This window comes from Salvelinus namaycush, chromosome 23 (assembly GCF_016432855.1).
Source record: "Salvelinus namaycush isolate Seneca chromosome 23, SaNama_1.0, whole genome shotgun sequence".
Taxonomy (NCBI): domain Eukaryota; kingdom Metazoa; phylum Chordata; class Actinopteri; order Salmoniformes; family Salmonidae; genus Salvelinus; species Salvelinus namaycush.
Window position 1 is genome coordinate 6,394,359 of NC_052329.1, and position 255,425 is coordinate 6,649,783.

Below are 255,425 nucleotides of genomic sequence, written 5' to 3' on the forward strand. Positions count from 1 at the left end.
ACAAGATCAGGACAAAGAACGCAAGTTAGAACCATGTAGAAATACTTTGAAACCATTTATAAAACAAACATAACTTTCAATAAATTTGGTATAAATACGGTACTTTTAAAGTCCAAATTCAAGTGGTGCAACCACCATGGATACATTCATCTCATTATTGCTTTTGCTAAGTGCATAGAAAAAGTGAAATCGCAGGATGTAGCATGTGTACTTTCGTTCTTTTAGGGCTCGTTTAAAATCTAAACTTGGGTTTTAATTGAATGTTGTTTTCCCGGGTGTACAGCGAAATAGGAGTTCCTGCTGCTTTACCGGCAGCATAGAACAGAGTTCTGCAGCGTTCTGTCGTCTTCACTCCCTCTGTTCCTCCACCTCATCTTTGGTATTTAATGTGAGCCCAAATGCTGGAGAGCACGACAGAGGGGAGGGGATACAGTGTGTCAACATGTATGTGTGTTTATATCAGTGTAATTCCAGCAGACAGTTGTGTCTTACCGACACTGAGACACCCTGCTGCCAGGATCAGAGTCCTCAGTGTTTGCAGCCAGAGGGGGGCACAGAGGGGGTGGGAGAGGACCCCCCCCGGCTGGTACCCATACAGCCACAGGGGTAGACCGTGTAAACCACTAAATCACCCACGTCCCCAGGGGTGTCCGAAATTCTTGCAACATGAGAATGTTCCAGGATCTTTCCATTTACTTCAGTGTGAAAACCAGGGCCTGTATTCAAAAGTGTCTAGGATCAGGTCCCAGGTGCATCTTATTCCATTTTCTAAGTTTAAAATATATTGTTCATTGAGATGAACCAAAACATGACTGGTAACTACAGCAGAGAATCCTCTTATTAGAATTTCATACTTTAGCAGACCGTTTATGAAAAAACATGTCATAGACTGAAGGCTAGCTTCAAAGAGACAGTATAGTGGATTACCCCTTTAGTCATGATGGCCTGTACCCACAGAGGACTGTCTGTGAAGCTGGGCACCGCGGGCATTGTGGTTACACACACACCACCACTGAAGACACCATCCAGCCCAACTAGAACATTATATGGACGCTGGCATACTAAGACCTACATATTGAAGATAGACAGTACATAATAAACTGTTTATCGTTCATTATTAGACAGGTTATGTTGTGAACATGTCATTACATGGAGAAAAATGCACAACTGAAAGTTACATCAAGGCTCAAACAAGTTCAAAAATATTTTTTTTTACCTTCAAGTCAGTTAAGAACACATTCTTATTTTCAATGACGGTCTAGGAACAGTGGGTTAACTGCCTTGTTCAGGGGCAGAACGACAGATTTTTACCTTGTCAGCTCAGGGATTCAATCTTGCAACCTTTCAGTTACTAGTCCAACACTCTAACCACTTAAAGGCTACCTGCCGCCCCAACATTGCAAAGAAAGAGAGATTGACCCCCCCCCCATAAACGTAACGGACATCTACCAGGCCCGCCACGTCTGTTGACTCATCCAACTAACGCATAGAAATCACTGGCTTGTATGCAAAGCAGTAATTGTTTCAAAATATCTCCTGCCATGTCACTGATGCTTTGTGAAAAAATAGTGTTGTTTGATGAAGGCATTGTCTTTATAGTTTTTTGGGGGCCTTTTCCACCAGCATTGTTCCAGCCATATCCACGGCAGCAGGAAGAATGAAGTCCTCCACAATAGTATGGGGCTTCCCTGTCCTAGCCACTCGGTAGCTCACCATATAAGACGCTTCTAGCCCCTTCTTATTAATGGTATCTGTTGCTTTTATACATGTCTTACTACTCGAAAGTCGTCTTAATTCTTGCTCAAAAAACTCCTGTGGCTAATTTTTCAAATTGTCATGTTTTGTTTCTAAATGTTTGCGCAAGAGTGAAGGTTTCCCGCGAGAGAGTAGCGGTTAATGTGATTGGATGTTAATTATTTGACTAGGCTACCTGTATTTGACATTGTATTGTTATTTCGCTGAACACTAGATGGTTTAATTGTATTTTTGGCAGTGAAACGAGGCTACTCAGGTGAGAAAAAAACCTCACCCAAATGTATAGCTCCGGGAGAAAATCTAAATGGACTGTTTGAAAATGCGAATACATTTTTTTATTTGGCGTACCCCCGACGACCTTGCGCGTACCCTAGTTTGAGAATAGCTGTTGTAGAGCCTGAACTTGCAGGAGCGAGTCACTGCTTTGATGTTTGCAGGGTCTCACCAAGGCTCTTTGCAGTCTGGGAGGGGGACACCGTGGAATTGTCAACCGTGATGGAGAGGTCTTGGAGTAGGCGGGCTTTGACTGGGAGGAAGAGCAGCTCTGTCTTGTCAAGGTTGACCTTGAGGTGGTGGGATGACATCCAAGCTGATGTCTGTCAGGCACGCAGTGATGCATGTTTGCCAACTGGGTGTCAGAAGGGAGGGAATGAGAAAAGTAGTTGAGTTTCATCAGCATAGCAATGGTCGGGCCCATGTGAGGATATGACAGAGCCTTATAAAGAGAAAAGAGGAGAGGGCCTAGAACGGAGCCCTGGGGGACCCCAGTAGTAAGAGTATGTGGTGCAGTCACAGATTCTCTCCACGCCACCTGGTAGGAGCAACCTGCTAGGCAGGAGGGAATCCAGAAGTGTGAGGAGCCTGAGACTCCCAGCCCTGAGAGGGTGGAGAGGAGGATATGATGGTTCACAGTGCATTTGTGGGCTACAAATGGCACACTAGTCCCTATATAGTGCATTACTTTTGACCAGGACTCATAAGGCTCTGGTCAAAAGTAGTAGTGCACTATATAGGGAATAAGGTGGCATTTGTGACTTAGCCTCTGTGTTGAAAGCACATAACCTCCCTACCTCGTACAGCTGGCTCCACACCATGCTTCTCCCCAAGGTTGTCTGTCACTACGTCTAGCCAGGTCCCAAATCTGGAGGTCTGCCCAAGCCTCCAAACTAGCCATCCATCCAGCCCTGGACAACAGAGGGAACTTACACATGTTAATGTGAAGCCGATGGTACAGAAACTGTGGCCTACTGTTCGACAGGTGCAACTGGACGTTAATTGTAATGCGAGTTTTAACTTTGAGTTGAGGAGTCTGCCGTAAAGTGTAAAAACTGTTGCGGCAAATGGAATATGCATACAAACCTTGGACTACTGTTAAGTAGGCATATCACAAATCATGAGAATATTTAGCATTATATTTGATGTTTGAAGATTATTCACTTGTTCTTATTTACCATCTAGAATGATAGAGATTGAGAGAGAACCCGGTGGATTGTTGAAGGCAGTCCAAGCAGAAAGTATAAGGACTAGGGGGGATATAACCTGTAACCAGAATGAACATGTGAGAGAAAAATCTAAAATACTGTTACAAATTAGTTCTCCTTTACAGGAAATTGTACAACTAATACTAAATTATGAAACATTATTTAAGTTAGCTTCTTGCTTACTATACATTACAGTAGCCATAGGTCTCTGGAAGAATGATCATTGCTACCAAACAACAAAAAGTATTTGTCTCACCTGTGATGTTGGGCCAATAAACCAAAACTTATTGTTCCATATGTAATATTCATATATGTAAACATACTGAATTATAATTGGATGCATTTTACCGCCATATCATACTGTGCTATGATTGGTTAAGACCACCCAAATGGTTAGGTCATGTCAGTTTGATCCTGGTTGGCGATACGTGAACATGCCAGTTATAGCTAGCTAATAAAGAGCTACGTTAAGAAATATCCTGTAGTACTGCATTTTATTATTTTGTGCAAAACAAGACACCATATTCAGTCAGTTACTACTCTGTCACCAAGGTAATCTGAATTGTCAACCTGTTTTTGCGGCTCCAGATCAGACAGCGCCTCATTCACGGAATAAAGATGATGATGCTACCAATAGTGAAAATATCTCGAAATATATTTATGAACTCATATTACAGTATATGCGGTAATAGAATCCCGAATCCGTAGTCTACGGATTTACACTTGATGATTGCAGTCACCGAGGGGTTTGCTGTCTCGTGGTACTTTAAAGACAACTGGAAACTCGAAGAGAAAAAAACGAGGTCGAATCATGACGTCAGTGATCTTCGGGTCGGAAAGTCGGTCGCTCTAGAAATATATAGTTGGAAAAAATATTTTGAACGGTCATCCAAGTCGGAGCGCGTTTTTTGCCCCGAGGTGCCAGATGTCGTGAACGCACTGAAGTCGGAGATTTCCGAGTTTCGAGTTGGTTTGAACGCGGCATCACTACTCGAATTGCTCTTTCAACCCGACGTCACAGGGAACTCTCTGACGTAGAAAAAAATTAATTGTTCCGCTGGCGACAGGTTTCCACTAGATAGCACAGCCATAAAGTCAAATTGGCTATATTGTAAAAATTCACGAAATAAAACATTTAAGGGGTAGGCATAAGGTTAGTAGTGTGGTTAAGGTTAGGTTTAAAATCACATTTTAACAAGAAACATTTTATAAATAGTTTTCCTGTAAATATATAACCCCTATAGGCTTTGTGCTTGTGGTAACTATTGTGTCTACCGGACATGTCCACTAGATATGCGGTAGCTACAGCTGTACAGGTGCAACCCAATTCGTTCATTGGACTTTGAATTGAGAACTTAGTCATAAAACTATGAACTGATAGTCAAATGGAAGACCACACACACATGTAGAATACATATATAGTATATTAACTGTGTAGCTTACTGCACACTGTCGACAGCTTCAAGTGTATCCACAGGGGGGAGCCAGAGACCAATTCAAGTATCAAAGCCAATGTACGTGTGCGATTTATCAGAAACGGAAGAGGGAGCGAGACACCCCACTTGCAGTTTTGTTTCTGGTTCAATGAAAGTCAATGAACTAAGTAGACCAGACCCAGCAGCTATTGCATTGGTGCTTATGGGAGACACACCCAGTTAAGTAGACCGGAACTGATTTTTTTTTTCAATGGTTAACGGTCTGAGTGAACTTTTCATTTCTCCACCATCTTTGGTGCGTTCAGAAAGATGCAGAATATGTAAACAAACAACAATGGCTGCCGTAGGCCTAGTTTATTTGATTTATTTCACCTTTATTAACCAGTTTGGCCAGTTGAGAACAAGTTCTCATTTACATCTGCGACCTAAGTTCTTTGCAGCAAGACGTTAATTGTACACATAGTTTAAGACAACACTTGCTCCCTATAAAATGATCCCCCGAGGAGCAGCCTTGTCGAGGTAGCTAACTTACTAACCAACTATGCAGCTGCCTATTACCATAGCAACCAAATATAATTGAAACCATAGGGTACATCATTGTCCCTCAACCAATCAGTGCAGGCGGTATCTACAGTCTATCGGACATAAGACAACGAGGGTATTTAGGCTGCGTTTACACACAGCCCAATTCTGATTTTTCTTTTCTTTCTAATAATTGGTATTTTGACTAATTATATCAGGTCTGAAAAATATCTGGGGTGTATTCATTACGTCTTGCAACGAAAATTGTTTACCGCAAACGGAATGAAACGGGGAGGGACTTACCTGAATTTGTCCAATAGAAATTCTAGTTTTTGTTGCAAAGAGTTTTCCGTTTGGAGTAAACCGTTTCTGTTGCTAAATATTTTGCAACCCATTTTGCAATAGACAAAACGTTTTGTAACAGTTCGGCGGAATGAATAAATCCCTGATGCGATCGGTCAAAAGATCAATTAGTGGAAAAAATATCAGAATCAAGCACCCACTCAACTCCATGCATATACTTGTACTGTAGTATACGTACCTACTGTATTTTCAGAATAATACGGTCTTAATTTACAATCACATTGTTTTGCAGGTCGTCATAACACACCTTAACCAATTGGATCCAAAGCTGAAAAAGAGAGTTGGAAAAGGTTTCCTCAGAATTTTCTAGAATGGTTGAAAACTTGGCAAAAAAGCAAATTGATGACATGTGTCAGGTTAGCCTTGACGAATGAAACCATGTGTCAAGAAATCAGAAAATAGTAGCAGAGGTCAAGGCATATGCAAGACCCTTAAATGACTTGACTTCTGCTGAACCTTGCATCTTTGAGTAGTACCTCGTTGGAGAATATGAAGTGTTTTTCATACGAAGCGTTGGATGATGAGTTGTCCAGGAAGACACCATGGCTTTATACCACCATCAAAACTGCAACAGGTCGTTCCACCATCCACAACTGTGTTGCTGCCTCTGTGGCCCTGAGAGGTAGAAACCCCAGGCTTTCTGCACTATATCATCAACTCAACACTGACCCAAGGGAGGGGTTAAGCACCTTGTCCTCAAGAAGCAGAAAGACATGAAGGCAGCTGGGGATAACATCAACATCAAATGTTGGAGGGAGGACTGTGAGCTGTTTTTACAACATAGTGACAGTGGTGAAGGTTGCCTCCGGCCCCCTCCTACTGCTGCCACCGACCCCCTCCTACTGCTAAACCAACAGAGGAGGCTGCCTCCGACCCCCTCGTTCTGAATCGATGGAGGAGACTGGAAGAGAGGAGGAAGAGGAGGACAAGGGGCCAGTGGAGGTTGAGTTTGAAATAGAGCTGGACTGGGGTCAACTGGAGGAAGAGGGTGAAGGAGAGGAAGAGTGGGGTCCACTGTCAGAAGAGAAGGAACGAGAGGAGGACAGAGGAACAGAAAAAGAGAGAGGAGGACAGAAGAACAGAAAGAGAGAGAGGAGGACAGAGGAACAGAAAGAGAGAGAAGAGGACAGAGGAACAGAAAGAGAGAGAGGAGGACAGAGGAACAGAAAGAGAGAGAGGAGGACAGAGGAACAGAAAGAGAGAGAGGAGGACAGAGGAACAGAAAGAGAGAGAGGAGGACAGAGGAACAGAAAGAGAGAGAGGAGGACAGAGGAACAGAAAGAGAGAGAGGAGGACAGAGGAACAGAAAGAGAGGAGGACAGAGGATCAGAAAGAGAGGAGGACAGAAGAACAGAAAGAGAGGAGGACAGAAGAACAGAAAGAGAGGAGGACAGAAGAACAGAAAGAGAGGAGGACAGAAGAACAGAAAGAGAGGAGAACAGAAGAAAGAGAGGAGGAAAGAGGAACAGAAAGAGCAGGAAGAGACAGGAAGACGACTCTGATTCAACAGAGACCGAATACTTTTGGTTTAAACCTCACCTGTGAAAGTGATTTAAAGAAGTAGTCTATCACATGGCCTGTAGGTTACAGATCTAGGCCTGGGCTACATCTCTGAACAACAAGGGACTAATCATATCCTGTGTCCCAAATGGCACCCCATTCCCTATATAATGCACTACTTTTGACCAGGACCCATAGGACTCTTATCAAAAGTAGTGCACTGTGTAGGGAATAGGGTGGCATTTAGGATAAAGTAATACTGTGAAATGACTCCTGTTGAGGGTGCTAAGGTGTGAGGTATACTGATCCTGGTGTGTCTACAGTGTGTTTACAACAGTATTAAAATAAACCAGTCCCAATTGGATGTTGAATTCAGACTTTATTGTCCCAGCTAAGAGTACAAAGCTGCTCAACAAGAACTTCCACTTTTGTCATTGTGCACCCTATTCCCTATATAGTGCACTACTTACCCCATAAGGCTCTGGTCAAAAGTAGTGCACTATGTAGGGAATAGCGTTTCATTTTGGATGTATCCATTGAGTGCTAATACTCCTTGGTCCAAGATGACCCAGCCAGTAAACCCCTGTTATTATTAAACAACCAAATTTTTTGTTGTAATGAATATAAATTGTATTTCCTGAAATATTACACAAGTCATTATTACTTCTTACAGTTTATTTACATAAAAGTGGCAATAGCGCCATTAAGAAAATGTATAATTAACAGAATATCTCATTTGAAATTATTTGAAATGACCATGAGATAGTAGCTTCACATTGTTGACTTCATTATCAATGTCAGGTATCTTATGTACAGTCTATCAGTTTAGATACAGCATCATCGCAAAGCTGAGTTGTCAACGTCTAGATGTACTGTTTGACGCTTGTTGAGTCGTGGCTGTCCGTCTCTCCCGTTTCTAGAAGTCTTGGGTTCCCCACGTCCACATAATCCTACAAAGAGATGTTCATTTCAATAAAAGAAGCCCTACGCAAGTCGGTCTATGTAACTGGATCATGCTACTGCTGTGGGGACCTCTGCTCTGGGGACCTCTGCTCTGGGGACCTCTGCTCTGGGGACCTCTGCTCTGGGGACCTCTGCTCTGGGGACCTCTGCTCTGGGGACCTCTGCTCTGGGGACCTCTGCTCTGGGGACCTCTGCTCTGGGGACCTCTGCTCTGGTTCTAAAATAAACAGGACAGGTGTAACCTGCAGGATGCCTACAGGAAGTTTTACTGTCTATAGTCAGTCCACCTTTTTTAATATCAGATGAAGGTAAAGAGGCGAGGAGATGAAGACACTATTCTATTGGGATGGACCACATGACCAGAGAGATTAATACACTATTCTATTGGGATGGACCACATGACCAGAGAGATTAATACACTATTCTATTGGGATGGACCACATGACCAGAGAGATTAATACACTATTCTATTGGGATGGACCACATGACCAGAGAGATTAATACACTATTCTATTGGGATGGACCACATGACCAGAGAGATTAATACACTATTCTATTGGGATGGACCACATGACCAGAGAGATTAATACACTATTCTATTGGGATGGACCACATGATCAGAGGGATTAATACACTATTTTATTGGGATGGACCACATGACCAGAGAGATTAATACACTATTCTATTGGGATGGACCACATGACCAGAGAGATTAATACACTATTCTATTGGGATGGACCACATGACCAGAGAGATTAATACACTATTCTATTGGGATGGACCACATGACCAGAGAGATTAATACACTATTCTATTGGGATGGACCACATGACCAGAGAGATTAATACACTATTCTATTGGGATGGACCACATGACCAGAGAGATTAATACACTATTCTATTGGGATGGACCACATGACCAGAGAGATTAATACACTATTCTATTGGGATGGACCACATGATCAGAGGGATTAATACACTATTTTATTGGGATGGACCACATGATCAGAGGGATTAATACACTATTTTATTGGGATGGACCACATGACCAGAGAGATGAGAGAGAGAGGTGAAAGGTTCAACCATTGAACTAGAATCCTATAGACCAGTAGTCACCAACCGGTCAAATCAGAAAACATTTCTGTAAAAAAAACAAAATAAGCCTTGTGTTCCTTTTTTTTTTTAAACAATTTTTTTTTTACTTGTCTTTGCGCTTTTGACGGTAGTTGCAACCGTTTCAGCTGCAATGCGCGCTGGGTAGTTACAAACTGCATTCCCAGGGGGAGCAAATCAAGTGCACTATGGACCTACCACTGGCCAATCGGATGGCTCAGATTACCCTGTCTGCAGTAACGTAGCAGGAGTAAAAGAAAGCTACAGAAAAGTTGATACTGTGAGATTTCAAAACTTCTAAAACCAGGTAGCCTAGTGGTTAGAGGCGGCAGGTAGCCTAGTGGTTAGAGGAGGCAGGTAGCCTAGTGGTTAGAGGAGGCAGGTAGCCTAGTGGTTAGAGGAGGCAGGTAGCCTAGTGGTTAGAGGAGGCAGGTGGCCTAGTGGTTAGAGGAGGCGGGTGGCCTAGTGGTTAGAGGAGGCAGGTAGCCTAGTGGTTAGAGGAGGCAGGTGGCCTAGTGGTTAGAGGAGGCAGGTGGCCTAGTGGTTAGAGGAGGCAGGTGGCCTAGTGGTTAGAGGAGGCAGGTGGCCTAGTGGTTAGAGGAGGCAGGTGGCCTAGTGGTTAGAGGAGGCGGGTGGCCTAGTGGTTAGAGGAGGCGGGTAGCCTAGTGGTTAGAGGAGGCAGGTAGCCTAGTGGTTAGAGGAGGCAGGTAGCCTAGTGGTTAGAGGAGGCAGGTGGCCTAGTGGTTAGAGGAGGCGGGTGGCCTAGTGGTTAGAGGAGGCAGGTAGCCTAGTGGTTAGAGGAGGCAGGTAGCCTAGTGGTTAGAGGAGGCAGGTAGCCTAGTGGTTAGAGGAGGCAGGTGGCCTAGTGGTTAGAGGAGGCAGGTGGCCTAGTGGTTAGAGGAGGCAGGTGGCCTAGTGGTTAGAGGAGGCAGGTAGCCTAGTGGTTAGAGGAGGCAGGTAGCATAGTGGTTAGAGGAGGCAGGTAGCCTAGTGGTTAGAGGAGGCAGGTGGCCTAGTGGTTAGAGGAGGCAGGTGGCCTAGTGGTTAGAGGAGGCAGGTAGCCTAGTGGTTAGAGGAGGCAGGTAGCATAGTGGTTAGAGGCAGCTAGCCTAGTGGTTAGAGGCAGGTAGCCTAGTGGTTAGAGGAGGCAGGTGGCCTAGTGGTTAGAGGAGGCAGGTAGCCTAGTGGTTAGAGGAGGCAGGTAGCCTAGTGGTTAGAGGAGGCAGGTAGCATAGTGGTTAGAGGCAGCTAGTCTAGTGGTTAGAGGCAGTTAGTCTAGTGGTTAGAGGCAGGTAGCCTAGTGGTTAGAGGCAGTTAGTCTAGTGGTTAGAGGCAGGTAGCCTAGTGGTTAGAGGCAGGTAGCATAGTGGTTAGAGGCAGGTAGCATAGTGGTTAGAGGCAGGTAGCATAGTGGTTAGAGGCAGGTGGCCTAGTGGTTAGAGGAGGCAGGTGGCCTAGTGGTTAGAGGAGGCAGGTAGCCTAGTGGTTAGAGGAGGCAGGTAGCCTAGTGGTTAGAGGAGGCAGGTGGCCTGGTGGTTAGAGGAGGCAGGTGGCCTAGTGGTTAGAGGAGGCAGGTGGCCTAGTGGTTAGAGGAGGCAGGTAGCCTAGTGGTTAGAGGAGGCAGGTAGCCTAGTGGTTAGAGGAGGCAGGTAGCCTAGTGGTTAGAGGAGGCAGGTAGCCTAGTGGTTAGAGGAGGCAGGTAGCCTAGTGGTTAGAGGAGGCAGGTAGCCTAGTGGTTAGAGGAGGCAGGTAGCCTAGTGGTTAGAGGAGGCAGGTAGCCTAGTGGTTAGAGGCAGGTAGCCTAGTGGTTACTAGGGGCGGCAGGTAGCCTAGTGGTTAGAGGAGGCAGGTAGCCTAGTGGTTAGAGGAGGCAGGTAGCCTAGTGGTTAGAGGAGGCAGGTAGCCTAGTGGTTAGAGGAGGCAGGTAGCCTAGTGGTTAGAGGAGGCAGGTAGCCTAGTGGTTAGAGGCAGGTAGCCTAGTGGTTAGAGGAGGCAGGTAGCCTAGTGGTTAGAGGCGGCAGGTAGCCTAGTGGTTAGAGGAGGCAGGTAGCCTAGTGGTTAGAGGAGGCAGGTAGCCTAGTGGTTAGAGGAGGCAGGTGGCCTGGTGGTTAGAGGAGGCAGGTGGCCTAGTGGTTAGAGGAGGCAGGTGGCCTAGTGGTTAGAGGAGGCAGGTGGCCTAGTGGTTAGAGGAGGCAGGTAGCCTAGTGGTTAGAGGAGGCAGGTAGCCTAGTGGTTAGAGGAGGCAGGTAGCCTAGTGGTTAGAGGAGGCAGGTAGCCTAGTGGTTAGAGGAGGCAGGTAGCCTAGTGGTTAGAGGAGGCAGGTAGCCTAGTGGTTAGAGGAGGCAGGTAGCCTAGTGGTTAGAGGCAGGTAGCCTAGTGGTTACTAGGGGCGGCAGGTAGCCTAGTGGTTAGAGGAGGCAGGTAGCCTAGTGGTTAGAGGAGGCAGGTAGCCTAGTGGTTAGAGGAGGCAGGTAGCCTAGTGGTTAGAGGAGGCAGGTAGCCTAGTGGTTAGAGGAGGCAGGTAGCCTAGTGGTTAGAGGAGGCAGGTAGCCTAGTGGTTAGAGGCAGGTAGCCTAGTGGTTAGAGGAGGCAGGTAGCCTAGTGGTTAGAGGAGGCAGGTAGCCTAGTGGTTAGAGGCGGCAGGTAGCCTAGTGGTTAGAGGAGGCAGGTAGCCTAGTGGTTAGAGGAGGCAGGTGGCCTAGTGGTTAGAGGAGGCAGGTGGCCTAGTGGTTAGAGGAGGCAGGTGGCCTAGTGGTTAGAGGAGGCAGGTAGCCTAGTGGTTAGAGGAGGCAGGTGGCCTAGTGGTTAGAGGAGGCAGGTAGCCTAGTGGTTAGAGGAGGCAGGTAGCCTAGTGGTTAGAGGCGGCAGGTGGCCTAGTGGTTAGAGGAGGCAGGTGGCCTAGTGGTTAGAGGAGGCAGGTGGCCTAGTGGTTAGAGGAGGCAGGTGGCCTAGTGGTTAGAGGAGGCAGGTGGCCTAGTGGTTAGAGGAGGCAGGTAGCCTAGTGGTTAGAGGAGGCAGGTAGCCTAGTGGTTAGAGGAGGCAGGTAGCCTAGTGGTTAGAGGAGGCAGGTAGCCTAGTGGTTAGAGCGTTGGACTAGTAACCGAAAGGTCGCTAAATCGAATCCCCGAGCTGACAAGGTAGAAATCTGTCGTTCTGCCCCTGAACAAGGCAGTTAACCCACTGTTCCCCGGTAGGCCGTCATTGTAAATAAGAATTTGTTCTTAACTGACTTGCCTAGTTAAATAAAAGGTTACATTTTTTTAATTAAATGTCAACGAATACTGCAAAGAGCTGCTGTTTTTATGAGTGAGTTCAAGTTTAACTTTTAAAAGCCATAAAATGAGTGTTCTTCCTATTTCCACTCAGTGCTACAACAAGCACTGCAACTGCAATGAATGAGTCTCAAAGTGTATCGATAGTCTTCTCTTGTTGTTACTAACGGCTTGAGTCTTTTTTTATATTGAAGAATATTTCACTTTCTCTGTTCGTGAACTTCTGCACAAGACAAAAATAATGCAGTGCGACTTGAGTTTCTTCTAGAAGACGGTGTCTCTTTATTGGTCAGTGGAGGAGAGAGGAGAGAGGAGGGATGTTGAAAGGCGGACCGTCAGTCTGCTGCTCTCTCCCTCCCTCCGCTGAGACTGATCATCAGACGCAGGTACCATCAGCCCAGTAAAATATAAAGCTAATGATTTAAATTCATGTTCGCTAAGCGGTGCCTCATGGGTAATACATTATCTGGTCTATTACCGGTGGGATCAAAACCTCAACAATGGTTTCAGAAGAACAGCAATGCATTGGCAGGGCAATTCAATCAAAGCCAATATGTGGTGATAATGTGTTGGGCCTATAGCCTACTGCACAGACCTCATTACTACAGTACTGTTTTGAATAGGTTAATAGGTTAAATAGGCTGACGTTTTTTTAAATCATGTTTAAAAACAATTTTTGACAGTGATCTCGACTCAAAAAAGGTTGGTGACCAATGCTATAGACGAATCCAAAAGCCTAGAAGATTCTATTGCTATGAGTTTAACTGTCATAGAACTCCACAGAAGAAGAAGAAGAGGTGGATGGAAGGTGGCTTACTGAATCATTCTCCATGATGTCCTCCAGGATTCTCACTATGTCTGAGAAGGAGGGCCTGGAAGTGTAGGGTTCCATCCAGCAGTTTCGCATTATCTGCAGTCTGAGAGGAAGAGAGGGAGAGAGGGAGAGAGAGAGGAGAGAGGGGGAGAGAGAGAGGAGAGAGAGAGAGAGAGGAGAGAGGGAGAGAGAGAGCGAGAGAGGAGAGAGGGAGCGAGAGAGGAGAGAGGGAGAGAGAGGAGAGAGAGGAGAGAAAGCGAGAGAGAGGGAGGGAGAGAGGGAGGGAGGGAGGGAGGGAGAGGGAGAGAGAGGGAGGGAGAGCGAGAGAGAGGGAGGGAGAGCGAGAGAGAGGGAGGGAGAGGTAGTGAGAGAGAGAGGGAGAGAGAGAGAGGTAGAGAGGGAGAGAGAGGTAGTTAGAGTGAGGGAGGGAGGGAGGGAGAGAGAGAACGAGAGCTAGTATGCATCCCAAATGATACCCTGTTGACTATATAGTGCACCCTATGGGCCCTGGTCAAATGTAGTGCACTATATAGTGAATAGGGAGCCATTTCTGACGAAGCCCTAGAATACTTTCAACCTATCGGCTTCATCCAGTATTCCACAGAGGGCATGCCTGGGTTGTGTTCAGGCTTTTAAATAAAGAGGTCCTACCTAAACTTGTACAATAAGGGTTAAATAAAGAGGTCCTACCTAAACTTGTACAATAAGGGTTAAATAAAGAGGTCCTACCTAAACTTGTACAATAAGGGTTAAATAAAGAGGTCCTACCTAAACTTGTACAATAAGGGTTAAATAAAGAGGTCCTACCTAAACTTGTACAATAAGGGTTCGTGTTAAATAAAGAGGTCCTACCTAAACTTGTACAATAAGGGTTAGTGTTAAATAAAGAGGTCCTACCTAAACTTGTACAATAAGGGTTAAATAAAGGGGTCCTACCGAAACTTGTACAATAAGGGTTAAATAAAGAGGTCCTACCTAAACTTGTACAATAAGGGTTAAATAAAGAGGTCCTACCTAAACTTGTACAATAAGGGTTAAATAAAGAGGTCCTACCTAAACTTGTACAATAAGGGTTAAATAAAGAGGTCCTAAACTTGTACAATAAGGGTTAAATAAAGAGGTCCTACCTAAACTTGTACAATAAGGGTTAGTGTTAAATAAAGAGGTCCTACCTAAACGTGTACAATAAGGGTTAAATAAAGAGGTCCTACCTAAACTTGTACAATAAGGGTTAAATAAAGAGGTCCTACCTAAACTTGTACAATAAGGGTTAAATAAAGAGGTCCTACCTAAACTTGTACAATAAGGGTTAAATAAAGAGGTCCTACCTAAACTTGTACAATAAGGGTTAAATAAAGAGGTCCTACCTAAACTTGTACAATAAGGGTTCGTGTTAAATAAAGAGGTCCTACCTAAACTTGTACAATAAGGGTTAGTGTTAAATAAAGAGGTCCTACCTAAACTTGTACAATAAGGGTTAAATAAAGAGGTCCTACCTAAACTTGTACAATAAGGGTTAGTGTTAAATAAAGAGGTCCTACCTAAACTTGTACAATAAGGGTTAAATAAAGGGGTCCTAACGAAACTTGTACAATAAGGGTTAAATAAAGAGGTCCTACCTAAACTTGTACAATAAGGGTTAAATAAAGAGGTCCTACCTAAACTTGTACAATAAGGGTTAAATAGAGGTCCTACCTAAACTTGTACAATAAGGGTTAAATAAAGAGGTCCTAAACTTGTACAATAAGGGTTAAATAAAGAGGTCCTACCTAAACTTGTACACTAAGGGTTAAATAAAGAGGTCCTACCTAAACTTGTACAATAAGGGTTCGTGTTAAATAAAGAGGTCCTACCTAAACTTGTCCAATAAGGGTTAGTGTTAAATAAAGAGGTCCTACCTAAACTTGTCCAATAAGAACACAGATGTTTGTTTTGTGCCCTACTGAACATGACTCTGTCGCTGCTGTAACCACAACACTATCAAATATTTTTTACTTATTTAAATTTAACGAGGCAAGTCAGTTAAGAACAAATTATTATTTACAATGATGGTCTACTCCGGCCCAAACCCGGACGACGCTGGGCCAATTATGCGTCGCCCTACGGGTACTCCCAATCACGGCCGGTTGTGACGCAGCCTGTGATACAATGTCACGGTCACTTACATCTCTGGCCTGCAGCCCTCGGGGTCTTTATTCTTGTGACCGGCACAGATGTGATAGACGACGGCCTCTGATGTCTCCAGATCATGGTATGGTAAGGTGCCTGGTAACCACAAGTACCCAACTGTGTTATGTCCAAGGTGTTATAATTATATTTAAATTTATAATTTGTTCAAATTTATTTATCTGGGTAAATAAAAAAGGTCAGATAAATACAAGATATCAGGCCTGTCATCCTTATGGACACTGGGCAGCCAACTATACAGGCTTGTAAATTATGTTAGACATTTTTTGTTTCCATTGTTTATGACCACGAAACTCACCAAATGTCTGTATCTCCCACAGCACGATGCCAAATGCCCACACGTCCCCCTTGAAGCTGTAATAGTTGATTCTGAAGTACTCAGGGGGGTACCAGCGTAGGGGCACACGTTCCTATACACATAACCACACATTGGAAACAGTTACCCTTTAAAACTCACACCGAGACCATTATCACGTTAAGTCCAGTTTCCTGCGACAGATTAAGTCTAATCCTGTCCTAAAAAGCATTGTCAATCTTCCTGTGACTGGTCTACCCCCCCCCCCCCATGAATTTGCTACAGTATCAAGTCATCTGACCCGTACTGCCTACCAAGCAAAAAGACTAACTGCTAATTTAGTCGAAAATGAGTTGCTACATTAAATACCTGCTTAATCATGTGACAAGTATCCTGCCTCTATGTTATTGTGTTCAGGAGAAAATGGGGGTCATGTTAGCAGTACCTGCATCAAGTTACTGTGAAACCAAGGTAAATAAAAGCCCTTTTTCCTCAGTTCCACGCTATGAGCAGTTACTGTCTTTTTACTTGGTAGGGCAGTATTGGTGTTTCAGGTTTCAGGTTTCTGCCAGTGTGTGTGTGTGTGTGTGTGTGTGACTGAACCCTATGTGTGTGTGTGTGTGTGTGTGTGGCTGACCCCTGTGTGTGTGACTGACCCCTGTGTGTGTGTGTGTGTGTGTGTGTGTGTGTGTGTGTGTGTGTGTGTGTGTGTGTGTGTGTGTGACTGAACTATGTGTGTGTGTGTGTGTGTGTGTGTGTGTGTGTGTGTGTGTGTGTGTGTGTGTGACTGAACCCTGTGTGTGTGTGTGTGTGTGTGTGTGTGTGTGTGTGTGTGTGTGTGTGTGTGTGTGTGTGTGTGTGTGTGTGTGTGACTGAACCCTGTGTGTGTGTGTGTGTGTGTGTGTGTGTGTGTGTGTGACTGAACCCTGTGTGTGTGTGTGTGTGTGTGTGTGTGTGACTGAACCCTGTGTGTGTGTGTGTGTGTGTGCGTGTGACTGAACCCTGTGTGTGTGTGTGTGTGTGTGTGTGTGTGTGTGTGTGTGTGTGTGTGTGTGTGACTGAACCCTGTGTGTGTGTGTGTGTGTGTGTGTGTGTGTGTGTGTGTGTGTGTGTGTGTGTGTGTGTGTGTGTGTGTGTGTGTGACTGAACCCTGTGTGTGCGCGTGTGGCTGACCCCTGTGTGTGTGTGTGCGCGTGTGGCTGACCCCTGTGTGTGTGTGTGTGTGTGGCTGACCCCTGGGTGTGTGTGTGCGCGTGTGGCTGACCCCTGGGTGTGTGTGTGTGTGACTGACCCCTGTGTGTGTGTGTGCGCGTGTGGCTGACCCCTGGGTGTGTGTGTGTGCGCGTGTGGCTGACCCCTGGGTGTGTGTGTGTGTGTGTGACTGACCCCTGGGTGTGTGTGTGTGTGTGTGTGTGTGTGACTGACCCCTGTGTGTGTGTGTGTGTGTGGCTGACCCCTGTGTGTGTGCGCGTGTGGCTGACCCCTGTGTGTGTGTGTGCGCGTGTGGCTGACCCCTGTGTGTGTGTGTGCGCGTGTGGCTGACCCCTGTGTGTGTGTGTGCGCGTGTGGCTGACCCCTGTGTGTGTGTGTGCGCGTGTGGCTGACCCCTGGGTGTGTGTGTGCGCGTGTGGCTGACCCCTGGGTGTGTGTGTGTGTGTGTGTGTGTGACTGACCCCTGTGTGTGTGTGTGCGCGTGTGGCTGACCCCTGTGTGTGTGTGTGCGCGTGTGGCTGACCCCTGGGTGTGTGTGTGCGCGTGTGGCTGACCCCTGGGTGTGTGTGTGTGTGTGTGTGTGTGTGTGTGTGTGTGTGTGTGTGTGTGTGTGTGTGTGTGTGTGTGTGTGTGTGTGTGTGTGTGTGTGTGTGTGACTGAACCCTGTGTGTGTGTGTGTGTGTGGCTGACCCCTGTGTGTGTGTGTGCGCGTGTGGCTGACCCCTGTGTGTGTGTGTGGCTGACCCCTGTGTGTGTGTGTGCGCGTGTGGCTGACCCCTGGGTGTGTGTGTGCGCGTGTGGCTGACCCCTGTGTGTGTGTGTGGCTGACCCCTGTGTGTGTGTGTGTGTGTGTGGCTGACCCCTGTGTGTGTGTGTGTGTGTGTGGCTGACCCCTGTGTGTGTGTGTGTGTGTGTGTGGCTGACCCCTGTGTGTGTGTGTGTGTGTGTGTGGCTGACCCCTGTGTGTGTGTGTGTGTGTGTGTGGCTGACCCCTGTGTGTGTGTGTGTGTGTGTGGCTGACCCCTGTGTGTGTGTGGCTGACCCCTGTGTGTGTGTGGCTGACCCCTGTGTGTGTGTGGCTGACCCCTGTGTGTGTGTGTGTGTGTGGCTGACCCCTGTGTGTGTGTGGCTGACCCCTGTGTGTGTGTGTGTGTGTGTGTGTGGCTGACCCCTGTGTGTGTGTGTGTGTGTGTGGCTGACCCCTGTGTGTGTGTGGCTGACCCCTGTGTGTGTGTGTGTGTGTGTGTGTGGCTGACCCCTGTGTGTGTGTGTGTGTGTGTGTGGCTGACCCCTGTGTGTGTGTGTGTGTGTGTGTGGCTGACCCCTGTGTGTGTGTGTGTGCGCGTGTGGCTGACCCCTGTGTGTGTGTGGCTGACCCCTGTGTGTGTGTGTGTGCGCGCGCGTGTGGCTGACCCCTGTGTGTGTGTGTGTGTGTGTGTGTGTGTGTGTGTGTGGCTGACCCCTGTGTGTGTGTGTGTGTGTGTGTGTGGCTGACCCCTGTGTGTGTGTGTGCGCGTGTGGCTGACCCCTGTGTGTGTGTGTGTGTGTGTGTGACTGACCCCTGTGTGTGTGTGTGCGCGTGTGGCTGACCCCTGTGTGTGTGTGTGCGCGTGTGGCTGACCCCTGGGTGTGTGTGTGCGCGTGTGGCTGACCCCTGTGTGTGTGTGTGTGTGTGTGTGACTGACCCCTGTGTGTGTGTGTGTGTGTGTGTGTGTGTGTGTGTGTGTGTGTGTGTGTGTGTGTGTGTGTGACTGAACCCTGTGTGTGTGTGTGTGTGTGTGGCTGACCCCTGTGTGTGTGTGTGTGTGTGTGTGTGCGCGTGTGGCTGACCCCTGTGTGTGTGTGTGCGCGTGTGGCTGACCCCTGTGTGTGTGTGTGGCTGACCCCTGTGTGTGTGTGTGCGCGTGTGGCTGACCCCTGGGTGTGTGTGTGCGCGTGTGGCTGACCCCTGTGTGTGTGTGTGTGTGTGTGTGTGTGTGTGTGTGGCTGACCCCTGTGTGTGTGTGTGTGTGTGTGTGGCTGACCCCTGTGTGTGTGTGTGTGTGTGTGTGGCTGACCCCTGTGTGTGTGTGTGTGTGTGTGGCTGACCCCTGTGTGTGTGTGGCTGACCCCTGTGTGTGTGTGGCTGACCCCTGTGTGTGTGTGGCTGACCCCTGTGTGTGTGTGTGTGTGTGTGTGGCTGACCCCTGTGTGTGTGTGGCTGACCCCTGTGTGTGTGTGTGTGTGTGTGTGTGGCTGACCCCTGTGTGTGTGTGTGTGTGTGTGGCTGACCCCTGTGTGTGTGTGGCTGACCCCTGTGTGTGTGTGTGTGTGTGTGTGGCTGACCCCTGTGTGTGTGTGTGTGTGTGTGTGGCTGACCCCTGTGTGTGTGTGTGTGTGTGTGTGTGTGTGTGTGTGTGGCTGACCCCTGTGTGTGTGTGTGTGCGCATGTGGCTGACCCCTGTGTGTGTGTGGCTGACCCCTGTGTGTGTGTGTGTGCGCGCGCGTGTGGCTGACCCCTGTGTGTGTGTGTGTGTGTGTGTGTGTGTGTGTGGCTGACCCCTGTGTGTGTGTGTGTGTGTGTGTGTGTGTGGCTGACCCCTGTGTGTGTGTGTGCGCGTGTGGCTGACCCCTGTGTGTGTGTGTGTGTGTGTGACTGACCCCTGTGTGTGTGTGTGTGTGGCTGACCCCTGTGTGTGTGTGTGTGCGCGTGTGGCTGACCCCTGTGTGTGTGTGTGTGCGCGTGTGGCTGACCCCTGTGTGTGTGTGTGTGTGTGTGGCTGACCCCTGTGTGTGTGTGTGTGTGTGTGTGTGGCTGACCCCTGTGTGTGTGTGTGTGTGTGTGGCTGAACCCTGTGTGTGTGTGTGTGTGTGGCTGACCCCTGTGTGTGTGTGTGTGTGTGGCTGACCCCTGGGTGTGTGTGTGTGTGTGTGTGGCTGACCCCTGTGTGTGTGTGTGTGTGTGTGTGGCTGACCCCTGTGTGTGTGTGTGTGTGCGCGTGTGGCTGACCCCTGTGTGTGTGTGTGTGTGTGTGTGTGGCTGACCCCTGTGTGTGTGTGTGTGTGTGTGTGGCTGACCCCTGTGTGTGTGTGTGTGCGTGTGTGGCTGACCCCTGTGTGTGTGTGTGTGCGCGTGTGGCTGACCCCTGTGTGTGTGCGCGTGTGGCTGACCCCTGTGTGTGTGTGTGTGTGTGTGTGTGTGTGGCTGACCCCTGTGTGTGTGTGTGTGTGTGTGTGGCTGACCCCTGTGTGTGTGTGTGTGTGTGTGGATGACCCCTGTGTGTGTGTGTGTGTTGGCTGCCCAGTGTGTGTGTGTGTGTTGGCTGCCCAGTGTGTGTGTGTGTGGATGACCCCTGTGTGTGTGTGTGTGTTGGCTGCCCAGTGTGTGTGTGTGTGTTGGCTGCCCAGTGTGTGTGTGTGTGTGTGTGTGTGTGTGTGTGTGTGTGTGTGTGTGTGTGACTGAACCCTGGGTGTGTGTGTGTGTGTGTGTGGCTGACCCCTGTGTGTGTGTGTGTGTGTGTGTGTGTGTGTGTGTGTGTGTGTGTGACTGAACCCTGGGTGTGTGTGTGTGTGTGTGTGGCTGACCCCTGTGTGTGTGTGTGTGTGTGTGTGTGTGTGTGTGTGTGTGTGTGTGTGTGTGTGTGTGTGTGTGTGTGTGTGTGTGTGACTGAACCCTGGGTGTGTGTGTGTGTGTGTGTGTGGCTGACCCCTGGGTGTGTGTGTGTGTGTGGCTGACCCCTGGGTGTGTGTGTGTGGCTGACCCCTGGGTGTGTGTGTGTGTGTGGCTGACCCCTGGGTGTGTGTGTGTGACTGAACCCTGGGTGTGTGTGTGTGTGTGGCTGACCCCTGGGTGTGTGTGTGTGTGTGGCTGACCCCTGTGTGTGTGTGTGTGTGTGTGTGGCTGACCCCTGTGTGTGTGTGTGTGGCTGACCCCTGTGTGTGTGTGTGACTGAACCCTGGGTGTGTGTGTGTGTGTGGCTGACCCCTGTGTGTGTGTGTGACTGAACCCTGGGTGTGTGTGTGTGTGTGTGGCTGACCCCTGTGTGTGTGTGTGACTGAACCCTGGGTGTGTGTGTGTGTGTGGCTGACCCCTGTGTGTGTGTGTGTGACTGAACCCTGGGTGTGTGTGTGTGTGTGGCTGACCCCTGTGTGTGTGTGTGTGACTGAACCCTGTGTGTGTGTGTGTGTGTGTGTGGCTGACCCCTGGGTGTGTGTGTGTGTGTGGCTGACCCCTGGGTGTGTGTGTGTGACTGAACCCTGGGTGTGTGTGTGTGGCTGACCCCTGGGTGTGTGTGTGTGTGTGGCTGACCCCTGGGTGTGTGTGTGTGACTGAACCCTGGGTGTGTGTGTGTTGTGTGGCTGACCCCTGGGTGTGTGTGTGTGTGTGGCTGAACCCTGGGTGTGTGTGTGTGTGTGTGGCTGACCCCTGGGTGTGTGTGTGTGTGTGTGACTGAACCCTGGGTGTGTGTGTGTGTGTGGCTGACCCCTGGGTGTGTGTGTGTGTGGCTGACCCCTGTGTGTGTGTGTGTGGCTGACCCCTGTGTGTGTGTGTGTGGCTGACCCCTGTGTGTGTGTGTGTGGCTGACCCCTGGGTGTGTGTGTGTGTGTGACTGAACCCTGGGTGTGTGTGTGTGTGTGTGGCTGACCCCTGTGTGTGTGTGTGTGTGGCTGACCCCTGGGTGTGTGTGTGTGTGTGACTGACCCCTGGGTGTGTGTGTGTGTGTGGCTGACCCCTGGGTGTGTGTGTGTGTGTGGCTGACCCCTGGGTGTGTGTGTGTGTGTGACTGACCCCTGGGTGTGTGTGTGTGTGTGACTGACCCCTGTGTGTGTGTGTGTGTGTGTGGCTGACCCCTGTGTGTTTGTGTGTGTGTGGCTGACCCCTGTGTGTGTGTGTGTGGCTGACCCCTGTGTGTGTGTGTGTGTGTGTGTGGCTGACCCCTGGGTGTGTGTGTGTGGCTGAACCCTGGGTGTGTGTGTGTGTGTGTGTGTGTGTGTGTGTGTGTGTGTGTGTGTGTGTGACTGAACCCTGGGTGTGTGTGTGTGTGTGTGGCTGACCCCTGGGTGTGTGTGTGTGTGTGTGTGGCTGACCCCTGGGTGTGTGTGTGTGTGTGGCTGACCCCTGGGTGTGTGTGTGTGTGGCTGACCCCTGTGTGTGTGTGTGGCTGACCCCTGTGTGTGTGTGTGTGACTGAACCCTGGGTGTGTGTGTGTGTGTGTGTGGCTGACCCCTGGGTGTGTGTGTGTGTGTGTGACTGAACCCTGGGTGTGTGTGTGTGTGTGTGGCTGAACCCTGGGTGTGTGTGTGGCTGACCCCTGTGTGTGTGTGTGGCTGACCCCTGTGTGTGTGTGTGACTGAACCCTGGGTGTGTGTGTGTGTGTGTGGCTGACCCCTGGGTGTGTGTGTGTGTGTGACTGAACCCTGGGTGTGTGTGTGTGTGTGGCTGACCCCTGGGTGTGTGTGTGGCTGACCCCTGGGTGTGTGTGTGTGTGGCTGACCCCTGGGTGTGTGTGTGTGTGGCTGACCCCTGGGTGTGTGTGTGTGTGGCTGACCCCTGGGTGGGTGTGTGGCTGACCCCTGGGTGGGTGTGTGGCTGACCCCTGTGTGTGTGTGTGTGTGGCTGACCCCTGTGTGTGTGTGTGTGTGGCTGACCCCTGTGTGTGTGTGTGTGTGGCTGACCCCTGTGTGTGTGTGTGTGTGGCTGACCCCTGTGTGTGTGTGGCTGACCCCTGTGTGTGTGTGTGTGTGGCTGACCCCTGTGTGTGTGTGTGTGTGGCTGACCCCTGTGTGTGTGTGTGTGTGGCTGACCCCTGTGTGTGTGTGTGTGTGGCTGACCCCTGTGTGTGTGTGTGTGTGGCTGACCCCTGTGTGTGTGTGTGTGGCTGACCCCTGTGTGTGTGTGGCTGACCCCTGTGTGTGTGTGTGTGTGGGGCTGACCCCTGTGTGTGTGTGTGTGTGTGGCTGACCCCTGTGTGTGTGTGTGTGTGGCTGACCCCTGGGTGTGTGGGTGTGTGTGTGGCTGACCCCTGGGTGTGTGGGTGTGTGTGTGGCTGACCCCTGGGTGTGTGGGTGTGTGTGTGGCTGACCCCTGGGTGTGTGGGTGTGTGTGTGGCTGACCCCTGGGTGTGTGGTGTGTGTGTGGCTGACCCCTGGGTGTGTGTGTGTGTGTGGCTGACCCCTGGGTGTGTGTGTGTGTGTGGCTGACCCCTGGGTGTGTGTGTGTGTGTGGCTGACCCCTGGGTGTGTGTGTGTGTGTGGCTGACCCCTGGGTGTGTGTGTGTGTGTGGCTGACCCCTGGGTGTGTGTGTGTGTGGCTGACCCCTGGGTGTGTGTGTGTGTGGCTGACCCCTGGGTGTGTGTGTGTGTGGCTGACCCCTGGGTGTGTGTGTGTGTGGCTGACCCCTGGGTGTGTGTGTGTGTGGCTGACCCCTGGGTGTGTGTGTGTGTGGCTGACCCCTGGGTGTGTGTGTGTGTGGCTGACCCCTGGGTGTGTGTGTGTGTGGCTGACCCCTGGGTGTGTGTGTGTGTGGCTGACCCCTGGGTGTGTGTGTGTGTGGCTGACCCCTGGGTGTGTGTGTGGCTGACCCCTGGGTGTGTGTGTGGCTGACCCCTGGGTGTGTGTGTGGCTGACCCCTGGGTGTGTGTGTGTGTGGCTGACCCCTGGGTGGGTGTGTGGCTGACCCCTGGGTGTGTGTGTGTGTGGCTGACCCCTGGGTGTGTGTGTGTGTGTGTGTGTGGCTGACCCCTGGGTGGGTGTGTGGCTGACCCCTGGGTGTGTGTGTGTGTGTGTGTGTGTGTGGCTGACCCCTGGGTGTGTGTGTGTGTGGCTGACCCCTGGGTGTGTGTGTGGCTGACCCCTGGGTGTGTGTGTGGCTGACCCCTGGGTGTGTGTGTGGCTGACCCCTGTGTGTGGCTGACCCCTGGGTGTGTGTGTGTGTGGCTGACCCCTGGGTGGGTGTGTGGCTGACCCCTGTGTGTGTGTGTGGCTGACCCCTGGGTGTGTGTGTGTGTGGCTGACCCCTGGGTGGGTGTGTGGCTGACCCCTGGGTGTGTGTGTGTGTGTGTGACTGAACCCTGGGTGTGTGTGGCTGACCCCTGGGTGTGTGTGTGGCTGACCCCTGGGTGTGTGTGTGTGTGTGTGTGTGTGTGTGTGTGTGTGTGTGTGTGTGTGTGTGTGTGGCTGACCCCTGGGTGTGTGTGTGGCTGACCCCTGGGTGTGTGTGTGGCTGACCCCTGTGTGTGTGTGTGGCTGACCCCTGTGTGTGTGTGTGGCTGACCCCTGGGTGTGTGTGGCTGACCCCTGGGTGTGTGTGGCTGACCCCTGGGTGTGTGTGTGGCTGACCCCTGGGTGTGTGTGTGGCTGACCCCTGGGTGTGTGTGTGTGTGGCTGACCCCTGGGTGTGTGTGTGTGTGTGGCTGACCCCTGGGTGTGTGTGTGTGTGTGTGTGTGGCTGACCCCTGGGTGTGTGTGTGTGTGGCTGACCCCTGTGTGTGTGTGGCTGACCCCTGGGTGTGTGTGGCTGACCCCTGGGTGTGTGTGGCTGACCCCTGGGTGTGTGTGGCTGACCCCTGTGTGTGTGTGGCTGACCCCTGGGTGTGTGTGTCTGACCCCTGGGTGTGTGTGGCTGACCCCTGTGTGTGTGTGGCTGACCCCTGGGTGTGTGTGTCTGACCCCTGGGTGTGTGTGTCTGACCCCTGGGTGTGTGTGGCTGACCCCTGGGTGTGTGTGGCTGACCCCTGGGTGTGTGTGTCTGACCCCTGGGTGTGTGTGTCTGACCCCTGGGTGTGTGTGTCTGACCCCTGGGTGTGTGTGGCTGACCCCTGGGTGTGTGTGGCTGACCCCTGGGTGTGTGTGGCTGACCCCTGGGTGTGTGTGGCTGACCCCTGGGTGTGTGTGTCTGACCCCTGGGTGTGTGTGTCTGACCCCTGGGTGTGTGTGTCTGACCCCTGGGTGTGTGTGGCTGACCCCTGGGTGTGTGTGGCTGACCCCTGGGTGTGTGTGGCTGACCCCTGGGTGTGTGTGGCTGACCCCTGGGTGTGTGTGTCTGACCCCTGGGTGTGTGTGTCTGACCCCTGGGTGTGTGTGTCTGACCCCTGGGTGTGTGTGTCTGACCCCTGGGTGTGTGTGTCTGACCCCTGGGTGTGTGTGGCTGACCCCTGGGTGTGTGTGGCTGACCCCTGGGTGTGTGTGGCTGACCCCTGTGTGTGTGTGGCTGACCCCTGGGTGTGTGTGGCTGACCCCTGTGTGTGTGTGTGTGTGGCTGACCCCTGTGTGTGTGTGGCTGACCCCTGTGTGTGTGTGGCTGACCCCTGTGTGTGTGTGGCTGACCCCTGTGTGTGTGTGGCTGACCCCTGGGTGTGTGTGGCTGACCCCTGGGTGTGTGTGTCTGACCCCTGGGTGTGTGTGTCTGACCCCTGGGTGTGTGTGGCTGACCCCTGGGTGTGTGTGTCTGACCCCTGTGTGTGTGTGGCTGACCCCTGGGTGTGTGTGTCTGACCCCTGGGTGTGTGTGTCTGACCCCTGGGTGTGTGTGTCTGACCCCTGGGTGTGTGTGTCTGACCCCTGGGTGTGTGTGGCTGACCCCTGGGTGTGTGTGTCTGACCCCTGGGTGTGTGTGTCTGACCCCTGGGTGTGTGTGTCTGACCCCTGGGTGTGTGTGTCTGACCCCTGGGTGTTTCCTGCGACTGCTGCGGCGGCTCTTCATGCGGGTCAGGTCTCTGGCCAGACCAAACTCTGACACCTTTACCTCCCAGGGGAACGTGCTCACCATGATGTTCCTGAGGGCCAGGTCACAGTGCACCACCTGGAACACAACACAGATCCCAGAACAGTTACTGTCACCTGAACGGTATGTAACACTGTAAGGACAGATCCCAGAACAGTTACTATCAGATGTACTGTTGTTGTATGTTTGGGCTACCGTCTGTAAGAACAGATCCTACGTCACAATGCACAACCTGTAAGGACAGATCTCACATCAGTTATTGTCACCTGAACAGTATGTAACACTGTGTGTAAGGACAGATCCCAGAACAGTACTATTTTCTGACTGTACTGTGTCTATCATGATGTTCTGTAGCTGTGTGTAAGGGTTTACTGTCTGTAAGAACTGGTCATAGGTCACAGTGCACCAACTGGAACACAGACCCCAGAACAGTTTCTGACTGACTGACTGGTCCAAGAGCAGTTAATGCCAGTGGCCGTTTGGTGTCATAAGAAATGAGTGAGAGGAGGAGGAGGAAACTAGGTACCATTTTGGATCGCAGGTGTTCCATGGCCAGTGCGATGTGATAGGATGCGATGGTGAGCAAGCTCTGTAGCTCAGGGTCACAGGTCAGTTTGTCTCTGTGGGTCTGAAGGAAGCTCCGCAGGGTTCCGTAGCTCACAAACTCCATGATCAACACATAGGGTTCTGGGAGGACACACACACACACACACACACACACACACACACACACACACACACACACACACACACACACACACACACACACACACACACACACACACACACACACACACACACACACACACACACACACAAGAATTCAGCTTGCAGTAGTTGTGGGTAATATATTATAGATAAGGCGCCACTCTTTTTCTATTCTATATGAAGACAATGTAAATAATGCAGTCACCCAGAGTGGTTAAATATAGCACACTATAAAAGTAGGGTGACGTTTGGGTAGGGTGACGTCCAGCAGTTGGAGGTGCTGCCTGTTCTTACCCTCAGTGGTGTTCCAGTCCAGCAGCTGGAGGTGCTGTCTGTTCTTACCCTCAGTGGTGTTCCAGTCCAGCAGTTGGAGGTGCTGTCTGTTCTTACCCTCAGTGGTGTTCCAGTCCAGCAGTTGGAGGTGCTGTCTGTTCTTACCCTCAGTGGTGTTCCAGTCCAGCAGTTGGAGGTGCTGTCTGTTCTTACCCTCAGTGGTGTTCCAGTCCAGCAGCTGGAGGTGCTGTCTGTTCTTACCCTCAGTGGTGTTCCAGTCCAGCAGTTGGAGGTGCTGTCTGTTCTTACCCTCAGTGGTGTTCCAGTCCAGCAGTTGGAGGTGCTGTCTGTTCTTACCCTCAGTGGTGTTCCAGTCCAGCAGTTGGAGGTGCTGTCTGTTCTTACCCTCAGTGGTGTTCCAGTCCAGCAGTTGGAGGTGCTGTCTGTTCTTACCCTCAGTGGTGTTCCAGTCCAGCAGTTGGAGGTGCTGTCTGTTCTTACCCTCAGTGGTGTTCCAGTCCAGCAGTTGGAGGTGCTGTCTGTTCTTACCCTCAGTGGTGTTCCAGTCCAGCAGTTGGAGGTGCTGTCTGTTCTTACCCTCAGTGGTGTTCCAGTCCAGCAGCTGGAGGTGCTGTCTGTTCTTACCCTCAGTGGTGTTCCAGTCCAGCAGTTGGAGGTGCTGTCTGTTCTTACCCTCAGTGGTGTTCCAGTCCAGCAGTTGGAGGTGCTGTCTGTTCTTACCCTCAGTGGTGTTCCAGTCCAGCAGTTGGAGGTGCTGTCTGTTCTTACCCTCAGTGGTGTTCCAGTCCAGCAGTTGGAGGTGCTGTCTGTTCTTACCCTCAGTGGTGTTCCAGTCCAGCAGTTGGAGGTGCTGTCTGTTCTTACCCTCAGTGGTGTTCCAGTCCAGCAGTTGGAGGTGCTGTCTGTTCTTACCCTCAGTGGTGTTCCAGTCCAGCAGCTGGAGGTGCTGTCTGTTCTTACCCTCAGTGGTGTTCCAGTCCAGCAGCTGGAGGTGCTGTCTGTTCTTACCCTCAGTGGTGTTCCAGTCCAGCAGTTGGAGGTGCTGTCTGTTCTTACCCTCAGTGGTGTTCCAGTCCAGCAGCTGGAGGTGCTGCCTGTTCTTACCCTCAGTGGTGTTCCAGTCCAGCAGTTGGAGGTGCTGTCTGTTCTTACCCTCAGTGGTGTTCCAGTCCAGCAGTTGGAGGTGCTGTCTGTTCTTACCCTCAGTGGTGTTCCAGTCCAGCAGTTGGAGGTGCTGTCTGTTCTTACCCTCAGTGGTGTTCCAGTCCAGCAGTTGGAGGTGCTGCCTGTTCTTACCCTCAGTGGTGTTCCAGTCCAGCAGTTGGAGGTGCTGTCTGTTCTTACCCTCAGTGGTGTTCCAGTCCAGCAGTTGGAGGTGCTGCCTGTTCTTACCCTCAGTGGTGTTCCAGTCCAGCAGTTGGAGGTGCTGTCTGTTCTTACCCTCAGTGGTGTTCCAGTCCAGCAGTTGGAGGTGCTGTCTGTTCTTACCCTCAGTGGTGTTCCAGTCCAGCAGTTGGAGGTGCTGTCTGTTCTTACCCTCAGTGGTGTTCCAGTCCAGCAGCTGGAGGTGCTGTCTGTTCTTACCCTCAGTGGTGTTCCAGTCCAGCAGTTGGAGAACGTTCTTGTGGTGCACCAGCTTCCTCATAATGGATACCTCCATCTCGATACGCTTAGGGGTCACACCTACAGGACAAAATGGATGCTATTAGTGAAAACCAGATTGAACTCTCAGGGTTTTACTCGCATATTTATTTTATTTAACCTTTATTTAACCAGGAAGGGCTCATTGAGATTTTAAATATCTTTTTCAAGAGCGTCCTGGCCAAGATAGGCAGCACCAAGTCATTACACAGTTACAGACAACATGAAAAACTACAGATAATCTAGTAAAAAATATTGAATTTACAGGAGTATAACAAAATCATAAAACAGAAAATTAAAAACATTGTCAGGTCAGGGAATCAGCCTCAAAATCCTTCATCAATGATTTAAAAACACCAATCGGGACAAGTTCTTCCACTTTAAGAGAGACGAGGCACAACAATAAATGACAGTATCATCAGCATAAAAAGTTGCGCATTTAGCAAATTTCTGTCAAAATTATTTATATAAATAGAATAAGAGGGGACCAAGTACAGTGCCCTGGGGCACACCATTAAAGACAGACAATTTAACAGACATGAGCCCATCAAATTGAGTGCACTGAGTTCTATCAGACAGATAATTAGCAAACCATGCAACTGCATTCTCCGAAAGACCTACGCTCGACAATCTCTGCCTCAGTATAGCATGATCAACTGTATCAAAAGCCTTAGAGAGATCAATAAAAAGTGAGACACAGTGCTGTTTTTTATCAAGGGCTTCAGTGATATCATTTAAAACCTTCATGGCTGCTGTAATTGTGCTATGCTTCTTCCTGAAGCCCGATTGGTACATTGATAAAATAGAGTTAGTATATAAAAACTATTTTAGCTGTTCACTAACAACGGTTTCAAGTATTTTCTCCAGTGGTGACAGCTTTGAGATTGGCTTATAATTATTTAAAATAGTTGGATCTTCCCCTTTTTAAAAGTGGTAGGACAAATGCTGATTTACAGATCTTTGGAATTTCATTACATTCCAGGGTTAAATTGAACAGATATGTAAGTGGTTCAGCTATGAAATCAGCTGCCAGATTTACAAAGCAGGGATCCAGAAGATCAGGACCTGCAGGCTTTTTCTGATCTAAGGATTTCAGGGCTTTATGTACCTCCTGCACTGAGAATGGCAAAAAGCTAAAAGTTTGACCAGCTCTCACTGGTTCATCAACACAGGGTTGTACAGAGATAGAAGACACTGAATCAAACAGCCTACCAGGTGATACAAAGTGCTCATTGAAACAATTCAGCATTTCAGTTTTGTCATATACAGCAACAGAGTCCTTCAAATCACATGACGGTAATTCATTAACATTACTGTTACCAGACATATACTTAATAGCCTTCCAAAACGTTCTATGGTCATTCAGGTTATCAGTGGTAACAGACATACAATATTCAGACTTGGCCTTCCTGAGAAGAGAAGAACACTTGTTTCGTAACTGCCTAAAAATAAGCCAATCAGCATCAGAATATGATGTCCTTGCTTCAGCCCAGGCTAGATTACGGTCGTGAATAATACAAGACAGCTCAGAAGAAAACCATGGGTTATCCCTCCCTTTAACTCTGAACCTGTGGAATGGGGCATGTTTGTTTACTATTTGGAGAAAACCATGGGTTATCCCCTCCCTTTAACTCTGGACCTGTGGAATGGGGCATGTTTGTTTACTATTTGGAGAAAACCATGGATTATCCCTCCCTTTAACCCTGAACCTGTGGAATGGGGCATGTTTGTTTACTATTTGGAGAAAACCATGGGTTATCCCCTCTCTTTAACCTGTTATGGCTGCAAGGGGCAGTATTGAGTAGCCAGTTAAATCGTGCCCATTTCAAACGGCCTCGTACTCAATTCTTGCTCGTACAATATGCATATTATTATTACTATTGGATAGAAAACACTCTCTAGTTTCTAAAACCGTTTGAATTATTTCTCTGAGTGAAACAGAAGTCATTCTGCAGCACACTTCCTGACCAGGAAGTGGAATGTCAGAAATCGATGCTCTGTTCAACTTCATGCCTATACATGGGCGTGATACGTAAGAGTCTACATACACTTCATACACCTTCCCCTGGTTGTCAAGAGGCGGTGAGAGAAAAATGTTCGAGTTTATCTTGGTCTGAGGTGGAATTAAAGCTCTTTGTTTGACGTGACCGTCCATTTCCTGTTTCTGGAGCGCGCGAAAGAGGACATGAATTTGCCTTCTGTTTAGCTGTTGTTATGGACGACTAACATCTCCGTCTTAGATTTTATTTGATACATGTGACCATATCATCGTAACGTATGTTTTTTCAATATAGTTTAATCAGATTATTGAAATTTTTTCGGGAGTTTTGCTGTGTTCCGTTCTCTGACTTTGTTGACGTTGGAGTGATCCGTGCCACTTGGCAAGTGCCCATGCTAAATGAAGAGGGATATTTGCCGTTCCAGATCAAAACAACGACTGTTCTGGACAAAGGACACCTTGTCCAACATTCTGACGGAAGATCACCAAAAGTAAGAAACATTTTATGATGCTATTTCTAATATCTGTCGTGCATGTGAACTGGTCGTGGGCGCCCAAGTGTTTCTGGCTATTGTGGCTACGCTAATATAACGCTACATTTTGTTTTCGCTGTAAAACATTTAATAAATCGGAAATATTGTCTGGAATCACAAGATGCCTGTCTTTCAATTGCTGTACACTATGTATTTTTCAGAAATGTTTTATGATGAGTAATTAGGTATTTGACGTTGGTGTCTGTAAATATTATGGCTGCTTTCGGTGCAATTTCTGATTGTAGCTGAAATGTAAACTATGATTTATACCTGAAATATGCAAATTTTTCGAACAAAACATATGCTATACAATAAATATGTTATCAGACTGTCATCTGATGAAGTTGTTTCTTGGTTAGTGGCTATTTATATCTTTATTTGGTCGAATTTGTGATAGCTACTGATGGAGTAAAAAACTGATGGAGTAAGAATAGTGGTGTCTTTTGCTAACGTGGTTAGCTAATAGATTTACATTGTGTCTTCCCTGTAAAACATTTTAAAATCGGACATGTTGGCTTGATTCACAAGATGTGTACCTTTCATCTGGTGTCTTGGACTTGTTAATGTGTGAAAGTTAAATATTTAAAAAAATATATATTTTGAATTTCGCGCCCTGCACTTGAGCTGGATGTTGTCATAAGTGTACCGGTGTCGGGCTGCACCCCAAACAGGTTAACTCTGAACCTGTGGAATGGGGCATGTTTGTTTACTATTTGGAAGAAAAAAAACATCATGAAAGAATTTCCAGGCAGTTTCCACATCAGGAATAAACTCAATTGTGCTCCAGTCAAAATAAAACAAATTCATGAAAGAAAGCCTGCTTATTAAAACTATTAATTTCTCTTACGAATAAAACGTGGGTTTGTCTTAGGAACCTTAGTATTTCTAACAGCAACAACATCACTTAAATCATTACAAAAAACACCAACCGCAGAATATTTATGTGGAACATTTGTCAATATCAAATCAATCAGGGTAGATTTATATTTTGCTGTGCGATCTAGAATTTATATTTAGAAGCACCAGTGCGCCTAGAGGAATTAAGGACTTTAGCTTTAATACCTCAAATATCTTTCATTGTGCCCCTACATTTCTTTGTGTGCACCTACATTTCTCAACTTAGGCGCACACGTTCTCCTTGTAAAAGGTCAGCGTAGAGCCCTTGTCTCTTTGTGTACATCCAAAATAACACGATATTCCTTATACAGACCCTGGCCCCACTCTCCGAGGGGATCTCTACAAGAGTTTGGAAATGCAACAAAAAAAAACATTTCCAATTCACACATTCTTATTAATACACACGTGTACATGTGTGAAATAGGACAAATATAAGCCTAGCCTACTGTACCCTCTTTGGTGATCTTGCAGGTGAACATGCCGTGTCCCTTGCAGGTTCCCCGTGTCATCCTGGCCTTGTAGAAGACTCCCTCCTTCCCTGCCTTGATGAGCTGTAGCAGACTGAGGTCTGACTTGGTGAAGCGGGGAACCTGGGGGATAATCACATCAATGTGGTTGTTATACTGTTTATAGACTTACTCAACTTTGTAGACTTTTTAAACTGTATACAACAGTGGAGGCTGGTGGGGGAAGCTATAGGAGGATGGGTTCATTGTAATGGCTGGAATAGAATTAAGGGAACGGAGTAAAACGGGATTTCCATGTGTTTGATAACATTCCACTTCTTCCATTCCAGCCATTACAATGAGCCCGTCCCCCACCAGCCTCCTCTGATATACAATATGGTTATTACCTACTGTACATCATCCATACACACTGTCTGTAGATCCTGTCTGCGTGTGTGTGTATAGTCCTATGCGTGTGTGTGTGTGTGTGTGAGTGTATAGTCCTATGCGTGTGTGTGTGTGTGTGTGTGTGTGTGTGTGTGTGTGTGTGTGTGTGTGTGTATAGTCCTATGCGTGTGTGTGTGTGTATAGTCCTATGCGTGTGTGTGTGTATAGTCCTATGCGTGTGTGTGTGTGTATAGTCCTATGCGTGTGTGTGTGTGTGTGTGTGTGAGTGTGTGTGTATAGTCCTATGCGTGTGTGTGTGTGTATAGTCCTATGCGTGTGTGTGTGTGTATAGTCCTATGCGTGTGTGTGTGAGTGTGTGTGTGTGTATAGTCCTATGCGTGTGTGTGTGTGTGTGAGTGTGTATAGTCCTATGCGTGTGTGTGTGTGTGTGTGTGTATAGTCCTATGCGTGTGTGTGTGTGTGTGTGTGTGTGTGTGTGTGTGTGTGTATAGTCCTATGCGTGTGTGTGTGTGTGTGTGTGTTTGTGTGTGTGTGTGTAGAGTCCTATGCGTGTGTGTGTGTGTGTGTGTGTGTGTAGAGTCCTATGCGTGTGTGTGTGTGTGTGTGTGTGTGTGTGTGTGTGTGTATAGTCCTATGCGTGTGTGTGTGAGAGTGTGTGTGTGTGTGTGTAGAGTCCTATGCGTGCGTGTGTGTGTGTGTGTGTGTGTGTGTGTGTGTGTGTAGAGTCCTATGCGTGTGTGTGTGTGTGTGTGTAGAGTCCTATGCGTGTGTGTGTGTGTGTGTGTGTGTGTGTGTGTGTGTAGTCCTATGCGTGCGTGTGTGTGTGTGTGTGAGTGTGTGTAGCAAATGTATGCATACCTGTTGTGGTGGCCTCCAAAGCAGTCTGTTAGTGACAGCCCTGTTATTGTTTCTCTGTAGTGATGTCTGCTCCTCAGGGTCCTTCTTCCCCAGCTTCTCTGTCGTCAAGGTGACGGGGGGCGGGCTGGGGGAAGCAGGAGAGAGGAACGGGGAGTCTGGAGTGGAAAGTACATTTCCCAGAGGCCTTCCTCCTCGCAGGTCCCGAATGGTCCTCTTCAGGGAACGATACCTGACAACAGCCAGAAGGGGAGGATGTTCCGTGTATAGATGGTCCATATGGGAATGGCTGACAGAAAATATACTATGTCGTACAGGTCATTCGGGAAAGTATTCAGACCCCTTGACTTTTTCCACATTTTGTTACGTTACAGCGTTATTCTAAAATTGATTAAATTGTTTTATCCCCCCCTCATCAATCTACACACAATACCCCATAATGACAAAGCAAAATGTTTTTGTTTTTTTTGCCATTTAAAAAAAAATAATTATGCACGTAATCCATTTACTTAAGTATTCAGACCTTTTACTCAGTACTTTGATGAAGCACCTTTGGCAGTGATTACAGCCTCGAGTGGTCTTGGGTATTACGCTACAAGCTTGGCACACCTGTATTTGGGGAGATTCTCCCATTCTTCTCTGCAGATCCCCTCAAGCTCTGTCAGGTTGGATGGGGAGCGTCGCTGCACAGTTATTTTCAGGTCTCTCCAGAGATGTTCGATCGGGTTCAAGTTCGTGCACTGGCTGGGACACTCAAGTACATTCAGAGACTTGTCCCGAAGCCACTCCTGTGTTGTCTTGGCTGTGTGCTTAGGGTCGTTGTCCTATTGGAAGGGGAAACCTCGCCGCAGTCTGAGTTCCTGAGTGATCTGGAGCAGGTTTTCATCAAGGATCTCTCTATACTTTGCTCCGTTCATCTTTCCCTCAATCCTGACTAGTCTCCCTGTCCCTGCTGCTGAAAAACATCCCCACAGTATGATGCTGCAACCACCATGCTTCACCGTAGGGATGGTGCCAGGTTTCCTCCAGACGTGACACTTGGCATTCAGGCCAAAGAATTCAATCTTGGTTTCATCAGACTAGATAATCTTGTTTCTCATGGTCTGAGAGTCTTTAGGTGCCTTTTGACAAACTCCAAGCAGGCTGTCATTTGCCTTTTACTGAGGAGTGGCTTCTGTCTGGCCACTCTAGCATAAAGGCCTGATTGGTGGAGTGAACATCAGATTCTTGGTCACCTCCCTGACCAAGGCCCTTCTCCCCCAATTGCTCAGTTTGGTCGGGCGGCCAGCTCTAGGAAGAGTCTTTGTGGTTCCAAACTTCTTCCATTTAAGAATGAGGGAGGCTACAGTGTTCTTTTGCTATCCTTCCCCAGATCTGTGCCTCGAACACAATCCTGTCTCGGAGCTCTAGGGGCAATTCCTTCGACTTCATGTCTTGGTTTTTGCTCGGACATGCACTGTCAACTGGAACCTTATATAGACGGGTGTGTGCCTTTCCAAATCATGTCCAATCAATTGAATTTACCCACAGATGGACTCAGTCTCAAGGATGATCAATGGAAACAAGATGCCCCTGAGCTCAATTTTGAGTCTCATAGCAAATGGTCTGAATACTTATGTAAATAAGTCATTTTTAATACATTTACAAAAATGTTTTTACTCTGTCATGCACAGTCAACTGGTCACACAAGGTGAAAGGTCAAGGTTCGTAAGGTTCTGATCGTAGCCGTTTCTGATCTGGTTGGAGGTTCCGAGTTTTGGTTTTAGCCATTATGTCCGTTGACCATTTGTCTTTGTAGCTTAGTTTTAACTTGTGTTTGATCATGTTAACATTGCATCATAACTTGTTTCTAAATATATGTGTGGTAGATCCTTAAATACAGCATTGAGTTCCTTTGTCAAGGGTGGAAGGAGAACATTTTCATCTGTGTACAATAGTATCCCCAAAGTCGTGTCATCTATTTGAACTCCTAGGTTAGAACGCTTGATTTGCTGGGCCAAGTCATTTACAAAAAGGACAAACACAGTTGAGAAGAGCATGTTGCCTTGTTTAACACTTTTTTGGTTACTACATGATTCCATATGTGTTATATCATAGTGTTGATGGCTTCACTATTATTCTACAATGTAGAAAATAGTAAAAATAAAGAAAAACCTTTGAATGAGTAGGTGTGTGCAAACTTTTGACTGGTGCTGTACGTTGCTAACTACCGTGACAAAGCCGGTGGGATGTACCGTTGAGGACAGTGGTGTCTCTCTATCACAGGTGAAGGATCTTTTAAACAAACCAAATTAGCGTCTACAAGCAGTTGTTACAACAACAAGATAAAAGCTTCAGGTGTTTTGTCCAAATACTGGTGGCGTCAACTAATAAAAGAATGGACGACCTGACCAGAGAGGTCCAGGACCTGAAGAACAGTCTCCAGTTCTCCCAGGGTCAGCTCGATGAGTTGAAACAGGAGAACAGAGAGGTCCAGGACCTGAAGAACAGTCTCCAGTTCTCCCAGGGTCAGCTCAATGAGTTGAAACAGGAGAACAGAGAGGTCCAGGACCTGAAGAACAGTCTCCAGTTCTCCCAGGGTCAGCTCGGTGAGTTGAAACAGGAGAACAGAGAGGTCCAGGACCTGAAGAACAGTTTCCAGTTCTCCCAGGGTCAGCTCAATGAGTTGAAACAGGAGAACAGAGAGGTCCAGGACCTGAAGAACAGTCTCCAGTTCGAACGGCAAGATGACAGCAATCTTTAAGTCATTTGAGAGAGGACATCAGTTGTGTGTGTGTGAATCCCATGATTACAATGACGGATACATTTGATTATCTCGAGGGACAATCAAGGCGGAATAACATGGTTGTGGACGGAATTGCAGAATCTCCACGAGACCTGGACGGAGTCTGAGGACAAAGTGAGGGAAATTATCTCTGAGAAATTGAAGATGGACCACAGGAAGATTGAGGTGGAGCTAGCCCACAGGACTGCAAAACCCACTACCGGCCCTGGCCGATAGTGGTAAAGTTCCTGAGGTTCAAGTGTAACCGATGTGAAATGGCTAACTAGTTAGCGGTGGTGCGCGCTAATAGCGTTTCAAATCGGTGACGTCACTCGCTTTGAGACCTTGAAGTAGTGGTTCCCCTTGCTCTGCAAGGGCCGCGGCTTTTGTGGAGTGATGGGTAACGATGCTTCGTGGGTAACTGTTGTTGATGTGCAGAGGGTCCCTGGTTCGATCCCAGGTAGGGGCGAGGAGAGGGACGGAAGCTAAACTGTTACACAAGGACAAGGTAATGTAGCTGTTCTGGAAAGAGCCAAGAACTTGAGAGGCTGTATATCTTCCTTCATGAGGACTATCCTGAAGCTGTGCGCCAGAAGAGGAACGAACTCCCAGCCAAGAAAGCTGCCAGAGCGCGTGGGGACATTGCTTACATCTGCTATAACTGGCTCATTGTCCGCTCTCCCTCCCAGAAGCCTGGAATGGGTGAGAGTTCCAAGCCTATGTGTTCGTAGCTTCAACCCCGCAGCACCCACACACCCACACACCAATTGATTAATGGACTGCTGAATATAATTTATTTTCTCTTGCTTTCTTTGCTCTTTTCCATATTATGTCTATCTCTGATAAGCTACCCAGGAAAGGACTGAAAATAGCAGCCCATTTTAATACAGTATATATATTTACCCAAAAAATATATGGGGGATTGGAAAAGATGCAGACAATTACATTGATGGAATCAACAATCTTTCCGCAACATTAAAGCTGATCCACCCCTTTAAAAAAAGACTCTTCCTAGAGCTGGCCCGCCCGGCCAAACTGAGGGCCTTGGTCAAGGAGGTGACCTAGAACCCAATGGTCACTCAGACAGAGCTGTGGAGTTCCCATGTGAAGATGGCAGAAACTTCCAGAAGGGCAATCATCTCTGCAGCATTCCACCAATCAGGCCTTTATGGTAGAGTGGTCAGACAGAAGCCACTCCTACATAAAAAGGCACATGACGGCCCGCTTGGAGTTTGCCAAAAGGCGCCTAAAGGACTCTCAGACCATGAGAAACAAGATTCTCTAGTCTGATGAAACCAAGATTGAACTCTTTGGCATGAATGCCAAGCATCACATCTGGAGGAAACCTGGCACCATCCCTATGGTGAAGCATGGTGGTTGCAGCATCATGCTGTGGGGATGTTTTTCAGTGGCAGGGACAGAGAGACTAGTCAGGATCAAGGCAAAGATGATTGGAGCAAAGTACAGAGAGATCCTTGAAGGAAACCTGCTCCAGAGCACTCAGGACCTCAGACTGGGATGACGGTTCACCTTCCAACAGGACAATGACCCTAAGCACCCAGCCAAGACAATGCAGGAATGGCTTCGGGACAAGTCTCCGAATATCCCTGAGTGGCCCAGCCAGAGCCCGGACTTAAACCTGATCAATCATCTCTGGAGAGACCTGAAAATAGCTGTGCAGCAACCTGACAGAGCTTGAGAGGATCTGCAGAGAAGAATGGGAGAAACTCCCCAAATACAGGTGTGCCAAGCTTGTAACGTCATACCCAAGAAGACTTGAGGCTGTAATCACTGCCAAAGGTGCTGAACAAAGTACTGAGTAAGTCTGATATTTCCGTTTTTATTTTTAATAAATTAGCAAAAATCTCTAAAAACATGTTTTTTTTATTTGTCATTAGGGGTATTGTGTGTAGATTGATGAGGGGAAAAAAACGATTAATCAACTTTACATTAAGACTAACGTAACAAAATGTGGAAAAAGTCAAGGGGTTTGAATACTTTCTGAAGACTTTCTGAGACTCAGATAATTAATTTGATGATACAGCAGTAGAAATACAAGGACATAACATCTATAGAAGAGACACAAATGCTTATGGGGGAAGTGTTGCTATATATATATATATATATATATATATATATATTCAGAGCCATATCCCTGTAATGCTTAGAGAAGATCTTATGTCAAGTGTTATTGAAGTGTTGTGGTTGCAGGTTCACTTGGCACATCTAAAGCCTCTTCTTTTAGGGTGTTGATATAGGCCACCAAGTGCTAACAGTCATTATCTAAATAATACGTGTGAAATGCTTGATAGTGTATGTGATGTAAATAGAGAGGTCTACTTTCTTGGGGACCTGAATATTGACTGGTTTTCATCAAGCTGTCCGCTCAAGAGGAAGCTTCTCATTGTAACCAGTGCTTGTGGGTGTCAGTGGTGTTCACCAGAATGTGGTAGGGATTATAATGGTCTTCATCATCCCACCAAGCCTCATGATTGTGGTCAATGTGTCCGTGGGAAACTGTCCTCAGTGCAGTAACCATGCTCTCTCAGATGTGGTATCCCACCTGTTAATACCTCTTTTCTATAACTTTGTGTGAAATCTATTATTGCAACGGCAAGTAAAATATACCCTTTGTGTTTTATAGAAATGCAAGGTATTTAATGTAAATGATTTTATGCTTACTGCTAATGTTTTTTTATACTGTTTATACTGTTCATTTGTATATATATATATTTTTTTTTAATGGTCTAGGGGGGAGTGTATGAATATTTTAAGATAATACACAACGCAGAGGACTAGAGGTCAATAGGGAATTAACGATCAATGGAAATTGTTTTTTTTTCTTCAGTTCAACATCTGGTTAGAATCTGTGTAGGGGTTTCAGTCCTGGACTCATCGCTACTTGTGACAAGATCTCATTGGTCTGAATGGTCTATACATTGAGCCTGAAACAGGATACTTGTTATTTGGCCATTGGCCCAATTTTACTGCAAGGAATTCTAATTGTTCAACCACAGGCTAGGGTTGGGGGTTATAATTTACATCCTGTCCCCTTTGTTCTGTGGAGAAAACTGAGGACAGGGAAGAATGAACATGCACCTGTTAAGAAACTGACTGTTAGAACTGTTAAGGCCCCATGGATTGATGAGGAATTGAAAAACTGTATGGTTGAAAGAGATGGGGCAGAAGGAGTGGCTAATAAGTCTAGCTGCAGTCTGACTGGCCGAAATTATGTGACTCAACTCAACAGAAAGAAGAAACTATATTATGAGGCCAAGATCAGTGATAATAAAGAATGATGGAAAAAATTATAGTAAGAAAGACAAATTCAACTCCATCTTTCATCGAATCAGAAGCTTATTCATCACAAAACCATTTGATGTTGCTAATTATTTAAAATGATTACTTAATTGGCAAAGTGGGCAAACTTAGGCAGGAAATACCAAGAACGAACAGTAACCTTATTCATGCTTAAAAAAACAAAACGAAAGAAAAACATTGCAAGTTTGAATTTTGTAAAATTAGTGTGCGAGATGGAAAAAAATTACAGTTATCGATCAATAATGACAAACCTCCTGGCATTGACAACATCGATGGAAAGCTACGAAGGATGGTAGCTGACTATAGCCACTCCTATCTGTCATATCTTTAATCTGAACCTTTGTCCTCAGGCCTGGCGGGAAGCCAAAGTACTTCCGAATCCAAGAGTGGTAAAGCAGGTTTTACTGGTTCTAACAGCAGACCTATAAGCTTGCTGTCAGGTCTTAGCAAACTGTTGGGGAAAAAATGGTGTTTGACCAAATACAATGCTATTTCTCTGTAAACAAATTAACAAGAGTCTTTCAGCATGCTTATAGAGAAGGGCAGTCAATATGTACTGCACTGACACAAATGACTGATAATTGGTTTAAAGAAATTGATAATAAGAAGATTGTGGTAGCTGTACTGTTAGATTTCAGTACAGCCTTTGATATTATTGACCCCAACCTGTTGACAAAACTTATGTGTTATGGCTTTTCAACCTCTGCAATATCATGGATTCAGAGCTATCTAATAGAACTCAAAGTTTTTTCTTTAACGGAAGCTTCTCTAAATGTCAAACATATAGGGTGTGGTGTACCCCAGGGCAGCTCTCTAGGCCCTCTACTCTTTCTATTTTTACCAATGACCTGCCACTGGCATTAAACAAAGCCTGTGTGTCTATGTATGCTGATAATTCAACCATACACGCATCAGCAACAACAGCTTATGAAGTCACTGAAACCCTTAACAAAGAGTTGCAGTCTGTTTTGGAATGGAAGGCCTGTAATAAACTGGTCCTGAAAGCACTACAACTATTTGGTTTTGGGTACAAATCATTCCCTAAGTTCTAGACCTCAGCTGAATCTGGTAATGAATAACGTGGCTGTTGAACAAGTTGAGACTAAATTACTTGGTGTTACCATAGATTGTAAACTGTCATGGTCAAAACATATAAATTCAATGGTTGTAAAGATGGGTAGAGGTCTGTACAAAATAAAGAGATTTGATACCACACTCCAATAAGCAAGTCCTCTAAGCTCTACTTTTGTCATCTTGATTATTGTCCAGTCGTGTGGTCGAGTGCTGCAAGGAAAGACCTAGTTAAGCTGCAGCTGGCCCAGAACAGAGCAGCACGTCTTGTTCTTCATTGTAATCAGAGGGCTGATATAAATACTATGCATGCCAGTCTCTCTTGGCCAAGAGACTGACTGCATCACTTCTTTTTATAATAAAGTCCTGTTTTTTTTTTTTTGTTTTGTTTTTTTATTTTATCCCATTTTCTCCCCAATTTTTGTGGTATCCAATCGCTAGTAATTACTATCTTGTCTCATCGCTACAACTCCCGTACGGGCTCGGGAGAGACGAAGGTCGAAAGCCATGCGTCCTCCGAAGCACAACCCAACCAAGCCGCACTGCTTCTTAACACAGCGCGCCTCCAACCCGGAAGCCAGCCGCACCAATGTGTCGGAGGAAACACCGTGTACCTGGCCCCCTTGGTTAGCGCGCACTGCGCCCGGCCCGCCACAGGAGTCGCTGGAGCGCGATGAGACAAGGATATCCCTACCGGCCAAACCCTCCCTAACCCGGACGACGCTATGCCAATTGTGCGTCGCCCCACGGACCTCCCGGTCGCGGCCGGCTGCGACAGAGCCTGGGCGCGAACCCAGAGACTCTGGTGGCGCAGTTAGCACTGCGATGCAGTGCCCTAGACCACTGCGCCACCCGGGAGGCCCATAAAGTCCTGTTTTTACCAAGCCTGTTCTGCTCATCTACAAGTAAACCTGACATTTCCAAGTACTGAGTGAACCTGTTGTTTAAGATCCCAGAGTATAACTGAATCTGTTTAAGATCCCAGAGTATAACTGAATATGTTTAAGATCCCAGAGTATAACTGAACCTGTTGTTTAACATCCCAGAGTATAACTGAATCTGTTTAAGATCCCAGAGTATAACTGAACCTGTTGTTTAACATCCCAGAGTATAACTGAACCTGTTTAAGATCCCAGAGTATAACTGAACCTGTTTAACATCCCAGAGTATAACTGAATCTGTTTAAGATCCCAGAGTATAACTGAACCTGTTGTTTAAGATCCCAGAGTATAACTGAACCTGTTTAAGATCCCAGAGTATAACTGAACCTGTTTAAGATCCCAGAGTATAACTGAACCTGTTTAAGATCCCAGAGTATAACTGAACCTGTTTAAGATCCCAGAGTATAACTGAATCTGTTTAACATCCCAGAGTATAACAACCTGTTTAACATCCCAGAGTATAACTGAACCTGTTGTTTAAGATCCCAGAGTATAACTGAACCTGTTTAAGATCCCAGAGTATAACTGAACCTGTTTAAGATCCCAGAGTATAACTGAACCTGTTGTTTAAGATCCCAGAGTATAACTGAACCTGTTGTTTAAGATCCCAGAGTATAACTGAACCTGTTGTTTAAGATCCCAGAGTATAACTGAACCTGTTTAAGATCCCAGAGTATAACTGAATCTGTTTAAGATCCCAGAGTATAACTGAATCTGTTTTTTAAGATCCCAGAGTATAACTGAATCTGTTTTTTAAGATCCCAGAGTATAACTGAACCTGTTGTTTAAGATCCCAGAGTATAACTGAACCTGTTGTTTAAGATCCCAGAGTATAACTGAATCTGTTTAAGATCCCAGAGTATAACTGAACCCGTTTAAGATCCCAGAGTATAATTATAGACTGCTAATAAGGCTGATTTGTAATTTAATGGAACGCTAGAATGATTGATCTGTACCAAGTTGAAGGGATGGTACCATTTTCAAAACACATTTGAAAAAGAGATATTAGAGTCTGCAGTAACCTAGGAGATTTTCAGACTGTTTTTAGAAGCTCCTCTATTCCTGTTGCTTTTCTTGTTATTGCTTTCGTCAAAAGCCTTCCCCAACTTCCTTCATTGTAAAGGTTTCATTCAGGAATGAGTTTAAGGTTTATCCAGCCCAATTTCCAACCGATTCTTTAAGTTACAAGTATAATTTAAGTCCTCATCAAACACAGATGGTATATTGTTGCCTTAAAATAGGTTAGCAAAACCATTCTTCCAGTTATCCATTACACAATTCCTCTGATGATGTTCACCATTTTCCAGTATGATTTCAATTTTTTTGTAACTCTTTTTGTACCCGCTTATTAATTTAATTCCAAAATTGCTGAAGGTTGTTAAATTTGCAGTTGTTGGGAGATGCAGTGCTTGGCTCCTTCTGAATCTCCTCTTATACATTGTCTAAGTCTACATTGTCTAAGTCTACATTGTCTAAGTCTACATTGTCTAAGTCTACATGTCTAAGTCTACACAGCTTTCCTTTTCTCAGCGCCCCTACAGTACTAGCTGACACAGAGGCTCACGTAACTTCAAACCACAACGTTTAATCGGAAAAGTAGAATACAGACCATTTCTCACAAACCCATGGAGGTGAGCCGTCTTACTTTTTGAGCCACAGAGTCCCCAGCACTATGAAAACCAGGACGGTGAGCAGAGACACCCCGATGAGGAGGTAATGAGGTAGGTCCAACTCCATGCTGGAAGGGACAGACGAGACTTTAGGTACAAACAAGCACAAAAGATAGGTCCCACTATGTACTTAACTTTCAGACATATAAGTATTCACATAAGATTACATCGAGGTATAGGCTTAAATTCCATTTCAGGTGGAACTCACTTGGATAATTGGGTGGTTGAATTGTTCAAGGAGGCCATCATGTCATCCAGACACTCATCCTTGTTCATGTAGACAGACAGGATGTCAGTGACGAGTCAGAAGTCCTTGTAAAAAAAACAGAGACCTCCACCTACCTACTTGTCTAAGCCTACCTGTCCTCTCAAAAAGGGCCCCTGGTGAGGATACATCTGTTTCATAACATACTGCACAAAAAAAATGTAAACTGGCACTGCCCAACAATAGACTTGGACAACGTCTAGACCTTACTCACAGAATGATTCTCTGTAGATAACAGTGATAGCAGGCTATCTGCTTTTCTCTGAGACCCCCTGAAGAGAAGACACCCATTGAGAGGAAATAGAATACATCATATCCTGTGTTATCGGAGTCAGAAGGACGGGTTTTTTGTTTGCTCAAGAACCACACAGCACGGAGGGGAAATGCACAGTAGCATCCCGTGGTTTTCAAAACCCCTGACGCAGATACCGAGCTGGCTGACTGACAGAGACACTTACAGCATCTATACAAATGAACACTTAGGTCCACGAAATGTTGAGGAACTATTCGTATCGTATGACCTTTTTCCCAGATCAATTATGGGGCAGTGAAGGATATAATGAATAGGAATGATATGATCTATATGGAGGAGTACAAAGCAGACAGCCAAATAGACAAACTTCTTCAGTTGGAAATAGATGCTTCACAGTGGAGCTCGGTCCCATCTGCGTCCCAAACGGCACCCCATTTCCTATACAGTGACACTACTTTTGACCGGGGCCCATAGGGCTCTATGAAAGGAATAAGTTGCCATTTAGGAAGCAACCCCGCTGTCTGTAGTTTTTTGGGTCAGGCATAAATAACATGCTGTGAGTCTTTGTTTCGGGGGAAGTAACTGTTCTGTTCCGACCACCACAACTGCTAGCTGGTCTGTTCTGCAGAAAGGGACACGGGCTAAAAGTGGAAGGTTGGGGTTTCCGCTCACAGATACTAACTCAACTCACAATACCTAGATCTACAGGATGGGGCTGCTTGCACGCATGCTTGGAGCACTCACTCTCTGACACGTACACACGCACGCACACACACGTACACACACACACGTACACACACACACACAAGAAAACCAACCCATCAACTGAATGCCTTAATTGCATCTGTTGTATTGAATGTGTTGCTTGGATATTAGTTACAGATCAACAGTTTCATCACACCATATACAACTACAGTATTTTTTTTTTTTTTACAGTTCATATTCAAATGCATCTGTTTTAATGGCTTATTTACAAAACACTTTATGTACATGTTCAATGTCAGTGCAATATCACTTTAATTCTTTAAACACTTTTTTTTACAAAATAAAAAGATAATTTCAATTAATACATCTCTTTCCGATCCATCAAAAATAAGGAGGACAAAAAGTAATAATTTCAGTAGTAGACTGCACTATCTGCCAACGGGTCATACCATCCTGCCACAGAGGGAGGGGGTGTACACTGGTCAGTTAATAAATTAGCCCTGGGCTTCACAGGATTGAAATGCTCATGGGGAGTGTTTTAAAAAAAGAATATGTTTTCTGCCTGGCCTGGAATCAGAACTAAATGTAGCTGACTGAATCTGAAGTGAACCAGTAGGGCCATGGGTTCCAGGATGGCATCTCTGTGATCGCTGCTGGTAAAGAGTGCTGAAGATGTGGTAAAGGGCAAGGTATAAAATGCCACCCTATTCCCTACATGGCGCACTACTTTTGACCAGAGCCCTAGTCGAAAGTAGGGCACAACATAGGGGATAGGGTGCTGTTTGTGACGCAAGTCTTAATTTCCTGTCTCGCTTAAATTTGTCTCAGCGCAGGGCACATCTAGCCCATACAGCAGAGGGTCCAGAGCCACTGCATCTCTACAAACCAAGTCCCACATAGGGCACTCCAAAGGGTATATGGGGGATGCCATTTGGGACTCGACTCAAGCAAAATGTAGAAAGCCGCTTTGTTTGACTTGGATATGCGGTTCAGATATCCACACTAACCCACTACTTAGTATGAAGCAATGTATTGGGCAGGCATTCTAAGTGCTACTGTATGCTAGTGTAAACATTGGAACATGGGACTGTTCTATTGGAATGAAGTGACGTACATTGTATATACAAAAGTATGGACACCCTTTCAAATGAGTGGATTTGGCTATTTCAGTCACACCTGTTGCTGACAGGTGTATAAATATTGAGCACACAGCCATGCAAACTCCATAGACAAACATTGGCAGTAGAATGGGCCTTACTTGAAGAGCTCAGTGACTTTCAAAATGTGGCACCGTCATAAGATGCTCGTTAAATTTCTGCCCTGCTAGAGCTTCCACGGTCAACTGTAAGTGCAGCTCACCTGTGAAGTGGTAGGCCACACAAGCTCAATACCGAGTTCCAAACTGCCTCTGGAAGCAATGTCAGCACAAGAACCGTTCGTCGGGAGCTTCATGAAATGGGTTTCCGTGGCCGAGCAGCCGCGCACACAAGCCTAACATCACAATGCGCAATGCCAAGCATTGGCTGGAGTGGTGTAAAGCTCTCAGCCATTGGACGAATTTGGGTTTGGTGGATTTCATGTTTGGTGGAGAAGGAATAATGGTCTGGGGCTGTTTTTCATGGTTCGGGCCCCTTAGTTCTAGTGAAGGGAAATCTTAACGCTACAGCATACAATGACATTCTAGATGATTCTGTGCTTCCAACTTTGTGGCAACAGTTTGGGGAAGGCCCTTTCCTGTTTCAGCATGACAATGCCCCCGTGCACAAAGTGAGGTCCATACAGAAATGGTTTGTCGAGATCGGTGTGGAAGAACTTGACTGGCCTGCACAGAGCCCTGACCTTAACCCCATCGAACACCTTTGGGATGATTTGTAACTCCGACTGCGAGCCAGGCCTAATCGCCCAACATCAGTGCCCGACCTCACTAATGCTCTTGTGGCTGAATGGAAGCAAGTCCCAGCAGCAATGTTTCAACATCTAGTGGGAAGCCTTCCCAGAAGACTGCAGGCTGTTATAGCAACAAAGGGCGTGACCAACTCTATATTAATGCCCATGATTTTGGAATGGGATTTTCGACCAGGAGGTGTCCACATACTTGGTCATGTAGAGTGTATTTAAAATATTGGACAAAATTCCCTATACCATTCAATAGTTATACATCGTTTTACAGTGGGGGGGGGGGGGGGGGGGGGGGAGGGGGGGGAGATAAATATAAAAAAAAGACAAAAGTATGTTCAGTAAATCAATCTGCATTAATCTCACAATACATTTTCTGACAAGGAAAATAACATTTCATTCAACGACAGAAATTTTATCCAGTGCATCCATGATGATCATAATCCCCCCCCCCCAAAAAAATAGAGCAGCAACAACTTTTGAAGGGGGTCAGGGGCTTTAAAATCACCTAGCATTCACCTAGCAATCCCCTAGCAATCCCCTAGCATTCACCTAGCAATCCCCTAGCATTCACCTAGCAATCCCCTAGCATTCACCTAGCAATCCCCTAGCATTCACCTAGCAATCCCCTAGCATTCACCTAGCAATCCCCTAGCATTCACCTAGCAATCCCCTAGCATTCACCTAGCAATCCCCTAGCATTCACCTAGCATGAATCTGGAACTTGCTTGGAGGACAACCTCACTATAAGAGAACGTTTAGAAATCATAAATAATGAGAACCGTCGAGTATTGTATTGTTTTCCAGGGAAGAAACAAGCATCTGTTCACAGCGGTGATGTAAAAACATGGCCGCTCTACAGAAGAGCTGCTACTAAAAGCCAGACAAAAACCAAAATATATATAATGACTTTAAAGTTAAGGTGAAATAAAATAAAGTGGTTCAGGTGCATTCTTCCAGTACACTGGGTCTGTTTGAATACTTCAGAAATACGTCCTTCCTTAAGGTAATCACATATCTATAAGTGATTGGGGCGACGCACAATTGGCATAGCGTCGTCCGGGTTAGGGAGGGTTTGGCCGGTAGGGATATCCTTGTCTCAGTATGTATAATGTAATAAAATGTATGCACTCTACTGTAAGTCGCTCTGGATAAGAGCGTCTGCTAAATGACTAAAATGTAAAAAATGATTGGATAGCTATAATCGAAGGTTACCACCATGGCACTTTCACCTACCCAACCACTTCAGCTCTGTGATTACTTCAAGGAATGTAGGAAGGATGCATTTCTCAAGTATTGGAACAAAAAGGGCAACGTTTCCTCTGACAGTCCACTGAACTAAAATCTCCTGATAATGCAGTCTTTCTGCCCAAATCGGTCATCACTAGTTACCACAGCCACAATGTCATAATTATGGCTAAACCCCATCGATTTCTAAAACTTCTCTTCTTAAAAATCTGTTTTTAAACCTAACCACACTGCTAACTTTATGCCTAAACCTTAAAATCAAGAACAAAAAGCCAATAGACAATTTTGACTTTGTGCCTGTGGTAACTAGTGACAAGCGCCCCCAATCAGGTTTGATTTTTCTCAGAGCACTAAAATGTGAGCCTTTGATTGGCCAGTAGAATCTGTGTAACACTTTGGCTTGACTATGTCACATCTCTGCCAACTCGACATGGAAACACATGTATGACAGACAGAGAAGCAGACATTTGGCTAGCGTCTTGGCCACAAGTCATGCACAGATAAAGCGATGGTTTACTTCACGTGCACTACCGTAGAGTCTTCCTAGTGTTGTTAAAAAGACGCCATGACACCTGTGAGCATACCTGCCATGAAACGTGGGTAATCACTAACCATCATAGTGTGTTATGACATATTATATCATACTTATGACAGCGCTATGAAGACCAAATGACAGCGCACTTTAAGTAGTGTTTTACCACAGATTATTTTATCTAGCAGCTGATGGAAATGATAAAAACATGGTATTGTTGAGAGAGTGGAGCGGTGAGGACTAGTTAAACATGGTATTGTTGAGAGAGTGGAGAGGTGAGGACTAGATACAACATGGTATTGTTGAGAGAGCGGAGAGGTGAGGACTAGATACAACATGGTATTGTTGAGAGAGCGGAGAGGTGAGGACTAGATACAACATGGTATTGTTGAGAGAGTGGAGCGGTGAGGACTAGATACAACATGGTATTGTTGAGAGAGCGGAGAGGTGAGGACTAGATACAACATGGTATTGTTGAGAGAGTGGAGCGGTGAGGACTAGCTACAACATGGTATTGTTGAGAGAGTGGAGCGGTGAGGACTAGATACAACATGGTATTGTTGAGAGTGGAGCGGTGAGGACTAGATACAACATGGTATTGTTGAGAGAGCGGAGCGGTGAGGACTAGATACAACATGGTATTGTTGAGAGAGTGGAGCGGTGAGGACTAGATACAACATGGTATTGTTGAGAGAGTGGAGCGGTGAGGACTAGATACAACATGGTATTGTTGAGAGAGTGGAGCGGTGAGGACTAGATACAACATGGTATTGTTGAGAGAGCGGAGAGGTGAGGACTAGATACAACATGGTATTGTTGAGAGAGCGGAGCGGTGAGGACTAGATACAACATGGTATTGTTGAGAGAGCGGAGCGGTGAGGACTAGATACAACATGGTATTGTTGAGAGAGTGGAGAGGTGAGGACTAGCTACAACATGGTATTGTTGAGAGAGCGGAGCGGTGAGGACTAGATACAACATGGTATTGTTGAGAGTGGAGCGGTGAGGACTAGATACAACATGGTATTGTTGAGAGAGCGGAGCGGTGAGGACTAGCTACAACATGGTATTGTTGAGAGAGTGGAGCGGTGAGGACTAGATACAACATGGTATTGTTGAGAGAGCGGAGAGGTGAGGACTAGATACAACATGGTATTGTTGAGAGAGTGGAGCGGTGAGGACTAGATACAACATGGTATTGTTGAGAGAGCGGAGCGGTGAGGACTAGATACAACATGGTATTGTTGAGAGAGTGGAGCGGTGAGGACTAGATACAACATGGTATTGTTGAGAGAGCGGAGAGGTGAGGACTAGATACAACATGGTATTGTTGAGAGAGCGGAGAGGTGAGGACTAGATACAACATGGTATTGTTGAGAGAGCGGAGCGGTGAGGACTAGATACAACATGGTATTGTTGAGAGAGCGGAGCGGTGAGGACTAGCTACAACATGGTATTGTTGAGAGAGCGGAGAGGTGAGGACTAGATACAACATGGTATTGTTGAGAGAGTGGAGCGGTGAGGACTAGCTACAACATGGTATTGTTGAGAGAGTGGAGCGGTGAGGACTAGATACAACATGGTATTGTTGAGAGTGGAGCGGTGAGGACTAGATACAACATGGTATTGTTGAGAGAGCGGAGCGGTGAGGACTAGATACAACATGGTATTGTTGAGAGAGTGGAGAGGTGAGGACTAGCTACAACATGGTATTGTTGAGAGAGCGGAGCGGTGAGGACTAGATACAACATGGTATTGTTGAGAGTGGAGCGGTGAGGACTAGATACAACATGGTATTGTTGAGAGAGCGGAGCGGTGAGGACTAGATACAACATGGTATTGTTGAGAGAGCGGAGCGGTGAGGACTAGATACAACATGGTATTGTTGAGAGAGCGGAGCGGTGAGGACTAGATACAACATGGTATTGTTGAGAGTGGAGCGGTGAGGACTAGATACAACATGGTATTGTTGAGAGAGTGGAGCGGTGAGGACTAGCTACAACATGGTATTGTTGAGAGAGCGGAGCGGTGAGGACTAGCTACAACATGGTATTGTTGAGAGAGTGGAGTAGAGAGGACTAGATACAACATGGTATTGTTGAGAGAGTGGAGCCGTGAGGACCCAAATGGCACCCTATTCCCTATGGGCCCAGGTCACAAGTAGTGCACTAGGGAATAGGGTGCCATCTGGGATGTACCCTATTCATTTACAGTATCAGACTAACTCCCTACAACGTACTGTAGACAAACAGTAGAGACGACAACAACCTTTAAATGAACCAAATTGTGCATAAAAAAAATAAAATCTCTATAAAATAAGTATTTGGAGAAAGAGAAAACAAATAAAAATATATAGATATATATATATATGAATCTTTGAAACATTCTCTATGGCACCTGTCCAGAACATAACCCAGATTTAAACTCAAGCTTGTGAGTTAAAACGACTACAATTGTTAGGGGTACATTGATCAGTAATTGCACATTTTGGTTTTGACAGTTGCTTGGCAAGGGGCCAAATTCTGGTCAAACACCTCGATTTTGTGGAATCTTTCTTCATAAAGGGAGATCATAATTTTTTTGAAGTGCGTGCTCGCGTGTGTGTGTGTGTGTGTGTGTGTGTGGACATCAAAAGAGGAAGTGTGTGTGTGTGAGGTTTTAATACTGTCAACAGATATTTTACTGTTCCAATTGGCCAATGAAATGCAAGCGACAGTGAGGTAGCAATATGAGTTGTTTTTGTACTGACAGTACCCTTGGAGAACCCCTTTATCAATAAAACAACACAGTCATCTTCATCCTACCGCTACCGTATAGAGTTATAGAGCCAGACATTGTGTAGGTGTGTGAACATATTTTGATGGCTGCAGGGGGAGGAAAATGCACAACAGGAAAGCAATCTCAGCTTATGTGATGACAATCCAACACACACACATATACAGGGGGGGTGTTTCCTCAGGCTAAATATACACCAGTTTAGTGCTTTACGTGGGGCGTAAATGTTGTTCTCTTGGCAAAACAACAAGGAGGTATTCCACCGACATTCGAAAACACGTCAGTTCGTGATGACCATTTTGTGGTTCTTGGCGCCCAGTGACTGGCTGAAGAAGAAGCGTTGTGTAATTTCCTTTCCATACGTGTATGGCTGAGTGGGTCGGTCCAGAGTTACAGGCAGAGTGTTGAGGGGTAGGTGGGTCGGTCCAGAGTTACAGGCAGAGTGTTGAGGGGTAGGTGGGTCGGTCCAGAGTTACAGGCAGAGTGTTGAGGGGTAGGTGGGTGGGTTCAGAGTTACAGGCAGAGTGTTGAGGGGTAGGTGGGTCGGTCCAGAGTTACAGGCAGAGTGTTGAGGGGTAGGTGGGTCGGTCCAGAGTTACAGGCAGTGTTGAGGGGTAGGTGGGTCGGTTCAGAGTTACAGGCAGAGTGTTGAGGGGTAGGTGGGTCGGTCCAGAGTTACAGGCAGAGTGTTGAGGGGTAGGTGGGTCGGTCCAGAGTTACAGGCAGAGTGTTGAGGGGTAGGTGGGTCGGTCCAGAGTTACAGGCAGAGTGTTGAGGGGTAGGTGGGTCGGTCCAGAGTTACAGGCAGAGTGTTGAGGGGTAGGTGGGTGGGTCGAGGGTGTGATCCTGATCACTGCAGGACACAGTACTTCTTGTAGTCAGACTCAAAGTCCTCGTCCATGCTAGTGGTGTCGGCCATCTTCTTGCCGTCAGTCTTTGGCAGGAACTGAGAGTAGTCCACTGCCTGCTGCTCATAGAACAGGATGTAGGCCGAGTCCGTGTCCATCTCCTCTGAGTGCACTTCCTAGGGAGGATACGGCAAACAAGTACGCACTTGAAAAGAGATGTCTAGTCTTTAAAGTGACTATTTGGTTTGCTAGATTATATTGACTATTAGTAGAGGATGAGTGTGTGTGTGTGTGTGTGTGTGTGTGTGTGTGTGTGTGTGTGTGTGTGTGTGTGTGTGTGTGTGTGTGTGTGTGTTCTTACCTTACAGCTGCTGTCGTTGTAACAGTACCATTTGTTGTTAGGGTTTTTGGCATAGGTCACATAGTGTCCTCCTCCCATGATACCTGAATGGCACTGTGGAGAGAGAGAGAGAGAGAGAGCCACCTATTAAATAACACAATATGGGCCATGCTCAAAAGTAGTATACTATATAGGGAATAGGGTGCCAGCCCTGGTCAAAAGTAGTATACTATATAGGGAATAGGGTGCCAGCCCTGGTCAAAAGTAGTATACTATATAGGGAATAGGGTGCCAGCCCTGGTCAAAAGTAGTATACTATATAAGGAATAGGGTGCCAGCCCTGCTCAAAAGTAGTATACTATATAAGGAATAGGGTGCCATTTTGGGGCGTAGAGGATTTCTAATCTACACCAACCTTCTAGAGTCAGTCGGAACCCAAAATATCTAACTATATATATATATATATATATATCTAACTATATATATATATCTAACTATATATATCTAACTATATATATATATATATATATATATATATATATATTAAACCAACTATACACATACATATATATATGTATATATACACATGCATATATATACATATATATATATACACACATATATATATACACACATATATATATATGTGTATAGTTGGTTTAATATATACATACACACACATATATATATGTGTATAGTTGTGTATAGTTGGTTTATATCTATATATAAATATATATATCTATATATACACATATACACATATACATACATATACACATAGATATATATATATATATATATATATATATATATATATATATATATATATATATATATATATATACATATATACACACACACACAATGGGAAACTACTGCAGATATATTAAACTAAATCCAATCTTCCTGAGGTATAGGTTAGGAGGCTAACCTCCAAGCAGTTTTGGAAGCACTCACTGAAATAGCATATAAGTTGTAGATGTCCTCCAGGCTGTTGTCTCTTTGGTGCAGCAGGGCGGGGGTGGGCGTCTCTAGGTTCACGCTGGGCGTCGTACTGGCCTCCGTGCGCTGTAGCCCGTTGCTATGGCCACCGCTGTCCCCGTTCATCACGATGACGTCACTGAGGCTGCTAAATGCGTCTGTGGTGGACATCTCCGGCTCTCTCCTCACTCCCACGAGCCCACCCTCCGTGTCCGCCTGCAGTCTTCCCTCCCTGGGCTCGGTGTCGGAGTCGCTGCCCCCCTCCCTGGTACTACCCTCCAGATTCTCCTTGCTGTTGGAGAGGCGGTGACGGCTGCCCAGCTGGGGGAGCCTGAGGCGGGTCTGTCTGTGGCCTGTGCCCCCTGACCCTCCTCCTGTCTTGGGGCTGCTGCAGGGGCTGCTGGTACAGCTGATGGAAGAGGGAGGGGCTGACTTCCTGCCTGAAGCTGGAGAGGCTGTGGAGACACAAAGAGAGTGAGAGAGAGTGAGAGAGAGAGTGAGAGAGAGAGAGAGAGAGAGAGTGAGAGAGAGCGAGAGAGAGCGAGGCTCAGTAAAACAGTTTGACCTCATTCTTCCTGTGTACATGGGCTATGTGGTGTATTGTGCACTATGAATAGTAGTAAATATAGGCTTGCTCTGGTTTCGGTTGTTTCTGTGTGTTTTATCACCCCTTTCTGAATGACTGGTTTGTTTAACCTTTTGCGAGTATAGGGGGTGCTGTTTCGACTTAGCATAAATTCGTCTCCAAATTAAACTGCCTAGTACTCAATTCTTGCTCGTACAATATGCATATTATTGTTATTATTGGATAGAAAACACTCTAGTTTCTATAACCGTTGGAATTATGTCTCTGAGTGGAACAGAACTCATTCTACAGCACTTTTCCTGACAGGGAGTGAGATTTCAGAAATCTTGGCCTCTGGTCCCAGGTCAGTTTTAATGTCCCTGTGAATCCTATGAGGATACAAACACTGCCTACGCCTTCCTCTAGATGTCAGTAAGTGGTGACAATTTGAATGGAGTCGATTGCGCAATCAGGGCCTGTATAAAACACCAAAGACCGGATGTACCTTTCTTTTGTCCCCTGCGCTTGACGCACGATGGACGTCGGACTGGCCTCTTTCCAAGCTTTGGTTTAGCCAGTAATATATCGCCGGTCATGTTTTTACTCGTTATAGGTGTTAAAAACATCATAAGGTAGTTAATTTAAACCGTTTTATAGCAATTTATATCCGTTTAGTGCGATTTTGAGGCATTTCTTTGTGACGCCCTTCCAAGAGCTGGGCACTTTTCCTGTACATACCGAACGTTAGTGGCCATTTCGACGGGACAAGAGGACATCTTTCGACCAAAAGACGATTAGACCGGAGAAAGGATACATTGCCCAAGATTCTGATGGAAGAACAGCTCATAGTAAGAACTATTTATGATGATAAATCGCTGTTCTGTTGAAAAATGTTAAACGCATATATCGCCATTTTTTTTTGTGTAGCTTCGCTTTGGCGGACCCGGTATTGCACAGTAAGGATAATTTTAGAAATGTAATTCAGCGATTGCATTAAGAACTAATTTGTCTTTCGATAGCTGTCCACCCTGTATTTTTTAGTCAAGTTTATGAATATTTATTCATTAGACTAGATCACTGTCCAATATGGCGCCCGACATTTTCAGGCCAGTTTTGCTACTATTCTCATTGTATAACCACGTTTTTTTGTGGCTAAATATGCACATTTTCGAACAAACTCTATATGTATGTTGTAATATGATGTTACAGGAGTGTCATCGGAAGAATTCTGAGAAGGTTAGTGAAAAAATTAATACATTTTGGTGGTGATAATGCTATGGCTCTTTTTGCCTTGAATCAATGCTCGGGTAACGTTTGCACATGTGGTATGCTAATATAACGATTTATTGTGTTTTCGCTGTAAAACACTTAGAAAATCTGAAATATTGTCTGAATTCACAAGATCTGTGTCTTTCCATTGCTGTGAGCTGTGTATTTTTAAGAAATGTTTTATGATTAGTAATTAGGTAATACACGTTGCTCTCTGTATTTATTCTAGTCGAGTTGTGATGGTGGGTGCAATTGTAAACTATGATTTCTACCTGAAATATGCACATTTTTCTAACAAAACCTATCCTATACAATAAATATGTTATCAGACTGTCATCTGATGAGGTTTTTTCTTGGTTAGTGGCTATCAATATCTTTATTTGGCCGAATTGGTGATAGCTACTGGTGGAGAGAAAAAATGGTGGACAAAGAAAAATGGTGTCTTTTGCTAACGTGGTTAGCTAATAGATTTACATATTGTGTCTTCCCTGTAAAACATTTTACAAATCAGAAATGATTGCTGGATTCACAAGAAGTGGATCTTTCATCTGGTATCTTGGACTTGTGATTGAATGATATTTAGATGCTAGTATTTACTTGTGACGCTATGCTAGCTATGCTATTCAGCTTTTTTACTGGTGGGGGTGTGGGGGGTGCTCCCGGATCCGGGTTTCTGAATCGGTAGAAGTTAACAATGGGAAACTACTGCAGATCGCAGGTGAAGTAATGAAACATCACCAGGACTGAGACAGATGGCACCCTATTCCCTATATAGTGCACTACATTTGACCAGGATCCATAGGGACTATGCACTATATAAAGAGAATAGGATCCCATTTGGGATGTAGACAGGATGACGTCAGACCTTTGAGGATGTTGAGGAACCCAGCAGGGGCGGAGATGGAGGAGACCGTTTCTCCTCCTCCTATCCTCAGTAGCTCCTCCCCCTCGCTGCGGCTCTGCAGACTGTGTAGCCCGTTAAGCCCCGCCTCCCGGGGAGCCAGGTAAACACTAGGGTCAAACCTCTCTCTGGGAAACTGGACGATCTTCTGAGACTTGATCCAGCGGCCGTTCACAAACTGGAACCTCTTCAGGTGTACAATCTGTAACGCAGAGTCAAGCAACAACATGAACTGATGGAGATACGTCTGTTTAAAGTGATAATAATGAGCTCTTTTAATAATAATAATAATAAAGGAAATAGTGGTGTAAAGTATACTGCATTTCAATCATACTATGTAGTGATGGTGGCTGCTATGTAGTGATGGTGGGTGCTGCTATGTAGTGAGGCTGGGTGCTATGTAGTGATGGTGGCTGCTATGTAGTGAGGCTGGCTGCTGCTATGTAGTGATGGTGGCTGCTGCTATGTAGTGATGGTGGCTGCTGCTATGTAGTGATGGTGGCTGCTGCTATGTAGTGATGGTGGCTGCTGCTATGTAGTGATGGTGGCTGCTGCTATGTAGTGAGGCTGGCTGCTGCTATGTAGTGAGGCTGGGTGCTGCTATGTAGTGAGGCTGGGTGCTGCTATGTAGTGAGGCTGGGTGCTGCTATGTAGTGAGGCTGGGTGGCTGGGTGCTATGTAGTGAGGCTGGGTGGCTGGGTGCTATGTGGTGGGGCTGGGTGCTATGTAGTGAGGCGGGGTGCTATGTAGTGAGGCTGGGTGCTATGTAGTGAGGCTGGGTGCTATGTAGTGAGGCTGGGTGCTATGTAGTGAGGCTGGGTGCTATGTAGTGAGGCTGGGTGCTACTATGTAGTGAGGCTGGGTGCTACTATGTAGTGAGGCTGGGTGCTACTATGTAGTGAGGCTGGGTGCTACTATGTAGTGAGGCTGGGTGCTACTATGTAGTGAGGCTGGGTGCTACTATGTAGTGAGGCTGGGTGCTACTATGTAGTGAGGCTGGGTGCTACTATGTAGTGAGGCTGGGTGCTACTATGTAGTGAGGCTGGGTGCTACTATGTAGTGAGGCTGGGTGCTACTATGTAGTGAGGCTGGGTGCTACTATGTAGTGAGGCTGGGTGCTATGTAGTGAGGCTGGGTGCTGCTATGTAGTGAGGCTGGGTGCTACTATGTAGTGAGGCTGGGTGCTACTATGTAGTGAGGCTGGGTGCTACTATGTAGTGAGGCTGGGTGCTACTATGTAGTGAGGCTGGGTGCTACTATGTAGTGAGGCTGGGTGCTACTATGTAGTGAGGCTGGGTGCTACTATGTAGTGAGGCTGGGTGCTACTATGTAGTGAGGCTGGGTGCTATGTAGTGAGGCTGGGTGCTATGTAGTAGTGTATCATGTGCCCCATCCTGTGGATGTTCTGGAAAACTTAAGGTACCTCCCAAATGGCACCCTATTCTCTATAGTGCACTACTTCCTCATACCATCTAACTACAGTATCTGGTAGCCTCATACCATCTAACTACAGTATCTGGTAGCCTCATACCATCTAACTACAGTATCTGGTAGCCTCATACCATCTAACTACAGTATCTGGTAGCCTCATACCATCTAACTACAGTATCTGGTAGCCTCATACCATCTAACTACAGTATCTGGTAGCCTCATACCATCTAACTACAGTATCTGGTAGCCTCATACCATCTAACTACAGTATCTGGTAGCCTCATACCATCTAACTACAGTATCTGGTAGCCTCATACCATCTAACTACAGTATCTGGTAGCCTCATACCATCTAACTACAGTATCTGGTAGCCTCATACCATCTAACTACAGTATCTGGTAGCCTCATACCATCTAACTACAGTATCTGGTAGCCTCATACCATCTAACTACAGTATCTGGTAGCCTCATACCATCTAACTACAGTATCTGGTAGCCTCATACCATCTAACTACAGTATCTGGTAGCCTCATACCATCTAACTACAGTATCTGGTAGCCTCATACCATCTAACTACAGTATCTGGTAGCCTCATACCATCTAACTACAGTATCTGGTAGCCTCATACCATCTAACTACAGTATCTGGTAGCCTCATACCATCTAACTACAGTATCTGGTAGCCTCATACCATCTAACTACAGTATCTGGTAGCCTCATACCATCTAACTACAGTATCTGGTAGCCTCATACCATCTAACTACAGTATCTGGTAGCCTCATACCATCTAACTACAGTATCTGGTAGCCTCATACCATCTAACTACAGTATCTGGTAGCCTCATACCATCTAACTACAGTATCTGGTAGCCTCATACCATCTAACTACAGTATCTGGTAGCCTCATACCATCTAACTACAGTATCTGGTAGCCTCATACCATCTAACTACAGTATCTGGTAGCCTCATACCATCTAACTACAGTATCTGGTAGCCTCATACCATCTAACTACAGTATCTGGTAGCCTCATACCATCTAACTACAGTATCTGGTAGCCTCATACCATCTAACTACAGTATCTGGTAGCCTCATACCATCTAACTACAGTATCTGGTAGCCTCATACCATCTAACTACAGTATCTGGTAGCCTCATACCATCTAACTACAGTATCTGGTAGCCTCATACCATCTAACTACAGTATCTGGTAGCCTCATACCATCTAACTACAGTATCTGGTAGCCTCATACCATCTAACTACAGTATCTGGTAGCCTCATACCATCTAACTACAGTATCTGGTAGCCTCATACCATCTAACTACAGTATCTGGTAGCCTCATACCATCTAACTACAGTATCTGGTAGCCTCATACCATCTAACTACAGTATCTGGTAGCCTCATACCATCTAACTACAGTATCTGGTAGCCTCATACCATCTAACTACAGTATCTGGTAGCCTCATACCATCTAACTACAGTATCTGGTAGCCTCATACCATCTAACTACAGTATCTGGTAGCCTCATACCATCTAACTACAGTATCTGGTAGCCTCATACCATCTAACTACAGTATCTGGTAGCCTCATACCATCTAACTACAGTATCTGGTAGCCTCATACCATCTAACTACAGTATCTGGTAGCCTCATACCATCTAACTACAGTATCTGGTAGCCTCATACCATCTAACTACAGTATCTGGTAGCCTCATACCATCTAACTACAGTATCTGGTAGCCTCATACCATCTAACTACAGTATCTGGTAGCCTCATACCATCTAACTACAGTATCTGGTAGCCTCATACCATCTAACTACAGTATCTGGTAGCCTCATACCATCTAACTACAGTATCTGGTAGCCTCATACCATCTAACTACAGTATCTGGTAGCCTCATACCATCTAACTACAGTATCTGGTAGCCTCATACCATCTAACTACAGTATCTGGTAGCCTCATACCATCTAACTACAGTATCTGGTAGCCTCATACCATCTAACTACAGTATCTGGTAGCCTCATACCATCTAACTACAGTATCTGGTAGCCTCATACCATCTAACTACAGTATCTGGTAGCCTCATACCATCTAACTACAGTATCTGGTAGCCTCATACCATCTAACTACAGTATCTGGTAGCCTCATACCATCTAACTACAGTATCTGGTAGCCTCATACCATCTAACTACAGTATCTGGTAGCCTCATACCATCTAACTACAGTATCTGGTAGCCTCATACCATCTAACTACAGTATCTGGTAGCCTCATACCATCTAACTACAGTATCTGGTAGCCTCATACCATCTAACTACAGTATCTGGTAGCCTCATACCATCTAACTACAGTATCTGGTAGCCTCATACCATCTAACTACAGTATCTGGTAGCCTCATACCATCTAACTACAGTATCTGGTAGCCTCATACCATCTAACTACAGTATCTGGTAGCCTCATACCATCTAACTACAGTATCTGGTAGCCTCATACCATCTAACTACAGTATCTGGTAGCCTCATACCATCTAACTACAGTATCTGGTAGCCTCATACCATCTAACTACAGTATCTGGTAGCCTCATACCATCTAACTACAGTATCTGGTAGCCTCATACCATCTAACTACAGTATCTGGTAGCCTCATACCATCTAACTACAGTATCTGGTAGCCTCATACCATCTAACTACAGTATCTGGTAGCCTCATACCATCTAACTACAGTATCTGGTAGCCTCATACCATCTAACTACAGTATCTGGTAGCCTCATACCATCTAACTACAGTATCTGGTAGCCTCATACCATCTAACTACAGTATCTGGTAGCCTCATACCATCTAACTACAGTATCTGGTAGCCTCATACCATCTAACTACAGTATCTGGTAGCCTCATACCATCTAACTACAGTATCTGGTAGCCTCATACCATCTAACTACAGTATCTGGTAGCCTCATACCATCTAACTACAGTATCTGGTAGCCTCATACCATCTAACTACAGTATCTGGTAGCCTCATACCATCTAACTACAGTATCTGGTAGCCTCATACCATCTAACTACAGTATCTGGTAGCCTCATACCATCTAACTACAGTATCTGGTAGCCTCATACCATCTAACTACAGTATCTGGTAGCCTCATACCATCTAACTACAGTATCTGGTAGCCTCATACCATCTAACTACAGTATCTGGTAGCCTCATACCATCTAACTACAGTATCTGGTAGCCTCATACCATCTAACTACAGTATCTGGTAGCCTCATACCATCTAACTACAGTATCTGGTAGCCTCATACCATCTAACTACAGTATCTGGTAGCCTCATACCATCTAACTACAGTATCTGGTAGCCTCATACCATCTAACTACAGTATCTGGTAGCCTCATACCATCTAACTACAGTATCTGGTAGCCTCATACCATCTAACTACAGTATCTGGTAGCCTCATACCATCTAACTACAGTATCTGGTAGCCTCATACCATCTAACTACAGTATCTGGTAGCCTCATACCATCTAACTACAGTATCTGGTAGCCTCATACCATCTAACTACAGTATCTGGTAGCCTCATACCATCTAACTACAGTATCTGGTAGCCTCATACCATCTAACTACAGTATCTGGTAGCCTCATACCATCTAACTACAGTATCTGGTAGCCTCATACCATCTAACTACAGTATCTGGTAGCCTCATACCATCTAACTACAGTATCTGGTAGCCTCATACCATCTAACTACAGTATCTGGTAGCCTCATACCATCTAACTACAGTATCTGGTAGCCTCATACCATCTAACTACAGTATCTGGTAGCCTCATAACATCTAACTACAGTATCTGGTAGCCTCATACCATCTAACTACAGTATCTGGTAGCCTCATACCATCTAACTACAGTATCTGGTAGCCTCATACCATCTAACTACAGTATCTGGTAGCCTCATACCATCTATCTACAGTATCTGGTAGCCTCATACCATCTAACTACAGTATCTGGTAGCCTCATACCATCTAACTACAGTATCTGGTAGCCTCATACCATCTAACTACAGTATCTGGTAGCCTCATACCATCTAACTACAGTATCTGGTAGCCTCATACCATCTAACTACAGTATCTGGTAGCCTCATAACATCTAACTACAGTATCTGGTAGCATCATAACATCTAACTACAGTATCTGGTAGCCTCATACCATCTATCTACAGTATCTGGTAGCCTCATACCATCTAACTACAGTATCTGGTAGCCTCATAACATCTAACTACAGTATCTGGTAGCCTCATACCATCTAACTACAGTATCTGGTAGCCTCATACCATCTAACTACAGTATCTGGTAGCCTCATAACATCTAACTACAGTATCTGGTAGCCTCATAACATCTAACTACAGTATCTGGTAGCCTCATAACATCTAACTACAGTATCTGGTAGCCTCATACCATCTAACTACAGTATCTGGTAGCCTCATACCATCTAACTACAGTATCTGGTAGCCTCATAACATCTAACTACAGTACACAGTATCTGATAGTGTTGTCACGATACCAGAATCTTTACTTCGATACCTGGTTTAGTATCCCGATACTCAATACTGAAACTCAACACATAAACCATACTTGAAACCACACACACAAAAAAAAGGAAAGCCTATTATCTAAAATCACAGAATAACCACTGGGCTTTACTTTTCTGAACATTGAACAAAAAGTTGATAACTGGTTGACCAACTAAAATAACACACAGAATGTGTTCTTTATTCAGTTCTTTAACAAATAAAACACCATGTTAAATAATACAAGAATATCTTAAATGTTCCAGATGCAAAACCATTCCTGAGACGCAGAGCATAGAAAATAAAGTGTACAATTACCTATTAACTATTTTAAAATGTAATTTGATACATATCAAGGGTTAATTTGCTAATCTATGGACATATTGGGTCATATGAGATGATATTTAGACATATGATTCATTATAGCTAATTATACCATAGCATTGAATATTTGTGTCTGATTGGCTCGCATGGCATTCGATAGCATGCATTATTTCCCTATACTCCGAGTCGATATTCACGTAATAAACAATTCCCCTCGACCACGGCCATAAATTAGGCAAAACAACAAATATTCTTTCCTATTTACAAATGGGGGTCAAAGAGCCAACTTCGTTGTCGGTTTTTGTCATACAGATATAACAAAACATGCCGAAAAGCAGCGGTGGAAAAAGTACCCAGTAATCAGACTTGAGTAAAAGTCAAGATACATTAATAGGAAATGACTCAAGTCACCCAGTAATCAGACTTGAGTAAAAGTCAAGATACATTAATAGGAAATGACTCAAGTCACCCAGTAATCAGACTTGAGTAAAAGTCAAGATACATTAATAGGAAATGACTCAAGTCACCCAGTAATCAGACTTGAGTAAAAGTCAAGATACATTAATAGGAAATGACTCAAGTCACCCAGTAATCAGACTTGAGTAAAAGTCAAGATACATTAATAGGAAATGACTCAAGTCACCCAGTAATCAGACTTGAGTAAAAGTCAAGATACATTAATAGGAAATGACTCAAGTCACCCAGTAATCAGACTTGAGTAAAAGTCAAGATACATTAATAGGAAATGACTCAAGTCACCCAGTAATCAGACTTGAGTAAAAGTCAAGATACATTAATAGGAAATGACTCAAGTCACCCAGTAATCAGACTTGAGTAAAAGTCAAGATACATTAATAGGAAATGACTCAAGTCACCCAGTAATCAGACTTGAGTAAAAGTCAAGATACATTAATAGGAAATGACTCAAGTCACCCAGTAATCAGACTTGAGTAAAAGTCAAGATACATTAATAGGAAATGACTCAAGTCACCCAGTAATCAGACTTGAGTAAAAGTCAAGATACATTAATAGGAAATGACTCAAGTCACCCAGTAATCAGACTTGAGTAAAAGTCAAGATACATTAATAGGAAATGACTCAAGTCACCCAGTAATCAGACTTGAGTAAAAGTCAAGATACATTAATAGGAAATGACTCAAGTCACCCAGTAATCAGACTTGAGTAAAAGTCAAGATACATTAATAGGAAATGACTCAAGTCACCCAGTAATCAGACTTGAGTAAAAGTCAAGATACATTAATAGGAAATGACTCAAGTCACCCAGTAATCAGACTTGAGTAAAAGTCAAGATACATTAATAGGAAATGACTCAAGTCACCCAGTAATCAGACTTGAGTAAAAGTCAAGATACATTAATAGGAAATGACTCAAGTCACCCAGTAATCAGACTTGAGTAAAAGTCAAGATACATTAATAGGAAATGACTCAAGTCACCCAGTAATCAGACTTGAGTAAAAGTCAAGATACATTAATAGGAAATGACTCAAGTCACCCAGTAATCAGACTTGAGTAAAAGTCAAGATACATTAATAGGAAATGACTCAAGTCACCCAGTAATCAGACTTGAGTAAAAGTCAAGATACATTAATAGGAAATGACTCAAGTCACCCAGTAATCAGACTTGAGTAAAAGTCAAGATACATTAATAGGAAATGACTCAAGTCACCCAGTAATCAGACTTGAGTAAAAGTCAAGATACATTAATAGGAAATGACTCAAGTCACCCAGTAATCAGACTTGAGTAAAAGTCAAGATACATTAATAGGAAATGACTCAAGTCACCCAGTAATCAGACTTGAGTAAAAGTCAAGATACATTAATAGGAAATGACTCAAGTCACCCAGTAATCAGACTTGAGTAAAAGTCAAGATACATTAATAGGAAATGACTCAAGTCACCCAGTAATCAGACTTGAGTAAAAGTCAAGATACATTAATAGGAAATGACTCAAGTCACCCAGTAATCAGACTTGAGTAAAAGTCAAGATACATTAATAGGAAATGACTCAAGTCACCCAGTAATCAGACTTGAGTAAAAGTCAAGATACATTAATAGGAAATGACTCAAGTCACCCAGTAATCAGACTTGAGTAAAAGTCAAGATACATTAATAGGAAATGACTCAAGTCACCCAGTAATCAGACTTGAGTAAAAGTCAAGATACATTAATAGGAAATGACTCAAGTCACCCAGTAATCAGACTTGAGTAAAAGTCAAGATACATTAATAGGAAATGACTCAAGTCACCCAGTAATCAGACTTGAGTAAAAGTCAAGATACATTAATAGGAAATGACTCAAGTCACCCAGTAATCAGACTTGAGTAAAAGTCAAGATACATTAATAGGAAATGACTCAAGTCACCCAGTAATCAGACTTGAGTAAAAGTCAAGATACATTAATAGGAAATGACTCAAGTCACCCAGTAATCAGACTTGAGTAAAAGTCAAGATACATTAATAGGAAATGACTCAAGTCACCCAGTAATCAGACTTGAGTAAAAGTCAAGATACATTAATAGGAAATGACTCAAGTCACCCAGTAATCAGACTTGAGTAAAAGTCAAGATACATTAATAGGAAATGACTCAAGTCACCCAGTAATCAGACTTGAGTAAAAGTCAAGATACATTAATAGGAAATGACTCAAGTCACCCAGTAATCAGACTTGAGTAAAAGTCAAGATACATTAATAGGAAATGACTCAAGTCACCCAGTAATCAGACTTGAGTAAAAGTCAAGATACATTAATAGGAAATGACTCAAGTCACCCAGTAATCAGACTTGAGTAAAAGTCAAGATACATTAATAGGAAATGACTCAAGTCACCCAGTAATCAGACTTGAGTAAAAGTCAAGATACATTAATAGGAAATGACTCAAGTCACCCAGTAATCAGACTTGAGTAAAAGTCAAGATACATTAATAGGAAATGACTCAAGTCACCCAGTAATCAGACTTGAGTAAAAGTCAAGATACATTAATAGGAAATGACTCAAGTCACCCAGTAAAATATTACTTGAGTAAAAGTCTAAAAGTATTTGGTTTTAAATATACTTAAGTACCAAAATGGAATTGCTAAAATGTTTTTATTTTATTTTTTTAACCGTTATTTTACCAGGTAAGTTGACTGAGAACACATTCTTATTTACAGCAACGACTTGGGGAATAGTTACAGGGGAGAGGAGATGAGGATGAATGAGTCAAAATTAAGTTGGGGATAATTAGGTGACCGTGATAGTATGAGGGCCATATTGGGAATTTAGCCAGGACACCAGGGTTAACACCCCTATTCATACAATAAGTGCCATGGGATCTTTAATGACCACAGAGAGTCAGGACACCCGATTAACATCACATCCGAAAGACATCACCCTACACAGTGCAATGTCCCCAATCACTGCCCTGGGTCATTAGGATATTTTTTTCAGACCAGAGGAAAGAGTGCCTCCTACTGGCCCTACAACACCACTTCCAGCAGCATCTGGTCTCCCATCCAGGGACTGACCAGGACCAACCCTGCTTAGCTTCAGAAGCAAGTCAGCAGTGGGATGCAGGGTGGTATGTTGCAGCAGGGTGGTATACTGCAGGGTGGTATGCTGCAGCAGGGTGGTATGCTGCAGCAGGGTGGTATACTGCAGGGTGGTATGCTGCAGCAGGGTGGTATGCTGCAGCAGGGTGGTATACTGCAGCAGGGTGGTATGCTGCAGCAGGGTGGTATACTGCAGGGTGGTATGCTGCAGCAGGGTGGTATACTGCAGCAGGGTGGTATGCTGCAGCAGGGTGGTATACTGCAGGGTGGTATGCTGCAGCAGGGTGGTATACAGCAGGGTGGTATACTGCAGGGTGGTATACTGCAGGGTGGTATACTGCAGGGTGGTATACTGCAGCAGGGTGGTATACTGCAGGGTGGTATACTGCAGCAGGGTGGTATACTGCAGCAGGGTGGTATGCTGCAGCAGGGTGGTATGCTGCAGCAGGGTGGTATGCTGCAGCAGGGTGGTATGCTGCAGCAGGGTGGTATACTGCAGGGTGGTATACTGCAGCAGGGTGGTATACTGCAGGGTGGTATGCTGCAGCAGGGTGGTATACTGCAGGGTGGTATGCAGCAGGGTGGTATACTGCAGGGTGGTATGCTGCAGCAGGGTGGTATACTGCAGCAGGGTGGTATGCTGCAGCAGGGTGGTATACTGCAGGGTGGTATGCTGCAGCAGGGTGGTATACTGCAGGGTGGTATACTGCAGGGTGGTATGCTGCAGCAGGGTGGTATACTGCAGGGTGGTATACTGCAGGGTGGTATGCTGCAGCAGGGTGGTATGCTGCAGCAGGGTGGTATGCTGCAGCAGGGTGGTATGCTGCAGGGTGGTATGCTGCAGCAGGGTGGTATACTGCAGGGTGGTATACTGCAGGGTGGTATACTGCAGCAGGGGGGTATGCTGCAGCAGGGTGGTATGCTGCAGCAGGGTGGTATGCTGCAGGGTGGTATGCTGCAGCAGGGTGGTATGCTGCAGGGTGGTATGCTGCAGCAGGGTGGTATGCTGCAGGGTGGTATGCTGCAGGGTGGTATGCTGCAGGGTGGTATGCTGCAGGGTGGTATGCTGCAGGGTGGTATGCTGCAGGGTGGTATGCTGCAGGGTGGTATGCTGCAGGGTGGTATGCTGCAGGGTGGTATGCTGCTGGCCTGTACTTAAGTATCAAAAGTAAAAGTATAAACCATTTCAAATTCCTTATATTACACAAACCAGACGGCACGATAGCCAGGGCCACACTCCAACACAACTTACAAACAAAGCATTTGTGTTTAGTGAGTACACATATTACTTCAATTACCTCGACACCGGTGCCCCTGCACATTGACAATGACTCTGTACCGGTACCCCCGGTATATAGCCCCGCTATTGTTATTTACTGCTGCTCTTTAATTATTTGTTAATCTTATCTCTTAACTTTTTGGTATTTTCTTAAAAGCCCTTAACCAACAATGCAGTTAAGTAAGCATTTCACTGTAAGGTCTACACCTGTTGTAATCGGCACATGTGACAAATACAATTTGATTTGACTTGAGTCCGCCAGATCAGAGGCAGTAGGGATGCCCAGGGATGTTCTCTTGGTAAGTGTGTGAATTGGACCATTTTCCACTCAAAATATAACAAGTACTTTTGGGTGTCAGGGAAATTGTATGGAGTAAAAAGTACATGACTTTGTTTTGGGGTAATGTAGTGAAGTAAAAGTTGACAAAAATATAAATAGTATGTCAAGTAAAGTACAGATGGCGTGAGAGAGTTGGAAATGTGGGGACCGGCGTGTCCAAGTAGGCTACACGTATATACAGTAGGTTTGTGGAAAACATTATCACAAGAAAGATATTTAACTTGTTGATTATAATCTGTTTGTAATTCCACTCACTACTTGTTGCTTTATAGTCTTCTTCGTTTTTCTAAGGAGTGAAAACGCTCGGGAGCAGGCAATGTTGAAAAGTCATCTTTAGACATGTTGTACTTTTCTTAAAATGTAGTTTTGTTATTTACTAAAACAAGCCGACAACAACAAAATTGTATTTGAAAAAGGTCAAGTGTTTTTGCTGTGAGCCAAATGGGGTAACCTAGGTAACCACAGGTTGTTTTCCTCACAGGCGGATGGGGTCACGACATTCTGTCTAATACTGACGGCCCACAGAGTACCACAGTCGAAGTCATAATACCCATAAAACCTAGCGGTCATACAGGGAAATGGTTCCAATCATTTTTCCAATAGGGCATTTTAGAAGAGAGAGATTTACATGGTTATCAAAACGTCACGCCAGGGTAAGCCTACACGAAACACAGCCCTTATTTTAAGTGTTTCTAAAATCCACTATGGGAAAAATGAACTGGTGGAAAAACAATTGGAAAAATTGTTAGTTTGACCACTAGGTTTATGGGTATTCACCACCACACCCCCCCTTGACATTTTTCCTATTTTGTTGCCTTACAAACTGGAATTAAAATAGATTTTTGGGGGGTTTGTATCATTTGATTCACACAACATGCCTACCACTTTGAAGATGCAAAATATGTTTTATTGTGAAAACAAGAAGACAAAAAAAACAGAACACTTGTGTGCATAACTAGGCCATTGAAATATATTTAAATGTTTCCCCTTAAACCCCTCGAGTGTTGCTTTAGCAGTATGCTTAGGGTCATTATCCTGCTGGAAGGTGAACCGCCGTCACAGTATCAAATCTCTGGAAGACTGAAACAGGTTTCCCTCAAGAATTTCCCTTTATTTAGCACCATCCATCATTCTTTCAATTCTGACCAGTTTCCCAGTCCCTGCCAATGAAAAACATCCCCAACAGCATGCTGCCACCACCATGCTTCAATGTGGGGATGGAATTCTCGGGGTGATGAAAGGTGTTGGGTTGGCGCCAGATATAGCGTTTTCCTTGATGGCCAAAAAGCTTAATTTTAGTCTCATCTGACCAGAGTACCTTCTTCCATATGTTTGGGGAGTCTCCCACATGGCTTTTTATTTTTTTTCTTTAAGCAATGTTTTTTTCCCTGGCCACTCTTCCGTAAAGCCCAGCTCTGTGGAGTGTACGGCTTAAAGTGGTCCTATGGACAGATACTGCAATCTCCGCTGTGGAGCGTCGCAGCTCCTTCAGGGTTATCTTTGGTCTCTTTGTTGCCTCTCTGATTAATGCCCTCCGTGTCTGGTCTGAGTTTTGGTGGGCAGACCCCTCTTGGCAGGTTTGTTGTGGTGCCATATTCTTTCCATTTTTTAATAATGGATTTAAAATGGTGCTCCGTGGGATGTTCAAAGTTTCTGATATTTTTTTATAACCCAATCCTGATCTGTAATTCTCCACAACTTTGTCCTTGACCTGTTTGGAGAGCTCCTTGGTCTTCATGGTGCCGCTTGCTTGGTGATGCCCCTTGCTTAGTGGTGTTGCAGACTCTAGGCCCTTTCAGAACAGGTGTATATATACTGAGATCATGTGACAGATCATGTGACACTTAAATAAAGTCCACCTGTGTGCAATCTAACTAATTATGTGACTTCTGAAGGTAATTGTTTGCACCAGATCTTATTTAGGGGGTGAATACATATGCACGCAAGTAATTAGTATATTTTTTCACTTCACCAATTTGGACTATTTTGTATACGTCCATTACATGAAATCCAAATAAAAATCCATTTAAAATGACAGGTTGTAACGCAACAAAATACTACGATTCCCAGAGTGCATTTCAACTCCCATGGTGCAATGCTCCACTCAGGGCTGCTAGCTGGCTACTGTTAACAAGCCCAGACAAATGCAAAGTAGTGTAAATATACTGAACAAAAATATAAAAACGCAACATGCAACAATTTCAACGATTGTACCGAGTTACAGTTCATATAAGGAAATCAGTCAATATAAATACAATTCATTAGGCCGTAATCTATGGATTTCACATGACTGGGCAGGGGCGCAGCCATGGGTGGGCATAGGCCCACCCAACTGGGGAGCCAGGCCCAGCCAATCAGAATTAGTTTTTCCCCCACAAAAGGGCTTTATTACAGACATAAATACTCCTCTGTTTCATCATATGTCTGGGTGGCTGGTCTCAGACAATCCTGCAGGTGAAGAAGCCAGAAGTGGAGATCCTGGGCTGGTGTGGTTATACTTGGTCTGCGGTTGTCAGGTCAGTTGGATGTACTGCCAAATTCTCTAAAATGGCGTTGGAGGCGGCTTATGGTAGAGAAATTAACATAAAATTATCTGGCAACAGCTCTGGTGGACATTCCTTAAATCAGCCTGCCAATTACACGTTCCCCCAAAACTTGAGACATCTGTGGCATTGTGTTGTGTGACAAAACTGTACATTTTAAAGTGGCCATTTAATGTCCCCAGCACAAGGTGCACCTGTGTAATGATCATTCTATTTAATCAGCTTCTTGATATGCCACACCTGTCAGGTGGATGGATTATCTTGGCAAAGGAGAAATGCTCACTAACAGGAATGTAAACAAATGTGTGCACAACATTTTAGAGAAATAACCTTATTGTGCATATGGAACATTTCTGGGATATTTTATTTCAGCTCATGAAACATGAGACCAACACTTTACATGTTGCGTTTATATTTGTGTTCAGTATACAGTATATTGCTGTCATAGATAAATGAGTGCATTTCACATTACTTTTGGGATGTAATCATATAATGCTCACATGAATGTCATGTTGAATACACTTAGTGTACAAAACATTAAGAACACCTGCTCTTTCCATGACATAGACTGACCAGGTGAATCCAGGTGAAAGCTATGATCCCTTATTGATGTCACTTGTTAAATCCACTTCAATCAGTGTAGACGAAGGTGAGGAGACAGGTTAAAGAAGGATTTTAAGCCTTGAGACATGGATTGTGTGTGTGCCATTCAATATTAGGATGGTGAACCTATTGTTTGGTATACATTCACGTCATTATCACACAAAAAATATATTTGAATTTAGTTGCTAGTAGAATAACGTTCCAATGCGAATGTAATGTGGAAAATAGTTTGTCGTTTTGGAACTAAACCTCCCTTCCACCAAAACAACTAAGCAACAAAGCAGTGCAGTGGGCTGGCCCTCATCTGCTTTGTAACACCTGTTGCTTAGTTGTTTTGGTGGGCTGGCCCTCATCTACTTTGTAACACCTGTTGCTTAGTTGTTTTGGTGGGATGGCCCTCATCTGCTTTGTAACACCTGTTGCTTAGTTGTTTTGGTGGGCTGGCCCTCATCTGCTTTGTAACACCTGTTGCTTAGTTGTTTTGGTGGGCTGGCCCTCATCTGCTTTGTAACACCTGTTGCTTAGTTGTTTTGGTGGGCTGGCCCTCATCTGCTTTGTAACACCTGTTGCTTAGTTGTTTTGGTGGGCTGGCCCTCATCTGCTTTGTAAACAAATTACTCCCACAGTTTTCTTCTGGAGCCAGTTGTCAACAAGCTGGCTAGTAGCCTGGCTAGCTTACTGCCGCCCCCTAGAGAAGACAAGTAGCCTGGCTAGCTTACTACCGCCCCCTAGAGAAGACAAGTAGCCTGGCTAGCTTACTGCCGCCCCCTAGAGAAGACAAGTAGCCTGGCTAGCTTACTGCCGCCCCCTAGAGAAGACAAGTAGCCTGGCTAGCTTACTGCCGCCCCCTAGAGAAGACAAGTAGCCTGGCTAGCTTACTGCCGCCCCCTAGAGAAGACAAGTAGCCTGGCTAGCTTACTACCGCCCCCTAGAGAAGACAAGTAGCCTGGCTAGCTTACTGCCGCCCCCTTGAGAAGACAAGTAGCCTGACTAGCTTACTACCGCCCCCTAGAGAAGACAAGTAGCCTGGCTAGCTTACTGCCGCCCCCTAGAGAAGACAAGTAGCCTGACTAGCTTACTGCCGCCCCCTAGAGAAGACAAGTAGCCTGGCTAGCTTACTACTGCCCCCTAGAGAAGACAAGTAGCCTGGCTAGCTTACTGCCGCCCCCTAGAGAAGACAAGTAGCCTGGCTAGCTTACTACTGCCCCCTAGAGAAGACAAGTAGCCTGGCTAGCTTACTACTGCCCCCTAGAGAAGACAAGTAGCCTGGCTAGCTTACTACTGCCCCCTTGAGAAGACAAGTAGCCTGGCTAGCTTACTACTGCCCCCTAGAGAAGACAAGTAGCCTGGCTAGCTTACTACTGCCCCCTAGAGAAGACAAGTAGCCTGGCTAGCTTACTACCGCCCCCTAGAGAAGACAAGTAGCCTGGCTAGCTTACTACCGCCCCCTTGAGAAGACAAGTAGCCTGGCTAGCTTACTACTGCCCCCTTGAGAAGACAAGTAGCCTGGCTAGCTTACTGCTGCCCCCTAGAGAAGATTCAGACAAATTACAAGACCGACTGGATCCTCTCAATCCGTACATGACGTGAGACACATCTTGTACCGAACCGTTTTTCATCTTCTCCTATCGAAAAAGTAGCAAAGTTCGGGTATACTGTGCAACACTAGTATCTGGTAGCCTCATAACATCTAACTACAGTGTACAGTGTCAGTGTTCTGACCAGTATAGGCGGTAGCCTCATTACATCTAACTACAGTAGACAGTGTCAGTATTCTGACCAGTATAGGCGGTAGCCTCCACAGGTCCAGCTTCTTGGTGGCCAGGCGGTGGGTCTTGCACTTAGAGCAGTAGTAGAGCTCATCCTCTCCCAGCTCCTCCTCACTGGTGAAGGCCTTCAGACAACTGTCTAGACTGATGGGCTCAGCCTGGGCCCTGCGACTCTGCTGCACACTACAGTGCTCCTCCACTATCTAGAGAGACAGAGAGGGGGTTAGATGGGACAGATGGAGACAGGGAGAAGGGGGTTAGACGGGACAGATGGAGACAGGGAGAAGGGGGTTAGACGGGACAGATGGAGACAGGGAGAAGGGGGTTAGACGGGACAGATGGAGACAGGGAGAAGGGGGTTAGACGGGACAGATGGAGACAGGGAGAAGGGGGTTAGACGGGACAGATGGAGACAGGGAGAAGGGGGTTAGACGGGACAGATGGAGACAGGGAGAAGGGGGTTAGACGGGACAGATGGAGACAGGGAGATCGGGGTTAGACGGGACAAATGGAGAGGGGCCTGTGACTCTGCTCCTCACTACATTGCTAAGATCAGGGACAGAGCCAGGGTTGATAGGAAGCCTTGATATGATTTGATATGGGTAAAGGTCTCTGGTGCCATGAAGCGTCTTTATACTCAACATATCTCCAGCACCTGTGTGGATGTGTGGACGTAATCTTTTCCTATAGTATCTGATGACTGACCCTCTCCTGTCTGGCAGAGGGAGGTGTAGGGCTTGTACTAGGCTGTAGGATATTCTCTCTCTCTATATATATATATATATGATATGATATGATATATGATATATATGACCCTCTCCTGTCTGGTAGAGGGAGGTGTAGGGCTGTACCGGTCCAGTATGTTTCGGGCTGTAGAAAATGCTATATGATATACACTCAGTGGCCAGTTTATTAGGTACACTCATCTAGTACTTGGTCGGATCCAACTTTGCCTCCAGAACAGCCTGAATTCTTCAGGGAATGGATTCTACAAGGTGTGGCGTTCAACTGATGCTCAATTGCTATCAAGGGACCTAACGTGTGCTAGGAAAACATTCCCCACACCATGACATCACCACCACCAGCCTGTACCGTTGACACCAGGCAGGATGAGGGGGGGGGGGGGGCCATGGACTCATGCTGCTTACGCCCAATCCTGACTCTGCCATCAGCATGACGCAACAGGAACTGGGATTCGTTGGACCAGGCTATGTTTTTCCACTCCTCAATTGCCCAGTGTTGGTGATGGCGTGCCCACTGGAGCCGCTTCTTCTTGTTTTTAGCTGATAGGACTGGAACCCGGTGTGGTCGTCTGCTGCAATATCCCATCCGTGACAAAGACCGACAAATTGTGTTCCGAGATGCTGTTCTGACATTTACTCCTGAGGTGCTGACTTGTTGCACCCTCGACAACCACTGTGATTATTATCATCTGACCCTGCTGGGCATCTATGAACATTTGAACATCTTGGCCATGTTCTGTTATAATCTCCACCCGGCACAGCCTGAAGAGGACTGGCCACCCCTCATAGACTGGTTCCTCTCTAGGTTTCTTCCTAGGTTCTGGCCTTTCTAGGGAGTTTTTCCTAGCCACCGTGCTTCTACACCTGCATTGCTTGCTGTTTGGGGTTTTAGGCTGGGTTTCTGTACAGCACTTTGAGATATCAGCTGATGTAAGAAGGGCTTTATAAATACATTTGATTGATTGATTATGCGCCGTTATTTGTCTGTTTGTGGCCCGCCTGTAAGCGTGCACGATTCTTGCCATTCTCCTCCGACTTCTCTCATCACCGAGCGGTTTTCGCCCCACAGGACTGCAGCTTACTGGATGTGTTTTGTTTGCAGCACCGTTCTCGGTAAACCCGAGACACCGTCGTACGTGAAGAGCCCAGGAGGTCAGCCGTTTCTGAGATACTGGATCCAGCATGCATGGCACCGATGATCATACCACGCTCTTGTCATTCCTTATGCCCATTCTAACATTCAATCAAACAGTAACTGAATGCCTCGATGCCTGTCTGCCTGTTTTACATAGAAAGCTCCGGCTACGTGACTCACTGTCTGTAGAAGCGAACCACTTTGGTGAACGGGGTGGTGAGTGAACATTACCCTCTCCTGTGAGGTCTGGTAGCGGAGGTGTAGGGCTGTAGGGTCCCAGTCGACAGCTATGCAGGCGTTTCCTACCGAGGCCCTGTCCTCCGTACAGTCCACCGCACAGCCTCGACAGAACCTGAACACACAAATCACACACACACGAGCAGAAGCACAGAGATGGTACCAACACACACGCCGTTTCCCCCTCCACACACACACGCCGTTTCCCCCTCCACACACACGCCGTTTCCCTCCCCACACACACGCCGTTTCCCCCTCCACACACACACGCCGTTTCCCCCTCCACACACACGCCGTTTCCCCCCCCACACGCACGCCGTTTCCCCCCCCACACGCACGCCGTTTCCCCCCCCACACGCACGCCGTTTCCCTCCCCACACGCACGCCGTTTCCCTCCCCACACGCACGCCGTTTCCCCCCCCACACACACGCCGTTTCCCCCTCCACACACACGCCGTTTCCCCCTCCACACACACGCCGTTTCCCCCTACACACACACGCCGTTTCCCCCTCCACACACACGCCGTTTCCCCCTCCACACACGCTGTTTCCCACACACACACGCCGTTTCCCAAACATGAGATGGATACAGTAATAGAAGAGAAGTGTGTGTTTTGATGATGATGGTGGAGGAGGCCTCACCTGTACCAGGGACACCAGGCACATGAGTTGCCATCCTTCCCCACCACTCTCAGTGTGAAGGGGTACTGGTAACCCATACTGTCATCACTGTAGGTAGGGGCATAATACACACATTACATTATTAACAACCTACAAACAATATCACCTTCAGTCAATAAAATTAACCTTTAAATCAAGATAACCTTCCCATCAAGTGGAGACTTGCCGACTAGCCCTGTGTGTGATGTGGTGTGTGTGGGGTACTGACCAGTCCTGTGCATGGTTGCTGGCCTCCTGCGGGGGCAGAGGGCTGGCCAGACGGGCCACCTGTATCCAGACAGCATCGTACAGGTCCTTCTGACTGGTGTGAACCGTACAGGGAACGATCAGAGGCATCCCAAACAGACTGGCGCGGTTCTTCTGACTGGACAGGAAATACAACTCCGTCCGCATCTACAGGAGGACACACAGGAATGAAAAAACAGTCAGAACTACGAACCTCGATGCCGAAACATGAGAAATGTATTTCCTCATTGATACTGTACTCTCCTTACTCGTTCTATATATTGTACTTTAACAGGGTGTCAGAGACCATGTCTCTTTTTCACAATACAAACGTCAGTACAAAACACTACATTATAAAACATGATCATAAAAACAAAGCCAACCTTCACTTAGAGCCTCCCCTGCAACGCATCCAACCCTGAGCCTCCCCGGCAACGCATTCTCCCCTGAGCCTCCCCTGCAACGCATCCAACCCTGAGCCTCCCCTGCAACGCATCCAACCCTGAGCCTCCCCGGCAACGCATTCTCCCCTGAGCCTCCCCGGCAACGCATTCAACCCTGAGCCTCCCCGGCAACGCATCCTCCCCTGAGCCTCCCCGGCAACGCATCCTCCCCTGAGCCTCCCCGGCAACGCATCCTCCCCTGAGCCTCCCCGGCAACGCATCCTCCCCTGAGCCTCCCCGGCAACGCATCCTCCCCTGAGCCTCCCCGGCAACGCATCCTCCCCTGAGCCTCCCCGGCAACGCATCCTCCCCTGAGCCTCCCCGGCAACGCATCCTCCCCTGAGCCTCCCCTGCAACGCATCCAACCCTGAGCCTCCCCTGCAACGCATCCAACCCTGAGCCTCCCCGGCAACGCATCCAACCCTGAGCCTCCCCGGCAACGCATCCAACCCTGAGCCTCCCCGGCAACGCATCCAACCCTGAGCCTCCCCGGCAACGCATCCAACCCTGAGCCTCCCCGGCAACGCATCCAACCCTGAGCCTCCCCGGCAACGCATCCAACCCTGAGCCTCCCCGGCAACGCATCCAACCCTGAGCCTCCCCGGCAACGCATCCAACCCTGAGCCTCCCCGGCAACGCATCCAACCCTGAGCCTCCCCGGCAACGCATCCAACCCTGAGCCTCCCCGGCAACGCATCCAACCCTGAGCCTCCCCGGCAACGCATCCAACCCTGAGCCTCCCCGGCAACGCATCCAACCCTGAGCCTCCCCGGCAACGCATCCAACCCTGAGCCTCCCCGGCAACGCATCCAACCCTGAGCCTCCCCGGCAACGCATCCAACCCTGAGCCTCCCCGGCAACGCATCCAACCCTGAGCCTCCCCGGCAACGCATCCAACCCTGAGCCTCCCCGGCAACGCATCCAACCCTGAGCCTCCCCGGCAACGCATCCAACCCTGAGCCTCCCCGGCAACGCATCCAACCCTGAGCCTCCCCGGCAACGCATCCAACCCTGAGCCTCCCCGGCAACGCATCCAACCCTGAGCCTCCCCGGCAACGCATCCAACCCTGAGCCTCCCCGGCAACGCATCCAACCCTGAGCCTCCCCGGCAACGCATCCAACCCTGAGCCTCCCCTGCAACGCATCCAACCCTGAGCCTCCCCTGCAACGCATCCAACCCTGAGCCTCCCCTGCAACGCATCCAACCCTGAGCCTCCCCGGCAACGCATCCAACCCTGAGCCTCCCCGGCAACGCATCCAACCCTGAGCCTCCCCGGCAACGCATCCAACCCTGAGCCTCCCCGGCAACGCATCCAACCCTGAGCCTCCCCGGCAACGCATCCAACCCTGAGCCTCCCCTGCAACGCATCCAACCCTGAGCCTCCCCTGCAACGCATTCTCCCCTGAGCCTCCCCTGCAACGCATCCAACCCTGAGCCTCCCCTGCAACACATCCAACCCTGAGCCTCCCCTGCAACGCATCCAACCCTGAGCCTCCCCTGCAACGCATCCACCCCTGAGCCTCCCCTGCAACGCATCCTCCCGAGCCTCCCCTGCAACGCATCCTTCCCTGAGCCTCCCCTGCAACGCATCCTCCCCTGAGCCTCCCCGGCAACGCATTCAACCCTGAGCCTCCCCGGCAACGCATTCAACCCTGAGCCTCCCCTGCAACACATCCAACCCTGAGCCTCCCCTGCAACACATCCACATCTCAGGAGCATAAAAAACAAAAATGCAGCACTCCCTAAATCAGAAGCCACCATTGGAACCCCTAGCACTACTCAGTATTGTGCTCTTGTACTGCATTCTATTGTTGTGACCTTGACCAGTGTTGTCAGGTACATTCGGGAAAATTCTGCAGAAGCACTTTGTAAATAAACAGAATGGAATGCTGAACCTCTTCTTAAAGACAGAGATGTTGAACCTCTTCTTAAAGACAGAGATGTTGAACCTCTTCTTAAAGACAGAGATGCTGAACCTCTTCTTAAAGACAGAGATGTTGAACCTCTTCTTAAAGACAGAGATGCTGAACCTCTTCTTAAAGACAGAGATGTTCAACTCAACTTTTGATACAATGGTGCGTTCTAAAATAAAAATCACCAGTAATGAGTCTAAGGGCACAGTGGAAAACAGCATCTAGAGATGTAAGTGTGGAAACTGCTGCGTGCATGTAGATATAATATCAACATCTAAAAACAGACATAAAAGTGGCCTGGACAACTTCCTTCCTAAAAAGACATCACTAGGGCAGTGGCAACTCGGAGAGTGCCTGTTGTCCACAAACTCGGAGAAGTGCCTGTTGTCCACAAACTCGGAGAGTGCCTGTTGTCCACAAACTCGGAGAGTGCCTGTTGTCCACAAACTCGGAGAGTGCCTGTTGTCCACAAACTCGGAGAGTGCCTGTTGTCCACAAACTCGGAGAGTGCCTGTTGTCCACAAACTCGGAGAGTGCCTGTTGTCCACAAACTCGGAGAAGTGCCTGTTGTCCACAATAGCAGCACACACTATATATATATATATATTTTAGAACACCTACTTATTCAAGGGTTTTTCTTTATTTTTGACTATTTTCTACATTGTAGAATAATAGTGAAGACATCAAAACTATGAAATAACACATATGGAATAAAAAAAAAAAAAAAAGTGTTCAACAAAACCAAATATATTTTATATTTGAGATTCTTCAAAGTAGCCACCCTTTGCCTTGATGACAGCTTTGCACATTCTTGGCATTCTCTCAACCAGCTTCACCTGGAATGATTTCCAACAGTTTTCAATGAGTTCCCACATACGCTGAGCACTTGTTGGCTGTTTTTCCTTCACTCTGCGGTCCAACTCATCCCAAACCATCTCAATTGGGTTGAGGTCGGGTGATTGTGGAGGCCAGGTCATCTGATGCAGCACTCCATCACTCTCCTTCTTGGTCAAATAGCCCTTACACGGCCTGGAGGTGTGTTGGGTCATTGTCCTGTTGAAAAACAAATGATAGTGGGACTAAGTGCAAACCAGATGGGATGGCATATCGCTGCAGAATGCTGTGGTAGCCATGCTGGTTAAGTGTGCCTTGAATTCTAAATAAAATCACTGAGTGTCACCAGCAAAGCATCCCAACACCATCACACCTCCTCCTCCTCCATGCTTCACGGAGGGAACCACACATGCGGAGATCATCCGTTCACCTACTCTGTGTCTCACAAAGACACGGCAGATGGAACCGAAAATCTCAAATTTGGACTCATCAGACCAAAGGACAGATTTCCCCCGGTCTAATGTCCATTGCTCGTGTTTTTTGGCCAAAGCAAGTCTCTTCTTATTATTGGTGTCCTTCAGTAGTGGTTTCTTTGTAGCAAATCGACCATGAAGGCCTGATTCACACAGTCTCCTCTGAACAGTTGATGTTGAGATGTGTATGTTACTTTATTTGGGCTGCAATTTGAGGGGCAGTTAATTGACGATTTCTGTGGCTGATAACTAATGAATTTATCCTCTGCAGCAGAGGTAACTCTGGGTCTTCCTTTCCTGTGTCGGTCCTCATGAGAGCCAGTTTCATCATAGCGCTTGATGGTTGTTGCGACTGCACTTGAAGAAACTTTCAAAGTTCATGACATTTTCCAGATTAAGACATTAAGGTCAGACTGTCGTTTCTTATTATTTGAGCTGTTCTTGCCATAATATGGACTTGGTCTTCTACCAAATAGGGCCATCTTCTGTATACCACCCCTACCTTGTCACAACACAACTGATTGGCTCAAACGCATTAAGGAATGAAGAAATTCCACAAACTAACTTTTAATTAACAAGGCACACCTGTTAATTGAAATGCATTCCAGGTTAGATAGTGCTGCACTGTCGGAGCTAGAAACACAAGCATTTCGCTACACCCGCAATAACATCTGCTAAACATGTGTATGTGATCAATAACATTTTATGTGAAATGCATTCCAGGTGACTACCTCATGAAGCTGGTTGAGAGAATGCCAAGAGTGTGCAAAGCTGTCAAGGCAAAGGGTGGCTGCTTCGAAGAAACTCAACTATATTTTGATTTGTTTAACTTCTTATGGCTGAAGGGGCAGTATTGAGTAGCTTGGATGAAAGGTGCACAGAGGTGCCCAGAGTAAACAGCCTGCTCCTATGTCATAGTTGCTAATATATGCATATTATTATTAGTATTGGATAGAAAACACTGAAGTTTCTAAAACTGTTTGAATTATGTCTGTGAGTATAACAGAACTCATATGGCAGGCAAAAACCTGAGAAGTTCCACTTCCTGTTTGGATATTTTCTGGGGGTGCCAGATTTTCAACCAAGCTCTCATTGAAAATAGAGAGATATGGATGGATTTTCTTCCTATGCTTCCTGGCTGATGTTTTGGTCACTTTTGAATGTTGGCGGTGCTTTCACTCTAGTGGTAGCATGAGACGGAGTCTACAACCCACACAAGTGGCTCAGGTAGTGCAGCTCATCCAGGATGGCACATCAATGCGAGCTGTGGCAAGAAGGTTTGCTGTGTCTGTCAGCGTAGTGTCCAGAGCATGGAGTCGCTACCAGGAGACAGAACAGTACATCAGGAGACGTGGAGGAGGCCGTAGGAGGGCAACAACCCAGCAGCAGGACCGCTACCTCTGCCTTTGTGCAAGGAGGAGCACTGCCAGAGCCCTGCAAAATGACCTCCAGCAGGCCACAAATGTGCATGTGTCTGCTCAAACGGTCAGAAACAGACTCCATGAGGGTGGTATGAGGGCCCGACGTCCACAGGTGGGGGTTGTGCTTACAGCCCAACACCGTGCAGGACGTTTGGCATTTGAAAGAGAACACTAAGATTGGCAAATTTGCCACTGGCTCTTCACAGATGAAAGCAGGTTCACACTGAGCACGTGACAGACGTGACAGCCTGGAGACGCCGTGGAGAACGTTCTGCTGCCTGCAACATCCTCCAGCATGACCGGTTTGGCGGTGGGTCAGTCATGGTGTGGGGTGGCATTTCTTTGGGGGGCCACACAGCCCTACATGGGCTCGCCAGAGGTAGCCTGACTGCCATTAGGTACCGAGATGACATCCTAAGACCCCTTGTGAGACCATATGCTGGTGCGGTTGGCCCTGGGTTCCTCCTAATGCAAGACAATGCTAGACCTCATGTGGCTAGAGTGTGTCAGCAGTTCCTGCAAGAGGAAGGCATTGATGCTATGGACTGGCCCGCCCGTTCCCCAGACCTGAATCCAATTGAGCACATCTGGGACATCATGTCTCGCTCCATCCACCAACGCCACGTTGCACCACAGACTGTCCAGGAGTTGGCGGATGCTTTAGTCCAGGTCTGGGTGGAGATCCCACAGGAGACCATCCGCCACCTCATCAGGAGCATGCCCAGGCGTTGTAGGGAGGTCATACAGGCACGTGGAGGCCACACACACTACTGAGCCTCATTTTGACTTGTTTTAAGGACATTACATCAAAGTTGGATCAGCCTGTAGTGTGCTTTTCCACTTTAATTTTGAGTGTGACTCCAAATCCAGACCTCCATGGGTTGATAAATTTGATTTCCATTGATAATGTGTGATTTTGTTGTCAGCACATTCAACTATGTAAAGAAAAAAGTATTTAATAAGAATATTTCATTCATTCAGATCTAGGATGTGTTATTTTAGTGTTCCCTTTATTTTTTTGAGCAGTGTATTTTCTGGTTTCTGTTGAGTCCAACATGGCGGCTAATTTGTCTATTGTTCTGAGCTCCGTCTCAGATTATTGCATGGTTTATTTTTCCGTAAAGTTTTTTTGAAATCTGACACAGCGGTTGCATTAAGGAGAGGTATATCTATAATTCCATGTGTATAACTTGTATTATCATCTACATTTATGATGAGTATTTCTGTTGAAACGATGTGGCTATGCACAATCACTTGATGTTTTTGGAACTAGTGAATCTAACGCGCCAATGTAAACTCAGATTTTTTGATATAAATATGAACTTACATTAAATGACTTAAATGTAAATGTAAACTTTATCAAACAAAACATGCATGTATTGTGTAACATGAAGTCCTATGAGTGTCATCTGATGAAGATAATCAAAGGTTAGTGATTAATTTTATCTCTATTTCTGTTTTTTGTGAAAGCTATCTTTCGCTGGAAAAATGGCTGTGCTTATTGTGGTTTTGTGGTGACCTAACATAATCGTTTGTAGTGCTTAGCCTATTTGAAAATCAGACACTTTGGTGGGATTAACAACAAGATTACCTTTAAAATGATATAAGACACATGAATGTCTGAGGAATGTTAATTATGAGATTTCTGGTTTTTGAATTTGGCGCCCTGCACTGTCACTGGCTGCTGTCATATCGATCCCGGTGACGGGATTGCAGCCATAAGAAGTTTTAACACTGTTTTGGTTACTACATGATTCCATATGTGTTATTTCATAGTTTCGATGTTTCACTATTATTCTACAATGTAGAAAATAGTAAAAATAAAGAAAAACCCTTTGAACGAGTAGGTGTGTCCAAATCTTTGACTGGTACTGTATGTATGTATGTATGTATGTATGTATGTATGTATGTATGTATGTATGTATGTATGTATGTATGTATGTATGTATGTATGTATGTATGTATGTATGTATGTATATATATACACACACACACACACACACACACACACACACACACACACACACACACACACACACACACACACACACACACACACACACACACAGTTGAAGTCGGAAGTTCACATACACATTAAAACTTGTTTTCAACCACTCCACAGATTTCTTGTTAACAAACTATACTTTTGGCAAGTCGGTTAGGACATCTACTTTGTGCATGACACAAGTAATTTTTCCAACAATTGTTTACAGACAGATTATTTCACTGTATCACAATTCCAGTGGGTCAGAAGTTTACATACACGAAGTTGACTGTGCCTTTAAACAGCTGGGAAAATTCCAGAAAAGGATGTCATGGCATTAGAAGCTTCCAATAGGCTAATTGACATAATTTGAGTCAATTGGAGGTGTACCTGTGGATGTATTTCAAGGCCAACCTTCAAACTCAGTGCCTCTTTGCTTGACATCATGGGAAAATCAAAAGAAAATCAGCCAAGACCTCAGAAAAAAAATTGTAGACCTCCACAAGTCTGGTTCATCCTTGGGAGCAATTTCCAAACGCCTGAAGGTACCACGTTCATCTGTACAAACAATAGTACGCAAGTATAAATACCATGGGACCACGCAGCCGTCATACCACTCAGGAAGGAGACACGTTCTGTCTCCTAGAGATGAACGTACTTTGGTGCAAAAAGTGCAAATCAATCCCAGAACAGCAGCAACGGACCTTGTGAAGGAAACAGGAAGAGTCACGTAGCTCTGGCTTGTTACATAAAGCAGAAAGGCATCGAGACATTCAGTTACTGTTCAATTGAACATTAGAACGGGCAAAACGAGTCACCTAAGCGACTGAGCGTAGTATGATCGTCGGTGCCAGGCGTGCCAGATCCAGTATCTCAGAAACTGCCAGCCTCCTGGGCTTTTCACGCACAACTGTGTCTAGGGTTTACAGAGAACGGTGCTGCAAACAAAAAACATCCAGTCCGCTGCAGTCCTGTTGGTGAAAACAGCTCATTGATGAGAGATGTCGAAGGAGAATGGCAAGAATCGTGCAAGCTAACAGGCGGGCCACAAACAGATAAATAACAGTGCAGTACAACTTGTCGGTCTTCGTCACGGATGGGCTATTGCAGCAGACGACCACACCGGGTTCCAGTCCTATCAGCTAAAAACAAGAAGAATCGGCTCCAGTGGGCACGCCATCACCAACACTGGGCAATTGAGGAGGTGAAAAACATCACCTGGAACATGACAGCGAGTTCAGTTTACTGAGTGTCCTGGTCAGTCCCCAGACCTCAACCCAATAGAACATAAAGGGATGAGATGGAACGGGCTGTTGACAGCATGAATGTACCACCATCTAATCTGCAGCAACTGCGTGATGTCATCGCGTCAACATGGACCAACATCCCTGTGAAACGTTTCAGACAACCTTGTAGAATGCGACGAAGAATTCAGGATGTTCTGGAGGCAAAAGGGGGGTCCTACACAGTAATAGATGGGTGTACCTAATAAACTGCCCAGTGAGAGTTTAAAAAAAATGTATATAAAACATTCTATTCTTATTCATTTATTCTGTGGTACCCACCATCTTCCTGTGCATGGCGATGATGTACCCGATGAAGGGACTGTCCTGGACGGGGGACACGTGTCCGTTGGCCACCCCCAGCCCTCCGTTGGGCAGGCTTCTCTCTGTGGTCTCTCTGCAGTGCACCACGGTGCTGGGCATGCCGTTGGAGATCAGACCAGGCTTACCATCAGGATGGGCTTTAGCTGCCACCGCCACCCCGTTAGCCATGGGCACAGGGGTGATGTCTGGAGAGGTGTTACAGACGGACATGTCAGAGAGCCCTTCTGGAAACAGTGAGTTGGTTTATCATGTGACCGTGAGGAGTATGGTAGGGTTAAGGTCATAAGGAGAGATAGTCAAAAAGTTTCTCAACCCGTTTTAATTAATGCCTTTTTCCAAAGTGTTTCTGTCTGTAAGACACTCGTCACTTCAGCCACAATAGGGTCCAACGATTCTACCCACCTCTAGAAGCAGCTCGTTACATTCTACCCACCTCTAGAAGCAGCGCGTTACATTCTACCCACCTCTAGAAGCAGCGCGTTACATTCTACCCACCTCTAGAAGCAGCGTGTTACATTCTACCCACCTCTAGAAGCAGCGTGTTACATTCTACCCGCCTCTAGAAGCAGCGTGTTACATTCTACCCACCTCTAGAAGCAGCGTGTTACATTCTACCCACCTCTAGAAGCAGCGTGTTACATTCTACCCACCTCTAGAAGCAGCGTGTTACATTCTACCCACCTCTAGAAGCAGCGTGTTACATTCTACCCACCTCTAGAAGCAGCGTGTTACATTCTACCCACCTCTAGAAGCAGCGTGTTACATTCTACCCACCTCTAGAAGCAGCGTGTTACATTCTACCCACCTCTAGAAGCAGCGTGTTACATTCTACCCACCTCTAGAAGCAGCGTGTTATATTCTACCAGCCTCTAGAAGCAGCGTGTTACATTCTACCAGCCTCTAGAAGCAGCGCGTTACATTCTACCAGCCTCTAGAAGCAGCGTGTTACATTCTACCAGCCTCTAGAAGCAGCACGCGTTACATTCTACCAGCCTCTAGAAGCAGCGTGTTACATTCTACCAGCCTCTAGAAGCAGCGCGTTACATTCTACCAGCCTCTAGAAGCAGCGCGTTACACTCTACCAGCCTCTAGAAGCAGCGCGTTACATTCTACCAGCCTCTAGAAGCAGCGCGTTACATTCTACCAGCCTCTAGAAGCAGCGTGTTACATTCTACCAGCCTCTAGAAGCAGCGTGTTACATTCTACCAGCCTCTAGAAGCAGCGTGTTACATTCTACCAGCCTCTAGAAGCAGCGTGTTACATTCTACCAGCCTCTAGAAGCAGCGTGTTACATTCTACCAGCCTCTAGAAGCAGCGCGTTACATTCTACCAGCCTCTAGAAGCAGCGCGTTACATTCTACCAGCCTCTAGAAGCAGCGCGTTACATTCTACCAGCCTCTAGAAGCAGCGTGTTACATTCTACCAGCCTCTAGAAGCAGCGTGTTACATTCTACCCACCTCTAGAAGCAGCACGCGTTACATTCTACCCACCTCTAGAAGCAGCACGCGTTACATTCTACCAGCCTCTAGAAGCAGCGTGTTACATTCTACCAGCCTCTAGAAGCAGCACGCGTTACATTCTACCAGCCTCTAGAAGCAGCACGCGTTACATTCTACCAGCCTCTAGAAGCAGCACGTGTTACATTCTACCAGCCTCTAGAAGCAGCGTGTTATATTCTACCAGCCTCTAGAAGCAGCGCGTTACATTCTACCAGCCTCTAGAAGCAGCGTGTTACATTCTACCAGCCTCTAGAAGCAGCGTGTTATATTCTACCAGCCTCTAGAAGCAGCGCGTTACATTCTACCAGCCTCTAGAAGCAGCGCGTTACATTCTACCAGCCTCTAGAAGCAGCGCGTTACATTCTACCAGCCTCTAGAAGCAGCGCGTTATATTCTACCAGCCTCTAGAAGCAGCGCGTTACATTCTACCAGCCTCTAGAAGCAGCGTGTTACATTCTACCAGCCTCTAGAAGCAGCGCGTTACATTCTACCAGCCTCTAGAAGCAGCGCGTTACATTCTACCAGCCTCTAGAAGCAGCGCGTTACATTCTACCAGCCTCTAGAAGCAGCGCGTTACACTCTACCAGCCTCTAGAAGCAGCGCGTTACATTCTACCAGCCTCTAGAAGCAGCGCGTTACATTCTACCAGCCTCTAGAAGCAGCGTGTTACATTCTACCCGCCTCTAGAAGCAGCGTGTTACACTCTACCAGCCTCTAGAAGCAGCGCGTTACATTCTACCCACCTCTAGAAGCAGCGCGTTACATTCTACCAGCCTCTAGAAGCAGCGCGTTACACTCTACCAGCCTCTAGAAGCAGCGTGTTACTCTACCAGCCTCTAGAAGCAGCGTGTTACATTCTACCAGCCTCTAGAAGCAGCGTGTTACATTCTACCCACCTCTAGAAGCAGCGTGTTACATTCTACCCACCTCTAGAAGCAGCGCGTTACACTCTACCAGCCTCTAGAAGCAGCGCGTTACATTCTACCAGCCTCTAGAAGCAGCGCGTTACATTCTACCAGCCTCTAGAAGCAGCGCGTTACATTCTACCAGCCTCTAGAAGCAGCGTGTTACATTCTACCAGCCTCTAGAAGCAGCGTGTTACATTCTACCAGCCTCTAGAAGCAGCGTGTTACATTCTACCAGCCTCTAGAAGCAGCGTGTTACATTCTACCAGCCTCTAGAAGCAGCGTGTTACATTCTACCAGCCTCTAGAAGCAGCGTGTTACATTCTACCAGCCTCTAGAAGCAGCGCGTTACATTCTACCAGCCTCTAGAAGCAGCGTGTTACATTCTACCAGCCTCTAGTGTAGGAGGTTCTCACCTGTCTGTGTTGGAGAGGTGAGGGAAGTGGGGGAGCATGGCACAGGGATCTCAAACGCACACAGGAAGCCGTTCACCGACAGACGCACCTTCTGGTTATCCTGAGGGAAGTTCTACAGCACACAAAAACACGATTACTACTATAGCTTCTCTCTGTATTGGGCTATTGTGTGTGTGCGTGTGTGTGTGTGTGTACCTTGATGTTGGAGCTGTGGACCTCAGCCAGTAGTATCTGTTCTGGTTTCAGACTACACAGCTCACTCAGCTGTTTCTTCAGACCGGTGTACTTGTCATCCATGTTGAGCCTCAGGCCGAACCGTACAGGGGTAGAACCATCCAGCATAATGACTGACAGACAGACGAGACAGACGAAATGCAGTCACTTCAGGAAGTGAATAGAAATATGCATATTTCCCATTGAACATTATTGTCTTTGAGGAAATGATTTGCTAATAATTGAGATCTGGGAAACGGGCCATTGGCTGCCGCTTGGCTTCTATCAAGGACCTGCACCATTCTCAGGTTTGTTTTAATTTTATTTAATCTTTATTTAACTAGGCAAGTCAGTTAAGAACAAATTGTTATTTACAATGACGGTCTAGGAAGAGTGGGTTAACTGCCTTGTTCAGGGGCAGAACGACATATTTTTACCTTGTCAGCTTGGGGATTCGATCTTGCAACCTTTTGGTTACAAGGCCACCCGCCTCCTCTTAACCACCCGCCTCCTCTTAACCACCCGCCTCCTCTTAACCACTAGGCTACCCGCCTCCTCTTAACCACTAGGCTACCCGCCTCCTCTTAACCACTAGGCTACCCGCCTCCTCTTAACCACTAGGCTACCCGCCTCCTCTTAACCACTAGGCTACCCGCCTCCTCTTAACCACTAGGCTACCCGCCTCCTCTTAACCACTAGGCTACCCTGCCACCTCTTAACCACTAGGCTACCCTGCCGCCTCTTAACCACTAGGCTACCCTGCCGCCTCTTAACCACTAGGCTACCCTGCCGCCTCTTAACCACTAGGCTACCCTGCCACCTCTTAACCACTAGGCTACCCTGCCGCCTCTTAACCACTAGGCTACCCTGCCGCCTCTTAACCACTAGGCTACCCTGCCGCCTCTTAACCACTAGGCTACCCTGCCTCCTCTTAACCACTAGGCTACCCGCCTCCTCTTAACCACTAGGCTACCCGCCTCCTCTTAACCACTAGGCTACCCGCCTCCTCTTAACCACTAGGCTACCCGCCTCCTCTAACCACTAGGCTACCCGCCTCCTCTAACCACTAGGCTACCCGCCTCCTCTAACCACTAGGCTACCTGCCTCCTCTAACCACTAGGCTACCTGCCTCCTCTAACCACTAGGCTACCTGCCTCCTCTAACCACTAGGCTACCTGCCTCCTCTAACCACTAGGCTACCTGCCTCCTCTAACCCCTAGGCTACCTGGCCTCTAACCACTAGGCTACCTGGCCTCTAACCACTAGGCTACCTGGCCTCTAACTATCCTGCAGCTGCCACCAGGGTAAGGAAGTGTGCAGGAAAAATCATAAAAAAATAAAATTAAAACTCCTCTGGCAAACGGTTCAGGTCAATTAAGACCAAAACCAACTCGCCATCCGGAAATCATGTCCACAGAGATCAAACCCCCCCCCCCCCCCATCAGGGTATTGAGCCCCAGGTCCTCACCAGTGATCTCCAGGTGCATGGAGCTGTCCATGGGGAGGGGTAAAGACAGGAAGTTGAAGGGGTCGAAGCGGGCGCTGATGTGACCACACGTCTTACACTTGACCTGGGACTTGAGCTGGCCGTGGAACAGATCCACCACGATGGAACGGTTCCTCCGCAAGTGGTTCTCCCACGCCTGACGAGGAACACGCACACGGAACCATAGAGAGACGTAAAACACACACACACACAGCACTAATGCTGCTAATTACTCCTATAAACATGCACACACACACACTGTTCATTAACTGTATATCAATACACACACTTCACAGGTCATCCACTCCTTAAGAAGTGCTTAGTGGATGGGCTGACTCATTGACTCTCTCCTGGTCTCTAGACACCCAAGATGGCTGCCAGAAGATGCTCCAAAGGACGATGATGATGTAGTGCTGTATGATTGGTGAATGTTACTCTACAGTCTAGTTTTTCCTTTTCCTTTTTTCGTTTATTGAATTTATTGTTTCCATATTAACAGTGGAAAATTCTCTGGGAAAATAAAGATTGATTGATTGGTTGTACGTGTGTGTATTGGTTGACTGTGTGCGCGCGCGCGCGTGTGTGTGTGTGTGTGAAGTTGTGCATATGTTTGGTTTATTGATTGAACTCTGACCTCTAAGGCGACCTCCCAGTCGGGTCGTCCGTTGCTGTCCTTCAGCTCTACGTAGGGTTTCTCATGCACCCTGTTCAGGTCCTCATGGAGCCCGTCCAATAGGAAGGCCAGAAGCTCCTGACTGTCCTGCTGCTGGAAGCCGTTGAACCGTGGGGCGTACTTCGCTATCGTCCACTACACGGGTCGGTAGTGAGACAAACACACATTAGTCAATTCATTCATATCACGACCAATCACATCAGACCTTCTTCAGAGCTGATCCGAATGGTGAAAAGATTGCTTCTTGACAAAAATGTCCGCTTAACCCGAAAGCCAGCCGCACCAATGTGTCGGAGGAAACACCGTACACCTGGCGACCTGGTCAGCGTGCACTGCGCCCGGCTCGCCACAGGAGTCGCTAGTGGGCGATGGGACAAGGACATCCCTTCCGGGCCAAACCCTCCCCTAACCCGGACGATGCTAGACCAATTGTGCACCGCCACCCATGGGTCTCCCGGTCGTGACAGAGCCTGGACTCGAACCAGGATCTCTAGTGGCACAGCTAGCACTGTGATGCAGAGCCTTAGACCACTACGCCAAACAACCTCTATTTTAATGCTTTGATTCCATCTGAAATACACAGCTAAATTATTGAATACTTTTTACGACTTTACCTCTTATATTGGTAAAAATGAGTTGTGGTATTGAGTAGAAAGACATGACTTTACAATTCAAATGTCTGATAATGTATGAATTCAGCGTATCGCTAGATGTTTTGGATATTGTCTAGGCCTATAGGATCACGAAAATAAATTTGACTGCAGCCAACCAGAGCGCACAAAGATAGCACAGGCACCGAGAGGCGGGACAGACAGCAGAGTGACCAACCAGCATCTTTCCTTATAATCGCTGGCTTTGTGACTGACAGCCTACACCATCAAGAAAGAGGTCACTAAAAAATGCATATCGTTCACTCTTGTGAAAATCGGAAGCTTTTAAATGAAAAGAAGCCGAGTTAATTAACGAAGTGGAAAAAGTAGCCGGCTGACAAGCCTGTTATCGGCTATTTAGCCGACGGCCGGCGCTTAAAGAAAACACTGAATGAGACCACATATTAGCCAATCCATTCATATCACATATGGAGACATTAAGGACACAGTACAAGCTACTGTCCACTACAGGGAGTAAGGAAATCCCATCCACTGTTGTGCCGATCCATGCCAGGATTTATAAAACCCACCCTGAGTTTGAGAGGAGCGACGTTCTTCTGAGTTCCACTCCACAGCTCCATCAGTAGGTCTCCGTAACATTTAGCCATGTGACCTCGCATCCCGATGGGATTGGTTCTGGACACACGAAAAATAAAGTCAGTGATGCTATCCAACAAACTGTTCAACTTTCCACAACACAAACACACACACACACACACACACACACACACACACACACACACACACACACACACACACACACACACACACACACACACACACACACACACACACACACACCTGTTGAGTTCATAGAGGTGTCTTCCTGAGATGAAGTAGTCAGTGAGGGGCGTGGTGTTGCTCACACACTGGATACTAGAGTTCATAAAGCACGTGTTGCCTAGGTTACTGAGGCCCGTGGCACCCTTCTCCGTAGCAACTGGGGGGCGGGGGGGGGGGTAGACATGCACAGTATTAGACTACATATTTACACGTTTGAAAGGTTTTAGGGGAGAATCGGGGAGAGGTTAGAGATAAATCGATCATTCTACATAGTGAAAGCTCTTGATAACTGCGTTGTAAATGTACCGATGTACTGGTAGAAGGGGCTAATTACACCGTCCCATTGTACCTTTATGTCGGTCCATTTTACTGCTGTTAGCGATGAAGGACATCTCTTCTGGCCAGCTCATGTCTTTGTTCCGAACTAAAAAAAACACAAGATGAAGGTTTTACACATCAATGACTTACAGTACAAAGACGTGCTACTTTCATCTTCTCTTTATAATCAGAAGTTTGCAGTCAGGGTTTTTAAACATTTCAACACACTCAGCAGTCAGATAAAGTTTTAATTAATTATAGCGTTCGTTGAACGTACCCTCGATAACTAAGTGTCGTACCCTCGGTAACTAAGTGTCGTACCCTCGGTAACTAAGTGTCGTACCCTCGGTAACTAAGTGTCGTACCCTCGGTAACTAAGTGTCGTACCCTCGGTAACTAAGTGTCGTACCCTCGGTAACTAAGTGTCGTCTTTTTGAACGTACCCTCGGTAACTAAGTGTCGTACCCTCGGTAACTAAGTGTCGTCTTTTTGAACGTACCCTCGGTAACTAAGTGTCGTACCCTCGATAACTAAGTGTCGTACCCTCGGTAACTAAGTGTCGTACCCTCGGTAACTAAGTGTCGTACCCTCGGTAACTAAGTGTCGTACCCTCGGTAACTAAGTGTCGTACCCTCGGTAACTAAGTGTCGTACCCTCGATAACTAAGTGTCGTACCCTCGGTAACTAAGTGTCGTACCCTCGGTAACTAAGTGTCGTACCCTCGGTAACTAAATGTCGTCTTTTTGAACGTACCCTCGATAACTAAGTGTTGCTCGTCCTGAATCTTCAGGCCCTCCAGAGTGTGGTCCTCATCATCCAGCAGGGTCAGATAGTTCTGGGGGGAGGAGGAGAACAGGGTCAGATAGTTCTGGGGGGAGGAGGAGAACAGGGTCAGATAGTTCTGGGGGGGAGGAGAACAGGGTCAGATAGTTCTGGGGGGGAGGAGAACAGGGTCAGATAGTTCTGGGGGGGAGGAGAACAGGGTCAGATAGTTCTGGGGGGGAGGAGGAGAACAGTGCCAGATAGTTCTGGGGGGAGGTTTGGATGAGGAGAGGTCAACATCCGCACGTTTATATTAATTTATATTTTCTCATGTCACCGTAATATCACTTATAATATAGTTGTGGACATGTGATAGTTGCGGACATGTGATAGTTGCGGACATGTGATAGTTGCTCAAGAATACACACCTCACTGTTATAGAGCCACAACCTCATGTCCTCGTCTTTGATGCGTAGCCTCCGAGACAGGTACAGGTGGATGTCCTTGATGGTGCCCACGCGGCTGAAACAGCCTGTATAGGCCAGGACACGCTTCAGAGGAGCGTTGGGGGAGGGCACGTTACCTGGAGGGGGAGAGAGAGAGAAATGGGAGGAGGGGGGAGAGAGAGGAGAGAAAGAGGGGGGCGAGAGGAGGAGGAGGGGAGAAAGAGGAGGGCGAGAGGAGGGGAGCGAGAGAGGCGAGAGAGAGAGGGGGACAATGAGGAGAGAAAGAGGGGGGCGAGAGGAGGAGAAGAGGGGGGCGAAAGGAGGAGGGGAGAAAGAGGAGGGCGAGAGGAGGGGAGCGAAAGAGGCGAGAGAGAGGGGGACAATGAGGAGAGAAAGAGGGGGGCGAGAGGAGGAGAAGAGGGGGGCGAAAGGAGGAGGGCGAGAGGAGGAGGGGAGAAAGAGGAGGGCGAGAGGAGGAGGGGAGAAAGAGGAGGGGAGGAGGAGGGGAGAAAGAGGAGGGGAGGAGGAGGGGAGAAAGAGGGGGGCGAGAGGAGGAGGGGAGAAAGAGGAGGGCGAGAGGAGGGGAAAACACTCCAGCCTTTAGTGGACTATGAGCTCCCAAAGTCTTGTAACAGAAACACTCACACACAGACTCACACAGACACAAAAACACAGACTCACACACAGACTCTCACACAGACTCTCACACAGACTCTCACACAGACGCACACACAGACGCACACACAGACGCACACACAGACGCACACAGCCTGTGAGAGTTAAATCAACACATTATTACGAGAGAGAATAGTTCAGTTCGCGGAGGATTAGTTGTAAGGAAGCAGCAAGAAAGTGTGTTTTAGATTAGATCATTTAATTAATAGACTGATTCATTAAAATCAACTCATTAGTGACTCACAAGATTCAAATCTGATTCAATCATAAGTCAACAAAAATCAATATTAGTTCAGTTAATAAACAATTACTAAAAACAAAAATGGAATGGATTATTACTGATTTTAAAATTAAAGCCCCAAAAAAAGAAAAAAAGACAACCTTAATCTGTGATTGATCGGTTGTACTTTGTCAATACTTTGAAAGCAAACAGAATGAATCAAAAGCTGTAAACAGCATATTTCTCCCAGCAGCACAGCCTTGCTGTTTGGTCAGTATGTCTGGGTCTAGTCATTCTATGGCACTTGCAGCAAATGTGATCGTGGGTTCGATTCCCGCTGAGGCCACCCATACATAAAATGTATGCACGCATGACTAAGTCGCTTTGGATAAAAGCATCTGCTAAATAGCATACAGTATATTATATATGATTATTTCTATGCCTGGTCAGCTGGTATTTGTGACTGGAGCCAAACTAACTCCTCTGGGCCAGATATCTGATAGCACCGGTCCGATTAGATCACCACTCTAATGCCTCATGGTGCCTCTGTGCACCACTCTAATGCCTCATGGTGCCTCTGTGCACCTTTCCAATGCCTCTGTGCACCACTCCAGTGCACCACTCCAATACATCATAGTGCCTCTGTGCACCACTCCAGTGCCTCATAGTGCCTCTGTGCACCACTCCAATGCCTCATAGTGCCTCTGTGCACCACTCCAATGCCTCATAGTGCCTCTGTGCACCACTCCAATGCCTCATAGTGCCTCTGAGCACCACTCCAGTGCACCACTCTAATGCCTCATGGTGCCTCTGTGCACCTTTCCAATGCCTCTGTGCACCACTCCAGTGCACCACTCCAATACATCATAGTGCCTCTGTGCACCACTCCAGTGCCTCATAGTGCCTCTGTGCACCACTCCAGTGCCTCATAGTGCCTCTGTGCACCACTCCAGTGCCTCATAGTGCCTCTGTGCACCACTCCAGTGCCTCATAGTGCCTCTGTGCACCACTCCAGTGCCTCATAGTGCCTCTGTGCACCACTCCAGTGCCTCATAGTGCCTCTGTGCACCACTCCAATACCTCATAGTGCCTCTGTGCACCACTCCAATGCCTCATAGTGCCTCTGTGCACCACTCCAATGCCTCATAGTGCCTCTGTGCACCACTCCAATGCCTCATAGTGCCTCTGTGCACCACTCCAATACCTCATAGTGCCTCAGTGCACCACTCCAATACCTCATAGTGCCTCAGTGCACCACTCCAATGCCTCATAGTGCACCACTCCAGTGCCTCTGCAGCACGTCCCCAATCTGATTACCATAGAGCTACATTAGTGGAGGTTCAGGCACATAAACCGCCTGGAAATTACAGACTTGACTAACTAGAAAATCTCATAATATAACAGAAACCTATATAATAATTTTGTTTACATTGACTTGACACCACATGGTGTGGCCCACATCACACTGCCCCATGACATAAGAGATGGAATAAGCTAACCTGGGTTTACCGCACCTGAATTAAACACAATCTGTTAAACTAGGCTAATTGGCTAGCATTGCCATCAGCTGTTGTTTACAGTTTCTGTTATGTCATCATTATAACACTTTTTTTTTTTAAATGTAGGCTTTACGAAGGGCGTGTCAAGCTTTATAGCACCACTGTTGTGACAACAAGGCTATGCGGACAGAAGAGTAAGCGTTAGGCTCTCAGTGTCTTTTAGTACGGTCAGTGGGCACCATATCCACCCCCCTATGGACCATGACTCATCCTGCAGTCCATTCTAAGAACTTGATTAGGGGCCGGACCAGTCCATTTCAGGGGCATGATTAGGGGAAGGACCAGTCCATTTTAGGGGCATGATTAGGGGAAGGACCAGTCCATTTTAGGGGCATGATTAGGGGAAGGACCAGTCCATTTTAGGGGCATGATTAGGGGAAGGACCAGTCCCTTTCAGGGGCATGATTAGGGGAAGGACCAGTCCCTTTCAGGGGCATGATTAGGGGAAGGACCAGTCCCTTTCAGGGGCATGATTAGGGGAAGGACCAGTCCCTTTTTTAGGAGCATGATTAGGGGCCGGACCAGTCCATTATAACAGCATGATTAGGGGCCGAACCAGTCCATTTTAGGGGCATGATTAGGGTCCGGACCAGTCCATTTTAGGGGCATGATTAGGGGCCAGACCAGTCCATTATAACAGCATGATTAGGGGCCGGACCAGTCCATTTTAGGGGCATGATTAGGGGTGGACCAGTCCATTTTAGGGGCATGATTAGGGGTGGACCAGTCCATTATAACAGCATGATTAGGGGTGGACCAGTCCATTATAACAGCATGATTAGGGGTGGACCAGTCCATTATAACAGCATGATTAGGGGTGGACCAGTCCATTATAACAGCATAATTAGGGGTGGACCAGTCCATTATAACAGCATGATTAGGGGTGGACCAGTCCATTATAACAGCATGATTAGGGGTGGACCAGTCCATTATAACAGCATGATTAGGGGTGGACCAGTCCATTATAACAGCATAATTAGGGGTGGACCAGTCCATTATAACAGCATAATTAGGGGTGGACCAGTCCATTATAACAGCATGATTAGGGGTGGACTACAGTAGTAGTAGTAGCGTTTGTTGGCTCCTAGCAGGCCGTCTTTCTTGCTGCAGGCTTACGTTACCTCTGGGGAGGTGCTGGGGGAACATTCTCAGGCTGGTCATACCCATGTTAACCCAGATGTTGGACTGGGGGGTGCGTGTGGCGGGCTGCTGCCGCAGGAAGAGGAGGTAGCGTGGGAAGAGCTCCAGCTCAGCACGGCCTGTTTTCGTCTGCTGGATCACCTGGGAAAAAGGAGAGGAGTACCTTCACCCAACCAGTACCTCCCTCCGCCCAACCAGTACCTCCCTCCGCCCAACCAGTACCTCCCTCCGCCCAACCAGTACCTCCCTCCGCCCAACCAGTACCTCCACCCACTGCTGTCAGAGTGTATATTAACTCAAGCTCTTAAATATATATATTTTTTTTTACAATCACATTTTAATATTTACATTTTCTACATGAAAAACATTCTGTAATGTTTCAACTGTTCTGTATTCTATTCATGTCATGTATTACATGTTGTTGATTTTAAATGAGTGTTCTGCAATTGTTTAGTAATTATGTATTTCTTCAGTTTTATCTGTGCGCAAGAATAAATAAACTGAGGGCTGAGCCTTAATTTCAGGTATGCACACACAACTGAAACTTTCACAAAAATCATCCACAACGGTGTGAAAATCTCTCAAGCTAGACCCAGTCCTAGAGGTGCCCATCATCTGGTTGTGGTCCGTCTACGGTTCAGTGGTCGTGTTGTGGTCCGTCTACGGTTCAGTGGTCGTGTTGTGGTCCATCTACGGTTCAGTGGTTGTGTTGTGGTCCATCTACGGTTCAGTGGTTGTGTTGTGGTCCATCTACGGTTCAGTGGTTGTGTTGTGGTCCGTCTACGGTTCAGTGGTTGTGTTGTGGTCCGTCTACGGTTCAGTGGTTGTGTTGTGGTCCGTCTACGGTTCAGTGGTTGTGTTGTGGTCCGTCTACGGTTCAGTGGTTGTGTTGTGGTCCGTCTACGGTTCAGTGGTTGTGGTCCGTCTACGGTTCAGTGGTTGTGGTCCGTCTACGGTTCAGTGGTTGTGGTCCGTCTACGGTTCAGTGGTTGTGTTGTGGTCCGTCTACGGTTCAGTGGTTGTGTTGTGGTCCGTCTACGGTTGTGGTTGTGGTTGTGGTCCGTCTACGGTTCAGTGGTTGTGGTCCGTCTACGGTTCAGTGGTTGTGTTGTGGTCCATCTACGGTTCAGTGGTTGTGTTGTGGTCCGTCTACGGTTCAGTGGTTGTGTTGTGGTCCGTCTACGGTTCAGTGGTTGTGTTGTGGTCCGTCTACGGTTCAGTGGTCGTGTTGTGGTCCATCTACGGTTCAGTGGTCGTGTTGTGGTCCGTCTACGGTTCAGTGGTCGTGTTGTGGTCCATCTACGGTTCAGTGGTTGTGTTGTGGTCCATCTACGGTTCAGTGGTTGTGTTGTGGTCCATCTACAGTTCAGTGGTTGTGTTGTGGTCCATCTACGGTTCAGTGGTTGTGGTCCGTCTACAGTTCAGTGGTTGTGTTGTGGTCCATCTACGGTTCAGTGGTCGTGTTGTGGTCCATCTACGGTTCAGTGGTTGTGTTGTGGTCCATCTACGGTTCAGTGGTTGTGTTGTGGTCCGTCTACGGTTCAGTGGTTGTGTTGTGGTCCATCTACGGTTCAGTGGTTGTGTTGTGGTCCGTCTACGGTTAGTGGTTGTGTTGTGGTCCGTCTACGGTTGTGGTTGTGTTGTGGTCCGTCTACGGTTAGTGGTTGTGTTGTGGTCCGTCTACGGTTCAGTGGTTGTGTTGTGGTCCGTCTACGGTTCAGTGGTTGTGTTGTGGTCCGTCTACGGTTCAGTGGTTGTGTTGTGGTCCGTCTACGGTTCAGTGGTTGTGGTCCGTCTACGGTTCAGTGGTTGTGTTGTGGTCCAGTCTACAGTTCAGTGGTTGTGTTGTGGTCCGTCTACGGTTCAGTGGTTGTGTTGTGGTCCGTCTACGGTTCAGTGGTTGTGTTGTGGTCCGTCTACGGTTCAGTGGTTGTGTTGTGGTCCGTCTACGGTTCAGTGGTTGTGTTGTGGTCCGTCTACGGTTCAGTGGTTGTGTTGTGGTCCGTCTACGGTTCAGTGGTTGTGTTGTGGTCCGTCTACGGTTCAGTGGTTGTGTTGTGGTCCGTCTACGGTTCAGTGGTTGTGTTGTGGTCCGTCTACGGTTCAGTGGTTGTGTTGTGGTCCGTCTACGGTTCAGTGGTTGTGTTGTGGTCCGTCTACGGTTCAGTGGTTGTGTTGTGGTCCGTCTACGGTTCAGTGGTTGTGTTGTGGTCCGTCTACGGTTCAGTGGTTGTGTTGTGGTCCGTCTACGGTTCAGTGGTTGTGTTGTGGTCCGTCTACGGTTCAGTGGTTGTGTTGTGGTCCGTCTACGGTTCAGTGGTTGTGTTGTGGTCCGTCTACGGTTCAGTGGTTGTGTTGTGGTCCGTCTACGGTTCAGTGGTTGTGTTGTGGTCCGTCTACGGTTCAGTGGTTGTGTTGTGGTCCGTCTACGGTTCAGTGGTTGTGTTGTGGTCCGTCTACGGTTCAGTGGTTGTGTTGTGGTCCGTCTACGGTTCAGTGGTTGTGTTGTGGTCCGTCTACGGTTCAGTGGTTGTGTTGTGGTCCGTCTACGGTTCAGTGGTTGTGTTGTGGTCCGTCTACGGTTCAGTGGTTGTGTTGTGGTCCGTCTACGGTTCAGTGGTCGTGTTGTGGTCCATCTACGGTTCAGTGGTTGTGTTGTGGTCCATCTACGGTTCAGTGGTTGTGTTGTGGTCCATCTACAGTTCAGTGGTTGTGTTCCGTCTACGGTTCAGTGGTCGTGTTGTGGTCCGTCTACGGTTCAGTGGTTGTGTTGTGGTCCATCTACGGTTCAGTGGTTGTGTTGTGGTCCATCTACGGTTCAGTGGTTGTGTTGTGGTCCATCTACGGTTCAGTGGTTGTGGTCCGTCTACGGTTCAGTGGTTGTGGTCCGTCTACGGTTCAGTGGTTGTGTTGTGGTCCATCTACAGTTCAGTGGTTGTGTTGTGGTCCATCTACGGTTCAGTGATAGTTTGAGGGGAGGTTGTGGTCCGTCTACGGTTCAGTGGTTGTGTTGTGGTCCATCTACGGTTCAGTGATAGTTTGAGGGGAGGTTGTGGTCCGTCTACAGTTCAGTGGTTGTGTTGTGGTCCATCTACAGTTCAGTGGTTGTGTTGTGGTCCATCTACGGTTCAGTGGTCGTGTTGTGGTCCGTCTACGGTTCAGTGATAGTTTGAGGGGAGGTTGTGGTCCGTCTACGGTTCAGTGGTTGTGTTGTGGTCCGTCTACGGTTCAGTGGTTGTGTTGTGGTCCATCTACGGTTCAGTGGTTGTGTTGTGGTCCATCTACGGTTCAGTGGTTGTGTTGTGGTCCGTCTACAGTTCAGTGGTTGTGTTGTGGTCCATCTACGGTTCAGTGGTTGTGTTGTGGTCCATCTACGGTTCAGTGGTTGTGGTCCATCTACGGTTCAGTGGTTGTGTTGTGGTCCGTCTACAGTTCAGTGGTTGTGTTGTGGTCCGTCTACAGTTCAGTGGTTGTGTTGTGGTCCGTCTACAGTTCAGTGGTTGTGTTGTGGTCCATCTACGGTTCAGTGGTTGTGTTGTGGTCCATCTACGGTTCAGTGGTTGTGGTCCGTCTACAGTTCAGTGGTTGTGTTGTGGTCCATCTACGATTCAGTGGTTGTGTTGTGGTCCATCTACAGTTCAGTGGTTGTGTTGTGGTCCATCTACGGTTCAGTGGTTGTGTTGTGGTCCATCTACGGTTCAGTGGTTGTGTTGTGGTCCATCTACGGTTCAGTGGTTGTGTTGTGGTCCGTCTACGGTTCAGTGGTTGTGGTCCGTCTACGGTTCAGTGGTTGTGGTCCGTCTACGGTTCAGTGGTTGTGTTGTGGTCCATCTACAGTTCAGTGGTTGTGTTGTGGTCCATCTACGGTTCAGTGATAGTTTGAGGGGAGGTTGTGGTCCGTCTACGGTTCAGTGGTTGTGTTGTGGTCCATCTACGGTTCAGTGATAGTTTGAGGGGAGGTTGTGGTCCGTCTACAGTTCAGTGGTTGTGTTGTGGTCCATCTACGGTTCAGTGGTTGTGTTGTGGTCCATCTACAGTTCAGTGGTTGTGTTGTGGTCCATCTACGGTTCAGTGGTTGTGTTGTGGTCCGTCTACGGTTCAGTGGTTGTGTTGTGGTCCATCTACGGTTCAGTGGTTGTGTTGTGGTCCATCTACGGTTCAGTGGTTGTGTTGTGGTCCATCTACGGTTCAGTGGTTGTGTTGTGGTCCGTCTACGGTTCAGTGGTTGTGGTCCGTCTACGGTTCAGTGGTTGTGTTGTGGTCCATCTACAGTTCAGTGGTTGTGTTGTGGTCCATCTACGGTTCAGTGATAGTTTGAGGGGAGGTTGTGGTCCATCTGCGGTTCAGTGGTTGTGTTGTGGTCCATCTACGGTTCAGTGGTTGTGTTGTGGTCCATCTACAGTTCAGTGGTTGTGTTGTGGTCCATCTACGGTTCAGTGGTTGTGTTGTGGTCCATCTACGGTTCAGTGATAGTTTGAGGGGAGGTTGTGGTCCATCTACGGTTCAGTGATAGTGTTGTGGTCCGTCTACGGTTCAGTGGTTGTGTTGTGGTCCGTCTACGGTTCAGTGGTTGTGTTGTGGTCCATCTACGGTTCAGTGGTTGTGTTGTGGTCCATCTACGGTTCAGTGGTTGTGTTGTGGTCCGTCTACGGTTCAGTGGTTGTGTTGTGGTCCGTCTACAGTTCAGTGGTTGTGTTGTGGTCCGTCTACAGTTCAGTGGTTGTGGTCCGTCTACGGTTCAGTGGTTGTGTTGTGGTCCGTCTACGGTTCAGTGGTTGTGTTGTGGTCCATCTACAGTTCAGTGGTTGTGTTGTGGTCCGTCTACGGTTCAGTGGTTGTGTTGTGGTCCATCTACGGTTCAGTGGTTGTGTTGTGGTCCATCTACGGTTCAGTGGTTGTGGTCCATCTACGGTTCAGTGGTTGTGTTGTGGTCCATCTACGGTTCAGTGGTTGTGTTGTGGTCCATCTACAGTTCAGTGGTTGTGTTGTGGTCCATCTACGGTTCAGTGGTTGTGTTGTGGTCCATCTACGGTTCAGTGGTTGTGTTGTGGTCCATCTACGGTTCAGTGGTTGTGTTGTGGTCCATCTACGGTTCAGTGGTTGTGTTGTGGTCCATCTACGGTTCAGTGGTTGTGTTGTGGTCCATCTACGGTTCAGTGGTTGTGTTGTGGTCCATCTACGGTTCAGTGGTTGTGTTGTGGTCCATCTACGGTTCAGTGGTCGTGTTGTGGTCCATCTACGGTTCAGTGGTTGTGTTGTGGTCCGTCTACGGTTCAGTGGTTGTGGTCCGTCTACGGTTCAGTGGTTGTGTTGTGGTCCGTCTACGGTTCAGTGGTTGTGTTGTGGTCCATCTACGGTTCAGTGGCTGTGTTGTGGTCCGTCTACGGTTCAGTGGTTGTGTTGTGGTCCGTCTACGGTTCAGTGGTTGTGTTGTGGTCCGTCTACGGTTCAGTGATAGTGTGAGGGGAGGTTGTGGTCCGTCTACGGTTCAGTGGTTGTGTTGTGGTCCATCTACGGTTCAATGGTTGTGGTGTGGTCCGTCTACGGTTCAGTGGTAGTGTGAGGTGAGGTTGTGGTCCATCTACGGTTCAGTGGTTGTGTTGTGGTCCGTCTACGGTTCAGTGGTTGTGTTGTGGTCCATCTACGGTTCAGTGGTTGTGTTGTGGTCCATCTACGGTTCAGTGGTTGTGTTGTGGTCCGTCTACAGTTCAGTGGTTGTGTTGTGGTCCGTCTACAGTTCAGTGGTTGTGTTGTGGTCCATCTACGGTTCAGTGGTTGTGGTCCATCTACGGTTCAGTGGTCGTGTTGTGGTCCATCTACGGTTCAGTGGTTGTGTTGTGGTCCGTCTACAGTTCAGTGGTTGTGTGAGGGGAGGTTGTGGTCCATACGTACCGGTCGCGGCAGGCTGAGGTTGGCTCCATACCAGTGGAACAGTGCCCTCCAAACAGGTTCTGGTACCGTCTCAAAGTCCCTGCCCGCCACCAGCTGTAAGGACTGCTTCAGCCGGCCTCCCTCCATGGTCAATGTGGGGGCCTGGGGGAACAGGAGAGAGACTGGGGAACAGGACACACATTGCCCTCTCTACTCCTCCATTACTGATGGAGATACACAGGCCATGCCTAATGCCTGGCCGTATCGTCACAGGGCTGAGGGGTAAGACCACATAACTAGGAGGAAAAAGAGAGCGAGAGCGAGAGAGGCTCAGTTTGGATGGAATAACACTTTTCTCTGTGAACTTAAATCAACAACTTGATGTTCGAAAACGGACAAGACAACGTATTAGACATAGCTAATGTAACCACTATATAATATAGGGGGCAAACACACACCTTCATTGGGTCTGTGTTGACCAGGGGCTGGTTGTCGATGGCTCCAGGCCTCTGAGGTGCCAGATGGGACTGAGAGAGGGAGGGGATGTGGCCGTTGGCCCCGGAGAAACACTGGTTGTTGTCTGACACATTGTGTTGCCGAGCAAAACAGATATCTGTGGCTGAGGGGCCGGCCTGGGGGGTCACCACTGAGGAGGAGGAAGGGGGGGGGGGGGTGACGGCATCAGAGAAACACTTTACATTCATTCAGGTACAGGAACACTTTACATTCATTCAGGTACAGGAACACTTTACATTCATTCAGGTACAGGAACACTTTACATTCATTCAGGTACAGTAACACTTTACATACATTCAGGTACAGGAACACTTTACATTCATTCAGGTACAGGAACACTTTACATTCATTCAGGTACAGGAACACTTTACATACATTCAGGTACAGGAACACTTTACATTCATTCAGGTACAGGAACACTTTACATTCATTCAGGTACAGTAACACTTTACATACATTCAGGTACAGGAACACTTTACATACATTCAGGTACAGGAACACTTTACATACATTCAGGTACAGGAACACTTTACATTCATTCAGGTACAGGAACACTTTACATACATTCAGGTACAGGAACACTTTACATACATTCAGGTACAGGAACACTTTACATTCATTCAGGTACAGGAACACTTTACATTCAGGTACAGGAACACTTTACATTCAGGTACAGGAACACTTTACATTCATTCAGGTACAGGAACACTTTACATTCATTCAGGTACAGGAACACTTTACATTCATTCAGGTACAGGAACACTTTACATTCATTCAGGTACAGGAACACTTTACATTCATTCAGGTACAGGAACACTTTACATTCATTCAGGTACAGTAACACTTTACATTCAGGTACAGGAACACTTTACATACATTCAGGTACAGTAACACTTTACATTCAGGTACAGGAACACTTTACATTCATTCAGGTACAGAAACACTTTACATTCATTCAGGTACAGGAACACTTTACATACATTCAGGTACAGTAACACTTTACATTCATTCAGGTACAGAAACACTTTACATTCATTCAGGTACAGAAACACTTTACATTCATTCAGGTACAGGAACACTTTACATACATTCAGGTACAGTAACACTTTACATTCAGGTACAGGAACACTTTACATTCATTCAGGTACAGGAACACTTTACATACATTCAGGTACAGGAACACTTTACATTCATTCAGGTACAGGAACACTTTACATTCAGGTACAGGAACACTTTACATTCAGGTACAGGAACACTTTACATTCAGGTACAGAAACACTTTACATTCAGGTACAGTAACACTTTACATTCATTCAGGTACAGAAACACTTTACATTCATTCAGGTACAGTAACACTTTACATTTAGGTACAGTAACACTTTACATTTAGGTACAGGAACACTTTACATTTAGGTACAGGAACACTTTACATTCAGGTACAGGAACACTTTACATTTAGGTACAGAAACACTTTACATTCAGGTACAGGAACACTTTACATTCATTCAGGTACAGGAACACTTTACATTCATTCAGGTACAGGAACACTTTACATTCAGGTACAGGAACACTTTACATACATTCAGGTACAGAAACACTTTACATTCAGGTACAGGAACACTTTACATTCAGGTACAGGAACACTTTACATTCATTCAGGTACAGGAACACTTTACATTCAGGTACAGGAACACTTTACATTCATTCAGGTACAGGAACACTTTACATTCAGGTACAGTAACACTTTACATACATTCAGGTACAGGAACACTTTACATTCATTTAGGTACAGGAACACTTTACATTCATTTAGGTACAGGAACACTTTACATTCATTTAGGTACAGGAACACTTTACATTCATTCAGGTACAGGAACACTTTACATTCATTCAGGTACAGGAACACTTTACATTCAGGTACAGGAACACTTTACATTCAGGTACAGGAACACTTTACATTCATTCAGGTACAGGAACACTTTACATTCAGGTACAGGAACACTTTACATTCAGGTACAGGAACACTTTACATTCAGGTACAGAAACACTTTACATTCAGGTTAAGGTACCCTTAGAGGGGTTGTAAAAGGGTTAAAAGTAGTTTATAAAGAGTAAATCATGAATTAATAAGTAGTTTATAAATAATGAATAAACAGTTATAACCCATAGTTTGAGGTTGTAACAGCATGCACAGCGCTGCCTAGTGGTCCGGTCACTGACCTGTGCTTTGGGTCTCTGTTGCTTCAGAGGCGCTGGACACAGCATCAGGGGACCTCTCCTCTGAGGCGCTGGCTGGGCCGGGGACCCCCAGACCTTCCCCTACACAGCGTACCCCTAACCCTGGCTCCAGGGGGGCAGGCTTGACGGTGGCAGAGGCCTGAGGATTCCTCAGAGAGGAGAAGATAGAGGGCTGATCCACCACGATGGACTTGTGGTCCTGAGGAGAGAGAGAGGAGAGGGTAGAATGGTTAGTAACCTTGGTGTGTTGTGATTATCATATTCTGCTCTTCAACGTAACAGTTAGACTTCCAGTTGGCACCCTATTCCCTATGTAGTGCACTACATTTGACCCTATGGGCCCTGGCGCTATTTGGGACGCAGCCTTGGACTTCCACTCACATATTTGACGTAGTCTTTCCACAGCGTCCACCACTGGCTGGAGATGAGGAACCAGTTCTCACCAGGCTGAAGCCCATGTCTGCCCTCTCTGTCCAGCCACCCCCTGAACACACACACACACACACACACACACACACACACACACACACACACACACACACACACACACACACACACACACACACACACACACACACACACACACACACACACACACACACACACACACACACACACACACACACACACACACACTAGAGTTGAAAGCTTTAAACTGTAGAGGTGTAAAAACCTGTTTAAAGAGTTCTTCAGGAGAAAGAGGATGTGAACGGGAAAGGGGGATACCTAGTCAGTTGTACAACACATTTAACCCACCCCCTCTGAATCAGGGAGGTGCGGGGGGCTGCCTTAAAAATCGGCATCCACGTCATCGGCGCCCGGGGAACAGTGGGTTAACTGCCTTGCTCAGGGGCAGAAGGCGCCCGGGGAACAGTGGGTTAACTGCCTTGCTCAGGGGCAGAAGGCGCCCGGGGAACAGTGGGTTAACTGCCTTGCTCAGGGGCAGAAGGCGCCCGGGGAACAGTGGGTTAACTGCCTTGCTCAGGGGCAGAAGGCGCCCGGGGAACAGTGGGTTAACTGCCTTGCTCAGGGGCAGAAGGCGCCCGGGGAACAGTGGGTTAACTGCCTTGCTCAGGGGCAGAAGGCGCCCGGGGAACAGTGGGTTAACTGCCTTGCTCAGGGGCAGAAGGCGCCCGGGGAACAGTGGGTTAACTGCCTTGCTCAGGGGCAGAAGGCGCCCGGGGAACAGTGGGTTAACTGCCTTGCTCAGGGGCAGAAGGCGCCCGGGGAACAGTGGGTTAACTGCCTTGCTCAGGGGTAGAAGGCGCCCGGGGAACAGTGGGTTAACTGTCTTGTTCAGGGGCAGAAGGCGCCCGGGGAACAGTGGGTTAACTGCCTTGCTCAGGGGCAGAAGGCGCCCGGGGAACAGTGGGTTAACTGTCTTGTTCAGGGGCAGAAGGCGCCCGGGGAACAGTGGGTTAACTGTCTTGTTCAGGGGCAGAAGGCGCCCGGGGAACAGTGGGTTAACTGTCTTGTTCAGGGGCAGAAGGCGCCCGGGGAACAGTGGGTTAACTGCCTTGCTCAGGGGCAGAAGGCGCCCGGGGATCAGTGGGTTAACTGCCTTGCTCAGGGGCAGAAGGCGCCCGGGGATCAGTGGGTTAACTGCCTTGCTCAGGGGCAGAAGGCGCCCGGGGAACAGTGGGTTACCTGCCTTGCTCAGGGGCAGAAGGCGCCCGGGGATCAGTGGGTTAACTGCCTTGCTCAGGGGCAGAAGGCGCCCGGGGAACAGTGGGTTAACTGCCTTGCTCAGGGGTAGAAGGCGCCCGGGGAACAGTGGGTTAACTGTCTTGCTCAGGGGCAGAAGGCGCCCGGGGAACAGTGGGTTAACTGCCTTGCTCAGGGGCAGAAGGCGCCCGGGGAACAGTGGGTTAACTGCCTTGCTCAGGGGCAGAAGGCGCCCGGGGAACAGTGGGTTAACTGTCTTGTTCAGGGGCAGAAGGCGCCCGGGGAACAGTGGGTTAACTGCCTTGCTCAGGGGCAGAAGGCGCCCGGGGAACAGTGGGTTAACTGCCTTGCTCAGGGGCAGAAGGCGCCCGGGGAACAGTGGGTTAACTGCCTTGCTCAGGGGCAGAAGGCGCCCGGGGATCAGTGGGTTAACTGCCTTGCTCAGGGGCAGAAGGACAGATAGTTGATGTGTATACCTGATGATTTGTCCCTCCTCTTCAGCAGTGGCAGGTCGAAGCCCCAGGACAATGTGACAGACCTGCAGAAACACAGACAGAGGGGCATGAAGAGAAAGCCCCAGGCCTACAGAAACACAGACAGAGGGGCATGAAGAGAAAGCCCCAGGCCTGCAGAAACACAGACAGAGGGGCATGAAGAGAAAGCCCCAGGCCTGCAGAAACACAGACAGAGGGGCATGAAGAGAAAGCCCCAGGCCTGCAGAAACACAGACAGAGGGGCATGAAGAGAAAGCCCCAGGCCTGCAGAAACACAGACAGAGGGGCATGAAGAGAAAGCCCCAGGCCTGCAGAAACACAGACAGTGGGGCATGAAGAGAAAGCAAACTATAAACTGAGGGGGAAACATGGAAACAGACCTGGAACAAACCATAAAATGAGTGTGTGTGTGTGTGTGTGTGTGTGTGTGTGTGTTCTGACCTGGAACAGCAGGTTGAGGAATTCGTTGGCCAGAGCACTGTTCACACTCCAGATCTGGTAGTCCTCCAGGGTCAGGTGACCCAGCTGTGTGTGAGGTTCAAAGGTTAAGTCAAAAGGTTAGGGTCAAAGACGAGGGTTAAAATGTCAGTGGACAGCAGCAGTAGCATTACGAGATATTTATCCAATCACGTTACAGACAAAAACACCTATTATATATCCTAGAAGAGTCTCACCTTGGTCGTGTCGTGCATCTTCAGGATTCCCTCCACTATGTCCGACACGTTGGTGAGCAGTTCCTGAAAACAGGATAATGAGAGTCAGAACTTAGGTAAGGTAGCTTACTTATCAAACCCAACCACCTCCATTACATAATCCATTTAGCCTGTATCCCAGCAGTACTTTCAGGGAGCGGTGTCGGTGTCCAGCAGTACTTTCAGGGAGCGGTGCCCAGCAGTACTTACAGGGAGCGGTGCCCAGCAGTACTTACAGGGAGCGGTGCCCAGCAGTACTTACAGGGAGCGGTGTCCAGCAGTACTTACAGGGAGCGGTGTCCGTGTCCAGCAGTACTTACAGGGAGCGGTGCCCAGCAGTACTTACAGGGAGCGGTGTCCAGCAGTACTTACAGGGAGCGGTGTCCAGCAGTACTTACAGGGAGCGGTGTCCGTGTCCAGCAGTACTTACAGGGAGCGGTGTCCGTGTCCAGCAGTACTTACAGGGAGCGGTGTCGGTGTCCAGCAGTACTTACAGGGAGCCGTGTCCAGCAGTACTTACAGGGAGCGGTGTCCAGCAGTACTTACAGGGAGCCGTGTCCAGCAGTACTTACAGGGAGCCGTGCCCAGCAGTACTTACAGGGAGCGGTGCCCAGCAGTACTTACAGGGAGCGGTGTCCGTGCCCAGCAGTACTTACAGGGAGCTGTGCCCAGCAGTACTTACAGGGCGCTGTGCCCAGCAGTACTTACAGGGAGCGGTGCCCAGCAGTACTTACAGGGAGCGGTGTCCAGCAGTACTTACAGGGAGCGGTGCCCAGCAGTACTTACAGGGAGCGGTGTCCAGCAGTACTTACAGGGAGCGGTGTCCGTGTCCAGCAGTACTTACAGGGAGCGGTGCCCAGCAGTACTTACAGGGAGCGGTGCCCAGCAGTACTTACAGGGAGCGGTGTCCAGCAGTACTTACAGGGAGCGGTGTCCGTGTCCAGCAGTACTTACAGGGAGCGGTGTCCGTGTCCAGCAGTACTTACAGGGAGCGGTGTCCGTGTCCAGCAGTACTTACAGGGAGCGGTGTCCGTGTCCAGCAGTACTTACAGGGAGCGGTGTCCAGCAGTACTTACAGGGAGCGGTGTCCAGCAGTACTTACAGGGAGCCGTGTCCAGCAGTACTTACAGGGAGCCGTGCCCAGCAGTACTTACAGGGAGCGGTGTCCGTGTCCAGCAGTACTTACAGGGAGCGGTGTCCGTGTCCAGCAGTACTTACAGGGAGCTGTGTCCAGCAGTACTTACAGGGAGCTGTGTCCAGCAGTACTTACAGGGAGCGGTGCCCAGCAGTACTTACAGGGAGCGGTGCCCAGCAGTACTTACAGGGAGCGGTGCCCAGCAGTACTTACAGGGAGCGGTGTCCAGCAGTACTTACAGGGAGCGGTGTCCAGCAGTACTTACAGGGAGCGGTGTCCAGCAGTACTTACAGGGAGCGGTGTCCGTGCCCAGCAGTACTTACAGGGAGCGGTGTCCGTGTCCAGCAGTACTTACAGGGAGCGGTGTCCGTGTCCAGCAGTACTTACAGGGAGCGGTGTCCGTGCCCAGCAGTACTTACAGGGAGCGGTGTCCGTGCCCAGGCAGTACTTACAGGGAGCGGTGTCCGTGCCCAGCAGTACTTACAGGGAGCGGTGTCCGTGCCCAGCAGTACTTACAGGGAGCGGTGTCCGTGCCCAGCAGTACTTACAGGGAGCGGTGTCCGTGCCCAGCAGTACTTACAGGGAGCGGTGTCCGTCCAGCAGTACTTACAGGGGGCGGTGTCCAGCAGTACTTACAGGGAGCGGTGTCCAGCAGTACTTACAGGGAGCGGTGTCCAGCAGTACTTACAGGGAGCGGTGTCCAGCAGTACTTACAGGGAGCGGTGTCCAGCAGTACTTACAGGGAGCGGTGTCCAGCAGTACTTACAGGGAGCGGTGTCCAGCAGTACTTACAGGGAGCGGTGTCCAGCAGTACTTACAGGGAGCGGTGTCCAGCAGTACTTACAGGGAGCGGTGTCCAGCAGTACTTACAGGGAGCGGTGTCCAGCAGTACTTACAGGGAGCGGTGTCCAGCAGTACTTACAGGGAGCGGTGTCCAGCAGTACTTACAGGGAGCGGTGTCCAGCAGTACTTACAGGGAGCGGTGTCCAGCAGTACTTACAGGGAGCGGTGTCCAGCAGTACTTACAGGGAGCGGTGTCCAGCAGTACTTACAGGGAGCGGTGTCCAGCAGTACTTACAGGGAGCGGTGTCCAGCAGTACTTACAGGGAGCGGTGTCCAGCAGTACTTACAGGGAGCGGTGTCCAGCAGTACTTACAGGGAGCCGTGTCCAGCAGTACTTACAGGGAGCGGTGTCCAGCAGTACTTACAGGGAGCGGTGTCCAGCAGTACTTACAGGGAGCGGTGTCCAGCAGTACTTACAGGGAGCGGTGTCCAGCAGTACTTACAGGGAGCGGTGTCCAGCAGTACTTACAGGGAGCGGTGTCCAGCAGTACTTACAGGGGGCGGTGTCCAGCAGTACTTACAGGGAGCGGTGTCCAGCAGTACTTACAGGGGGCGGTGTCCAGCAGTACTTACAGGGGGCGGTGTCCAGCAGTACTTACAGGGGGCGGTGTCCAGCAGTACTTACAGGGGGCGGTGTCCAGCAGTACTTACAGGGAGCCGTGTCCAGCAGTACTTACAGGGAGCCGTGTCCAGCAGTACTTACAGGGAGCCGTGTCCAGCAGTACTTACAGGGAGCGGTGTCCAGCAGTACTTACAGGGAGCGGTGTCCAGCAGTACTTACAGGGAGCGGTGTCCAGCAGTACTTACAGGGAGCGGTGTCCAGCAGTACTTACAGGGAGCCGTGTCCAGCAGTACTTACAGGGAGCCGTGTCCAGCAGTACTTACAGGGAGCGGTGTCCAGCAGTACTTACAGGGAGCGGTGTCCAGCAGTACTTACAGGGAGTGTGTCCGTGCGATTGTCCTTCCACACTTCCAGGAGTGCGGCTACCATCTCGTGGATTTCGTCTCGAGACAGAACCCCATCCCGGTCCACGTCAAACACTTTGAAACAAACTGGGGAAACACGAGAGAGAAAGAGAGGGTACAAAAATACTCTATAACATAACACTGTAGTTTCTAACTACAGACTCCTCAAGCCGCAGTTATACCAAATATGTTGTGCTTGTCATCTGTATTCCTCCGTGTGATCTGCAGTGAGTTACTTAGATAATTAACTGGAGTCTTAAGTTTCCAATATCTGCTGCCATTTCCAAGCGTGAAAATGTAATTTCAAGGCCTGATGAGAATCTAGATGACAGGATAGATGACATACTAATGACTATTCAGAGGCAGTTGACGATCGTAAAAAACAAGACCCACATCTATGTTTTTACAACATAAGGAGATTGGGGGGAAAAGCGCTGCAGCTCTTCCACTCACACAGTACACACACCATAACGTGTGAAAGGAAGCCTTAGGTTAGGAAATCACTACTCTCTACCTACTACAACAGATCACAGAGCAGCTCTTACATTTCTGCCTCTCGGCGACGGGCCCCCGGCAACAGGCAGACAGGCCACAGGAGATCTCCTTAAAGTCAATGTGATTGTCCCGGTTCTCATCAAACGCATGAAACAAACCTGGAAAAAGAGATCGAAAAAGACAAGTTAACCGTGTTCTACTACAAAATGGATATTTGCAAAAAGAGAAATAGTTTTGTGTGAAGGTTTGGTATCAGATCTTTTGGGAACTCATATCGAACCAAATCACAAGAATCACATTAATATTCATAAACATGGGGACTGAAAAAGAAAACATGGCCACTGGCCTGGCCTTGAGGAAAGGCGTGTAAATCCCTGCCCACTCGAACAACCTTCATTGTGCCTCGCTCTGAGACCCAGTGTAGTGAGAGGAAGCATCTCTAGCGGCTACTACTGAAACACGCACACGGCCAACGTCCTCCTGTTCTGGTCAGTGTTGACATCGTTGTCTTTGTAATCAAGTTAGCTTGCTAGCTAACGTTAGCTGTTAACCTTGCGTGTTTGACAGTGTCAGCTATAAGCAAACGTTTGCGTCAGCTAGCGCAAAAGAGAACTTTTCCCAAGGCCGGCCCAGCAGCTATCGCTCGGCCAAACCCCCATGTTTTCGTTCAACAACAAAACCTCTTACAACACAAGCAGTGGGTCATAGTCCAAACAACGACGTGGTTTTAACATTGAGAGACCATCAGAACGGCTTGTCATCTAAATAATCCACACACAATATATACTCATACAAATTATGGCATGTATACATGATTGTGTGTGTGTGTATTACTTTGTTTGAATGTTCATGGGTGACCGTCTAGTTGGGGGAACCAGGTTTACCATGTCCCCATAACATCCGGCTGGCATCAAAAATACATCAGAAATATGCCATACCTTCACTTAGCGAAGCGTGAATAGGAGGAGAGACCAGCGGGACAAAGGTTTCCAAGTCAAAGCGTCCGGTCCTGGACTGGGCTTTCAACAGCCAGTAGCGCTTCTCCAAGTCAATGATATCAGACTCTTCTACTGCGGGAAGGGAGAGAAGAAGAAAACGCTTTTATATAAATACATTTTTAAAAAATGGCAACCAACCTAGAGTGTTTTTTGTAGATTCGCCGAGCATCTTCTCACTAGAACAAAAGTCACATGACCTAGCAGTGTTAGTAAGGAAAGGAAACAAAAGTGTCACCCAGTATCAGATCATCTCAATATGGTGGACTACATGGACGGAGATATGGAGCCATGCCTGATGACGTCAACATGTTTCACGGTTCCATTCTGATGGACATATGGACTATGGACAGTTTTGTTCACGAGCAGGTCAGGGGATGGTCGTCTCGAGTAGCCTGGTCCCAGATCTTGTAAGTAGGGTTGCAAAATTCCAGTAACTTTCCCACAAGAGAAATCCTGGTTGGAGGAGTCAAGATTTCCTGCTTATTCCCCTGATTCCCGGGAATCTTACAAATCGGGATTTCTAGGAATACCTGGGGATTCTGGGTACTGGAATTTTGCGACCCCCATCTGTAAGTGATTTAGTCTATCCCGGTTAGTCTTGAGGTGAGACCATGACTCAAACTCAAAAGGCAGGGCCAAGGCTCACTAGGTGTACCAATATAGCTACTGTTAAGTATGAAACCTGCCAGCCAGCCCCAGAGTCAGAGATCCTGGTTCATCCTCCACACTCCACCGCGCTAATCCACAGCTTTACACTGATAAGATTAGCCTACGGCTCACTAGCTCATACTAGCCCAGGCTTCCCTTTCCACCGCACTGTCCCATGAGTCATCCCATACATGTCACTCAGACAGGTGTCAAAACACACATACACAAATTAAGACTGCGCCCCTACATAGTACACTACTAAATAGGGCACCATTTGGGATGCAGATCCAAGTCATATTCACTCTCTGACAGGAGAGGAGACCATTCCGGATTTCAACCACAAATCCAAGCTGGTTCTTAAATCTCACTGCTATGGCCGACATCCTAGTTTGCTGTCTGTATTTATAAGACGGATGGGTCAATAAGACAGTGATGTCACTGGGGGATAATATCGCCAGCCTATAGCAGTGAGCTGCAGATTGGGATGTGTGGGTGGATTGAGAGGGGCTTTTCATCTCCCTCCCTACATCCATCCCTCTCCCCCTCCCTACATCCATCCTCTCCCCCTCCCTACATCCATCCTCTCCCCCTCCCTACATCCATCCTCTCCCTCCCTCCATCCATCCTCTCCCTCCCTCTCCTCCTCCCTCCATCCATCCCCTCCCTCTCCCCCTCCATCCTCTCCCTCTCCCCCTCCCTACATCCATCCTCTCCCTCTCCCTACATCCATCCTCTCCCTCCCCCCCTCCCTCCATCCATCCTCTCCCTCCCTCTCCTCCTCCTCCTCCATCCATCCCCTCCCTCTCCCCCTCCCCCCTCCATCCATCCCCTCCCTCCCTCCATCCATCTCCCCCTAACTCCCTACATCCATCTTCTCCATCCCTATCCCCCTCCATCCTCTCCCTCCAACCATCCATCCTCTCCCTCCATCCACCCATCCTCTCCCCCTACATCCATCCTCTCCCTCCCCCTCCATCCATCCCTCTCTTCCCCTCCATCCATCCATCCATACATCCCTCTCCCCCTCCATCCATCCCTCTCTCCCCCTCCATCAATCCCTCTCTCCCCCTCCATCCATCCATCCCTCTCCCCCCCCATCCATCCATCCCTCTCTCCCCCTCCACCCATCCCCCTCTCCCCCTCCATCCATCCCTCTCTCCCCCTCCATCCACCCATCCTCTCCCCCTACATCCATCCTCTTCCTCCCCCTCCATCCATCCCTCCCTCTCTTCCCCTCCATCCATCCATACATCCCTCTCCCCCTCCATCCATCCCTCTCTCTCCCCCCTCCATCCATCCATCCCTCTCTCCCCCTCCATCCACCCATCCTCTCCCCCTACATCCATCCTCTCCCCCTACATCCATCCATCCATACATCCCTCTCCCCCCCATCCATCCCTCTCCCCCTCCATCCATCCATCCATCCATCCATCCATCCATCCATCCATCCTCCATCCATCCATCCATCCATCCCTCCCTCTTCCCCTCCATCCACTCTCCCTCCATCCATCCTCTCCCTACAACCATACTCTCCTCCTCCCTACATCCAACCTCTCCCTCCCTCTCCCCCTCCATCCATCCATCCTCTCCATCCTCCCTATTCCCCCCTCCATCCTCTCCCCCTCCATCCATCCATCCTCTCTCCCCCTCCATCCATCCATCCTCTCTCCCCCTCCATCCATCCATGCATCCTCTCCCACTCCATCCATCTCTCTCCTCCCCCCTCCATCCATCCTCCTATCCCCCTCCATCCATCCATCCATCCTCTCTCTCTCCCCCTCCATCCATCCATCCATCCTCTCTCCCCCTCCATCCATCCTTCCTCTCTCCCACTCATCCATCCATCCTCTTCTCTCCCCTCCATCCATCCTCTCTCCCATCCATCCATCCTCTCTCCCCATCCATCCATCCATCCATCCTCCTCCCCCATCCATCCTCTCTCCCCCTCCATCCATCAATCCATCCATCCTCTCTCCCACTCCATCCATCATCCTCCTCCCCCTCCATCCATCCATCCTCTCCATCCATCTTCTCTCCCCCTCCATCCATCCATCCTCTCTCCACTCCATCCATCCATCCATCCTCTCTCCCCCTCCATCCATCCATCATCTCTCCCACTCCTCCACTCCATCCTCTCCCCACTCCATCTATCCATCCATCCTCTCTCCACTTCATCTATCCATCCCTCCTCTCCTCCCTCCATCCATGCATCCTCTCCCACTCCATCCATCCTCTCTCCCACTCCATCCATCCTCTCTCCCACTCCATCCATCCTCTCTCCCCCTCCATCCATCCATCCTCTCTCCCACTCCATCCATGCATCCTCTCCCCCTCCATCCATCCATCCATCCTCTCCCCCTCCATCCATCCATCTTCTCTCCCCCCTCCATCCATCCTCTCTCCCACTCCATCCTCCTCTCCCACTCCATCCATCCTCCTCTCCCCCTCCATCTATCCATCCTCTCTCCCACTCCATCCATGCATCCTCTCCCCCTCCATCCATCCATCCATCCTCTCCCCCTCCATCCATCCATCTTCTCTCCCCCTCCATCCATCTTCTCTCCCCCTCCATCCATCTTCTCTCCCCCTCCATCCATCCATCCATCCTCTCTCCCCCTCCATCCATCCATCCTCTCTCCCCCTCCATCCATCCATCCTCTCTCCCACTCCATCTATCCATCCATCCTCTCTCCCACTCCACCATCCATCCTCCTCTCCCCACTCCATCTATCCATCATCCATCCTCTCTCCCCTCCATCCATCATCTCTCTCCATCAATCCATGCATTCTCTCCCACTCCATCCATCCATCCTCTCTCTCTATCCATCCATCAATCCTCTACCCCTCCATACATCCATCCATCAATCCTCTACCCCTCCATACATCCATCCTCTCCCCCTCCATCCATCCATCCTCTCTCCCCCTCCATCCATCCATCCTCTCTCCCCCTCCATCCATCAATCCATCCACCTCTCTCCCACTCCATCCATGCATCCTCTCCCCCTCCATCCATCCATCCTCTCCATCCATCTTCTCTCCCCCTCCATCCATCCATCCTCTCTCCCACTCCATCCATCCATCCATCCTCTCTCCCCCTCCATCCATCCATCCTCTCTCCCACTCCATCCATCCATCCTCTCTCCCACTCCATCTATCCATCCATCCTCTCCCCCTCCATCCATCCATCCTCTCTCCCCATCCATCCATCCTCTCTCCCACTCCATCCATCCTCTCTCCCACTCCATCCATCCTCTCTCCCCCTCCCTCCATCCATCCTCTCTCCCACTCCATCCATGCATCCTCTCCCCCTCCATCCATCCATCTTCTCTCTCCCCCTCCATCCATCCATCTTCTCTCCCCCTCCATCCATCCATCTCTCCCTCCCCCTCCATCCATCCATCCATCCTCTCTCCCCCCATCCATCCATCCCATCTCCCCCTCATCCATCCATCCTCTCCCACTCCATCTATCCATCCATCCTCTCTCCCACTCCATCCATCCATCCTCTCTCCCACTCCATCTATCCATCCATCCTCTCTCCCCCTCCATCCATCCTCTCCCCCATCCATCCATCATCTCTCTCCATCATCCATGCATTCTCTCCCCTCCATCCATCCATCCTCTCTCTCTATCCATCCATCCATCTCCTCCCCCTCCATCCATCCATCAATCCTCTACCCCTCCATACATCCATCCTCTCCCCCTCCATCCATCCTCTCTCCCTCCATCCATCCATCCTCTCTCCCACTCCCTCCATCCATCCTCTCTCCCTCTCCATCCATCCATCCACCCATCCATCCTCTCTCCCCCTCCATGCATCCATCCTCTCCCCTCCATCCATCCTCTCTCCCCCTCCATGCATCCATCCTCTCCCCCTCCATGCATGCATCCTCTCCCTCCATCAATCCATCCATCCATCCATCCCTCTCTCCCCCTCCATCCATCCATCCTCTCTCCCACTCCATCCATCCATCCTCTCCCACTCCATCCATCCATCCATCCATCCATCCACTCTCCCCCTCCATCCATCCTCCATCTTCTCTCCCCCTCCATGCATCCATCCATCCTCTCCCCCTCCATCCATCCATCCATCCATGCATCCTCTCTCCCACTCCATCCATCCAGCCATCCTCTCCCCCTCCATCCATCCATCCTCTCTCCCCCTCCATGCATCCATCCAGCCATCCTCTCTCTTCCCCTCCATCCATCCTCTCTCTTCCCCTCCATCCATCCTCTCTTCCCCTCCATCCATCCTCTCTTCCCCTCCATCCATCCCTCCATCCATCCCTCTCCCTCCATCCATCCATCCTCTCCCCCTCCATCCATCCTCTCCCCCTCCATCCATCCCTCTCTTCCCCTCCTCCATCCCTCTCCCACTCCATCCTCCATCATCCCTCTCTCCACCATCCATCCTCCCTCTCTCCACTCCATCCATCCATCCCTCTCTCCCACTCCATCCATCCATCCCATCCTCTCCCTCCTCCCCACTCCATCCATCCATCCATCCTCCATCCTTCCCACTCCATCCATCCATCCTCTCCCACTCCATCCATCCATCCTCTCCCCCCCTCCATCCATCCATCCTCTCCCCCTCCTCCATCCATCCTCTCTCCCCCTCCATCCTCTCCCCCTCCATCCATCCTCTCTCCCTCCATCCATCCATCCTCCTCTCTCCCCCTCCATCCATCCATCCTCTCTCCCCCTCCATCCATCCATCCTCTCTCCCCCCTCCATCCATCCTCTCTCCTCCCCCTCCATCCATCCTCTCTCCCCCTCCATCCATCCTCTCTTCCCCATCCATCCCTCTCTTCCCATCCATCCCTCTCTCTCCCCTCCACCATCCTCCATCCCTCTTCCCCTCCATCTCTCCCTCCCCCTCCATCCATCCCTCTCTTCCCCTCCATCCATCCCTCTCTTGCCCTCCATCCATCCCTCTCTTGCCCTCCATCCATCCTCTCTTCCCCTCCATCCATCCATCCATCTTCCCCCTCCATCCATCCTCCATCCTCTCCCACTCCATCCATGCATCCTCTCCCCCTCCATCCATCCATCCATCCTCTCTCCCCCTCCATCCATCCATCCTCTCTCCCCCTCCATCCATCCATCCTCTCTCCCCCTCCATCCATCCCTCCTCCCCCCCCATCCATCCATCCATCCTCCCCCCTCCACCATCCATCCATCCTCTCCCCCTCCATCCATACTCTCCCTCCCCCTCCATCCATCCTCTCTCCCCCTCCCTCCATCCTCTCTTCCCCTCCATCCATCCCTCTCTTCCCCTCCATCCATCCCTCTCTTCCCCTCCATCCATCCTCTTCCCCCTCCATCCATCCATCCATCCATCTTCCCCCCTCCATCCATCCATCTTCTCTCCCCCTCCATCCATCCATCCTCTCTCCCCCTCCTCATCCATCCATCCCTCTCCCCCTCCATCCATCCATCCTCTCTCCCCCTCCATCCATCCATCCATCCTCTCCCCCTCCATCCACCATCCATCCTCTCCCCCTCCATCCATCCTCTCTCTCCCCCTCCATCCATCCTCTCCCTCCCCCTCCCATCCATCCCTCTCTTCCCCTCCATCCATCCCTCCTTCCCCTCCATCCATCCCTCTCTCTCCCCTCCATCATCCATCTTCCCCCTCCACCATCCATGCATCCATCTTCCCCCCTCCATCCATCCATCTTCTCTCCCCCTCCATCCATCCATCCTCTCCCCCTCCATCCATCCATCCATCCTCTCTCTCTCCCCCTCCATCCATCCATCCTCTCCCCCTCCATCCATCCATCCTCTCCCCCTCCATCCATCCATCCTCTCCCCCTCCATCCATCCATCCTCTCCCCCTCCATCCATCCATCCATCCTCCTCCCCTCCATCCATCCATCCATCCTCCACTCCATCCATCCATCCTCCACTCCATCCATCCTCCACTCCATCCATCCATCCATCCTCTCTCTCTCCCCTCCATCCATCCATCCTCTCTCTCTCCCCCTCCATCCATCCATCCTCTCTCCTCTCCCCCTCCTCCTCCATCCTCTCCCCCCATCATCATCCTCTCCCCCTCCATCCATCCATCCTCTCCCCCTCCATCCCCCCTCTCCCTCCCCCTCCATCCTCCCTCTCCCTCCCCCTCCATCCTCCCTCTCCCTCCCCCTCCATCCTCCCTCTCTTCCCCTCCATCATCCCTCTCTCCCCATCCATCCTCCATTCCCCCCTCCATCCATCCATGCATCCTCTCCCCTCCTCCATCCATCTTCTCTCCCCATCCATCCATCCTCTCTCCCCCTCCATCCATCCTCTCTCCCCCTCCATCATCCATCCTCTCTCCCCTCATCCATCATCCTCTCTCCCTCTCCCTCCATCCATCCATCCTTCTCCCCCTCATCCATCCATCCTCTCTCCCCCTCCATCCATCCATCCCTCCTCTCCCCCTCCATCCATCCATCCTCTCTCCCCCTCCATCCATCCATCCTCCTCCCCCTCCATCATCCTCTCTCTCTCCCCTCCATCCACTCTCTCCTCCCCCTCCATCATCCTCTCTCCCCTCCATCCATCCATCCATCCTCTCTCCCCCTCCATCCATCCATCCATCCTCTCTCCCCCTCCATCCATCCATCCATCCTCTCTCCCCCTCCATCCATCCATCCTCCTCTCTCCCCCCTCCATCCATCCTCTCTCCCCCTCCATCCATCCATCCTCTCTCCCCCTCCATCCTCTCTCCCTCCCTCCCTCCATCCTCCCTCTCTCCCCCTCCATCCATCCTCTCTCCCCCTCCATCCATCCTCTCTCCCCCCCCCTCCATCCATCCTCTCTCCCCTCCATCCATCCATCCATCCTCTCTCCCCCCTCCATCCATCCATCCATCCTCTCTCCCCCTCATCCATCCATCCATCCTCTCTCCCCCTCCATCCATCCATCCATCCTCCCTCCCCCTCCATCCATCCTCCCTCCCCCTCCATCCATCCTCTCTCCCCCTCCATCCATCCTCTCTCCCCCTCCATCCATCCTCTCTCCCCCTCCATCCATCCTCCATCCTCTCTCCCCCTCCATCCATCCATCCATCCTCTCTCCCCCTCCATCCATCCATCCATCCTCTCTCCCCTCCATCCCTCCTCCATCCTCTCTCCCCCTCCATCCATCCTCCATCCTCTCTCCCCCTCCATCCATCCATCCTCTCTCCCCCTCCACCCATCCATCCTCTCTCCCCTCCTCCTCTCTCCCTCCCCCTCCATCCATCCCTCTCTTCCCCTCCTCCATCCCTCCCCCCTCCATCCATCCTCTCTCCCCCTCCATCCATCCTCTCTCCCCCTCCATCCATCCATCCATCCTCTCTCCCCCTCCATCCATCCATCCATCCTCTCCCCCCCTCCATCCATCCATCCATCCATCCTCTCCCCCTCCATCCATCCATGCATCCTCTCCCACTCCATCCATCCTCTCTCCCCCTCCATCCATCCATCCTCTCTCCCCCTCCATCCATCCATCCTCTCTCCCCCTCCATCCATCCATCCTCTCTCCCCCTCCATCCATCCATCCTCTCTCCCCCCCCTCCATCCCTCCTCTCTCCCCCTCCATCCATCCATCCTCTCTCCCCCTCCATCCATCCATCCTCTCTCCCCCTCCATCCATCCTCCCCTCCCTCCATCCATCCATCCTCTCTCCCCTCCATCATCCATCCTCTCCCCCTCCATCCATCCATCCTCTCTCCCCCTCCATCCATCCCGCTCTTCCCCCTCCACCATCCATCCTCTTCCCCTCCATCCATCCCGCTCTTCCCCTCCATCCATCCATCCTCTTCCCCTCCACCATCCATCCTCTCCCCCTCCATCCATCCATCCTCTCCTCCCCTCCATCCATCCATCCCTCCCCTCCATCCATCCATCCTCTCTCCCCCTCCATCCATCCATCCTCTCTCCCCCTCCATCCATCCATCCTCTCTCCCCCTCCATCCATCCATCCCTCTCTCCCCTCCATCCATCCATCCTCTCTCCCCCCTCATCCACCATCCTCTCTCCCACTCCATCCATCCATCCTCTCTCCCACTCCATCCATCCATCCTCTCCTCCCACTCCATCCATCCTCTCCACTCCATCCATCCATCTCTCTCCCCCTCCATCCATCCATCCTCTCCCCCTCCATCCATCCATCCTCTCTCCCCCTCCATCCATCCCGCTCTTCCCCTCCATCCATCCATCCTCTTCCCCTCCATCCATCCCGCTCTTCCCCTCCATCCACCATCCCGCTCTTCCCCTCCATCCATCCATCCTCTTCCTCCCTCCATCCATCCATCCTCTCTCCCCTCCATCCATCCTCTCTTCCCCTCCATCCATCCATCCTCTCTTCCCCTCCATCCATCCATCCTCTCTTCCCCTCCATCCATCCATCCTCTCTTCCCCTCCATCCATCCATCCTCCCTCTCTTCCCCTCCATCCATCCATCCTCCCTCTCTTCCCCTCCATCATCCATCCTCCCTCCTCTCTTCCCCCCATCCATCCATCCTCCCTCTCTTCCCCTCCATCCATCCATCCTCTCCCTCCATCCATCCTCTCCATCCATCCATCCATCCTCTCCCTCCATCCATCCTCTCCCTCCATCCATCCTCTCCCTCCATCCATCCTCTCCCTCCATCCATCCTCTCCCTCCATCCATCTATCCGTTCTCCTGAGGTTTATTCCTGGAAGAGCCCACCTCAGCAGGGTCCAGTTGTCTCTGTGGAGAGTTAAATTGTCGTGTGTGAGTGTGTTCAATCTGAAGACTGATGGAGAAAGAGAGAAGTGGAGAGGTCAAGAGGACTGATTGGAAACAAGTAAACACCAACAGCTTCAGCGGGTCAATAACCTTTTAACCGCCGTTGAGTCCTTCCCTCCTCAGAGAAATGCTCTGAAACATCAGGTTTAAACAAATAGAGAACACAACCTCATTTTTGTATATTATCTACCTCACTTGCTTTGGTAATGTTAACATATATATGTTTACCAGGCCAATAAATTGAGAGAGAGAGCGAGAGAGAGCGCAAGAGAGAGCGCGAGAGAGAGCACAAGAGAGAGCGCGAGAGAGAGCACAAAGAGAGAGCGAGCGAGAGAGCGAGCGAGCGAGAGAGCGAGCGAGAGAGCGAGCGAGCGAGAGAGCGAGCGAGAGAGCGAGCGAGAGAGCGAGCGAGAGAGCGAGCGAGAGAGCGAGCGAGAGAGCGAGCGAGAGAGCGAGCGAGAGAGAGCGCGAGAGAGCGCAGAGAGCGCGAGAGAGGCGAGAGAGCGCGAGAGAGCGAGAGAGCGAGAGAGCGAGAGCGAGAGCGAGAGCGAGAGCGAGGCGAGAGCGAGAGCGAGAGCGAGAGCGAGAGCGAGAGAGAGAGCGAGAGAGAGAGAGCGAGAGAGAGCGAAGCGAGAGAGCGAGAGAGAGCGAAGCGAGAGAGCGAGAGAGAGCGAAGCGAGAGCGCGAGAGAGAGCGAAGCGAGAGAGCGAGCGAGAGAGCGAGCGAGAGAGCGAGCGAGAGAGCGAGAGAGAGAGAGCGAGAGAGAGGAGAGAGCGAGAGAGAGGAGAGAGCGAGAGAGGAGCGAGAGAGAGGGAGAGAGAGCGAGAGAGAGCGAGAGAGAGCGAGAGAGAGCGAGAGAGAGCGAGAGAACGAGAGAGAGCGAGAGAGAGCAGAGAGAGCGAGCGAGAGAGCGAGCGAGAGCGAGCGAGCGTCTGGAGATGGCTTGGGGGAAGTAATGGTGGATTAATATTGAGAAGCATGGTGTGGAATGGGAGGTGTGTGTGTGGTGGGGCCCGCCCCCTGACTGACTGAATGCCCCTTTAAGAGTAGAACAGTTCGACAATACTAAAATCTACAAACACGCACACGTCGTACGGACACACACACACACACCCACAAAACCTAAAAAGATAGGTCCTCCAACTGGTCTTTCAGAAACACAGAGAACACCAATATAGTCAATGTATCAATCCCAAACGCTAAACAAACCTGAATGAAAGCTATTTGTGTTGTGTTTACTGAACGCAGGCCAGCGTGGGCTAGCCTAGCGGTGAATAGTGCTGTGGTTAAGGCCTGATAGGGACGAGCAAGGAAAGCAGAGCTGAGGGAGAATAGACACCTGCTCATCTTGTTGCTGTGTGTCATTAAATCAGGCTGCTGCTCCAGCCTGCCTGACACTGCTAATCTATAAAACTCATTACCTCTCCTATGGATCGGCTCCAGGACATGCCTCATCCCCTGACTGACTGACTGACTGACTGCTGGACCTGTGATTCACTGCCGTTAAAAGTAGTACACCATTGTAGAGAATAGGTTGCCATTTGGGACAAATTTCCTAGCTTAGCATGCTAGGTAAACCGCTAGGCTAAATGGCTAACATTCCATTTCAGGACAGGACCTGGCTGGTTGAGACTGATCTCTTAAAGATGGCTGGAGCTTGTGGTTTGAGCCTGTTTAAAATACAGGCTGACAGTATTTTGTTCTCAAATAAGAGGCTACATCTCCATTACTGAGTAGACTGGCATACAGAGAGAAATGATTGGCATTCTGCGCTTGGGTCTCGTAAAACAAGCCGCAAGCGAGTTCACACAAGACCTCCAAATATACACTTCCACAATCTGAAAGTGGGAAGAAAAAAAAAAGTGCTTCTTCGTGCTTTTACTTCCTGCACCAACCACCACAACAGGAAGAGGATTACACAGCAAATACAAACCACTAAGTCACTCCAACTATCGGTTCATTGTTTAAAAAAACACACACTAGTGTCAGTGTTGACCACTTCCTAGGCAGTCCCAAACGGTACCTAATTCCCTATTTTTGGCCACAGCCCTATGGGTCCTGGTCAAATGTAGTACACGTCATAGGGAATAGGGTGCCTTTTGGAATGAGACACTAGTCTACAGGAGGTCCAGTGGTGTGCCCAGTACCCACCTAGAGGAGTGACTCTGTCAGAGTGACAACAGAGGTACCATACCATATTCCACCACACATGCCCTGGGACCTGCCGACAGGACTGGCGTGTACCATAGTAGACTCCACCGACCGACGGCTAACAGCTCAGGAAAAACACACCACGTTACCTCATGCCATCCTGGTTCCAATACAAGGATTCTCCAATACTATCTCAACCCGACAACCAGCCTATCAGTCCTCCATGGCGTCTGTTGTGTGTGTCCGGTCGGTGATGGCGTCTTAGCCAAGAGTGAAGTATGTTCTAGAAAGTCCATGCACGGAGAAGGTGCTCGCCTCACGGCCAAAGAGTCCACACACACACACACCTGAACTCTCTCACACACACACCGCTCAGAGTTAAGAGGATCATCTGGGAGTGGGCAGCAGCAGATTACGAGCTGTCTGCAGGTACTCTCCCGGATTGGCAGCAAAGATCTCTCCTGCTCTCAGGATAGGAAGCAGCTAAGATCTTTGATTGGTCTGGGACACAGCTACATGTAAGAGCTTTCTTTCCAATGGACAGAAAAAGGAGGAGGGACATGAATGACAAAGAGAATGTGACAAAGGGTGACAAATACCAAAATATCATGAAATATGTGCACCGAACTAAAACAGTCAGGTAAATTATCTGTCTTTTTGGGAGATCACTTTTTGTTGTTGTTGACTTTACCCAGACGAACACCACATTCCATAGAAGCCTTAAATACCAAATGACTTTACTCAGACGAACACCACATTCCATAGAAGCCTTAAATACTACATGACTTTACCCAGATGAACACCACATTCCATAGAAGCCTTAAATACCACATGACTTTACCCAGACGAACACCACATTCCATAGAAGCCTTAAATACCACATGACTTTACCCAGACGAACACCACATTCCATAGAAGCCTTAAATACCACATGACTTTACCCAGACGAACACCACATTCCATAGAAGCCTTAAATACTACATGACTTTACCCAGATGAACACCACATTCCATAGAAGCCTTAAATACTACATGACTTTACCCAGATGAACACCACATTCCATAGAAGCCTTAAATACTACATGACTTTACCCAGATGAACACCACATTCCATAGAAGCCTTAAATACCACATGACTTTACCCAGATGAACACCACATTCCATAGAAGCCTTAAATACTACATGACTTTACCCAGACGAACACCACATTCCATAGAAGCCTTAAATACTACATGACTTTACCCAGACGAACACCACATTCCATAGAAGCCTTAAATACTACATGACTTTACCCAGACGAACACCACATTCCATAGAAGCCTTAAATACTACATGACTTTACCCAGATGAACACCACATTCCATAGAAGCCTTAAATACCACATGACTTTACCCAGACGAACACCACATTCCATAGAAGCCTTAAATACTACATGACTTTACCCAGATGAACACCACATTCCATAGAAGCCTTAAATACCACATGACTTTACCCAGATGAACACCACATTCCATAGAAGCCTTAAACACCACATGACTTTACCCAGATGAACACCACATTCCATAGAAGCCTTAAATACTACATGACTTTACCCAGATGAACACCACATTCCATAGAAGCCTTAAATACTACATGACTTTACCCAGATGAACACCACATTCCATAGAAGCCTTAAATACTACATGACTTTACCCAGATGAACACCACATTCCATAGAAGCCTTAAATACCACATGACTTTACCCAGATGAACACCACATTCCATAGAAGCCTTAAATACTACATGACTTTACCCAGATGAACACCACATTCCATAGAAGCCTTAAATACCACATGACTTTACCCAGATGAACACCACATTCCATAGAAGCCTTAAATACTACATGACTTTACCCAGATGAACACCACATTCCATAGAAGCCTTAAATACCACATGACTTTACCCAGATGAACACCACATTCCATAGAAGCCTTAAATACTACATGACTTTACCCAGATGAACACCACATTCCATAGAAGCCTTTCAGTAGCAACAGTTTATTTACAGCGTACAGGGTAGGACTGGACCTCTAGAGAGGAGTACGGTAGCAGTCACTCACAGTGTGTGACTCCGGCCAGAGTCTGGTAGAAGGTGGGCGTGTCGCTGTCATCTGTGAGGGTGACACACACGCCTCCGGAGAGCAGCCAACGAGAGAAGGTGAACGCCTCCGTGTTCTGAAGGAGCCAGTTCTTAAAGCGTTCATAGTTGACTTTCTCCCCCTGAGACAAAAGAAACAAAGCACATCAACAACTTGTTACCAAATCATAAAGGAGGTAGCGGGAGGAAACATGGGAGACGGACAGGGATTAGCGTTTATATTATAGGTGTATTGTGGAAGTGTCATTGGCCAATAGAGTAACAAACAAATACAAAAGTGTACAAAACATGAGGAACACTTGCTCTTTTTCTATGACCTAGACCACAGGTGTCAAACTCATTCCGAGGAAGGCCAAGTGGCCGCGGGTTTTCACTCCTCCTTTGTACTTGATTGATGAATTAAAGTCACTAATTAGTAAGGAACTAGCAACTAGGGCGGTTTCGGTGACCATATTACCGCCACACCAGCAGTCATGACCTCAGTAAAATTCCACGTGACCGTTGTGTCACGCTAATCTCCTTTTATGCACTCCGTACATGTGTTGGTAGTACCCAGCTCGCTAACGATCGACGGGTCACTAATGGCCTGGTACTCAGGGTGCTATTTGTCTCTGTGAACCACTCTGACATCAATGCAAATGCCAAAAACACTTATCATTAAAACAGTATGTGCCGTTTCAAATCTCACCTCACTGTGATTGATAACATTTTAAGAAAGAAGATCATTAAGACTTTGAAAGTGAGTGTAAAACATGGTCGTTGCGGATGTTATTTACGAAGCTTAACGACGAAATGGACAGTGTTTTCTAAGCTGACGATTCATTTAAAAATGAGGGAAAAAAACACTCATGAATATTAGATCTTATGCATGAACTACAGTTCCTTCGGGAAAGTATTCACACCCCTAAACTTTTACAAAATGTTGTTGTCTTACAGCTCAAATTTAAAATGGATTAAATTGAGATTTTTGTTGGTCACTGGCCTACACACAAGACCACATGATATCAAAGCAGACATATATGTATAGTACCAGTCAAAAGTTCAGTATTAAACAAATTAAAATATATTTTAGATTCTTAACACTTTTTTGGTTACTACATGATTCCATACGTGGTATTTCATAGTTTGTCTTCACTATTATTCTACAATGTAGAAAATATAAAAAATAAAGAAAAACCCTGGATGAGTAGGTGTCCAAACTTTTGACTGGTACTGTGTGTGTGTCATATATATATATATAAAAAAAATTGAAATTATTTAAAAATAAAAGCTGAAATGTCTCGAGTCAATAAGTATTCAACCCCTTTGTTATGACAAGACTAAATAAGTTAAGGAGTAAAAACTAGAAGTCACATAATATGTTGCATGGACTTTCACTGTGTGCAATAATATTGCTTAACATGAGTTTTGAATGACTACCTCATCTCCGTACCCCCACACATACAGATAATTGTAAAGGTCCCTGCAGTCAAAGACCAGGAAGGTTTTCCAATTTCTCTCAAAGAAGGGCATCAATTGGTAGATGGGTATAAAAAATTAAGTTATTAATTACACTTTGGATGGTGTATCAATACTACAAAGTGACTGGGTATCACCCAATCAGGCCAAATGTGACATTAAAACAGAGTTTAATGGCTGTGACGGGAGAAAACTGAGGATGGATCAACATTGTAGTGACTCCACAATAGTAACCTAATTGAGAAAGTGAAAAGATGGAAACCTTAAACAGAATACAAATATTTTAAAACATGGATCTTGTTTGCAACAAGACATGAAAGTAATACTGCAAAGAATGTGGTAAACAATTAACTTTTTGCCCTAAATACAAAGTGTTATATTTTCAAGCATAGTGGTGGCTGCATCATGTTATGGGTATGCTTGTAATCGTTACGGACTGGGGAGTTTTTCAGGATAAAAAAGAAACAGAATGGAGATAAGCACAGGCAAAATCCTAGAGGAAAACCTGGTTCAGTATGCTTACCACCAGACACTGGAAGATTAATTCACCTTTCAGTAGGACAATAACCTAAAACACAAGGCCAAATCTACATTTTATGCTTATCAAGAAAACAGTGAATGTTCCTGAGTGGCTGAGTTTTGACTTAGATCTACTTGAAAATGTATGGCAAGACCTGAAAATGTCTCTCTAGCAATGATCAACAAACAATTTGACAGAGCTTGAAGAAGTTTTTAAAGAATAAATGGGCAAATGTTGCACAATCCAGGTACGGAAAGCTCTTAGAGACTAACTTAGAAAGACTGTAATCGCTGTCAAAGGTGCTTCTACAAAGTATTGACTCAGGGGTGTGAATACTTATGTAAATGTGATATTTCTGTGTTTCACTTTCAATAAATTTGCAACAATTTTAAAACATATATTTTCACTTTGCCATGATGAGGTATTGTGTGAGGCTGGGAGAGAAAAAAAAAGGAGATTAAGAAAAAAAATCTATGAAATCCATTTTTAATTCAGGCCGTAACACAACAAAATGTGTAATTAGTCCGATAAAAACCGCGAATTAAAATAATAATTGTGTCGTTATACAACGCATATTACGTGCGTCAGAGAACTGTACAGGCCTAGGTGATGCTGTCGGTTCAGAGAACTGTACAGGCCTAGGTGAGGCTGTCGGTTCAGAGAACTGTACAGGCCTAGGTGAGGCTGTCGGTTCAGAGAACTGTACAGGCCTAGGTGAGGCTGTCGGTTCAGAGAACTGTACAGGCCTAGGTGAGGCTGTCGGTTCAGAGAACTGTACAGGCCTAGGTGAGGCTGTCGGTTCAGAGAACTGTACAGGCCTAGGTGATGCTGTCGGTTCAGAGAACTGTACAGGCCTAGGTGAGGCTGTCGGTTCAGAGAACTGTACAGGCCTAGGTGAGGCTGTCGGTTCAGAGAACTGTACAGGCCTAGGTGATGCTGTCGGTTCAGAGAACTGTACAGGCCTAGGTGATGCTGTCGGTTCAGAGAACTGTACAGGCCTAGGTGAGGCTGTCGGTTCAGAGAACTGTACAGGCCTAGGTGATGCTGTCGGTTCAGAGAACTGTACAGGCCTAGGTGATGCTGTCGGTTCAGAGAACTGTACAGGCCTAGGTGATGCTGTCGGTTCAGAGAACTGTACAGGCCTAGGTGATGCTGTCGGTTCAGAGAACTGTACAGGCCTAGGTGATGCTGACGGTTCAGAGAACTGTACAGGCCTAGGTGAGGCTGTCGGTTCAGAGAACTGTACAGGCCTAGGTGATGCTGTCGGTTCAGAGAACTGTACAGGCCTAGGTGATGCTGACGGTTCAGAGAACTGTACAGGCCTAGGTGATGCTGACGGTTCAGATAACTGTACAGGCCTAGGTGATGCTGTCGGTTCAGAGAACTGTACAGGCCTAGGTGATGCTGACGGTTCAGAGAACTGTACAGGCCTAGGTGAGGCTGTCGGTTCAGAGAACTGTACAGGCCTAGGTGATGCTGTCGGTTCATTGATTGTGCAGGGCGGCTTACAGAGTTCATCTACAATTATAGTGAATATGTATTTGATTTAGAATAGCCTGGTAATAAGGGCATTTGTTTTATATTTTCATAAATAGGCTGACAACATTACCTTTACCTTCCATCTCCTCCCTTCCTTTCTCCAGCGCGCATACAGAGGGGCTGGCAACAGTTTAAATCAAATTTGTTGTTTCGTTGTGAAAACGTGTTATTATCGATGTTCCCCGAACAGATTTCACTCGGGTTTCCCCAAATTGAAGCACAGGGTAGCTACAGGAACGGGTTTGGAGAGCCCGTGGCGGAATATCAGCTGTCGCACAGCGAGAGGGTTTGGAGAGCCCGTGGCGGAATATCAGCTGTCGCACAGCGAGAGGGTTTGGAGAGCCCGTGGCGGAATATCAGCTGTCGCACAGCGAGAGGGTTTGGAGAGCCCGTGGCGGAATATCAGCTGTCGCACAGCGAGAGGGTTTGGAGAGCCCGTGGCGGAATATCAGCTGTCGCACAGCGAGAGGGTTTGGAGAGCCCTTGGAGGAATATCAGCTGTCGCACAGCGAGAGGGTTTGGAGAGCCCGTGGCGGAATATCAGCTGTCGCACAGCGAGAGGGTTTGGAGAGCCCGTGGCGGAATATCAGCTGTCGCACAGCGAGAGGGTTTGGAGAGCCCGTGGCGGAATATCAGCTGTCGCACAGCGAGAGGGTTTGGAGAGCCCGTGGCGGAATATCAGCTGTCGCACAGCGAGAGGGTTTGGAGAGCCCGTGGCGGAATATCAGCTGTCGCACAGCGAGAGGGTTTGGAGAGCCCGTGGCGGAATATCAGCTGTCGCACAGCGAGAGGGTTTGGAGAGCCCGTGGCGGAATATCAGCTGTCGCACAGCGAGAGGGTTTGGAGAGCCCGTGGCGGAATATCAGCTGTCGCACAGCGAGAGGGTTTGGAGAGCCCGTGGCGGAATATCAGCTGTCGCACAGCGAGAGGGTTTGGAGAGCCCGTGGCGGAATATCAGCTGTCGCACAGCGAGAGGGTTTGGAGAGCCCGTGGCGGAATATCAGCTGTCGCACAGCGAGAGGGTTTGGAGAGCCCGTGGCGGAATATCAGCTGTCGCACAGCGAGAGGGTTTGGAGAGCCCATGGCGGAATATCAGCTGTCGCACAGCGAGAGGGTTTGGAGAGCCCGTGGCGGAATATCAGCTGTCGCACAGCGAGAGGGTTTGGAGAGCCCGTGGCGGAATATCAGCTGTCGCACAGCGAGAGGGTTTGGAGAGCCCGTGGCGGAATATCAGCTGTCGCACAGCGAGAGGGTTTGGAGAGCCCGTGGCGGAATATCAGCTGTCGCACAGCGAGAGGGTTTGGAGAGCCCGTGGCGGAATATCAGCTGTCGCACAGCGAGAGGGTACATGCTCCTCAAAACAGAGGTTGATCTGTGGAGTGAAACAACCAGAGTAGCCGACCCAACATGAGTGAAAAATTAAAATGGCAGGAAAGTGGCCTCATTTGATATTCCAGTGCATATAGATGATATGCCCTGTCCCTGTCCCTGTTCCCGTTCCCGTTCCTGCCCCTGTCCCCTGTTCCTGTCCCTTTGATAAATGGGCCATTCTAAATCAAAACAAAATTTGACAAATTAGCAAAGAGAGGATTAAATTGAGAATAGTCTTACGGGTGACATGATCACTTGATGAGAGAACAGCGTGTGCAGCCTGAGGCAAGGAACAGAGCGGAAGTAATATTATTTTTGTTGCGACTTCCTCAAAATCATCAATAACCTATATAGTCGCATCATGCAGCCCATTTATGTTTTGATATTTAAGACATTCTAAAGGTTTGATTCATTCACAACTAAAGTTACAAAAAAATAAACTACATTTAATTATATTCTTCTTACTATAAAATTATATAAATTAATTTCACGGGTCTTTTAAGCCGTCTGCTAAAAGAACAAGCTTAGGGCATGGCCCATAGCCAGATGACACAGAAGACCAGTTTATATTCTGTACAATACATTTTCTTCATGTCATAATGTTTCTTTAGACCGGTCTAAAATACATAATGGATTTATTGCGATGGTGTAGACTATATTACATGGATTTATTATACTTTTTTTTTTTTTAAATGTAGATCTTCCTAAGGTCTGCATCAGTGGCTTGTAGGATATGTGTGGAAGACAGGATATGCTAAAAGTGTTTATGTTAATTAACGACCAATTACCATGAGACCGGCAGTTATTTACATGATTATATATTTTAACCTTTAAGTCAGTTAAGAACAAATTCTTATTTACAATGACGGCCTATCAAAAGGCAAAAGGCCCCGCGAGGACGGGGTCTGGGATTTACAAAAATATATATATACATGCTGCTGTTTTATGTTAAAAGAGGTCATCTGCAGTTTGCTAATGATATTGGATTCTTGGAGGGGTGTATTATGTAAATACACACACACACACACACACACACACACACACACACACACACACACACACACACACACACAGTGTGTGACCGGAACCTCCGACTGAGTGATGACTAGAGAGGAGGAGTGTGTTGTGTGTCAGTCAAAGTGTCAGTCTGGGTGATTGACAGGTGACAGGACACTAATCTGTGACTGACCTCACTGAAGCACTTCCTTAGAGACGGCGGGACTTCCCCGTCCAATGCCCGTAGCACGGCCTCCATGTCGTCTCGCGCCGCATAGCCGCCCGACTCACTGGCAAACAGGCTGAAGAGGTCTGTGGTTGGACACACCACACACAGTTATAATGAGTTCATTCTGGAAGGCAGGTTGGTCTCATCAGTGGCAGGCAGACTCAGACAGAAGCCAGAGTAGCTGCAGTCTGAAGGTCCATTACTAGTCATCATGCTGCCTCACACACATCAAATCACACAATTTATTGAGGGAGAGAGAGAGAGAGAGAGAGAATAATGAAAGTTGGAGAGAGAGAATGAAAGTTGGAGATGGAGAGAGAGAGACAAAGACAGAATAATGAAAGTTGGAGAGAGAGAGAGAAGAATGAAAGTTGGAGAGAGAGAGAGAGAGAGAGAGAACATACACTTGGCCTTCTCCCCATCTCGTCCTCTAGTCAGCAGCACCAGGCCAATGATGAGGTTGTTAAAGTGTAGTCCTTTAGACGTGCCTCCAAATGAGTTGTAGATGACCTGCAGGGAGAGGAGGAGAGTACAGAGAAAGAAAAGATGGTATGAACACACATATATACACACACACACACACACACACACACACGCACACAACCAGAAGTATGTGGACACCTGCTTGTCCAACATCTCATTCCAAAATCATGGGCATTAATATGGAGTTGGTCCCCCCCTTTGCTGCTATAACAGCCTCCAGTCTTCTGGGAAGGCTTTCCACTAGATGTTGGAACATTGCTGCTATAACAGCTTCCAGTCTTCTGGGAAGGCTTTCCACTAGATGTTGGAACATTGCTGCTATAACAGCCTACACTCTTCTGGGAAGGCTTTCCACTAGATGTTGGAACATCGCTGCTATAACAGCCTCCTCTCTTCTGGGAAGGCTTTCCACTAGATGTTGGAACATTGCTGCTATAACAGCCTCCTCTCTTCTGGGAAGGCTTTCCACTAGATGTTGGAACATTGCTGCTATAACAGCCTCTACGCTTCTGGGAAGGCTTTCCACTAGATGTTGGAACATTGCTGCTATAACAGCCTCCAGTCTTCTGGGAAGGCTTTCCACTAGATGTTGGAACATTGCTGCTATAACAGCCTCCAGTCTTCTGGGAAGGCTTTCCACTAGATGTTGGAACATTGCTGCTATAACAGCCTCCAGTCTTCTGGGAAGGCTTTCCACTAGATGTTGGAACATTGCTGCTATAACAGCCTCTACGCTTCTGGGAAGGCTTTCCACTAGATGTTGGAACATTGCTGCTATAACAGCCTCCAGTCTTCTGGGAAGGCTTTCCACTAGATGTTGGAACATTGCTGCTATAACAGCCTCCAGTCTTCTGGGAAGGCTTTCCACTAGATGTTGGAACATTGCTGCTATAACAGCCTCCAGTCTTCTGGGAAGGCTTTCCACTAGATGTTGGAACATTGCTGCTATAACAGCCTCTACGCTTCTGGGAAGGCTTTCCACTAGATGTTGGAACATTGCTGCTATAACAGCCTCTACGCTTCTGGGAAGGCTTTCCACTAGATGTTGGAACATTGCTGCTATAACAGCCTCTACGCTTCTGGGAAGGCTTTCCACTAGATGTTGGAACATTGCTGCTATAACAGCCTCCAGTCTTCTGGGAAGGCTTTCCACTAGATGTTGGAACATTGCTGCTATAACAGCCTCCAGTCTTCTGGGAAGGCTTTCCACTAGATGTTGGAACATTGCTGCTATAACAGCCTCCAGTCTTCTGGGAAGGCTTCCCACTAGATGTTGGAATATTGCTGCTATAACAGCCTCCACTCTTCTGGGAAGGCTTCCCACTAGATGTTGGAATATTGCTGTGGGGAAACAGTCTTCCATTCAGCCACAAGAACATTAGTGAGGTTGGGCTCTGATGTTGGGATATTAGGCCTGTGTATACTGTATACACACACGTGTGTATATGTATACAGTGCCGTGAAAAAGTATTTTGCCCCCTTCCTGATTCTCTATTGTTGATACTGAATGTTTCCCCGCAGCAATGTTCCAACATCTAGTGGAAAGCCTTCCCAGAAGAGTGGAGGCTGTTATAGCAGCAATGTTCCAACATCTAGTGGAAAGCCTTCCCAGAAGAGTGGAGGCTGTTATAGCAGCCTCCAATGCCCATGATTTTTGGAATGAGATGTTGGATGAGCAGGTGTCCACATACTTCTGGTCATGTAGTGTATTAACCCATAAGACATAAGCGCACACACACACACAAAAATATATTCTAATGTGGCACTCCGTGGAAAATAATTTCCCAGGCCTGATACACAGACACACACAAGAAATATGCCAGTAGACACAGATCCAACTTCTGATCCAATTAACACCCTATACCCTACATCAGGTGTAATCAACTAGATTAAACCGAGGGTCCATTTTCTTCTTGTGTGGACAGTCAGGGGGTAGGAACACAATTATACATCATTTATAGACTGTAAATTGATTGCAAAAAGCCCAAACAGATATATTTTACTAAAACATTTAATCATTTCAAACCTTGCTTACATTTGTGACACATATACACTGAGTGTACAAAACATTAGGAACACCTCTTTCCATGACAGACTGACCAGGTGAATCCAGGTAAAAGATATGATCCCTTATTGATGTCACGTGTTAAATCCACTTCAATCAGTGTAGATGAAGGGGAGGAGACGGGTTAAAGAAATATGTTTAATCCTTGAGACAAATTAGACATGGATTGTGTATGTGTGCCATTCAGAGGGTGAAATGGGCAAGACAAAATATTTAAGTGCCTTTGAACGGGGTATGGTAGTAGGTGCCAGGTGCACAGGTTTGAGTGTCAAGAACTGCAATGCTGCTGGGTTTTTCACAATCAACAGTTTCCCGTGTGTAACAAGAATGTCCAACTTGACAACTGTGGGAAGCATTGGAGTTAACACGGCCCAGCATCCCTGTGGAACGTGTTGACACCTGGTAGAGTCCATGTCCTGACGAATTGAGGCTGTTCTGAGGGCAAAAGGGGGTGCAACTCAATATTAGGAAGGTGTTCCTATTTTTTTGTCCCCTCAGTGTCTCTACTATGCGTGTGAAATCTTCAGAACAGATGTCCAACAATTAAAACCACTTGGTGCTGATTCACTGGTGTTTTTACAGTCTGTCCAACAATAATAAAAAAAAAAAAATTGATCCGAAAACTTGGGGGGGGGGGGCAAATAAATAAAAATAACCCGCGGGCCGGGCTGATAGTTGGGGAACCCTGCCCTACATAGTGCCATTCGGGAATTAGGGTGACACCCCCCCCAAAAAACAGAGATTTAGGGTGACACCCCCCCAAAAAACGTAGAGAAAAATTGAATGGAAAGCGCTATTCCTTATTGAATTACCCTTACACTAGTACACTATTTCACAGTAAATACTAGAGAGCTGCTAGGGAATCATGGTTGCCTGCTGCAGCACAGGAATCCCAGCTACACTGGAGCCAGTGTGATCCCCATTCATCAATGTGCCACTGTGTCACGGTCAGAGCCGACACTAACCACAGTGACGGAGTGGCCCCTAGCCGGGCCCTGTGGTCCCACTAACCACGGTGACGGAGTGGCCCCTAGCCGGGCCCTGTGGTCCCACTAACCACGGTGACGGAGTGGCCCCTAGCCGGGCCCTGTGGTCCCACTAACCACGGTGACGGAGTGGCCCCTAGCCGGGCCCTGTGGTCCCACAAACCACAGTGACGGAGTGGCCCCTAGCCGGGCCCTGTGGTCCCACTAACCACAGTGACGGAGTGGCCCCTAGCCGGGCCCTGTTGTCCCACTAATCACAGTGACGAGCGGCCCCTAGCCGGGCCCTGTGGTCCCACTAATCACAGTGACGGAGTGGCCCCTAGCCGGGCCCTGTGGTCCCACTAACCACAGTGACGGAGTGGCCCCTAGCCGGGCCCTGTGGTCCCACTAACCACAGTGACGGAGTGGCCCCTAGCCGGGCCCTGTTGTCCCACTAATCACAGTGACGAGCGGCCCCTAGCCGGGCCCTGTGGTCCCACTAATCACAGTGACGAGCGGCCCCTTGCCGGGCCCTGTGGTCCCACTAATCACAGTGACGGAGTGGCCCCTAGCCGGGCCCTGCTGTCAGACCTAGTGATGGACATAGCTGGAGGATCTCCCAATGCCACAAGATTAACAGCCCTGGCCGGAGTCTGCTGCCTGATGGACCCAAACACTACACTCCTTAGTTAAACATTCAACACACCCACACAGCCTTTTTGAGCAGCTAGGTATAAATGTCCCACTTTCTCTGAAAATCACACGTTGTTGTGGGAAGCAGACATCTAAAAATAAAACTAGCGAAGGACATGGCTGCAGCGCCACTCAGTATAATAGCAGCTCCTCCATTGAACCCGTCTGTCTACTACCATCGTACAGCTGAGGCACTTTAAATCTCAGAGTGAATCTGACTTGCTGCTGTCTCGCTGGTAAAAGTCAAATATAAAATGTCTGCCTTCCTGCCTGTTTGAACACTATAGCCACGTCCCAAATGGCACCCTATTCCCTATGGGTCCTGGTCAAAAGTAGTGTACCCTATTCCCTATGGGTCCTGGTCAAAAGTAGTGTACCCTATTCCCTGTGCCTATTTGTAGACTCAGCTAGGAAGACGTGAAGTTTTAATATCCTCCTGTTGTAAAGCTGCCAGCACAACCTTCTGCTGGCCTATTGATTAACAATCAAGCAGGAGAGACCAAGTGCCCTTTTCAATCAATAGCCAGGTTTCCTGGGCCAGCTGTTTTCAATCCAAGTCAATAGCCAGGTTTCCCGGGCCAGCTGTTTTCAATCCAAGTCAATAGCCAGGTTTCCCGGGCCAGCTGTTTTCAATCCAAGTCAATAGCCAGCTTTCCTGGGCCAGCTGTTTTCAATCCAAGTCAATAGCCAGGTTTCCTGGGCCAGCTGTTTTCAATCCAAGTCAATAGCCAGGTTTCCTGGGCCAGCTGTTTTCAATCCAAGTCAATAGCCAGGTTTCCTGGGCCAGCTGTTTTCAATCCAAGTCAATAGCCAGGTTTCCTGGGCCAGCTGTTTTCAATCCAAGTCAATAGCCAGGTTTCCTGGGCCAGCTGTTTTCAATCCAAGTCAATAGCCAGGTTTCCTGGGCCAGCTGTTTTCAATCCAAGTCAATAGCCAGGTTTCCTGGGCCAGCTGTTTTCAATCCAAGTCAATAGCCAGGTTTCCTGGGCCAGCTGTTTTCAATCCAAGTCAATAGCCAGCTTTCCTGGGCCAGCTGTTTTCAATCCAAGTCAATAGCCAGCTTTCCTGGGCCAGCTGGAGAGCATGTTGGTATTAACACATTTTATTTTTGGGACTTTTAAACCTGCAATATGTAAAGAAAGACTAAAAAACTATTTCACAGCAGTTTATTTGGTACAATGATTATCTAGACTATACATTGCTTGTTTTGTCACAAACTGAAATTAGGAGCACTATTCACATTTTTGCAACCAGGAAATGGCGGAGCGATTTCTGCATATTGCACTTTTAACTTTGATTTCTCGTTGCTGAGTATGTTGAGCCAAACATGTATTTTTGCAGATCTAAAAGGTCTTTGATTGAATGTCGCCAAGACTGTTTCAATGGAATGACACACACCAAGCCCTACGGGTTGGGTTACTATTGTGAACACAGGCCAAGCATTTTATTTCACTTCCTCAAACAATGTCCACCGCAGAATACGCCTACATCAGTCAGCCTTGATGACCCAGTCACTGACTTTGACACACACACAATTAGTGTTTAGTCACTGAAAAAGTCAGTCAGGTAGCATGTGTGTGTTTGCGTGTGCTTTTGTGCGTGTTTGCGTGTGCGTGCGTGCGTGTGTAATTGGGAATAGTCCTTTGACAGTATGGGTAGTTCCTCCTTTCAGCCTAACTGGACAGAAACCAGAGCAGGAAGAGAGAGAGCATCTGATTGGAAAGTGGAACTAGAAATATTGAACAACCAACTGGGGAAAAGCATTAAACCAGCTAGCTACAGTATGAACTGGAGTAGTCTAAAACGACTTTATATCACGAGTCACTGAGGTCAACCTAACACAGCGACAATGGCCGGCATCCCAAATGGCACCCTATATAGTGAACTACTGGTTTGTAGTTGGGACAAATGACTGAGGGTCAATCTCAATAGGCTGAAAGCATGACCACTCCGAGTTGAAGTAGCCTCAATGAACGGATCTAGGACCCAATGTCATCCAATGTCAATCCAATGTCATGTCATGTCATGTCAATGTAATGTCATGCAGATGCTTGTAAAGGAAACGAAGGAAACATGTTGATGTCCATGTCTAAGGGATAGGATCCATCTCGGTCTTTCTAATGAGCTCATTCTTTCTTTAGGCCGTGTTGTAGATGGAACAGGGTTCCATGTTGTAGATGGAACAGGGTTCCATGTTATAGATGGAACAGGGTTCCATGTTATAGATGGAACAGGGTTCCATGTTATAGATGGAACAGGGTTCCATGTTATAGATGGAACAGGGTTCCATGTTATAGATGGAACAGGGTTCCATGTTATAGATGGAACAGGGTTCCATGTTATAGATGGAACAGGGTTCCATGTTATAGATGGAACAGGGTTCCATGTTATAGATGGAACAGGGTTCCATGTTATAGATGGAACAGGGTTCCATGTTATAGATAATAGGGTTCCATTTATAGGGAATAGGGTTCCATTTGGAACACAACCCCAGACTCCTGGTTTAGAAACCCTTATTACAGGGGGACTCAAATACCACAGACAGCACTTCTGGTTTCCATCATTCCCCTCTAATCAAAGTTTATGTCACAGGCTCTAACCAATAGTGCAAAAAAGGTATTAATGTGAACAATAGGTAGGTAAAGTAATAAAAACAACAGTAAAAAAGACTGTGATAAAATAACAGTAGCAAGGCTGTATACACACACCAGTTAGTCGGGCTGATTGCGGTAGAATGTACATGTAGATATGGTTAAGGTGTGTCTATGTTCTGGGTCTTACCTCTGCAACCTTCGGAGGGACTCCGTCTCCCAGTACTTCTCTGTAGAAGCACTGGTGGGCCATGTAGTAGGACAGGCCGCTGGTCCTCTTAAAGGCATCCTTCAGCCGCTTCAACTCCACATCAGTTACTACAGAGAGAGGGAAGGAGAGAGAGCAGGGGAGAGGGGAAGAGAAAAATGAAAGAGGGTCAATTAACGTCAGGCTAAAGACAAAGGTGTCCTAAACCAACTAACGTCAGGCTAAAGACAAAGGTGTCCTAAACCAATTAACGTCAGGCTAAAGACAAAGGTGTCCTAAACCAATTAACGTCAGGCTAAAGACAAAGGTGTCCTAAACCAATTAACGTCAGGCTAAAGACAAAGGTGCCCTGAGCCAATTAACATCAGGCTAAAGACAAAGGTGCCCTGAGCCAATTAACATCAGGCTAAAGACAAAGGTGTCCTGAGCCAATTAACATCAGGCTAAAGACAAAGGTGTCCTAAACCAATTAACATCAGGCTAAAGACAAAGGTGTCCTGAGCCAATTAACATCAGGCTAAAGACAAAGGTGCCCTGAGCCAATTAACATCAGGCTAAAGACAAAGGTGCCCTGAGCCAATTAACATCAGGCTAAAGACAAAGGTGTCCTGAGCCAATTAACATCAGGCTAAAGACAAAGGTGTCCTAAACCAATTAACATCAGGCTAAAGACAAAGGTGTCCTGAGCCAATTAACATCAGGCTAAAGACAAAGGTGCCCTAAACCAAAGGGGAATTTGGGGAGAGTAAGTTGATCTTATTGGTGTCACGGGCAGCATCCCAAATGGTTCCCCATTCCCTAGTGCACGACCGTTGACCAAAGTCCTAGGGAATAGGGTGCCATTTGGGACGCAGATTCTGTCTACAGGCAACTTTTGCCCAGAGCAGCCAGCAGTGCAGTCCAGGTCTGCTGAGCCCAGAGCAGCCAGCAGTGCAGTCCAGGTCTGCTGAGCCCAGAGCAGCCAGCAGTGCAGTCCAGGAACTGCTGAGCCCAGTCCAGGAACTGCTGAGCCCAGTCCAGGAACTGCTGAGCCCAGTCCAGGAACTGCTGAGCCCAGTCCAGGAACTGCTGAGCCCAGTCCAGGAACTGCTGAGCCCAGTCCAGGAACTGCTGAGCCCAGAGCAGCCAGCAGTGCAGTCCAGGAACTGCTGAGCCCAGAGCAGCCAGCAGTGCAGTCCAGGAACTGCTGAGCCCAGAGCAGCCAGCAGTGCAGTCCAGGAACTGCTGAGCCCAGAGCAGCCAGCAGCAACACTGCAGGAACTGCTGAGCCCAGAGCAGCCAGCAGCAACACTGCAGGAACTGCTGAGCCCAGAGCAGCCAGCAGTGCAGTCCAGGAACTGCTGAGCCCAGAGCAGCCAGCAGCAACACTGCAGGAACTGCTGAGCCCAGAGCAGCCAGCAGCAACACTGCAGGTCTGACAGAAAGGTCCTCAATACCTCCCCACTGCTCCCTTCTGCCTGCTAGGTTGTTACAACAGTGGAGTTATGACTGCAGGGGCAGCGGCACTCAGTGCTCACACACACACACCAAGGTTTCCGTTAGGACAACGTGACCTGCAAGATTTTTATTTTACCGGATATTTGAGAAATGTACATGCCATCCCAAATTGGGTGCATAAAGCGTTATGGTTAGCACCCACGGTGCTCCAAATCACATTATTGTAATTCATTTTAACACAAATTAAAATTAGCCTGTAATGTTGTAATAAAATAAAGTAGAACGATGTTCATATACCATCACGACAGGTTTTATTGAAAAGCAAAACATTGTCAGTTTTATCTTCATCCTTGCTATAAAAATCATAAATTAATATCATTCAGAGAATTTTTATTTTTTTAACATAGAACAAGTCACCTACACAGTAATAAAACAAATAATATTTGTATAATATAATTAGCGAACGACCTGTCCTAAAGGCTATTTGTATGAACATTTTAATTAATAAATAACAAAAAACAGCTGGTTTTCAAATACAAATCTAAGCCTCTCTAATGTAATTTAGCCTAGGCATGAACATTTTAATTAGGCCTAAAAAAAGAACACAAGATGGCTGTCTACAAACACCAGGGCCAGCCGGTCATGGCTAGAAGGGGTCCAGCCAGGGGCGGCAGGTAGCCTAGTGGTTAGAGCGAATCCCAGAGCTGACAATGTAAAAATCCATCGTTCTGGCCCTTAACAAGGCAGTTAACCCACTGTAGGCCGTCATTGAAAATAATAATTTGTTCTTAACTGACTTCGTTAAATAAAAGGTTAAAAAAAGGGATCCAGTCAAACACCAGGGCAGGCCGGTCATGGCTAGAAGGGATACAGCTTTTGTAAAATTTAAATCAAATTTGACTTTATATAGGAGAATTAAAGTAGGAGGTTAGGAAAAGGGGGAGGTTGGGGTTAGCTATAATGCTAAAAGAAATAATATATATAACTTTTGACGTTAATTTGACAAAAGATGGAGCCCTTCTAGCCATGACCAGGCCGGCCCGCCCCACCCCTGCTGTGATTCAGCACCACAGCGGTGGGAAGAGGACGGCCACACAATGAAGAAATTATAAAACTCGTGGGTTGGACAATCAAATTCAATAAGTAAATAAAACAAAATTAATTGAGGCTGGTTCATTGAGACAAAGATTTTTTTTTTTTACAATGTGTTACGGCTTTCTTCCTGGATAATAATAAATAAATAAGGTCAGGAACGTGACACAATGCTCCTGTGAAACAAGGTCTGTGCCAATGCATTTAATGAAAACACTGGTTTCCAAAGCTCAAAATATTTCACTATTTTTACAGTTAAAATCTATGAACATCATGCAGTATATGTTTATTGTAATTTGAACTAATTGTGGGGTCATGACTCGTTTCATGTGTGATATACGTGGCTTATTGATGACCACTCGGTTTCCTACTGTAGACAGGCGAGTGTAACATTGTTTCCTACTGTAGACAGGCGAGTGTAACATTGTTTCCTACTGTAGACAGGCGAGTGTAACATTGTTTCCTACTGTAGACAGGCGAGTGTAACATTGTAACCTACTGTAGACAGGCGAGTGTAACATTGTTTCCTACTGTAGACAGGCGAGTGTAACATTGTTTCCTACTGTAGACAGGCGAGTGTAACATTGTAACCTACTGTAGACAGGCGAGTGTAACATTGTTTCCTACTGTAGACAGGCGAGTGTAACATTGTTTCCTACTGTAGACAGGCGAGTGTAACATTGTTTCCTACTGTAGACAGGCGAGTGTAACATTGTTTCCTACTGTAGACAGGCGAGTGTAACATTGTTTCCTACTGTAGACAGGCGAGTGTAACATTGTAACCTACTGTAGACAGGTGAGTGTAACATTGTAACCTACTGTAGACAGGTGAGTGTAACATTGTAACCTACTGTAGACAGGCGAGTGTAACATTGTAACCTACTGTAGACAGGCGAGTGTAACATTGTAACCTACTGTAGACAGGCGAGTGTAACATTGTTTCCTACTGTAGACAGGCGAGTGTAACATTGTTTCCTACTGTAGACAGGCGAGTGTAACATTGTTTCCTACTGTAGACAGGCGAGTGTAACATTGTTTCCTACTGTAGACAGGCGAGTGTAACATTGTTTCCTACTGTAGACAGGCGAGTGTAACATTGTTTCCTACTGTAGACAGGCGAGTGTAACATTGTAACCTACTGTAGACAGGTGAGTGTAACATTGTAACCTACTGTAGACAGGCGAGTGTAACATTGTTTCCTACTGTAGACAGGCGAGTGTAACATTGTTTCCTACTGTAGACAGGCGAGTGTAACATTGTTTCCTACTGTAGACAGGCGAGTGTAACATTGTTTCCTACTGTAGACAGGCGAGTGTAACATTGTTTCCTACTGTAGACAGGCGAGTGTAACATTGTTTCCTACTGTAGACAGGCGAGTGTAACATTGTTTCCTACTGTAGACAGGCGAGTGTAACATTGTTTCCTACTGTAGACAGGCGAGTGTAACATTGTTTCCTACTGTAGACAGGCGAGTGTAACATTGTTTCCTACTGTAGACAGGCGAGTGTAACATTGTAACCTACTGTAGACAGGCGAGTGTAACATTGTTTCCTACTGTAGACAGGCGAGTGTAACATTGTTTCCTACTGTAGACAGGCGAGTGTAACATTGTTTCCTACTGTAGACAGGCGAGTGTAACATTGTTTCCTACTGTAGACAGGCGAGTGTAACATTGTTTCCTACTGTAGACAGGCGAGTGTAACATTGTAACCTACTGTAGACAGGTGAGTGTAACATTGTAACCTACTGTAGACAGGTGAGTGTAACATTGTAACTGTGAAGAGATGGCAATAATGTTTTGTTTCCAAGTGCATCTGAATAAAGCTCAATTGAAATGCACCAAAATACACATCATAACTCTTATCAATCACTTCCAAATCTTTATACAAAACATGACACAGGGGCTGAATATGTTGAGCTTGACTAGGAAGACAGCAGAACTGCTAAGGACTGGGCCTGACGAACACAAAATCATTTGCTTCTAAATTGGCCGGCTCAAAAAAAGTGAGCCGCTGCTGTTGGGAAGTCAAAACTATCCAACTCCTTGGAGCAGCTTGATGCACATCAGCCTCGCTACTTTGTCCTCAAGAAGCCGTCTTTACTCTGTTGTGGAGAAAGAATCCCCTCTCTGCTGGCACACTGGAAACGGGGGATAATCAACACAATCTTCAACAATTTTGCCCAGTCGGGGTACACTTAGCTGAAGCCCCTTATAAAAAGGACCACGCGTCTTTAACGTGAGTAAAACAAGAAACACTAATTTCCAAGCTGCTTGAGGATTTAATACCCTATGAAGTATATTAGCCTTCGGAGCACATTAGGGTATTAAATCCTTAATACCAGTCATGAAGTATATTAGCCTTCGGAGCACATTGACTGGTATTAAGGATTTAATACCCTATGAAGTATATTAGCCTTCGGAGCACATTGACTGGTATTTCCATCAATTAATTAAAAGCATTATTTTGCAATGGAATTCTTTTTTTCCTTCTTCATGGCAACAATTTTATTCATGTTGGGTAACTGTAGTAACCTAGTTACCAACCACCTCTCTCTCCCCTAGGAAGGTACTGTAGTAACCTAGTTACCAACCACCTCTCTCCCCTAGGAAGGTACTGTAGTAACCTAGTTACCAACCACCTCTCTCCCCTAGGAAGGTAATGTAGTAACCTAGTTACCAACCACCTCTCTCCCCTAGGAAGGGACTGTAGTAACCTAGTTACCAACCACCTCTCTCCCCTAGGAAGGGACTGTAGTAACCTAGTTACCAACCACCTTTCTCCCCTAGGAAGGTACTGTAGTAACCTAGTTACCAACCACCTCTCTCCCCTAGGAAGGGACTGTAGTAACCTAGTTACCAACCACCTCTCTCCCCTAGGAAGGGACTGTAGTAACCTAGTTACCAACCACCTCTCTCCCCTAGGAAGGGACTGTAGTAACCTAGTTACCAACCACCTTTCTCCGCTAGGAAGGTACTGTAGTAACCTAGTTACCAACCACCTTTCTCCGCTAGGAAGGTACTGTAGTAACCTAGTTACCAACCACCTCTCTCCCCTAGGAAGGGACTGTAGTAACCTAGTTACCAACCACCTCTCTCCCCTAGGAAGGGACTGTAGTAACCTAGTTACCAACCACCTCTCTCCCCTAGGAAGGTACTGTAGTAACCTAGTTACCAACCACCTCTCTCCCCTAGGAAGGGACTGTAGTAACCTAGTTACCAACCACCTCTCTCCCCTAGGAAGGGACTGTAGTAACCAACCACCTTTCCCCTAGAAAAGGTACTGTAGTAACCTAGTTCCCAACCACCTTTCTCCGCTAGGAAGGTACTGTAGTAACCTAGTTACCAACCACCTTTCTCCGCTAGGAAGGTACTGTAGTAACCTAGTTACCAACCACCTCTCTCCCCTAGGAAGGGACTGTAGTAACCTAGTTACCAACCACCTCTCTCCCCTAGGAAGGGACTGTAGTAACCTAGTTACCAACCACCTCTCTCCCCTAGGAAGGGACTGTAGTAACCTAGTTACCAACCACCTCTCTCCCCTAGGAAGGGACTGTAGTAACCTAGTTACCAACCACCTCTCTCCGCTGGGAAGGGACTGTAGTAACCTAGTTCCCAACCACCTTTCTCCCCGTTTCTGTCCATTATATAACACATTAGCATGTCACACCATCAGTGGGGTTAAACCCCCACTCACACCGGGTCAAGGCTGTGTGTGTGTGTGGTGTCTCCAAAGGCTGCAGTGCTGTGAGTGTGTGCGTCGGGGCTGCATCCACAGAGCGTCTCGGTCTCCATCAGCACTCTCACTGCGAGGCGTTCTGTGGTTACAGGCCCCGACGCACACAGAGCCGGTGATGCCTAGGTATGGCTCTGCTGTGCTTTGTGGTTACAGGCCCCGACGCACACAAGGGGTCGATCCAAGATGGCGTAGCAGTGTTGGCGTGTTTTTGTTCGTCCTCCCTTGTACTTTTGTATTTTTTGTATTTTTTGTATATATTTTAATCTCTTTTCGATTTCTAATTCGATTATACCTTCCGGTAACCTGCCTCACCCAATGTGATACGGAATCGCTATTATTTTTAACTTTGGAACACTTTCAAGAACCTCCAGTAGCTAACCAGCTAATCAGCTACAAGCTATTTAGTCATTTTTAGCCACTGCTAGCGGCTTTTACCTTCTGCACAGACACCAGCCCTGTTCTTAGCCTGGATATTACTCGCCAATCTACCAGCATCGGACTGGCTCTCCACAACAACGCCGGATTCCTGCCGTAATCCCTGAGCCACTACTTCTGATCCTCACAGCTAGCTAGCTCACAGCTTGCAGCTAGCTAGCTCACAGCTAGCTTGCACCCTCCGTGGCACCCAGTACCGAAGCTATCCCCTAACGCCACTGCCACGAAGCTAGCACCAGTTAGCAAACAAAATTCTACCTCTTTCGCCATCTGGCTTGGATTCTCTGTCGACACGGCGCCCCGCCGCACCACCACGTCTGGTCTGCCGACGAATACTCCATCCGCTGTGCCCTCAACCGGCCTCCGTCTGAGCAGACCACCCCCGGGCTACTAACTTTAAACGCCGCGTGCTAGCGTGGTGACGGCTTCCCTGTTCCATCCACTGCTCCCCCCTGGACACTACGATCACTTGGCTACATAGCTGATGCCTGCTGGACTGTCCATTAATCACGGTACTCCATTCTATTTATCTGTGCTTATCTGTCGGCCCCAGCCGCGAACTCAGGCTCTGTGTGTAGTTAATCCGACCCTCTGCCTAGTCATCGCCATTTTACCTGCTGCTGTTGTGTTAGCTGACTAGCTGCTGTTGTCTCACCTGATGTTTTAGCTAGCTCTCCCAATCAATACCTGCGATTACTTTATGCCTTACTATATGTCTCTCTCAAATATCAATATGCCTTGTATACTGTTGTTCGGGTTAGTTATCATTGTTTCAGTTTTCAATGGAGCCCGTAGTTCCACTCCTAATACCTCCTTTGTCCCACCTCCCACACATGCGGTGACCTCACCCATTATAACCAGCATGTCCAGAGATACAACCTCTCTTATCATCACCCAGTGCCTGGGCTTACCTCCGCTGTACCCGCACCCCACCATACCCGTCTGCACATTATGCCCTGAATATATTCTACCACGCCCATAAATCTGCTCCTTTTATTCCTTGTCCCCAACGCTCTAGGCGACCAGTTTTGATAGCCTTTAGCCGCACCCTCATCCTACTACTCCTCTGTTCCTCGGGTGATGTGGAGGTAAACCCAGGCCCTGCATGTCCCCAGGCACCCTCATTTGTTGACTTCTGTGATCGAAAAAGCCTTGGTTTCATGCATGTCAACATCAGAAGCCTCCTCCCTAAGATTGTTTTACTCACTGCTTTAGCACACTCTGCCAACCCTGATGTCCTTGCCGTGTCTGAATCCTGGCTTAGGAAGGCCACCAAAAATTCTTAGATTTCCATACCCAACTATAACACTTTCCGTCAAGATAGAACTGCCAAAGGGGGAGGAGTTGCAATCTACTGCAGAGATAGCCTGCAAAGTTCTGTCATGCTTTCCAGGTCTATGCCCACACAGTTCGAACTTCTAATTTTAAAAATGAATCTCTCCAGAAATAAGTCTCTCACTGTTGCCGCCTGCTACCGACCCCCCTCAGCTCCCAGCTGTGCTCTGGACACCATCTGTGAATTGATCGCCCCCCATCTAGCTTCAGAGTTTGTTCTGTTAGGTGACCTAAACTGGGATATGCTTAACACCCCGGCAGTCCTACATTCTAAGCTAGATGCCCTCAATCTCACACAAATCATCAAGGAACCCACCAGGTACAACCCTAAATCCGTAAACATGGGCACCCTAATAGACATTATCCTGACCAACTTTCCCTCCAAATACACCTCTGCTGTCTTCAATCAGGATCTCAGCGATCACTGCCTCATTGCCTGTATCCGCTACGGGTCCGCGGTCAAACGACCACCCCTCATCACTGTCAAACGCTCCCTAAAACACTTCTGCGAGCAGGCCTTTCTAATCGACCTGGCCCGGATATCCTGGAAGGATATTGACCTCATCCCGTCAGTTGAGGATGCCTGGTAATTCTTTAAAAGTAACTTCCTCACCATCTTAGACAAGCATGCTCCGTTCAAAAAATGCAGAACTAAGAAAAGATATAGCCCTTGGTTCACTCCAGACCTGACTGCCCTCGACCAGCACAAAAACATCCTGTGGCGAACTGCAATAGCATTGAATAGTCCCCGCGATATGCAACTGTTCAGGGAAATCAGGAACCAATACACGCAGTCAGTCAGGAAAGCAAAGGCCAGCTTTTTCAAGCAGAAATTTGCATCCTGTAGCTCTAACTCCAAAAAGTTCTGGGACACTGTAAAGTCCATGGAGAACAAGAGCACCTCCTCCCAGCTGCCCACTGCACTGAGGCTAGGTAACACGGTCACCACCGATAAATCCATGATAATCGAAGACTTCAACAAGCATTTCTCAACGGCTGGCCATGCCTTCCTCCTGGCTACTCCAACCTTGGCCAACAGCTCCGCCCCCCCCGCTGCTACTCGCCCAAGCCTCCCCAGCTTCTCCTTTACCCAAATCCAGATAGCAGATGTTCTGAAAGAGCTGCAAAACCTGGACCCATACAAATCAGCTGGGCTTGACAATCTGGACCCTCTATTTCTGAAACTGTTCGCCGCCATTGTCGCACCCCCTATTACCAGCCTGTTCAACCTCTCCTTCATATCATCTGAGATCCCCAAGGACTGGAAAGCTGCCACGGTCATCCCCCTCTTCAAAGGGGGAGACACCCTGGACCCAAACTGTTACAGAGCTATATCCATCCTGCCCATCTAAGGTCTTCGAAAGCCAAGTCAACAAACAGATCACTGACCATCTCGAATCCCACCGTACCTTCTCCGCTGTGCAATCCGGTTTCCGAGCCGGTCACGGGTGCACCTCAGCCACGCTCAAGGTACTAAACGATATCATAACCGCCATCGATAAAAGACAGTACTGTGCAGCCGTCTCCATCGACCTGGCCAAGGCTTTCGACTCTGTCAATCACCGTATTCTTATCGGCAGACTCAGTAGCCTCGGTTTTTCTAATGACTGCCTTGCCTGGTTCACCAACTACTTCGCAGACAGAGTTCAGTGTGTCAAATCGGAGGGCCTGTTGTCTGGACCTCTGGCAGTCTATGGGGGTACCACAGGGTTCAATTCTCGGGCAGACTCTTTTCTCTGTATATATCAATGATGTTGCTCTTGCTGCGGGCGATTCCCTGATCCACCTCTACGCAGACGACACCATTCTGTATACTTCTGGCCCTTCCTTGGACACTGTGCTATCGAACCTCCAAACGAGCTTCAATGCCATACAACACTCCTTCCGTGGCCTCCAATTGCTCTTAAATGCTAGTAAAACCAAATGCATGCTTTTCAACCGGTCGCTGCCTGCACCCGCACGCCCGACTAGCATCACCACCCTGGATGGTTCCGACCTAGAATATGTGGACATCTATAAGTACCTAGGTGTCTGGCTAGACTGCAAACTCTCCTTCCAGACTCATATCAAACATCTCCAATCCAAAATCAAATCGAGAGTCGGCTTTCTATTTCGCAACAAAGCCTCCTTCACTCACGCCGCCAAACTTACCCTAGTAAAACTGACTATCCTACCGATCCTCGACTTCGGCGATGTCATCTACAAAATAGCTTCCAATACTCTACTCAGCAAACTGTATGCAGTTTATCACAGTGCCATCCGTTTTGTTACTAAAGCACCTTACACCACCCACCACTGCGACCTGTATGCTCTAGTCGGCTGGCCCTCGCTGCATGTTCGTCGTCAGACCCACTGGCTCCAGGTCATCTACAAGGCTATGCTAGGTAAAGCGCCGCCTTATCTCAGTTCACTGGCCACGATGGCAACACCCACCCGTAGCACGCGCTCCAGCAGGTGTATCTCACTGATCATCCCTAAAGCCAAAACCTAATTTGGCCGCCTTTCCTTCCAGTTCTCTGCTGCCTGCGACTGAAACGAATTGCAAAAATCTCTGAAGTTGGAGACTTTTATCTCCCTCAACAACTTTAAACATCTGCTATCTGAGCAGCTAACCGATCGCTGCAGCTGTACATAGTCCATCGGTATATAGCCCACCCAATTTACCTACCTCATCCCCATACTGTTTTTATTTATTTATTTACTTTTCTGCTCTTTTGCACACCAGTATCTCAATTTGCACATGATCATCTGATGATTTATCACCCCAGTGTTAATCTGCTAAATTGTAATTATTCGCTCCTATGGCCTATTTATTGCCTACCACCTCATGCCTTTTGCACACATTGTATATAGATTCTTTTTTTCCCCTACTATGTTATTGACTTGTTTATTGTTTACTCCATGTGTAACTGTGTTGTTGTCTGTTCACACTGCTATGCTTTATCTTGGCCAGGTCGCAGTTGCAAAATGAGAACTTGTTCTCAACTAGCCTACCTGGTTAAATAAAGGTGAAATAAAAAAAATAAAAAAAACAGAGCTGGTGATGCCTAGGTATGGCTCTGCTGTGCTTTGTGGTTACAGGCCCCAATGCCCACAGAGATGGTCATGCCTAGCAACAGAGACTGATTGTTTATGCTAGAAATACAAGGAGGTGACTCCACCTAGTCAGAAGGTGTTTCTGTGAATTGTACGTGTTTGTAGCTGCAACACCCAGTGTGGTGATTTTTATATTTTTACACCTTTATTTATCCTTTATTTAACTAGGCAAGTCAGTTAAGAACAAATTCTTATTTACAATGACGTTCTAGGAACAGTGGGTTAACTGCCTTGTTCAGGGGCGGAACGACAGATTTTTACCTTGTCAGCTCGGGGATTTGAACTTGCAACCTTTTAGTTACTAGTCCAACACTCTAACCACTAGGCTACCTGCCGCCCCAGAATAAATCTAGTTGCAGTATTAAAGCCCACAGCAGGGTTGTGTTGCAGTATTAAAGCCCACAGCAGGGTTGTGTTGCAGTATTAAAGCCCACAGCAGGGTTGTGTTGCAGTATTAAAGCCCACAGCAGGGTTGTGTTGCAGTATTAAAGCCCACAGCAGGGTTGTTTCAGTATTAAAGCCCACAGCAGGGTTGTTGCAGTATTAAAGCCCACAGCAGGGTTGCAGTATTAAAGCCCACAGCAGGGTTGCAGTATTAAAGCCCACAGCAGGGTTGCAGTATTAAAGCCCACAGCAGGGTTGCAGTATTAAAGCCCACAGCAGGGTTGCAGTATTAAAGCCCACAGCAGGGTTGCAGTATTAAAGCCCACAGCAGGGTTGTGTTGCAGTATTAAAGCCCACAGCAGGGTTGTGTTGCAGTATTAAAGCCCACAGCAGGGTTGTGTTGCAGTATTAAAGCCCACAGCAGGGTTGTGTTGCAGTATTAAAGCCCACAGCAGGGTTGTGTTGCAGTATTAAAGCCCACAGCAGGGTTGTGTTGCAGTATTAAAGCCCACAGCAGGGTTGTGTTGCAGTATTAAAGCCCACAGCAGGGTTGTGTTGCAGTATTAAAGCCCACAGCAGGGTTGTGTTGCAGTATTAAAGCCCACAGCAGGGTTGTGTTGCAGTATTAAAGCCCACAGCAGGGTTGTGTTGCAGTATTAAAGCCCACAGCAGGGTTGTGTTGCAGTATTAAAGCCCACAGCAGGGTTGTGTTGCAGTATTAAAGCCCACAGCAGGGTTGTGTTGCAGTATTAAAGCCCACAGCAGGGTTGTGTTGCCGTATTAAAGCCCACAGCAGGGTTGTGTTGCAGTATTAAAGCCCACAGCAGGGTTGTGTTGCAGTATTAAAGCCCACAGCAGGGTTGTGTTGCAGTATTAAAGCCCACAGCAGGGTTGTTTCAGTATTAAAGCCCACAGCAGGGTTGTGTTTCAGTATTAAAGCCCACAGCAGGGTTGTGTTTCAGTATTAAAGCCCACAGCAGGGTTGCAGTATTAAAGCCCACAGCAGGGTTGTGTTGCAGTATTAAAGCCCACAGCAGGGTTGTGTTGCAGTATTAAAGCCCACAGCAGGGTTGCAGTATTAAAGCCCACAGCAGGGTTGCAGTATTAAAGCCCACAGCAGGGTTGTTTCAGTATTAAAGCCCACAGCAGGGTTGTTTTGCAGTATTAAAGCCCACAGCAGGGTTGTTTCAGTATTAAAGCCCACAGCAGGGTTGTTTCAGTATTAAAGCCCACAGCAGGGTTGTTTCAGTATTAAAGCCCACAGCAGGGTTGTTTCAGTATTAAAGCCCACAGCAGGGTTGTGTTGCAGTATTAAAGCCCACAGCAGGGTTGTTTCAGTATTAAAGCCCACAGCAGGGTTGTTTCAGTATTAAAGCCCACAGCAGGGTTGTTTCAGTATTAAAGCCCACAGCAGGGTTGCCGTATTAAAGCCCACAGCAGGGTTGTGTTGCAGTATTAAAGCCCACAGCAGGGTTGTTTCAGTATTAAAGCCCACAGCAGGGTTGTTTCAGTATTAAAGCCCACAGCAGGGTTGTTTCAGTATTAAAGCCCACAGCAGGGTTGTTTCAGTATTAAAGCCCACAGCAGGGTTGTTTCAGTATTAAAGCCCACAGCAGGGTTGTTTCAGTATTAAAGCCCACAGCAGGGTTGTGTTTCAGTATTAAAGCCCACAGCAGGGTTTCAGTATTAAAGCCCACAGCAGGGTTGTTTCAGTATTAAAGCCCACAGCAGGGTTGTTTCAGTATTAAAGCCCACAGCAGGGTTGTTTCAGTATTAAAGCCCACAGCAGGGTTGTTTCAGTATTAAAGCCCACAGCAGGGTTGTTTCAGTATTAAAGCCCACAGCAGGGTTGCAGTATTAAAGCCCACAGCAGGGTTGCAGTATTAAAGCCCACAGCAGGGTTGCAGTATTAAAGCCCACAGCAGGGTTGCAGTATTAAAGCCCACAGCAGGGTTGCAGTATTAAAGCCCACAGCAGGGTTGTGTTTCAGTATTAAAGCCCACAGCAGGGTTTCAGTATTAAAGCCCACAGCAGGGTTTCAGTATTAAAGCCCACAGCAGGGTTGTTTCAGTATTAAAGCCCACAGCAGGGTTGTTTCAGTATTAAAGCCCACAGCAGGGTTGTTTCAGTATTAAAGCCCACAGCAGGGTTGTGTTGCAGTATTAAAGCCCACAGCAGGGTTGTGTTGCAGTATTAAAGCCCACAGCAGGGTTGTGTTGCAGTATTAAAGCCCACAGCAGGGTTGTGTTGCAGTATTAAAGCCCACAGCAGGGTTGTGTTGCAGTATTAAAGCCCACAGCAGGGTTGTTTCAGTATTAAAGCCCACAGCAGGGTTGTTTCAGTATTAAAGCCCACAGCAGGGTTGTGTTGCAGTATTAAAGCCCACAGCAGGGTTGTGTTGCAGTATTAAAGCCCACAGCAGGGTTGTGTTGCAGTATTAAAGCCCACAGCAGGGTTGTGTTGCAGTATTAAAGCCCACAGCAGGGTTGTGTTGCAGTATTAAAGCCCACAGCAGGGTTGTGTTGCAGTATTAAAGCCCACAGCAGGGTTGTTTCAGTATTAAAGCCCACAGCAGGGTTGTGTTGCAGTATTAAAGCCCACAGCAGGGTTGTTTCAGTATTAAAGCCCACAGCAGGGTTGTTTCAGTATTAAAGCCCACAGCAGGGTTGTGTTGCAGTATTAAAGCCCACAGCAGGGTTGTTTCAGTATTAAAGCCCACAGCAGGGTTGTTTCAGTATTAAAGCCCACAGCAGGGTTGTGTTGCAGTATTAAAGCCCACAGCAGGGTTGTGTTGCAGTATTAAAGCCCACAGCAGGGTTGTGTTGCAGTATTAAAGCCCACAGCAGGGTTGTTTCAGTATTAAAGCCCACAGCAGGGTTGTTTCAGTATTAAAGCCCACAGCAGGGTTGTTTCAGTATTAAAGCCCACAGCAGGGTTGTTTCAGTATTAAAGCCCACAGCAGGGTTGCCGTATTAAAGCCCACAGCAGGGTTACCGTATTAAAGCCCACAGCAGACCTCCCTCAGCTGTGAACCTGTTCTTAGGCCACTACCTTCTTTTAGAAAGCCTGGATGTGTGGAATATAATACCAGCATCGTCTCCCTCTCTCCATCTCCCACTCTTCCCGAGTCCTCCAGGGTCGTCAGGGGTCAATTAAACAAGGTTTATTTGCATATATTCACACAGAAAAGCGCAGTCTCAGCATATTCCCATCCTAGCCCCTAATAGTAGACGACCTGCTGCTGTAGAAGGATGTGGTTATTAAAACACATGAAAAAAGAGAGAGGAGAGAGATAGGGTAAAATGTCTTGCTCGCTCACTCGTTTGCTTTGGGTACGGCGGGGAATTGAATTATGGGAATCATTTAGGCGACTGATTACCGTCTTCTCCATTAGGTGGAGACAAAAAAAATAGAATGAATCAAAATCACCCCCCCTCCCCCCAAAAGAAAATCAGCAGCCTCAAAGTCAAAGAGATGATTATAAATCTGGGACTGGAAGGAGGAAAGCGTGTCGCTCATATTAAAAAAAAGGGTAGACGTGTGAGTGTGACCCAGTGTTGAGGCACGGCAGGAAGTGGCTCTTCTTGTAGGTTGAAATGCAAATAATCAGCAGGTAAAAGAACAGAATCATGTGTAGAATACCTTTATCGAAAGACATAGTATAGGTTAGGCCACAGTCCTGAAATAGATCTGGCCTAACCTATAGTAAAGTCATAGTCCTGACATACATCTGGCCTAACCTATACTAAAGCCACGGTCCTGAAATACATCTGGCCTAACCTATACTAAAGCCACAGTCCTGAAATACATCTGGCCTAACCTATACTAAAGCCACGGTCCTGAAATACATCTGGCCTAACCTATACTAAAGCCACAGTCCTGAAATACATCTGGCCTAACCTATACTAAAGCCACGGTCCTGAAATACATCTGGCCTAACCTATACTAAAGCCACAGTCCTGAAATACATCTGGCCTAACCTATACTAAAGCCACGGTCCTGAAATAGATCTGGCCTAACCTATACTAAAGCCACAGTCCTGAAATAGATCTGGCCTAACCTATACTAAAGCCACAGTCCTGAAATACATCTGGCCTAACCTATACTAAAGCCACAGTCCTGAAATACATCTGGCCTTACCTATACTAAAGCCACGGTCCTGAAATAGATCTGGCCTAACCTATACTAAAGCCACAGTCCTGAAATAGATCTGGCCTAACCTATAGTAAAGTCATAGTCCTGACATACATCTGGCCTAACCTAAAGCCACGGTCCTGAAATACATCTGGCCTAACCTATACTAAAGCCACGGTCCTGAAATACATCTGGCCTAACCTATACTAAAGCCACAGTCCTGAAATACATCTGGCCTAACCTATACTAAAGCCACGGTCCTGAAATACATCTGGCCTAACCTATACTAAAGCCACAGTCCTGAAATACATCTGGCCTAACCTATACTAAAGCCACGGTCCTGAAATAGATCTGGCCTAACCTATACTAAAGCCACAGTCCTGAAATAGATCTGGCCTAACCTATACTAAAGCCACAGTCCTGAAATACATCTGGCCTAACCTATACTAAAGCCACAGTCCTGAAATACATCTGGCCTTACCTATACTAAAGCCACAGTCCTGAAATAGATCTGGCCTAACCTATAGTAAAGTCATAGTCCTGACATACATCTGGCCTAACCTAAAGCCACAGTCCTGAAATACATCTGGCCTAACCTATACTAAAGCCACAGTCCTGAAATACATCTGGCCTAACCTATAGTAAAGCCACAGTCCTGAAATACATCTGGCCTAACCTATACTAAAGCCACAGTCCTGAAATACATCTGGCCTAACCTATACTAAAGCCACAGTCCTGAAATACATCTGGCCTAACCTATACTAAAGCCACAGTCCTGAAATACATCTGGCCTAACCTATACTAAAGCCACAGTCCTGAAATACATCTGGCCTAACCTATACTAAAGCCACAGTCCTGAAATACATCTGGCCTAACCTATACTAAAGCCACAGTCCTGAAATACATCTGGCCTAACCTATACTAAAGCCACAGTCCTGAAATACATCTGGCCTAACCTATACTAAAGCCACAGTCCTGAAATACATCTGGCCTAACCTATACTAAAGCCACAGTCCTGAAATACATCTGGCCTAACCTATACTAAAGCCACAGTCCTGAAATACATCTGGCCTAACCTATACTAAAGCCACAGTCCTGAAATACATCTGGCCTAACCTATACTAAAGCCACAGTCCTGAAATACATCTGGCCTAACCTATACTAAAGCCACAGTCCTGAAATACATCTGGCCTAACCTATACTAAAGCCACAGTCCTGAAATACATCTGGCCTAACCTATACTAAAGCCACAGTCCTGAAATACATCTGGCCTAACCTATACTAAAGCCACAGTCCTGAAATACATCTGGCCTAACCTATACTAAAGCCACAGTCCTGAAATACATCTGGCCTAACCTATACTAAAGCCACGGTCCTGAAATACATCTGGCCTAACCTATACTAAAGCCACAGTCCTGAAATACATCTGGCCTAACCTATACTAAAGCCACGGTCCTGAAATACATCTGGCCTAACCTATACTAAAGCCACAGTCCTGAAATACATCTGGCCTAACCTATACTAAAGCCACGGTCCTGAAATACATCTTGCCTAACCTATACTAAAGCCACGGTCCTGAAATACATCTGGCCTAACCTATACTAAAGCCACAGTCCTGAAATACATCTGGCCTAACCTATACTAAAGCCACGGTCCTGAAATACATCTTGCCTAACCTATACTAAAGCCACGGTCCTGAAATACATCTGGCCTAACCTATACTAAAGCTATGGTGATGGGAGACTGGTAGTATTGCAGGCTGTTTTTGTCTTCTTCTCTGCTGACAAGTGACAGTATAATCTAAGGAATCTGTTAAAAGCAGAGGATTTCAGTGGTGTCAAAAGCTTACCTATAACACGTGGTGGAAAGTCATTTGAACTGGTTTGAAGAGCACACACACACACAGAGAGAGAGAGAGCGAGACTCTTGACAGTACAGCACTTTGAAATGACAGACGCAGAAAAAAAAAAAAAAAAAATCACCTGGCTGCTTCAGTCTTCAACAGGCTTTCAATTATGCCAGCTTCTCTCGGAAGCTGAAGGATAGACATCTTGAGAGGAAAGGGCTCGAGGTTGAGGCTGTCTGGGATACTACAAGCAACCACGTACCAAACACTTATCTAGAATTTTGTCTGTCTTGAATTCTGGAGGAGAAACGTATTATTATTATTTTTTTACACTATCCAAATGCTCATTCAGGTCACCGCTAGTGGCCCCTGGCTGTGTGTGTGTGTGTGTCATAAATAACCATGGATCCACGGGTCCAGTCACGTTTTAAGAGCTCATTATCTTGCCTGTATTCAGAGCACCTTTACCCCGCTAAAAACCTCAGGCCATGGTCTCGCTGCTCGCTCAAATCTTAACAGCGACACAGATTTTAATGAATGGACCTCCCAGCATAGCCGGTGCCAGACACACCAGTTAGATCCATGGCAACGCAGTCAATCACGATGAAGTAGTGCAGTGCCCGTCGCTAAGGAGGGGGGGGGGGGGGGGGGGGGGACTGGAACAGGGCAGGGCATGTAACTACTATGTTTCGTTCAATGATTAGGCTACGCCCCAACCAGGCTTTGTTTCCCCCTTAACGCCTGAGAAGATTTGAATTGGACATTTTGGGAAGTTAACGGTATTGCTTTTGTGCATTCTGTACATGAAAACGATTGGAATCGCCATCTCTCTCAATAGTAACTAACTGACCCAGGAACCACGTAACAAAACACTTGTCTAGAATTAATTTACATTTCTCTAAGTGTCAGATAGGGCCATAATGGATTAAACACCAATGACTTTGCTAAATAATAGTAAAATGGTTGCAGATAGAGGAAAAACAAAAAGAGGTTCACGTTGGGGCTAACACTAGTGGTATTGTTGCGATGCTGTGACGTAATGGTTGTATTCTTGGACACTAGGCCACATTAACTGCAGTGGACCAGTGGGCCACCATTCAGCACTGGAGGAACAATGGACCTGATTCTCCTCCCACCCAACAGAAACACATGCGCCGTGGACAACTGACATACACATCAAATCAAATTTTATTTTGTCAAATACGTGTTTAGCAGATGTTATTGCGGGTGTAGCGAAATGCTTGCGCTTCTAGTTCCGACAGATTAGCAATATCTTACAAGAAATATCTAATAATTCCACAACAAATACCTAATACACACAAATATAAGTAAAGGAATGGAATTAAGAATATATAAATATATGGACGAGCAATGTCAGAGTGGCATAGACAGATACAGTAGAAATAGTATACAATACAGTATATACATATGAGAAATACATAGACTAAGATACACTGTATTCTATACCATCTACTGTATACATATGAGATGAGTAATGCAAAATATGTAAACATTGTTAAAGTGACTAGTGTTCCATTTATTAAAGTGGCCAACGATTTCAAGTCTGTATGTAGGCAGCAGCTTCTCTGTGCTAGTGATGGCTATTTAAGTCTGATGGCCTTGAGATAGACTGGAAAAACAGCTATCGGTCCCAGCTTTGATGCACCTGTACTGACCTCGCCTTCTGGATGATAGCGGGGTGAACAAGCAGTGGCTCGGGTGGTTGTCCTTGATGATCTTTTTGGCCTTTCTGTGACATCGGGTGCTGTAGGTGTCCTGGATGGCAGGTAGTTTGCTCCCCGTGATGCGTTGTGCAGACCTCTGCGCTCCCTCTGCTGTTTCCTGAAGTCCACAATCATCTCCTTTGTTTTGTTGACGTTGAGTGAGGTTATTTTCCCGACACCATACTCCCAGAGCCCTCACCTCCTCCCTGTAGGCCGTCTCGTCGTTGTTGGTAATCAAGCCTACCACTGTAGTGTCGTCTGCAAACTTGATGATTGAGTTGCAGGCGTGCATGGCCACGCAGTCGTGGGTGAACAGGGAGTACAGGAGGGGGCTGAGAACGCACCCTGGTGGGGCCCCAGTGTTGGGGATCAGCGAAGTGGAGGTGTTATTTCCTACCTTCGCCACCTGGGGGCGGCCCGTCAGGAAGTCCAGGACCCAATTGCACAGGGCGGGGTTCAGACCCAGGGCCTCCAGCTTGATGATGAGCTTGTAGGGTACTATGGTGTTGAATGCTGAGCTAGAGTCAATGAACAGCATTCTTACATAGGCATTCCTCTTGTCCAGATGGGATAGGGCAGTGTGATGGCGATGCATCGTCTGTGGACCTATTGGGGCGGTAAGCAAATTGAAGTGGGTCTAGGGTGACAGGTAAGGTGGAGGTGATATGATCCTTGACTAGTCTCTCAAAGCACTTCATGATGACATAAGTAAGTGCTACGGGGCAGTTTCTTTAGCTTTCTTGGGTACAGGAACAATGGTGGCAATCTTGAAGAATGTGGGGACAGCAGACTGGGAGAGATTGAATATGTCCGTAAACATACCAGCCAGCTGGTCTGCTCATGCTCTGAGGACGTGGCTAGGGATGCCGTCTGGGCGGGCAGCCTTGCGAGGGTTAACACGTTTAAAATGTCTTACTCACGTCGGCCACGGAGAAGGAGAGCCCACAGTCCTTGGTAGCGGGCCGCGTCGTTGGCACTGTGTTATCCTCAAAGCGGGCAAAGAACGTGTTTAGCGTGTCCAGAAGCAAGACGTTGGCGGTTTTCCTTTTGTAGTCCGTGATTGTTTGTAGACCCTGCCACATACTTCTCGTGCAGTTGCAAAAAACCATCAAGCGCTACTGAAACTCTCTCATGAGCACTGCCACAGGAAAGGAAGACCCAGAGTTACCTCTGCTGCAGAGGATAAGTTCATTAGAGTTATCAGCCACAGAAATTGGCAATTAACTGCACCTCAGATTGCAGCCCAAATAAAAACACTTCAGATTTCAAGTAACAGACATCTCAACATCAACTGTTCAGAGGAGACTGCAGCAATTCGACCATGAAGGCCTGATTCCCGCAAAGAAACCACTACTAAAAGGACACCAATAAGAAGAAGACTTGCTTGGGCTAAGAAACACATTAGACCGGTAGAAATCTGTCCTTTAGTCTGATGAGTCCAAATTTGAGATGTTTGGTTCCAACCGAAGTGTCTTTGTGAAACGCAGAGTAGGTGAACTGATGATCTCAGCATGTGTTGTTACCACGTGAAGCATGGAGGAGGTGTGCTTTGCTGGTGACACTGTCAGTGATTTATTTAGAATTCAAGGCACACTTAACCAGTATGGCTACCACAGTATTCTGCAGCAATACACCATCCCATCTGGTTTGCGCTTAGTGGGTATATCATTTTATTTTCCCCCAATAAGACAATGACCCAAAACACACCTCCAGGCTGTGTAAGGTCTATTTGACCAAGAAGGAAAGTGATGGAGTGCTGCATCAGATAACTTAGCCTCCACAATCACAATCACCCAACATCAACCCAATTGAGATGGTTTGGGATGAGTTGGACCGCAGAGTGAAGGAAAAGCACCCAACAAGTGCTCAGCATGTGGGAACTCCTTCAAGACTGTTGTAAAAGCATTCCAGGTGACTACCTCATGAAGCTGGTTGAGAGAATGCCAAGAGTGTGCAAATCTGTCATCAAGGCAAAGGGTGACTACTTTGAAAAATCTCAAATATCCCAGGCCTGTCTGCTGAGCGGGAGAGTGACATGGCATGGAGCTGGCTGGCTGCATCCTGAAATATCACAGGCCTGTCTGCTGAGAGGGAGAGTGACATGGCATGGAGCTGGCTGGCTGCATCCTGAAATATCACAGGCCTGTCTGCTGAGCGGGAGAGTGACATGGCATGGAGCTGGCTGGCTGCATCCTGAAATATCACAGGCCTGTCTGCTGAGAGGGAGAGTGACATGGCATGGAGCTGGCTGGCTGCATCCTGAAATATCACAGGCCTGTCTGCTGAGCGGGAGAGTGACATGGCATGGAGCTGGCTGGCTGCATCCTGAAATATCACAGGCCTGTCTGCTGAGAGGGAGAGTGACATGGCATGGAGCTGGCTGGCTGCATCCTGAAATATCACAGGCCTGTCTGCTGAGAGGGAGAGTGACATGGCATGGAGCTGGCTGGCTGCATCCTGAAATATCACAGGCCTGTCTGCTGAGCGGGAGAGTGACATGGCATGGAGCTGGCTGGCTGCATCCTGAAATATCACAGGCTTGTCTGCTGAGAGGGAGAGTGACATGGCATGGAGCTGGCTGGCTGCATCCTGAAATATCACAGGCCTGTCTGCTGAGCGGGAGAGTGACATGGCATGGAGCTGGCTGGCTGCATCCTGAAATATCACAGGCCTGTCTGCTGAGCGGGAGAGTGACATGGCATGGAGCTGGCTGGCTGCATCCTGAAATATCACAGGCTTGTCTGCTGAGAGGGAGAGTGACATGGCATGGGGCTGGCTGGCTGCATCCTGAAATATCACAGGCCTGTCTGCTGAGCGGGAGAGTGACATGGCATGGAGCTGGCTGGCTGCATCCTGAAATATCACAGGCCTGTCTGCTGAGCGGGAGAGTGACATGGCATGGAGCTGGCTGGCTGCATCCTGAAATATCACAGGCTTGTCTGCTGAGAGGGAGAGTGACATGGCATGGGGCTGGAGCCGGAGATGAAAAACCAAACCTGTAGTGTAGGGGCTGACCCCATTTGGTCGACTGTTTGGTTTATCGAGATCTCTTTAGTCGAGCTGTAGCAAAAACATTTATTTTTTATTTTTATCATGGTGTACAAGACACCTGTTTGATTGGTGCCTGTCTGAGTGGACTGATCCATTGTGGATGCCTGTCTGAGTGGACTGATCCATCGTGGAGATGGCACAGTCCATCACTCGAAGACATCTGCTACTGAAATTGTAAATGGTTATATTTAGTAAGAAAAAAAAATGGTGCAACACTAATAAAAATAATATTATGTTATAACAAATACGCTTTCTCGTGTTGGATAGTGGTCGCTGTCCGCGCTGCTGAAAACACCAGTGCGCTGTTGAATTGCCGCCTTTTCCTAGACCATGTTGCTACGTGCATAATAGCAAAGTTAACCAGCATATTGGTATTGAGAACAATGCAGCGGAGACAGGAGATGAGAAAACAAACCTTAGTTGTCTAAGAAAAGAGAGGAAACCAACATAAAATTAGGTCTATAATCAATAACCTAATTGTTAAAAATGTGCCTGGCTTTATAAATGATCCATATATATTAACAGAAGGCAGATCCTGCTTCTGTTGCCTGTTTCAGTGTTTGTTTAATACTGATTCTGTGAGCTCTAAGCCTCACACAACATGTTGGATAAACTATTTCAGCTGTTTTTAATCTTTACTGTAATAAAAGGCTTTACACTGTTTTCCATTAGACCAGCCTCACTGGTATTATTTATAATGTATTTACTGTTGTTTACACAGATTAAAATGGTCAGAAAAATTACATTTATAATAAACCTTTTTCCTTGATCTCTTTATTGTTAATATTACTATTATTATTATTATTATGAGCATCATTATAATAATAATAATAATAATAATAATAGGTAATGTCATCATCATTAGTAGGGTTAGTATAGCAGCCTTGTATAACCACCATGGAGCTGTAGGCCAAAGAACACATCCCGTTTAATCTTAATATTGTAACTTAGTAAGGCTACTGTATCAATCAATCAATCAATCAATCAATCATTTATTCGTTCATGGTCATCACACAGCATCAGAGTCATTCATGATCTGAAACGCAATCGACCATTTCAGTTTTAAAATAAAATCGACCATTGAATAATTAGAGACAATAAATAGGCCTAAACGGTTCCATTTCACGAATGAACGCGACTATTTTTAGTCTTTGCTGTAATAAAAGGTTTTTAAAATTGTTTTAGTGTTGTTTACATTGTTCAAAACGGTCAGAAAAAGTATATATATAATTATTTAACAGCACCTGTTTATCACACATAATAAGAAAGCGCTTGTTCCTTACCTTTCTTCATTTCCAGTATTTTCCACAACTATTCAAATGTAATCCACACATCTGACTTCCTCTTTGCCCCCGAGCAACCAGTTTATTTGTCACGTCCTCTGCATCCATTTTGCTGTCACGCGTTACGGTGTTCAAAGTTTGTAATAACCAATTTATTGATATTATGATAGGCTATAGGCCAGGCCCTACTGGTCACGTGCATGCGATGCATACATGTTTCACAAAGATGGTTTGAGGGAATAGGGAATGTTTTTCCTAAACAAATGAGGGATTTTGGTAAGATAACTTTTTAGTCAGAAATGGCTGTTATTATGTAACAACTTAAGAAAACACGGAGAGGGCGCGATAAACACTGACGTTCTATGGCGGTCGCAGCAGCAGGGAGGAGAGAGCGACAAAAGGGTGCTAGTCACACAGTCACTCAATGTTTTTTTTATAAACACAGAGCCGCAAGTCTGAGCCCGGCACAATCAAAAACGGCCGGACTCCGTCTAGTCATTTTTGTGTCTTAATTATTTCATCAAACAATTTGCAGCATCAGACAAGCTTAGTGCATATAGTTGATTCGATTAAAACATAGGATGTCTAGATATGGAAAAATACGCGTTTTAAAAAAAGTCGACGAATCGATTGGTCGAAAGAACAGATGACTCTTGGTCGACCAAGATTTATTTTAGTCAGGGGACATCCCTACTGTAGTGACTGCATGCAAATACACAGTTCACACAAGTTCAAGACGGGGCCACAGATACAGTTGAAGTCGGAAGTTTACATACACTTAGGTTGGAGTCATTAAAACTCGTTTTTCAACCACTCCACAAATGTCTTGTTAACAAACTATAGTTTTGGCAAGTCGGTTAGGACATCTACTTTGTGCACGACACAAGTCATCTTTCCAACAATTGTTAACATTATTTCACTGTATCACAATTCCAGTGGGTCAGAAGTTTATATACACGAAGTTGACTGTGCCTTTAAACAACTTGGAAAATTCCCAAAAATGATGTCATGGCTTTAGAAGCTTCTGATAGGCTAATTGACATATTTTGAGTCAATTGGAGATGTACCTATGGATGTATTTCAAGGCATACCTTCAAACTTGCTTGACATCATGGGAAAATCAAAAGAAATCAGCAAGGACCTCAGAAAAAATTGTAGACCTTCGCAAGTCTGGTTCCTCCTTGGGAGCAATTTCCAAACGCCTGAAAGTACCACGTTCATCTGTACAAACAATAGTACGCAAGTATAAATACCATGGGACCACACAGCCGTCATACCGCTCAGGAAGGAGACCCGTTCTGTCTCCTAGAGATGAACGTACTTGGGTGCGAAAAGTGCAAATCAATCCCAGAACAGCAGCAAAGGACCTTGTGAAGATGCTGGAGGAAACAGGTACAAAAGTATCTATATCCACAGTAAAACGAGTCCTATATCGACATAACCTGAAAGGCCACTCAGCAAGGAAGAAGCAACTGCTCCAAAACCGCCATAAAAATACCAGACTACGGTTTACAACTGCACATGGGAACAAAGATCGTACTTTTTGGAGAAATGTCCTCTGGTCTGATAAAACAAAAATAGAACTGTTTGGCCATAATAACCATCGTTATGTTTGGAGTAAAAAGGGGGAGGCTTGCAAGCCGAAGAACACCATCACAACTGTGAAGCACGGGGGTGGCAGCATCATGTTGTGGGGGTGCTCTGGCTGCAGGAGGGTCTGGTACACTTCACAAAATAGATGGCATCATGAGGAATAAAGTTTGTGGATATATTGAAGCAACATCTCAAGACATCAGTCAGGAAGTTAACGCTTGGTTGCAAATGGGTCTTCCAAATGGACAATGACCCCAAGCAAACTTCCAAAGTTGTGGCAAAATGGCTTAAGGACAACACAGTCAAGGTATTGGAGTGGCCATCAGAAAGCCCTGACGTCAATCCTATAGAAAATGTGTGGGCAGAACTGAAAAAGTGTGTGCGAGCAAGGAGGCCTACAAACCTGACTCAGTTACACCAGCCCTGTCAGGAGAAATGGGCCAAAATTCACCCAACTTAATGTGGGAAGCTTGTGGAAGGCTACCCGAAACATTTGACCCAAGTTAAACAATTTAAAGGCAATGCTACCAAATACTAATTGAGTTAATGTAAACTTCTGATCAACTGGGAATGTGATGAAAGAAATAAAAGCTGAAATTAATCATTCTCTCTACTATTATTCTGACATTTCACATTCTTTAAATAAAGTGGTGATCCTAACTGACGTAAGACAGGGAATTTTTACTAGGATTAAATTCAGGAATTGTGAAAAAAAATTGTTTACATTTATTTGGCTAAGGTGTATTTAACCATCCGGTTAACCAATTAGAAAAGAGAGCATTTTATACGTCACACACTGACCAAAATTAATCCGTTCAAATTAGAGGTCGACCGATTATTGGAGGATCAAAAAAAGGCCGATACCGACTATTGGAGGACCAAAAAAAGGCCGATACCGACTACTGGAGGACCAAAAAAAGGCCGATACCGACTACTGGAGGACCAAAAAAAGGCCGATACCGACTACTGGAGGACCAAAAAAAGGCCGATACCGACTACTGGAGGACCAAAAAAAGGCCGATACCGACTACTGGAGGACCAAAAAAAAGGCCGATACCGACTACTGGAGGACCAAAAAAAAGGCCGATACCGACTACTGGAGGACCAAAAAAAGGCCGATACAGACTACTGGAGGACCAAAAAAAAGGCCGATACCGACTACTGGAGGACCAAAAAAAAGGCCGATACCGACTACTGGAGGACCAAAAAAAGGCCGATACCGACTACTGGAGGACCAAAAAAAAGGCCGATACCGACTACTGGAGGACCAAAAAAAAGGCCGATACCGACTACTGGAGGACCAAAAAAAGGCCGATACCGACTACTGGAGGACCAAAAAAAGGCCGATACCGATTAAATCGGACGATTTTTATATTATATATGTTTGTAATAATGACAATTACAACAATATTGAATGAACATTGAACACTTAATATAATACATCAATAAAATCAATTTAGTCTCAAATAAATAATGAAACATCTTCAATTTGGTTTAAATAATGCAAAAACACAGTGTTGGAGAAGAAAGTAAAAGTGCAATATGTGCCATGAAAAAAAGCTAACGTTTAAGTTCCTTGCTCAGAACATGAGAACATATGAAAGCTGGTGGTTCCTTTTAACATGAGTCTTCAGTATTCCCAGGTAAGAAGTTTTAGGTTGTAGTTATTATAGGACTATTTCTCTCTCTACCATTTGTATTTCATATACCTTTGACTATTGGATGTTCTAATAGGTACTTTAGTATTGCCAGCCTAATCTCGGGAGTTGATAAGCTTGAAGTCATAAACAGCGCTGTGCTTGAAGCATTGTGAAGAGCTGCTGGCAAACCCAATAAAGTGCTGTTTGAATGAATGCTAACGAGCCTGCTGCTGCCTCCACCGCTCAGACTGCTCTATCAAATCATAGACATAATTATAATAACACACAGAAATACAAGCCTTAGGTCATTAATATGGTCAAATCCAGAAACTATCATTTCGAAAACAAAACGTTTATTATTTCAGTGAAATACGGAACTGTTCGGTATATTATCTAATGGGTGGAATCCATAAATCTAAATATTGCTGTTACATTGCACAACCTTCAATGTTATGTCATAATTACGTAAAACTCTGGCAAATTAATTACAGTCTTTATTAGGAAGAAATGGTCTTCACACAGTTCGCAACGAACCAGGCGGCCCAAACTGCTGCATATAGCCTGACTCTTTTGCACAGAACGCAAGAGAAGTTACAATTTCCCTAGTTAAAATAAATTAATGTTAGCAGGCAATATTACCTAAATACGCAGGTTTAAAAATATATAGTTGTGTATTGATTTTAAGAAATGCGTTGATGTTTATGGTTAGGTACACATTGGTGCAACAGTGCTTTTTTCGCAAATGCGCTTGTTAAATCACCCGTTTGGCGAAATAGGCTGGGATTCAATGATAAATTAACAGGCACCGCATCGATTATATGCAACGCAGGACAAGCTAGATAAACTAGTAATATCATCAACCATGTGTAGTTAACTAGTGATTATGTTAAGATTGATTGTTTTTTATAAGATACGTTTAATGCTAGCTAGCACCTTACCGTGGCTCCTTGCTACACTCGCATAACAGGAAGTCAGCCTGCCACGCAGTCTCCTCGTGGAGTGCAATGTAATCGGCCATGATCAATGTCCAAAAATGCAGATTACAGATTGTTATGAAAACTTGAAAATCGGCCCTAATTAAAATCGGCCATTCCGATTAAATCTATCGACCTCTAGTTCTAATTTGGTGTCTGTTCTCCACGGATCAGTCTGGCCTTGCCCTTAGACTTTTAGACTAGTGAATGAGTAGGCTAGTTGGCCAGTGGTTAACTATGGGTACATTAACAACAACAAATAGCACAAACTAACAGAGCTGGACTGTATGACTGATGATCTGATATCAAGGCACCTCTTAATAATGCTATCAGGCTGCTATGCAAAGAACGCTGACATTCATCTAACCAGAACGTCACCGGTGTTTCCATCCTAATGTTGTTTTCTCTGGAACACTTTGCGGTCACCCTAGGGAAATTTGAATAACCCAAAACCACAAGTAGGAGTCGTCAGATAGGTCAGACCTGAGGCAATACAAGGTGTGAATGCAAAGCACTACCTGGCAGGCTGAGTAGGCTGCTGCATTATCCATCAAGGAACAGAACAAGAGAGGTGAGAAAGAGACGGAAGGAGAGAGAGAGAGAGAGAGAGGTCTGACCGACCGCTGACGCTGCAGCTCCCGGCCAGTTCCACTGCATTACACATTCCCTCTCTCAGACCCCCTGCTCTGACGGCATACTGCACCTAGAAGACAACACACGGTTCACGGCGTACACTGATCGTGTCTCTGGATGTGATACCCACTGGTTGCACTCAGGGGTGCAGTTGTGTAGTAAAAAAGGCGCTATATCCAAGAGGACTCAACGTAGCTTCTGGGCAGAGGACTACATACAGTCCCTTCAGAAAATCATCATCCTCCTCCTACGTTGCCACAGAGTTTGCTTAGACATGCAAAAGTTGCAAAGACCCAGCTGCTCCCGTCTCTGCTCCTTGCGTAAGCTTTTTAGAAATGGAAAATGAAGGCCAGTGAAGGTCTGTCGCTCTATTACGGATGTGCTGTATGAGATATGCATTAAAATACGACCAATTGATTTCCCCTCGTGTTATCTTCTGTACGTCAAGGTTGATTCCACACAATGATAATCATTTACACAGTTCCTGACTGATGCCAGGGGACGCTGCCTGGGTGCTATGGGTGTGCTGGTTTCCCCTCTGATCTGTTTAGGTTACCACAAGGTCATGTGACTCATATCTACAGTAGTTGGTCAACTCCGTCAGCTCCTTCCTATCAACATCAGTGTTCAGTACCTACAGTACAGCAAGGTGCTTCTCACGATAAAACTGCCAGCCGTTGAGCTGCTACATACAGTTCAAGTCGAATGTTTACATACATTTATGTTAGTCATTAAAACTTGTTTTCAACCACTCCATAAATTTCTTGTTAACAAACTATACTTTTGGCAAGTCGGTTAGGACATCTACTTTGTGCATGACACAAGTCATTTTTCCAACAATTGTTTACAGACAGATTATTTCACTTATAATTCACTGTATCACAATTCCAGTGGGTCAGAAGTTTACATACACTAAGTTGACTGTGCCTTTAAACAGCTTGAAAAATTCCAGAAAAGGATGACATGGCATTAGAAGCTTCCGATAGGCTAATTGACATCATTTGAGTCAATTAGAGGTGTACCTCTGGATGCATGTCAAGGCCTACCTTCAAACTCAGTGTCTCTTTGATTTTCCCATGATGTCATGCAAAAGGAAACAGCCAAGACCTCAGAAAAAATAATAAACATCCACAAGTCTGGTTCATCCTTGGAAGCGATTGCCAAATGCCTGAAGGTAACACAAGTACAAACACCATGGGACCACGCAGCCGTCATACCGCTCAGGAAGGAGACGCGTTCTGTCTCCTAGAGATGAACGTACTTGGGTGCGAAAAGTGCAAATCAATCCCAGAACAAACAGCAAAGGACCTTGTGAAGATGCTGGAGGAAACAGGTAAAAGAGTATCTATATCCACAGTAAAACGAGTCCTATATCGACATAACCTGAAAGACCGCTCAGCAAGGAAGAAGCCACTGCTCCAAAACCGCCATAAAAAAGCCAGACTACAGTTTGCAACTTCACATGGGGACAAAGATCGTACTTTTTGGAGAAATGTCCTCTGGTCTGATGAAACAAAAATAGAACTGTTTGGTCATAATGACCATTGTTATGTTTGGAGGAAAAAGGGGGAGGTTTGCAAGCCGTAGAACACCATCCCAACCGTGAAGCACGGGGGGCAGCATCATGTTGTGGGGGTGCTTTCCTGCAGGAGGGACTGGTGCACTTCACAAAATAGATGGCTTCATGAGGAAGAAAAATTATGTGGATATATAGAAGCAACATCTCAAGACATCAGTCAGGAAGTTAAAGCTTGGTCGCAAATGGGTCTTCCAAATGGACAATGACCTTTGGACATACTTCCAAAGTTGTGGCAAAATGGCTTAAGGACAACAAAGTCAAGGTATTGGAGTGGCCATCACAAAGCCCTGACCTCAATCCTATAGAAAATATGTGGGCAGAGCAAGGAGGCTTACAAACCTAACTCAGTTACACCAGCTCTGTCAGGAGGAATGGACCAAAATTCACCCAACTTATTGTGGAAAGCTTGTGGAAAGCTTGTGGAAGGCTACCCGAAACATTTGACCCAAGTTAAACAATTTAAAGGCAATGCTACCAAATACTAATTGAGTGTATGTAAACTTCTGACCCACTTGGAATGTGATGAAATAAATAAATCATTCTCTCTACTATTATTCTGACATTTCACATTCTTAAAATAAAGTGGTGATCCTAACTGACCTAAGACCGGGAATTTTTACTAGGATTAAATGTCAGGAATGGTGAAAAACTGAGTTTAAATGTATTTGGCTAAGGTGCATGTAAACTTCCGACTTCAACTGTAAATGACAACAACATCTAGGCCGCCTAACCTATCGCACCTATTTGGTTAGATCAAGTCTTCAGCTAGATCAGCCTAATTGTTCTCCGACTCCTACAATGGGAAGAACAGAGAGAATCAACACGTGACTGTCTGCTCGCTAAAGAAAAGCACAGTGTAGGCTTACTTTAGTTGTTTAGCAACAGACATCACACTATGTCGCCATGAGAACAGCTCCAATTTCCTTTCTGCTTATTTCAGTCACACCACCCATCCTGTGACCACCCGTCCTGTGACCACCCGTCCTGTGACCACCCGGTAGATAGGATATAGGTGATTCCATGGGCTTGGTGTGCTTTATAACATATGATCATATAGAATGGGAATCAGAGGAATGCTTGGCTGTGTCTAATGTCACCATGTAGCCTAGGAGGGGTGTCTAAGGCACTGCATCTCAGTGTAAGAGGCGTCACTACAGACACCCAAATCAAATCAAATGTTATTTGTCACACACACATGGTTAGCAGATGTTAACGCGAGTGTAGCGAAATGCTTATGCTTCTAGTTCCGACCGTGCAGTAATATCTAACAAGTAATCTAACCTAACAATTTCACAACAACTACCTTATACACACAAGTGTAAAGGGATAAAGAATATGTACATAAAGATATATGAATGAGTGATGGTACAGAACGGCATAGGCAAGATGCAGTAGATGGTATAGAGTACAGTATATTCATATGAGATGAGTAATGTAGGGTATGTAAACATTATATAAAGTGGCATTGTTTAAAGTGGCTAGTGATACACTTATTACATACATTTTTTATTTTTAAAGTGGCTATAGATTTGAGTCAGTATGTTGGCAGCAGCCACTCAAAGTTAGTGATGGCTGTTTAACAGTCTGATGGCCTTGAGATTGAAAGACTGAAAAACAGCTTCTGTCTCAGCTTTGATGCACCTGTACTGACCTCGCCTTCTGGATGATAGCGGGGTGAACAGGCAGTGGCTCGGGTGGTTGTTGTCCTTGATGATCTTTTTGGCCTTCCTGTGACATCGGGTGGTGTAGGTGTCCTGGAAGGCAGGTAGTTTACCCCCGGTGATGCGTTGTGCAGACCTCACTACCCTCTGGAGAGCCTTACGGTTGTAGGCGGAGCAGTTGCTGTACCAGGCGGTGATACAGCCCGACAGGATGCTCTCGATTGTGAATCTGTAAAAGTTTGTGAGTGTTTTTGGTGACAAGCCGAATTTCTTCAGCCTCCTGAGGTTGAAGAGGCGCTGCTGCGCCTTCTTCACCACGCTGTCTGTGTGGGTGGACCATTTCAGTTTGTCCGTGATGTGTACACCGAGGAACTTAAAATGTTCCACCTTCTCCACTACTGTCCCGTCGATGTGGATAGGGGGGTGCTCCCTCTGCTGTTTCCTGAAGTCCACGATCATCTCCTTTGTTTTGTTGACATTGAGTGTGAGGTTATTTTCCTGACACCGCACTCCGAGGGCCCTCACCTCCTCCCTGTAGGCCGTCTCGTCGTTGTTGGTAATCAAGCCTACCACTGGTTCGAATCCAGGCTGTATCACAACAGGCCGTGATTGGGAGTCCCATAGGGTGGCGCACAATTGGCCCAGCGTCGTCCGGGTTTGGGCGGTGTAGGCAGTCATTGTAAATAAGAATTTGTTCTTAACTGACATGCCTAGATAAATAAAAAGGTTAAATAAATACATTTTAAAAATTAAAATCACGTTGTGCCAGGCTTTTTTTTGCTATACACGACTATAGTGGGTTGAGTCACTGATGTAATCTTCCTGTCCGGTTTTGCGCCCCCTCAGGCTCGTGCAGTAGGGGAGATCTTCGTGAGCTATACTCCACCTTGTCTCAGGGTAGTAAGTGGGTGTTCTGTCGATATCCCTCTGATGGTGTTGGGGCTGTGCTTTGGTTGGTCCTGTCCGGGGGTATCGTTGGACAGGGCCACAGTGTCCCCCGACCTTCCCTGTCTCAGTCTCCTGTATCTATTCTAAAATAGTCTGTGCCAGGGAGCGTGGGTGAGTCTGTCCTATCTGATGTAATAAATCTGTTCTCCTGATACAGTTTCTGCTGTTCTGCCTGCAGCTATGGAAGCCTGACCTGTTCAGCGGTCCTTGTCCCGGACCTGCTGTTTCGACACTCTCTCTCGACCTCTGAACGTTCAGCTATGAAAAGCCAACTGACATTTAATCCTGAGGTGTTGACCTTTTACACCCTATATAAGCACTGTGATTATTGTTTGACCCTGTTGGTCATCTATGAACATCTTGAAGAATGATCTGGGCTTAATGCCCATGTACTGTTAAAATCTCCACCGGGCACAGCCAGAAGAAGAGGACTAGCCACCTTTCACAGCCTGGTTCCTCTCTCTATGTTTCTTCCTAGGTTCCTACCTTTCTAGGGAGTTTTTCCTAGCCACTGTGCTTCTACATCTGCATTGCTTGCTCATTGGGGTTTTAGGCTGGGATTCTGTATAAGCACTTTGACATCTGCTGATGTAAAACGGGCTTTATAAATAAATGTGATTGGTTGATAGCCTACAGTAGATTGAAAGAGGATGGGAGGGACTAGCTAATTAGGTAAACAGTCCCTTCCAAAGGCCAGGCAATCAGTCAGACAGTCAGGCAATCCGTCAGTCAGTGGACCATTCAATGCAGTTTAATTGCCAGGAATAAACAGCACATGAAACATTCAGCAAAACAGAAATAGGCTAACTTCCTGCAATCACTACTGGAATATAGTCCTTCAGTCCTACACCACAAATTGTAAAGGGCAATGGGTCTAAATGCACATTACCATACGAGGTCACAGTTACAGAACTCAATGTGTAACACATTTAGCTAATGAATCTTGGTAGGCAAAGTTCAGTTGTTATGACTGCAGAGACCAAAGTACAGCAAGTATCACCTAATCGAATAAGATATTTTCAAGAGCTTCCTGATAGATATTCACCCGAGTCTTACATCAATGAACAAACTAACAGATGGATACTCAGAACTATAACAAATTTGATTCAATATTTGATCGTAAAAACATTTTTGGCTGGTACGAGGCTACATCTATCCGGGTCTAACCTCTGCAATGCCCTTGTGATAATTGTCTCAATATCTGATCTTAAGAGAGAAATACATCCTGCCGGCCTAGTACAAGAACACAGCTGACATCTCATGCTTTCTCTCTATATACTGATTGGCTCAAAAACGGTTAAAAAAAAATAATAATGTAAAAGAAAATGTTGACAAAAAAAGGTCGCTAATCAACTCGTACAGTAGACTAGATGAGTTATGCCGTGTGAGATCTAGCAGACACAAGTAGAAAATGTTATCTTGGTTATTCACGGATCAAGCTTGTTATCACTCCCTCTCTCTGTGTTTGTTGATGTGGGCAGCGCCTGATTGATAAACAGTGATACACATTCACGTAGTTAACGTTATCCCCAGAGCGATCTTTTCCCAACATAATCACAAATATTGTGTGGCCTTCACTATATATATATATATATATATATATATATATACACATACCATTGTTAAAATTCAATGCTTTGATTCCAGACGGCAGTTTGTTCTGAAACACTTGACAATGACAGCTACCTCAACGGTTCACTAGCAATAAACTTGTCAATGTGATATTAAGCAACACAGCCTAGCTAGCCGCACAGCCTTGCAGCGAACATGAACATGGCATGAGAAAGCAAGTTCCACCGTCTTCGCATGACACTCTCTCACAACTGGTTTCGTTGACTAGACAACCCATCTCTAGCGACTACAGTAGTTAGCTTACCTCGTTTAATGGCCTCGTCATACGAAAGGAAACCTATCCTTGAATCCTTTGCACCCATGTTGCCCTCATTTCACTAAGATGTGAGAAAATAAAATGTTGAGAGTATGAACGGTGCCTGTTGCCTTGTCCGCTTCTTGCGAAATCCGTTACCAGCGAAGTGACTTGCTGTGTTTTCAACGAATGACGCCTCTCGTCGCCTACGCCTCCATGCTGGCTACGGTCACATGATCGGGATTCCTTGGGTCACTTGATTGGTTAACATGAAATGGTTGCGCAAATGTGTCTTTTTACGGTTTATGCGCATGAGATAAACAATAAAATACAGCCAGCTTTCAGATGCTGTTACAAATATGTTGCCCATTACCCCCAATGTAACATTTTTGCAACGCTATATTGCCAAATTGTTTCACACAATAATACAGTTTTGGGTCTGTCTTGTCCTACTTTAACCTACAATGTTACAATTTTGTAAAACTGTCAAAGCTGTCCTTGTCTCTGGCTCTCCCTTGTGGATATAGTTGAAAAGGTTTCATCATAAAGTTAGCAGAATATGCATTGCATAAGGTAACGCTTGTCTAGACTCTACTAAAGTGTGAAAGTTATTTGTCTAACAATTGGTCTAATAATACTGTATCACGTTGCATTGGATACACTCGTTTTTTCGCTATTTTAATTAATAACTTCTCTTTTATGTGCTGTATGCATGCTTGTATGTGTAATTAAACATGATTATCTACAATATCTAATCACTTGCATAGATCAGCAATACTCAAGAATGTTGACACCAAAACAAGATGAACAAACATATTTTTATTAAAGTATACCTATCTGAGGCCTATACTACGAATGTAGTTTGAGGAGTTAGCAACGGTAACTTTGGTCAACTCAGTTCAACAACGGGATAACCGGTAGTACGAAAGTGGCTTGCCTTTTAGCCAGGTTAATTTCTATAGCAACGAATCATTCAGATCTAACCTGCTCCGAGGCAGACTAACTCAGGGCTAACTACATTTATCCGGAATAAAGTGTCCAAACGGCGTGTTGATGACCAATGAAATCAGATTCTCTCTCGCAAAGACTGCATCATCATCCACTTCGTTTGATAAAATATTTTATTAATCAAACGTGTTTGTGTTTTGAATTGTAATGTTAAAATACCTATCACATTGCACATTTAGTAATGAAAAATTCATTTGAAACTTTACGCACAGTAAAACATTCGTATGATTTTATCGATATGAGTGGGGAAATAGGTGGTCTTGCATTGATAACTACACTAAAGTAATCACATGAAGACAGCACTTCTAAAAGTCTACTTCACACAATATTCTGATGAATTTGCAAGACAATTTGTCTTTCATTTTGATTTCGGAAAAATGAAAAGGTGGCACAGTTTTGCCCATGGATTGATGTTTAAGCATTGCCTCAATGAAGAGTTCTGCGTTCGACTAGCCACGTATGACATGCGCACGCAGTTACAACCCTGCTAGATTTAGCGGCAGATGGACAAGTGTAACAGTATAACTTTAGACCGTCCCCTCGCCCAGACACGGGCGCGAACCAGGGACCCTCTGCACACATCAACAACAGTCACCCACGAAGCATCGTTACCCATCGCTCCACAAAAGCCACGGCCCTTGCAGAGCAAGGGGAACCACTACTTCAAGTCTCAGAGCAAGCGACGTCATCGACTGAAAGGCTGTTAGCACGCACCACCGCTACCTAGCTAGCCATTTCACATTGGTTACACAAGCAACCCACTGTAGTAGTACAGATCAAGCCTGAGCTGGAATGTGAAGATAACTGAAGCTGGCTAGCTTTAGAAAACCCTGACTAGATCTAGCTTGCTTTGTAGTATACCCCTCCGGTGGTATATCTAACTATTTCCAATCAGAGGAGGCTGCTGAGGGGAGGACGCTCATAATAATGGCTGGAAAGACATCAAACACATGGAAACCATTCCACTCACTCCTCTCCAGACATTACCACAAGCCGGTCCTCCCCAATTTAGCTGCCACCAAACCTCCTGTGTTTCCAATACATGGAAAATTACACTGTTGTCACTTGACTTCTGACTCTGCAACTGGATCCTGGACCTGCTGACGGGCTGCCCCCAAGTCGTGAGGGTAGGCAACAACATACCCGCTATGCCGACCCTCAACACTGGGCCCCCCTCAGGGGTGCATGCTTAGTCCCCTCCTGTTCACCCACGACTGCTTAGCCGTGCACGACTCCAAGATCATCATTAAGTTTATCGAAGACACAACGATGATGAGACAGCCTATAAGGGAGGAGGTCAGAGACCTGGCAGTGTGGTGCCAGGACAACAACCTCTCCCTCAACATCAGCAAGACAAAGAAGGATTACAGAACTACAGGAAATGGAGGGCCAAGCATGTCCTTATCCACATTGACGTAGCTGTAGTGGAGCTGGCCGAGAGCTTCAAGTTCCTTGGGTGTCCACATCAGTAAGACATGTTCACAGTCGCGAAGAGGGCTGAAAAGATTTGGCATGGGCCCTCAGATCCTCAAAACGTTCTACAGATGCACCATTGAGAGCATCTTGACTGACTGCATCACCGCTTGGTATGGCAACTGCTTGGCATCCGACCGCAAGTTGCTACAGAGGGTAGTGCGTACGGCTCAGTACATCACTGGGGCCGAGCTCCCTGCCATCCAAGACCTCTATACCAGGCGGTGTCAGAGGAAGGCCCTAAAAATTGTCAAAGACCCCAGCCACCCAAGTCATAGACTGGTCTCTCTGCTACCGCACGGCAAGTGGTACCGATGCACCAAGTTTGGAACCAACAGGACCCTGAACATCTTCTACCCCCAAGTTAAAAGACTGCTAAATCAAATCAAATGTTATTTGTCAAATGCTTTGTAAACAACAGGTGTAGACTCAAACATAAATGTATTTATAAAAGCCCTTTTTACATCAGCCGATGTCACAAAGTGCCGTACAGAAACCCAGCCTAAAACCCCAAACAGCAAGCAATGCAGATGTAGAAGACCTTCCCAACAATGTTGAGAGAGAAATATTAACACAAGGAATAAATACAGAATGTGTAACGATAACTTGGTCTGTATACACGGGTACCAGTACTGAGTCCATGTGTAGAGGTATAAGGTAATTGAGGTAGATATGTAAATATAGGTAGGGATAGTTGACGTAGATATGTAAATATAGGTAGGGATAAAGTGACTAGGCAGCAGGATAGATAATAAACAGTTACAGCAGCTTATGTGATAAGTCAATAAATAGTTAACCAATAGCTACCCGGACTATCTGCATTGACCCTTTTCGCACTTCCTCTTTTGACTCATTGCATACGCTGCTGTTTATTATCTATCCTGCTGCCTAGTCACTTTATCCCTACCTATATGTGCAGTTGAAGTCAGAAGTTTACATACACCTTAGACAAATACATTTAAACTCAGTTTTTTGTCTGACATTTAATCTGAGTAAAAATTTCCTGTCTTAGGTCAGTTAGGATAACCACTTTATTTTAAGAAGGTGAAATGTCAGAATAATAGTAGAGAGAATGATTTATTTCAGCTTTTATTTCTTTCATCACATTTCCAGTGCGTCAGAAGTTTACATACACTCAATTAGTATTTGGTAGCATTGCCTTTAAATTGTTTAACTTGGGTCAAACGTTTCGGGTAGCCTTCCACAAGCTTCCCACAATAAGTTGGGTGAATTTTGGCCCATTCCTCCTGACAGAGCTGGAGTAACTGAGTCAGGTTTGTAGGCCTCCTTGTTCGCACACACTTCTTCAGTTCTGCCCACATATTTTCTACAGGATTGAGGTCAGGGCTTTGTGATGGCCACTCCAATACCTTGAACTTTGTTGTCCTTAAGACATTTTGCCACAACACTGGAAGTATGCTTAGGGTCATTGTCCATTTGGAAGACTCATTTGCGACCAAGCTTTAACTTCCTGACTGATGTCTTGAGATGTTGCTTCAATATATCCACATAATTTTCCAGCCTCATGATGCCATCTATTTTGTGAAGTGCACCAGTCCCTCCTGCAGCAAAGCACCCCCACAACATGATGCTGCCATTATGGCCAAACAGTTCTATTTTTGTTTCATCAGGCCAGAGGACATTTCTCCAAAAAGTATGATCTTTGTCCCAATGTGCAGTTGCAAACCGTAGTCTGGCATTTATATGGCGGTTTTGGAGCAGTGGCTTCTTCCTTGCTGAGCGGCCATTCAGGTTATGTTGATATAGGATTCGTTTTACTGTGGATAGATAATTTTGTACCTGTTTCCTCCAGCATCTTCACAAAGTCCTTTGCTGTTGTTCTGGGATTGATTTGCATTTTTCGCACCAAAGTACGTTCATCTCTAGGAGACAGAACGCGTCTCCTTCCTGAGCGGTATGACGGCTGCGTGGTCCCATGGTGTTTATACTTGCGTACTATTGCTTGTACAGATGAACGTGGTACCTTCAGGATGAACCAGACTTGTGGAGCTCTACAATATTTTTTCTGAGGTCTTGGCTAATTTCGTTTGATTTTCCCATGATGTCAAGCAAAGAGGCACTGCGTTTGAAGGTAGGCTTTAAAATACATCCACAGGTACACCTCCAATTGACTCAAATGATGTCAATTAGCCTTATCAGAAGCTTCTAAAGCCATGACATAATTTTCTGGAATGTTCAAAGCTGATAAAAGGCACAGTCAACTTAGTGTATGTAAACTTCTGACCCACTGGAATTGTGATACAGTAAATTATAAGTGAAAGAATATGTCTGTAAACAATTGTTAAAAAAATGACTTGTGTCGTGCACAAAGTAGATGTCCTAACCGACTTGCCAAAACTATAGTTTGTTAACAAGAAATTTGTGGAGTGGTTGAAAAACGACTTTTAATGACTCCAACCTAAGTGTATGTAAACTTCCGACTTCAACTGTACATATCTACCTCAACTATCCCTACCTATATGTACATATCTACCACAACTACCTCGTACCCCTGCACATGGACTCAAGATGTCAGTATAAGTGTCATGTCATATTTATGACCATATTATGACCATTAAGTACAGTTCAAAGGTTTTATCGTTTTGTGAACTACGATTGTTCAGAGATGTAGCCTTGGCCTAGATCTGTAATCTACAGACATCCTCTCTGAAAACATTCTCTAATCACTCTCACAGGTGAGGTTCATTCCAATGTTTTCAGTCTCCACTGTTCTATCAGAGTCCTCCTCCTCCCTTTCATCAGGGTTCATCAGGGTCCTCCTCCTCCCTTTCATTAGATCAAATCAAATCAAGTTTATTTTATATAGCCCTTCGTACATCAGCTAATATCTCGAAGTGCTGTACAGAAACCCAGCCTAAAACCCCAAACAGCAAGCAATGCAGGTGTAGAAGCACGGTGGCTAGGAAAAACTCCCTAGAAAGGCCAAAACCTAGGAAGAAACCTAGAGAGGAACCAGGCTATGAGGGGTGGCCAGTCCTCTTCTGGCTGTGCCGGGTGGAGATTATAACAGAACATGGCCAAGATGTTCAAATGTTCATAAATGACCAGCATGGTCAAATAATAATAATCACAGTAGTTATCGAGGGTGTAGCAAGTCAGCACCTCAGGAGTAAATATCAGTTGGCTTTTCATAGCCGATCATTAAGAGTATCTCTACCGCTCCTGCGGTCTCTAGAGAGTTGAAAACAGCAGGTCTGGGACAGGTAGCACGTCCAGTGGACAGGTCAGGGTTCCATAGCCGCAGGCAGAACAGTTGAAACTGGAACAGCAGCAAGGCCAGGTGGACTGGGGACAGCAAGGAGTCATCATGCCCGGTAGTCCTGACGCATTAGAGTCCTCTTCCTCCCTTTCAACAGAGTCCTCTTTCTCCCTTTCATTAGAGTCCTCTTCCTTTTGGGTTTGGGTGGGCATTCTATGTCTGGTGATCTATGTTGTCCTTGTTTTGTATATCTATGTGTTTGGCCTGGTATGGTTCCCAATCAGAGGCAGCTGTCAATCGTTGTCTCTGATTGAGAACCATACTTAGGTAGCCTGTTCCCACCTGTGTTTGTGGGTAGTTGTTTCCTGTTTTGGGTTTGTTTCACCATTCAGGACTGTTTCGATTTTCGTTGTTATTTCACTTTGTTATTTTGTGTTTTTCGTGTTCTGTTCTATTAAAGTAACATGGACACTTACCACGCTGCGTTTTGGTCCGATCTTTCATATTCCTCATCAGAAGAGGAAGAAAAGCGTTACAACAAGGTACTACTCAAGATGCAAGGTTAAAAAAACAGGAATGCATATGATTTGGCCTCAGCTTGCATTTTCTTTACAATCTGCTTTCTGATTTCTTGGGATACGGTGTCAAGGCTAACTTTGCAAAGGTGGCCACGTTGCTCATTGCCAAGTTATTAATCATTCCCGGAAAATTCTCAAGCAATTACCTTCCTCTTCTGCTTCCACTCCTTGTTGTCAGGGAAAGCAACTCTTGGTTTTGAATGATTCAATTTTGGGTCGTATGTAATGACAACCTGCAAAATAATATGGAGCAGTCATTAGACCTATATTATGAACATATTGTGAACACTATTACACGTTTAAATACAAGTATTTTACTACAGTGAGTGTGGGGGCTAGGTGTCGCACACACACGTTCATGCATAGATCAGAAACATTACAAACATATACCACCACCATACATACAGGTTTCTGATAGAAATGCAATGGTAATCGATGGCTGTATAAGCTGCTGGTTAATATAGCAAGAGTCAATGTCTCAGAAATTAGACAGCGTTCTAGCTATAGAATTATAGAGGTAACGTTATAGTGTTATAGCTACCTCAACCATAATGTTCTTCTCAGGGGGCCTTTGAAGAGGCATTGCAACTCTTCTTGGCACCCCTACCTCTACCTGGTGGGCTTGGTTCCCTGTTGACGCTTCTTCTCAGTGACCTCATTCAAGTCATTACAGTTAGAACACCCAGTCTTGGTAGCATCTCTCCGTAGCTGTGTTCGAATACCCATACTAACATACTGTATACTACATACTTAATGAGTATATACTATATACTGTTAGTTCATTTTAGTATACTGTAAACAAACAGTGTCGTTTCAGTTGAGTGTACTAGAGCTTCGCCTGTCTACCGGAAATTGATGCTGTTGCTATGCAACCTCTTGCTAGCTTGTTAGCATAACAAATGACTAGCTAAACATTTTACAATTTCGCGTCTTTGTAAATTAAATCTCGAGTCCCAGAGTTCCCTCTTGAAGTTCGTAAATCCATACCTTTGTCAGATTGTCCATTTGTAAATTCAGAGCGTTTTTCTCTCAGAGCATTCAGTGTGCGCACACTAGACGCTCTGGCAGAGAAGTAGGGTTGATCCGTGCATTCAACAGCAGTCAAGCACCCAAGCTAACTGGCTAACGTTGGCTAGCTACTTCCAGACACAAATGAGAGAACACCTCACTCTGACCATTTTACTGTAAATGTGCTGCTGGCAACAATTGAATTACTCTTTTTTTGCCAACGTTTACTGACAACCGGCCATATTCAACGGGCGTTGTCCAGCCCAGCGTTTGTAAATTCATCAATTATTCTGCGTGAGTGCTCTGAAATCGGAGTAGATGGACAGAATTAACAATGTCCATTGAAACGCACGACTATACCACTTAGCTAAGAATGATGTGAATAATCAAGTCAACAAAATAGCCTTGCCGAAATCCCCCCCCTTCAAATTTCCTTGATTTTGTGGCTAGAGTCAAATACTTTCTGTGGCACAGTTTAGGTTCCGTTCCTCTCCTCGCCCCTACCTGGGCTCGAACCAGGGACCCTCTGCACACATCAACAACTGACACCCACGAAGCATCGTTACCCATCGCTCCACAAAATAGGCAACCGAAATGAATAATTCATGTATGTGTGTTATATTAAACATAAAGGGAGTAAAATGTAGGCAAGCAATAAACATTTCAGAACAACTAGTCGAATAAGACATGGGAGAGATGACCAATTTTGTCAAAGAGATTTATTTATGGACTAATACACTTGAAACAAATAGCCAACCCGAAAACTGCAGACATTACTAGTGCCTCCCTCGCGATCAAACCGACATAAATTAAATTAAACGCAGCTTAACATGGTCAGAAATCTCAACTAGCAAGCAAGTCACAGCAATGAAGAATTGAGTGTCGCGCTAAAATGACGTGTAATTTTATACTATAGAGCCTGGTTCAATTCTATTTATCTACCTCCCTAGGCTTGAAATAATTACTGGTCGAGGAAGGAAGGTTGCTACCTGTTTAACAGAGCCTACAGATTCAGTACCGCCCCTCAGCTAGATCAACCAAGCAAAAGGGCCAATAGAATCGAACCATCCAACATGCGTTGCCACGACACTAGCCTATCCCCCTTTTCTTTCAACGTTGTCAAATTCGCATGCGTTCTCGATAAAAATCTAAATTAAAGCTTAGATAGCTGTTTATATTTTTGGTGTGTCTTTCCTTTGATACAATATGGGTATTCTTCGTGTATTAGAAATTATATTTGTCTTTTATTTTGCTTCTCACATTCCTATTACATTATTCATTGATCTTCAAGCGTTGCTGCCTGCACAGATGTATCCTCAACAGGTAACGACGTTAAGTTTGACATGTTTAATTGACTAGTGTGTAGTAGTAGGTCCTTGCAGGAAAGTTTGTAGTGGGTTACGGTGACTGCATCATATCACCATATTTCTTTTGGGGGGGGGGGGTTGGAAATCACTTGTAACAACCAATGTGCCTATAGTGATGCAACATTGAGTGTTTACAAATATATCTATATTTTACAGCTGAAAGATGTTTTGAGATGGTATGGGGCTGAGTTCAGAGACCCCATGATGCTGGATCCCCCCACCTGGTTCAAGTCCTTCATCTTCTGCGAGGCCCTGGTCCAAACCCCTTTCTTCCCCATAGCTGCATACGCCTTCCTGAAAGGTCAGATAACATGGGATTCATCCCAAATGGCCCTTTAGTTCAGTACTTTGGACGAAAGAGGTCAAAACTAGTGCACTACATAGGGAATAGGGTGGCATTTGGGACGACCCATATTGGCTAGCAAACTAATGTAAAAATCTGTGGTATTTGGAATTACAACATTTAAGCCCATGTTGCAAGATACGTTTGATTTGGCACGTTGTAGATAGTAATTTAGTCATGTGTAACTCAAGTGTGACCTCTAGCGGATGCCCATTCCTTAACACCCCTCTATCAGTACATTTATCCCAAATGGCACCCAATTCCCTGTCCCACTACTTTTGACCAGGGCCCTGATTATAAAGTAGTGCACTATATAGGGAATAGGACACCGACGTTGTCATAAAATCAGACATGACGACAAGGCAGGTAAGTCTGTCATAACACTGAGGTAATCAACCTAATTCTGTTCCATCAACCATCCTCTCTTCCAGGAGGCTGCAAGTGGATCAGGACTCCAGCCATTGTGTATTCCACCCACGTAGTCACCACCCTGGTCCCCATCCTAGCCCACATCCTCTACTACCCCTTCCCCACAGAGCCCCACCCTGGCCCCCAGACCCAGAAGGAGCGCTACACCCTGGCAGCCATCTACGCTCCGTACCTCCTGATTCCTCTGATGCTGCTGTTCACAATGCTCTTCAGCTCAGCTTACAACACCAACACTCAGGGAGGAAAGGGCTCAGCTAAGGCCAAGAAGATCAAATAAAACACACTCATTTCTAGCCTGAGTAACAGTCTGTTTGTGCTATTGTCCAACTCCATTGCTGTCCTTGTCACCTGTTTGGTTTGACAAGGAGTTGGCATGATGGCACAAACAGATTGGCACTCAGGCTACTAATCCACCTGTACATTCTGAATCTCAAGCTGTGACCCGGCTGTCTGTCCAGGCTATCATACCTCTAGTCTACAGTACTCATTTTCATAGTGATTTTTTTCTTCTCCTCAAGTGATGAATTGTCAATTGGTACATTTCAAAGTCAATAAAACATCATAGTTATTTTAAACATTCTTAACAATTAATATGTTTTGAGCATCACAGATTAGCAATAGTCAAGAATGTTGACACCAAGAGAATCAAAATGTGCAAATCCTTTTTATTCAAGTATATCTCATCTTTTGATGAAGTTGGTCCACTAAGTTGGTATACTAACTTTTAACATGGATAAGATGAATGCAGAGGATGCTCATATTTTCTAATGTCTTGATATTTACTGTAAACATAAAATGTATAATATACCTTTGAAATGCACTTTACTTTTAAATGTTTTTTTAAACACTGGCCTGAAATTCCAATAAGCCACCTGAGGGTAAATGTGTTGGTGTAGTACCACAGACAAAGGTGAAATTATAAAACCTTGAACATATTCGTACCTTAGATGTAAACAGAATTAAGATACAAATGGGGGGGGGGCGGGCGCAACACACAGCAAAAATAAAATTAATTGTTTTCAAAATCATGAAATTATTTACAGTAACATGCACATACTGTACTTTGTTTTTTCCACTTGTAGAAAAGGTAATAAAACTATCTATACAGAGTAATTATTCAGTATTAAATAGTATAAATAAATTCCTTCATATATATATATAAATAGCTTTCTTCCCCATTTGGTTGACTGACATACTGTAGTGTTGTGAAAGGCATGACACCTATAGAGCCTCAGGTTTGAACTATATTCAAGCATTCCAACACTTAAATGCTAAAAATAGATAACTGGGGGGGGGGGGGGGGGGGGATTGTCACTTAGACACCTGCTAGTGAGGAACATTTGATGGTGTTATACATGGTCTTCTAACTTTGCATGTAGTCTGTCTGTTGGTGTCTGGGCCAAACCTGTGTTTTAGTTGGAACAGTTTTGGATTGCTTGTGAAGTGTAAGAGAGGTTATTGTGTTCAGATGAGTGATTCCCGTTAACCCATAGTGTAGTGGATATCACCCATAGAAAACAATACAGGCACCCTGGAAACATGGTCACTAACACACACACAGACACACACTTCGGGCCTTATTTCTGCAGAATGAACTGTTCAATAAACTCCTTCTGCTCAGCCTCCACTTTGGAGAGAGCTTCATACTCAATGCGATACCTGGAATAGATTACAAACAAACACAAACTTAATTAAACCCCAGTAATTAACTGACTAAATAATTGACTGACTTTAAGGTCAACCACTGAGAATGAGACACTAACTAAATAGATTTCCACATCGTTATTGATTTCACAAAGAGACTTGACCTCAGTCGTACATTTCTTGCCTAATACATTTTACCAAACACCTTCGTTTCTGCCCTCGAGGCACATTTGACCAATCAACTGTCATCAGAACAAGATTGAAAAAAACAAATTAGTCTTAGCCTGGGTGCCAGTCTGTTTCTGGTCTCTTTAATATAGCCTGGGTACCAGTCTGTTTCTGGTCTCTTTAATATAGCCTGGGTGCCGGTCTGTTTCTGGTCTCTTTAATATAGCCTGGGTACCAGTATGTTTGTAGTCTCTTTAATATAGCCTGGGTGCCAGTCTGTTTCTGGCCTCTTTAATATAGCCTGGGTACCTGTCTGTTTCTAGTCTCTTTAATATAGCCTGGGTGCCAGTCTGTTTCTAGTATCTTTAATATATCCTGGGTGCCAGTTTGTTTCTGGTCTCTTTAATATAGCCTGGGTGCCAGACTGTTTCTGGTCTCTTTAATATAGCCTGGGTACCAGTCTGTTTCTGCGCTCTTGCCAACTCCTTATGGAATTGTCCTCCCAAACATGTTTGGCTTGACAATGGATTGGGCAAAAGCACAAACAGATCTGGGACCAGGCTAGCGAGATCAGATCTGGGACCAAGCTACAATTCTTCTTACCTCTCCAGCTGCATCTTCTTCTCTGCTATCAGGGCCTGGAGCTGCTGTTGCTGGGCCTCCCTCTGCTTGGCCACAGACTTCAACAGGTTCCTGGCTCCAATAGCCTGGGAGAAGGAGGCAGTGCAGCAGCATGTTGTTCACCCAGATAAGAATCCCTCAGGTCATTCCCACGGAAAAGTGCAGCAAGTGTACTCAGTGGCCTAGCTAGCTAGCAGTCAAAGTACACCGTTTTGTTTTCAACCAGAAATTGCTTGCAGATAAGCAGATTGTAGAGCCAGCGGTCACGTTGATCTGACTGACACGTTGAAAACAATTGACTTTGAAACGAGTGAACAAAAAGTATGGCATCTGTGTGTGTGTGTCTGAGCCCTGTAAAGATGGACTAAGAAACTCACAACCCCTTACCTTCATCTTTTCTGTCTCTGCCTCTTTTGCCAATTCATCCACCAGCTCAATGAGACCACCCACTACGTTCTGGAACTGGCTGATTTCTATGTATTGAATGAATGCACGAAAGTTAGTAAAACACTATTTGGTAAATTAGGTGTCAACAACATTTGAAGAACACAGTTTTAACATTAAGAACATGTGCGAGTGGACATCTCCACAATATTCTATGCAAGTCATGAAACTTAACACCAATGGGTAAAGTCCAACTGGCACACTATTCCCTATATAGTGCAATAATTTTGCCCAGGGCCCACTATATATAGGGAATATGGTGCCATTTGGGACACAGAACAGAAGCTAAATGGACTGCTCTTACTGTCAACAAAGTCTTCACACTCCTCCTTGAGCTCCCTGGTCTTCTGGTCCACTTCTGGTTCCAGCACCCGTAGCTTGTTGAGCTCATCAAAATGAAGACCAGCTTCACCCAACGGGTCTTTCGCCATGGCCACAAGACCTGTCTCCAAGAGCTGGGTTATAGAGAGGGGAGGGGGGGGGCTGAAAAACACAGCATTAATACCATGAGATGCCATGGATATACAGATGCTTTAAAAAAATATATATATTATTTAACCTTTATTTATCAAGCATCTCAACAGTCTAAAGTGGCTTCCTTTCCTCATCTGCATTTGATCTAAAAGGGAGGAATAGGTGAAAGACAACTTGTGGACTTGTATTATTTTTAGTCAGGTCTGTCACATTAGTATAGCACCGGGCATGCCCCGCCTACCTGAAGGTCTGTCTTCTTCAGTCATCTATTTCCTGTGTGAGGAGTGCTAAAATCCACTTGGCACTTAAATCTCGCTGTATCAATTGCTTTCATTTTACCCCTGTGGCTCTTTAACACTCTTGCTTGTGCCTGTCGTTTTCCCCCCCGTTAATATTACGACCGCAGAAATGTTTCTAATGACCTGTCAAACACACCCCGGGAACGGGTGAAATGGGCACAATGGAATATATTGTCTTTCCGTTGATTCTAAAAGAACGCTAACATGCTGACCACACCACTCGCGTTACATCCTCATTGGTTTATAGGAACATATACCCACGTGGGTGAAAGATGAACTGGAGGTTCACACTCCAGTCCAGTTGGTAGTGGTAATGTACCTTAAAGTTGGTTGCCAACCGCCATATAAAGTCCAAAGAAGAAGAAGCCTGAAGGAGAGATTACTAGAAACAAACTTGGTTTACCCTTTTACCTGTGGATTAATTGTCAGAGTAGAGGACCTTGTGCATTTCAGGTAAAATAACAACCCAATGTTTTATCCCAGGATAAATTAGCTAACAACAGCAAGCTAGCTAGCTAAATTGGCATGAATGTTTGCTTTGATATTTCCACCTGCGTGTCCTGATTGCGTCTGGTGTGGATGGACAAAATCAACATGCAGACGCACGCGCGCCCGGTCTAGACAGCATGTACAATACCAGTCAAAAGTGTGGACAAATCAAAATATATTTTAGATTCTTCAAAGTAGCCACCCTTTGCTTTGATGACAGCTTTTCACACTTGGCATTCTCTCAACCAGCTTCACATGGAATGCTTTTCCAACAGTCTTGGAGGAGTTCCCAAATATGCTGAGCACTTGTTGACTCCTTTTCCCTCACTCTGCGGTCCAATTCATCCTACACATCAATTTTGATGAGGAAGCCAGGTCATCTGATGCAGCATTGACTCTTCTTCTTGTCAAATAGCCCTTACACAGCCTGGAGGTGTTGGGTCATTGTCCTGTTGAAAAACAAATGATAGTCCCACTAAGCGCAAACCAGATGGGATGCGTATCACTGCTGAATGCTGTGGTAGCCATGCTGGTTAAGTGTGCCTGGAATTCTAAATAAATCACTGACAGTGTCACCAGCAAAGCACCCCCACAACATCACACCTCCTCCATGCTTCATGGTGGGAACCACACATGCAGAGATCATACATTAACCTACTCTGCATCTCACAAAGACACGGCGGTTGGAAGCAAAAATCTAAAATTTGGAATCATCGAACAGATTTCCACTGGGCTAATGTTCATTGCTCGTGTTTCTTGGCCCAAGCATGTCTTCTTCTTATTGGTGACCTTTAGTAGTGGTTTCTTTGTAGCAATTCGACCATGAAGGCATGACTGATTCACAGTCTCCTCTGAACAGTTGAATTTGAGATGTGTCTGTTACTTGAACTCTGTGAAGCATTTATTTGGGCTGCAATTTCTGAGGCTGTTAACTCTAATGAACTTATCCTCTGCAGCAGAGGTAACTTCATTTCCTGTGGCGGTCCTCATGAGAGCCAGTTTCATCATAGTGCTTGATGGAACTTTCAAAGTACCTGACATTTTCCAGATTGACTGACCTTCATATCTTAAGGTAATGATGGACTGTCATTTCTCTTTGCTTATTTGAGCTGTTCTTGCCATAATATGGACTTGGTCTTTTACCAAATAGGGCTATCTTCTGTATATCACCCCTACCTTGTCACAACATAACTGATTGGCTCAAACGCATTAAGAAGGAAAGAAATTCCACAAATTAACTTAATTTGTGGAACCTGTTAATTGAAAAAGATCAAGGACAACAACCACCCGAGCCACTGCCTGTTCACCCCGTTATCAACCAGAAGGCGAGGTCAGTACAGGTGCATTAAAGCTGGGACTGAGAGACTGAAAAACAACTTCTATCTTAAAGCCATCAGACTGTTAAATAGCCATCACTAGCACAGAGAGGCTGCTGCCTATATACACAGACTTGAAATCATTGGCCACTTTAATAATGTTTACATATCTTGCATTACTCATCTCTTATGTATATACTGCATTCTATACTATTCTACTGTATCTTAGTCTATGCCACTCTGACATTGCTCGTCCATATATTTATATATTCCATTCCTTTACTTAGATTTGTGTGTTTTGGGTATATGTTGTGAAATTGTTAGATATTACTGCACCATTGAAGCTAGAAACACAAGCATTTCGCAACACCCGCATTAACATCTGCTAAACACGTGTGTGACCAATAACATTTTATGTGAAATGCATTCCAGGTGACTATCTCATGAAGCTGGTTGAGAGAATGCCAAGAGTGTGCAAAGCTGTCATCAAGGCAAAGGGTGGCTACTTTGAAGAATCTCAAATATAAAATATATTTTGATTTGTTTAACACTTTTTTTTGGTTACTACATGATTCCATATGTGTTGTTTCATGGTTTTGATGTCTTCACTGTTATTTTACAATGTAGAAAGTAGTCAAAATAAACCCTGGAATGAGTAGGTGTCCAAACTTTTGACTGGTACTGTAAGTGTCGAGACGGTGCGTTAAATCACAAAAAACATTAAACATTCATGGTAATTTAGCTAGCTAGTTTGCTGTTGCTAGCTAAATTTGTCCTGGGATATAAACATCGTTGCAGCGCATCAAGATTTAAATCGCCTGCCTACGCAGACGCTTACTGACGTGCACGAGCAGTTTGGATGCAATGATTGAATAATGTATGTGTACATTTATTTATTTTTGCAACACTCGCACACGAAAAGCAAGCGGTGTGGGCTCCCGAGTGGCGCAGCGGTCTAAGGCACTGCATCTCAGAGGAGTCACTACAGACCCTGGTTCGTTTCCAGGCTGTATCACAACTGGCTGTGATTGGGAGTCCCATAGGGTGGCACACAATTGGCCCAGCGTCCTCCGTGTTAGGTTTTAGCTGGGGTAGGATGTCATTGTAAATAAGAATTTGTTCTAAACTGACTTGTCTAGTTAAATAAAGATTACGCGTGAGAACTTTGTCAGGTGACTCAAGCACTTCCATATATGGAGTTGCAGGTTTGCCTTATCTGTCATGTTTGTGCATAACTCTCCTATGTGCAAATCTTTATGGCAGTCATTTTACTTAAGGCCCTTGGAAATGACCCGCATTTCTGCAGTCATAAAAAATTTACAAAGCAATATATCGATTTACAAATACAAATGTTTGTGAATAGTGAATTGCAAGTCAGTTAAGAACAAATTATTATTTACTGTGACGGCCTAGGAACAGTGGGTTAACTGCCTTGTTCAGGGGCAAAATGACAGATTTTTACCTTGTCAGCTCAGGATTCGATCTAGCAACCCTTCGGTTACTAGCCCAACGCTCTAACCACTAGGCTACTTGCTGCCCCTTTGTGGATAGCGATTTACATTTGTGGATTGGTACTTATTTGTACAGATCATTGGTGATTTACATTTGTGTAAATATTACCTCTTTCTATAGATCTAATTTAACTGTACAGTATATATAAGATTATGTAAATATGAATAGTGTGTAAATATTTGTCATCATCTCTTGGTGTCTTTCCAATATAACTCCCATTTTATTTTTGAATTTAATGTAATATATTCAAAAAGTTGAGTATCTTCATCCATTGTCCAACTGTTACATTTATTAGAATTATACAATTAAAAAAACGTTAACAACGAGCGATGCTACATTAGTAAGAGTTGAGAAAAGAAGCGAGAATGCCGTCTTGTATTGTGACAGACAGGGATAACGTTTGTTAGGAAAATATTGTTCACCATTTGATTCTGTGACCTTTGACTAATCACTAGCTAACTATCTGATATAATTAGTTGTTGGCACATATGCAATAACCTTTAATCTGCGCTAGCCAGCTGCTTCTTCTTTGGCAACGTTCTCTATAACTAGCTAACGTTAGCTATAATTTACAACCAGAAGGGCTCTCACTAACTACTTACACAAATGTAAAAAAATAAATATATATATAGTTACTTACCAAGCCTGCTATCTAGATAGACAGTAAGCTAATTAGCTTTATCACAGCTTGTCCTGATGCCCTCATCGGGCTGTCAATGTTATGGGCTAACTGGATAATAGAGGAGGGAACTAGGCTAGCAACAGCCAGTAACAGGGCTAGCTAGGCAGCATTAGCTAACTGTTTTAGCTAGCCTACTAGGCATTTCATCGTGAGCTGCTGGTTACAAACTGTGCAAAAGTCAAATCATTATTGTCTACAAGTGAGAACTCTTCAAGTCAGTCTTTCACTTACCTTAAATGTATTTCAATTTGATATCAATGTTGTGATTATGTGGCATAATCCACAGGGGACCGGCTGCGACAGTGCGAGGGAAACAGTTGTGTTTGGCCATGGGATGTACCTTCCGGGAGCGAGGTGGATGGGAGTTGTAGTAGGAAACTTTTATGTAGTCGGGAAAGTTATTTATCGTCGTTGCCTTGTAAATATTGACAATTGTAGGTGGCGTACATAAAATAGCTTTTAATGTACTAACGAACACCTGTTCAATAAACTAATTATCCCAAGAGAAAGACGGCGTGGGTGAGTATCTAGAAAGTTAGCTAACGTTAGTTTTTGCCTGGGGTGGCAAGGAGAAAAGCCAGTAAACCACACATTTGACTCGTTATCTTTCAAATTCGGTTTGAAACGTTAGCTAGTTATTATACACTAGGACAACGTCATTCAAGTTTGTCTCAATGTTTTTGAATTTGTACTTGACAAATTATATCTGGCTAACAACAATAAGTTAGCCAGTACTAGTAACGTTAGCAAGCCAACACCACTAGATAACTAGTATATAGCTCTACCTGAACTACAGTTTGTGACTCAACCCTATGTGGCATGTTAGCGTTATCTCATAATTATATGTACAGACGTTTTAGGCCTAATTTTAGTTGTCACAAATTGTACTACGTATTAGGACATATGCCATGACAGTTCCATAGGAGTAGCCATATGTGGAATGGTTTGATATCACAATACATCACTTCCTCTGCTGGTTGGAATTACACTACTGCAGCCATCTGAATCAAAGTTCCCCAGAGACAGACTGACTTCCTCTGGTATGCAACGTTTTTGGGGACATTCTACCAAATAAGCCATCACTAGGCAGCTTCCACCCTGTTATGTAACCCTGCACCTTAGAGGCTTCTGCCACATATATGTAGACTTGAAATGTAACCTTTATTTAAGGTCAAATCACTCGCCACTTTAATAATGGAACACTTGTCACTTTAATAATGTTTACATATTTTTGCTTTACTCATCTCATGTGTATATACTGTATTCTATTCTACAGTATTGCTCATCCTAATATTTATATATTCCTTAATTCCATTATTTTACTTTTAGGTTGTGTGTATTGTTGTGTATTGTTAGATATTACTTGTTAGATATTACTGCACTGTTGGAGCTAGAAATGCAAGCATTTCGCTACACCCGCAATAACATCTGCTAAACATGTGTATGTGTATGTAAAATTTCATTTGATTTGAAAAAAGACAGACGCACACACACACACACAGTGTTGTGGGCCCAGCTAAATTCCATGCTAGGGGAAATGGGAGAGGGAGATACTGATTGGGTGGGTGGCTTCCTCTCTCCATTGTGTTCACAATGTTCTCGACTACTGGTGTTTTAAGTATGACCACATTGGCCAGAGCAACTCCTCTCTAATTTCAGTCAATGACTATAAATCAAGGTTTCAGATTTCATTCCTTTCAGAGGGACATTGTCCCAACTATCACCTTGTTAGTCTGTCATCTCAGCACAGGCCAGAGGGTTGAGGTTTTTGCTGTACTTTTCTATTGCCTCCCCTCCACCAGGTATGATCTGCCTGGCCAGTGAAAGGCTGTGGCGGCCCCCCCCAGTAGCTGTCACCACGGCGGGGGACATCAGGACCTCCATCTGCAGGGTGGTCATCTACCTTCAGAGGGACATGTCCGGGGACAGCTGCCAGCTCCCACTGCACCGGCTATGCCTCCAAACCCAGGTCAACTCCACTGGCTCCCAAGCCATTAGACCTTCCCATGAAGGTATACATGGAATAGTGGGCAATCAGGGCAGCGGTCAGTTATGAATGAATGTGCCAATATCCTCTGTATTTATGTAGGCTATACAGTGTGCTAGGCTGACTGCATACACTTACACATCATACACATTAAAAACAATATTTGAAATGCTTATATGGTGATGCCAAAGAAACATTTTCATCCTTGAATAAACAATAAAGTTATATTATATTCTCCCCCTCCACAGCCTCCCAGATGGCGTGTCCCAAGTCCAAGACGTGCAGCTACAGAGCGGCGGTGGGCCTGGGTAACAAGTATGTGCGTCTAAACGTAGGGGGGACCCTGTTCTACACCACGCTGCAGGTGCTCACCAGGCAGGACTCCATGCTGAAGGCCATGTTCAGTGGCAGGAAGGAGGTCTTCATTGACAAAGAAGGTGAGGAGGACTTTGGAGACTTCCAGAACGTCTCACAGTCACTCTTATGGATCAGAAACATAGATGAAACTCTACTTAGTCTAATACAGACTTCAGAATGGAACAGATGACTAAAGCAACAATCATCAGCAATGATTAGAAATACCATTTAGATGTACAGGCCCCATGGCAGGCATATCATCAGAAAGATACACAGAACTACACTACTCTAAAAATCTGATTGGAATTGACCGTTGCCTTTCACTTGCCTTGCATGTTCCTGTCCAGGCTGGATCCTGATAGATCGCAGTGGGAAGCACTTTGGCTCCATCCTGACGTACCTGCGGGAGGAAGCGGTCACCTTGCCCCCTGGCAGGCAGGGGGCTCTAGAGCTGCTGGCAGAGGCCAAGTATTATCTCATCCAGGGTCTGGTGGAGCTGTGCCAGGGAGGCCTGCAGGTCAGTGACACAGAGAGATGTGTGTCCCAAATGGAACCATATTCCCTACATAGTGCACTACTTTTGACCAGGGCCCGTAGGATTCTGGATGAAAGCAATGCACTACATAGGGGAATAGAGTGCCATTTGGGATGCAGGCTGTGTTGTAGGAGTATGTTGCCCTCACTACTGATCCAACCTACAGCTTTACTAGATCCTAGATCTGTGCATGAAGGCAACAGACTGTACAGTAATGTAATGCGTGTTTGTTTGCTGCCGACTTGAACATGATTTACGCTCCACAGATTGCTTCCTCATGTTGTGATATTTGACTTGCTTTGGACCAGGGTGTCTACTGTGTTAGTGGCTGTAGGACAACAATACTGTTTTGTTTTACCATCTGTGCCAGTCAGGGCTGGCACAATTACCGTTATAACCCACGATTATGGATTACAATAAAAAATAACCGTCATAAAGAGAGAAAAAAATAAGCTGTTTATTTGTTGACTGAACAGCTGACTGAAGACCGGACGGCCAGGGCTTTGTGTGGTTGAGTCCGTTTCAGCCGTAACATGGACTCTTAACAACGTGATGAAACTTTGTTACTCCTTGTTGAAACAAGCGAACAAGTCTTTGGTTGCCTAGGCAACGCCCCCCGCAATGCAGCAGCAACACACATAGAATGAATAGAACGGGAATGGAACCTCTAACACTGGCAATTTGACTGGTTAACTCATGGGTACCCTCACAATGGCTGCCTGATATTGTGATGCAATAATTTCCATGGTAATGTAGAATGTTCATTGACATGATGTTAACTGATGTGACTCATGCAATGGAATGTGTTTTTTGTAATATCAGTTGAGTTGAATCAACAAATCACTACTTTTTACCCGGGCCCCTAGTGAACACTATTGGAAAGGGGATACCTAGACAGTTGCACAACTGAATGCATTCAACTGAAATGTGATGTGCGGGGGCTGCCTTAATCAACGTCCACATCATTGGTGGCCAGGGAGCAGTTGTTGTTTGGGGTTTAACTGCTCAAGGGCAGAATAGTGAATATATCCCACCTAGTTGGCTTCGGGGGATTCGAACCAGCGACCTTTCGGTTACTGGTCCAACGCTCTTAACTGCTAGGCTACCTGCTGCCCGCTAGGATGCCATTTAGGATGCAGGCTGTGTCAGTGTGATAGATGTTCATTGGAATGCATGGCATTCAGTATTTTGGACTAGCCAAGGTTCTAATGGGAGGTTCTGCTGTCTCCATGGTGACAGTGGGCAATGATACATGCGGTAAAGAGATCAATCGAACCCAACCAAAACAATGGAAACACTTGGGAGAAATACACTATGTTGAGGTACAAATCGGTAGGTAATATTTGTATGGATGCCAACCCCAATACATTTTCATGTCATTGTCACCAATCAACGACATTACAGTTAAACTAGTTTTTTAAACTACCACCACTGATTTCTGTATGCTAGCTAAGCTACCAGTTTATACGAACAGGAGTTAGCATTTAGCAGTCACTTCTTCTAAACCTGAAAAGTGGAAACAGACAAATATATCCAAATTGGACTTCAGTTACCACATTGTGGGCCTGTTACAATACATCAATCATGTCGGATATGACGAATATCCCCTTTGTTAGATCAGATTTGTTGAATCCAATCCGGCGTCCTCCTTCTATCCCCCACGGTCTGCGATCCATTAACCTATAGATGTGGTAAAGAGGTTATATTCCACTATCCACTAACCCTCTCATACAGTCCAATAGAATATAGGTTATATTCCACTATCAACTAACCCTAACTCATACAGTCCAATAGAATATAGGTTATATTCCACTATCCACTAACCCTAACTCATACAGTCCAATAGAATATAGGTTATATTCCACTATCCACTAACCCTAACTCATACAGTCCAATAGAATATAGGTTATATTCCACTAACCCTAACTCATACAGTCCAATAGCATATAGGTTATATTCCACTATCCACTAACCCTAACTCATACAGTCTAATAGAATATAGGTTATATTCCACTATCCACTAACCCTAACTCACACAGTCCAATAGAATATAGGTTATATTCCACTATCCACTAACCCTAACACCAGCTCTGTCAGGAGGAATGGGCCAAAATTCACCCAACTTATTTTGGGAAGCTTATGGAAGGCTACCCGAAACCAAGTTAAACAATGTAAAGGCAATGCTACCAAATACTAATTGAGTGAATGTAAACTTATGACCCACGGGGAATGTGATGAAAGAAATAAAAGCTGAGATAAATCATTCTCTCTACTATTATTCTGACATTTCACATTCTTAAAATAAAGTGCTGATCCTAACTGACCTAAGACAGGGATTTTTACTAGGATTAAATGTCAGGATTTGTGAAGATCTAAGTTTAAATGTGTTTGGCTAAGGTGTATGTAAACTTCCAACTTCAACTGTAGGTTATATTCCAATATCCACTCACCCTAACTCATACAGTCCAATAGAATATAGGTTATATTCCAATATCCACTCACCCTAACTCATACAGTCCAATAGAATATAGGTTATATTCCACTATCCACTAACCCTAACTCATACAGTCCAATAGAATATAGGTTATATTCCACTAACCCTAACTCATACAGTCCAATAGAATGTAGGTTATATTCCACTATCCACTAACCCTAACTCATACAGTCCAATAGAATATAGGTTATATTCCACTATCCACTAACCCTAACTCATACAGTCCAATAGAATATAGGTTATATTCCACTAACCCTAACTCATACAGTCCAATAGAATATAGGTTATATTCCACTAACCCTAACTCATACAGTCCAATATCCCTAACGTCCTTCTTCTATCCTCCACGGTCTGCATTCCATTGACCTCTTTACCACATCTATGCTAAGGAGTCTTGAATCAATACCACGTTGAATTCATATTTCATTCATGTCATGTCCTCTTTTTTTTTTTTTTTATGACAGATAGCCGATGTCACTAAACGGTTTATGAGTCCATAATTTTCAGATTGGAATATACTTCTTAAAGGCTTATATTATTACATCTTGGAGTAAGTCTTTTAAGATTGAAATGATAGAGCATTGTAAGAGTCACTCAACCTCAAAGAGATTTTATTTTATTTTATTTTTTACATTGTTTAGTGGTAGAGTTTAGTGAATACAAGTTTCAACATAATCTTTACACTCTTCTGTGTCAGGCGTGAGGGTTCATGTCAGGCGTGAGGGTTCATGTCAGGCGTGAGGGTTCATGTCAGGCGTGAGGGTTCATGTCAGGCGTGAGGGTTCATGTCAGGCGTGAGGGTTCATGTCAAGCGTGAGGGTTCATTTGCGGTCCGTTCCAGTTCCGTGAGCATGCTTCAGTCAGTAAAGTCACCTCCTGACCTGACTGAGTTGTTCAAATGGAGTTTACTTGAGCCTCGCTATATGTCCTGACTAGAGGTCAACCGATTCTGATTTTTCAACACCGATACCGATTATTGGATTACCAAAATACCTATTAATCGGCCCATTTTTAAAAAATATATATATATTTGTAATAATGACAATTACAACAATAATGAATGATCACTTTTATTTTAACTTAATATAATACATAAATAAAAATAAATTTAGTCTCAAATAAATAGTGAAAATTTTTCAATTTGATTTAAATAATGCAAAAACAAAGTGTTGGATAAGAAAGTAAAAGTGCAATATGTGCCAGGTAAAAAAGCTAACGTTTAAATTCCTTGCTCAGAACATGAGAACATATGAAAGCTGGTGGTTCCTTTTAACATGAGTCTTCAGTATTCCCAGTTAAGAAGTTTTAGGTTGTAGTTATTATAGGACTATTTCTCTCTATACCATTTTTATTTCATATACCTTTGACTTTGGATGTTCTTATAGGCACTATAGTATTGCCAGCCTAATCTCGGGAGTTGACAGGCTTGAAGTCATAAACAGCGCTGTGCTTGAAGCATTGCTAAGAGCTGCTGGCAAACGCAGGAAAGTGCTGTTTGAATGAATGCTTACGAGCCTGCTGCTGTCTACCATCGCTCAGTCACTGCTCTATCAAATATCAAATCATAGACTTAATATAATAAACACACAGAAATATGAGCCTTAGGTCATTAATATGGTCAAATCCAGAAACTATCATACGGAAACAAAACGTTTATTATTTCAGTGAAATACGGAACCGTTCCGTATTTTGTCGAACGGGTGGCATCCATAAGTCTAAATATTGCTGTTACATTGCACAACCTTCAGTGTTATGTTATAATTATGTAAAATTCTGGCAAATTAATTACGGTCTTTGTAAGGAATAATTGGTCTTCACACAGTTCGCAACGAGCCAGGCGGCCCAAACTGCTGCATATACCCTGACTCTGCTTGTACAGAACACAAGAGAAGTGACACAATTTCCCTAGTTAATATTGCCTGCTAACATTAATTTATTTTAACTAAATATACTTGTGTATTGATTTTAAGAAAGGCATTGATGTTTATGGTTAGGTACATTGGTGCCACGACAGTGCTTTTTTTCGCGAATGCGCTTGTTAAATCACCAGCCGTTTGAGAAGTAGGCTGTGATTCGATGATAAATTAACAGGCACCGCATTGATTATTTACAACGCAGGACAAGCTAGTTAAACTAGTAATATCATCAACCATGTGCAGTTAACTAGTGATTATGTTAAGATTGATTGTTTTTTATAAGATACGTTTAATGCTAGCTAACAACTTACCTTACCTCCTTGCTGCGCTCGTGTAACAGGTGGTCAGCCTGCCACGCAGTCTCCTCGTGGAGTGCAATATAATCGGCCATAATCGGCATCCAAAAATGCAGATTACCGATTGGTATGAAAACTTGAAATCGGCCCTAATTAATCGGCCATTCCGATTTAATCGGTCGACCTCTAGTCCTGACATGCAGCCTTGGCATTGTTCAGCAGCACAGAGCCGGTGAGAGTGGAACCAGACATTGTTTAGACTGGTTCAGGTCCTCTTTTTCTCTTATGTACTATATAACAGCCTGCCTGTGGTGTCTGTTTTGATTAACAGGACCAGAAGGAGCAGTCTCTGTGTGTAATCCCTGTTGTCACCTCTGCCAAGGAGGAAGAGAGACTGATCCAGGCCTGCCCCAAGCCTGTAGTGAAGCTGCTGTACAACAGAAGCAACAACAAGTACTCCTATACTAGGTGAGCTACTACAAATATAGTGCCTTACAAAATGGCAGCCCTATGCTTGTTCTGTTGTTTGGAGAGTCAATAATAGGTAATGACTGCTGGTAAGTGCTTAGTGAGGGCCTCTAATGTCAAGTACTCGTTATGTACTCTGTGTTGACAATGGAATGCTGTACCTCCTGATCCATGGGTTGTATTCCTCCACAGTAACTCAGACGACAACCTGTTGACCCGTGGGATGTAATTCCTCCACAGTAACTCAGACGACAACCTGTTGACCCGTGGGATGTAATTCCTCCACAGTAACTCAGACGACAACCTGTTGACCCGTGGGTTGTAATTCCTCCACAGTAACTCAGACGACAACCTGTTGACCCGTGGGATGTAATTCCTCCACAGTAACTCAGACGACAACCTGTTGACCCGTGGGATGTAATTCCTCCACAGTAACTCAGACGACAACCTGTTGACCCGTGGGATGTAATTCCTCCACAGTAACTCAGGCGACAACCTGTTGACCCGTGGGTTGTAATTCCTCCACAGTAACTCAGGCGACAACCTGTTGACCCGTGGGATGTAATTCCTCCACAGTAACTCAGACGACAACCTGTTGACCCGTGGGATGTAATTCCTCCACAGTAACTCAGACGACAACCTGTTGACCCGTGGGTTGTAATTCCTCCACAGTAACTCAGGCGACAACCTGTTGACCCGTGGGATGTAATTCCTCCACAGTAACTCAGACGACAACCTGTTGACCCGTGGGATGTAATTCCTCCACAGTAACTCAGACGACAACCTGTTGACCCGTGGGATGTAATTCCTCCACAGTAACTCAGACGACAACCTGTTGACCCGTGGGATGTAATTCCTCCACAGTAACTCAGACGACAACCTGTTGACCCGTGGGATGTAATTCCTCCACAGTAACTCAGACGACAACCTGTTGACCCGTGGGATGTAATTCCTCCACAGTAACTCAGACGACAACCTGTTGACCCGTGGGATGTAATTCCTCCACAGTAACTCAGACGACAACCTGTTGAAGAACATTGAGCTGTTTGACAAGCTGTCTCTGAGCTACAATGGCCGTGTTCTCTTCATCAAGGACGTGATCGGTGACGAGGTCTGCTGCTGGTCGTTCTACGGACAGGGACGCAAACTGGCAGAGGTCTGCTGCACCTCCATAGTCTACGCCACAGAGAAAAAACAGACCAAGGTTGGTTAGGGGTTTTACTTACACACACACACACACACACCCTCCACTCACTCACTCACTCACTCACTCACTCACTCACTCACTCACTCACTCACTCACTCACTCACTTTTTCTTATTTGTTCATGGCAGTCCATCGTTGTTGACACAGACACACTATCTTTTGTATTGTAGCTAATCTTTATGTTGACCCTGTCCGTCTCTCTATCCCAGTTGGAGTTTCCAGAGGCCAGGATCTATGAGGAGACCCTGAACGCTTTGCTTTATGAGACACTTCCTGTCCCTGACGACTCCCTATTGGAGGCCACACGCCGTCGACACGCCCACAGTCACACCCACTGTGGTTTCCACAGCGAGGAGGAGGAAGGCCACACCCACTCTGGGGTAGACCTTAGGCGCCGCATCCACGTCAAGAGGTACAGCACCTACGACGACCGGCCGCTGGGACACTAAGGACGCATCTCAAATTGCACCGTTTCCTATATGGTGTACTACTTTTGACCCGGGCTCTATATAGGAAATAAGGGTATGTAGGGTTTTTATAGGAAATAGGGGCAGATAGGGCTCTATATAGGAAATAGGGGCCCATAGAGCTCTGGTCAAATGTAGAGAATAATGTGCCGTTTTTGACGAAGCCTATCTAACCACAGAGGAGGAAACTGGTTCCCTGCTGACCGGCCGCTGGGACACTAAGTATACGTCTCAAGTGACGCCCTATGTAGTGCACTACCATTCGAACCCTCATCTCCCTGTCAGTCACCTCTCAGTGAGAGCCTCAAAATGTGTTTAATGATTCATCAAACCTATCTGCACTAATTACTGTTACTCTGCAGCCTTTGGTGAGAGTGAGTGATGGCTCCCAAAAGGCACCCTATTCCCCATGCTATACCCATAAGGCTCTGTTTAAAAGTAGTGTATAATGTAGGGGAACGGGTGCCATCTAACCACTCCCTACTGACCAGCCACTGGGACACCTAAGGCGTCCGCATGCTTCCCATCTAAAACTGTTCAGAAACAGTTTGTGTATAATATTATAATGACATTTTGTGAAGTTTTTTTGTTGTTGTTTTGGACTTCGTCAAGTTTTTTTTTGTTCAGCTGTTCGTGCACACACACACACACACACACACACACAAACAAATTCTCGAGGCAAGCCGAAATCTGTAGCTGATGTCTACACCCCTTTTGTCGGTGATTGGTCAACAGTAGGGATTCTTCAATTAAGTGTTTTTATTGTCGTTCAACAAGAGACGACTAGTTTTCGTGCCCATTTCTTCACTTGAGAAATACTGCACCAAACATCTTAGTTAGATGTCAAATTGCGCGACTAAGATCTCTGCAAGACGTCAAAATGAATGACAATTTATTAAATCTATCTCAGATGAATTCTGACTATTTTGAGGAAGTGTATTCTGGCTACGGCATCTCAATATGGACAAACTGTACTATTGCCACTTTTTTCAAGGGAGTGTGTGAGCACACTTGTTTGCCTACGGCTAGGCGCCAGCCGAACTGTAGCATGCTGACGCCTTAAGGATGTGTCCCATCTAACCACAGAGGAGGAAACTGGTTCCCGCTGGCTCTTCACTTATTCACTACACCCACCGCTGAAGCACTGGTGTTGTTGGCCCCAAAATGGCCTTGGGCACAAAATGGCTGCCATGCTGCATCACCCTGGTGCCTGACAGACTTTGTCGATGGAAAACTCGTGATTTTAAATGTTGAGGTGCTTATGCTATTTCTCCTTTATTTTATATAGAACTCTCTTCTTCACAACACAATCAAATCTGTGTTCATACAATCAAAATTGCAACTTCAAATCAGTGTAGATGAAGGGGGCCAGACTGGTTAAAGATGGATTTTTAAACCTTGAGACAATTGAGACATGGATTGTGTATATGTGCCATTCAGAGGGTGAATGGGCAAGACAAACGATTTAAGTGCCTTTGAACGGGGTATGGTAGTAGGTGCCAGGCCCATCCAGCCAACTTGACACAACTATGGGAAGCATTGGAGTCAATATGGGCCAGCATCCCTGAGGAATGCTTTCGACTCATTGTAGAGTCCATACTCCAACAAATTGAGGCTGTTCTGAGAACAAAAAAAAGGGGGTGCAACTCAATATTGGGATGGCGTTCCTAATGTTTGGTCTACTCAGCGTAGGTAGCCATCAGACTTATAGATGGTTATATGTACATTTATTATACAGTTATCAACTTTTTTTGGGGGGGGGGGGGATTGTGACAAGTTCAAGGACCAGCAAATGTATCAAAATCAACTATCGTAGCCCTTTCGCCTTCTGTGAATAGACGAGGAAGACTGTGATTTTTTTTTTTTGTGTGTGTATATTTATAGTTTTGAGAGTTTCTCATATCACAATGTTGACATATAATCATGCGTAAGACTTTTTCATGAAAATTAACTTGAGGGACACATTCAACGATGTCTATAAATATCTCATTCCCAGATACTTGGGCCCGGTGCAGTAGCCCTGGGATCATGTTAATGAATGGCAGGTCATTCTTATTAAACAGTTTTAATCAGGTATTCACTGAAGACATTTTCTCCTTCACACTTTTAAGGGAGTGCCTCACTCTCTAACGTGTTTTAATGCAGTTGAATCTTTATTCATTTATTTTTACCTGGTTTTCCATAATAAAATTGGTTTCAAATAGCCCAGTCTTTGTGTAACAGGATACACTGTGCTGCTTAGCAGTATTCCTTCCTTTCTCACAACATCATTGCAGGTACTTGATCTTGCACCCTCTGCCTCATCAACACATTTGACGTCCCTGCTTGAGAACGTACTAACTAGTTGCGCCACCAAAAAAATGATCAAATTCAATGGTACTATTGACAACATTTCAAGCTGTGGGGTGAGTTTATCCAATATAATCTGACACCGTTACATCTGTCCATATTCCACTGGGACCAGTGGAGGGAAGCAACGGGCGTGGTTCTGGAGCCAGTGGAGGGAAGCAACGGGCGTGGTTCTGGAGCCAGTGGAGGGAAGCAATGGGCGTGGTTCTGGAACCAGTGGAGGGAAGCAACGGGTGTGTTTCTGGGACCAGTGGAGGGAAGCAACGGGCGGGGTTCTGGAGCCAGTGGAGGGAAGCAACGGGCATGGTTCTGGAACCAGTGGAGGGAAGCAACGGGCGTGGTTCTGGAGCCAGTGGAGGGAAGCAACGGGCATGGTTCTGGAACCAGTGGAGGGAAGCAACGGGCGTGGTTCTGGAGCCAGTGGAGGGAAGCAACGGGCGTGGTTCTGGGACCAGTGGAGGGAAGCAACGGGCGTGGTTCTGGGACCAGTGGAGGGAAGCAACCGGCGTTGTTCTGGGACCAGTGGAGGGAAGCAACGGGCATGGTTCTGGGACCAGTGGAGGGAAGCAACGGGCGTGGTTCTGGAACCTGTGGAGGGAAGCAACGGGTGTGGTTCTGGGACCTGTGGAGGGAAGCAACGGGTGTGGTTCTGGGACCAGTGGAGGGAAGCAACGGGCGTGGTTCTGGGACCAGTGGAGGGAAGCAACGGGCGTGGTTCTGGAACCAGTGGAGGGGAGCAACGGGCGGGGTTCTGGGACCTGTGGAGGGAAGCAACGGGCGTGGTTCTGGGACCAGTGGAGGGAAGCAACGGGCATGGTTCTGGAGCCAGTGGAGGGAAGCAACGGGCGGGGTTCTGGAGCCAGTGGAGGGAAGCAACGGGCATGGTTCTGGAACCAGTGGAGGGAAGCAACGGGCGTGGTTCTGGAGCCAGTGGAGGGAAGCAACGGGCATGGTTCTGGAACCAGTGGAGGGAAGCAACGGGCGTGGTTCTGGAGCCAGTGGAGGGAAGCAACGGGTGTGGTTCTGGGACCAGTGGAAGGAAGCAACGGGCGTGGTTCTGGGACCAGTGGAGGGAAGCAACGGGCGTGGTTCTGGGACCAGTGGAGGGAAGCAACGGGCGTGGTTCTGGGACCAGTGGAGGGAAGCAACGGGCGTGGTTCTGGAACCTGTGGAGGGAAGCAACGGGTGTGGTTCTGGGACCAGTGGAGGGAAGCAACGGGCGTGGTTCTGGGACCAGTGGAGGGAAGCAACGGGCGTGGTTCTGGAACCAGTGGAGGGGAGCAACGGGCGGGGTTCTGGGACCTGTGGAGGGAAGCAACGGGCGGGGTTCTGGGACCAGTGGAGGGAAGCAACGGGCATGGTTCTGGAGCCAGTGGAGGGAAGCAACGGGCATGGTTCTGGAACCTGTGGAGGGAAGCAATGGGCGTGGTTCTGGAACCAGTGGAGGGAAGCACGGGCGTGGTTCTGGGACCAGTGGAGGGAAGCAACGGGCGTGGTTCTGGGACCAGTGGAGGGAAGCAACGGGCGTGGTTCTGGAACCAGTGGAGGGAAGCAACGGGCGTGGTTCTGGGACCAGTGGAGGGAAGCAACGGGCGTGGTTCTGGGACCAGTGGAGGGAAGCAACGGGCGTGGTTCTGGGACCAGTGGAGGGAAGCAACGGGCGTGGTTCTGGAACCAGTGGAGGGATGCAACGGGCGTGGTTCTGGAACCAGTGGAGGGAAGCAATGGGCGTGGTTCTGGGACCAGTGGAGGGAAGCAACAGGCGTGGTTCTGGGACCATTGGAGGGGAGCAACGGGCGGGGTTCTGGGACCTGTGGAGGGAAGCAACGGGCGGGGTTCTGGGACCAGTGGAGGGAAGCAACGGGCATGGTTCTGGAGCCAGTGGAGGGAAGCAACGGGCATGGTTCTGGAACCTGTGGAGGGAAGCAATGGGCGTGGTTCTGGAACCAGTGGAGGGAAGCAACGGGCGTGGTTCTGGGACCAGTGGAGGGAAGCAACGGGCGTGGTTCTGGGACCAGTGGAGGGAAGCAACGGGCGTGGTTCTGGGACCAGTGGAGGGAAGCAACAGGCGTGGTTCTGGAACCAGTGGAGGGATGCAACGGGCGTGGTTCTGGAACCAGTGGAGGGAAGCAACGGGCGTGGTTCTGGGACCAGTGGAGGGAAGCAACAGGCGTGGTTCTGGGACCATTGGAGGGAAGCAACAGGCATGGTTCTGGGCAGACTGCTGTAGTTCATTGACAGGCCACTTGAGGGCGCTAGTTAGAGGTATAATGACAGTAAATGGTCCCAGTCAAAAGGTTATTCTGTGTGTAATATATATACATTGACAACAGTATTGTTTGTGTCTGTTGTGTGTGTGTGTGTGTGTGTGTGTGTATGTGTATATGTATATGTATATATATATATATATATATATATATATATATATATATATATATATATATAGTGTTCTGTGTGTGTCTGTTGTGTGTGTGTGTATATATATATATATATTTTGTGTGTCTGTTGTGTGTGTGTATATATATATATATTTTGTGTGTCTGTTGTGTGTGTGTGTGTGTGTGTGTATGTATATATATATATATATATATATATATATATATATATATATATATATATCTCATGATGCTAATGACCACATTGATTTATTTCTACTGCAGCCTGACATGCGATGACATCATTTCTAAAACGGGAAGCCGTTTCCCTCAAAATAATCCTCATTCAAGATATTCTTAGCCTGAAAATAGGCTCAGACAAACCAATGCCATAGATCAGAACAATTGTAATGTGTTTTGTAATAATTGAATGAAGAACAAATGCAAGCAGGGCTATTTACTTTGGGTGATGTTACATGGCAATATAATTAAACATTTGATAATTGCGTCACACTCACAGGAATAGAACCCAAAATAGATGAGAGAATGAGAAATTGTGTGTCTGTTGTCTTGGTTACAGTATTGTGTGTCTGTCTGTTGTCTTGGTTACAGTATTGTGTGTCTGTCTGTTGTGTTGGTTACAGTATTGTGTGTCTGTCTGTTGTCTTGGTTACAGTATTGTGTGTCTGTTGGTTACAGTATTGTGTGTCTGTTGTGTTGGTTACAGTATTGTGTGTGTGTGTGTGTCGTGTTGATTACAGTATTGTGTGTCGTGTTGGTTACAGTATTGTGTGTGTGTTGTGTTGGTTACAGGAGTGTGTGTGTGTTGTGTTGGTTACAGGAGTGTGTGTGTGTTGTGTTGGTTACAGTATTGTGTGTGTGTTGTGTTGGTTACAGGAGTGTGTGTGTGTTGTGTTGGTTACAGGAGTGTGTGTGTGTTGTGTTGGTTACAGGAGTGTGTGTGTGTGTTGGTTACAGGAGTGTGTGTGTGTGTTGGTTACAGGAGTGTGTGCCTGTCTGTTGGTTACAGGAGTGTGTGTGTGTGTGTGTCGTGTTGGTTACAGTATTGTGTGTGTGTTGTGTTGGTTACAGGAGTGTGTGTGTTGTGTTGGTTACAGTATTGTGTGTGTGTTGTGTTGGTTACAGGAGTGTGTGTGTGTTGTGTTGGTTACAGGAGTGTGTGTGTGTGTTGGTTACAGGAGTGTGTGTGTGTTGTGTTGGTTACAGGAGTGTGTGTGTGTGTTGTGTTGGTTACAGGAGTGTGTGTGTGTTGTGTTGGTTACAGGAGTGTGTGTGTGCTGTGTTGGTTACAGGAGTGTGTGTGTGTTGTGTTGGTTACAGGAGTGTGTGTGTGTGTGTGTTGGTTACAGGAGTGTGTGTGTGTGTTGTGTTGGTTACAGGAGTGTGTGTGTGTGTGTTGGTTACAGGAGTGTGTGTGTGTGTTGGTTACAGGAGTGTGTGTGTGTGTTGGTTACAGGAGTGTGTGCCTGTCTGTTGTGTTGGTTACAGGAGTGTGTGTGTTGTGTTGGTTACAGTATTGTGTGTTTGGTGTGTGTATTCCTATCTGTGTTGGTATTCTGTGTGAGTCAATCTGTCTTTGAAACCCCCATGGCTCATTCATATAAAATACAAAGACTACAGCTAAAATGCTGCTCAGCGTCACACCTCAATTCCCCTCAATCCTCCAGTCCTCTCACACACAGAGGGAGAGGAGAAGAGGGACGAGGAGAGCTATTAATATCTGCCTGTCAAAGTGCTGGAGCTGCGTTCGGAGCGGGAGATACAGTATGTGAAGCGATATAGCCCATTGATAAAGCGTGGTGAAGGGGGCTGGTCCAGCTCCGCTGACGTCATTCTGAGGGGATCTGAAGATGGCTCCTCAATGCTCGGCGGCAGCACCGGCCCACACATGCGTCAACAGCCAGCTGTCAGGAGGCACCAGCACACTGCTGTGAGAGGGAGGGAAGGACGGAGGAAAAAAGTAAATAGAAGCTTAGAAAGGGCGGAAGGCACTAGACATCCTTGATTGCGGACAATCAGGTTGACTCCGTTGCTGTCACTTCTGTCTGTCACAGAGACCGACATAAGAACACGGGAGAGCCATGGGTTCGTCCACAGATGAAGAATTCAAAGAGAAATTACTGTGGAATGTGAAACGAGAGGTAAGCGCATTTGTTTCACGCCCCTGTTGAACTGTTCGGGACATTTCTGTAAATCAGTTCCATAATGTATTTCTCTATACATTTCCGTGTGACGTTATGAAGAATGCGTAAATGTTGTGGATACATTTGAATTCATTTGCTGTGTGCACGGCGCTGGAGAGCAATTGATACACTATGGGTTTGTTATGATTGTGTAGCCTACTGTAGCCACCGCTGGCAATAATGTAGCGCATGTCATTATCCGTTACATTTCTAAAATGTATCACACTACATTCTGACATTTTTTTCCCAACAAAAATGCCAGGGATTTTTTTTCTTCATGTTTTTGTCGCCGCTTCCCTCGGTTTCCCTTGAATGTTTACTCTTCAGCAGTTTAGTTTGCCAAGGGAGCATGATGAGGAAGAGGCATTGAAATGAAAACCTTCCTATGGAAGTATTTTGTTATAAACAAGAACGATTGCTACAGGTGGAACACACAGTGAATGATAGCCTAGGCTATTGCAGTGCCGTATAGGATATAGATCTATCTACTGCAGCGGCTAATTGTGGCACAGTGCAGTGAGACCTTCTTTCCATATCGATATTATGACAGTCATTAGGATACTGAAGATGCTCCGGCAATTTTAAATGAATAGGAGGCAGACCGTTATACAACTGTTGTTACAATCAAATCCATCTTTATTTTATTTATTTTTTATTTTTTTTTACAGCTGTTTGAATGCTACGCATTTTTTATTTTTTATTTGTTCATAATTATACTGTAAAAGACGATCAGAAAATGGGAACTCCACGATCAGAAAATGATAACACTTCACATTAAGTTGCACTTATACCTGTGTAGTGACTGTCGTTTCGCTATAACAACAGGTGGTAAGAGACTATGCCTGAGGCACTCAGCCCCACAGTCACTGACCAAAAAAAGCATAGGTCTACATTGCATCATTTGCCCTCAGTTTAAAAACTGGATGGCCAGTTGGAACTGTTAATATGAATGTCAGAGGTTGTTGGTTGGAAATAAATGCTTTAAAATACAGAAGTGTCCACCAAACACCTCGCAGTGTGCCACTGGTTTCAAAGTGTTCTTTGTAATTCTGATAGGGATATCATGAAAAGTAGCTTATTGCCTGCTATTAACCAATCAGAATTGACATAAAATGACCTGAAAGTGTTTTTTGATGTGTTTTATAGTCTAATGATACCCTCTTCACGTTGTACGTTAATTAAGTACTCAAGCTGAAATACATGTAATAGTAGGAGTTATCCACCAAGTTATTTGATTGCAATTAGTCATTTAATTTCGTGAATACATAGTAGTTTTGCATAAATAACAGTGAAACATTATTATATTTATTTTGATTGCCTTGTAATAAACACATCAAGATCGTCCAACTTTTAGGACATCATTTTTTTGGGGATATGACAATTAGTAGGCTGACTCATTTCATATGGTTACTATTCATGCATCAGTTGTATTTTATATTTTTTTTTGGGGGGGGGGGGTCCCCTGCCATATAAAATTTGACTTGACATAATGACGTATGAATAATAGAACTATCATAACATCTGTGATGCTGAGAATAAAACAGGGACACAAGACTGTCTGGCTGTAGCAGAGATGTGTGTCATAACAGCTTCCCAACACAGACCAGGCAGTCAGAGAAAGGACCGTGTGATGTACCTGTGGGGTACTGGGACACACACTCACACACAGACACAGACACGGGGACACGGTGACAGCAGCATGGTGCTCTGGGCTCTAGTCTTTCAACGTTGTCTCCGGTTTAATTCACTGGTGTTTTTAAAAAATGGCATAGATGAATAGTTAATGTTTCCTGTTGATGATAAAGCTTTCATAAAACAAACTGCTGTGTGTCAAAGACAAGCTTGTTTGAGGAATGTGTGCAAATGTCTGTAGTGATGCAGTGATGTGTGTCATATGACTGCCTTAGGCTATGTATAGGATTACATGCACAGTTGTGGAGAGTTTTCCGGGCACTTTCAAAGGAGAGACTCCATTGAGCTTTGCTTTTAACTCCAGAACTAGGCTTGATCTGTGTTCTGGAAAACGTTACGTAGAGTTTGTTTGGTTGAGTTCATTTATTGACACTGATGAAGACAATCTTGTGGAAGTCTCTCCTTCTGTGTAGCCTAACGATTGTATTGGCCAGACAGACTAGTCAAGAACAATTTGCCAATATGGGAGAGACTGAAATGTCACTTTGTTTAGCCTAATGATTGTATTGCCCAGACAGACTGGTCTGAAATGTCACTGTGTAACCTAACGATTTTATTGGCCAGACAGACTGATCACTGTTTAGCCTAACGATTGTATTGGCCAGACAGACTGGTCACTGTGTAGCCTAACAATTGTATTGGCCAGACAGACTGGTCACTGTGTAGCCTAACGATTGTATTGGCCAGACAGACTGGTCACTTTGTAGCTTATTCTAAAATTGATTAAATCTTTTTTTCCCCCCTCATCAATCTACAGACAGTACCCCATAATGACAAAGCGAAAACAGGTTTTTAGAAATTTTAGCAAATGTATTAAAAATATAAAACAGAAATTCCTTATATACATTAGTATTGTAATGAAACAGCAGGGATCAGGTCTCGAACCCTCGACCTTCTAGCCCGAAGTTTGGCGCGCTATCGGCTGTGCCGCAAAAGCACGCTCAAGCGGCAGAGTCGATTTCCACGCTTATAAACACAGGGTCGTTACAGTATTCAGACCCTTTACTATGAGACTCCAAATTGAGCTGTGGTGCATCTTGTTTCCCTTTATCATCATTGAGATGTTTCTACAACTGGATTGGCATCCACCTGTGGTAAATTAAATTGATTGGACATGATTTGGAAATGCACACACTAGGGATGCACGATATATCTGTGAACATATCGGAATCGGACGATATTAGCTAAAAATGCCAACATCGTTATTGGCCCGATGTCTAGTTTAACGCCGATCTGCAAAACCGATGTTAAAGCGGACATGAATACCTATATGACGTAGGTACATGACGTAATGACGGCACGTCAAATTTTGAGCTACACGTGCAACACAGCATTCCTAACCTAGCCCACAATGTCTGCTGTGTCGAGCAGTCAACAAGACGAGCAGTCATTTGAAAGAGTAAGACAATTTCAGCGAGACAACTCAAAGGCGAAATCCATTAAAGCCAAGACAATGGAATTTGCCCTTGCCCTTGACAATCAACCGTTCTCTGTCGTGGGTGATGTTGGCTTTCGCCGACTGGTCGAAGACCGGTACACACTACCAAGTGCGCTATTTTTCAGATGTTGCCCTACCGGAGTCACACAGTAATAGCGTCACTGCTATTAGTTTCACAACATACATACTATGGAACGCCGTTTGGGTCTTTGCGTGTCAAAAAAAGATACAGTAGCACTGTCAAAGCTGTACAAAAAGTCTGCAAACAAGTAAACACCGGCCACGAACGATGTGTTGTCAATACCGCGTTGGTAATAAAGCATAATTTGTTCGTCCGCAACTTCTGGGGTAGCTAGCTTTAGCTTGGTAACGTTACCTAGCTAGCACCAGTACAACCAGCCTGAAAACAATGACCAGTAGAAACTGCAGTCATTTTCATTATTCTTAGGAATGGTTTAGGAATCCTTGTGAGTAAGTATTAGCTCGGTTGCCACTTATTGCTTGTCTATTGAAATTGAAATTCAGTTCATGAAAATAAATAGCTAGCCAGCTACTTAACCCTGTTGCCCAAAGCTAACGTTAAAAGCAGCCAGCTAGCTTCATCTGGCTAGTGAGGCTCGACCGGAACAGGTTATGTGTTGTGAAGCTATCCACAATAAGCATTATGCACAATAGTGGAATTTGTGGTTTGCCTTCAAAATAAAAGTATGCCATTGACAGTGAAGCAAATTAATACAGATAGTAGAATTATACCATACTTTTATTTTGAAGGCAAACCGCAAAGTCCACTGTTGTGGCTAATCCTTTTTGTGGCTAGCTTCACATAGATTGGTTCGACCACCATTCATCAAATAAGAACTGTCTTATAAATTTGTTTTTTTTAGCTATATAGTTAGCTAGCCACAGCAAAACGACAATCTAGCTAGCTAGCTAACTATAGCTACTGAAACAGATTGTCGTTTTGCTATGTTTTTGGGGAAGAACATTGTTTGCATCCATGAGCTAGCTAGCTTTTTTTATGACCAGCACTGCAGGTGCGTGAGACAACTTTACCAGCATTGTAGCATACGTATCGATGAATCGTTGTGACATATGAAATACGAGTGATAGTGTAATCAATGTGTAATAACTACGTAAAAAATTAATGAACGCGTTAAATTATTATGTGACGTGCAGTCATATTCAGGTCCTGATTGGTCAACAAGCTTAATTGACACGTCAAAGAGTGTTAAATAGTATATTTTTTGACACAAACAGCGTTCCATAGAAATCCTGGTTGAGAATGAAACGACTGAACAAATGAACAACGAAACAGCAAGTAAGGGAAATAAATAGGTTTTGATTTATTGGTAATGGGGACATACGTAAATGCCAACAAAATAACTTTTTGGTCAGTGTGGTGTGTGTGTGTGTGTGTAACCTTTTATTTAACTAGACAAGTCAGTTTACAATGACTGCCTACCCCGGCCAAACCCGGATGACGCTGGGCCAAATGTGCTCCACCCTATGGGACTCCCAATCATGGCTGAAAGAGAAACAGCCTGGATTTGAACCAGGGATTGTAGTGATGCCTCTTGCATTGAGATGCAGTGCCTTAGACCACTGCGTCCATGTGTGTGTGTGTTAACTGTTTAACTGTACTAGAATGCTTAAAAGGCCACTAAAATTCTAAATATCGGTTATCAGTATCGTTTTTTTTTGGCAAGGAAAATACCGGATATTGGTATTGGCCAAAAATGTTATATCGGTGAATCACTAGCACACACCTGTCTATATAATGTCCCACGGTTGACAGTGCAAGTCAGAACAAAAGCCATGAAGTTGAAGGAATTGTCCATAGAGCTCCGAGACAGGATTGTGTCAAGGCACAGATCTGGGGAAGGGTACTAAAACATTTCTGCAGCATTGAAGGTCCCAATTGAAGGTCCCATTCTTAAATGGAAGAAGTTGGAACCACCAAAACTCTTCCTAGAGATGGCTGCCTGGCCAAACTGAGCAGTTGGGGGAGAAGGGCCTTGGTCAGGGAGGTGAACAAGAACCCGATGGTCACTGACAGAGCTCCAGAGTTCCTCTGTGGAGATGGGAGAACCTTCCAGAAGGACAACCATCTCTGCAGCACTCCACCAATCAGGCCTTTATGGTAGAGTGGCCAGACGGAAGCCACTCCTCAGTAAGAGGCACATGACAGCCCGCTTGGAGTTTGCCAAAAGGCAACTAAAGGACTCTCAGACCATAAGAAACAAGATTATTTGGCCTGAATGCCAAGCGTCATGTCTGGATGAAACCTGGCACCATCCCTACGGTGAAGCATGGTGGTGGCAGCATCATGCTGTGGGGATGTTTTTCAGCGGCGGTGACTGGGAGACTAATCAGGATCGAGGGAAAGATGAACGGAGCAAAGTACAGCGAGAATCTTGATGATAACCTGCTCCAGAGCGCTCAGGGCCTCAGACTGGGGGTGAAGGTACACCTTCCAACAGGACACTGACCCTAAGCACACAGTAGGTTTGTTTTCGGGACAAGTCTCTTAATGTCCTTGAGTGGCCCAGCCAGAGCCCTGACTTGAACCCGATCAAACATTTCTGGAGAGACCTAAAAATAGCTGTGCAGCGACGCTCCCCATCCAACCTGACAGAGCTTGAGAGGATCTACAGAGAAGAATGGAAGAAACTCTCCAAATACAGGTGTGCCAAGCTTGTAGCATCATCATATCAAATCATACCCAAGAAGACTTGAGGCTGTTATCACTGGCAAAGGTGCTTCAACAAAGTCCTGAGTAAAGGTTCTGAATTCTTATATAAATGTGATATTTCATTTTTTATTTTTTTAAATAAATTTGCTAAAATAAAAACAGTTTTTGCTTTGTCATTATGGAATGTTGTGTGTAGATTGAGGGACATTTTTTTCATTTAATCCATTTTAGAATAAGGCTGTAACGTAAGAAAATGTGGAAAAAGCCAAGGGGTCTGAATATTTTTCACTGTATAGTGCATTACTTTTCACCAGGGCCCATAGGCAGAGTGCCATAGGGAATGACATGCCATTTGGGATGCAGACAGGGTATGAGGAGAGGCAACGCTTTGATTATTTTGGTGAGATATGTTCCTGACCTACAGTATTGGGAGTTCCCTTGGCTTGGTCAATCTGTCCCCGTCTGGACTGATCGATCGGCAGATGTGAGGAATGTGTATTGATTACCTATCGCTCCTGATAACCTGATCACCACCTGGAATTGTGACTATAATTACTGGGGATCCAGTTTGTCTGACGTACGTTGTATTTTCTCCTTTTTTCCCCTATCGAAAATCAATGCATTGATGGTGTACACTACACAGAATGCAATGTAATCTAATTGTTTGTAATTTGTAACCTGTGTCACCTGAAATGTACTACAAGAGTCTGTGTATACATGAACAGATTAGACCTTTAAACACAGAAAGAAACCTGCATGTGAGTTAGTGAGACAGTAAGCAAAGCCCCAGCTGCAGCTCCTGGTTTAAAGGTCTCTGTCTCTTTAAACCGCAGTCAGCCACCTCGGCGTTGCCTGGCAACTGAAAGCATCAGCAGCTAGCTAAGAAGTTAAATTGCATCAATTGACGATTAATACTGCCACAACTCACTGGCCTGTCTCCGTCTGTGTCTGCCTCTCTGTTTCTGTCTTTGTCTCTCTCTCTCAATTCCATTTTAAGGGCTTTATTGGCATGGGGAAACATATGTTTACATATGCCAAAGCAAGTGAAATGGATAATAAACAAAAGGGGAAATAAACAATCAGATATGAACAGTAAACGTCTGTCTGTGTCTCTCTCTCTCAGTTGATGATGTACTAATACTACTCTCAAAAGACAGTGCTATTTTTAGTTGTATTTCCCTTCAATACCCAATCTTTTAACCACAACACCAGAGAGACGTTCTTCCCTTCAATACCCACTCTTTTAACCACGACAGAGACAAGAACTTTGGCTGTGCTTAGCTGCTGGGTTTAGGATGGTCAGGATATGAACAGAAAATGACAGTTGATGTGCTGTGGTCAGAGGCGATAGGACAGCCACCTGCTGCGCACGGCCGATGTTCGGGTTGGTCTGTCTTGTCTTTTAGCCACGACAATACAGAATAAGTTCTGCGCTATATTTAGTTGTGTTGGATGTGGATTGGTTATGACAACTCACGACTTAACAACCAACAGCTCCACAGGTGGGGGTAATGGCCAATGATTCAAAGGTCCATGGTCATACCGTTACAGGCTGAGGCTAGTCCAAACGGTCCACGGTCATACCGTTACAGGCTGAGGCTAGTCCAAACGGTCCGTAGTCATACCGTTACAGGCTGAGGCTAGTCCAAACGGTCGGTAGTCATACCGTTACAGGCTGAGGCTAGTCCAAACGGTACGTAGTCATACCGTTACAGGCTGAGGCTAGTCCAAACGGTCCGTAGTCATACCGTTACAGGCTGAGGCTAGTCCAAACGGTCCGTGGTCATACCGTTACAGGCTGAGGCTAGTCCAAACGGTCCGTAGTCATACCGTTACAGGCTGAGGCTAGTCCAAACGGTCCATGGTCATACCGTTACAGGCTGAGGCTAGTCCAAACGGTCCGTAGTCATACCGTTACAGGCTGAGGCTAGTCCAAACGGTCCATGGTAATACCGTTACAGGCTGAGGCTAGTCCAAACGGTCCATGATCATACCGTTACAGGCTGAGGCTAGTCCAAACGGTACATGGTCATACCGTTACAGGCTGAGGCTAGTCCAAACGGTCCGTAGTCATACCGTTACAGGCTGAGGCTAGTCCAAACGGTCCGTGGTCATACCGTTACAGGCTGAGGCTAGTCCAAACGGTCCATGGTCATACCGTTACAGGCTGAGGCTAGTCCAAACGGTCCATGGTCATACCGTTACAGGCTGAGACTAGTCCAAACGGTTCACGGTCATACCGTTACAGGCTGAGGCTAGTCCAAACGGTCCGTGGTCATACCGTTACAGGCTGAGGCTAGTCCAAACGGTCCACGGTCATACCGTTACAGGCTGAGGCTAGTCCAAACGGTCCACGGTCATACCGTTACAGGCTGAGGCTAGTCCAAACGGTTCACGGTCATACCGTTACAGGCTGAGGCTAGTCCAAACGGTCCGTAGTCATACCGTTACAGGCTGAGGCTAGTCCAAACGGCCACGGTCATACCGTTACAGGCTGAGGCTAGTCCAAACGGTCCGTAGTCATACCGTTACAGGCTAAGGCTAGTCCAAACGGTCCGTAGTCATACCGTTACAGGCTGAGGCTAGTCCAAACGGTCCACGGTCATACCGTTACAGGCTGAGGCTCGTCCAAACGGTTCACGGTCATACCGTTACAGGCTGAGGCTAGTCCAAACGGTCCGTAGTCATACCGTTACAGGCTCAGGCTAGTCCAAACGGTCCATGGTCATACCGTTACAGGCTGAGGCTAGTCCAAACGGTCCGTGGTCATACCGCTACAGGCTGAGGCTAGTCCAAACGGTCCGTAGTCATACCGTTACAGGCTGAGGCTAGTCCAAACGGTTCACGGTCATACCGTTACAGGCTGAGGCTAGTCCAAACGGTCCATGGTCATACCGTTACAGGCTGAGACTAGTCCAAACGGTTCACGGTCATACCGTTACAGGCTGAGGCTAGTCAAAACGGTCCATGGTCATACCGTTACAGGCTGAGGCTAGTCCAAACGGTCCGTAGTCATACCGTTACAGGCTGAGGCTAGTCCAAACGGTTCACGGTCATACCGTTACAGGCTGAGGCTAGTCCAAACGGTCCGTAGTCATACCGTTACAGGCTGAGGCTAGTCCAAACGGTCCGTAGTCATACCGTTACAGGCTGAGGCTAGTCCAAACGGTCCATGGTCATACCGTTACAGGCTGAGGCTAGTCCAAACGGTCCACGGTCATACTGTTACAGGCTGAGGCTAGTCCAAACGGTCCGTAGTCATACCGTTACAGGCTGAGGCTAGTCCAAACGGTCCATGGTCATACCGTTACAGGCTGAGGCTAGTCCAAACGGTCCGTGGTCATACCGTTACAGGCTGAGGCTAGTCCAAACGGTCCATGGTCATACCGTTACAGGCTGAGGCTAGTCCAAACGGTTCACGGTCATACCGTTACAGGCTGAGGCAAGTCCAAACGGTCCGTGGTCATACCGTTACAGGCTGAGGCTAGTCCAAACGGTCCGTGGTCATACCGTTACAGGCTGAGGCTAGTCCAAACGGTCCATGGTCATACCGTTACAGGCTGAGGCTAGTCCAAACGGTCCATGGTCATACCGTTACAGGCTGAGGCTAGTCCAAACGGTCCACGGTCATACCGTTACAGGCTGAGACTAGTCCAAACGGTCCGTAGTCATACCGTTACAGGCTGAGGCTAGTCCAAACGGTCCGTAGTCATACCGTTACAGGCTGAGGCTAGCCCAAACGGTCCGTAGTCATACCGTTACAGGCTGAGGCTAGTCCAAACGGTCCATGGTCATACCGTTACAGGCTGAGGCTAGTCCAAACGGTCCATAGTCATACCGTTACAGGCTGAGGCTAGTCCAAACGGTCCATGGTCATACCGTTACAGGCTGAGGCTAGTCCAAACGGTCCATGGTCATACCGTTACAGGCTGAGGCTAGTCCAAACGGTCCGTGGTCATACCGTTACAGGCTGAGGCTAGTCCAAACGGTCCGTAGTCATACCGTTACAGGATGAGGCTAGTCCAAACGGTCCGTAGTCATACCGTTACAGGCTGAGGCTAGTCCAAACGGTCCGTAGTCATACCGTTACAGGCTGAGGCTAGTCCAAATGGTCCGTAGTCATACCGTTACAGGATGAGGCTAGTCCAAACGGTCCACGGTCATACCGTTACAGGCTGAGGCTAGTCCAAACGGTCCGTAGTCATACCGTTACAGGCTGAGGCTAGTCCAAACGGTCCACGGTCATACCGTTACAGGCTGAGGCTAGTCCAAACGGTCCGTAGTCATACCGTTACAGGCTGAGGCTAGTCCAAACGGTCCGTAGTCATACCGTTACAGGCTGAGGCTAGTCCAAACGGTCCATGATCATACCGTTACAGGCTGAGGCTAGTCCAAACGGTCCATGGTCATACCGTTACAGGCTGAGGCTAGTCCAAACGGTCCGTAGTCATACCGTTACAGGCTGAGGCTAGTCCAAACGGTTCACGGTCATACCGTTACAGGCTGAGGCTAGTCCAAACGGTTCCTGGTCATACCGTTACAGGCTGAGGCTAGTTCAAACGGTCCATGGTCATACCGTTACAGGCTGAGGCTAGTCCAAACCGTTCACAGTCATACCGTTACAGGCTGAGGCTAGTCCAAACGGTCCGTAGTCATACCGTTACAGGCTGAGGCTAGTCCAAACGGTCCGTAGTCATACCGTTACAGGCTGAGGCTAGTCCAAACGGTCCATGGTCATACCGTTACAGGCTGAGGCTAGTCCAAACGGTCCATGGTCATACCGTTACAGGCTGAGGCTAGTCCAAACGGTCCATGGTCATACCGTTACAGGCTGAGGCTAGTCCAAACGGTCCATGGTCATACCGTTACAGGCTGAGGCTAGTCCAAACGGTCCACGGTCATACCGTTACAGGCTGAGGCTCGTCCAAACGGTCCACGGTCATACCGTTACAGGCTGAGGCTCGTCCAAACGGTCCACGGTCATACCGTTACAGGCTGAGGCTAGTCCAAACGGTCCACGGTCATACCGTTACAGGCTGAGGCTAGTCCAAACGGTCCATGGTCATACCGTTACAGGCTGAGGCTAGTCCAAACGGTCCACGGTCATACCGTTACAGGCTGAGGCTCGTCCAAACGGTTCACGGTCATACCGTTACAGGCTGAGGCTAGTCCAAACGGTCCGTGGTCATACCGTTACAGGCTGAGGCTAGTCCAAACGGTCCACGGTCATACCGTTACAGGCTGAGGCTAGTCCAAACGGTCCACGGTCATACCGTTACAGGCTGAGGCTAGTCCAAACGGTTCACGGTCATACCGTTACAGGCTGAGGCTAGTCCAAACGGTCCGTAGTCATACCGTTACAGGCTGAGGCTAGTCCAAACGGCCACGGTCATACCGTTACAGGCTGAGGCTAGTCCAAACGGTCCGTAGTCATACCGTTACAGGCTAAGGCTAGTCCAAACGGTCCGTAGTCATACCGTTACAGGCTGAGGCTAGTCCAAACGGTCCACGGTCATACCGTTACAGGCTGAGGCTCGTCCAAACGGTTCACGGTCATACCGTTACAGGCTGAGGCTAGTCCAAACGGTCCGTGGTCATACCGTTACAGGCTGAGGCTAGTCCAAACGGTCCACGGTCATACCGTTACAGGCTGAGGCTAGTCCAAACGGTCCGTGGTCATACCGTTACAGGCTGAGGCTAGTCCAAACGGACCGTAGTCATACCGTTACAGGCTGAGGCTAGTCCAAACGGTCCGTAGTCATACCGTTACAGGCTGAGGCTAGTCCAAACGGTCCACGGTCATACCGTTACAGGCTGAGGCTAGTCCAAACGGTCCGTAGTCATACCGTTACAGGCTGAGGCTAGTCCAAACGGTCCACGGTCATACCGTTACAGGCTGAGGCTAGTCCAAACGGTCCGTAGTCATACCGTTACAGGCTGAGGCTAGTCCAAACGGTCCGTAGTCATACCGTTACAGGCTGAGGCTAGTCCAAACGGTCCATGATCATACCGTTACAGGCTGAGGCTAGTCCAAATGGTCCATGGTCATACCGTTACAGGCTGAGGCTAGTCCAAACGGTCCGTAGTCATACCGTTACAGGCTGAGGCTAGTCCAAACGGTCCACGGTCATACCGTTACAGGCTGAGGCTAGTCCAAACGGTCCATGGTCATACCGTTACAGGCTGAGGCTAGTCCAAACGGTACGTAGTCATACCGTTACAGGCTGAGGCTCGTCCAAACGGTTCACGGTCATACCGTTACAGGCTGAGGCTAGTCCAAACGGTCCGTGGTCATACCGTTACAGGCTGAGGCTAGTCCAAACGGTCCACGGTCATACCGTTACAGGCTGAGGCTAGTCCAAACGGTCCACGGTCATACCGTTACAGGCTGAGGCTAGTCCAAACGGTTCACGGTCATACCGTTACAGGCTGAGGCTAGTCCAAACGGTCCGTAGTCATACCGTTACAGGCTGAGGCTAGTCCAAACGGCCACGGTCATACCGTTACAGGCTGAGGCTAGTCCAAACGGTCCGTAGTCATACCGTTACAGGCTAAGGCTAGTCCAAACGGTCCGTAGTCATACCGTTACAGGCTGAGGCTAGTCCAAACGGTCCACGGTCATACCGTTACAGGCTGAGGCTCGTCCAAACGGTTCACGGTCATACCGTTACAGGCTGAGGCTAGTCCAAACGGTCCGTGGTCATACCGTTACAGGCTGAGGCTAGTCCAAACGGTCCACGGTCATACCGTTACAGGCTGAGGCTAGTCCAAACGGTCCGTGGTCATACCGTTACAGGCTGAGGCTAGTCCAAACGGTCCGTAGTCATACCGTTACAGGCTGAGGCTAGTCCAAACGGTCCGTAGTCATACCGTTACAGGCTGAGGCTAGTCCAAACGGTCCACGGTCATACCGTTACAGGCTGAGGCTAGTCCAAACGGTCCGTAGTCATACCGTTACAGGCTGAGGCTAGTCCAAACGGTCCACGGTCATACCGTTACAGGCTGAGGCTAGTCCAAACGGTCCGTAGTCATACCGTTACAGGCTGAGGCTAGTCCAAACGGTCCGTAGTCATACCGTTACAGGCTGAGGCTAGTCCAAACGGTCCATGATCATACCGTTACAGGCTGAGGCTAGTCCAAATGGTCCATGGTCATACCGTTACAGGCTGAGGCTAGTCCAAACGGTCCGTAGTCATACCGTTACAGGCTGAGGCTAGTCCAAACGGTCCACGGTCATACCGTTACAGGCTGAGGCTAGTCCAAACGGTCCATGGTCATACCGTTACAGGCTGAGGCTAGTCCAAACGGTACGTAGTCATACCGTTACAGGCTGACGCTAGTCCAAACGGTTCACGGTCATACCGTTACAGGCTGAGGCTAGTCCAAACGGTCCGTAGTCATACCGTTACAGGCTGAGGCTAGTCCAAACGGTCCACGGTCATACCGTTACAGGCTGAGGCTAGTCCAAACGGTCCGTAGTCATACCGTTACAGGCTGAGGCTAGTCCAAACGGTCCGTAGTCATACCGTTACAGGCTGAGGCTAGTCCAAACGGTCCGTAGTCATACCGTTACAGGCTGAGGCTAGTCCAAACGGTCCGTAGTCATACCGTTACAGACTGAGGCTAGTCCAAACGGTCCGTAGTCATACCGTTACAGGCTGAGGCTAGTCCAAACGGTCCGTAGTCATACTGTTACAGGCTGAGGCTAGTCCAAACGGTCCATGGTCATACCGTTACAGGCTGAGGCTAGTCCAAACGGTCCGTAGTCATACCGTTACAGGCTGAGGCTAGTCCAAACGGTCCGTAGTCATACCGTTACAGGCTGAGGCTAGTCCAAACGGTCCGTAGTCATACCGTTACAGGCTGAGGCTAGTCCAAACGGTCCATGGTCATACCGTTACAGGCTGAGGCTAGTCCAAACGGTCCACGGTCATACCGTTACAGGCTGAGGCTAGTCCAAACGGTCCACGGTCATACCGTTACAGGCTGAGGCTAGTCCAAACGGTCCGTAGTCATACCGTTACAGGCTGAGGCTAGTCCAAACGGTCCATGGTCATACCGTTACAGGCTGAGGCTAGTCCAAACGGTCCGTAGTCATACCGTTACAGGCTGAGGCTAGTCCAAACGGTCCATGGTCATACCGTTACAGGCTGAGGCTAGTCCAAACGGTCCACGGTCATACCGTTACAGGCTGAGGCTAGTCCAAACGGTCCACGGTCATACCGTTACAGGCTGAGGCTAGTCCAAACGGTCCACGGTCATACCGTTACAGGCTGAGGCTAGTCCAAACGGTCCGTGGTCATACCGTTACAGGCTGAGGCTAGTCCAAATGGTCCGTAGTCATACCGTTACAGGCTGAGGCTAGTCCAAACGGTCCGTAGTCATACCGTTACAGGCTGAGGCTAGTCCAAACGGTCCGTAGTCATACCGTTACAGGCTGAGGCTAGTCCAAACGGTCCACGGTCATACCGTTACAGGCTGAGGCTAGTCCAAACGGTCCGTAGTCATACCGTTACAGGCTGAGGCTAGTCCAAACGGTCCACGGTCATACCGTTACAGGCTGAGGCTAGTCCAAACGGTTCACGGTCATACCGTTACAGGCTGAGGCTAGTCCAAACGGTTCCTGGTCATACCATTACAGGCTGAGGCTAGTTCAAACGGTCCATGGTCATACCGTTACAGGCTGAGGCTAGTCCAAACCGTTCACAGTCATACCGTTACAGGCTGAGGCTAGTCCAAACGGTCCGTAGTCATACCGTTACAGGCTGAGGCTAGTCCAAACGGTCCGTAGTCATACCGTTACAGGCTGAGGCTAGTCCAAACGGTCCATGGTCATACCGTTACAGGCTGAGGCTAGTCCAAACGGTCCGTAGTCATACCGTTACAGGCTGAGGCTAGTCCAAACGATCCATGGTCATACCGTTACAGGCTGAGGCTAGTCCAAACGGTCCGTAGTCATACCGTTACAGGCTGAGGCTAGTCCAAACGGTCCGTAGTCATACCGTTACAGGCTGAGGCTAGTCCAAACGGTCCGTAGTCATACCGTTACAGGCTGAGGCTAGTCCAAACGGTCCACGGTCATACCGTTACAGGCTGAGGCTAGTCCAAACGGTCCGTAGTCATACCGTTACAGGCTGAGGCTAGTCCAAACGGTCCACGGTCATACCGTTACAGGCTGAGGCTAGTCCAAACGGTTCACGGTCATACCGTTACAGGCTGAGGCTAGTCCAAACGGTCCACGGTCATACCGTTACTATCCTGGAGAAACTTTTTTTTTGTTGACCAGTGTGTTGAGAGCACAGGAGGTTGGTGGCACGTTAATTGGGGAGGACGTGCTCGTACGGTAGTAATGGCTGGAACGGAATAAATGGTTTCCGTGTTTGATACCATTCCATTCACTCCATTCACGCCATTATTCTGAGCCGTTCTGACCTCCAGCAAGCCTCGTGATTGGGAGCCATCACTCACTCTCACCAAGGGCTGTAGCAGTAAGTGGATCTGATAGGTTTGGTGAATCATTAATCGTTTTGAGTCTCTCACTGAAATGTGTTTAGAGTGACTGATGGGGGAGTGGAGGTTTGAATGGTGGGGATAGGAGAGTGGGTGATGGCCCAATCATTCAATAGCAGGTCACTCTGCCCCCTAAATGCATCTTATTGGGCCACTACCTACAGTCAACCTTTACAAAGTGTTACAGATTTGCAATTGAGAGTTGCAATTGCTTTCTTGGAAGCTGTGTCATTCAATGAATCTGTGAAACTGCATCGAAACTGCTACTGGGAATCGCTGTATGGCAGAGACTTAACCACACCGAAGATATCGCTCTAATACAGTCCATTTCTTTGTTTGCTATAATCGCCTGGATGCACATTGCACCAACGGCTCCTTCAGTGCCATATTGCACACAGAGGGTCCAAACCACATTCCCATGTCTCTTCCCTGAAGAAATATCCTCTCATTATGCAGCTGGGTACTATGTTATCTCAGCCAGTCTGACACAGAGTCAAATGGCACACTTATCCCTATATAGTGCACTACTTTTGACCAGAAAGTATTGCACTATATAGGGATAAGTGTGCCATTTTGGGATGTACTTAGACAGACTACCTTGGAGGCAGAACTCCAGCTTCTCTCCTGAGGTTGTTACTGAAATACAAATGGAACCCTATTCCCTATATAACACATTACTTTTGACCAGGGCCCGTAGGGCTTTATGTAGGGGATAGAGTGCCATTTGTCAGGCTGAGATTTATCTCTGCAGAAATAAAAGGAAACACCATTGGATTAGCAGTACAACAACAACTATAGAGCTACAGGTTATATGGGCTCTGATAAAAAAAAAAAAAAAAAAAAAGTAGTGCACTATGTAGGGAATAGGGTGCTATGGGCTCTGGTCAAAAGTAGTGCACTATGTAGGGAATAGGGTGCCATTTGGGATCTGTGTGATATGTTCTCTTGTCTCCAGCTGGTCACCTGTCATTCCTTGAATGCCAAGAAGAGGATGGATGAGTGAGGGTCATTCCAGGAAATGAGTGCTTTGACTGATTCCACTGATGGGTCATTCCAGGAAATGAGTGCTTTGACTGATTCCACTGATGGGTCATTCCAGGAAATGAGTGCCTTTTGGATCCTTTTGATATTTTAAGAAGAAATTGTGCACCAATATTACAAATTAAAAGCCTATTACAGTATATTAAATGAAGTGCCTTTTAATATAGACCACATGGAAAATTTAATAAAGTCAGATTTTATTTCATATGAATAAAGACTTGCTTAAGGGTTGTCCCTCCGTCAACCCTGTGTCACTTCTAGGAAGATTTGAACCCACTTGAACCTCAATATTTTCTCCAAGTTTCACTTTGTAAATCCTATTTATTTATTATTTTACTAAGTGTTTTCCGAAGATGATTTATTTATTTCATGTGATTTAGTGATTCATTTACATCTGTCCCTCATTTTAAGTGAACACTGTTACTTGAACTGAAATCTTGTTTTAATACGGTTAAACTATTCCTTTTAAAATATATATATTTTTTAAACAACTGAACATCTAATAGTCAAATCACAGTGTAAAAGCAGGTGAGCTGGTTCTACTCCTTTTGGACATGTTCTGGTGTTTTGTGGAGGAAAACTGAGCGGGTTGAACACAACACATCAACCCTGTTACCCAGAGATAGAACACAACACATCAACCCTGTTACCCAGAGATAGAACACGACACATCAACCCTGTTACCCAGAGATAGAACACGACACATCAACCCTGTTACCCAGAGATAGAACACAACACATCAACCCTGTTACCCAGAGATAGAACACAACACATCAACCCTGTTACCCAGAGATAGAACACAACACATCAACCCTGTTACCCAGAGATAGAACACAACACATCAACCCTGTTACCCAGAGATAGAACACAACACATCAACCCTGTTACCCAGAGATAGAACACAACACATCAACCCTGTTACCCAGAGATAGAACACAACACATCAACCCTGTTACCCAGAGATAGAACACAACACATCAACCCTGTTACCCAGAGATAGAACACAACACATCAACCCTGTTACCCAGAGATAGAACACGACACATCGACCCTGTTACCCAGAGATAGAACACAACACATCAACCCTGTTACCCAGAGATAGAACACAACACATCGACCCTGTTACCCAGAGATAGAACACAACACATCGACCCTGTTACCCAGAGATAGAACACAACACATCGACCCTGTTACCCAGAGATAGAACACAACACATCGACCCTGTTACCCAGAGATAGAACACAACACATCGACCCTGTTACCCAGAGATAGAACACAACACATCGACCCTGTTACCCAGAGATAGAACACAACACATCGACCCTGTTACCCAGAGATAGAACACAACACATCGACCCTGTTACCCAGAGATAGAACACAACACATCGACCCTGTTACCCAGAGATAGAACACAACACATCAACCCTGTTACCCAGAGATAGAACACAACACATCGACCCTGTTACCCAGAGATAGAACACAACACATCAACCCTGTTACCCAGAGATAGAACACAACACATCAACCCTGTTACCCAGAGATAGAACACAACACATCAACCCTGTTACCCAGAGATAGAACACGACACATCAACCCTGTTACCCAGAGATAGAACACAACACATCAACCCTGTTACCCAGAGATAGAACACGACACATCAACCCTGTTACCCAGAGATAGAACACAACACATCAACCCTGTTACCCAGAGATAGAACACAACACATCGACCCTGTTACCCAGAGATAGAACACAACACATCAACCCTGTTACCCAGAGATAGAACACGACACATCAACCCTGTTACCCAGAGATAGAACACGACACATCAACCCTGTTACCCAGAGATAGAACACAACACATCAACCCTGTTACCCAGAGATAGAACACAACACATCAACCCTGTTACCCAGAGATAGAACACAACACATCAACCCTGTTACCCAGAGATAGAACACGACACATCAACCCTGTTACCCAGAGATAGAACACAACACATCGACCCTGTTACCCAGAGATAGAACACAACACATCAACCCTGTTACCCAGAGATAGAACACGACACATCAACCCTGTTACCCAGAGATAGAACACAACACATCAACCCTGTTACCCAGAGATAGAACACAACACATCAACCCTGTTACCCAGAGATAGAACACAACACATCAACCCTGTTACCCAGAGATAGAACACAACACATCAACCCTGTTACCCAGAGATAGAACACAACACATCGACCCTGTTACCCAGAGATAGAACACGACACATCAACCCTGTTACCCAGAGATAGAACACAACACATCAACCCTGTTACCCAGAGATAGAACACAATGTGTGAATCTTACATTCAAATGCCACTTCCTGTTGCATCACAATAAGCTTCCATTCCCTCTGTCATGAGGGGAGTTATGGTTGATTTAAGAGGACAACCCTGTTACTTTATTTGGCACTTATTATAGTCTTATTTATTTAACCTCTTGAGATGGGAAAAATCATTTATGAATTTTAACATGTGCTCTTTATGACAGTATGTTTAAAATTAGGTGAAATATATATATATTTTACCAAGTTACACTTCTCAAAAGACACGGAAGTGGTGTAACGGTACCCTGAACACATTTATTTTATTTTCTGTCTTTCGCTTTCCTCGTTTCTGTCTCAATACTGATTTTAGCACTTTCTTCTACACTCAACGGACAGTTTATTAGGTACACCTCCCCATTCACGAAAATAGATCGCTCCAACAGACAGTTTGTCACGTGACCATGGCTTACTATATGAAGCAGACAGAAAGGCATCGAGACATTCAGTTACTGTTCGATTGAACATTAGAATGGGCAAAACGGGTCACCTAAGTGACTTTGAGCGTGGTATGATCGTCGATGCCAGGCCTGCCAGATCCAGTATCTCACAAACAGACGCCCTCCTGGGCTTTTCACGCACGACAGTGTCAAGGATGGGCTATTGCAGCAGACGACCACACCAGGTTCCACTCCTATCAACTAGAAGCGGATCCATGGGCACGCCATCACCAACACTGGACAATTAAGGAGTGGTAAAACATCACCTGGAACATGACAGCGAGCTCAGTTTACTGAGTGTCCTGGTCAGTCCCCAGACCTCAACCCAATAGAACATAAAGGGATGAGATGGAACGGGCTGTTGACAGCATGAATGTACCACCATCTAATCTGCAGCAACTGCGTGATGCCATCGCGTCAACATGGACCAACATCCCTGTGAAACGTTTCAGACAACCTTGTAGAATGCCCCAAATAATTCAGGATGTTCTGGAGGCAAAGGGGGGGGGGGGGTCCAACCCGGTAGTAGATTGTTGTACCTAATAAACAGGCTGGTGAGTGTATGTGCCTAGAGGCCTGAATTCAATGGTATTGTTTTCCTGCTCTAGCTATGTGTCTCTGTCATTAGACAGAGAGGTACAGTACATGTATCCTTATGTAACACACAGACAGTCAGAGTGATCTACAAGGTTCTAATTAGGTTCGTGTCCTGTTCTGTTCCAGAACCTCTTTAGTTACAGTGTTCTGTCACTGAGTTTGTCACTGAGCATTGACTTAATCATCATTTTCTTTGGTTGTAGACTGGTTATATGTACCTGTTGTAAATCCCTGTTATATATTTTCAACAGTACTAGGGTTGCTATGGTTCCTAGTAAATCCCTGTTGTATCTTTTCAACAGTACTAGGGTTGCTATGGTTCCTAGTAAATCCCTGTTATATATTTTCAACAGTACTAGGGTTGCTATGGTTCCTAGTAAATCCCTGTTGTATCTTTTCAACAGTACTTGGGTTGCTATGGTTCCTAGTAAATCCCTATTGTATCTTTTCAACAGTACTAGGGTTGCTATGGTTCCTAGTAAATCCCTATTGTATCTTTTCAACAGTACTAGGGTTGCTATGGTTCCTAGTAAATCCCTGTTGTATCTTTTCAACAGTACTAGGGTTGCTATGGTTCCTAGTAAATCCCTGTTGTATCTTTTCAGCTGTACTATGGTTCCTTATATTTGTAAAAGTGGCATAGGTATATGAATGATGTGTTTTAGTGTGTGCTTATCCACGCATGTGTGTAGCGTCCCAGCTTGTTCATTTCTAGGTAATTGCGTATTAGCGAGTTGGTGTGACCCTGGCTGCTTTAAGCTGCATCCCAAATGGCACCCTATGGGAATAGGCGCCCTGGTCAAAAGTAGTATACTACACAGGGAATAGGGTACAATTTGGGACACAGCTGTAGTCTATCTTCCCCTGCCCGCCTGTCTGTGGCCATGTTTCTGTGTGTGTGGCCGTGTTTGTGTGCGTGTGGCCGTGTTTGTGTGCGTGTGGCCGTGTTTGTGTGGGTTTTATGCAGTGTGAGGGAGGCTGAGGTACGACGTCAGCACTGGCCTTTGTTTGTTTTAAAGGGTAAAAATAACCCCAATTATTTGAGGCAATCCCAGAGAAGTGATGCAGCTCAGAGCTGACCATCATGAAAGAAAGAGATGGGGGAGAGAGGAAGAGAGAGAGAGGAAGAGGAGAGAGAGAGAGAGGAAGAGGAGAGTGAGACAGAGAAGGTTCATCACCTGAGACTAATGTACCCCACATTACCCTACAAGACAGGCCACCAGAGGTCTCTTCACAGTCCCCAAGTCCAGAACAGACTATGGGAGGCGCACAGTACTACATAGAGCCATGACTACATGGAACTCTATTTCACATTTAAAAAAACAGATAAAATACACCTTTATAGAACAATGGGGACTGTAAAGCAACACAAACATAGACACGTGCATACACACACACACGATAACATACACACTATACACACATGTTCACATGGATTTTGTACTGTAGATATGTGGTAGTAGAGTAGAGGCCTGAGAGCACACCCTTTATATGTTGTGAAATCTGTTATGAATGTATTGTTATGTTTCAAAATGTTTTTATAACTGCCTTAATTTAGCTGGACCCAAGGAAGAGTAGCTGCTGTCTTGGCAGCAGTATATGGGGATCCCTAATAAAATACAAATACAAATGTCCTGCCTCAGAGCATCAGACAGGAACCTCAAAATGGAGTCCAATCCAAACGCACAGTCCCAAATGGAGCCCTTCATAGTGGCCTACTTTGGTGGTTTGGGTACTCTCTGTCAGACAGGACCCAATGTGTGCTTTCTGATGGTGTCAAGTTACCTCAATATTTCTAAAGGTGTCCAGCAGGGGTCGATTCTGGAACCTGTCCCTCTTTACTATTTATACACTGAGTGTACAAAACATTAGGAACACCTGCTCTATCTGTGACAGACTGACCAGGTGAAAGCCATGATCATCCCTTATTGATGTCACTTGTTAAGGATCGGACCCTTTTTTTCCTCCTCCAATTTTAGGCCTAAAATATCCAAATCAAACTGCCTGTAGCTCAGGACCTGAAGCAAGGATATGACACATTATTGATACCGTTTGAAAGGACTTTGAAGTTTGTGGAAATGTGAACACCAACCAGTTTCTATTTGCCATATATTTTTTCAACAGTGCTGTGATGTTTCACAAAAGTACTGAACCTTTCTATTCTCATAGTTTCTACAGGTTGTAAATAAAAAATACATATTTTTTTTGCTATTTGTTATTATATGATTGACTATGACTTTTCAAATCACCCAGCAGTGCTATTTGCAGGGTCCCCAATATACAGTTGAAGTTGGAAGTTTACATACACCTTAGCCAAATACATTTAAACTCAGTTTTTCACAATTCCTGACATTTAATCCGAGTAAAAATTCCCTATATTAGGTCAGTTAGGATCACCACTTTATTTTAAGAATGTGAAATGTCAGAATAATAGTTGAGAGAATGATTTATTTAAGCTTTTATTTCTTTCATCACATTCCCAGTGGGTCAGAAGTTTACATACACTCAATTAGTATTTGGTAGCATTGCCTTTAAATTGTTTAACTTGGGTCAAACGTTTCGGTTAGCCTCCAACAAGCTTCCCACAATAAGTTGGGTGAATTTTGGCCCATTCCTCCTGACAGAGCTGGTGTAACTGAGTCAGTTTTCTAGGCCTCCTTGCTCGTCCTTAAGCCATTTTGCCACAACTTTGGAAGTATGCTTGGGGTCATTGTCCATTTGGAAGACCCATTTGCGACCAAGCTTTAACTTCCTGACTGATGTCTTGAGATGTTGCTTCAATATATCCACATAATTTTCCTCCCTCATGATGCCATCTATTTTGTGAAGTGCACCAGACCCTCCTGCAGCAAAGCACCCCCACAACATGATGCTGCCACACCCGTTCTTCACGGTTGGGATGGTGTTCTTCGGCTTGCAAGCCTCCCCCTTTTTCCTCCAAACATAACGATGGTTATTATGGCCAAACAGTTGTATTTTTGTTTCATAAGACCTGGGACATTTCTCCAAAAAGTACGATCTTTGTCCTCATGTGCAGTTGCAAACCGTAGTCTGGCTATTTTATGGCAGTTTTGGAGCAGTGGCTTCTTCCTTGCTGAGCGGCCTTTCAGGTTATGTCAATATAGGACTCGTTTTACTGTGGATATAGATACTTTTGTACCTGTTTCCTCCAGAATCTTCACAAGGTCCTTTGCTGTTGTTCTGGGATTGATTGGCACTTTTCGCACCAAAGTACGTTCATCTCTAGGAGACAGAACGCGTCTCCTTCCTGAGCGGTATGACGCCTGCGTGCTCCCATGGTGTTTATACTTGCGTACTATTCTTTGTACAGATGAACGTGGTACCTCCAGGCATTTGGAAATTGGTCCCAAGGATGAACCAGACATGTGGGGGTCTACCATTTTTCTTCTGAGGTCTTGGCTGATTTCTTTTGATTTTCCCATGATGTCAAGCAAAGAGGCACTGAGTTTGAAGGTAGGCCTTGAAATACATCCACAGGTGCACCTCCAATTAACTCTAATGATGTAAATTAGCCTATGAGAAGCTTCTAAAGACAGTACATCATTTTTTGGAATTTTCCAAGCTGTTTAAAGGCACAGTCAACTTCGTGTATGTAAACTTCTAACCCATTGGAATTGTGATACAGTGAATTATAGGTGAAATAATCTGTCTGTAAACAATTGTTGGAAAAATTACTTGTGTCATGCACAAAGTATATGTCCTAACCGACTTGCCAAAACTATAGTTTGTTAACAAGACATTTGTGGAGTGGTTGAAAAACGAGTTTTAATGACTCCAACCTAAGTGTATGTAAACTTCCGACTTCAACTGTATATAACTGTCACGATCGTCGTCAGGGTGGAAATGACCGGACCAAGGTGCAGCGTGGTAAACGTACATTTCTTTTTATTTATGAATGTCGCCAACAAGAAACAACAAAACAAACGTGAAGCTGACTAGGGCTATACAGGCCACTAACACAGACAACTACCCACAACTAAGGTGGAAAAACAGGCTGCCTAAGTATGATTCCCAATCAGAGACAACGATAGACAGCTGTCCCTGATTGAGAACCATACCCGACCAAAACATAGAAACAGAAAACATAGAAATAAAGAAACTAGAATGCCCACCCTAGTCACACCCTGGCCTAACCAAAATAGAGAATAAAAGCCTCTCTATGTCCAGGGCGTGACAATAACATTCTATTGATTACAAGAATTTTGTACAAGAATTTAAATTGAATCAGGCGTTGTTTTGTGTATCAGTTCATAAAACATGTGCCATGGAATCGGTACATCGAAAATCTCTTCCCAACTATTTTGCAACCTGTATGGCACAGCTGTCCATTTTTTGTTCCTGATATGAAACTGGTATAGTTTTTTGTTTATCATAATTTTCTTTAAACAGTTTTGGTCTTTAATGCAGGGCCGACAGGCAAGTTCCTTACCTTCTCCCCCTTCAATTTACCTCTACCATTTTTGCAGAAATGCTGTAACTAGTTGGTTGTAATTTTGGATAGAGCAGACATTTTCATACATTTTTGTTAGCTGCATGTGTGACAACTCCACCAGTCCAATTTATGATATTATTTATAAAGATTATATCGTTTTTAAACATTGTTTCCAAAAATATATATATTTTTTAAATCAGTTCGTTTTTTTGAGTTTAACCATAATATTTGTTGTAATATTTGTTACGTTTTTTCTGGTGGATTAAACTGAAATTGCAAACAACATACTATTAGGTTGTTTAATTTTTTGTTGTTGACATTTTGGAGATCATTTCATTTTCAAGTAACCGAAATTGAGAGGTTGTAATCTGAATGAAGGGAAAAAGGTCATTCTTGAACACGAGGTGAGCCATTCTTACTAATCTGCTAGAGAACCAGTTTGGATTTAAGTATAGCTTTTGTATGACTGAAGCGTTTAGTGAGAGGTCTAATGCTTTAACATGTAATATTTCTGCCCTCCAAATTCATATTCATTATATAATGAATAGGCCTGTTTAATTTTGTTTGGCTTGCCATTCCAAATAATATGTCATATTTTTTGCTCATATAATTACAAAAACAAGTTGTTAGGTGTAGGCATGGCCATAAGCAAATAGGGAAAATGGGAGGTTAGATCAATTATATAGATCCTCCATGAATCATCAGTGTACAATGACACCTTTGTTTTTAAGCCCTGGATTTCTAATCCCTTAATATTATTGTTGGATCTGATTGTAACAGCTAACATTTTGATGGCCATAATAAATAAATAAGCCGATAGTGGACAACCTTGTTTTACTCCTTTTGACAGTTGAATACTTTCTGAGAAGTATCTATTATTTACTATTTTACACCTAGGGTTACTACACATAACTTTAACCCATTGTATAAGAGATTCTCCACAATTATATTATTCCAGGCATTTATGTATAAATTCCAGTCATACTTTATCAAAAGCCTTTTCAAAGTTGGCTATGAAAACAAACCAGGCCTGGTTTCCCAGATTTGTCATAGTGTTCTATTGTCATAGTGTTCTATTGTTTCCAGTAATTAATTAATTAATTCCAGTAATTAATATTATCCGACAATACCTTTTTAATTCTTAGCGCTATGCATTTTGCTTGAATTTTTGCATCCCAACACTGAAGTGTAATGGGCTGGAATGGACTGGACTGGATCTTTATATTTACAACCTGGGTCCTGTATCAGTAATAGTAAATCAAACCTTCTTGTTGAGTGTCTCATAATCTACCATTTACATAGGAGTGGTTAAAACATTCTAATAACAGTCCTCTGAGTAGATCAGAAAAGGTTTGGTATACCTCAACTGGTATGCCATCCAGCCCTGGAGTTTTTCCCAGACTTAAAGGCTTTAATTGCATCAAGACGTTCCTCCTCTGTAATTTGGCCTTCACATGAGTCTTTCTGTACAGCTGTTTATTTTACATTATTCAAAGAAAAAAAAATCCTGACAATTAACTTCTGTTAGTGGAGAATGAGGAGACTGAAACGAAAACAAAGTACTTTGCTGCCTCTTTCAAAATATAGTTTGGTGAATCATGGGTGACTCCATAATTTGTAACAAGTTTCAGTAAATTATTTTTGGTAGCATTTCTATGTTGTGGATGATTAAAAAAAACTATTTGTTGGCATTTTACCCCATATTCCAACCAGTTCGCTTTAATTTTATAATATATCACACTCTTTCTTGAATAACTTATTATGTGGCTCTCTGGTACAGTTTTTTATTGCTGTCTATCTGTACTGTTAGTCCCTCTGTTTCCTTTGTTAATATGAACTCTTTTGACCTAAAGTGCTTTTGTTTCAAAGATGAGTATTGAATTTCATGGCCTCTCAAGGCACGTTTAAAAGTGTCCCATACAATAAAGGGATCTGCTTTACCTATGTTATATCGGAAAAAGTATGTTATTAAAGATTCTGTCTTGGTTAAATACAAGTTGTCATCCAATAGGCTTTGATTACATTTCCAATATAGTTCTGTAAGAGTAGTGTATATGGCAATTATTTGATGGTCCAACCGCATTCAGTTCCCTATCAACACTTATTAAATACTTTTAATGCCAGCGAGAATAACTAGCTTGATTAAGCCTCCGCCATGTATATCTCACTAGGTCAGGGTATTTAAGCCTCCTCCATGTATATCTCACTAGGTCAGGGTATTTAAGCCTCCTCCATGTATATCTCACTAGGTCAGGGTATTTAAGCCTCCTCCATGTATATCTCACTAGGTCAGGGTATTTAAGTCTCCTCCATGTATATCTCACTAGGTCAGGGTATTTAAGCCTCCTCCATGTATATCTCACTAGGTCAGGGTATTTAAGCCTCCTCCATGTATATCTCACTAGGTCAGGGTATTTAAGTCTCCTCCATGTATATCTCACTAGGTCAGGGTATTTAAGCCTCCTCCATGTATATCTCACTAGGTCAGGGTATTTAAGTCTCCTCCATGTATATCTCACTAGGTCAGGGTATTTAAGCCTCCTCCATGTATATCTCACTAGGTCAGGGTATTTAAGCCTCCTCCATGTATATCTCACTAGGTCAGGGTATTTAAGCCTCCTCCATGTATATCTCACTAGGTCAGGGTATTTAAGCCTCCTCCATGTATATCTCACTAGGTCAGGGTATTTAAGTCTCCTCCATGTATATCTCACTAGGTCAGGGTATTTAAGTCTCCTCCATGTATATCTCACTAGGTCAGGGTATTTAAGCCTCCTCCATGTATATCTCACTAGGTCAGGGTATTTAAGCCTCCTCCATGTATATCTCACTAGGTCAGGGTATTTAAGTCTCCTCCATGTATATCTCACTAGGTCAGGGTATTTAAGTCTCCTCCATGTATATCTCACTAGGTCAGGGTATTTAAGCCTCCTCCATGTATATCTCACTAGGTCAGGGTATTTAAGTCTCCTCCATGTATATCTCACTAGGTCAGGGTATTTAAGCCTCCTCCATGTATATCTCACTAGGTCAGGGTATTTAAGCCTCCTCCATGTATATCTCACTAGGTCAGGGTATTTAAGTCTCCTCCATGTATATCTCACTAGGTCAGGGTATTTAAGCCTCCTCCATGTATATCTCACTAGGTCAGGGTATTTAAGTCTCCTCCATGTATATCTCACTAGGTCAGGGTATTTAAGCCTCCTCCATGTATATCTCACTAGGTCAGGGTATTTAAGCCTCCTCCATGTATATCTCACTAGGTCAGGGTATTTAAGCCTCCTCCATGTATATCTCACTAGGTCAGGGTATTTAAGCCTCCTCCATGTATATCTCACTAGGTCAGGGTATTTAAGCCTCCTCCATGTATATCTCACTAGGTCAGGGTATTTAAGCCTCCTCCATGTATATCTCACTAGGTCAGGGTATTTAAGCCTCCATATATCCACTAGCACCATCATATCCATGATATTCATGATTTCCTTAAGTGCATGATGGTTTTAGTTTTGTATTGTGATTTCCTTTACGGTCCATAGAGGTATTTAAAACCGTATTATAATCTCCCACCGTAATAATAGTATTTTATTGCTTGTAGGTTTGATCAATTATTATATATATATATTCAGAGAACCATGGATCATCATTATTTGGACTGTATAGATTAATGAGCCAAATCTGTTTATGGTTCAATAACATATTTAAAAGAATCCATCTACCTTGCAGATCTGTTTGGACAGTTTGCACATTCGGATCAAAATTATTGTTAATCAATATCATCACCCCATTTGAGTTTCTTTGCACATAGAAGAAGTATATTTCACCCTCCCAGTCCTTTTTCCACTCAACTTCATCTAAAATTGTTGACTTAGTTTCCTGTAAACAATAGATTATTATATTCCTTCCTCTTTTAGCCGGGTAAATACTGATCGTCTTTTCTTATTATCTGCTAAGCCATTACAATTATAACTGGCTATACTTATTTCACAATTTTACCATAATGAGATACACGTTTCAATGTTATTTATCATAATATACGTTTGTTAAACTTATCAAAAAAAACTTAAACTCATTAAAAAGTGTCCATATAGCTGTACCATGCACTGCTACAGAGTAAACCTCCAATTGTTCTCCGTTACCCACTGCCCACCCAGAACCCCAAGGCCCCCCAGAGACCGGGACCCATCAATTGAAAAGAGCACACTATGTCACCTACAGAACAGAAGCAGATCAACAGCCAAATACATCTCCAACACCGTCACCTCTATTATACTGTATATAGTTATTTATGGTGGTGGAAGCATCATGCTGTGGGGATGTTTTTCAGAGGCAGGGATTGGGAGACTAGTCAGGATCGAGGGAAAGATTAATGGAGCAAAGTACACAGAGATCCTTGATGAAAACCTGCTCCAGAGCGCTCAGGACCTCAGACTGGGGTGAAGGTTCAACTTCCAACAGGACAATGACCCTAAGCACACAGCCAAGACAACGCAGGAGTGGCTTCAGGACAAGTCTCTTAATGTCCTTGAGTGGCCCAGCCAGAGCCCGGACTTGAACCCAATCGTACGTCTCTGGAGAGACCTGAAAAGAGCTGTGCAGCGACGCTCCCCATCCAACCTAACAGAGCTTGATAGAATCTGCAGAGAAGAATGGGAGAAACTCCTCAAATACAGGTTTGACACGTTTGTAGCGTCATACCCAAGAAGACTTGAGACTGTAATCGCTGTCAAAAGTGCTTCAACAAAGTACTGAGTAAAAGGTCTGAATACTTATGTGAATGTGATATTTCAGTTTTTTATTTTTTATGAATTTGCGAAAATCTTTGTCATTATGGGGTATTGTGTGTAGATTGATGAAGATTTTATTATTTATTTTTTATCAATTTTATCAACCAGATACTTTTAGACTTTTACTCAAGTAGTATTTTACTGGGTGACTTTCACTTTTACTTGAGTCATTTTCTATTAATATATCTTTACTTTTACTCAAGTATGACAGTTCGGTACAATGCTTATCATCACCTTCCCCACTACCTAGTCATTACTGATAACATTGTATTGGAAATGACTGACCGGCTGTGGTCATTATCAATGGCCAGTTCAGCTTACATCTCCCGTTGAGTCCCACATGGCATCCTACAACCCTATACCTTATACAGAGCCCTGTGGTCAAAAGTAGTGAACTATACAGGGAATAGGGTGCCATTTGGGACACAGCCTTCATCGCTGTCTCAGTCAGATGTGACATGACATGTGTTAACGACCTCAGTACCTCGCCCAGACAGTCTGGCAGGAGAACAAGCAGAGCCCTACAACTCCTTGTGCGTCCCGATTGGCAGCCTATTTTCTAGAGCAGGGATGGGCAACAGGTGAGCGCCCCCCCCCCCCCCCCCCCCATGGATACATTTTCAAGCTAACAAGGGGTGTGCTTTTTGACCTTTACAAGGTGTATGCCACATACCCCCTCTTTTCGAGGTGATAAGGATTGGTTTGATTATGATGATGGATGATGACGATGGTAATGACGATGGTAATGATAATGATGACGACGATGGTAATGGTGATGATGATGGTAATGATGATGATGACGATGGTAATGATAATGACGATGGTAATGGTGATGACGATGGTAATGATGACGATGGTAATGATAATGATGACGACGATGGTAATGGTGATGATGATGGTAATGATGACGATGGTAATGGTGATGACGATGGTAATGATAATGATGACGATGGTGATGATGACGATGGTAATGGTGATGATGATGATGGTAATGATAATGATGACGATGGTGATGATGATGATAATGGTAATGATGATGATGATGATGGTAATGATGATGACGATGATAATGGTAATGATGATGACTGAAGTAACGGTAATGGTGATGACGATGGTAATGGGGATGACGATGGTAATAATGATGACGATGGTAACGGTAATGATGATGACGGTGGTAATGGTAATGATGACGACGTTAGTAATGATGATTTTCGATGATGACGATGGTAATGATGCTGACAATGGTAATGATGATGATGACGATGGTAATGATGCTGACGATGGTAATGATGATGACGGTGGTAATGATGAAAGTCTTAATGACGATAATGATCCTGTGTCTCTCTGTACAGGTGAAACAGATCATGGAGGAGGCGGTGACTAAGAAGTTTGTCCATGAAGACAGCAGCCACATCATCGGCCTGTGCAGTAAGTACACACACACACACACACACACATACACACACACACACACACACACACACATACACGCTCCCTCTCCGAGAGCTCCTCAGCTGATAATGTAGTGAGTCAGGGTGAAGGACAGTATTTGACGTCACCTGTGTCGCTGACTGTGCTGGCGCAGCAATGGAAAGTTAATAATCACACTGGAGTCAATGGAAACTAATTTTAGAGGTTCCCTGGTTGTACAACATGTACTTTCTCAGAGAAAGACAGATGTGTGTGTGTGTGTGTGTGTGTGCGTGTGCGTGTGCGTGTGCGTGTGCGCGTGCGCGTGTGTGTGTGTGTGCGTGCGCGTGTGTGTGTGTGTGTGTGGTCCCCGTAACGTAGTCAGTATTTTCTGGAAGGACTTCCAGTGGAGTGGAGGGGTTCACGTAGTTTCCGGCCGGATGGCTGAGCTGGCGAGTTGGTGACTCACACCTTGAGGACTGAATTTGCTCACGCCACACCGGGGATGGGGGTGGTGGGGGGGGCGCTGTATATCTTCCCCTGTGTGTGTGTAGTGCAGTGTTATATCGTCCTCGGGGTCAGGACAGAGCCGTAGAGTTACGACCAGGGTTCATACACACTATGTAGGGTGTTATTTTGAGAAGGAGAAAGATAGATATACCTGGGTCTGGGAATATGACAACCAGGGAACAGTCTGGTGATTGAACTGTCAGTGTCTGGCTGTAATTTAAGCCATTTAAAGGTGCAATCTGCAGTTGTAACATACATTTTGGGACTTATATATATATTAATGATATATATTAATGATATTTACACGTTGATTCTTGAAGAATATAACTTATAAATGCCCCATGAGTTTAGTTCAACTGTCACCCTCCATGAGAACCCAAAATATAAGCTGGTTTTACTTCAATGTTTGCAAACAATGTAATTTGTAAACAAACACTGTATGGTCTCAAAACATGGTTACAAATATAATTTTGATTAGGCTTGGGCGGTATTCAGATTGTCATACCTTCATACCGACCTTGTGCCATCCCGGGATGTTTGGTAGTTACCGGCACTGAACACAAGGAGAGGTATTTTCAAACCTCACTGAGTCTCTGTAATCCGAAGGTTAGCAATGCTAACAAGTATATGTAAAATCCCATAGAGAATGCTAGGTAAATACTAACGAGCGCATTGCGAACATTTTATACAGTTTCTGACATAAACTATTTGCAGGACAGACATCCTAGCTCTTAACGTTATACAAGTACCTCAAAAATGCTACTCACAGTTTGCTGCACTCACACAAAACTAATATTAGACGGCAAGGCTCTTGATCCGGGAGGGGATTCTCTGCTGTTACCCAAACAATTGATTTAGCAAGAAGCTAACAAGCTAGATAGCTAACTACTGTTAGTACAACTGCAGAGTGTTTAACACATTTTAGACAGTTAACTTAATAGTTATAAGATATCTAGCTGTCAAACATTACGTTTAATACTGTAATTTGATCACCTGGCGCGTGCTGCACGACAGTGACTCACAGGAAATGAAGAATGCAATCTGCTTTATCTCATAACGTATTTTACAAGTTGACTGCAGGTATTTACCTAAAAAGTAGCTCAAAAAATAATAATATACACATCAAAGAAAATAGTTGAAACAGTATTGACAGTGTTGAAAAACCATCCCGTGGCTATTTCCAAATATTTCCAGTATACGGTATACCGCCCAAGCCTAATTTTGATATCGTGGATGGTCAGTCCTTGCATCCATAGCGCTATGAATTTGAGAGTGGTTACATTTCTCCAGCTCCATCCCTCAGCTGTTTACCGAAACAGTGGCGGGGTGTCCGCTTTGTTATTGTTTGAACTGCGGATTGTCCCTTTAAAGATAGAGACGGTGCAGTACAGATGATGCTGTCGTGGCAGCTGGCGCTAGCGAGGAGCGAGGACATCCTTTGTACATCGTTAATGTGATAAATACTATTAATTTGTCTGACACCGCTTTTAAGATGATCTGTTACACACAGCAGCATGTGAATCATATCTTTGTCTGTACAGGAGCTGGCCAGATGGAGCCGTATTCCCTCAGGGATAGGGTGCATTTTGGGACACAGGCTATGAGAGCTGGCCAGATGGAGCCGTATTCCCTCAGGGACAGGGTGCATTTTGGGACACAGGCTATGAGAGCTGGCCAAATGGAGCCGTATTCCCTCAGGGATAGGGTGCATTTTGGGACACAGGCTATGAGAGCTGGCCAAATGGAGCCGTATTCCCTCAGGGACAGGGTGCATTTTGGGACACAGACTATGAGAGCTGGCCAGATGGAGCCGTATTCCCTCAGGGATAGGGTGCATTTTGGGACACAGACTATGAGAGCTGGCCAGATGGAGCCGTATTCCCTCAGGGATAGGGTGCATTTTGGGACACAGGCTATGAGAGCTGGCCAAATGGAGCCGTATTCCCTCAGGGATAGGGTGCATTTTGGGACACAGACTATGAGAGCTGGCCAGATGGAGCCGTATTCCCTCAGGGATAGGGTGCATTTTGGGACACAGGCTATGAGAGCTGGCCAAACACAGCCCTGTTCCTTACATGTCAAAAAGTAATAAATTTCTTACCAATATGTTATCAGTCCCTTCAAGTGCTCCCACTACTTATCTGAAAATTCAACTTGGGTTATTTATACATTTGTGTTACGTATAAGTTTTCCTCCTTTATCACATGTTATGTAGGCTACAGTCCTACGTTATGTTACGCCCCTATGTTTTCTGAACCTCTTTAGAAAAGTTTCCTTTGTTCTGTATAAGTTTGCGTTATGTAGCTAGAGACTAGAGTTTCTGGTAAAGAAGGAGCCAGTGGTCCACATTTCCGTCTAGTTAAACAAGCTGTGGGCCGTTTGGAGGGTCAGCCAACGCAGGCGGGGGTGTCTTAGCTCCTAACTCCTAGCCTACGGACCAACGGATCGATGGGAAAAATTACCATCCTCCTCCTGAATCACTTGGGCTCTGTCTAAAATGGCACCCTATTCCCTATTATAGGCTCTTGTCAAAAGTAGTGCACTATATAGGGGAACAGGGTGCATTTGGGACTCACTCTAGCATATTATGTCAAAAGTGAGCTGCTTGGCCGCGGATGGTGTGGGGGCGAGGGGAGGAGATGAGGGGAAGTTGGGCTGCAATTAGCATTTCAATATTTTACAGTGCCGGGAATATGAAATGGTAAATAATGGTCGGAAGTGCAAAGGGAATTTAAGGCTTTGCTTTTTTAATTTTGTTGTCTGGCATAATGGCATAATTAGGCCAGCCTTGTGGGATAGTGTACTGTGTGTGTGTGTCTGTGTGCAAAGAATGTGTGTGTGGTTAATATACTGTTAATACACTGAGTGTACAAAACATTAGGAACATCTATTTCCATGACAAATTGACCAGGTGAATCCAGTTGAAAGCTATGATCTCTTATTGATGTCACCGATTAAATCCACTTCAATCAGTGTAGATGAAGGGGAGGAGACAGGTTAAAGACAGATTTTTAAGCATTGAGACAATTGAGACATGGATTGTGTATGTGTGCCATTCAGAGGGTGAATGAACAAGACAAAAATATTTAAGTGCCGTTGAACGGGGTAGGGTAGTAGGTGCCAGGCGCACCGGTTTGTTTCAAGAACTGCAACGCTGCTGGGCTTTTCACACTCAACAGTTTCCCGTGTGTATCAAGAATGGTCCACCACCCAAAGGACATGCAACCAACTTGACACATAACTGTGGGAAGCATTGAGTCAACATGGGCCAGCATCCCTGCGGAACGCTTTCGACACCTTGTAGAGTCCATGCCCCGACGAATTGAGTCTGTTCTGATGGCAAAGGGGGCGTGCAACTCAATATTAGGAAGGTGTTCCTAATGTTTTGGACACTCAGTCTAGGTATACTGTAGAGAGAGGATTACCACACTCTTTAGGTATGTAGACCACAACAGTGGTCAGGGTTGGGTAAGTTACTTTCTAAATTAAATCTGTTACAGTTACTAGTTACCTGTCCAAAATTGTAATCAGTAACGTAACTTTTGGATTACCCCAAACTCAGTAACGTAATCTGATTACATTCCGTTACTTTTAGATTACTTTCCCTTTGAGAGGCATTAGAAGAAGACAAAAATGTATGTTACCCATTGAAAGACATCCTATTGCAGGAAACATCACTGTAGAGAGAGGATTACCACACTCTTTATTTCTGCCTCCTTCTCTCTTTCTCACGTCACAATTTTTTGTCCAACCCATGAAAATAAACGGTTCTGCCCTTGAAGGGACTTTCTGTTATACAAACATAAAATAACACTGGCAAGTCAATACAGGAAGTAGAAATACATAACATACACAAACGCCATCGTTACTCGTAAAGTATAAGGCTAGATATAGGTCTACTAGATCTGTTGGTGTTCAGAAGTGGCACCTTCCAGGCTTTCCTCCTGAACAGAACACCTGTATCTATTCTATTCTATTTCCTCCTGAACAGAACACCTGTATCTATTCTAATCTATTTCCTCCTGAACAGAACACCTGTATCTATTCTATTTCCTCCTGAACAGAACACCTGTATCTATTCTAATCTATTTCCTCCTGAACAGAACACCTGTATCTATTCTATTCTATTTCCTCCTGAACAGAACACCTGTATCTATTCTATTTCCTCCTGAACAGAACACCTGTATCTATTCTAATCTATTTCCTCCTGAACAGAACACCTGTATCTATTCTATTTCCTCCTGAACAGAACACCTGTATCTATTCTATTCTATTTCCTCCTGAACAGAACACCTGTATCTATTCTATTTCCTCCTGAACAGAACACCTGTATCTATTCTAATCTATTTCCTCCTGAACAGAACACCTGTATCTATTCTATTTCCTCCTGAACAGAACACCTGTATCTATTCTATTCTATTTCCTCCTGAACAGAACACCTGTATCTATTCTATTTCCTCCTGAACAGAACACCTGTATCTATTCTATGTCTTCCTGAACAGAACACCTGTATCTATTCTATGTCTTCCTGAACAGAACATCTGTATCTATTCTATTTCTTCCTGAACAGAACATCTGTATCTATTCTATGTCTTCCTGAACAGAACACCTGTATCTATTCTATGTCTTCCTGAACAGCATACCTGCATCAATTCTATTCTGTTCTATTTCTTCCTGAACAGAAACCCTGTATCTATTCTATTCTGTTCTATTTCTTCCTGAACAGAAACCCTGTATCTATTCTATTCTGCCTGCCTGTGTGTGTCTGTGCCTCTGTGTGTGTGTCTGTGTGTCTGTGCCTCTGTGTGTGTGTATGTGTGTCTGTGTGTATGTGTGTCTGTGTGTATGTCTGTGTGTATGTGTGTCTGTTCCTCTGTGTGTGTGTATGTGTGTCTGTGTGTATGTGTGTATGTGTGTCTGTGTGTATGTGTGTATGTGTGTCTGTGTGTCTGTGTGTCTGTGCCTCTGTGTCTGTGTGTCTGTTTGCTTCAGTGAATGGATATGAGGTGCAGCAGCTGCTGTGAATGATTGCAGTCTGACTGACAGACCCTTACATAATACATACTAATTGTTGCACAACTTCTAAGGACTCTCTAAAACCCATCTGCATAAGGACTCTCTAAAATCCATCGGCATAAGGACTCTCTACAATGCCTCTGCAGAAGGACTCTACAATGCCTATGCAGAAGGATTCTACAATGCCTCTGCAGAAGGATTCTACAATGCCTCTGCAGAAGGACTCTACAATGCCTCTGCAGAAGGACTCTCTACAATGCCTCTGCAGAAGGACTCTACAATGCCTCTGCAGAAGGACTCTCTACAATGCCTCTGCAGAAGGACTCTACAATGCCTCTGCAGAAGGACTCTACAATGCCTCTGCAGAAGGACTCTCTACAATGCCTCTGCAGAAGGACTCTACAATGCCTCTGCAGAAGGACTCTACAATGCCTCTGCAGAAGGACTCTCTACAATGCCTCTGCAGAAGGACTCTCTACAATGCCTCTGCAGAAGGACTCTACAATGCCTCTGCAGAAGGACTCTCTACAATGCCTCTGCAGAAGGACTCTCTACAATGCCTCCGCAGAAGGACTCTACATGCCTCCGCAGAAGGACTCTCTACAATGCCTCCGCAGAAGGACTCTACATGCCTCCGCAGAAGGACTCTCTACAATGCCTCTGCAGAAGGACTCTACAATGCCTCTGCAGAAGGACTCTACAATGCCTCTGCAGAAGGACTCTACAATGCCTCTGCAGAAGGACTCTCTACAATGCCTCTGCAGAAGGACTCTCTACAATGCCTCTGCAGAAGGACTCTACAATGCCTCTGCAGAAGGACTCTACAATGCCTCTGCAGAAGGACTCTCTACAATGCCTCTGCAGAAGGACTCTCTACAATGCCTCTGCAGAAGGACTCTCTACAATGCCTCTGCAGAAGGACTCTACAATGCCTCTGCAGAAGGACTCTCTACAATGCCTCTGCAGAAGGACTCTCTACAATGCCTCTGCAGAAGGACTCTCTACAATGCCTCTGCAGAAGGACTCTACAATGACTCTGCAGAAGGACTCTACAATGCCTCTGCAGAAGGACTCTACAATGCCTCTGCAGAAGGACTCTCTACAATGCCTCTGCAGAAGGACTCTACAATGCCTCTGCAGAAGGACTCTACAATGCCTCTGCAGAAGGACTCTCTACAATGCCTCTGCAGAAGGACTCTCTACAATGCCTCTGCAGAAGGACTCTCTACAATGCCTCTGCAGAAGGACTCTACAATGCCTCTGCAGAAGGACTCTCTACAATGCCTCTGCAGAAGGACTCTCTACAATGCCTCTGCAGAAGGACTCTACATGCCTCCGCAGAAGGACTCTCTACAATGCCTCTGCAGAAGGACTCTCTACAATGCCTCTGCAGAAGGACTCTACAATGCCTCTGCAGAAGGACTCTCTACAATGCCTCTGCAGAAGGACTCTCTACAATGCCTCTGCAGAAGGACTCTCTACAATGCCTCTGCAGAAGGACTCTCTACAATGCCTCTGCAGAAGGACTCTCTACAATGCCTCTGCAGAAGGACTCTCTACAATGCCTCTGCAGAAGGACTCTCTACAATGCCTCTGCAGAAGGACTCTCTACAATGCCTCTGCAGAAGGACTCTCTACAATGCCTCTGCAGAAGGACTCTCTACAATGCCTCTGCAGAAGGACTCTACAATGCCTCTGCAGAAGGACTCTCTACAATGCCTCTGCAGAAGGACTCTACAATGCCTCTGCAGAAGGACTCTCTACAATGCCTCTGCAGAAGGACTCTCTACAATGCCTCTGCAGAAGGACTCTCTACAATGCCTCTGCAGAAGGACTCTCTACAATGCCTCTGCAGAAGGACTCTACAATGCCTCTGCAGAAGGACTCTCTACAATGCCTCTGCAGAAGGACTCTCTACAATGCCTCTGCAGAAGGACTCTCTACAATGCCTCTGCAGAAGGACTCTACAATGCCTCTGCATTAAAAATAGTGCATTACATAGCAAATAGGGTGCCATTTTTTGGGTACAGATAACGAGAAAAGAGTAATCCCATTGTGATACATGGAGGAAGTCGTTGTATTTTATTGTAAGCGTTTTGTGGATTAAATGCGAGATGGTAATGGAGGATAGTTGACTAAAATAGATAAGTCACAGTATTGAACAATGAGTGAAACGAATGGATGGTTAAAAGACGAAAGGCTGTACTTCTCGGTTATGACCTCATAGTGCTGATGTCACTGGTTAGGTAGTTGGTTATATAGTGATTAGATGAATGCGTGTGTGTGTGTGTGTCATTCATTGTCTATGTTGGTGCCTGACTGAATAAAGTTAAATAAAGGCCTTGAACCTTTTAAAATGGACAATAAGCTTGTTCTTCCTGTTCCTCTTCGACAGCTCGTGTGTTTCATGGACACAGGGTATAGACAGAGTTGAGTTACTTTAGCCATGTGCGTTTGTGTGTGTTTGTGTGTCTGTTTGCCGGTGAATAGAACTAATTGAGAGTGACGAGTCACCGGAGACTATAGAGAAGCTTCAGCTATTCATATTTCACGCACACACACACACACACACACACACACACACACACACACACACACACACACACACACACACACACACACACACACACACACACACACACACACACACACACACACACACACACAGACACACAGACAGGCTAATTGAGAATGATGCCAGCTGGAAGCCACTGGAGACCAGGGAGAAGCTTCAGGTATTCCACTGATTATAGCTGGTCTCCATGACAACTCGGCTATCCTCCACACAGACATGTGTAATCTGCACCCTGTGGAACAGAATAACATGCTCACACACACACAAATACATGCACACACACACACTTATATAACACGGCAGTCTCGTCTCTGTCGGTGGTCCTGGTTGAGTTTTATTCCAGGAGACGTGTTGTGGTGTCCTGGTCGGAGCTAACTGAGTTTTATTCCAGGAGACGTGTTGTGGTGTCCTGGTCGGAGCTAACTGAGTTTTATTCCAGGAGACGTGTTGTGGTGTCCTGGTCGGAGCTAACTGAGTTTTATTTCAGGAGACGTGTTGTGGTGCCCTGGTCGGAGCTAACGCTCGCTACGTGTTGTGGTGCCCTGGTCGGAGCTAACGCTCGCTACGTGTTGTGGTGCCCTGGTCGGAGCTAACGCTAGCTACGTGTTGTGGTGCCCTGGTCAGAGCTAACGCTCGCTACGTGTTGTGGTGCCCTGGTCGGAGCTAACGCTCGGTACGTGTTGTGGTGCCCTGGTCGGAGCTAACGCTCGGTACGTGTTGTGGTGCCCTGGTCAGAGCTAACGCTAGCTACGTGTTGTGGTGCCCTGGTCGGAGCTAACGCTCGCAACGTGTTGTGGTGCCCTGGTCGGAGCTAACGCTCGCTACGTGTTGTGGTGCCCTGGTCGGAGCTAACGCTCGCTACGTGTTGTGGTGCCCTGGTCGGAGCTAACGCTCGCTACGTGTTGTGGTGCCCTGGTCGGAGCTAACGCTCGCTACGTGTTGTGGTGCCCTGGTCGGAGCTAACGCTCGCTACGTGTTGTGGTGCCCTGGTCGGAGCTAACGCTCGCTACGTGTTGTGGTGCCCTGGTCGGAGCTAACGCTAGCTACGTGTTGTGGTGCCCTGGTCGGAGCTAACGCTAGCTACGTGTTGTGGTGCCCTGGTCGGAGCTAACGCTAGCTACGTGTTGTGGTGCCCTGGTCGGAGCTAACGCTAGCTACGTGTTGTGGTGCCCTGGTCGGAGCTAACGCTAGCTACGTGTTGTGGTGCCCTGGTCGGAGCTAACGCTCGCTACGTGTTGTGGTGCCCTGGTCGGAGCTAACGCTCGCTACGTGTTGTGGTGCCCTGGTCGGAGCTAACGCTCGCTACGTGTTGTGGTGCCCTGGTCGGAGCTAACGCTAGCTACGTGTTGTGGTGCCCTGGTCGGAGCTAACGCTAGCTACGTGTTGTGGTGCCCTGGTCGGAGCTAACGCTAGCTACGTGTTGTGGTGCCCTGGTCGGAGCTAACGCTAGCTACGTGTTGTGGTGCCCTGGTCGGAGCTAACGCTAGCTACGTGTTGTGGTGCCCTGGTCGGAGCTAACGCTAGCTACGTGTTGTGGTGCCCTGGTCGGAGCTAACGCTCGCTACGTGTTGTGGTGCCCTGGTCGGACCTAACGCTAGCTACGTGTTGTGGTGCCCTGGTCGGAGCTAACGCTAGCTACGTGTTGTGGTGCCCTGGTCGGAGCTAACGCTAGCTACGTGTTGTGGTGCCCTGGTCGGAGCTAACGCTCGCTACGTGTTGTGGTGCCCTGGTCGGAGCTAACGCTCGCAACGTGTTGTGGTGCCCTGGTCGGAGCTAACGCTAGCTACTGCTTCATTGGTATGGGTGTGTTTGCGGAAGTAGGTTTTATGGTGTGTGTGTGTGTTTGCGGCAGTAGGTTTTATGGTATGTCTGTATGTATGTGTTGTCGTGCCTGCCATGCAATTTATTGTGTGTGTGTGTGTGTGTGTCTGTATCTATGTGCGTGTGTGTCTGTGAGTGTGTGTTTGAGTGTGCATGCAGAGACAGCAGAGGATCCTCTGACAGAATGTTATGCTCCATGCCCCTATAGCTAGCAGCGTGACACATCCTCTTAGTTCAAACATTACAACTACATCACTGATGTTGATGGAAGACCAATACCGTTAGCGTTAATGCTAGATGACAGGTGGTAACCGCCATTGTGTCTGTAGCTCAGCAGGAGCCTTTTAGCTGTTAGCATAATTAGCTAACAGCCTCCCACTGGGTTCCCACTAGCATTAGGGTCAGTGCTAGTCTAGACAGATTAGGAACACAGTGGGAGGCTGTTAGCATGATTAACTAACAGCTAAAACTAGCATTAGCGTCAGTGCTAGTCTAGACAGATTAGGAACCCAGTGGGAGGCTGTTAGCATGATTAACTAACAGCTAAGACTAGCATTAGCGTCAGTGCTAGTCTAGACAGATTAGGAACCCAGTGGGAGGCTGTTAGCATGATTAGCTAACAGCTAAGACTAGCATTAGCGTCAGTGCCAGTCTAGACAGATTAGGAACCCAGTGGGAGGCTGTTAGCATGATTAGCTAACAGCTAAGACTAGCATTAGCGTCAGTGCCAGTCTAGACAGATTAGGAACCCAGTGGGAGGCTGTTAGCATGATTAGCTAACAGCTAAGACTAGCATTAGCGTCAGTGCCAGTCTAGACAGATTAGGAACCCAGTGGGAGGCTGTTAGCATGATTAGCTAACAGCTAAGACTAGCATTAGCGTCAGTGCCAGTCTAGACAGATTAGGAACCCAGTGGGAGGCTGTTAGCATGATTAGCTAACAGTTAAGACTAGCATTAGCGTCAGTGCTAGTCTAGACAGATTAGGAACCCAGTGGGAGGCTGTTAGCATGATTAGCTAACAGCTAAGACTAGCATTAGCGTCAGTGCCAGTCTAGACAGATTAGGAACCCAGTGGGAGGCTGTTAGCATGATTAGCTAACAGCTAAGACTAGCATTAGCGTCAGTGCTAGTCTAGACAGATTAGGAACACAGTGGGAGGCTGTTAGCATGATTAACTAACAGCTAAGACTAGCATTAGCGTCAGTGCTAGTCCAGACAGATTAGGAACCCAGTGGGAGGCTGTTAGCATGATTAGCCTCTGTGTACCATTTAGCTTCAACACCAGTTTAGATAGATAGGAACTCAGTGGCAGGTGACTGTTTACGGGGTCTTTCTGTGTACTTGGTGTGGCTGGAGAAACGGCCTCCTGCACTCAATCCACCCTGATAGATATCAACCTAGAAAGTGGCTCAAACTTCAGGGCAAGTGAGCATCAAGGTAAGGAATTAAAGGTTAAAGTCAGGGGATAGGAAAATGTTATGGCATGTAGCTTATCATATGGGTGGTCCAAAATCCCAGGGTTTGTCCCAAATGGTACCCTAAAAGTGGTGCACTATGTAGGGAATAGGGTGGGATTATTTTGTGATGCAGGGTGGGCGTGTCAGTGGTGTGGCTGAGGCACTCGACACGCACACACACACACACACAAACACACACACACACACACACACACACACACACACACACACACACACACACACACACACACACACACACACACACACAAACACACACATACATCCCTCAATGGCATTACGTTATAGTAAATGGATGGTTTGTTTGATGTTTGTCTGGGCGATGGATGATAATATTATAGTCTGAGAGCAGTGCTCATCACCATCATTATAGTCTGAGAGCAGTGCTCATCACCATCATTATAGTCTGAGAGCAGTGCTCATCACCATCATTATAGTCTGAGAGCAGTGCTCATCACCATCATTATAGTCTGAGAGCAGTGCTCATCACCATCATTATAGTCTGAGAGCAGTGCTCATCACCATCATTATAGTGTGAGAGCAGTGCTCATCACCATCATTATAGTCTGAGAGCAGTGCTCATCACCATCATTATAGTCTGAGAGCAGTGCTCATCACCATCATTATAGTCTGAGAGCAGTGCTCATCACCATCATTATAGTGTGAGAGCAGTGCTCATCACCATCATTATAGTCTGAGAGCAGTGCTCATCACCATCATTATAGTCTGAGAGCAGTGCTCATCACCATCATTATAGTCTGAGAGCAGTGCTCATCACCATCATTATAGTCTGAGAGCAGTGCTCATCATCATCATTATAGTCTGAGAGCAGTGCTCATCACGTCATTATAGTCTGAGAGCAGTGCTCATCACCATCATTATAGTGTGAGAGCAGTGCTCATCACGTCATTATAGTCTGAGAGCAGTGCTCATCACGTCATTATAGTCTGAGAGCAGTGCTCATCACCATCATTATAGTGTGAGAGCAGTGCTCATCACCATCATTATAGTCTGAGAGCAGTGCTCATCACCATCATTATAGTCTGAGAGCAGTGCTCATCACCATCATTATAGTCTGAGAGCAGTGCTCATCACCATCATTATAGTCTGAGAGCAGTGCTCATCACCATCATTATAGTCTGAGAGCAGTGCTCATCACCATCATTATAGTCTGAGAGCAGTGCTCATCACCATCATTATAGTGTGAGAGCAGTGCTCATCACCGTCATTATAGTGTGAGAGCAGTGCTCATCACGTCATTGACACCCATAGTTTGGGTTGATTAAGCAGTGGGGAGGCTGGTTCTCTGTCTGTTCATGTCTGTGTGTATGTGTGTGCGTGTGTATGTGTGTGTGTGTGTGTATGTGTGTGCGTGTGTATGTGTGTGTATGTGTATGTGTGTTCGTGTGTATGTGTGTGTGTGTCTGATTGTGTGGCTTGTTTGTGTGGGAGTGAGAGCGGTGGGAATCAGCTGTTGAAAGAAAGAGCGGAAGGGAGAGAGAAAGAGAGAGTGGGAGAGGGAGGGATAGAGGGATTATAACAGTAAACCTGATGTTAAAAGGGGAGGGATTATAACAGTAAACCTGATGTTAAAGGAGAGGGAGGGATAGAGGGATTATAACAGTAAACCTGATGTTAAAGGAGGGGGGATTAGAGGGATTATAACAGTAAACCTGATGTTAAAGGAGGGGGGGATTAGAGGGATTATAACAGTAAACCTGATGTTAAAAGGGGAGGGAGATTAGAGGGATTATAACAGTAAACCTGATGTTAAAGGAGAGGGAGGGATAGAGGGATTATAACAGTAAACCTGATGTTAAAGGAGGGGGAGGGATAGAGGGATTATCACAGTAAACCTGATGTTAAAGGAGAGGGAGGGGTAGAGGGATTATAACAGTAAACCTGATGTTAAAGGAGAGGGAGATTAGAGGGATTATAACAGTAAACCTGATGTTAAAGGAGAGGGAGGGATTGAGGGATTATAACAGTAAACCTGATGTTAAAAGGGGAGGGAGATTAGAGGGATTATAACAGTAAACCTGATGTTAAAGGAGGGGGGATTAGAGGGATTATAACAGTGAATTTGATGTTAAAGGAGGGGGGGATTAGAGGGATTATAACAGTGAATTTGATGTTAAAGGAGGGGGGGATTAGAGGGATTATAACAGTGAATTTGATGTTAAAGGAGGGGGGATTAGAGGGATTATAACAGTAAACTTGATGTTAAAGGAGGGGGGGATTAGAGGGATTATAACAGTGAATTTGATGTTAAAGGAGGGGGGGATAGAGGGATTATAACAGTGAATTTGATGTTAAAGGAGGGGGGGATTAGAGGGATTATAACAGTGAATTTGATGTTAAAGGAGAGGGGGGAAAGAGGGATTATAACAGTGAATTTGATGTTAAAGGAGGGAGGGGATTAGAGGGATTATAACAGTGAATTTGATGTTAAAGGAGGGGGGGATAGAGGGATTATAACAGTGAATTTGATGTTAAAGGAGAGGGGGGAAAGAGGGATTATAACAGTAAACCTGATGTTAAAGGAGAGGGAGGGGTAGAGGGATTATAACAGTAAACCTGATGTTAAAGGAGGGGGAGGGGTAGAGGGATTATAACAGTAAACCTGATGTTAAAGGTGAGGGAGGGGTAGAGGGATTATAACAGTAAACCTGATGTTAAATGAGAGGGATTATAACAGTGAATTTGATGTTAAAGGAGAGGGGGGATAGAGGGATTATAACAGTAAACCTGATGTTAAAGGAGAGGGAGGTAGATAGGACCCCTAAAGGACCCTTCTCCCCAGCTCTGTCTTTATAAACCTCCTCCAGACCTCCAGGCCCCCAGGCTCTACATGCCCCAGTTTTACCCAGGGAAGGTTCACTTTAGTCAGGCTGGATGGAGTCAGGGCCAGGGAGTGAGATGCTGTGAATATTAGATTAGTAGTAATTCTCGTTCTATTGGTGTGGAGATCCTGATAGACAACACGTTGTGTTCATGTGCTACCAGATGTCACGCCCTGACCTTAGAGAGACCTTTTAATGTCTCTATTTGGTTTGGTCAGGGTGTGATTTGGGGTGGGCATTCTATGTTTTGTTTTCTATGTTTCTTTATGTCTATGTTATGGCCGGGTATGGTTCTCAATCAGGGACAGCTGTCTATCGTTGTCTCTGATTGGGAATCATACTTAGGTAGCCCTCTTTCGCTCCTTTCAGTGTGGGTAGTTGACTTTGTTAGTGGCACTATAGCCCTGTAAACTTCACGGTTGTTTCTTGTTTTGTTGGCGACATTTATTTAAATAAACGAAAATGTACGCTCAACACGCTGCACCTTGGTCTTCCTTTAACGACGGCCGTGACACCAGAGCTTCAGCGTGTCTTCAGAGACGGTTGTAGATCTGAGACGAAGACCTACGCTGTGTTATACTGTGTCCATGTGGCTCTGCTGACTTTCCATTGAAACGTTCTGAAAACCAAACAAAGGAAAAAGGTGTTTTTCATTCACACAAAATGTGTTGCTTATCATGCATAATTTAAATGGTATGAGAGAGAGAGAGTAGAGGGAGGGATAGTCAACCATGGCCCCCTCAGATCAGACCTATGCCCTTCCTGCCCACCCCATGCCCCCCCACTCCCACAAAGAGGGCCTCAACATGAAAGTCACACATACGCCCAGGCCGTGAGCGGGCAAACAGGCCCAACCCCACCCTTACAATAGCCCAAGCCAATGGCATGTACCAGATGCTCAGCAGGCTCTGCTCCCACTTACTGGTCTGAGGCCAAACCACACGACCAACAACATTGGACACTTTATGGAACACAAAGCCTTCACTATCTCATCCTGGAATATCCAAGGCCTGAGGGAATCCTTTGGCCTTTGGCCTAAACAGCAGGAACCTGGACTTCATCAAAGAAACCGGAAATACAGACATTTTCATTCTACAAGAAACACGGTATAGAGGAGACGAACCCACTGGTTGCCCTCTAGGTTACAGAGAGCTGGTAATCCCATCCACCAAACTACCAGGTGTGAAACAGGGAAGGGACTCAGGTGGTATGCTAATTTGATATAGAGCAGACCTAACTCACTCTATTAAATTAATCAAAACAGGAACATTTTACATTTGGCTAGAAATTCAAAAGGAAATGATCTTAACAGGGAAAAATGTCCTCCTGTGTGCTACCTATATCCCCCCACTTTAATGAAGACAGCTTCTCCATCCTAGAGGGGGAAATCATTTCCAGGCCCAGGGACATGTACTAGTCTGTGGCGACCTAAATGCCAGAACTGGACAAGAACCTGACACCCTCAGCACACAGGGGGACAAACACCTGCCTGGAGGTGACAGCGTTCCCTCCCCAATATGCCCCCCTAGGCACAACTATGACAGCATAACCAACAAAAATGGGGCACAATTCGTGCAGCTCTATCGCACGCTGGGTATGTACATAGTCAATGGTAGGCTTCGAGGGGACTCCTACGGTAGGTATACCTATAGATCATCTCTTGGCAGTAGTACTATAGACTACTTTATCACTGACCTCAACCCAGAGTCTCTCAGAGCGTTCACAGTCAGCCCACTGACACCCCTATCAGATCACAGCAAAACCACAGTCTACTTGAACAGAGCAATACTCAATCATGAGGCATCAAAGCCAAAGGAACTGAATAATATTAAGAAATGCTACAGATGGAAGGAATGTAGTGTGGAAACCTGCCAAAACACAATTAGTCAACAACAAATTCAATCCCTTTTAGACAACTTCCTGGACTAAATGTTTCACTGTAATAGTGAAGGTGTAAACTTGGCAGTAGAAAAACCTAAATAGTATATTTAACTTCTCAGCTTCCCTATCAAATCTAAAAATGTTAAGCAGAAAACCGAAGAAAATTAACAACAATGACAAATGGTTTGATGAAGAATGCAAAATTGAGAAACCTATCCAACCAAAAACATAGAGACCTGAACCTTCACTATGGTGAATCACTAAAACAATACAGAAATACACTACGGAAAAAGAAGGAACAGCACGCCAGAAGTCAGCTCAATGTAATTGAAGAATCCTTAGACTCTAAACACTTCTGGGAAAATTGGAACACACTAAACAAACAACAACATGAAGAATTATCTATCCAAAATGGAGATGTTTGGATAAACCACTTCTCCAATCTTGTTGGCTCTATAACAAAGAACAAACAGCAAAAACATATACATGATCAAATACAAATCTTAGAATCAACTATTAAAGACTACCAGAACCCACTGGATTCTCCAATTACCTTGAATGAACTACAGGACAAAATAAAAACCCTCCAACCCAAAAAGGCCTGCGGTGTTGACGGTATCCTCAATGAAATGATAAAATATACAGACCACAAATTCCAATTGGCTATACTAAAACTCTTTAACATCATCCTTAGCTCTGGCATCTTCCCCAATATTTGGAACCAATGACTGATCACCCCAATCCACAAAAGTGGAGACAAATCTGACCCCAATAACAACCGTGTGATACGTGTCAACAGCAACCTTGGGAAAATCCTCTGCATTATCATTAACAGCAGACTCGTACATTTCCTCAGTGAAAACAATGTACTGAGGAAATGTAAAATTGGGCTTTTTACCAAATTACCGTACAACAGACCACCTATTCACCCTGCACACCCTAATTGACAAACAAACAAACAAACCAAAACAAAGGCAAAGTCTTCTCATGCTTTGTTGATTTCAAAAAAGCTTTCGCCTCAGGGTCTGCTATGCAAATTGATAAAAAAGTGGTGTTGGGGGAAAAAACATATGACATTATAAAATCCATGTACACAAACGAGTGTGCGGTTAAAGTTGGCAAAAAACACACACATTTCTTTACACAGGGCCGTGGGGTGAGACAAGGATGCAGCTTAAGCCCCACCCTCTTCAACATATATATCAGTGAATTGGCGAGGGCACTAGAACAGTCTGCAGCACCCGGCCTCACCCTACTAGAATCTGATGTCAAATGTCTACTGATGATCTTGTGCTTCTGTCCCCAACCAAGGAGGGCCTACAGCAGCACCTAGATCTTCTGCACAGATTCTGTCAGACCTGGGCCCTGACTGTAAATCTCAGTGTTCCAAAAAAGGTCCAGTTGCCAGGACCACAATTACAAATTCCATCTAGACACTGTTGCCCTAGAGCACACAAAAAACAATACATACCTCGGCCTAAATATCAACACCACAGGTAACTTCCACAGAGCTGTGAACTCACCTGGTCCCTGACAGTAAATCTCAGTAAGACAAAAATAATGGTGTTCCAAAAAAGTTCCATTTGCATTCTATGCCATCAAAAGGAACATAAAATTCGACATACCAGTTAGGATCTGGCAAAAAATACTTGAATCAGTTAGAACCCATTGCCCTTTATGGTTGTGAGGTCTGGGGTCCGCCCCACCAATCAAGAATTCACAAAATGGGACAAATACCAAATTGAGACTCTGCATGCAGAATTCTGCAAAAATATCTTCTGTGTACAACGTAAAACACCAAATAATGCATGCAGAGCAGAATTAGGCCGATACTCACTAATTATCCAAATTCCAGAAAAGAGCCGTTAAATTCTACAACCACCTAAAATGAAGCGATTCCCAAACATTTCATAACAAAGCCATCACCTACAGAGAGATGAACCTGGAGAAGAGTCCCCTAAGTAAGCTGGTCCTGGGGCTCTGTGGGGTGTGTTTGTGTTTGTGAACAGAGCCCCAGGACCAGCTTACTTAGGACAGAAACACAATTAGACCCAACCAAATCATGAGACAACCAAAAGATAATTACTTGACACATTGGAAAGAATTTCCCAAAAAACAGAGCAAACTAGAATGCTAGTTGGCCCTAAACAGAGAGTACACGGTGGCAGAATACCTGACCACTGTGACTGTCCCAAAATTAAGGACATTTTTGACTATGTACAGACTCAGTGAGCATAGCCTTGCTATTGAGAAAGGCTGCCATAGGCAGACCTGGCTCTCAAGAGAAGACAGGCTATGTGAACACTGCCCACAAAAGGAAGTGGAAACTGAGCTGCACTTCTTAACCTCCTGCCAAATATATGACCATGTTAGAGACACATATTTCTCTCAGATTACACAGACCCACAAAGAATTCGAAAACAA

At 46.1% G+C, this 255,425-nt stretch overlaps 6 protein-coding genes across 8 annotated transcripts; 2 read left to right on the forward strand and 4 right to left on the reverse strand.

Moving 5' to 3' along the window:
- Window positions 1-7,428: 7,428 nt before the first annotated feature.
- On the reverse strand, window positions 7,429-26,371 carry LOC120018047 (fibroblast growth factor receptor homolog 1-like). The gene is made up of 6 exons (XM_038961007.1): window positions 26,140-26,371; window positions 25,554-25,691; window positions 15,704-15,815; window positions 15,384-15,483; window positions 13,222-13,321; window positions 7,429-8,007 (listed from the first exon to the last, which is right to left on the reverse strand). The coding sequence occupies exons 1-6, from the start codon at window positions 26,281-26,283 to the stop codon at window positions 7,921-7,923; spliced, it is 681 nt and encodes a 226-aa protein (XP_038816935.1). The 5' UTR covers window positions 26,284-26,371; the 3' UTR covers window positions 7,429-7,920.
- Window positions 26,372-26,443: 72 nt separating this feature from the next.
- On the reverse strand, window positions 26,444-45,598 carry LOC120018046. The gene is made up of 5 exons (XM_038961006.1): window positions 43,370-45,598; window positions 43,137-43,229; window positions 33,398-33,626; window positions 32,137-32,275; window positions 26,444-28,298 (listed from the first exon to the last, which is right to left on the reverse strand). The coding sequence occupies exons 1-5, from the start codon at window positions 43,435-43,437 to the stop codon at window positions 26,536-26,538; spliced, it is 2,292 nt and encodes a 763-aa protein (XP_038816934.1). The 5' UTR covers window positions 43,438-45,598; the 3' UTR covers window positions 26,444-26,535.
- A 5,409-nt stretch (window positions 45,599-51,007) lies between these two features.
- On the reverse strand, window positions 51,008-172,928 carry LOC120018939 (ubiquitin carboxyl-terminal hydrolase 32-like). Its single transcript, XM_038962151.1, has 34 exons — window positions 172,740-172,928; window positions 138,264-138,391; window positions 131,681-131,786; window positions 131,241-131,359; window positions 125,126-125,285; window positions 111,427-111,558; window positions 110,539-110,646; window positions 109,965-110,080; window positions 107,032-107,094; window positions 106,799-106,882; window positions 106,340-106,401; window positions 104,580-104,682; window positions 104,181-104,397; window positions 101,903-102,090; window positions 101,466-101,606; window positions 95,555-95,714; window positions 91,962-92,116; window positions 91,525-91,606; window positions 90,803-90,877; window positions 90,472-90,610; window positions 90,201-90,306; window positions 88,982-89,155; window positions 88,330-88,504; window positions 86,844-86,995; window positions 86,649-86,760; window positions 83,786-84,012; window positions 75,135-75,319; window positions 74,888-74,974; window positions 74,240-74,360; window positions 72,142-72,333; window positions 55,704-55,941; window positions 52,981-53,459; window positions 52,045-52,137; window positions 51,008-51,859 (listed from the first exon to the last, which is right to left on the reverse strand). The coding sequence occupies exons 1-34, from the start codon at window positions 172,795-172,797 to the stop codon at window positions 51,686-51,688; spliced, it is 4,911 nt and encodes a 1,636-aa protein (XP_038818079.1). The 5' UTR covers window positions 172,798-172,928; the 3' UTR covers window positions 51,008-51,685.
- Window positions 172,929-181,098: 8,170 nt separating this feature from the next.
- tmem97 (transmembrane protein 97) lies at window positions 181,099-182,731 on the forward strand. Its single transcript, XM_038961010.1, has 3 exons — window positions 181,099-181,340; window positions 181,541-181,685; window positions 182,159-182,731. Exons 1-3 carry the CDS (start codon window positions 181,224-181,226, stop codon window positions 182,431-182,433), a joined length of 537 nt encoding a protein of 178 aa, XP_038816938.1. The 5' UTR covers window positions 181,099-181,223; the 3' UTR covers window positions 182,434-182,731.
- Window positions 182,732-182,804: 73 nt separating this feature from the next.
- LOC120018052 (intraflagellar transport protein 20 homolog) lies at window positions 182,805-190,158 on the reverse strand. 3 transcript variants are annotated; one of them, XM_038961011.1, is made up of 5 exons: window positions 190,037-190,158; window positions 185,338-185,516; window positions 184,977-185,062; window positions 184,572-184,675; window positions 182,805-183,815 (listed from the first exon to the last, which is right to left on the reverse strand). In XM_038961011.1, exons 2-5 carry the CDS (start codon window positions 185,462-185,464, stop codon window positions 183,734-183,736), a joined length of 399 nt encoding a protein of 132 aa, XP_038816939.1. In that variant the 5' UTR covers window positions 185,465-185,516; window positions 190,037-190,158; the 3' UTR covers window positions 182,805-183,733. The 3 variants fall into 3 exon arrangements, with proteins under 3 accessions (XP_038816939.1, XP_038816941.1, XP_038816940.1); XM_038961013.1 differs by having other exon boundaries at window positions 185,338-185,488; window positions 190,037-190,155; XM_038961012.1 differs by lacking the exon at window positions 190,037-190,158 and adding an exon at window positions 189,764-189,867.
- Window positions 190,159-190,162: 4 nt separating this feature from the next.
- Window positions 190,163-200,971, forward strand: LOC120018049 (BTB/POZ domain-containing adapter for CUL3-mediated RhoA degradation protein 2-like). The gene is made up of 7 exons (XM_038961009.1): window positions 190,163-190,324; window positions 191,608-191,817; window positions 192,041-192,229; window positions 192,497-192,666; window positions 197,722-197,858; window positions 198,867-199,062; window positions 199,274-200,971. Exons 2-7 carry the CDS (start codon window positions 191,610-191,612, stop codon window positions 199,511-199,513), a joined length of 1,140 nt encoding a protein of 379 aa, XP_038816937.1. The 5' UTR covers window positions 190,163-190,324; window positions 191,608-191,609; the 3' UTR covers window positions 199,514-200,971.
- Window positions 200,972-255,425: the final 54,454 nt, after the last annotated feature.

Excerpts from the sequence above, each read along its gene's own strand:
- LOC120018049 (XM_038961009.1), top strand. The coding sequence starts at position 191,610 with ATGATCTGCCTGGCCAGTGAAAGGCTGTGGCGGCCCCCCCCAGTAGCT. Across the intron at positions 192,230-192,496 it reads GGTCTTCATTGACAAAGAAG|GCTGGATCCTGATAGATCGC; the intron begins GTGAGGAGGACT and ends GTTCCTGTCCAG. Across the intron at positions 197,859-198,866 it reads AACAAGTACTCCTATACTAG|TAACTCAGACGACAACCTGT; the intron begins GTGAGCTACTAC and ends ATTCCTCCACAG.
- tmem97 (XM_038961010.1), top strand. The coding sequence starts at position 181,224 with ATGGGTATTCTTCGTGTATTAGAAATTATATTTGTCTTTTATTTTGCT. Across the intron at positions 181,341-181,540 it reads CACAGATGTATCCTCAACAG|CTGAAAGATGTTTTGAGATG; the intron begins GTAACGACGTTA and ends TATATTTTACAG. Across the intron at positions 181,686-182,158 it reads TGCATACGCCTTCCTGAAAG|GAGGCTGCAAGTGGATCAGG; the intron begins GTCAGATAACAT and ends CCTCTCTTCCAG.
- LOC120018046 (XM_038961006.1), bottom strand. The coding sequence starts at position 43,437 with ATGAACAAGGATGAGTGTCTGGATGACATGATGGCCTCCTTGAACAAT. Across the intron at positions 43,230-43,369 it reads TCAACCACCCAATTATCCAA|CATGGAGTTGGACCTACCTC; the intron begins GTGAGTTCCACC and ends TGTCCCTTCCAG. Across the intron at positions 33,627-43,136 it reads GGGACTCTGTGGCTCAAAAA|GTATCGTTCCCTGAAGAGGA; the intron begins GTAAGACGGCTC and ends GGCTGTTGTCAG.
- LOC120018047 (XM_038961007.1), bottom strand. The coding sequence starts at position 26,283 with ATGGAGTTTGTGAGCTACGGAACCCTGCGGAGCTTCCTTCAGACCCAC. Across the intron at positions 15,816-25,553 it reads GTCGCAGGAAACACCCAGGG|GAACGTGTGCCCCTACGCTG; the intron begins GTCAGACACACA and ends TTATGTGTATAG. Across the intron at positions 13,322-15,383 it reads GAGGGCTGCAGGCCAGAGAT|ACTGCAGATAATGCGAAACT; the intron begins GTAAGTGACCGT and ends TCTTCCTCTCAG.
- LOC120018939 (XM_038962151.1), bottom strand. The coding sequence starts at position 172,797 with ATGGGTGCAAAGGATTCAAGGATAGGTTTCCTTTCGTATGACGAGGCC. Across the intron at positions 107,095-109,964 it reads ATCGCACGGACACACTCCCT|GAACTGCTCACCAACGTGTC; the intron begins GTAAGTACTGCT and ends TCCTGTTTTCAG. Across the intron at positions 104,398-104,579 it reads GGAAAGACTACGTCAAATAT|GACCACAAGTCCATCGTGGT; the intron begins GTGAGTGGAAGT and ends CTCTCTCCTCAG.
- LOC120018052 (XM_038961011.1), bottom strand. The coding sequence starts at position 185,464 with ATGGCGAAAGACCCGTTGGGTGAAGCTGGTCTTCATTTTGATGAGCTC. Across the intron at positions 185,063-185,337 it reads GTGTGAAGACTTTGTTGACA|AAATCAGCCAGTTCCAGAAC; the intron begins GTAAGAGCAGTC and ends TTCAATACATAG. Across the intron at positions 183,816-184,571 it reads AAGAAGATGCAGCTGGAGAG|GTATCGCATTGAGTATGAAG; the intron begins GTAAGAAGAATT and ends AATCTATTCCAG.